Here is a 228,768-nt window from a genome sequence, read left to right on the forward strand (position 1 = left end):
TTGTCTACTGTGTTGACTCTACTCCTAATGCTCACAATGCAGTCAAGGACGAGCGGCTCCTTGTCATCGTGACAAACTTCCACAAGGACAAAAGCACTCGAGAGTGTGCAACGCCTCTGCATGAAGAGAACAAGTAAGAAAACTGCATTCATCCACATGCATGCCATGCGAAAACAACAACAACATTGTTTGCTTTTCCTTTCAGTAGCTTAGACTTAAACCGCAGCAAACTTTTGGGAGTATTTCTGTTTGTGTGGACAGAATTGCTTGCAAATTTCTAGCAAAATTAGTTTTACAATTATGTTCTTTCTGCACATCTTGCTTAGACCAAACGTTATTGTTTTCACTCGTGTTTGGTTGTTTGGATGCAAAATTACGCTAAAACTACAGCACAGATTCCCATGAAACTTTGGGGACAGAAGGGAGTAGTAGATGGTTCAACCGTAAGCTGACTTTGCTTGTTCTGCCAAATCCAGTCAAGGCGGGAAATTGCCCGAGCTGTGTGTGCTTTTACACAGTTAGCCAGCATCCCGGAACTACAAAATTATTTACTTAATGACATCAGCACCGGCTACTGGTCTGGTGTGACCAGTGGTACCAGTATTTGCTACCTGGGTTTAGTACCACCACTATCACGTTGCAATTATACAAACCATCAATAATATACAAAACAGCAGTATTGTGGGCGCCACACACGGGAGGCGACAAACGACAGCGATTGGCGAAATGAATTGCCATCGTGTACGAAACCACGCACACAGGAGGCGACAAGCGATTGTGACCAGCTACACAGGTGAGCGACGCATTCACATCCAGAGCGAATTGTACGAGTCTCACACGGTTTGATTGGCTGTCAAATGTGGAGGGAATTTTGGGGTATCAAAGTAGTTCAGAGGAGGAAAAGAGGCTGTTGATCAAGGACTCTTGCTAGTACCGGATCTTGGCAGTATTGAAGATAAACTTACATAAATGTCCGTGTAAAGTAATGTAAACTCTGGCGCCAGCGAGTTCCCAAGCCGCTGCTTTTCTTTATATCTCTATATTCTTTTTTTTTAGAAATGTCAAATAGCTCCGGGAAATCTGACACAGCAAGTATGGTGTACTGATTAGCATCCTGTCCAATGAAACCCCCACTGATTGGTCTTCGTCTGGTCGACAGCGATGAAAAGTTGAACATTTTGTGACATGACACGTACAAGCACAAACTTTCACACGCATAAAATTCGCGTGTCGCTTGGCTGGACGGTGACACGCGATAATTGCCCTATCACGCAGGTTCCATTGAAAATGAATGGAGTCAAGGCGATGTCGCCTCCCATGCATGGTGCCATTAGAAGGTGTGGCATTACAGAGAAAGGCATTCCGCATATAGCATTATTACTAAACCATGAAAGTTACATTTGATATTTAACGCTGAGTTACATTTCTGTTAGAACTTGGTGCGCCGGCGATCACCGGTGGAAGCTGCCAATAAATTTGGCCAAATGTAGCATCAGAACGCTCCAAACCTCTACACTACAAAATCATCTGGAGCACTTCAGAAATAATATTTATCTAATAACATGTCAAAAACATAAAAAATCAACAAAGTGTGCTGCTTAGAGACTGTAAGCCAGTTGTAGCATACTGCAAGCACTGGTCTGGAAGTGGTGAACAAACTGTTTAGCTAGCTAGCTTCAAGGTTGACCGTCTTGTCCTTATGATGTTGAGCTTTTCTGGAAAAGTTTGCCTTGAAAATGGATTTTTAAAAATGTCCAACACTAGTTCAATTTCTCCTTCTGCTTTGTCAGCCATTATTGTGTTCAAATTGATTTCAGCTTGTCAAACTTAACTTTGTTTTGCTCTAAGTCTAAGTCTAAGTCTAAGTCACTCAGAGGCCAGAAAAATGCTGACATTAATGAATTTTGGTTTTTATTGGTTAAAGAAACAGCCCCATTGCAAAAGAGTTTACGTGACATCCGCCAGCACTACTGGTTCTGAAGGCCTCCAGCGTGTCCTAGATGTGCCCCGGGACCTTCTCCCAGCGGGGCTTGCCCGGAACACCTCACCAGGGGGCATCCAGACTAGATAACCGACCCACCTCAACTGGCTCCTCTCAAAGTGAAGGAGCAGCGGCTCTACTCTGAGCCCCTCCCGGATGACCGAGCTCCTCACCCTACATTTTAGGGTGAGTCCAGCCACCCAACGGAGGAAACTCCTTTCACCCGCTTGTATCCGCGATCTCTTTCTTTCAGTCACAACCCAAAGCTCATGACCATAGGTGAGGGTGGGAACATAGAATGATCGATAAATTGAGATTTGCCTTCCGGCTCAGCTCTCTCTTCACCACAACGGTCTGCTACAGCGACCGCATTACTGCATCCGCCTGTTGACCTCACGCTCCATCTTTTCTCACTAGTGAACAAGACCCCAAAATACTTGAGCTCCTCCACCTGGGGCAAGACCTCACTCCCAACCCGGAGGGTGCAATCCACCCTTTTGCGACTGATAGCCGTAACATTGGATTGGGAGTTGCTGACGGTCACAGCCTGATCTCCTAAAGGTGTCTACCAAATTTTGAGAAAGAGAAAAGGGGGTTTTGGCTGCTCACTCGCAGGAAAACGCAACCCCTGTCCCGGCAGGAGAGCTATAAATTAATCATGCGCCGTCAGCTGATCCGGCATACAGACATTGCTGTAGCATAATTCAGCCTTGAGTCTGGAAAAAAATGGGTGGTCTTATACTAGAGACTGAAGTGATGCCAAACTACTTCTCCCCAAACGACTCAGAGCTTCTCTTCCTGTCAGTCACACACACCAGTCACCTGGTGTGACTGCTTTATACTCAAAATCGTCTTATCTTAAAGTACCTTGAGATATATTTGTTATGAGTTGCCGCTGTCGAGCGCTCAGCATTCACCATTTACTGGCGAACTATTGGCGGAACAACATGGTCGGCCAATTTTGTGTCTGTGCTGTTTATTCAGAACAGCGACCCAGAAAATGAGTGGCTTGATATTGGCTCGGAACACACTATACTGTAGACACCAGACATTGCTTTAATAAACCATCCTTTACAGTGAGCCAAAGCTCCGATCCGGGCCAAACCAGGCCTTTATGGATGGGCAACTACCCCCCCCCCAACAAACTGGAGCCATCACATTCCCAAGCAAGTGTTGATGATCTCCTGCCTGGTTTATAACACCACTCCAACCAGGCGCTGGGTGTCAGGATGACTTCCATCAATTGCTGTGGAGAAGAGCCAGACCCCTGAATCAATATTCTTGTCATGTGACTGAACAAATAAATTCATAGCAGCTTGGCTGGACGCTTGCCCCGTCTTCATCACAGGCGCTTTGACTCTCCCACAGAGTGACTTCACTCTCCCATGTGTTTGGATGCGGACACAGAACCGCCGCCAAGCGAGACGAACGGAGTGTTTTTTTTCAAACAATACAATTAGCATGCAGAGGCGTTGATGTCTCTTTGAGGCACCGACCACATGTGCTAATACATGTTAAACTCTGTCAGGGACTTTTTAGCACTCACTTTTCCGAGCCTGTCCTTGGATGCGGCGGCAAAGCTCTTGACAAGCAAGAGAAGAGAGTGCCACTCGCGTCGGGATGAGTTGAAAGAGACAGCAAGTGCAGGGAAAAAGTGAGCGAGGGAGGCTAAAAGAGAGAGAAAGAGGTGTGCGGCCTTCATCATGCGTCGCCCACACATATTCCATCCGCTTCTCCTTCACTCCATTACCTCTGTGCGCACGGCGGCTTTCTGTCCTGCTGAGAGGAGAGAAAGGCCTATTAACACCACAGCAGAGAAAACCCGAGCACTGTTCAGCCCACGCAGAGTGCTCCTCCTTCACCCTTGTACTCCTACACACACAGCTGGCGAAGGCGAAGAGGAGGCGGGCGATGGTCATTCAAGTAGAATCAGTTTTCCCCGAGAAGGCTGAACAAGATGGGATGCAGTGTCTTCATGGTGGTAGGAAACGTCCTTCACGGGTCAGCCGGTGTTACCCATCAACCTGCTGGGCTGATGCATCTCAGAGAACGTGGACCGCGGAACCACACACCGATGGAAGCAAAACATGGAATCCCCTTCAGCCCGAGACATCACGTTTGCTACAATTTGTGCCGAAGAATTGAGAAAAACCAACAAAAACACACAAGTGATCCCATCATTCCTCAAACCTACATCCTTTCCATAATATTATGGGCTGGCAAGAGGGAGGGGGGGCGGCGGAATGGAAAAGACAACAGGAAAATCATGAACAACATTCATCACCACTCGCGTATTTGGGTTGCCGCTGCCCTACTGAACCGTGTTTGGAATTTCTGATTGCAACGTCAACACTGCCGTGTTTTCCTATTTTCGCTGCATCCCAAGCAGGGAAAATCATGGACACAGAGTGTGACAGGGTCTCGCCTTGTATATCTTGTCTCCGATGTAAATAACCAAGCTAAATGGACAAAAGTATCAAGACTAAACACCCAACAGGAAGTGAAAATATAGTTTTGGTGCCCACTATGACAGCTTCCACTTTTCTGGGAGGACTTTCTACACTATTTTGAAAGTGTGTCTGTGGGAATGTTTGTCCATTTGTTCAGCAGGGGTCACTGATGCTGGCTCTGCTTCACTTTCAAGTTTAATGTTTAATGGGCTTTGAGGGTAAAACCTTTAGAGAAAATGAATCAACTTTGAACATTTTCCTGAGGAACTCCATTCAAAAATGTGTTAATTTGTGAGGTCAGTCGTGTTGGATGCAGACTGCCGTGCCCAAACTCTTCTCACAAAGTTGGAAGCATAAAATTGTCCAAAAATGTCTTGCTATAATTATATAAGAGTCATGGAGGACAGAAGGGTCCAGTCCAACCTCTAATTGATTTCAATAATTGACTATGCACTAATACTTTGAAGTTTACAGAGATAACTGTGGTCAGATGCTATAAAGGCAAGGTGAAGTCTACAGTGATGGTTGAAACCAGTGAGTACACGCACCCCTAGTGGTTTGTGAGCAAATTGCAGGGGGTACATGGAAACATTTAATTTCCAAGATAAAAAGTAATTACTTTTAGTTATTTCATATTCAGCCGGACAATAAAATGGCACATGTGCGCTACGACTAGTTCTCCAAGGGAGACAATCACCTGTGGCACAGCTGCACCAAAATCAGAAATTACAGTCTTCTTTTGGAGAATTTGAATAGCATAATTTTCCATGCTTCTGATTTGTCCATCCATCCTTTTTCTATGCCGCTTATCCTCATTAGGGTTGCAGGGGTATGCTGGAGCCTATCCCAGCTGACATTTGAGCGGGTACACCCTGGACCCCGGACTGGTCGCCAGCCAATCACAGGGCACATATAGACAAACAACCATTCGCACTCACATTCATACCTATGGACAATTTAACTAACATGCATTTTTTTGGAATGTGGGAGGAAACCGGAGTACCCGAAGAAAACCCACGCACGCACAGGGAGAACAAACTCCACACAGAAATGCCCAAGCGGAGATTCGAACCCAGGTCTCCTGACTGTGTGGCCAACATGCTAACCACTCGGCAAAACCCATACCACAGAACATGGAACTTTAACTTTCCAAAACACATGAAACAAATGGAAAAGGCTTACTTGTTTTGTTGACAAATAAGAAGTACAGTATTCAAGTGAGTCAAAGTAACAGTTTTGTTACATCTTCTCATGAGATAAAAAAGTAAACTTTGATTTACTTTAAAACTGAATAGATGGCAACACAAGAGAGTACACCTCAGAGTGAAAATGTCCAAATTGTAGCAGCATGAGCGTTTGGGATCTCTGACTTCCTGGTAGCTATAGTTCCTGGAATTAAAAGCTTCCTGTGTGGTTTGCGTTTCCACCACATTTTAAAGTTCAGGGTAGTGTATTGATATCAGGCTGATGCCGTATGAGGTAGCGGTATGTTTCTACACTGATGCAATGGAAATAAGCAGGTAACTCAGTAAATAAAATATAGCAAAAAGAAGCAAATAAGCAAAAATATACAAAACAAGAAAAACAAAGTGCTCTGAGTTTTCCAGAAATGGACAGGGCTTTCTTAGAAAGTATCTACAAGCATGTCCACAGTGTCCAACACAGTCAGAAAGACGTCCTCTCGGTGAATGACGATCTCATCAGTCAGGCGAGTCCTTATGGTCCATTTCAGCTGTAAATAACAATACATAAAGAATAAATATCAGTGTTTAGCTCACGTCAACATACATCCAATTGTAGCGTTAGCATTAGCATTTGGGTTTACGCTGCTTTTGGTACTACTTGTAGAAAGAAAGAAAGAGCTTTATTTGTACAGCAAAATCTGCCCCTGCATTTAACCCATCTCCTTGAGGAGCAGTGGGAAGCCATTGTGCAGCGCTCTGGTCGTCAGTCAGCATCTTGGTCAGTGCAGCATTTATGTATTTATGTATAAATCGGTACATTATTTTAAGGATTGATCAGAAGTTGCTATATTTACTTATTGTTTATTTATTTCATTAATTACATTACATTTTTTAACGTATTGAACGCATACGCATCATGGCAAGCCACTGCTCTCAGTTATGAGGAGAGACAGCGGCACAGTGTAGCTCCGCATAGAGTCTGTCTCTCCTTTATAACTTTATTCTGACCTGAACACATCAACAGCAGTGCAATGCAAACACCATACATGTATTTCCAACTCTAACAAACTAAATAAACGTCTCCGGTCCATTCGTCGTTGTCACGGGACAGACCGCGAGATGCGTTCATGGATACTCTGAACATCACAGCAACATCTTTACTATGCGTGTATGTGTGGTCTAAATCGGGTCACCAACATGGTGGGCACCAAGTGGCCCATAAGGACCACATGAGTCCCCCGCCAGCCTGTTTTAAAGATAGCTCAAATAGTACCACTTGCCTGTGAGCTGCCCATGAATGCACCAGGGCAGCCGCGGCGCTTTGAAATTTGTTGTCATAACACAGACCTTGTTTTTGATGTTCAGCTAACAGTGTGCGTCTATAAACGTGAGTAACCTGGTTATTTCTCATTCATTTAATGCTACATGCTGTTTGCGGCGTGATATTGTGTTGTGTGATATCGTATGCCTTAAGCATCCAGCCGCCGAGCTGGTCACTGCTGAGCTAAGTTAGCCTCGTCAGCATTGCCACCAATTCATTATATTGTTAGCATGTTAGTTCAATGCGTTTAGAGCTCTACTCGTTTCATGTTCCTACTCCGCAAAAAAGCATTATTCGGATCATCCCTACTAAATAGTGTACATGTACAATGACAATCATAATCTTGGAGTCTAAAAACAAAAAAAGGGTCAGATAGAAAGGGTCAGAGCAGAAGTTACAAGAGTTAAAACTGAAATTGAAACGGAAACATCCTGCTATATCTCTAGTGTCAAAGATATTAAAGAGCATTTTTATAAATGAAACTATATTTCCGCTATCAAATCAGGCAAACACATGACTTCAATCGCCAAATGAGGATTTATTGGATTAGATCATTACACATGATCAAATAATTAATAATGAGTTTAAGTTTTTATATTAAAAAATATGTACATCCGAGGCTAAGGATGAAGACTCTACACCTTTTCTTAAATCACTAAAGTTGGAAAGACTATCACAAATGTGAAAAAGCTGAATCGAGAGAGGCTCTTACGAACACAGAAATTGAATAACTTTTGCGTTAAAGAAGGCACCAAGAATGGATGGTCTTCCCACTGATTTGAATAAACCTTTGGCCAAGTATAAACCCTTTGTTTATGGATGTAATAAAACCTTTTCTTTATAACCATAAGTAACCTGAAACAACATATTTGTTAACCACTTCAGTTATACCAAAACCAAGTCAAAAGTGCAATAAACCTTCAGATTTCAGGCCTATTAGCTTAATTAACTGTGATTTTAAAAACTAATAATCACAAAAATGCCTCCTCGAAAATGTCAGACCTCACAATTTGCTTGGCGTTACTTTTCTCTTGCGTCGTATCACTGCGCGTTGTCGCCTGTCCGTTGTTGTGTATGTGAAGAAGATGGCTGCGATGCTCACATCTTCATCCGCTGCGTGAGCGTCGCAGCCATCTTGTTTATGTACAGTATGTGTTCCACAGCGGATGAAGATGCAAGGCTTGCAGCCATCTACACTGTGATGCAAATGTATTACTCTTTTGAAAGCATATTGTTTTGAGAAGCCAAACTCTTTATCTACGTGGCCCCAGCAACTAACCGGAATTACGTTCCTCATCACCGAAATCCTACCAGAAGTGGGCTCACGGGAACAAGTGGGGGGGTTAGTTACTGTTGATGCACTACACTGCTGATGGACATGTCATACAACTTCAAAAAATCCAAACTATCCTTACGCTCTTGGGGTAATTTTGGTTGGTCGGCTATTGCTGGGAAGGTTCACCACTGTTCTGTGTTTTTGCCATTTGTGGATAATGGCTCTCACTGTGGTTTGCTACAGTCCCAAAGCTTTAGAAATGGCTGTACAGTATAACCTTTTCCAGATCTCAGTTAACCTGAGTTGTTATGTTTTAACAGGGGGGAAATCAGTGTCCAACACACTCAGAGAGACATCCTCTCAGCAAATGATGGTCTCAGGAGGGTCAGATGAGTTGTTGTGGTCCTTTTCTGTAAATAAAAGAATAATTAACAGTATTGAGGTCACGTCGACAGCGCCATCACATCCAGTTGTATGTAGCTGTAGCCTGTTAGCATTAGCATATTAGTAGCTTTGCATATCTACATGAAACTTGTAATAGTGAATGTATGACAGTTCTAGCCGAACACTGGTTTAAAAATGGCAGCTGAGTAGAAACACTAAAAGGAGGAACTGTGTCAGCCACTCGTTTTGGTGGAAACACAGTATTTATTTCAAACTACCAGGGTAAATAGGAAAGTTCCTGCGGTGGTCAGGGGCTATACTGTACTTGGCCTCTCTATCACCTTCACCTTTAGCTTCCTCAGCAAGGCACTGGTCATCTTAGAGGTGTGTTGGGCCTCCTTATAATGTTGGAAAGCTGCCATGCGGGCCCAGTTTCCCAAGGGGCGGGATCAGGCTTTGCTTCAGAATGTCACGTACATATTGGAATTCATTTTTGCCTTCAATGAACTGCAGTTGCCCCAGGACTCGTACGTCCCTGGGCCATAATTCAACCACCACGGTGCCTGACTGTATTATTCTTATTATTATGTATTATTATGGATGTGCTTAATTGATCTTGCTACTCACTTGTGTTGCTAACTATTTAGACAATAATGTGTGTTGAGGCATTTTCCTTGGACAGTCAATCCATACTGCTGTACAAGCTGCACACTGACTACTCTAAGTTGTATCCAAGTTTACTTGTCCTGCAATGTCCTTTAACAAGGTCGTAAAAACGCTTGCTGTATGGACTCACTTTGGGGAGATACTGTACATGCGTGGAAGGCATAAGAGGTAACGCTTGACACACAAACTGTCCTCTTGCAGTTAGCACAAAGCGGGACAACTTTATTGAGTGTCCCCAACTTGAGCAGGAAGGAAGGTGCCAAAGTGAGAGACGACTTGTTTCCTATCCTAAACAGGAGGAGGAGAGGGCTTGTTGCTCCACACAAGAGGGGAGGAGAGAAAAGGGGGGAGAGAGAGTGAGAGAGGGAGGGAGGAAGACATGAAGAGAGAGACGCTGAGAGACAGACAGATGGAGAAGCATGCAGGCTGGAGAGGAGGCGAGACAAAAGCATGGAGGAAGTGAGCAGCGTGCGGCCATGTGCTCAGGTAATAAGCTATCACTTTTTTTTTTAAACAAACAAACAAACAATAACACTGTTTGTTTTGACTTTTCAATTCTGTCTTCTTGCATCCTTTTGTCTCTTTGGCTCCCAGAAAAATAACATAAAAAGGTAGGACTGGAGCCTTATTGCTGCTTGTCACATGTCATCAAAACCCATTCAATCAACATGTTGCATGGCCAACTTTTAGTGTTCTTTCTGGGTGGATGACAGAGATGGTTATTCACATGTGAGACGTCCTTGCCAGCGTGTGTGCGTGTGCGTGTGTGTGTGTGTGTGTGTGTGTGTGTAAAGAGCAGCAGCAGCAGCGATGGTAGGATATTGGCAACACTCAGGAATGTGTGAGACTTCGCCCCAGATCTCTTTGTTCCCTTCGCTCTCATTCTGCCTTTTTTCTCTTCTTCGTCTTCTCACAGGGTTGCACAACACACACATACATGCACGTGCACACATGCACAGAGCTTTTGCAGAAAACCAGTTGAAACTTCCCACCAGTGGTAAAGAAATGTGCGGAATGTGATTATCGCATGTTTATTTTATCATCCCCTCAAAAAAAGAAAAGAAAAAGACATCATGCCCGGTGTGAAATGTGTGCATGTATGTGTGAGCGTGTTCTTGTCTTTATATATCCGTGTGGCACAACTTTGACAACACACCCTACGGGGGGACATTTTGGCAAGAAAAATGCATAGATGAGCTCATTCAACACACACACACACACACACATCCCCCCAAGTGTGTGTGTGTGTGTGTGTGTGTGTGTGGTGGTGGGTGGTGGGAATGGGATGCAGTGGGAGGCTCAAGAGCGTGAGTGTTTGGCAGTGCACGTGAGTGTGTGGGTGGCTGTGTGGGTGTCAGGGTGAGTGGGTGCAGAGCCCTCTTTGAGCCAGAGCACATATTTGAAGCGAGTGTGCATGTGTGTGCGTGTGTTTGTAGGTGTTGATTGTGCGTAACTCATGCGTGCACGAGGCCCCCAGACAATACAAAAACATCCACTTTTGCCATATAACGAGAAATCTGCACCCACTTTTTGACTTGCTCAAAGTATATACACCGTATCCACTCTGATCCAAGCCAGTTCTGAATATAAGACGACCTCTTATATTTCATAATATAATTCTTTGTTGCTGGGTAGACTTATTAAAAATCTGCCTTATATCACATGACCCAAATATAAAATGACTCTGCATATAAGATGACCCCTTTTTTTCATAGACCTGTTTTGGCAACAAAAATTAACACAATATTTTTTTTAAATCATGTTTTCATTATCACATAATAACTAGTAGACTGTGAGTTCAGATTTTTTTGTTGCTCAAGTTCTTTTGATTCATTCTTGATTCATTACCTTAAAATGATCATCACCGCACCTCCTCTCTTGTTTGCTAACTTGCTAGCAACCTTTGAGACACTTTTTTCCAGTGTATGGCTGGTGTCAGAAGTGTGTGTGAGTGACAGGAAGAAAAGCTCCGACTTGCTTGGGGAGAAGTTGACTACTCGTCTTTTTCAGACTTTTTAGCTGGGGGCAGGGGGCAAGGTCTTATATTCGGGTCAATACGGTACTTTGTTGTCAAGTTGCATGCGGTTGAGGTGCCTGTCAAAGTAAAAGTGCATTGCGGCGTGTGAATGGTGGCATGAAACTTCAGTTGAAACATGGAGGACAAAAGGCAGAAGGGGTGGGGGGACATTTAAGAGGCTTTAAGTCAGGAGTACAGACTCGGGAATGCGGGAGAAAACACACACACACATATGCAGTGCCTACATGCTTTCAACGAGAACACGTACAGGCCAATGTACAGCTGCGGCGACTCAGAGAGGGAGGCTTTAGCAAAGGGGGAATTCCCAGTGAAAGAGACAGTGAAAACACCTCCTCTTCACATGCCGGTCTTCCCGGGATTTGGGAAACCTGTTGGAAACAAGCTTGCAAAAGGCTAAATTCATGGTGAGGATTTCCAGTAAAAACCTCCACTTTTTGTGCTTAGTTTGGGGGCACCAAACAACATGGCGACATGTCGTTATCTGCTACTTCAAAGGCGGCCACCCTGTCAGCGTGGGCGTTCCTCTCATGTGTTTGTCGTAGGTCGAGTTCAGCGCACTTTTGTGACCTGGAATCGATATTGTTTAGCAGAAAACAGACACACAAAGGTGAAGAGCAGAGGTAATAGGTGTGTGTGTGTGTGTGTGTGTGTGTGCACATGCAAAAACAGCAGACTTGCAATCCACGTTTGTCCTAGTATGATACAGCAAAACATACTTTGATGGCCTTAATCACCTCATGCTTCATCATCAGTCTCATTTCATGCCAAATCTGACTTTCTCTCATTTTTCACCGAAACCTCATATCATTCTTCTTTGACGTTATTACAGTGAGACGAGCACTGCCTTTATTTGAATGATCATCATATCATATTTATGTCTTCTTTTGGATACTTCTTTCTCTCAGTATCATCCTAGCTCTGCCTTTGTTTTATAGCTCAACTCTCATATTCTCATCTACCGCATGCTGTTTTTACTTCGGCGGTTTCATCTCACGTTATCGTTGCTGTTTGTTACTCTTTGCCTTAAGCCTCACACCCCACTGCTGCTTGTGTTTGACTTTTTAAAATACAGTAAGTCTCATCATCTTATTCTCCCTTATTGTTTTATGTTTGTCTAATATCGTCGCATCCTTTTTTTGTGTGTTTTGATTTTGTGTCTCATAGAATCCTATCATTGCTTTGATCATTTGTTTCCTCCTCATATTCCTTTTTTGTCTGTCTTCAGCTTTCTCTTAAGTGTCATCATTCAATGTCAGATTTTTGGAGGTTTGTACTTCATTTTCATATCATCTCCTTTGTATAGTTTTGGACTGTCTAGTTTCAAAGTCTCTCCAAGTGTCTCGTCATCTGATCATTTGTTTTTTGAGAAAAAAAACATCATTTGTACAGCTCATGACATCCAGTGTTTTGTGTTGTGTCTCATGTTGTTTAAAGATAATTCTCATGTCACCATCTGTTCTTTACCTGAGGGTTTGGACTGAAAACTCATGTCATTCCACGTCTGGCTTTCTTTCCCTTTTTATGTCTGGGCCCCGTATCGTTCATTCCTCTCTGTTTTTTTTGTTTTGTTTTTTTCATGACTGCCAACGTCTTGTGTTTTTTCTCATCTTGTCTTTTTTTTTCGATAATCCTCACATCATCGTCATGTCATGTATCTGTTCTTTACCTGAGGGTTCTGACTTAAAATTCATATCATGCTATCTCTGTCTTTTTTTTAGCTTTTGTCTTAAATCTCATATCACCGGATCTCTTGTTTTCTTTTAAGTCTCATATCATGAATGTGCCCTCCATTTGTTGGTGTTTTTTGTTATCTCCTCATAACGCCCGATGTCTGGTATCATAGGATTTCACATCATCTTATCTCAGTGTTTTGTTTTGTTTTGTTTTTAATTTTGAGGTCATTTTCATGGTACCCTACTGCTTCTTTGTTTTTTTTTAGGTTGACATATATAACATATTCCTAGCTTCTTTTTTTACGTCTCATTTTTATTTATTTTGAGGTCATTCTCGCCCCTTTCTTGAGTTTTTTACTTGAATCTCAATCTCATATAATAAAGGCATATCATATTATTGCTTTAATGTTACGTCTCCTATCATACGCTTTCTGTTTTCATTTGATTTCTCAACTCCAAACTTTGCTTTTAGTCCTAAGACACTCTATTTCATTCTCAACACTCATTTTGATGAGATACCACAATAGACTTTGACTTAATTAAGCTAAGCGCCTAAATGGTCAATTGTTGCAAATGCAATGAGAAGGCGTATGAGATTGACACAGGGGAGAGAAGCCGCCATAATCAAGTCTATGATTAAAGGTGGCAATGAGTTTAACTTCTCATTGCAAGACCGAGACTAGTTCTCAGTGAATGTTTCTGGGGAAAAAGGAGACTTGACAGTAAAACAAAACACCCGGCGGCAAACACCAGAAACCTTCCCCCATAACCACTCATAACCAGACCAGAGTGGGCCACCTCAATTTATTCAGGGAATTTCACATCCTGGCGGTATCGTCGGCTCTTCACCGTTGTGCCAGCGGCACGATGAGACTTATTTCCCACAATCAGAGCGAGAGTGACGGAGCACATGAAAGAGAAAAAGTCCGACTTTTGGTGCAGAGAGAAGGTAAACCCCCACAGTGCCGGCGTATTTCCCCTTTGACGCCGTCACCGCAGGACACTATGAGTGTTCACTTTCACTTTGATGATGCGCTCAACCGGCCACAACATTAGGTACACCTGTACAATCCAATCCAGATGAATCATAACAACAATGTTCAGTTTTTCTCACGACTCTCTCATCTGTTATCCAGATATTCTCATTGGATTGTCCAGGTGTACAAAATGTGTTCTGGGTAGATCATATTTTTGGGGATAATTTTCCCCACTGCTTGTCTCCACGCTGATGTGAGACGTGTGTGTTGATGAGGTGGAATGAGATTCACCTGCCGATGTTGACAATGTGATGAAACTGACAGGAATGCAGGAACGCCTTCTCATGGACTTCTGAATGTGACAGAAACTTTGGGGAAAAGTATCTATTATTTATAATCTACAACAAGGCAACCCAACTGGCCGGCCGCAAGCCAAATTCAGCCTGGGATTGGCATCAAACAGTACAGTGGTCATATTAAGGATCTTTGACTCCTGTTTTTGCAGTCGGTCCTTAAAAACAGCACTACAGCAGTCTGTCATATAGAGGATCTTTGTCTGACGTTTTATTTGCACTTTGTCCTTAAAAACACGAGCTTGTGAGAGTATCTTTGACTCGTGTTTTTGCAGTAGGTCCTTTAAAAATGGCAAAGCGCTCCTGTTGTAAAGATGATTTTTGACAAGCATCAACATATTGCTTGTCTTTTAATTTATGACGACATTTTGTGAAGTAAAAGTGTGAGTGTATGTCAGGGCCTTCTATTGACGTTATATGGAAAAGAAGAACAATAGTGAAGGAAGAAGTCCAGTGCCCTTAGCTTTTCTTTGTCCTTCCTTAAAACAATTTAGTTTCAATATCCCTGATCGGGATGGTAGCGGTGCATGATGAGTGTTTTTATCATATTGCATCGTGAGTGTTCCTCTTCTCACTTCATCCATTCTTTTTTTTACCCCGGGAAGGCTGGGAGCCCCTCTTTCGGCAAAATAAGAGGCTCACAATCCTTCACACCCTTTTGTTTTTTGGTGATGCCCTTCTTGTCCTAATTGTCTGTTTATGTGTGTGTGTGTGTGTGTGTGTGTGTGTGTGTGTGTGTGTGTGTGTGTGTGTATGCACCCTGCAGAACTCTCCCGCAACAGAAAAATGTCTCCAAATGGGAAAAGCGCAGAGCCTAAAGACAAAAGAGAGCACAGGTACCACTATTTATTATTTTTGATTGAATGATTACAATGCATTAGATTAAGTTTAACTTGATTTGCATTGTGATGTAGATCAGGGGTTTCCAAAGTGTGGCCCTGGGGCCATCTGTGGCACACTTAATTTGGTGCACCTGCACGTTCTTATGATATTTATAAAAATTCTGTCTTTATGTAGACAAGAATTTCCACAATCGTTTTCATTTGTAGTTTGTAGTAGCGTACAACTGTACTGCATCATACTGAAGGCTGTTTCTAATATTTTGGTTAACTTATTTAGCCGTATGAGAGGGTCCAAATACTAGGAACAGCTCTAAGTATGATGCATATGTGCATATTTTGTTAAGTTGATACCATGGACACCAAGCATTAATATCTTCGTAAAGGCAGAATTTTCAATACAACTCTTGTGCTGGATCATATTAGATTTGTGCAGATGTGCCTAATAAAGTGTCTGGTGAGTGTTTAGTGATGTAAAAAGAATGGCAGCGTGTCACTCATTGCATTTGCCACGAAAATGTTACACTTTCATTACGGTTTAACAAAATGGCAGTTATTGGCATTGTAATTTGCAATGGTGTTGACAATTGATTAGTTGCTTTGGGCTAAGTCAAGCTTCCCAATGTGAACATTTGCCAGTTGTACTTATCGTTTGTTCAAGCTTGGGATCTGGACCAAAAGGCAAGTTTTAAGTTAGATTTGTAGAATTTTCTAACATGTTTCTTTAAGCCAAGCTAAATTGCGATGAATAAATGAGCAGACTAGTGCAAGACGTTGCACAAGAAGAGGAAAATTAAAAAGTTGTGTACTTGTAACTTGGACTTGCTCGGAGCGGACAGACTCGGGGGGTCAGGACCCGGCTCGTTGTTGGACGCAGAATAGTGTTCCAGAGCCTGCAGGGAGGGGGCGGGGACCTGCTAAACGCTCGCCCACACTCAAATGTGAGATATTCTAATGAGCAATCTGGCCCCTTCACAGCGCAGCCATCCCACGTGTGACACCCCGGAGAGTCTAGCGGCTCTCCAGGAAAGAAAAAAATAACGGAAAGGGGTGTCGGCAACGGGACAGGACGGGATGTGAGTGACGTGTCCCCTATTCCACTTTCTTCTTGATTTTTAACGAGGCATGGACCCCAACCTTTTACTGCTGGTAGGAAACTTGTGTTTTTTATTGGTTTACACTGACTGCATTAGAGATGATATGAAAATGAAATACATGATGACAGTTCTTTACAAAGATAATATTGTTCAGTTTGATCGGTACATTAGAGCGGTATTCATATGACAATATTATTATTGTGCAAAAATGAAAAAAATGTATAGAAATATATTATAAATATTATAATAATAGAATACATAAATGCCAGCAATGAATACAGAAACAATGCAACTAAAGAATACATAGTACGTACAGTAAAAGACAAAAATAAAAATCTATAAATAATACACATATAATGATATCAAATAATTAGAGCTGCTGCAAAAGTGAATTTCTCTTGGAGATTAATAAAGTTTCTATCTATCTATCTATCTATCTATATATATATATATATATATATATATATATATATATATATATAGATATATATATCTACAGATCTATCTAATAAATGCAACCAATACAATTAAGAAACAGGTACAACGAACACATACAAAAATATATCAATGTATGGAAACTATAAACACCACATATTGTAGATGCAGTAAAAAGCAAAACAAAAAATAAGGATAAAAAAATGAATTATTACAATAGAAATAATGAATACATGGACCCAGTAAATAAATCAATCCAAAAAGCCAAAAGGTAAAACATTAGATAAATCTAATATATTCTAATAATTTGAAATACTGGCAATTAATAAATAAATAAATCCAATTAATACATGATAAAAAAATGAGATATCCTGATACATAGAGACGCTATTATTAAAATATTGAATTGGAATATTTAGAATGGTATTGTTTCACTGATATAGTGAAATAAAGAGCTCGTTAGCTGCTTATTGTTCCATTAAAAACCATGTTCACATACTGAGATGTGTTTGTAATATTTTAGCCATTCCATAAGTGCACTATGAGAAAGACATCAGTATAATGCAGTGCAACCACCATAACAAACATATTGTTAAGTTGATGCCATCAAAGCTGAGCATTGTTATCTTTGGAAAGGTGGATTTGTTTTGTATTTCAGCTCAGTAGTTTGTGTAGGTGTACCTAATGTTGTGGTCCATGATAACAGTAGCTACAGTAAAAGTACACACACACACACACACACACATTGTATCGCCCACACACTCCCACATGTTTCCCTTGCTTGGCCCCCTCCTTTTAGACGAGCGTACATGACATTAAAGAGGTGCTTTAAATCAGCGTGGGTACAGCATGTGGGTTGCAAGTGTGTTATTGTGTGTTATTGTGTGTGGGTGAAGCACTTTAAAAAAAAAAAAAAAAAAAAGCTCCCGAGTTGTCGGTTCGTGTATGCGTGGTACCTCGCCCCGAGGCTCTGGTCCCGGGCCGGGCCGCCTACCTCCCACGCTGGGGTACGGCCGGGGGTTGAGGAGGAGGCGGGTTGGTAATGGTTGTTGTTGCTGAGTGGGCCGACGCTTGTGAGTCAGCCCTGAATGAGAGCCCTCTGAGGGGAAAAACATGCTGCTGGAGAAGGGTTATTTAATGTCGAAGAGGAAGGAGGAAGTGGTAGAGTTGTTGGATAGGAAAAGAAAAACAGCGTGATATGAGGAAGACTCACTCATACTGTATAGCGACACCGTACATGGGGGATATTACAGGCACAGAGGCAGAAGCTGTTACATTTTGGTGCAAAACTCAATTCAAATTATGCAGAATTATGCAAAAGTGATGTTTTTAATGATGTTCTAACACTTATGTGTAATAAGCACCAAATGCGAGAACAATTTCTCTCGCTCGTTTGCTCCTCTTTTGAGAGAACGCTCGCATTTCATGTTCTGGGTTGTGGGCTACACATCCTAAAACAAAGCCACCTTCCTCACGGACATGGTATCACCTCTGACCCACTCCTAGGTAGATGAGCCCACCACTTCAAGTATGCACCCAACACTTCACAGAGAGAAAAAAGGCTTCGCTACACATCTTAAAATGCAGCCTGGAGCTTTCCCAACTAGTTTTATCATTTTGTTTTTTTCAGCAAAGCATGATGTTGCTGTTAAAATGTTAATGTAATGTTGTTAGTGTAAGGTTAGCTCACATAGCTCTGATAGTGTCGTGAAAGTTTGTTGTTTACGTTGTTTACGTGATTTGTGACATCTATTACATTGGACAATGCAGTGTTACAGTGTATGTATGTATGTATATTAAGTATGTAAAGCATACAATAGTGCTTCTTGGAGACACACGGTGTCAGAGACAGGCGTGGACAAACACAGCTCATTAGCATTAAAGCTACAGAAACACAAACAGCGTGTCCCCATTAGGACTTACTAATATGCACCTTTAAACTCTCTGAATTCCAGCATTAAGACTACATTTTGGACAACACATTTCTAATAAACTGTTGTGTATTGTTGAAAATTATTATAATATGGGACCTTTAAAAATAAATAGCAGGTTCATGGCTGTTGCCAAATGCTTGAGCATTGGCTGAGGTTTTAGCTCCTTGAGCCTTCCCAGCGACACTTCAAAGTCAAAGCACCGTCAAAAAGAACGCTTTCATCCAAAAGATGCGTGTAATTTGCTCTTCAGTCTTTCGTCGACACACGTGACCTGAGTAGCTTGGCTTCCATTTCTGCGTACTGCAAACACGCTTTCTCAGAACTGGAAGTTGGGGTGTGGTGGGCGGAGGAGGGGAGGAGGGGAGGAGGGGAGGCAGTGAGCTCAGCAGCAGCAGCGTCAGCAGCAGCAGCTTCCTTGGTTGTGCCAGTCCTGAAGATAATGGAAGGTGGTTCTCCAGGAAAGTCGCAGGGAGTCCACCAGTCTAGGGTGTGGAGGCTGGAGCCAAGAGTCCAGAGAGGGTGTGGTGGGGAAATGCTGGTTGACAATGTGGGTGTGTGGGGTTAGGCCAGGTGGAAGTGAGGGGTGGAAGAGTAGTGCCCCCGCGTAGTAATACCCTCCACTGGCCGCCGGGGGGAGCTGGCGCGCGAAACAAGTGGTCCTCGGAGACACCGCGCATTATTACACACACATTCCCGGCGGCGTGACCCCTCACCGCCTTGGCAGCGCTCGCCGCTCTCGTGTGCTGTGAAGGCAGCACAGTCGCTCATTCACTCGCTGGAGATGTTTTTCCCCTTCTCGCACCTCTGAAGGGAAAAGGAAGAGGAAAGGGGGGAGGGAGAGAGGAGGGGGGGCGGTGATGACGAAGTGGAGCGTTGTAGCAATGCACTCCTATAGAGTCTCATTGTGGCCATACTGTCACTGTTTACTTAATATACAGTGTTGGACAGTACACCCCTCACATTTCATGTTATCTTCTCAAGGGTCAATGCTATAGAAATGAATATACAGTCAAACCTCGGTTTTTGTACACCCCGCTTTTTGTATGAATCAGTTTTTGTCCAAAATGTTGGCACTGTCTTGGTTTTTGTACAGAATTGCATGTAACAAACTGGTTCATTTGCCCTGCAATGTAGCGTTCAACAAAATTGAGTGCCCCAACAAAGCACCCTAAGCGTTGCTGATATACTGTCCCCGCATTTTTTTGGGGGGGTATGACTGCTAAATAACCCACCATGGGGCCAAGAAAGTTGTGAGTGCCAGCACTTTGATACAGAAGATGACAAACACTATTGAATTTGATCTCGGTAGTCCGCATCAACAATAAGATCCATTCATTTGTCACTGGCAATTTTCTGCATGTGTCAAGAATAGCGCATTAACGGCAGTGACTAATTTATTTCATTAATTACGTTAAAAACATTAGCGTAATTACCGCATGTGCAAGCCACACCTGTCTGTTATGACGGTAGGCGAAGGCACAATAGCATCCCCACATAGAGGCTGACGCTCTTTTCTAACTTTAGTCTGACCTGAACACATAATCAGCAGTTTATTCCAACAGCACACATGCACCACCAACTCACAAACACATCTCTTGCCCGCTCGTCATCGGAACGAAGCTTCATCAGCATCGCAACAACATCTTCGTTCTGCGTGGTTGTGTGGTCTAAATAAACGGACAGACAAAGAAAAACAGTAAGTGGATATTCTTATCACGCTCTAACTCTTACTGCGGAAGTACAATTTGCCAGAAGATACGTCTACACTCAAAACATAGGAGTTCAATTTAAATTACCTGACGTCTTTGAACGCAACTCCTCATGGCTCATAATGACGGTTAAAGTTTGATTCAAAGAGGCGAGTGTTGGACAAATACATTTTCGGACGTGTGTTGTCTTTTAGTTAAATGAGTTAAATTTTTAAAATTTTCCGTGCATTTGGAGCCGTTAATACATACAAATATACATCATTGCGTCCTGTCATTTATCTTTCTGTACATAAAATACAGTAAAAACGGGCATATTTCACACATAGTTGCAAATGGTGATTAATCATGATTAATTCATTTGAAAATTGTGATTAATTAGATTAAAAAATGTAATCATTTGACAGCCCCAACAGAATAATTGGATTTACATTATTTTCTGAGTGAAACAGCCTAGGTTTTCATATGTTTCAGGTTTTGTCTAACCTTTTGGAAGAAATCAATAACGAAAACTGAGATACGACCGTATTTGTACTAATACACTAGCCCCTTTTGGGAAGATCTGGGTTCGAATCTCCGCTGGGCATCTCTGTGTGGAGTTTGCGTGTTCTCCCGTGCGTGCGTGGGTTTTGTTCGGGTACTCCGGTTTCCTCCCACATTCCAAAAACATGCATGTTACGTTAATTGGTGACTCTAAATTGTCCATAGGTATGAATGTGAGTGTGAATGGTTGTTTGTCTATATGTGCCCAGCCATTGGCTGGCCACCAGTCCAGGGTGTACCCCGCCTCTCACCCGAAGTCAGCTGGGATAGGCTCCAGCATACCCCCGCGACCTTAGTGAGGATTAGCGGCATAGAAAATGGACGGATGTGTTTCCCCTTTTGTTGTTCACTCTGCAGTATATCATGCACTGTTGTGACTCTTCCGACATTAAATCGACGTCCCATCCCACCTAGTCATACAGAGTCTCAGTCTCCATCAGAATAGCACTAAAATGGCGTTCGATGATGTTGTGACACTTCATGGGGCGTTGTATGTGTCCGCAGTCAATCCAGCAGCTACCCTACATGACTCAGGCAGAACAAATGCTACCTTTTCACCCCCCAGTTTATCACCTGTCTTAAAAATATGAGGACTGCGTACTACTCCAACATGCCTCTGAAGGAAAAAAATGACACAATGAAAGTGTTTGCTAGTCCAATTAGCTACAGAACTATTTAAAGGCTCCATATTCTGGTATTTGTCACTCATTTTAAATGGAATCTCAGATCATCGACAAGTGTTTTAGATGTCTGTTGACCAAAATTTTGCCTTGATGCTGAAATGTTGAGTTTAAGAGTACTTTCATTAAGCCCTACTGGGAACACACTGTTGTGTGTGTCTGTAGCTTTAATGCCAATGAGCTGTGTGTGTCCACGCCTGTGTGTGTCGCCAAGAAGCACTATTGTGTACCTTGGCCACATTTTACATACACACTGTAACTCTGCACTTGTCCAGCGTTATAGATGCCATACATCACGACATAACACTAAGGAATGGGACAGGAGGACACAGATGTTAGCAGCACTAGCATAGCTATGTGAGTTACAGAGCTAACATTACACACACATTTGAACATCATGCTAGGCTAGGTGATTCCCTGAAGAAAAGAAAACTTCCACACAGCTCCCATGTCTGGAGCTGACTGACCAAGAGTTTAGCAGAGCTCTGGGTTTTATTTTAAGCTATGCAGCGAAGCCTGAGGAAGGTGTTTTTTTCCCTACAACATCAAAAGCGACTGCTTGAGTAATCTTTTCTCAAAATGGGAGCAAACAAGTTTACAAGCTACAATACCACAATCCCAAGCTGTTAAAAAGTGTAGAATTACCCTTAAATAGTTGTACTATTCTTGGGCTAAATCCAAATATGTGTGTTTGTGCGTGCGTGCGTGCGTGTGTGTGTGTGTGTGTGTGTGTGTGTGTGTGAGGTGTCATCATGGAACATTCTTGTGTCACCCAAAAGAATCACAGATGAAGCTGCAGCGGTGTACCTGCGTGTGCGAGGGGTTACTACAGGCTAATGCACTCTCACACAAACACACACACAGACGGACAGCAATGTAGAGCAAAGCCCAGTGGGCACAGATAAGACACGCAGTCATGCCTTGCCAGCGTGACCATGACATCACAGTCAGGATGTGAGTTGGCCACAAACACACTGGCCTAATATAGTCAGTGTAGGGTCCTTCAAGCATGCCCCCTTCCCCCTATCCTCCGTTGGAAGCCAAAGGAAGTTAACACGACACTCCTACAACCTAGACCTCCTGCATGGTTGTACTATACCAGGGGTGTCCAAAGTGCCGCCTGGGGGCCACCTTCCTCCAGCAGCTTGTTTTTTATTGACCCTCGGCATATTGTAAAACTAAGATAAATTCATAGTTGAGATATATTATTAGATATTACACTAACTTCCTTTGTCACCTCTAACACAAAGCTAAAATGTGGACGTTTTGTCCAGATAGTTTAGATAGAGTATATTGACCTGCACTGACCTGCACTGGATTGCTTTGAGCATCTTTCATGCGCAAAATGTATCAGTGGCCCTCCGCATTCGTTATTGTTTCTGCACGCGGCCCTCGGTGAAGCAAGTTTGGTTGGATGTCTCTGTACGATACAGTGGATCCCCGTGGGGATACCATCCAAGACCCACTGGCGAATAGCTAAAAACCACGAATAATGGACGCACCCCAAAAATTGCCTATGTTTGATACTTGAACCATATAATATGCCTGTCACAGTTATGAAACGCATTTCAAATTTGGTTGTACACATGAAGAAACTATTACAGTATACATTATTGTACTTACAAAACGTGCAGTTACATAACAGCACGTCTTGTCTAAACATCTTCCTGCCGGAAAACTGAGTTGATTGACTTGTGAGACAGTGCCCTCTGCTGGATTCAGAGCACTCTTTTTCCTCTGCAAATACAGGAGCTCCATCAAACCACTTTTTATTGAAGATACCATAAAAGAAATTACAGTAATTATAATTTGAAGCAGAGAAAATAAATCCAAGAATATGTGAATTGCAAGTAAACCGGGATCTATTTTAATGTGAGATTTAAAAGTCCAGGTCAATACTCCTCCACACCTGTAGGGAGCCACAATGTGAATTTAAAACTAGGGTTGTCCCGATACAACTTTTTTGATACGGTACCGATATTATAGGCTTTAATATCGGCTGATACCGATATGGATCCGGATCATACAGTCTCTGTTACAGTGAATGAGTTTTTGCCGTCCCGTGGGAGTGTCGCGTGTGATGCCGCTTCATATGCGCGATGAGGTTTGTCGTATTAAACGTCCTTATTTCGGTGCCACAATGGGAAACTTGTGCATGACAAGTTTTCCACTCAGCTGCAAAGTCTTTTTACTGCCACACGGCTGACATCACTGCTGCTCCATGCTACTTTGTTAGCACGCCAGCAAACACTGTTGTTGCCATCACGTGCTCTCTATCCGGTGCCTGCTGGACAGACGTGCTGGGGCGGAGTCCTGAATCGACCGCTTGGATTGGATTGCCAATATCGGAGATGTGAGATGCGGGCCGATATATTCCAATATTGTTTTTTTTTTTTGTTGATATCGTCCCGATATCCCATATCAATATCGACTCGGGACATCCGTGTTAAAAACTGGAATGAAGGAGACGCATCCACTGTATTCTACTGAGTATTTGGGGTTTCAGCGCCTTCTGCTGGATGTGGTTGGTTAGTCCACCCACACTTGGTCCCAACGCTGCTCAGCAATTTTAATATCGGCACCTCAGTTTGGATGCTCATCAAAATGTAACGAGGTCCTGCACAGCACATGTGCCACAGTTCCACAATTTTTCATGTAAACTAGATAAGCGGGAAAGAAAATGGATGGATTGTCATTTTGAAAAATTGTTGTCATTTTGTTTCTTACCTCAGGTGTCGGCTTTTCTTACTGATCATGGCTGATCCAACCCAATCTAACCCAAAATGGAGCCACAAAAAATTTCGAAGTGGTAGCATTTTGGTCAAGAAATTGAGCAACACTATTGAATGCAGGAAATAACTCATGGCAAAACATAAAGGTGGTGTCTGTGTTGATCTCGCTGCCACATCGTGTCTTTGCCTCACGTCTTCGATGAAGGTAAAATGAACCTTAAATGTTTATTTATCCCTTTCATGTGCCATTGAAAGGCATTTAGAGTAGTTTTAAGCATCTACAATTATAATTGTAAAGCTAGAAAAACTCGTGTTTTGCTGACATCCGGTTCCTGTTTCCATTTATGAGCAAGCTGCTAACAAGGACGTTTTTTGATTCAATCCCAGCCATTTTTCAAAAGACAACCCCTAAGGCACACAGAATATTGCGTTCCATGGCTGTATGAACATGAAAAGAAAGATTAGACTCTCGTCTTTCATCTGAAAAAAAAACTTTGTTTCTACATCCTTCCATTCTTTTGTAATCAGCAGGAGAACGTGGGTAAGTTTCAGGAAAATATCAGTTCCCAACAAGAAAAGGGAGAAAAACATCTTTTTGTGAAAAGATACTGTACAATTTCAACGCATAACTTTTACTTTGACACCATTTTGTTTACTTTTAACTATACCACAATGTAAACAATACAAAAAAGGGATGTTTTACATCAAAATGACAATTTATGTACAAATATAACCCTATGAAATATTTACCATTTTCACATTTGGAACTAAACTGTGTGTGCACGCATGTGCACGAGCATGCGCACGTATAAATAGGCCTTTGAGATCGGGCGTTCGGGTTTATGGAAAGGTATAAATACATCCTTGGTATTGAATGAGTTAAGAAGACAGTTGCATTTACATGGTGTATTAATAAGACGACAAGACGTGTGCTATATTGTATCCTAACCGGAAAATGTTGCCCTAAATTTTTTACGTTAACCAATAGAGACGCTAACCAAGGCGTACACTAACTGAGGTTCCACTGTATATTCTGATTAGGACATTTCAGTACAAAAAAAGAGGACCATAAGACAACAATTTACATAAAAAAACATACAAATCTAAAAAGTTCACCTTTCGTTCCAGACTTCCCGACAGCTGGCATTTTAACCCTAGTTTATGTTTCCTTCCCTTAGCCCCTTTGTAATAATAATAATTATTATTCTAATAATAATAATAATAGATCGGATTTAGACAGCGCCTTTCAAGAAACCCAAAGCACTTTTTTTCTTCCCCCTGTTGTTTGAATTCCTTGACCTTATCTCCGTAACTCTTGTTTATCTGCACCCATGTCAGTAGAACGTCTCTCGGCCATTAAACTGCCTGTGAAGCGCGAGCGCGGCAGAATTCCCAGGCTGCTCGGCTGCCTGAGTTCACACCTTTTTGTCCACAGGAATCTCAGGAATCCCCAGCTTCCTTTTCCATTGTGTGTGTGTGTGTGTGTGTGGCAACATGAAGGAAAGGCCCCCGCCTGTGTCGAAAACGCATCTCCGCCCTTGTATCCACCCAGAGAAAGCGAGCAGGCGGCGCTCACAATAGACTGAGTCACATTCTAAAATGGCAAAGTGCTCCATTTTGTTAAAACAACAGCACAAAAAAAATGATTTGCTCCGAAACTTGAATGTCACATTTAATGCCAAGATTTTTTTTTTTTTAAAGCAATTTGCTCCGAGTGACTCATTGCTTGTTGCAGGCTTTTAGCACAAATAACCCAGAAAACTGGGAAAATCATTATTATTATAATTGTTATTATTATTATTATCATTTCTCCATTGTTATTAAGTGACACACAGAATTGTATTTTGTGTCTTTAACTGGACATTCTTTCAAGCTCATATTGGATACTTGGAGACGTACTTGGATATTGCACAAATATAACGTTCCGCTAAAAAGACTATAATAATATGTCACTTTTATACTAAGTACAGTGTAACTTTGTACAAATATTTTACTCAATAAACAAAATAATAATAATAATGAGAGTTTTGGCGGTCATGGCTGTCAGTGTGTCAGAGGGTCCTGTTGTACTTGAAACTACAAACATGGCAGACATGTTACTCTAAACACTATATTTTGCAGTGTCAAACTAGGGGCTAAGGCTCATAGAGAAATTAATTAGTTTAATGAAACAACGCTTTTTAAAATATGGCATTTTTCATACAATATGCTACATTTTTTATACTTGAATAATAATCATGTGAATACTCCGCAAACACGGCTGGTATTTTGTGCTGAAAACACTATATGTGATTACTTACAGTATGACTTACAAATGAATGCTACAGTTCGTCAAGACAACTGAAGAGCGGTTATTAAATAATTTATGTTATAAAAGTTGTTCTAGCATTCTAGCGAGTCCTGTCATAAAACAAACACTCCACAAACACGGCTGATATTTTGTGCTGGAAACACTACAGTATATTCTGCAATAATTCCAGTGTTTTGGGGGTTTTAGGGGATTGAGTCAAAGAGGAAGCCATTAAAAAAACAAAGGCTAGTAACAATATGTCATTTTATGGACAAAATCCTACTACATTTCATCATTAAAACCGATAAGCACTTTCAAAGCGGTTTTTATGCCCTGCTCGTCCTCTAAAAGCGATTCTTGCCACAGCAAAAAAACGCAACATTCTAGCACGCCACAAGGATGACTAACGAGAAAACAGAGTCAAACTAAAAATAGCCCTCTTTCTACTAGTTACCGTGCGCTATTTTGTGCCAAATCCTACTAAATTCTGTTGACATAACGCTGAATAATGAGGGCGGGAGTTAGGCGTTTATATGACTCCTGATGTTGTTTGGCAGTTCTGGCGTCATTTGATCCGCTGTGGTCTTGACTCACCCGCCTGTCCGAGTCCGGCCACCCATCAGACCCAGCGAGCGAAACTCTCACAGACCGTTTCATTCATCGGATCGACACGCGACAGGCCGTGATTCACGCACACCCACTCGCTCTCTGTCGTCAGTCGGAGCCAGAAGCCGAGGCCTTTTGCCAAGATGGGATCGCTTTCGAGTCTCGACCACAGAGTCTTTGAAAAGGTTGCTTGCCAACCTTCAGATTTCAGGTTTTTTTCCACTGGGTTATTATAAATTGTACAACCTGTGAGTACAGTATGTACATATATACTATAAATATGATGTGATGAACATTTGATAGAATAATTATTGTGATCAAACCTACAGTATGTTTCAGTTTAAGGAAAGGAAACGACCTATTATGGTAATGACTTCTTCCTTTTCTTACGTTTGTTGTGCAGTTGGCTCAGGACTTTTAATCACGTTATTACCGTAAACACGGCAAATACAACTATGGCTTAAATATGACATTTTGAAACGGGATGGCAACCGTCTGAAATTGTATCTCAGTTCATTGATGAACATTTTCATGTGTTCAAAAATGGGTTGATAAATGGCTATTTTTGTTTTGCGTTTATTTTTATCTTGAGTTGGGTGTTCTTCCAGCAACATATTGTGTCTGGATATGCCACAACCAGGCTACATTAATAACGATCTTCATTTTGCTATGAATTTATGAATTTTTTCATAATTTCATGTCAGGATTAAGTAAACCAATTTCAAGGTAACGTTATAGAAAAATCATGCTCAATTCTGTTGAAAAAAGCATTTTAGCTGTAATTAGCCCTTTTTCCAATCATGGACAAACTGCATGTTTTCTGACGGAGACTACAAACATGGCGGACGTGCTAGGCTAAACATGCTATTTTTAAAAATAAAATGCTTTCTTAATAACCTTAAAATATGACCAAAGTTGACAAGCATTTATTTTCTCTTCAGTCATAAAAGTTATTGTAGAAACAGGAGCGCCATGGTGCTTGAGCGTTCGCGTAAACATGCTAACATTCCACCCACATGACAGGGATGCTAAACAGTCCTATAAGACAGTGATTGTGTGTCGGCGCACACATCATATCAGGTGCACTGCAGGAAATGATCACATTTCCCTTGATTGGTCCAAAAATGATGAATTTACTGCAAATAATGTAGTAAATCAAAACAATGGTACTGGCAGAGTAAATCATTTTTGAGGTGGTCCTTGGTGTGCAAAGTTTGAGAACCGCCGGCTTAGACCAACGCAAGACTCAAAACTAAATCAGACCAAAGCTAAGAGCAAATTAGTGCTTCAAGGACGTTTCCTTCATTCGGACCTGTCTGTCTGTCTGTCGTGTGATAGACGTTGGAGGGGATGTGTGAGAGTTATGTCACAGTGATGTTATCTTGGGCAACAACATGATCTAAGTCAGTGGTGCTAAAATTTTGGGTCGGGACCTCCGCAGCCAGCCGCATGAGATCATCCTAAAGCAGGGTGGGAAACGCAAGAGCAGCTTTAAAAAGCGTAAATGCTCATCTTGCTCAGCGTGAGGCATGGAAATGTTCAATTGAGGCTCCCATCAGTCAAAGGTGGCTCGGGATTAGAGGGCTATTTGGGTCAAACGTCCTGAGCAGTGAGTCACAGAGGTTATAGAGAAGTTATGAATGAAGGCCCTACAAAGGCGGTGTGTGTGTGTGTGTGTGTGTGTGTGTGTGTGTGTGTGTGTAACATGGGCGCAGCATTGGCTTGGATGAGTCACATGGCCTTCTGTGAGTAAGCAGGCAGCTATGTCATTCCTGAAGGTTGCAGACTCCCATGGAAACCTACTCGCAGGCCGAGCCCCCAAGAGCCGACTAGGGAGGGAGGGAGCGCGTGGGTGTGGAAGGGTGTGGGGGTGAAGGTCCAAACCTTTTGATAGGTGTGGTTGTCGGTGCGTGGGGGTAGAATGGCAGGATGTCAGAAAGAGTTGGCAGAAGATGGAGGGGTGAGCTGCCAGAGGGTGGAGGTCAAAGGTTGTTCTCAGGTCAGCACATGGCAGTGACCTCCACCAAGGTCCTCCCTGGTCACCCGCCTCTAGGGGGCTTTGTTGGTGTCACTGTTTTATCTCACAATGTTTTTTTGTTAAGCAAGACAAAACTACTACTAGTTTCACTTTCCTTCCACCAAATGTTTGGACACACTTCTCATTCAATGCGTTTCCTTTATTTTCATGACTATTTACATTGTAGAGTCTCAAAACGATGAATGAACACATGTGGAATTATGTACTCAACAAAAAAGTGTGAAATTGCTCTAAATATGTCTTATATTTTAGGCGTATATTTTATGTCTTATCATTTTTTTGATAGCCCTGCAAACCCTTTGTGTTCTCAATGAGCTTCATGAGGGAGTCACCTGAAATGGTTTTCACTTCACAGGTGTGCCTTGTCAGGACTGCTTTCTGGAATTTCTTGCCTTAGTAAAGGGCTGGGGAGCATGGGGTTGTATTTAGGGATGTCCGATAATATCGGCCCACTGATATAATCGGCCTGATGTTAGCATAAAAATGTAATATCGGCCATAATCTGTATATTTTATTTTCCCTATAATGAAAGCCGATGTAGCCCTTTAAGCGCCAACTTGAAAAATTGCTGCATTACGTACTTAATGCGGTGGCGTTCACAAATTGGTGAGGAAGCGTTAACTCTTAATTTGGCAAGCAGAGTAACATCAGGGCTCACAATGAACTTATCAATTTCACAGAAATTGTCGGGGTGGGGGGGTTCCACTCCACATACCAGTCTTACAGTGTCTTAAAGAGCTAAAACGTCACACAGCAACACGATAGGTAGATAACAGACAAGACACTAGCAAGAAACAATAAAAGAACCAAAGACCAATACCACGCAGAACCAACAACTAATGTGACCTCTAAACATGTAACTTAGCAGCCATTTACAACAACAGTACAGCAAAGCATGCTAGGAAACAGGATACGTAGACGCAGCATTAAGTGCTGACGACGTGGCCGCCATATTGGATGTGGCAGGGCTGCGCTGTAAATGAATACAAGTAAATGTACTTACTTTCATGAAGCGCCTTTCTCCAAAGAATTGTAAGTTAATGCCTCTCGTTTATGCATTCACACATGCACTAATTAACTTTGGCAAACGTTAGGCACCAAAAACAACGTATTTGAGCTTCTCAGATAGCTAAGATAAAAAATGTATTGATCCCACACAGGAGTAATTCATATTACATCAGTGATAGAGCACAAAGTTATGCCGAAAAACTACACCCAATAAACAAATAAATATATATATATATATATATATATATATATATATATATATATATATATTTATTGTTTATTAGTTAGCAGATTTCCGCCACATTACGCCAATTTTGATGAGCGATAGGGCCCTTTTTTGATTGTCAGCTGGATTTCTCGAAAATGACTGAACTGTCTCACTTAAAATTTAGTGAAGGGACGTTGCTAAGGATGACCCCCTCACATTTTGGTGTTGATAAATAGGCACTTTTTTATCCCCGTTAAGCAGTTTTCTAGGAGGGGCGTCATTTTTTTGGTAATTGTATCCCACCGGCTAGGGCGGGGTTCCCCAATTAGTTTTCACAGAGATCATGGGGAGTGCAATGCAATGCATAGTTTTTGTGGGCCTCTGTGGGCTGGTTGTGGCCCCCAGGTGGTCTATTGGACGTACTGTACTGTAGGTGAACTAGCGTTTGGATTCATAGTCGTGTCTGTGGATTTTTGATGTTGTTGTGCGCAAAACCCAGGTCACTGTTCGGCTGGCGGTCACATTTAGTGTGTCTGCAGCGGTATTGAAGACGTCAACTTTTTGACAAAGCTACCCAAGCTTTTTCCAAAGAGGGCTGCATACAGAAAAATGGAAAAAAATGCCCTTTTGTTAAATAAGCACGCAAAAATCAATCGAATACAAAGTTGTTGGTATTCTAAGAAGCCATCTAACTTTTGAGATAGTTTTGTCTTTTATGAGCAGCCTAAATTGTCCTTCGTAATCATCTGACGTGGGTTTAATTTTATTTTTGGAATATGCCCAGGGCCAAAAACAAAACAGCGCTGCAAATGGCCCACGGGCCAGACTTTGGACACCCCTGGATTTACGCATTAATCCTACTGACAGTGGGGGCTATCTATGTCAGTGTAATGTGGCCCACACAGGTCCTTTTTCTACAGGCGTCCCAGCAGCTCTGGTGCCGGGGGTTTCCTGCCTTACAGTCCACACACACACACACACACACACACACACACGCACACACACACACACAGAGGCGGCCCTCCCTATTTTCTCCTCCTCCTCCTTCTTCAGTCTTCCCTCCTCTCTCCTTTTTTTTCTCAATGGATGCCCTCTCACTAACCTCAATTGAGAGCCGTGTAACAGGACACTGCCCCCATCGGGCTGCACTGTGGACCGCCCCCTCCTCCTTCTTTTTTTTCATTTGAAGAGCCACACTATAAAGAGCAGTGATCCCGACTATATGTATGTGTGTGTGTGTGTGTGTGTGTGTGTGTGTGTTAGGGAGTTAGAGGCGGCGGCTGCCGCCACTGCTGTGAAACATGTGATAGCGCTGCTTTGGCGGAGCGTTCTCTGGGACGTTGAACAACTCCAGAACTCCGGGAAAGCACCTTTAGCTCAGAGGGAGCCTCATATGCTGTATTGTATATATTTCCAGTACTTATACTTATACTATATATAGAGACTACTGCGTGTGAGCCTGTTACTGATTACACTTGGGGAATGCAGGAATAAAAAGACAGTGATAGGAAGAAGAAGAAGAAGGAGTGTGTGATTTGTCCAAATGGTGACGTGGGTGAGACCTTCTTACCCAATAGCCTCTCTCTCTCTCTCTCTCTCTATTTCTCTATCCTCCTCCTGATGGCTTGAAGTTAAAAAGCCGGAATCTCCACTCCGAAGCAACTTAACGGAGGACTCTAGTACGCGTAAAGGGGAACAGGATAGGACGGAATGCTGTGGTTCACCTGGTTCCTAAACACGGGTAAGTGGAAAACTGTCTTATGTTGTTGACTTGCATTCAGAGGTAACCTGACAACTCATGTTTTGTGTGTGTGTGTGTGGGAGGGGGGGCTATTTTAATGTGATAACGGCGGTTAACGGCGGATGCACCACTTCCTCTGTCGGTCACGCTGAGCACACCCCCACCCTCGTTCATTTGACACAGATAGCCACTCAGTCAGCATGAATGAAGTGTGCGGGTGGAGGAGGAGGCGGAGAAGGAAGGTGGGGGGTTGTCATATCATAGGACTCTTTATGAATGGGCGCCACACGTGATTGGCTGAGGTTTGCGTTTCTGTATGCTTGTGTGTATTGTGTGTGGGGTTTTGGTGGGGGGGGGGGGCTTAGTCACCACCAGCTGACCAGCTAAAGTGCGTTCTTAAAAAAGTGGTGGTGGCCCGCCGCCCAGCTGTTGTTGTTCTTGAGAACGTCCCCCACTCGCCGTGACTAAGACCACGCTTTCATTCCAGCTGCCGTTACTCACAACAAGCTGTCTCTTCTTTTTTGTCTTTTTTTTTTGTTGCGCAAACGAGAATTTCCAGCGTAGATAGCTTCACCTCAGGCTGTAATTAGCATTAGCACTACCTGCCCTTCCACAGACGGCGTTGTGCATGTGTGCATGTGTGTGTCAGCAGCATGGAAGCGTCCGCGTCGGTCGTCCTATCAGCTGCCGTTTCCGGCGAGAGCGTGTGATAGGATGGAAATTGGCGGTGAGATGCATCGCAGGAATCTCGATGAGATTACCATGGAATCTGACCCCGCCCCTCCTTACGCACCCACCACACGAGGTCTTATCACGCTGCCTACGGAATGAACCCGCCCCGTCCTACTTGGCAGGAAGTGGGCCTGACGCCTTCCTGCAGGACAAACTTCAGGGAGGGAAAACATAACTATCCATACCAGGTGGATTAAAATGACAAATATCACGATAATGTTTATAAATTGGTCAACTTTAGCTGAAACGACATAAGAGCGGTGTTAAGGGAAAAAATGCTATTTTCCTTGGGTGTTTTTTTGCGTTTTGACAAAACTGTCCAAAATGATTGGCGTTCTTTCCCGACAGCCATGCAGTGTGTTCATCTCCGTACATTATGAGCATTTTGTTTTCAGAACTGCATGGCAGGCCGGATAAAACGTTCTCGCTGGCTGCGTATGGCCCCTGGGCTGCGGGTTGCCCACCCCCGCCCTGGAGATTATGCTAAAAGCTACCAGCATGATTTTTTCCAAATGTGAGGAACAATTAAAATGGTAAAAGTAGTTTTATAATAAAGGTGCTTTGGTTCAATACTGCATGGGGGGGTGCTAACTTTCAAATGTGTATTTTCCTCCCTCTTCCCTCTGTGACGTTGTCAGCTAATGATAGCGATTTGGCAGAGTTTAGCTACTCATGCTAGGTATCATTGAATGTATAGCATACGTAGCATATATCATAACCACACGATGACGGTACTGATCGCTTCTCTGAGACTGGTTACGTGTACGTTCACACGCGATGGACGTGCACGCCCAGACGGGACAGTGGTGATCATTTTAGTCAGGTCAAAGGACATTTTTTTCTTTGAATTGTGACAAATATAGACATTTATTTGTTTAATCTGTTCTTTTAAGCCACTATTGCTAACATATACTAGCTGGTGGTGGTGGTGTTATTTTTTTTTGGTTGACAAAAGCGTACCAGTAGTTTGGAGCCAAAGGTGGACTGCAGCTTTAACATTTGGAACACAACTTCTAACCATTTTTTACACCTGGAAAAAAGATCAGATTTAAAAATGGGTTTGTGTTTAACCGGAACGTATTTGATATTTTGAATGAATTTATATTTTTTGTAATTAATCAAAATAATGTGTGGTCAATAACATGCATTTTATATTTATTTAATTTTATTATACGTTCATTTTATGCGTTCATTCAATTTGATATATGTATATGCATTAATACAGTATATACAAATAATACAATATTCATTTAAAAACGTTTGCATTTGTATGTGATATTAATATATTATATTTATTAACATTTTATAAAAGGGGGCGCTATCTAAAAATGTCTTTGTATGATAAAATGACATGTACTTTTGTGCCACTGCAGAGTTCCTCGCTGTTATTGACTTTTAAACAAGTCATATACGCTACTAATGAAATGGTGATTTGTAAAAAGGACAAAAAAGCACCGTCGTTGTACTTTTCCATCTTTTTCTAATGCAATTTTAGCAATTTCAATGAGGGCTAAACATGTTAGGGATTGTCTACAAATAATGCATCCTAGTTGAAAAAAATCGTAGTGATTTTTGGGAATGCTTTGGTGGTTGTGTACTTGTAGTAAATGTGTATTAAGCGCCGTGCCATGTTGACTTAGTTGAGTCATGGTGCTGTAACGATCAAGCCCTAATTCACCTGGGCCAGCGTTTCATTTGACCCACTTTTGTCAGAGAGGACATGTCCTTATTTTTTCCCATACAAGTGTGCTAGCAGAACAATCTCAGTTGTCTGTGAGTTCATTCCTTTTTCACTACTTTCCCTTACTTTCCCTTCCGTGTGACGCCTGTGATGTTTATACAGCAACAAGGCAGTACCGGCGTTCTCAGGCTTCAGACGTACACGTCACGGTTACATTGTGTCTCTGTGTGTGTGTTTCAACGACACTCTTATCACACACACCTGGCCCGCTTCCTCCTATGCCCATATATGGGTAGAGCTTCCCCTACCTGGGCCCCACTGTGAATTCCAATAAGTGGCAGTGGTGCGTTCATGTGTGTGCGCGTGTGTGTGTGTGTTTGCGTGTGATGCACGTCATGGAAAAGTAGGATCAATGGGCCGCATGTTCTTAAGGTGTTCCTTTTTGTTTTCTGAAGGTAATCAGTGAACGCCGTGACTCAGCCTTGGTTGATTATTCAAAGTGGAAGGACGTCAGGAGAGGAGGAAGTGCGCTCACCTAGATAGGATGGGATAGGATAGGATAGGATAGGATACCTCCTGGACCGGAACACTGAGCCAAACTGTGACACCTGCACTGACAAACAAGTGCATTAACAGCTGTGGTAGCCTAAATCTTGGGCAAGGTTAGCCAGGAAAGCTAGGTTGAAAGGTTGAGAAGCGCCAACTATGGTAGCAAAGGTGGACATAGTTTGACCTACAAATCATCTCAATCCAACTGAACCCCCACAGAATCTCCATTTTGTCTGATGTTTCTTCCCTTGAGGAGGTTTTCCTTGCCGTTGTTGCTAAAGTGTTCAAGCGCCTGTGTTGGATTTTCGTATGTATGAGCAGCATCGTTTTTAGTGCCCATTTCCCAATTTTTCAACTATATTTGATTTTAAGTGACTCGTATCCGATAATATCGCATTTGTGGTTCAAGTTCAAGTAAGTTGCGGATTGTTGGCATAATTTTACGTCATTAACAAAGTAATGTACTTAACATTTATGTCTGAGAAGTAACGTTTACTGACCTGACGTTCAATTGTCAGTGTGCCTCGTGTTTGTAAAAGTAATTCTTCACAAGTTGAATATCATTTCAGGCTTCAATGTCATCGTAATGACGATAAAGTCAGTTCCCGTGAAGTTATTCGTAAAGTTGTAGAGATGCATGTGAGTTTTGGTATTGCAAGGCCTGTAAATGTCGACTGCAGTGTTGATGTAAGTGTAGTTACTGTCACTGGTGCTTGGTGCTGGGGGGTGGTGGGAGGTTATGGGCAGTCAGGTTAGAGCACTAGTTCCCAAACAGAGCGTGCATTATGGCATAATAGCCTCCACGCTGCCTTGTGTTGGGCCTAATGAAGCAGATTTCTGGCTGCGAGGGTTTACTGAGAAAAAAACAAAATTAAAAAAAAAACGCTGTGACCTCCAAAAAGGTGACGGGGGGGACACAGGAGTTTCTTGTGACTTGAGGTGCATCCATCCCTCGCCTCAACGTAGTCCCGCGGCTCCTTTTCGTTTGCCAGGCCTTCATAAAGCAGCTTAAGCAAGGAGTTTGCTTTTCCTTGGTCAACTTGCCAGCTCTTTCCCATCAGTCCAACCCTCCTGGAAGGGCCTGGAGAGGGGTGTCTGCCGGCCAAGTGAGGCCGGTGTACAAGGGGGCTCCCTCTGGAGACGCTCCTTGGCTCCGGAATCTGGTCCTCGTGTGGGCCGCCCACGTGAGACTCTCAAGACCACCACCGTGAACCGCTTGGTTTACTGTTTCATCCCCTCTAAAGTGAGCGTCGTGAGAAAGGAGAAGCGAGTGACTTCAGCAGGCTGTGTGGCAGCAGAGACCATCTGCTTGATAGCTAGTGACTATTCTGGGATAGCGGAGAACTTTGGATGGGGCACAGCGTCCATAATCCTTGTATTCCCTGGAATCCCAGAGTTGTTTGCTTCTTCCACCAGCCAGCTTCTCAGGCTCGGCTCTTAGGGACGTAAAGATCTGTGAGCTGATAGCTGATTGGCCACCGGCATACTGGACTGTGAATGTCATTGTATCACATTCGTATTCACTGGATTTACAGTATAAAACAATGGTTCAACCTCAAAAATATTTAGCTTTGGAAGTACCACCGTTTTTGTTACGGCCGCTTACAGTCACGGACTAGCTTTGAAAATGTGGCTTGTGTACGTGGGACCCTGAGTTATGTACACTATTTATGTGCTTGCTGCCAGAGCACTTTTGACGACTGTCAACAGCCATTTTATTTGCTTTAACGTACGGGGAGCATGTTTATGTATTTCCCATAGTGTGGCAAAGTACTGTATCAGAAAGGTTATGTTGTTACCGTGCACGGTGACGATAATTCCATGAGCAGCGTTTCTCCTGTCTTCTCTGACATTGGGATAACATTAACACTAGAGGTGAGGTTCTTTTAGAAGGAGCTCGGATCTGAATATTGTCCGTAAAAAAGCATGTACAGTATATCCCTGCTACATACATTCCAATGCCACCCGCAATTAGCAGATAAAGGTTAATAATTCACACACCCATAAAAATATCTGACACTCTAATAAAGCCTACATTGAGGTGCCACTGTACGCTACGCTGGCTCACGCCTCCCCCCTGCAAACGCTCCTGCTAGCGTTGACGTCCTGTGATTTTGGATCAACATTTGCAATAGAAGTGGCTGTCTCAATTACCAGATTAGATTCAGCTCCGGAAACCTCCCCGTCTCCCTTCAATGTCCGCTGTACGCTTGCGACGAAGGAATCTAACAAGCTAAATGCTTTAGAAGCAAAATCCAGGTTTAAGCCTTATTTATACCTCACACACACACACACAGTATGAAACACATGTTCATATGTGGAATGTATCCAGTAGATGCTCGACACGAATGAATGATCATGAAAGATGATTGATAGAACAGATGGAATAGGACCCACGGTCTAGCCTTTAGCCGTCATCAGGCTAGTGAGTGCTACAACTGCTCTTGCGTGTGCTGTGGCGGGGATCCACCGTATCTCGGAATTTTGTACGGTTTTATTTCATTCGGGGGGACAAAATGAAACAATTATTATTATTATTATTGTCTTTGTCCGTTGTTACCTTTAATTTTTTATGAAAAAACAGTACAGAATGTTGGAGATAATTAAAAAAAAAATGTAAATAATAAAATAAATGCTTCCCAGTGAAAGCCATTTTTCATTCACTCCTGTCGTTTCAGATTTTTTGGAGAGTATAAGCAGAAAGGAAAAATCACATAATGTGCAGATAGATTTCACTTAAAGGGGGGTTTCAATCCAGAAAGAAAATCTCTGAACATTCCGAATTCATTTTCAGATAAACAATAAAAAAACACACAACATTTGGAGATACATGTGTTTCATTGGATGACTGTGTGAAAAACTGGTATTTATTTAGCAAAACCCACCTGAGTTGGCATCCACTGAGATTCCCATCAAAAACATTTGAAAAATACTATATTATATATTGATATTTCTTACGTTTTTTGGATAACAGCAAAGAAAACAATGAATTAGGATATACACGTTTTGCAAGAAGAAACTGGTATTTTATGCTCTAAAACAGTCTGAGCTGGCATTGAAACAGGAGTTCAGAACACTCCTAAATACTCATAAATTAATTATAAATTAATCCCACTCTGTTAAAAATAATAGTTTGAAAAATAACAATGAAATAGCCTTTTTTTCCAATAATTGATGAAGAAAATGTAGCTATGCGGTGGCTGGTCGTTGTAAGAGTGCAGTCATGAGGACATTGTTATATTAACAACATTGGGCGACTTTGCAGATAAAGTGGAGCACATGCTCGAGTGAAAGAGAATGCATCCACACCCAACTCACACATCCTACACTCCCACCCACGCACACATGCCTACACACTCACACACACACACACAAAAATGCAAAAATGCAACCTATGTTTGCACAAATATACACACATTCTTGTCCAGTGGTCACCCCCTACTTTGAGGCTAAGGCAGGGTAATGATTCACTTCCTCTTTGCTTCCCCCACATGTGTGTGTGTGCGTGTGTGTGTGTGTGCACGCGCACAGTTGTCACTTTGTCCATGTGTGTGAATGTGGATGTGGTCAGGCCCAGTCATCTTCCAGGCAGCTCAGAGGAAACCCACATCAACTGCCATTCACCACATTCTAGGAATAGCCTTGCCCAGCGCAGGCAGGAATGGAATGGCACGCCTAGGCCCCGCCTACCTCACTTGCTCACCTCCCTCCCTCCCTCGCCTTAACCACGCTGCCTCCGCCTCGTGGTCGCTCCTTTCTCAACACCACCCGGCAAAGTGTTCTAGTACTTCCTTAGTCAGACACGTCTGAGCCGAGCCAGCACAATAGAGCACAACATTGGCTCATTAGGTACACCTGATACAATAATTCTGATACAATACAAAAACTCTGCCTTGACAAAACAAAGACAATCACTTGGGATGGCGTTCTTTTAAGAATGCGTTTATTCTCGCGCTGAGAATATTTTGACCTTGTCGTGGAAATGAATGAGTTCGCAAAAATGTCAGAAACAAGCTATGGTCTGAATGAAAAAGGGCGGCTGTCTGCTCAGACATGAATTTGGTCACTGCGCTGAGAAAAACAACACATGTTGTGAGTTTTTCTTTTCCTCATTTTGTCCAAAAATATTTCAGACATTTTTTTGAGGTACATGTTTAAGTCTGGACAGCGATGGTATGAAGAAGCTGGTATCATTGGTATGATTTTCTGCCGTCCCTGTTGACCCTCGACCTCAGCCCACTTGCAGTGGAAAAAAACGGCATTGTGTTTCATGTGCCGGTCCAGCGGAGGTGTCAGCATCACCAAAGCGTGGAAAAAAAGTTGTAGATAAGACGTAGAGAAGCTTATCACCTTATCTCTTGTTCCTGTGCGCTAACTCAGCCAGTTAATAACACACCTGGACTTGTAGCACTGACGACATCACAAACGGTGCTTGAGCCAAAACGAGAAGGTGCCGTTAGCTTAGTGGCTAATGTTGTGTTTTACATAAAAGAAACAAAGCTGGAAACGTATGGAGCTAATCATAAAAGCACCAAAGCCGGTGGCAAGGTACCATCAGTCTGTATTGTTCCACTCCAGTCCTATGGGGGGCGGTAGCGCTTACTACGATCAATGCAACTGATCAAAGAACAGGAAACTATGTCTGAAAAGTCAAAATTCCTGAATCCCCAGCAAATCGAATGGCTTTTTTGATGTGTTTTTGCTGTAATACTGCTAACCCTCCTCGGTGGGGGTAATAAAAACACCATTTTGCCTTTAAGACGTAGGTTGTTGTCTCCGGGCGCCCCTCACCTCTTGCTCGTGTTTTTGTTTTTCAGATTGGAAACTTCCGACTTCTTTCCCTGACGTTCTGACGGAGGACCACCTGCTGGAGGTCGCCTTTAAGAGAGGTAAACGTTTACCTCCAACCTTTCTTAAGTTGTTTTTAGGTTTTCTTCAGCTTTTTCGATCCAAAACACAAAGAGAACAAATTTTTGTTGTTTTTCACGTAATTTGGCGATGCATGCTTTTCCGTGAGAGCAGCAACATAATTCATATGCTAACAAATATATATTTTGCAAGGTGTGGCTGTTATCATTGATAACTAATAACAAACAATGACATGAATTGTATAACATGTCTACAATGCACATGTGCGTTGGTGCGTGAGCGAGCGGATCCTAGACCTTGACTTGGTGGATTATTTAATTTATTATTATTTATTATTATTTTTTTAATTATTTAAGTTTTTCTGTTTACTCTTGTTTACTGTGGTGAGAGGAACAGTCGCATTAATCATATTACACGTCTCCATTGGCCGCTGGTGTATGAATCAGTAATCTGTGAACTCTTATTTTGTATGTTATCTTGAGTCTGTGTGTTTATTTCTGTAATGCAAGGTGGCGGGGGGATCGACTGCTTCAATTTTATGACCCGTCCAGTTGCGTGCTCGTGCATGATTGAGTGTACCATGGACTTTGTGGATTATTTTGAGTCTTTCTGTTTATTTCCATCATGCAAGGTAGCAATTATCATTGATAACCAGTGGAAGGAGGAATCGCATGAATTCGGTGACATGTCTAGTTTGGCCCCTGCCTGCCCACATCAAACTGTGAGCTTTGACTTTGTGGATTATTTTGAGTCAAGTGGTGGTTATAATTAATAACCGGCTGGTAAAGCGTCACTGAACGTCAATATTGTGAGTGCATTCTCAGTCCGTCCAAAGTGCAGCGTGACAATGACAACGTGACAGCGGAAGGGTCTTAATGGCAGGAATGTGTGTCTGGAGGAACGTCCAGCACATTTCCTTCTTAATAAAAGGAAGATTGGAGTCAAGTGACCATCAGCTGGCTGCCGTATGTTTGATGGCGGCGGTCACGAGGCCTCAGGTATGCGGCGTTGGACTCCTCACCTACGTGCGGGTGGCGTTTTATTAAGACTGGGTCAGTGCTCCCATTATGTCGTCGGGGGCTGGAGGCGGCGTGGCCTCGGGGATAATGAGGAAGAATGACAGGAATCTGCGGCTGATAATGCCACGCTCCGAGATGTTCGTCAGCAGATAATCTCCCATATCCGTCCCCCACCCGCCCTCGGGCCGTTCTCTACGAGTCGTATTAAAGGACTGTTCCGTCCTCTTCCCCCTACAGACAGACTCACTCGGAACCCCTTTGGCGCCCTCGTCCTTGTCCTATCACCATTCGGCGGCCATCACTTGCTCAGTAGGCAGTGTAGATCCTGTGTAGCATCAGCAGCTACATCTGGCTACTGGGTCTCTGGTGGCAAAGCCTACTTCCTGGTCCTTCCTTGCCCTCCTGATTGGCTGTGGCGTCAGATCCTGTGACCCCCCACTCCCCTGCAGACAGGATGTTCTCTGTCACAACCCCACAAGAGGCCCTTGTCTTTTTCACCCCGCTTCTTCCTACATGGATTTGCTTTGTCCTGAACCTGGCATACAATGTAGATTTCTGTGTGCTCCAATTCTACAGCTACATTGTCTGCTGGGTTTCTGGCTAGCAATATAATCAACTGTCATAGAATCAATACGCATCAAGCAATAACAACATCAACATCTCCGCACAAGGTAAGCCGGCTATGGCACTGAAATAAAATGTTCTGCCATTGAAATCTTCCAATAAAAACACCTTATTGCTCATTGTGGGTTCTGTCAGTTTGTCCAAGTGTGTGGGATTGTTGATCAACTGTGTCACTTAGTTGTGACCAGCAGAGGCGCTGTTGATTGAACTGCTTGGTTCATGTTATGGTAAGTTGAGCTAGTGTACATTCACAACTCCTATAGGTAGCATGCAAACAAGAGTTCAGAACATTCAGAGTGATTCTGCCATCCCAATAAAAATAATATTTCACAATTTATTTTCATTTTGTCCATAGTTGATCGAGCGAATGTAGTCCAATGCCCATCCATCGTGTTTCCTAGCCTTTTCAAGCGGCCATTTTGGTTTTCTGCATTCCATTTATGAATAAAAATATGGTTTGTTGCTTGAGTCTTTTTGGGTTTCATCACTTCAAACTAAATGACCTTTTTGAGGGCTTTAACATATTCAACAACTCGCCAAATTTTGCAAACTTGTGTATTCTGGAGTAGCCCGCCCCAGCTAGCGTGTGTTTTGGTTAACGTCAAAAATGTATGCCAAAGTTTTGGCTCTGTTTGCTTACATTCTCTGGTTAGCGTACAATATGTCTCTTCATGTTGTTAATACGCTTACACAGAGTCCAACCGTGTTCATGTCATTTTAGAACAAAACGTTCCTGTTAGCATCCTATTAGCTTAAAACCGGTAGGAACCGGTAGTCAGCTCCGTCACCGGTCGATGATGTCAGAAATGTTAACATCAAACACGTCTTTCTAGTCTTACAATTGTAGTTTTACATGCATAAAACAATTGTAAATGCATATAAATGATGAATGAAAGAGAGAAGTGAACATTTAAGGTTACTTTTACCATCACTGAAGATGTGCATGTTCCCAAGACACCGTGTGGCAGCGACATCAACACCGACACCACCTTCCTGTTTTGTCATGAGTTATTTCTCGAATTCAAGAGAGTTCCTCACCTCCTTTATCCAAAATGCTGGCACTTGCAACTTTATTTGGCTCCGTTTTGGGTTATTCAGGTGAGAAACACTATTGAATTCAAGAAGTAATAAAAAAGGAAGGCGGTTTCTGTGTTGATCTTGCTGCCACATTGTATCTTTGGGAGCAGTCACGTCAATGATCACGTTTACCAGTGAAGGTAAAAGTAACCGTAAATGTTCATGTATCCCATTCAGTCATCATTTCTAGGTATTTTTATGCATTTCGTAATTGTAAAACTATAAAAACGTGTTTTGCGTTAGCATTTCTGGAACGGATTAATTGGATTTACATAATTTCTTATGGGAAAAATTGATTCGGTTAACGTCCATTTTGATGCGAGTCAGACCTTGTGGAACGGATTAATGACGCTAACCAAGGTTCCACCATACTTAGTTGACCCGGCGGTGCGAGTGCACAGTGGGACCTCCGTTTTCGTTATGAATTTGTTCCAAATGTTACTGAAAACTGAAATGTACGAAAACTGATTTTTCCAATAGGAAATCATGAAAATCCAATTAACTCGTTACAGTCACCCGAAAACATGACCAAAAAAATACATTTATAGGGAATAATTATAGTTGTACATGCAGAAATAGTTATAAATGATGATTAAAATTGATCCGTGAACACTGAACATCACTGACGACGAGGGACAGACAGAGAGAGAGAGAGAGAGCGAGCGAGCGAGAGGAGGCGATCCACACCAACAACAACTTCTCAACATATTCAGCTGTTTGTGATCTTTACCCATTTCGTAACATCAGCTTTCTTGATTTCGTCTTCCTTCGCCAGGATGGAACTTATTGTTGATGTCCGACTAGTTTGTCTCACATTTGAATTTGCCAAATGTATTCTAAATAACCGAAACAGAAAAAAGAAAGATCTTACGCTGTAAAGTTTTCAAGACGTTGGCAGTTTTGCTTTCTGAGAGAAATGTTTGCGATAACAACAAGGCGTCGTAGGCACGGCAAAGCAAGTTTACTTATAGAGCACAATTCATACGCAAGGTAATTGAAAGTGCTTCACAGAAAACAAGGGTAAAATATCTTCATGAAATCATTCCACGAAGCAGATTAAAAATGAAGAGATAAATAAGATCAAATATTTTCAGTTGTGACATTCACAGTTGAGTAGAAGTGTTTTCAGCTTGGATTTGAACATTGCCAAAGTTGAGGATTGCCGCACATCTTCTGGAAGACCGTTCCAGATTTTGGCAGCATAAACCCCAAACGCAGTACTTGGACAAGCTCAGCCAAACTGAATTCTGCTGCTACACAGATGCTTAATTGGGAATTTGTTGTTGGAATGGCATGGCCGCTGGAATCAAAATACCTAGCGTTCCCGTTTTTGGCCCCCGTGCCACATGTTTGCGACCAACCGTGCCGTAAATGTCTTCACGTGGCAGCCAAAGATAGCAGGAGTATTGTGGTTAAGTCATCAAGGCACAAAGGCGGCTGATTGTCAGGAGGTTTCCAGACTGCTGTCACACTGGCTCCTTATTAGCGCCAACAATGTCTTCTTGCCTAACACACACACACACACACACACACACTTCCTGAGACAAAGCTGAAGGAAAGTTTGCCTTCTGACCATAAAAATAGAGCCATGCCTCATGTACATGTCATTAAAATGTGCTGATTGTGGCTTCCCAAAAACACAACAGTGAGTGAAGGTGTGTCCACTGTGGGCCACACAGCAATAAAAGCCAACCAAACATGATGAAAATGAACTCCATTCAGCAGGGAGTGGAGTCGGCGCTCTTCAGCTACAAAAATATCTTCACAACAAAATGAGAACAATTTTGAGCTGGAGGCATTGTTTTAACAAAAAAAAAAAAAGGGGGAGGACAGTCTCGAATTATTTTGCAGAAACGAGGAAAAGCGATACGACCTTAATTTCCCAAAGGAACAAACACCACCTGAAACGTCTAAAACAGGACAACACAGAAGATGAAGCTTCAAAAACCTTACACGTCTGTCACACGGAGGTCAGGACTCGAGGTGCTCGGTTTTCCTCTTTTTTTTTAAGTGTGTTTCGCATTTATTTGAAGAATAAGTGAAATATAATATAAACATGTAAGTGAAAGTCAAATATAATGTGCATAACGGGCATAACACGGCTGCCGCATGAGGGAAAAATAAGTATTTCCAAATTTAGTGTTTCTTTTGTTTTCCAAATATTATATTTTTGTGCTTTGCATCAAAAGGGGGGGGACAAGAACTTGTACTTGTGTTTTTTTTGTTTTGAATAAAGATGGAGGTACATGTTTTTCATGCACACCCGTCCAATAAGAACAACATGTATCTACAAAGCATGTCTCCCTTTTGTTTTGTACTGGACAAAAACACAAGGATAGAACTATTTAAACTAGTAGCATGTTTCATGATTTTTCATGAACAAGCCGGAATAGAACAGTGGTCACATGCTATGAGACATGCATGAACAGTCCAATAAATGAAAAAAAAAAAAAGTCTCTCCAAATTATGTGAGTTTCTTGTGTTTTTGTTTGACAAAAAAATGTGACTTTTTGCATGATTTTTCTTCTTTTGTTCAATGTTAGCTGTGCTTTTCTTGAACAAAGCAACAAAGCATACTTTTTAGTTTTAATGTTATAAAAAAATATCAAATCTAAAATATTTTTACTCTAAATATATATATAAATACATTCTTTGGTTTTCATATAAGCATTAAAAAATATAAATATAGTTTTTTGTGGGTTTTTTTTGTTTGTTTTTATCCCCAAAAACTATAAAAATGTCATTTTGTAGTTGTTTTTTTTTTACGCTGAGGCTAAAACAAATAGCTGCGTCCTCGTCAGTCTGTCCGCACTCGTTTTTTTTAAAAGGTGACAAGGTGAAGGCAGCACGAGTCACGCCAAACACTGGAGAGGAACCACATTTATTCTTACGTTTAAATGAAATTGTGTCTCGTCTCAAGGTGGGTTTTTGGAACGTCGCTATGTTGTCTCATTTTTCTTTCTGGTGTTTTTGGAGGCTGTTTCATTTTGGATGTTCTCATTCGAGGCTACACGATGAAAGCAAGAAAAACTACTTTTTGTCCCTATGCTGCATGCACTCACAAAGCCTGACTGACTCAAGGTCAGCTAAAGGCTTCATTTGTGTACAAAAAGTCACATTTATGAAGCACTGTCATACATCCATGCTGTTGCCATGGTTACTTGGCACGTCTGTCTTTGTGTGCCTTCTTGCTGAAAAAGATTTCTAAAGCTTTGGGAAGGACGGATGATGATGAGCACCTGCTAAATATACGATTATGAAGCGCTATATGACTTCTTTTTCATATAATTACACCTTTTTTTTTCAACATACACAAAAAATGTATTTTTCTAAAACAAAAACTTTTTTTTAAAGAATAGAACTTTATTCTAGAAACTTTATGATGGTTTTCCTGTATTGTTACAACTTTATTGTTGTGACTTTATTCTGATAATATTTGTAAAAATTATTATACATTTAAAAATATATATATATTCCAAAAATAAAGTTGTTTCAAGAGAATAATGTCGTAATGTTACAATTTTATCATTCACTTTGTGTTTTTGGAAGACCACAACATTTCTTTTAAAACACAACTTTATTTCTAAAAACCTTTTGACAATGTTCCTGTATTATTACAACTTTATTCTCATAAATGTATTTATAATATTAAAAATGTTTAAAATGACATCCCGCAACCCTTTAATTTCACAAGAACAATGTCGGAATGTTACAATGCTAACATTCGGTCACTAACAATGTGTATTTACTCACCATAAATTTAGGGACAGCTTTTTTCTCTGAAAAAATGTTTGTTTTGGTCACATTATGACTTTTTTTGGTTATAATTACATTTTTTCCCCATAGTATAATAAAGAAAATTAATCGATATATATATATTTTTTTAAGAATACAACATTATTCTAGAAAACATTTTTTCCCATACAACCTTTTTCTCATGTTAAAAAATATGAAATATTTTTTTAGAATTATACCGCCCCCAAAAATTCATAATCTCACAGGAACAATGTCGTAACATTACAATTTTGACAATCACTCGCTAAAACTGCAACTTTCTGCTTACTTTACTATTTTAAATATGCTAACCTAGCATGATGTTGCTGTTAAAATGTGGGTGTGATGTTAGCACTGTAGCTCACATACAGTAGCTGTGCTAGTGTTGCTATCATTTGTGTCCTCTTGTCCCACTCCTTAATGTCACGTTGTTGTACAGTATGTGATATATGGCATCTAAATACGTGACTAAATATCAACATATATTGACGGTATATTCAAATTAATATTAAAACATGGCTGCTATAAACTTCTTTCAGCCTTCCTTCTCAGAGAGTTGAGTCACCATTTTACATGTCGTCCAACTATCTGAATTTTGGACAACACACTTCCAACACACTCTTGTGGGACTTTGAGACTTGGAAACTTGGTGAAATATAATATAATATGGAACGTTTGCTTGTTCTAAGATTAGTTTTCGCAGTGTAGACGTCACTGTGGTCCACAATGAGCTAATATGTCAAAGGACTAGAATAGTTGAGCTTTAGCTTGTCCGTGATGTTGTCATGTCGCCGCTCCTTAACATAGCGTCCCTCATCACGCGTCAGGTGACCCCCACGTCTATTTCTGTTGTGGCGAGGTCAGATGTCAAGCGGCCGCACTTTATGTCGGCTTTTTGCGGCCCTGCGGGATCGCCGACCCTGACCGCCGGAGTCTGCGGCGGCGAAGGAACGTGAGAAAACGCTGACGGCGCAGGAAGAGAGCGCGAGAGAGGCAGCACGTCACCTGTCAGTGCGAGACAGATGGACGGACAGGCGGCTGACCTCACGTCATGTGACATGGGACACCAGAGGGGGTCTTGGCACAAACGTCAAGACTGACAACAAGGAGGAGAGGACGAAGGCGAGAGCACATGACACTGTGTTTGTGTGCATGCTATTGTCCTGATGCAGTCCCATTAGCATTATTAGCATGTGACCATTTACTTCGTCTTTAAGACTTGTATGTTTTCTAGCTTACGTAACGCTACTTATGTCAAGCAGATATCATGTTAGTCTGTCATCATTTAATCATGCTAATCCTCATCATTTAAAACCCAACAGTTTGTAGCGACTGAAAATGTTCATAACGCCGAAGATGTAAAAACAAGAACAAAAAATCGGCTTTTAATAACAATTTTCTGTCCACAAAATACAACTTTATTGTGGCTACAATCTGACTTTTTCTTGTATAATACCAGTAACAATAATAATAACCTTTTTCTTATACAAGGTAGTACAAAGTTTGTCTTTGTTTTAGCATTTATGACTAGGATCTTAATTTATTTTTTTTGTGACGTTACGACTTTTCCTGTAATCTTAAGAGCGCAGCGTTGCGATTTTGACGTTCATTTGCTCAATTTGTGACTTTACGCGTAAAGATTTCATCGCAACATTCATCTCATAATGTTACAGCTTCGTTCTCATATTACTTTTGTCTCCGATTTTTACGATACAGTCGTCCCTCGTTTATGAAGGTTACTTGGTTCCAGACTCGACCGCGATAAATCAGTTTCCGCGATACGGGATTCAATGTTAATAAGTGGAATATTTTTGTAGTTAGAGCATAGAAAACCTGTTTATGACTTCCTAAATACGGTTTTTAACATTATTCGAGCCATGTAGACGTTAAATAACATGCCTGAGTCTGAAGTAAGTCTCAAGCCTTTACTCTCAGGTCGAGTCTCAAGTCAAAACGTGCATGTCCAAGTCAAGTTGTTCTGAATAAACCTGATTGGATGTTCACAGATGCGTTCAGTGAGGCAGAGTCTATAGGAAGACGTGTTTTCTTAGCTGTAAATGACGTAACAACCATCACATTCATGGAATACTTTGAGTGGGGACACATTTTACTCAACGCACTCGCTGAAAATCTCAAGTATAAAGTCTAACGTCCGAGTCGGGTCACGAGTCATTCATGTCAAAGTCCAAGCAGAGTTGCAAACCTTTGATGATATTGTCAGATCAACTCCAGAGTCATCAAAATTGCGACACGAGTCCAAGTCGCGTGACTCGACTCCACATGTCGGCGTAGTGACCAGTGTAGAATACTACATATCAGTCACAGCGCCTTTGAATGTGTCTTCTGAATGCCTTATATTTCTATTTCAGTTCATTTAGCCATTTTTATGCTGAAAAATGCTTAATTTTGTCAAAAAATACGTCAAATTTGCTTGACTATGCATATTTTGACCAGTAATAGGTCATATTCAACCACCAAACAGCACAACTTATTAATTTGTATATTTTTTTAAAAACATGATCTAGCGAAGTCGCGAGATTTGAATGGCGAACTGGCGAGGGACGACCGTATATCAACGACCTGCATGTCGCTTGAGTCGCCATTGTTCACTCCTGCTGCACAGGAACCCACTGGAAGTAGCTAGTTAACAAGAGCTGTAGATGCTCGGTCCCAGGAACACACTGCCCCCGAGCGTAACGGTAGAGAATCGTAAGTCACGAGCGCGACCTAATCTCATGAAACATCTCTCGATGCTACAAAGCTAAATCCAAATTCTTTGGCATGTTAGAAGGTTTTACGTAACACAGTAATGACTTTCCCTGGTAGCTAACTACATTCATGAAGGAGTAATTCCGTTGCTGATTCCATTCATCAATCTTTTTCTCATTGTCAAAAAAGCAATTATATGAAAAAAATGGTATTTTTTTGTGACTTCACTCAAGTGCGATTTAATCATGCTTTTTTTTCCTTTTTTCCAATTTCATTCTTATTAGTACTTATATTCCCGTGACTTAATTACAGTTACTATTTCCGGAACGTTACGTAAGTGGTAGCGGGACGAGAACAAAGTGCTTCGTGTGTCTCTCTCTCATCTCTGTCTTCCCAAATGAGGACTAAGTCAGTGGCTGTTTTCTGGAGGTTAGGAATGTGTGTGTCGCCTAGCAACAAGGCTCACAATACAACACAACAGTTTTTGTGTGTGCGAAGACAGAAGGAGTGAGAGTGACGTGTGTCCATCCGCTAATCAGCTGAGGACACTTTTTCCACTCTTTCATGTGGACACACACACATTCCTCACTGACAGAGGACAGCACTTCCTGGTGTTGCGTAAGCGCTAAGAAGCTGGATGGAAAGTGATGATAAGTTGATGTTGTATCAAGAGGACACACAGTGACCATGAGGGTCTCAGTGGGAGGGGCCTCACTGACTGTGTACTCCGAACACGTCACTCTAAACCTTCAACCATTCATCTATTTTCTATAGCACTTTGTCTGCACAGGACACAGGTTTTTTTCCCTTTAAGTGCATTTTTAAGTGCAATTTTTCAGAGTTCGCTTTTTTTTCATTGGGGTGTTTTGTCTTATTGTTTGTCTACTGTGTTGTTTGTTTGTTTCATGTATTTTATTTAAAAGTTCTTGACATTCCCGTTACAATCTGAAATGCTCTTGAGAAATTCAAGCTTATTGCTGCTGATGCGGTGTCCTCGCATTGTTATGCCACATACGGTATTACCATTACATTCATGAATAAATGGGCCCAAAGTAATGTTGACAATAATATCGTTTATCTGCAATAATTCGCGGGGCACTTATCGTCCAGCAAAATGTGTTATCGTGACAGGCCCACTTGGTAATGTTCAAGATGTAAAAGTACGATCAAGGTCAAGAAAACATACTTAAGTGAAAGTACAGGTACAGATTTTTAAAACGGCTTTAAGAAGTACAAATACACAATAAATACTACTTAATTACAGTAATTGGTCCCACGTCCGATCACAGCTGATGAGAAAGATGTCATTTGTTGAATGAAATGTGAAGTGAAGTGTTCATGTTTCAGGTGTGGATGTATCTGTGGTTAAGAAGAAGAAGGAGAAGAAGAAGAAGAAGCGGTTGTTGTTTGTCTGAAGGAGAGGAAATAGTTAAACATCCATGGCTGGAAGTGTGAAATGTGAGATGGAAAAAAGAGGAAGAGCCACAGTGAAGTTATCATTTTGCCCCCCGACCAGGCGACATGTCTCTCTTTGACACGAAGCTTCGCTGCTCTCGCTTCTTGTTTCTGCTGCAACTTTTTCATTGACAAGTTTAAAAGCCTGCTTCTGCTTTTTGGGCAAAGACGGGGAGGGAAGGTGTGGTGGGGAGGTCACTGTTTTTTTTTTTGTTGTTTTTTTTTTACGGGTACAGCACTTAGAGATGAGCTTCTTTCCCTTGGCAGTAAGCGTTTCCCACTTCCTGTCTTGCGCTGAATCAGCCAGCAAGAATGTACGAGCACTGACTCACACTTCCTCCTGGACGTGACAGCGCTTCCTCTCCACGGCCAACTGACTCAGCCTCGCGCTCGGCACCCTTTCACTCCCCCGCCGCCCACCACCATGCTTCCTTCCTCAAACAGTTAAAGCCAAAGTGGAAGAAGTGACTTGTTTGCCGAGACAGGAGCGTTTAAACAGGGGCTCAGTCAGCCAGTCAGTCAGTCAGTCAGTCAGCCAGTCAGTCAGTCAGTCAGTGGTCATCGAGCGTCTGAGTCATTTGAATTTAATTTGTCCCCTCTATATTTAGCTCCGACCTAATGATCATTCATAGGGCGGCCACAGATGGCGCTCTGCAGGCAAACAAGTGAAATGTTCGCGCCACATTTGCGCCACGTTAGCATCATGTTAGCATTCAGCGGGTCAACACAAGTGCATGGGAAGGCACATGAACGCAACATGAACAAACAGATAATTGATGTTGGCTCAGAGCATCGGTGAAGTGATTAGCTGGAATTAGCTGGAAGCAACACCGCATTCAGTCAAAAGATTGGATGCAAAGATGTGCGCCTTTGTGAAAAGCATCATCTGACTTGGAAAAGAAAAGAAAAAAGCTTTCCTGTGCGGAGTCCAAAAAGAAAGAAAATGTGTAGGCAATATTTGTTAGGTTGACGGTAGACTGCAAATTGTCTTTGTTGTTTACGAAAATATGCACCTTGCAATCATGGAAAACTCAAAATTGTTGTCAATATTTACAAAAATGTAAATTAAGTTCATGGAAGTCTTCAAATGTCTTTGAAGGTCATGAAAATATGTACATTACGTTGACGGAAGACTAAAAATGGTCTTAGGTACAAAAACGTATGTCAGGTTGATTGTTTTCCAATTGTTTTGAAGAAAAACATACGGTGGATTCATTGAAGACTTCGTCTTCAGCATTTATGAAAATTCAGCCATTTGGTTCACCCAAGAATCCTAATTGTCTACAGCAGTGGACACCAACCCCTGCGCCGCGGCCCGGTACCGGGCCGCACAGAAAGAAAAAAATAATTTCCATTATGTCATTTTTTTTTTATGTTTTATTTTGAAAAGTGGCCGGATTCTCTCTGTTACATCCATCTGACTTGACGCATGTCCACTGTGTGTGTGCTAACTTTATCTCATGCCGCACAGATAGACTACTACTGTATTTTTACCATTTTTCTTTCACCTCATATTTGGTGTCAAATGCTGATACTATGTGGGAATGCATAAAGGTAAGTTTTCATGACTTATTGAGTGCTAATGTGCACATTTGTCTCAAGTGAATTCATGCTAGCACGCTGCCTTTACCACACACGTCAAACAGCGATGTAATCATCTCTCTGGAAAAACTTGGCTGGAACTGGTGGATGGTGGGTCGGCATTCATTTTGTGCTTTTCATTTGATGTTATTCATGTCTTAGTTTTACACAATACATCATAAATAAGATAAATTAGATTGCTATAATGTAAGAGATAATACAGTACATGCTGTGACCATGTAGTAACAGGTACATTGATGATAACATGTAATACTTACAGTATTTTGCCGTATTTTGGTCATTTTAAGCATTACCGGAACTTCCTTCCAGGGCGCCTTGATTTCACATAGCAACACAGAAACAAACACTACACCTAGCGTTAACTTTTCTAAACTAATGAACAAAAACACAGCAGCAGTGGCGGCAGCTCCAATGTGTAGCCTTACCTTGTGGCCTGAAGTGTTAGCGAGTGTGTGGTGAAGCTAATCGCTAGCCGGCTTAGTGGTGCAGCATGGCGAGGTGTGACTATGACAGTAAAGTAGGTCTTCGGCGCAACAATGCTAATCACAACAATAATAACAATGTCGCTCTAGCTTGTTTAATATGCAGGTCACATTATGTAAATGGGGCGTTGTTGGCGCTTTTTGGAGTTTTTTTCAGAAGGATTTATAGGCGGAATAAAAGCGACTCTTTTTACATGTTTGATTTGGGTTTTATGCTAAGGGTCTTGTGTATATTGTTTATATGTTTATTGTAGATTTTTCATAGTGGACTGTTTTTCTTTTCTTCTATTACCCAAAACAGCAGACATAATAACTGAAAATAAGCCACTTCAGACATAAATAAGACTTGTGTTGTGTTGCTCATGTGTGTCGCTATAAATGTGTTCCCGTCATGTGGAGGACAGGAAGTGACATCAGGGGTTCAGAGCTTACTTTTAGTCTGGAGCAGATTACAGCCACAACAGTATCTTGTGTTATTAGTGTTCTCATTATGGTTATTGTGTTATTATTGTTCTTTTTGTGAGATCATTCAAACCTGGAATAAAAACCTGATGCTTGTGTGCCTCACGGAACATTTCCTGTATCTGTAGAATACCACAGAAGACTAAAAATTCTCTTCAGTTGTTACAAAAGCGTACATTAAGTGCATTGAAGACTTTAAATTGTCTTTGATGGTCATAAAAATATGTACAATATCTTCATGGAAGACTAAAAACTGTCTTAGCTACAAAAACATGTCAGGTTCATTGCATTGTTTTTATAACAAAAATATCCAATGGGTTCATTGAAGACTTTCATAAAAGCATACATTCAGTTCACTGAAGATTCTGAATTGTCTTCATTATTTGAAATAACTGTAATAATAATAAGTTGTCTTTGATGTTTATGAACAAATGTACTGTAAATTCCGTTGATGGAAGACTCCGTGTCACTGAGTTGGCTGAAGACTAAACTGTGTGGAATGTTTAAGAATACGTGTGCGATATGTTAAATGAAGTCCAAACTTATTTCAATGTGAAATATGTATAATTATATGAGCTTTATTGAAAAGGGATTGTCCTTGACGCTTCCGAAAACATTGTACATTTGTTGCCATTTGCCTGGATTGTACAAAAGTAGAATGCCTCGCGTGCCAGAGAAAGTGGTTCCGGTGTGCAGGAGTGCAGTGTGAGCTCTTTCTGTTTTTCTGCCAGCGCGGTGGAAAGATGTGACAAAGCTGTGCCGATTAAGCAAACACACACATGCATGCATGCATGCACCGACTCCCTTGTGGCGTTACATGCGACGGGTGCCTCTGTAGATAGATGACGATGACGGACAGACAGGCTGGGGGAGCGTGGGCGTGTGTGCATGAGGCAGACGGCTGCATGTGTGTGTTTGTTTACACTACGTGCTAGAGTTGCGTCAGGGACAGTGATGATGTCATGCCGTCATAAGCGAGGAAAATGTTGTGCAACACGTGCGTCAGCATGCACCAGGGGAAAGAGGACAACATCAGGTCGAAAAGAGGGCAGGACGGTGCCCTGCAGGTGCGCAGATAGAAAGTAGCGCTGTGTCCAGCAGTGACAATGACCAAATAGCTATGATGATGACTGTGTTCTACCAATGTATGTTCACCACAAGAAGTCATGCTATCTCACACATAGGGGTACACGATAACAACATCTTTTGTTTATGTACACCATAATCACGGTTGAAGATGCCAGAAATAAAGACAGAACATGAGCAATTGATTAAACCTTTGCAAAGAGGTTAGACAACATGGAGAGCGCATGGCGGCCTGCAGATGTCTGGCCACCAGTGGCTTCCTGACAGCAATCCTTGTACTCCATTGCATGCAAATGAATTAGGTAGTAAAAGAAACGAGTCAGTCTTGGTGCCAGTTCATCTGAGGAGAGAGATTACATCAAAAGGTAATACTTGGGTGTCAACAGATGTTTTCAGGACCCCTACTGGTACTTCCTGGGGAGGCAGCATCTGAGAGATGATCAAATAATGGAATCCTGCTTGATCCTTCACCTGACCTGAGGTAATTTCATTTACACGAAGAGACACACTGTACTGAAATGTAACACTCAGAGCCCACAGACAGTGTACAGACTCAAATAACGTCATATCTGTCAATTAGAAATGTCTCCATCACACTCCTCCCTTCTGATTATTCATTCATCACATATTCCAGTACGTTTACAGATAAAACACAAACATCAAACCATACTTGTCAGTAATTGTATTATCATGAAAATGTGGAAAAACAGTTTAATAGTTCAACTGTTGCAATACGTGTCAAACTTGGGCCTAAATCTGGCCCGTGCTGCAACGTCATCCGGCCCACGGAACTGTTTGGAAAATAGCAGTGAGTTGGACCTTATCAAACAAGGTGTACAGCGATTGGCGTAATTAGACGATTCCTCCGGTATAAACTACTCCTCTGGCATTTGAACGCATTCAATACCAAAGGTGTAGTGATACGTTTTTATATACCCCAATGCCTGATCCCAACAACATAAATATACAGCTTTTATATTTTTTTGCGCGAGAGGCTAAAAGAGATGATGATGCAACTCACTGGGCTTCAGAGCAACTTTAATGCCATAAAAACGGCCACCGGGTGGCAGATCTGCATTTGATAAGGGCTCGGCAGAGCTCTTGAGGACGGAAGAAACACACAACAGGAAGAGGAAGTGGGAGTGGAAGAGTGTAGCGCATTGACATACAGTATACTGTATACGTAGACGCCGCATCGAGTGCTGAGCCGTACATCAACGCCGCCGCCAAACAAAAAAGGTTTTTGTGTTGTTTATGTTGTTGGTATGTTGTGTAGATGTTTGAGCTGTCACGAAAGCAAGAAATATTTGTGTCAAAGTGAAAGTTATGCTTGAAATGTATCTTTTCTCCTTTTGCTAGTCGGCAACTGATATTTTCCTGAAACTTACCTACAGTATGTTCTACTGCTGATGGGAATGGGAAAAGGGAGAATGGGAAAAGGGAGAAACTATTTTTTTCTGATGACAGATGGGAGTCTAGTCTTTCTATTGGTAGGTTCCATGTTTATATAGCCGAGGAACACAATGTTCTATGTGCCTTGAAAGATCAAAGTCGTTTAAAATGGTCAGCAATGAAGGGGTTATGTTCTGAAAAATGCCGGGCACAGAATGAGTTCATTTTAACAATATTGCATAAAGAACGAAATTCACAACCATTGTTAATAAAGGTGCCAGACTCAGACCAAAAGTCAAAATAATTTAACTGTACATGACTAAAAATGGCACCACTTTAACCCGGTCTGTACAAAGTAACACCTTAAAGAGGCCAAAGACAGTCAAAAGTGATAATTTTAACTACAGCAAAGCATGCTGGGAAATGCATGATCTGGCCATTCCACAGCTGCAAACTCTTCTGGGTTATACATCTCGTGGATTGTGATGTTTTTGTGTTGATATAAAATACTGTAGTTTTTGCCCGGACAAAATGCACATTTACCTCCCTCATGTAAAAAAATAAAAATAAAAAAGTCCTCCACACGAATGAAGTTTTAAAAAAATATATGTCCACATAAAGACACATTCACCAGCTGGCATGCACATTTTGTCCCAACCTGAAAACACAACCACAAGGATGCATAGTACTGGTATGTTCTAATCCTGGCACTGTGCACGTGAGGAACCAGGATAAAAGGTGGCTGCTTACTTATCGCTTCGTCAGTGCTAATGAGACATTGTCTCAAAATCTGACCTTACAAACTACTATTTTTTTAGCCTGGATTATTGGGGCATGTCCTGTCATGTTCGCAACTTCAAATGAGCATCTGTGTGCGTGCACTGATGATGCACATGAGTGTGCTACAAAGGAAGGTCTTAAGGGTTTTAATACTTTCAATGTGCAGAAATATACAAGTGTTGAGTGTCTGGATCTTTCTGCCTTGACCAACCTGTGTTCAGGTCTCTGGTTTGACTACCTTTAGAGTGGAGGTTTCCACCTCCTGGAGTTTCGATGCGTCCTCCTCAAGTCCCTCCTCAGGGTCACCAGGCGTTCGCCTTTGTTCCATCCAGTTTGGTTTTGGAGAAACCAATTCATTCATTGACACCCCCCTTTCAAAAGCATTGGCAGTTCTTTGTCAAATGAAATGATGGTTATCTGGGTCATACATCTCCAAACAGTATCCTGTGGAACAACAACATCATGTTAAGCAGTTGTCAACAAAACAATGTCATATTTCAGCCACATATGAAATATGTCTTCTTTTCCTCCCAGAGAATGTGCTTTCCTAATGTGGATCAAGTAAGGTTAGGCTTGAATGCTTCAGTTATTTGCATCTTACCACACCACAGTCGAGACCATGGAACAACAATCAAATTTAAATTTAGGCCACAGTACAGCGACCACCAAGTCCACGAAGAGTCCTGCTGTCAGTTTGTCACACTCGCAGTCGCTGGCATGTCAGGAGGTCGTTTGGAGCCTCAAAATTCCTAAGAAGCTTCACTGTCTTAATTTCCAAGGCCTTTTCATAGTAGCCAATGATTAGATGAAGGTTTTGCATACTGAAGGAACTATCACAAATATGTTTTAGCAGGTGCCTGTTGATGTAAAAAAAAAAAAAAAGTGGAGCAAAGCCACAAAAATGTGTTGTTTGCATGTGTCTATTACGAGTAACAAATCTTTAGATTTGTTCTGTATTGCAATACGTTTGTTTCCCTTTCCAAAAGCGATGGTCAGGGACGGCTGCAAGACAGCAACACAACACAACAATGAGAAACCAGCAGGGCAGTCCTTCCTGAGTGTATTTTTGCCGAAAAAAACCAATTTAGGAGACTGTCAAAACATGGCACCTGAGTAGACTTAGTACACCAGGGCAGCATTCATGCACAGAACAAAAATATGCATGAGATAAAAATTCACCAAACAGCTATCCTTATGCAACTGTCATTTCTAGAAGTTGTCAACACCATAGAAATGTGTGATGTGCATTGCAGAGCATCAAGTTGCATGATTTGTGTGTGTGTGTGTGTGTATGGGAAAGTCAATTCCTAATCTCCATCAGTTGTGCACTCACGTCACCAGTTTGCAGCTTCCTTTGATATGTGCATTACTGATTGGCATTTTGCTTCACCAAAGTGTGAACATCAGTGTCGGTTTTTACAGCTTTTAACAATTAAAATTAGGTCCATTTTGAGTCTACACATTAAATGACATCCTGACAAATTTGATGTTTGACCCAGAATTGTTTGTTGTCTGTACAAAAGAGCGGAATAGCGAATCACTTTTGGACCACTTCACCTGGTTTGCCATGGAGTTAACATAATTGCCATTCAGCTTTGGAGAGGTCAGGAATGTGTTGCTCTTAATGGGTGTGTGTTGCATGTTGTGTATACCAAGTCTTCTTTTAGCGTCTTCTAAATGATCATGTCCCACATAGCTGTCAGCAAGAGGAGATGATTTAAGCAAAACTCTAAATAAAAGATAGAAAAGGACACAGCATGTGTGTACTTGTGTACTTGCGTGTGTGTGTGTGTGTGTGTGAGAGAGAGATACTGTCAACTTCAGTGTCATTCTAGGCATCAGATAAGTCAGAGTAGGCATGACCCCATCAAGCTCCACCTCCTTGCCCAAGTCTGCCATACTTGTTGGGAAAGTCCTCCATCGAGTTTTTGGTCCAAAGTCTCCTTTTGTTGTCACATTGCTGTCCCAGTCTCTCTTCTGGATGACCTTGCAAGTGGACATTTGTAGCCCCGATATGGATTCTGGTGCACGGCTTGTCCTGACATCAAAAGTGTGATTCATCAAGTTCTGAGTAGGCCACGTTCCACTCGGGTTGCTGGTGATGTGATTGTCATCACCATGAAAACCATGAAGTGGGACAACTTGACTAAACACATGCAGAGCTCTTATGGCCTCCCTGCACGCCCTCCATACACTAGTGGCCCGCTCTTGGGGGCCACCATGTCATGCATCACAGGATACATCACAGGAAGCATCCATCAGGACACGAGTGACAATGCATGTCTGGAAGCGATCGTTTGAACTCAGAACACTGTTCATGTGATGGATCCCCTTCAGGTCTTGGTGAAGATAGAACTGGAGACATTGTCACGGCAGATGACATTGGACTCATTGAATCAGGATGTTGTGGTCGTAGGCAGAGCAAGGGCGGAGGTGTGCAATCAAGATCATGATCCACTCTGAGACACTGAGGCACTGTAGGATAAAGAGAAGAAGACACATTCTGAGAAGCCTTGCCTGTTCTTTTCATGTCATTGTGTATTGCAGATCTCGCCTGTATGACTAGAATCATTGTGCAGTCTTAGCTGCAAGCAGTGCTGTCAATGTATTTTGCTCCTTTCACTCTTTAAAACATTCTATGCTTTAAACAAAATACATGAATGTTCTTTGATGGTCTCCCAAATCATCATCGTTTGATCATCAATGGATCAAATGATGGGGATGACGTCACATCGTCCGTTGGACTGCTGGAGTTTCCCTGGCAGGGGCCACCCCAGGAACACCTGCCTGGCACATTTCCGTTAGCACCTCATGTCAACAACGGGTTTTATATTAACATACATGCCTGACTCAGCTACTCATCATCGCTGTTGACCTTTCCCCTACTTACTTGAGATACAATAAGAGTCTGATGCAGGGTCTGATGTCTACTGATAGACGGACCATTGGCTCAAAGAAAACAGCAGGAAGACACTCTCCCAACATGACAGCACAGTCCCAATGGGACGCTTGGGACAGTATTTCACTGCCACCATGTGGCTTGTCTCCAACAAGGGTCTAGTCCAGCTTTACTATTGAAGTAACTTATTTTTTTAAGTAAATACGATAAAATACATAACAAAATATAATTAATGAATACTAGTATTATTACAACATACAGAATAATAATGATAACATGTATTTTTTTGTATTTAGTGAGTGAAATTAATGATAAAACTACAACTACATTGTTGTACAAGGCAGTGCCCAGAGGGTGCCCTCCAATTGTTTAATGATACCATATAAATATATGTACCATCAAGGTTTGGTGGATTTCTCGTTGTTCTGAGCATTGGTCAATCCAGTGATTGTCGTCTGCTGCCAAAGAGAAACCATCAGCTGCAGTCAGTCTTGATCACTAGCGAGTTTGTTTAATCAAGCTTGGCCTTGTCAAATTTATATCCCTTTACATAAAATGAGATGTAGTTAGCATTTTAGTTGCGTATTGAATCGTTTACAATAGATTTATACAGATCAAAAACTTTTTAAATCTGTGATTAAATGTGATTGATTATGAGTTAACTATGGACAAAATGTGAACAATTGCGATTAAATATTTTAATTGATTGACAGCTCTAGTTACAATGTAATGTATTTACTTATTTAAAATTAATACAAAATATTTATCAATTTTAAAAAAGTGACATAATTTCAGCTACTGCCAGTATGGGTCTCTAATTATAAAGGTAACTTTTGTTGTTGCTGTAATTTTAAACCACAAAAGTATTGTATTAGAATTTGTAACAAAATATTAAAATGTCATTTTTTTTATTAATAAATATTTCCAAATTTTTAAAAAAATCTATGTGACATATTTGCAGCGACTGCTTGTATGGGTCTCGAATTATAAAGCAACTTTTGTTGTTACTCTAGATTTAAACCAAAAAAGTATTGTATTCTGATTTTTTTTGAAATACTTAAATTGTACATTTAATGTAATTGATATGTATTTATTTAAAATGAATACCCAATATTTCTATTTAAAAAAAATCTATCAATATGACATATTTGCAGCTAATGAGTTTATTAACCCTAGTGAGGATAAGCGGCATAGAAAATGCATGGATGAAGGGTCTCTAATTATAAAGGATCTTTTTGTACACATTTTTTGTTGTTGTTGCAAATTTAAAATTAAAAATGTATTGGAATTTAAATAAAATATTCAAACGGTACCTTTTAATTTAATTTATTTAACAACATTTTTACAGAATATGTCCACATTTAAAGCAAAATATCAATATGACTATATTTACAGCTACTGCCGGCACGCGTCGTCACTGTGAACATTTAAAACACACATACTGTATATGTGGAAGAATATATTGAATGATGTCTGACAATTCAAATTATTGTAGACTTTTTGCAGGTTGAAAATTAACACAATACATAACAAAAAAATACTTAAGCTTTGTAATAATTATAAAGCAACTTTTTGTACAAAATTCTGTTGAATTGTTAATATTATTCGGATTGTTGCTATTATTACAGCTGTTGAAATTGCGTAATGCAACTTAACCTTTTTTAAATTCAGGCAATAATAGCATTAATATATATACAACATACGCAACTTATTGATCAAACAAGCACTAACTCATGTAATCTCATTTATTTGATACTAAAAGACATTTTCCTTTGTGTCACCGTTTATAAAAGCAGTGCGCTGTGATGCAAATGATGCGGCTGTAGTCGATATGCGGTGTTATGTTTTAGCGGCGATGGACAAATCAAATGAAGACTAAAAAAAATAAAGAGTAGGTGATGTAAAAGTGAAAGATAAACAAAAAAGAAGACGTACTATTACTACTGGACATGTGAGACACAGGTGGAAGAAGTCCCCAAAATAAAACAGCAGCCCAATGGACAACCAGCCCACAGAAACCACAGAATGAAAATGTTTCCTTCTGCACATTTTCATCCCGTGACTCACGTTTAGTCAGCGGATGATTCAACTAAAACAGAAGAAAACAGCGTCCCAGTAAAACACGAGAAAAAAAGTGTCAAAGACATCCAAATGTGTCTTCATGTCTGCGGGCGGGCTGGAATAAAAAAAACAAACACATGAATTCACGTTTCAACTGCCATGATTCAATGGTACTGGTTTAATAGTCATTCGACATATAGAAAAAGAAGTAGATAGAAGCAGATCTTATTTAATCTGATCTGCCCCCCCGCCCCCCCTTTTTCTCAGTGTTTCATTTACGGATAGTTTGTTCACTTTATTTTGATATCATAGCAATCATACCAGCTATTAATCTTTGAACACATCAATCTCTCTGCTAGAAAAAAAGCCCATAATGGCTGACATAAAAGTGCCATTTATGTGAATAATTATGAGGGTCGTGTGATGTGAACAGACCATTTAGCAGAAAAGTACTTTTTTAAATTCATAATAATAGTGAATGCAATGTACACGAGCTCTAGCAAGCTATAACTCTATATTTTTGACACAAAATGAAACGATATCATATTTTAATCATTATCAATAATGTAATAAATGTGTAGTTAATGTGTGTTTACAAAAGAAATGTCAGAAACAACAAATTAAGAAGGAGATTTATCTGATCTGTACGTATTTTTCTGCCACTATGCATGTGCTAACCACTCTAGCACAACATTCCATGAATACGGTGACAAAGTGATATCTTGCCACAGAAAGGGTTATACAGTATTTTTGGTCATCAAGCTGCTTACGATTGTTTTTTTAAATTTGGCACTTTTGTATTCATTATGAAGTCTTTGTACTAAATTCTACATTCTTCCACATTTGTCAACTGAGTCGAAGCATTCAATCGGCCAAATGTTCACCTCATTGAGGACGTTTGGGTCATATAAAATATAATAGTTATATAACAGTTAGCATGCAGAACTAAGTGTCTGCCAGCAAGTGTGTTTAGTTAGCGTGCAAACATACAAGTGTTCGGATAAGATGGTTGGGATTTTTTGACATGAGGTTGTATGACATCCCCATCCGCATTGTAGTCCAATAACAACGACGTAACCCCCGCCTCCTAAGCTCTGGTCAGATTTCCATGATGAACAAGGTAGTTCCACTTCGTCGCTGGGGACAATTAAGGCTTCTCGAAACAATATGCATTCAAAAGATTCATACATTTGCATCACAAAAAAATCAGACCTCACAAAACGCTTGGTGTTATATTCAGTATTTGTCTCTCGCCGTATTCCTGCGCACTGTTGCCTGTGCGTTCATGTGTATGTGACGAAGACACTCGCATCTACTCCTACGACGGAGCGCTGAAGACATCTTGTTTACCTATGTGTTCTAAAGCGGAAGAAGATGCGAGTGTCTTCGTCACATACACATGAACGCACAGGTGACAGCGCGCAGGGTTGCGGCAGGAGACAAATATAACGGCGAGCGTTTTGTGAGGTTTGAGTTTTTGAGAAGGCATTTCTTCATCACAGAAACTGGAGTAACACTTTTGTCATTGGACTCGACAATATCATCAAAGACTTGCAACTTGATTTGGACTTTTACATCAATGACTCAGGACTTGACTTGGACTTTAGCTTGATGACCTGAAAAGACTTTCAGTGAGTGTGTTGAGTAAAATGTGTCCCCATTCAAAGTATTCAGCTAACGTGATCATGATGTCATTTCCAGCAAGACACCAAATCTTCCCATAGAATCTTCCACACTGAATTCAATTCAATTCAATTCAAAGTGTTTATATCACAACAGCAGTTACCTCATGGCACTTTGCACATGAAGGTCACAAATGAAAACAGAGCACCAACTGAAACCCCACTGAGCAAGCATTTGGCGACGGAGGCAAGGAAAAACTTCCTCTGGGGAAGAAACGCAGGCTGTGTGGGCCTACCTACCAACGTCCAATAAGGTTCATGAACAAACGACGAGGATGCGGATGACGTTTCTGTGAGTGCCAGCCTAACGTAGAGTGGCAGTGATGAAGAGATGTGTCAACATGCTACCGAGGATCATTCAATTTGAATTTGCAATATTTCAAAGTCATCGTATTTTAGTTGGTACACACTTAAAAAGTGCTTATGACTTGTAAGGACTCGGAAATTTCAAGCCTACGATGTCAGACTGAACTCGACTTGAGACTTGGGATTAAAGACTTGACACTTATTGCAGACTTGCAAAACACTGACTTTCTCCCACCTCTGGCCTATTGCCACATTCCACATTTTCCAGCCCCGAAATTCCCACTGGAATGAATGGAGATTTTTTTTCCCCCTAATTCCACATTTCTTAATCAATTCTAACCATTCTAGCATCAAAACATTAACCACAGTCCCGACATTCAGGCGAACAACTTTCATTCTGTACTTATAGCTGTCTAAATTGCACTTATTGTAGACATGTAACTTTTTTTAATTTTCGTATTTAGGTTTTGTTTAGTGTCCTTCTTTGTTCTTCACTGCTGCTTTTTTTGTATGTGTTGTAATGAATGTACATATTCATTTCTGTGAAGGTACCATATGTCTTTTAAATGGTGAAACCTGTATTTGTTTTATTAGGAATTAGAATACAGAATAGAAATGAAATCCATGAAAATCCATCCTTTCAATCATCTCGAGTGTCTTTGTAGGTGTCTGCGTTTACTCCGAACCATTATTTCTTAACTTTTTCAACGTAATTCACTGTGTGAATGAATCATCTTCTTCATAGGAACCAATTACACACCTACATCACTGTGTGTGTGTGTGTGTGTGTGTGCGCGTGTGTGCGTGCGTGTGTGCGTAAAAAGATCACAAGATGCTCATCAAGCTAACTCCATGTTTCCTGTGAGTCACAGCAACACTCATCCATGAGGAATTTGGGGGACTTTTGCTGAACTACACCATGCTAGATTCACACACACACACACACACACACACACACACACACACAAATATCATACAAAAATGTAATTAATTTAATCGGAAACTAAAAAAGGAACCACATGCTTAACGTCCAACTTCAGCAAAACATTCCACAAATATGGCAGACGAAAAAATTAAGTAAAATTGGCCCAAAAAATGTAACATTTGGTCATTGAAGTGATAAGGATTTTGGAATTATTCAAAATGTAATCCATCCAGTATTATAAAAAGTAAATGAAAAGAAATTTACAAAAAAAGGTTTGTTAATTATTTGTAAATTACAATTACTAAAAAGCCTTTTTTTTAGGCATGTCCAATAACACCGTTAGACCTATATTATCGTCGTGAAAAATGAGACATTAGTTCACATTAATACCGGATGTTCTGCCTTATGATTATAACATGTCTCATTTATTATGTATTGTGTAAAACTACGATAGGAACAACATCAAATTAAAAGCACCAAATGAAAACAGACCCACCATCCACCAGTTGGAGCCTGGAGTTGGTTTTTGTTGTTTTGTAACAGGCAGTGTGCTTGCATGAATTAACTTGAGGTTGTGAACAGAACATATGTGCACATTGGCACTCAATAACGTCATCACATCTCACCTTTATGCACCCCCACACAGTAGCAGCATTTGGGACCAAATAGGAGGTGAAAGAAAAACAGGACAAATACAGTTTAGTAGAGAATGGAGAATGTTAGCACACAATGGTGCGTTCAAGGACCGTTGAACAAAGACCCCTGCTCTAGGTGATGTTAATGTTAACACTCTGTGCAGATCAAATAAAAAAAAAAAAACACATTCATTGTGGAGTGGCCACAGTATCTGGATCCAGATGAAAACATATTTATTTTGTATTTTGGGGAATTTAAACATGAACAACAAAAGTCTAAGTTTATATCATATTTATATCAAATATTTAATTATACGTGATAATTTAAATACATTTATTTGACTTTATTAAAAAATACAAAACAACAAATTTTAATGTTCTTAAAATTCCCAATATGACGTGTTTACAGCTAGTGCCTGTATGGAGCATCACTCATGAAATTAAATGTAAAAAAAAAATGGTGAATGGTGTCTGATAATTAAAAATGATTACTGGACAAGTTTTGCGAGACGGGGGTGGTTCACAAACTTCCAAAACGAGAAAATAAATCAATTTTTATTTGAATTTGTGCCAAAATGTTGTGGGGAAAACGTGTTTTGTTTTTTTTTCTTGTTAACTAACCAACCAGCCGACAGATGCACCTGACCGCTTGGTGTCTAACGTTGTATTGGGGGCGGTGACGATCTCTGCCCATGTAAGGATTTTTTTTTTAAATAAAATAAATTTTAAAACATATAAATCTTGCGGCTATTTTTATTCATTGCAATTATATGATTATGTAAATCATGCCCTGGCTCATGTAGCACCAAACACTATGGACAGAGACGGTGGACGCCTTGAGCTGAAAATGTTCCATTTTGTCAAGAAAATTGTTTATTCTAATTAGAAATGTAACTTTTTGTGGAAAATGCAACTCCATTCTGTTCAGCAGTGGTTATTACCATGATGATGTGCAGCACTTGAAACGAGCGAGGATCAGTGAAAGTGGACACAGAGACACATTCCTATCTCATCCATCACTTCCACGAGTCACTGCGGTCTTCCTCAGCTACAAGCACTTTGATGGAAGAAATGAAAGAAGATGACTTTTCTACGTCCTGTTTGCTCTTATTAAATAACCACATATGTTTTCTCTGGAGTGAGTCAGACACACACACACACACACACACACTTTGTGAGAGTGAAAGCAAATTGAAGAGGAAGAAATACTAAGATGAGTCAAATGAGTGACTAACACACTCGGGATACACACCTTTAGGAGCATTCGTGTGCCTTGCGTGTGTGCGCGTGTGTGCCATCTTCTTCATAACTACAGTGACATCTACTGGTTCCTCACCTCACTGGTCTTTGCAATAAGCAATACGGCACAGCAGGGCGTTCCTGTTATATACAGCAGTCCCTCTCCACATCGCGGTGCCAATTTCGCAGCTTTACTGTTTTACTGTCATGCTATTTCCTGTTTGAATATAGCCTATTAGTAAAAAAAAAAGTATGCATAATTAAACAAATTTTACATATTTTTCGCCTAAATGAAGCATTGTCAAGCACAACAATTTTGAAATTAAAATACAAATACAGTCGTTTGTTGTTTATCGTGGTTAGTTGGTTCGAGAGAAAAAAAAGTAGGGTTGAATATTAATAAATAAAATATTTTTGTAGTTAGAACATAGAAAACCTGTTTATGAGCTTCTATAATGTTTTTTTTTTTACATTAGAGCCCTGTAGACATGAAATAACACCCCTACAGTCGCCTTTAAACTCATACAACCTAGCATTGGGAAAGTTTCTTGTCATTCTGGAACGTAATGTGAGTCAATCACACAGCATTAAAAAAAAGATCCTCCATCCTCATTATGATGTTTATCACTTGCCTGATATACGGGGCAGCCAGTCTGACATCAATCTGGCACACATAGACGTATATTGCGACAGTACCGCTTGCTTTGTTTACACCACATTGCACAGCTGTTATGCACAGGATACAGGATCTCTGAAATGACACAAAGGACTGCCTCCGCTTTAAACACAGCAATCTACCAAACTCTTCTAAACTTAAGAATAGGTATGAAACTGACTGGGGAAGAAGTACCAAATAAGGAGCTGGTAATGTACCACTTCCACACGGAATGGTAGGAGAACCTTTTTTCACTATGTCATGTCAAACTGCATCCATGGCGGTGCAAGTTAAGCTAATGTTAATGGAAGGGAACGGCTCATCAATCTAACATTACTGACACAATAGTGACCGGAATACTACATACAACTTTCAATATTTTCGTACATTATAGCAATCTAATTCATCTTATTTATGATGTATTGTGTAAAACTAAGACATGAATAACATCAAATGAAAAGCACAAAATGAATGCCGACCCACCATCCACCAGTTCCAGCCAAGTTTTTCCAGAGAGATGATTACATCGCTGTTTGACGTGTGTGGTAAAGGCAGTGTGCTAGCATGAATTCACTTGAGACAAATGTGCACATTAGCACTCAATAAGTCATCAAAACTTACCTTTATGCATTCCCACATAGTATCAGCATTTGACACCAAATATGAGGTGAAAGAAAAATGGTAAAAATACACTAGTAGTCTATCTGTGCGGCATGAGACCGTTAGCACACGCACAATGGACATGCGTCAAGTCAGACGGATGTAACAGAGAATCCGGCCCCTTTTCAAAATAAAACATCAAAAAAATATGAAATAATGGAAATTATTTTTTTCTTTCTGTGCGGCCCGGTACCAAATGACCCACAGCCCGGTACCGGATTTAGAAGATCTTCAACTAGCGTTAACATTGTGCTTTTGCTTCCATTTCTGACTATATACTGTGTATTATGTATTTGGTAAAGTAAAAGTATTCAGGTATGGCAAAACCTCGCATTGAAATGATAAAGAAATAAAAATAATACTAACGAAAGTAGTCCAGGGGCATGCCTTTGACTCTTCGCCTTACAGGTTCAGGCAGTATTTTCCAAAATGTCAATCTTCTCCCCTGTCTCACTTTGTGGAAATGAAAAAAAAATCCATGTAGAAATATTGAAAAGGGATCAAGCATCCATTACTGTCGCTGCAGTCACGGTGCCTGTCAGCCGGTCAGCACACCTGCGGCAGGTGCGCTAATAAATGTAGAGAGCAGGACACCTGCAGGGTCCGCTGCACAATGAATGTCACCTCGCAGGAACAATAGACGTCCAAAACTACAAAAAAAAACAACACACATTTTTTTTCATCAGGTTTGTGGAGAAAGGAAATGTTGGAGGTGTGGGCTCTGTTGCTCGTGTCACCATTATATGTAGAGAAAGAACAAAAAATCTAAATGATTTAAATCAATCAAAGCTTCATTATTAGCCATCCATCAGGTAGCCAGGTGTTCTTAGAAAAGGCTTGTCACTTTGCAGATGAACATGGCCGGGGGCCGGCCAGTCACTTACTACATTATAGGCTGTCTAAAGGGAAACGGCCGTTTTCCGCCTGGTCCTGGTGGTTGGGGGTGAAGGGTTGGTGGTTTGAGCCCGCTCAGGCACGATATCATTTTTCTTTGTTGCAAAAAATTTAACTACGTTTAACTATGTAAGTACTACTACTAGGGTGAAGCAGTTTGACTGAAAATTAGGCATATTTATTTGTCCTGGCACAACAATTTGGCTCAGTGTAATCCATCCGTAAATCATTTCCATTTAATATAGTACAGCATAACATTATTTTTGGACAGTAAAAAATGCAGGGGACCAAAACTGCCTTTTGAAAAAGTGCAGAGGACATGTAACATCACTGCCCGCCCCCAAATTACGTGTGAAATGACTTGTGAAATATAACACATAACGTGACAATAATATTGTGTACTTATGCAAAGTGTTCATAAAACGCCAAGTCATTTGTATAAAACGAAGGCGGTGACAATTGTCTTCTCACTGAAATGAAAGACTGACAAAGACATACGAGAAGGATAATACTTTTTTTCAAGCGGTTATGCTGCTTTAAAAGAAATATAATCAAAACATACTGTAATTAACATATAAAAATATCAGTTTTAGAGGGCATTCACACGTTTTATTTATTGGTTACATTAGGTTGCCAAAAAATATAGACTTAAAATACACCTCTTATTAAATACTTTGTTCTTTACATTGTTGAATGTGCTGACTACAAAATCACACAAAAATTACCCCTGGAAATGTCCACGCTGTCCACCTGTTGACTATTCCATTTGCACAACATGCGTGTGAAATTGATTGTCAATCTGTGTTGCTTCCTAAGAGGACAGTTTGAGTTCACACAAGTGTGATTGACATTGTGATTGATTAAGTGTTCCCTTTATTTTTTTGAGCAGAGTATATTAGTTTTTAATATTGTTGGAAAGCATGTTGTATGGTTAGCATGTTGGCCACACAGTCAGGAGATTGGGAAGATCTGGGTTCTCTGTGTGGAGTTTGCATGTTCTTCCCGTGCGTGCGTGCGCAGATTTTCTCCTCCCACATTCCAAAAACATGCATGTTAGGTTAATTAGCGACTCTAAATTGTCCATAGGTACGAATGTGAGTGTGAATGATTGTTTGTCTATATGTGCCCTGCCATTGGCTGGCAGTCCAGGGTGTACCCCGCCTCTCGCCCAAAGTCAGCTGGGATAGGCTCCAGCATACCCGCGACTCTAGTGAGGATAAGCGGCATAGAAGATGGATGGATGGATTTTTAGAAAAGGCATAAAAATAATGAATACATAATAACAATATAATATACTGCAGAATAAAAATAGAAAATGACATAAAAATAGATGGGCATTCATTTTCAAAATTTTGCATAAGATAATATAATGAGGTGGTAAGTGAATTCTCCATTTTGTGCATGCATTGTTGCTTATGAGCAAGGATGAGTAAATGAATGCATGTGGATCCCAGCCGATGCGTTGGAACAAAGTGAGACATCGCCATCGTGCGACATTTTGTTCCTCCTCACATTTGTGAGTCTCATCTGAAAGGGAAAGTAAATTATTCCTTTCACATAATAGCAAGGTGGAGTGATCCTTTTAAGTACCGATATTGTCCGTCAAATTGCACAAAAGGGGGGCCGGAATAATGGGTTTCGTAGTCAAGCAGGTATGAATAAAACATTCTTTTGGGAAATGTGACACTGTCAGCTGTCAACTGTGCTACAAAAAAATGGAACTTATTAAATAATGTAGGTTAACAGAAGTTTTTAGACAGACACAATTTTAGATCACAGGATCAAAGAAAATCTGTGATGGCGTTCCTCAAGATTTGGTTCTTTGACCCTTTCCGGTTTTCTGTATCACTGTTGTCCATTAGCCATCTCGCTAGGAATTTCAAAGTGATTTTGTACGGTATCAAAGCATAAACTGACAATGTGTCATTCAACTTTTTAGTTCAGATCCTAAAAGCTGCTAATTTAAAAACAGTTTCTGAGTATTCTGTTCAACTTACTAATATGAACACTTGGAAAAGGGAAATCAGCGTGAGATAGATTTAATTTCCACCTATTTGGACATGTATTTTTATATATTTTAATATCAGTTATGGTTAAAATGATCACATATCTATGAATTTAATAATTCATTTCATACCTAGCGCAATTTCTCGGTAGGATTTGCTCTTTCTGTTCCTCTTTTAGAAACTGTCGCTTCAATGACTTCCTCATTCCATCTACTGGTGTTTTTTAGGAGATTGTAAAATGAATATTGTGCAGTAAAACAGGCAGCCCAGACAATCACCGACTGCAGAGGCAAAGACAAAGAAATATTTAAAAAATCCTAGTGATATATAAATATTTTTCAATGAAACTTTGAAGACCGTCATCGAACATGGTTTGATTCACACCTTGTTTCCCAGCGTGCGCAGTGACCGTGGTCCGATGAGCTGGATGCACCATGGGGACATTTAATGACGCATTGCTTCTTTTTTGTTTTGCAGTGGAGTAAATTTTGTGCACAAATTGAAATCGGGCGGCGGCAGAGAGGCTGCAGCTGTGTCGCCAAGACAAACAAAAAATAATAAAAATACTATTTCAAGATCAATTATAAGTCTTCTTCAGCATGGGACATAACATGAAATGCACCCGCATGATACAAGGAGAATATGCAAATTCTGCCTTTAAAAATGCATTTTTTAAAAATTGAAAATACATTTATAGCACATTAATACCATAAATGCTGTAATTATGGTGTGTATTAACCGGAAATACAAAGAGCAGCAACAGAACCAGTCAGGCACAAACTGCTCAGTCAGCATCAGTACGCACGAGTTTCACACCAACAGCTGAGTGGCACAACTGGCATTTAAAAGCGTATGTAGAGAAAGACAAAGCTGTTGAATGCTGGCCACTCTTGCAATTTGAAATGCAGCTACTGCTATATTGTGGAATTCATTTAAAGAATGACATCAGGAGATCGCCTACAACCACAGCTGTAAATGCAGTTGATTTTTTACGAAGCAACTTAGAGATACCGGCGGTTGTTGGTTTTTATAGACCACACACCTGGCAACTACAGTAGAAGAAAGTCTGTGGACGCATTCATTTGAGCAGTTCCAGTATGTGGATTTTTATAATTTCAAGAAATGCATAAAAAAAAATAAATAAATACAAGTAAAAACGACTAATATAAATAGAGACAATTCATTTATTGACGCATAAAACATCCTTCAAGACAATAAACCCAATATACGATCAGGTCTCTGCACAATGCTTAGTAAGCACTTATTTATTTCTATACAAAACATACGGAGGGGCTTTGCTCAAAAATCACAAGGCTCCTACAAATTTAATGGCAGGTATTCTGGGAAAGAAAAAAACAAAATAAGGTGGGAGGGGACAGCATTTCATTAACAAATACTTCCAAGCAATAAATATGCATTTATAAATAGTGTAAATTTACATCAAAATAATAATAAAAAACACTAATTAACTATGTGCAACCCTTTTGACTTGTGGCCTTTTGTCTACAAAAATTTCATGTCATCGACATTGTTCCAGCACATTCAAATAAAAAAAAAAAAACTGTTGCAGGGAAATGTTGCAAAGACTGCATCACTCAAATGTTCACATTACAAAAAACATTTCTTGTTTTTCTGTCTAACAATACAAAAATACCTAGTGGGTGATGGCAAAAGAAGAAAGAAGAATAGACAACAAAAAGTAGTCAGTAGTCATGTGATGATTTTAAACCATAATATGTACAAAGCTTTTATTCCATCTTTGAATGCGGCGTGTTGGCAAGTCCAGCTGGGCCGGCCGGCAGTAGAACAGTCAGAAGATGATGCCTTCCCCCTCCAGTCCACCAGGGGGCCTGGCAAAGTTGCATAGACGGGCAGCTTACGCACAGCTAGCTGCCTTTAGGGTGGCGGGTTCGCTACGGTTAAGAGGACTGACGGCTTACTTCCTAAATGTCCAAAGAAGGAACAAAAATCTGGACTCCACTGTGGTTAAAAAAAAAAGTCCTTACAAACATCATCAAGACGAGGAAGGCAAGGGGCTCGCCTGTGAGGAGAAATCCAAATATTTACAATGGAAACTGCCAAAAACACAGCACCGAATGCATCAGTCCCAAAAAGACTAACAATGGAGGACAATGAATGTCTCCTGTAGCTACGTCTCCACAGTAAGAAGACCAATTTTACCCAAGAGGAGACTGAGGGCAGTGAGAAAATAAAGCGCTGCAGCAAAGTGGAGAATGTCAAGTACAATACTCCAGCGACAGGCTAAGCTAACGTCAGCGTGCGTGTTTGTTTTTCCCCCCCCATTCTTAGCCATGCATCCTCATGGCTAAGTTACTTAGGTACTAGGAATAGCACCTGGTCCAGCAGGAACCATGCAGAGAAAAATAGGCATTATGAAGTATTACTATTATTAAGTACGCAAACAATTTCTCCAAACTTCCCTCTTGTAGTGTAATTAATCTATTACATAATAATAATAATTACCAGTATTAAAAACTGTAAACACCGGAAAAGCTTGCTTCCACAACCAGGGATGCTCTGATTTATGCTGCCGATTCCAATACGATCATCCAGGAGTGAAATCGTTAATAAGTTCCACACAGCACATTGTGCACGGGGATCGCTCCAGGCTGCAATAGTACGAGCCACAGGTGATCGGCATTTGTGATCGCCGTTGAAAGGCATGCAATTTTTCGCCGAAATCGTCTGATACTGATTGATGGCGGATGGATGGGAGCATCCCTACTAACAACCAAAAAAAAATAGTAGTAGTAACAGAAATAGATTTATGACTTAGATTCCTTGTTTTTCACATAAAGTTTGCAAATCCAGGCTTTTGCTTGGACAGTGAAGTTATGTTTTACTGCCACTGATATTATTATAATAATTATTATTAATATTAGTCACAGCCCAGGGTGTATCCTGCCTCTGCCCGAAGACAGTTGGGATAAACTGCAGCATACCCGCAACCCTACTGAGGACAAGCGGTATAGAAAAAGGATGGATGGATGATTATTATTATTACCAGTAGTTGTAGAAGTAGTAGTACTCTTTTGTTTTTGATCCCATCTTTTATGATCTGTACGCAAAGATCTTCAACTTGCTATGAACACAAAAGGCCTCTCTCTCAAATATCGTTCACAGATCTGTCTAAAGTGAGCACTTATTTATCTTGCACAGGTGTGCCTTAGGTTGGCCACAATAAAAGGCCACTCCAAAATGTGCAGTTTTATCACACAGCCCAATGCCACAGACGTCAGCTGTTGAAGAAGCCTGCAATAGGCATGCTGACTGCAGGAACGTCCACCAGAGTTGTTGTCTGTGAATTGAATGTTCATTTCTCTACCATAAGCGTCCACATAGGCATTTAAGAGAACTGCAGACCACGTGTAACCACACCAAACCAGGACCTCCATGTCCAACATCTTCACCTCCATGATTGTCTGAGACTAGCCACCCGGACAGCTGCTGCAACCGTCGGTATGCATGACCAAATCACATCTACCCAAACCGTCTCAAGGAAGCTCATCTGCGTGCTGGTCGTCCTCATTGGGGTCTCGGCCTGACGGCAGTTCGTATTAGCCGACCTGAGTGGGCAAATGCTCACATTTACAGTGTGCACGGCGTTGTGTGGGTGAGCGGTTTGCTGATGTCAATGTTGTACATCGAGTGGCCCATGGTGGAAGCGGAGTTATGACATGGGCAGGTGTATGTTATGGACAATGAACACGGGTGCATTTTATTGATGCCATTTTGAAAGCACACAGATTCTGCACTGCCTTTGAAGAGAAGTGGATCAATATTCCACAGGCCACAATCAACAACCTGATCAACTCTATGTGAAAGATGTTGATGTTGCACTGCGTAAAGCAACCGGTGGTCTCACCAGATACTGATGGATTATCTCAGCAAAGAGAAGTGCTCGCTAACACAGATTTAGACAGATTTGTGAACAATATTTGAGAGAATAGGCCTTTTGTGTACTTATAAAAAGTTGTAATCTTTATGTTCAGCGCATGAAAGATGGGAGCAAAAAGAAAAGTGTTTAGATCTTTGTGCAGTGTAGTAGCAGAAGAAGTAGAAGCAGTTGTCATATTATTATTATTACTTGTAGTAGTGGTCTGTATTAAATGTATTGAAGCAGTTTTCCTCCCTAATGAAAAAAAATAATAATTATTCATTATATTTATAATTTCAAAGATGTACGATTTGTAGCGAAGCCTTTTCTCCCCCCCTAAGTTGTCATCGGTGAAGTGGTTGGGGTATACATGGGGTGGGCCAAACGAACTATTTATTATTACTGTTAGTATAGCTGTTGCACTTAGTAGGGAAATTTTTGATGAGGAAAATCACTTCAGTATTAGTTTAAACTCATAAAATGTGAATATACTCCAAATAAAACTGTGACCTGTGTTTTGTACACACAAAAAATATATATTATTATTATTATTACAGTAAAGCACTAGTAGTCTTAAGCCACCTTTAAAAGGAGTAGGAATATCTCCATCATGGCTGAGCTCAACATGCGTGACACTTACCAGAGTGAAGTGGTCGTAGACCTGCATGAGGTCATCAATTTTGTACTGCTCAAGCACCACAAAGTTGTCCAGGTTAGGGCTCCCCCTACGGGCGCAGTCCTGGCAATGCACCACATAGGTCTTCCTGGTGTTGCTCTCGCTGGTCACAAAGAGCAGGTCGTACACCTCCACCTGTGTCAACCGACAAAAACACAGTAGTGTGTGCCAAGGAGACAAGCACTGCTGGAGATGGAGATGAAGTAAAACATCATTTATCCAGGTTTACCTCGCAAATACTGCAGTAGTGCGCTGGCTCGTTCTGGGTGCGTCCATGCCATACCAGCTCCTTCCCAGCAGCCAGTAAAAGCTCTCGCTGCATCTGACACTGCTTCAGAGTCCGCAGCAGGCAATACCTAACGTGCACACGTTGGCTTTGTTAAAAAAAAACCTGTTTAAAAAAAAATGCATACTGGCCACATACTGTATGTTGAAGTGACTAAAAAAATTCTTGAGCTTTTTTTGTTTATTTTTTTTAATGAACAGGATTAGAAAAATGGTGGAAAAGTAAAATGTGCCTCATTTTACATTTAAAAAAAAAAACATTTTAATTAATTTTTAATTAATATATATATATTTTTTATTTTAATCTCCTTGATTTAAACTACGTGGGACTAAAAGGTTAAATAGTCACGGTTCATAGCCAATTTCCAAGGTGAAAATGTAATTATCTTTTGAAAGAAAATTTTTTAAGCTTTAAATGAATAAATAAACAAAGTAGGTGGGTTGTGAAAAGTCACTTTTGCTAAATAAAAAAATATTAAAATGAAAATAATAATTCTGCAGCAGAGGGAGACGAAATCAAAGGAAAACCCATAAAGATTTGTTTCATTGTGATAATCAGTAAGAATTTTAAGGACTTTGAAAAGTGCTTTGTTTGTTTTTGTTTTGTTTTTTTTAATCCTGCAATCTTAAAATGAATGATTAGAATTTCCACACTACAGTTATTTGCTGCTATCACAACCGCAAACATTAAATATTATAATATTTAGGCAACGCATTAAAAAACTGCAATTCTCACTTGATCATTTCAAAGAGCTTGTGATCGGACACTTTGATGTTCCTGGCCAGGTTCCAAGACAGGTGGATCATGGGAACGATGGACTTGACACTCTGCAGTTTGTTCCACTCGTAGCGCTCCACCGCCAGCTTGTACTGATGAGCTGACATATCACACAAACAGATGACCAACCCGACTGAACATCTCCATTGTCAACAACGGGCTAGTTCAAGTTCCATCCTCACCTGTGAGGGGCCCCACATTCCAGGCAATGTTATTACACCAGCCGATGGCCTGCACCCAGTGGATGGTGCCCGTGTTAAGCCAAACCAGGTCCCCGGGGCGCTGGATGAAGCGGTAAACAGGCACGTTGGTCTCGTACAGGTCCTCCAGGTTGGGCCACCAGGACCCCATCAGGAAGTTGATGTTGTTCCTGTTATGAAAACCCACAGAAATCAGCATCAGAGCAATGGGAAAAATGCGTAGAGAGTGAGCTATGAAGACGCACGTTTCACAGAAGCTGTTGATGACACCCCAGTACGGTTCTGGCACTGCGAACCACTCGCAATCCCCAGGACCGATGTTGATGTTGACCGAGCAGAAGTTATTGTTCTCTTGGTGGCCTACAAAGCCAAGGGAGTCATCAGCAAGAGTAGCCAAAATTCTTACAATTTTTTGTCTTACCTGGTGTCCTGCTCCCTGGAACTTTCATGTAGAGCTGCACTGTGTTCATGCCCAGGATGGTGTGTCCCACGTGGCTGAGCAGATTGCCGGCTGATACCACCCTGGCGAATGCTGGCAGCTTGCTCAGCTCCTGGAGCTGCTGCTTCCACCTGAAACGTTACCAAAAAGCATGAGACGACTTGGAATGAAAGACTGCACATGGATGCCAATGCCAATCGTCCATAATCTATCATAAATAATGGTTACCTACTTCTTTTCATCCGAGAGGTCTATGTTGGTGCCAAACTTGATGTGCTTGAAAGGACATTTCCGCCGCCGTGATACACTGGCGCGAGGAGAGCGTTATCGTTAGACAAGAAGAAGGGAGGGGGGAAACTGTCCATTCCATAAAAAGGCAGGAAAAGCAAGTCACCCATCAGACGAGGCCGCTTCTGCTTCCATCTCCTTCTTCTTCTCATTCTCCTCCTGTTGCAAAAGAGTGTTAGGCAGCTTATTTGGAAAAAAGCATTAAGAAAGGAAGGTAGGGGGTTAAAGGTCCCCTATTATGCAAAAGTGACTTTTAAAAAATTAAACAAAATGTAGAGCCTCTTTATGAGCACCAAAGTGAGAAAAATCTATTATTTCTAGGGATGTCCAATATTGGCTTTTTTTTTTTGCCGAAAACGAATATCCGTTATTGTCCAACTCTCAATTTCCGATACCAACTGATACAGATATGTGTAACATCACATATCTTTTTCTTGAGTCAGATTGTTGTAAAGTAACAATACTCTTAAATGAGTACAGTTGTTTTGTTGGCTACTCCACCCATCTCTGAGTAGATCATTCATGCATGACAAATTTTATATAAGAATACATTTGTGTTTCTTGTGCCTTGACTTATGTTATTTTTGGAAATATTTAATTTATTTTTACTTAAAGGGGTATCGTTTAAAATACACGAATTTGCTGATAATTATTTTGATTGATAACTGTCTTATTTCTTATTACTTCTTATTTTATTGCATTGACACTACTATGTGCATGTATATCCATTCATTTTCTATGCCGCTTATCCTCACTAGGGCCACGGGGTATGCTGGAGCCTATCCCAGTTGACTTCGGGCGAAAGGCGGGGTACACCCTGGACTGGTCGCCAGCCAATCGCAGGGCACATATAGACAAACAACCATTCACACTCACATGCATACCTATGGACAATTTAGAGTCACCAATTAACCTAACATGCATGTTTGTGGAATGTGGGAGGAACGTGGAGTACCCGGAGAAAACCCACGCACGTACTAGAAAACATGCCAACTGTGTGAATGTATAAACTAGAGGTGATAACTGAAATTTCTTTGTAGAAAGGCGTTTTATGAAGTACATTTCCTTGTATTCACTTACAGCGCAGCCTTGCTCCATTCAATATGACGGTGACGCTAGCGTACAGCTCAGCAAACCGGCGCCTACGTACATGGTTTCCCATCATGCTTTGCTGTACTGTTGTTGTAAATAGCCACTAAGTTGCATGTTTAGAGCTCACATAGTTGTCGGTCATTCTGCATTATTCCTTGGTAGTGTCTTGTCTGTTGTTATCTACCTATTATGTTGCTGTGAGATGGGTTTTTTTTTTTTTAGATCTTTCCTTAAAAAACACCATGAGTACGACTAGTGTGTGCAATTATTCTCAAAGACTTAACTTCATGATGAAGCAAGTTCAGCAGTGTTGCGAATTTGCGACATTGGTGCTAAAAGCTCTGTATGGGCTTTTATTGTAGGGAAAAAAATGATACCGATGATGGCCAATATCACGCTCTTATGCCAGTATCGGTCCGATAATTATCGGTGGGCAATAACATTAGACATTCACACACTTCTGAGAGAAGAGGCACTCAAATTATTTCTTTTCAAGTTCAGGGTGCTGAGCAGGCTTCGCTACACATTATAAAATTTAAATGGTCTTCCTCATTTAAGCCCATATAATGGAGGTGTGTCCTAAGGTGTTCTCTACTGACCCGTAGCGACTCCTGGAAGGACGAGGCCTGGTACTGGGCGTATTTAATGATGGTGGTGTGCGAACGGCTGCTCTCACATCGCCACATCTTGCGGCTGCCACTGGGGTCCCAGTTCTCATCGGTGGGCTGGGCCAGCTGAGTGCGCACCTCCACCAGATGGTCAGGGTTGGCCTCCACCAGCGTCTTGGTGGAGAAGAGGCCCAGGTCTGTGCAGGACAGGAGCAAGCGTCGTGTCAAGCATTGCATTACTTCTTGAATCTGCATCATTAGTAACGTTCCGGGATGCTTCAGACATGCAGTTGACAGTCCTTTCCTCCAATCCTTTTTTTGTGCATAAATAAAGAAGGCGCGATGTGTCAATCATGCTGACAATCTGGTGGGATAAAGTGGTTGCATTGGCTAAGCTGTCAAAGGTAACTATGGCAACAACACAGAGAACATATATGTATGTGTATATACAGTATGTGTGTGTGTGTGTGTGTGTGTGTATATATACAAATCAAAAACTGCATTTTGTGGTCAGTTGTATTGTCATTGACGAATATTTAAAATACGGGAGAATCACTATAACGATGTTATTAAAAAGAATACATTCAGGGACTATTCAAAGAGAATTATTGGTCTTGCTTAAAAATGCACACATTTAGTTGGATTCATTGTTAAAAAATGATATGGCTCTCTCGAATATACATTTAAAATATGTGGCTTTCATGGCTCCCTTAGCAAAAAAGGTTCCCGACCCCTGTATTAGAGAGACAGAGACATTTATCTACTTTGGTCTGCCATGCAGTAATCATTTATGCTTGCAGATGGTGCTGTTGCTACATGTGTTGAATACAACCACAGCACACCATTGGAGACACACCCACAGAGATGTGCCAGACTGGATAAATGGTGACTTTAAAAAAATGCAGTTTCTTACCCAGTTTGAGAGCTCCTGCCAGGCCCCTGATGACAGTGACCGGGTTGGCAGGACTGGTGCAAAACTGATGGAGGGGAGGGTAGAAGGCATCCCTTTTGTTTTCCAACTATGTGACAAGAGAGGACACACAATAATTATTGTATTTGGTGACCCTTTAGTCTTCATCTCGGTACCTCACACTCACATAAATACTGGGCGTCGGTGGGTTGAGCTTGTCCTTTGGCAGAGGAGGTGAGGGCGTGCCTGGGGGTTGTGGCGGCGGACACTTGTCCAGGAGGATGCTGCTTGTTGACAGACCGTTTTTGCCAAGGTTTCTGCAGTGTCATGAGCCATGCAATTAGCAAAGTTGGAGATAACAAACAATGAAAAGAGTGCTAAAAGGGGGACGCTATTGAGTTAGTTTGGAAAAGCATCTGGAATTACGAGTACGACATAATACCAGGCACCTGTATGGACACCTGTACAGTCATGGAAAAAATGATTAGACAGTTACTTGTTCATTTTAATGCCTGATAGAAAGAAAGGTACCTTTGTTTGAACAAATATAACAATGATAACAAAAATAGCTCATAAGAGTTACATTTTTTGGCAGTACAATGCTATAGTTATTCATGTAAGAACTTAAGTGATTTTGGTTATTATCAATAAAACCATGGACGTTGCTAGATATATATTAACCTCTTATGAGCTACATACTGTATATTTGTTATCATCATCATATTTGTCCAAACAAAGGTACCTTTTGTTCTATCAGGCATTAAAATGGATCAATAAACTGAAGAAAAAAGGCTGGTCTAATAATTTTTTCCATGACTGTACGTACTACTGCAATTTAACCTATTCTGGAATATTAGCATTTTGCATAACTCCATTAATCTAAATGTGCTATAAATGCTTTAGCAGCTTAAATAGTTAACTTAAAAAAAAAAAAATGGGATGTCCAATGTCAGCTTTTTTTTTGCCAATGTCCGATATGCCGATATTGTCCAACTCTGGTTACGATATCAACCGATATGTGTAACATCACATATCTCCTGTCGTGGAATTAACACATATCTGTGGTGAAACTAATTGATACAGCTTCAGTAATTACCTTCTCGACATGGCTGTAAACAACATCTCGCATAAGCAAACTACCGTGTCTCCCTGCCGCTACTTCCGCAACTCCATAGACATATGAATTAAGTTTGGCCGATATGGACCTTAGCATGTATCCCGATATTTTTGGTATGCATGATGATATAATTAAATTCAAAACAAAACATGTGAGACAAAAACATAAATACATTTCATTTGTATTTATAAATAATTTATCTGCATCTTACACCAAACGCCGAAGCGAGAGGCATTGTTTTTGAGACTTGGCGGGGAATTGTTTTGTTTTGATCATTGTTGATTTGCTAGCAGGATTCTGCAAAAACTGTGTAACAGATTTCCATGGAAGTCTGTGGAAGGAAGCAGATTTATTATTTCTGCTGTTGGTTTTTCCATGTCCGATAGTTCCGCTGGTTAGGAGTGCAGCAGATTACCAGTCAAATTAGACATTCAACAACAAAAAAGGGGTGCAACCTCTGGTCTAATTAGTGCAGATTGAATACGAATGCGGGAAACACCTTACCTGCAGACTTTGAGCACCTCGCTGGAGCTTGGATAGATTGAAACAGAAGACCAGGGGGCCAGACCAGCAGGGGCAGAGTGTCTATATACCTCTTCAGGAGGCTTGACCTTTTGCGGGCACCGAGAGTCCTCCTTCCCGTTCAGCGTGGGCCCCTCGCTGTTGGAGTGGCTGTTAAGGCAGGAGAGGCTATCCGGTGCTGAGCAGGGGGAGCGCGCTGTGGTGGCAGACAACGGCGAGGATGCAGACAAGTGCTCCGAAGTGGCTTTGGCAGCGACTGGATGGACATTGTTAATTTTCTCTGAGAAACACCCTCCGTGGTTACTACAGTTATTATTGTCATTTGTTGCAGTTGTGTTGGCTTGTCCCTTTTGAAAGGCTGAGAGTTTAGGATTGTCTGAACTGGATGCGCCAGGGGGCGGAGAGGGCTGTGGCGGGCTTGCAGGGCCGTCCGTCACCCGCGGCTGGACGTGATTAGTCAGTCCCTGTGCAAGCATGGTGTTGGCGGCTGTGCCCACGCTGCTGCCACCGCCGTTGTTGCTGCTGCTGCCCCCGGAGGGCGCATTGTCTTTGGTGTGGACCCCTGAGGTAGTGGCGGAGTGGGGAGGCGAGGACAAGTGGTTGGGGGTGGACTGGGGGGACGTGGGGGACAAAGAAGAGGCCGAGGACGAGGCAGTGCAGGGCCCAGAAGAATGTCCCACCTGATTGAGAATGCCCGAGGAAGAGAAGGAGGTCTGGGGGGAGGAGGAGGAAGAGAAAGGGGGTTCTCCATTGGGACCTGCCGAATGTGAACCTGGACCTTTGTGAAACCCCTAGACAAAGACAAGGAGGAAGCACAAACAAATGCTAATGAATAGCTACTTTGAACAAACCACTCCTTTGTATCACATCAAAGATAAATCTAGAACATACCATGTCAGCCAATAGGGCCGCACGACTCTACCACCATTTTCTTGCTTCAAAATGAGATTTTCACTCACTCACACGCATGCGCACATACTATGCTTAAGCCAAAGAAATCCCACTTTTATTATCATCATCATTATTATTAGACTCCTCATTGTGTTATTCTGCTTAAACTTCCCACGGTCTTTCTGCCGTTTTTCACAGAGGATGGAAGGACGACCGACGGGGGACTTGAGCGAAAGATAAAACAATCCATCAAATAAAAAAAAATGGCATGCTTGCTTTCTCCACAAGACATGGATGCATGTAATAAAGACAAGTCAAATGAAAAGTAGGGCTGTCAAATGATTAAAAATATTTTTCAGATTAATTACATATATAAATCACATATATAAATATGACCATTTTAATTGTATTTTATTGAAGAAAGATAAAAGACAGAACAGGATTATATAGAGGGTTTCCGCTACATGTAATTGACAAAATAATTTAAAATATCATTAAAATGTTTGACTGCGCTAGGCTCCACCATACCCCGGCGACCCATGTGCAAAAGCATGACCTCACACGCATTTCCGTGTGCATAAGAATTGCTGCAGTGTGTGTGCTCTCATTGGCGCGTTTGTGACAATTTCAAGGATTTTATGCAACGAGAGTCAATATTTTCTTAGCCAAATGATCCTGCGTAGCAGATTAAGAAGAAAGAGGGCAAGAATTTTAGCTATGGCAGTTTGTGGAGAACTTGCGGTGACGTCTCTTCCGAGGAGAGTGCGAGTGTGAGTGTCAGGAACCGTGAGCTTTTTAAAAATAATTTTCAAATGACAAGAACCTTTGCCTTCATCAGTGAGTACCTTTATTCAAGTCTTGGTAAGCATGGCAATACACGCCTTTCGATGATGTATTGGTGGGATATAAGCAACCTGACCGTTCATACTGCAGTAGCATCGCATACATCTCAGATTTATATCTACATACGAATGAGGCCTGAGTCGCATTTGAAAAAATCGGAATTGTGTTGTTTACACTGACATGAAAAAAATCAGATACAGGTCACACAAGACCAAACAAATCAGAATTGATCTGCAGTGTGAACATAGCCTATGTTGTTTAACATAAACACACAGTGTGTCCAGCTCTGAGATAGTCACGCTATCACAGGGGTCTCCAACAGGTAGCTCGTACGCTGTCAGAAGCTCACCAGCTGAAGTTGAGTACTTCACCAAAGAAAGAGTATTTGCTTCACCTCTTAGTATTTTTATAAGTGTTCTATTCAAACATAATGCTTGTATTTAATGACAAATTAGCACACTGACTGGAGATGTGCTTTTTAAATAAAGTGCAATTTAAATGTTGGCAGTCACATAAAAGACAAATATTTTATTAAAACACCGAATTTACCAACAAGGGCAAAATGACGTTGGTTATCGTGGGAAATTTCGGTAACGGTACATTTTCAGTTTATCGCCCAGGCCTATTGTGTACTGTCTGTACTGTACTGTAATGTAGGCCATACGAGGCCAGCTTGTAATAAGCTTAATTGAATAAATGTGGCATCAATTCTCCAATCCTCCAAGTATTATACATTTTACAGTATTACCACCTACACTTGAGTGAAATTCTACTTTTTCATCCTTGTCGTCTTCTTACCAGCCATGATTCAGAATGATAGCGGCCACCGTAACAATGCAATCAAGGGTCTTTAAAAATGGATTCCGCATCCTTGAGTCACATTGCATTGACCTTCTATGGTGAAGTGGAGGCGTGGAGAAAGCATGACGTGTTGCGTTTGCACACTGCTACTCACGGTGAGAGCTATAAACCACAAACTGCGCCACTTTTTATAAGTCGGAATATTTTTGTCCGTACGCACATTTTGGGTCTTTAATTCCATGCACACTTTTATAGATGAGACCCCAAGAAGTGGAGGCAACTCGCCCTGGCCGTCAAGGGTCACTGGGGAATGGGGAGGAGAGGAGGAGGAAGTATAGGCCATCAGTGTCAGTAAGTTTAGCATTTTTACTTTTTTTGGTTAACTTTTTTTTTACACTTTTTTTTTTTTTACAATTTTGGCCAAAAAAATGGGTGCATCTATGAGACAATTCACCTTTATTATGCCATTCAAGTGTTTAATCATTATGTTGGATGATGAAATGACAAATTGTAATTCATTATTTTTTATAGAAATAAAAAATAAAATCAGACATCTCTGTACTTGCTGAAGGCTAACCAGACCCACAGACAGCAGTCGTGACTTTATAGGTAATATAAGTGATGAGTTACCTGAGTGGTAGTGTTACTATGCGGGCTCCTCCACGTCTCATCCACGTTACCAGGACTCGCGCTGTTGCTGCTAGGGTGGCCGGCGGTGGCTATGCAGTTGTGAGGTAGAGAGTTCTGCTGCTGCGCGTAAGGCACGTTTCCATTGCTCGTGCTGCCGCCTCTCACATCTCTCCCAGGGGACCGGGCGTCAAGCAGTCCCGATGATGACGACGGACTCTGGCACGAGCCGTTGGCCGCGGGCTGGGTCACACACGGTGGTCTGATGGCTGTGTGATTGACCGGGGAGTTGCCGGGGAGGCCTGCGTGGTGGTGGTTGTTGTTGTTGGGGGACTCAGGTAGAGGGCCGTTGGGAAGGCTGGGTCGCAGCTGGGCGCCCACTGCTGCCTGCTGCCTCATCTAAGACGACAGCAAAATGGGTCACTCTCTGCAGCATCACTATTCCTCTTATATTAAATACACAAAAGGACTGGATGACAAAAGGACTAAAAATGCCTGTAAAAAGAAAAATACATTATACAGTACAGGAAATTTATCATTCAACAAGCTAAAGAAGCAGAAAAACATATAAGACATATAAAAATAAGTTGACAACAATCTTGAGAGTGTGTCAGAAAGAATATTATAGTCAATTACTAGACAAAAATAAAAACAACATTAGAGCAACTCAGGAATTCTAAACAGTATTATATGGAACAGTCCTAAGAAAGCAGACTACCATCATTATTTTAAAAAGTTGAATAACTACTTTGTAAATATTGGACCAAAACTGGAAGAAGAGATTCCAAAATTCTGGACAGTGGAAGAAAAGAATGACAGTGTAGACAGGAATCCTAATTCCATGTTCCTTACTGATGTGACAAACAAGGAAATTACTGATATTGTCAATAAATATAAAGCAAAAACATCAACTGATTGTAATGGAATCGAAATGGCAACGATAAAAAGGGTTATCAACGACATCGTAGAACCGCTGACATACATCAGTAATTTATCATTCCAGACTGGTAAATTTCCCAACAAAATGAAAACAGCCGAAGTAGTTCCAATTTTCAAAAATGGAATTTGTAATAAATTTACAAACTACCGACCCATTTTGTTATTACCACAATTTTAAAAAATTATCGAGAAGCTGTTCAATAGCAGGTCGGACAAATGTATTAATAGGAATGAATTACTCGCGGATAGCCGGATATAGATATAGAGCTAACAGTTCAGCCTTTATGGCACTGATTGAAATTACGGAGGAAATTACCAACGCTGTAGACCACGGAAAGTGTCCAGCTGCAGTATTTATGGATCTGACAAGCTTTCGATACAATGAATCACAACATTCTAATTACAAAATTAGAAAGGTACAGACTCTGAGGGTTAGTTTTGAATTGGGTCAAAAGCTACTTAGCTAACAGGAAGCAATGTGTGAAGCTAGGACAATACACATCTGCTAGTTTAAATATTACGTGCGAAGTACCCCAGGGGTCAATACTGGGACCAACACTGTTCCAACTTGTATATTAATGACATCTGTAAAGAAAGACTTAAAAGTTAGTAATATTCGCAGACGACACGACTGCCTTTTGTTAAGGAGAAAGCGCACAACGGCTAATTACAAAAGTCACAGACGAAATGGCCATACTAAAAAAATGGTTTGATAAAAATAGATTACCCTTGAAACTAAGTAAAACTAAAATAATGCTATTTGGTAATAGCAGAAAGGAGATGCATGCGCAAACACAAATTGACGATGTAGACACTGAAAGGGTGAACGAAAATACGTTTTTGGGCATCATAATAGAAATCACAAACATTATAAATATACAACATAAGGTGGCGAGAAATACCTCAATCATGAATAAAGCAAAAATCACTCCATACTCTTTACTGCTCTCTGGTATTACCATATCTATCTTATTGTGTGGAGATATGGGTGTAATAACTATAAACTATAACTATGAACTTCACTTGCTAAATGGACTGCAAAAGAGATCAGTTAGGATAATCCATAATGCTGCGTATAGAGTACATACAAACCTTTTATTTCTAAAATGACAAATATTAAAATTCGCAAAAATGTCATACAAGAGAGAAGAAATATGATCTCAGGGAAAAACTCAACTTAAAACACACGAGAACAACGCTAAAAACTCACAGCATTTCAGTATGTGGGATAAAATTATGGAATGGGTTAAGTAAGGAACAAAGCATGATTCAAGATGAGCGATTCAAGAAACAATACAAGCAGTTGATGTTTGCAAAATACAACAAAGAAGAGTCTGGAACTTGTTCTGTTATGTCTATTTGTATTGATTATTATTTAATTATTATTATACTGATTATTATATATGATTATTATTTATTCTGATTGTGGAAAAACCTTGATTATATTATTATATTACTACATTGTAACATTACCTTATCACTTTTCTATGTATTAAAAAGACCACATACGAAATACAGGAAGTGAATAAATGTATTGCAATTGATGTGAAACGGACAGGGGGTAGGATTAAATAAGCTTAGCTTCTTCCTACTGCTTGTGGACATGTGGAACTGCAAATAGTACTATGTGATGTATTCCGCTAACTTGTGTGCATGTTCCAAATAAAATTAAACCATTACCAAAATGGAAAGATGCGGTATTTCCGTAGAACATACACATACAAATATTGTCCAAGTCCAAAATGTCTACCTGCTGCTGATGCTGCTGCATGAGTGAGAACTGGTTCTCCAGCTGATCCAGCATCTGCACTTGTAGTGGTTTCAGGATGGCTCTGTTGGTCCGCAAGTGGTCCAGAAGCTGCACAGGACACAATTTTTATGACTATTAATATAACTTAAAAATGAACACAGACACCCTGCTGGCATTATTGGTTCTACATATGCATTACACTTTACCTGCCACTGGGGTGCTGGGGGGGTTTAGGAGTTAATTTGTAATGGACAATGATGTCCAAATTCCAGGTAGAGATGACCCCTTGTTTGACAAAAGGTGTGAAAGAAGCCATCTATGTCAAACTACAAAGGAAGAGGAGGTTTGTGCCAACCCCTATTATATGTCCTGACATCTCTCCCCCAATGAGTGTCTCAACAACGCTAAAATGCTAAAAAAAACTACCCTGGACTCCAAAGAGTGAAAATAAGAAAAGAACACAAATATTTCCTACCTGAAGTTTCTGTGGTGTAAGATACCAACTTGGAACCGGCTGCTGATTGGCGTTATTAGCACAAGAGTCCGCACCACTCTGCTCACAACCAACGAAAAGGAAAAAAACGTTTATTATTTAGCGCACACACCATACACTCTATTTAGTGCGTGCAGCGATCGTCATGTTCTGCTCTTGGCATTACTTTAGCTGGGCTGGCAGTGCGTTTCTTCTTGGCAGGGCTGGCCTGTAGGTCACTGTGATTGCTGGTGCTTTGGGATCCCTCCCCCTTACAGGCCTACAAAATCCAGCAGAGAAACAGCTTGTGATGATGGCCATCTGCGCTTTGGTAGGGAAGGAAAAAAAAAACTCCAACCACAACTCTAAATGACCACTGAAGTCTTTTTCAAATGAAAAAAACTCCTCTACATGTACATGCTTCCAAATAAAGAATGTATGACAGGACTCTGATTACAATACAGCTTGCTTTAACACCTTAATCGTTGATTAAGGTCTTAATCAGAGCATTCATGCTGTGCTTCTTTGGTGGAATAATGCAACATTAATGTTGCATTAGTATGGAAACATGCAGTCAGTCAGTTCTTTGCTAATGAGGTTGAAATCCATCACATCTGAAAATTCAAGAATAAAGCAACTATAAATTACTTTTGCATTGAAAAACATGACCTTTGCTATTGCTGATTCTTTGCAGTTGCTGATGTTGGGCTTTATTGAGTGGGCGCTAAAGGAAGACTGCGATGCTAAACAAACCTGAAACGTACAAATGTAGTTCAAGAGTTGATTGTTTTATAATTGTATTTTTAAATTGTGATGTTGCGGTGGCAACAGTTGGACAAAGGAATAGAAAACAGTCCCTCGCAACTACGCGGTTCGAACACCACTCTCTTACTCTATTGCAATAAAAAAAAAAAAAAGAATAAATGATGTTGATTTGTGGCTGACTATGACTACTATTATTAGTCAAAAAATATTGAAAGACAAGTCATATATAGTATTGTGGTCACTAGGCGTCAGTAATGTTACATTACATTACCTTAACACTGTATGGAGTCAGCTGTGACATGTCCTACATGACATAGAGAAAATAATAATAATAATACTAATAATAATAATAATAATAATAAAATTCTGTGTGGAAGTGGTAAGTTTTTCGCTTACTACTTTGTCCTTCTTCACCCCTTTGTTTGAAAACCTTTAAGTTTAGAATAAATAAATTGCAGGCTAACTAGTTATCTCCGTAACATGCTATGCTTAAAGTGGCGGTGTCTTTCGTGTCCCTGCCGTGATCCCATAGCCTGCACATAGGAGTTGCGCAATGTGGTGTAAACAAGGAATAATAAGAGTGTAAATGTGACTTAGGGGTGTTATTTCATGTCTACTGGGCTCGAATAACGTTTCAAAAATGAAACCTACTTAGTGTAAACTCATTATCGCGGGTGAGGTCTGGAACCAATTAACTACGATAAACAAGGGACAAGTGTATTTCTATTTTCATTATTCCTTATGGGAATGCAAACAATTCTGAGGATGACCGGCACCTTGAAACAGATTTTTTCAACCCGTTGTACTTGCTAAATGCTAAAAGGGAGCAACATGTAGCTAAAAGAGGGTGGCAATGCTACATATACAGTACATACGGCATTCACAAGTTCAGTATGTATAACACTATCCCTAAACTGTAATTGTAGAACTCTGTTGTCCGTTACGCTGGTCAAGTTTAATATCCTGCAATACAAGTGCAAAAAAAGTTAACCACTGTTAGTACTTAAACATTAAAACAAAAAAAGTAACCTTATCAAAACAAACTAAAACAACTAAATCAAAACAACGTAATAAACATTTTTTTTTGGAAAGTTGGAAAGAAATTTTTTAACATTAACTGCCACTCTTTACCATTCTTAATGGCCATACAAGTGCAAAAAGAAGTTAACCGCTGTTAGTAATAAAATGTAAAACAAATGACTAAAAATGTCAATGACGAGATGTCGGGGGCATAAAAATAGTCTTATTTTTCAACATTTGCGGTCACTGAATTGTATAAAGAAGGTAAACGCCAATCTAATGTAACAGTTTGACCTTTTTGTGTGGCAATGTGGCATGTAAATTTTGCTCCGTTTCTGAACAATATGTCAGGGCTTACGGATTTGAAGGTTAGACTGTGTACAGAATTTTGTGCTGCATTTCATCAGAGTATTTGTTTACATTTTTACATGTATGATAAGTGCAGTGGGCTGGAAAATATTCCCTGCGGTGCGCCGTCATCATTTTTTTGCACCTGCCATAAAATACTAGCCTGGACTGCCCTCAAAAGCCTGTGACACTGTTCTGTGTCGACCCGGCTTCAGGGTGAGTGTCAGAGCCAAAACAGAGGTGGGACGCTGTCTGTGTGAAAGGGAATATCGAACAGCTGGGACAAGGGTGTGAAGCTTGACACTGGAGAGCATAGTTTACATCACACAGACATCCTCATGCATTTAATTATCTGATTGCCATATCCTGCTTTGCTGGGTTCTTTGTGAAAGGCACAGACAAAAAAAAGAATGCTAAATATTCTGTCACGGCTCCGATGTGCCAATTTAGCAGGATCCCTGCATCAAAGAGGCTGTCCGGAGTGACCTTGCTGCATCTTGTTCCACCTTTAGGTTCTAACCTCCATGCCGACCAAAATGCAAAGCTGACTATTAGAGCTCACTGTTTGTTTTTCCTAGAGGCGGCGGTCTCCGAGTAGGAGCTGGATCTCTCACCTGCTGTGCCTGTGCAGCATTCAAGGCCCCTTGCCTGGACGTGAGCTCGGCAGGGATGGGTAGGCTCCATGCCTCCTCAATACTAGGAAGCATTTTACTCTTATTCTGCAGACTACCTGGCTGTAGGTTACACAACTGAGCCTAGGAGAGATCGTGCAAGACACACACTTATTTAGGTGCTGAACCAACAAGATGACACAAAGAGAGGGAGGGGCTTGGCCACTGGTAACCTCAAGGTATAGAACATATCACAAATGTATGCAATGAATGTATGCTTGATTTTTACAGAGAATGAGAAAAAAAAATAACTCATATCTGAGTGTCCAGATATGAAAATGACAAAAAGCAGAAAAGCTGATTGCTTTGGCATTTTTAACACACTAAATGACTGAACGACATCTAACAGACGAGGTTGCATGATGTTTTCAATAAAGCCTACCTGCAGCAACTTGATGCGCTGTGTGAGCGCGGCAGTGTTCACACAAGCCTTGCTGCGTGTGGCGTTGATGTAGCACTTGATGGCGTCGTGTGGCTGCCCGCAGCTCTCGTACAGCGTGCCCAGGTCCATCCAGGCAGCACCGTGGTTGTGGTCCAGTTGCACGGCGCAGATGTAGGCCTGCAGTGCGTCCATAGGCTGGTTCTGCTGCTGGTAGAGCACCCTGAAGGCAGGGCCAAATTACACATTAACTCTACAGGCTTTTAAAAGAAAACTGCACTTTTTTGGAATTTTGCCCATGAGTCACAATCAATAAGCAGTGTTTAACACATTTTGCTGTGGCAGTGCGTGCCATTTATTTATTTATTTATGGCATGCCTGAAAAGGGCAGTCTAGTTTGCACACTGTTTGCGTTCTGTTTTAGGGGGCCAAGAGTGTCAGAGTGTTTCTCCTGACTGTAGAAACAGGGCGAGTGAGCATTACCCTTGTTCACTGGGTCTTTTAATTCATCAAGGTGCACAGATACACATGTCGGCAGCAGTCAGCTCTCAACTCCAGTCCGTCACCTTTAGGACGTCAGTGTGATACATAACAATCAATAACAATTCCTATTGTTACAAGGTACAAATGTGGAGCTTGCCAAGCCATGCCGACAGAAATTTAGTTTTTCTGCTGCACCGAGTAGCACACAGTGTTACCATCGATGAAAAGGATTTGCGTATCTGGTGAGGAGAACACTGGCCAAGAGACTGCATCACGACAAATGAAGAATTATTAGCGCTAACAAAACCTGCAGCGGTGCAAACTTTTTTCCACCTACCCAAAATAACTGAAAAAGACACACCAGGCGTGCTGGACCAGACAGACAACTGTCCATCGAGTAAGTCACCATGAAAGTCCAGCCAAAAAGGAAAATAAGCACCTACTATTTGTCATTGTGTACCACCCTCCTAGAATGCACAGAAAGGGGAAAGACGTGTTCTTGTCTCACATAAGAATTGTGGATGATGGGCAACATTCCAAAAAAGCGCAGTTTCCCTTTAAATCACATTTTAACATCTGTGACTGTCATACAAGTCTACAAATACCATACTTAATGCTTAAACAAAAAAAACTGCTTAATGACTCTTAACTTCAATGACACTTTACGAGGGCATAATAAAAGTCTTCTCTTTCCAGCATTTTTTTAAGTATCCGATTCCCAGAATAACAGATCCAATAAAGCCCAGATTCTTCCTTACCCTATGGAGCACCAGGTGTCAGCGCTGGCTTCAGACTTATCGATGGATTGACGATAGGAGATGAATGCATCCTGTACCTTCCCAATACTGGAGTAGCACCTGAAAGACAAACTGGCAAAGATGAGTTGTGGAAACAGTAAGCCCTGAACAATGCAAACCTCACTTGCAAACCAAACACGATGCAAACATACAGTATGCACTTTAACATTGGAAAACTATTATGGTTTTAGGGAAGCCACCACTGAAGAGCTCATGTTCTGATCATTCTCTCTACGCCATGTCATGGAAGTTCAAAAACATTTTATTATTTTTTATAGGCCTTTTGGGTCAATAAAACAGACTTTTTCCACCATTGGAATCATCAAACCCATTCCTGTGTTCAGCATTTCAGTAGTACAACAAATAAGTCTGCATGTGCGATTGCCTGCTCTACTCATGCTATGGCCAAAAGAACACATTTAAGAAAACATTTTTTTTGCTTATGTCTTATAGTTAAACTTTAGTAAACAACAGAACATCTCTAATGACGTTGTTGCTTACTTACTGTGATTTTTTGTGCAATGACGTACCCGCGCAAGCAATATAATTCTATTGTTTGGGCCCCATTAAGGAGGAAAATGTTAAGCGGTTTATAAGTTGGCATAAATGTAAAGCAACAGAATGCACCAGGAAATCAGTTAATACTGCTTATTGCTATTGCTCATGCCTTTCCCAGAAAATACTTTCTTCAACATTCTGATTGGTTCAAAGGCCTTTTCAGTTAGGCGAACCCTGTTGCTTTCGCATGCATATTCACTGAATTCTGATATTGCTATCAGATATTGGGCAGATATCAGCAAAAGAAAACAATGTTGGATTATATGGGCCTGCATCTCAATTCTCCGATATTGGCAGTCCGATGCAAATAATCGATTCCAAATTCGATTGCAAATCCAAAATATGTCCAGATGTAAGATCTTGTTCTTCTCAGGAGGGCTATTTGCAGGGATGCCACCATGTTTTTACCAGCCACACATTGCAAACTGCATGCGCATCCTCCCGCTGCTGTCGCTGCTCTAGTAAATGTATTTGTCGAAGTGTGGTTGTCAATCACGGTTTTACGATTACTGTAATTTGAAATGATAATACTAACCGTCAGGAGATTTACCATGAATAATCACTAATACCAGTAATCGTTACATCCCTAGTGCTAACAAAGTAGAAGTAATGTCAGCTGTGTGAGGGTAAAAAGACATTGCAGCTTGGTGCAAAACTTGTCATGCACAAGTTTCCCGTGGTGGCACAGAACTGGGCAAATATAGTACGACCAACCTCATTGTGCATATGAAGCAGCATCACATGGGAATGCTAAAAAGTCATAGCTATAACAGAAAAGAGCGAGGCCCCGTCTGTGGTGGGGAATGTCGGGTTTAAACGCTTCATTGAACCTTGCTTACTATTGCCTAGCTGCCACTACATTGTGGATAAATCTATACCCCACAAGCATAAAGTAAATAGGTGAGTTTTTCCTCATACCGACTGTGGCTGACTATTGTTCTCTGTTTGAGTAATATCATTGGCTCAAGCCCTTTCTAACATTACACACTACAAAGTAAGTCATAAAAGTATGTATGATTTGTGCTTTTCCAGCATTCCACCCTACAAAATAAATAATAGTATGTATGATTCATGTTGATATAGGATCAATATCAGTATGGGACGATATTCAAGGCAATATCGGTATGGGTAGTACAAAGTATTGTATTGTATTGTGACACCCCTAATTATCATATAGCCAAAGTTTTTTTGGGGGGGTCATCTTACCTGCCCAGGAAATACCAGGACTGGCCTGAGTTTGGGTCAGCCTCTAGAGACTTCTGCAGACACTGGATGGCATAGCTGTCCTTGGTGCCTTTGTCCCCCAGCTGTTCCACTGTGTGATGCATCCAGCCTAGAAGAGGCCCAGGAAAAACAGCTTAAAAACATTTTTTCTTTGTAAGACCACAGTCTAGTTTGAGAATCTATTGTGTTCTAGTGTGGGTGTTTTTGGCGAAAAATTAATGCTATGAAACAGAACAGCATTAACAAACGAACCCTTCAATGTAAATATACCACAGGTATCAAAGGCTTTTGTCAGCGTAAAAGTTGCGACCCAAAGATATCATTTATTTGAAAAACCATTCTGTTTAGTATTGTTAACTTCATCACTATCGCTAAACAGCGTGAAACAACAACAGCAACGTAACGTTGCACAGTATTAAAACGTGCACAGTGACTTCCTGTTCAGTGAAAAATGAGTCTCAAAATAAAAACATGGTAGTATTAACCTGTTTTCTACTACAGCAACTAACAATATGCACACATTTAAATTTTTTGGGTTAGACTGTTAGCCACACAAAGAAAGATTTGCGCATGTACAAAAGCTTTATTGTCATTGTAGCACGGACATACAACAAAGGTACCGCAGCAGCTGTTATGTAAGAGTGTAAAATATCTTATGAAAAGAGAAAAATAATTTTTAAAGTATGTACAAATAGAGGAAAACCATGTCAACAAACTGCCATAGGTTCAAAAATCCTTTATTATCGCTGGGGGTGTGACGAGAAGAAGCCAATCAGACTATGGCATGGCTACTGTGAATGATAATACAGTAATATGGAAGTGGCAGCGTGCAAGGCATTACTGGAAGCACCCATTAAGTGCTTTATGCACACCTGGCAATCCAACCTATATTGGTGTTCACAGCATCAACGTCAACGAGTGACGGGTGGCTGTTTTTTTTCCCCCATCGGAGTTAAACATGCTTGCTACTTGTCGATGTCTCAGCAGAAGCTGTAGTAATTCTACATTTCATCAACTTTATTTGAAGATTTGGCAGATCAACCCACATAGATGTTCGGACTTGTCCGCACCCTTAATTACCAAGCGCTTCTGTTGATGCTCATTGCATTTGGCTAAGCGCCATCGTTCAAGCACCGGTTCCGTTTCATAATACGCCTCATCCATACAAGAGACCCGTGTTGACAATTTAACAACATGGTCGCTCCATTTAGCCAGTAAGGGTGCGCATACCAGTGTTTCTTGCATCAAGAACTTATTTGGTAATTAAATACAAGTCAAAGTACAAAGTACAGTAAGTATCCACCGAGCAGGTGCGCGGTAGTGAGCCCCACCTCAATAGTGTGCAATGCACGTCTGAAAGCTATAAAAAGAACCCTCCAGAATGCAACCTAGCCCCTGACCAACACTGCTAAGAAGACAGAGCTTGGACACACTTGGCAAAAACACACATGGGTGTCCAAAGTGTGGCGCAGGGGCCGTCTTTGGCGTGTGGCTCATTGCATAAATAAAATAAACAAAAACCCAGCAAAAGTGGAAAAATAGAGCAAAAGGCATAACGTAACTAGAAAAAGCTAAAATGCTGACACTAATAACTAATAAAAAAGTTTTTTTTTTTGTTTATTTGGTCTAAAAAAATGTTAATATCTTTTGAGCGTGATTCTGTGGGACAATGAATATTTCAAAACGCACCTGCATTGTTTATTGACTTGGTTAAATCCAAAAGTTTGTTTGTCCAGTCATATTTTTTCCATTGCACTTTTCTTAAAATTCATGTTAAAATCTTGTCTCATCTCGTACCCGTGGACCCACTCTCACGCATCGTCTCCTCTTGTGAGTTAATTGTCTTGTGACATCCCTAAATATCCCCCATTCTCTTTATGTCTCCGGTCAGCCCACTACCAAATGTGCAAGTAATGGCTAGTTTCACTTTCGATTTTGGTTTTGTCGACAACAGCTTGTGTCAACGTCAGTCAGCCAGTCCAAGGGGTGTCGACATGAACTGGTTTCACTGTATTTTCATTTAAATCTTGAGCTGATATTGTTTGGGGCATAACTTTTGCAACCTAAAACATAAATATTTGTGCAATACTTATTTGCCCCTTGTAGCTATTTTATTGGTTATACTATCTAGTTATTTGGTATATAATACTGTTATTTATATACACGCACACACACACCATATATAGACCTCTTCTAGGCTCTTTGAGCTTTGCTAAAAAAAAATCACTATGTAGCCGATCTGAGTGTGTGTCGCAATAAAGCTCTTGTGCACTTGAAAAATAATCTTTAAAAAAAAAAAAGGTAAAACCACAAAAAAAAAAAAATGTTGAATGTCCATGCGACTAATTACTAAGGTAACCTCCAAAAAAAACATAAGGACTTTAAAGAACACACAACTAAAATTAAACAATATTTTAAAATGCTTAGAAACTTAACTTCCTCCAAAAATCAGAAAGGAAACATATATAATTCATATAGCATGCTGTATGATGCCACCTAAAGTGCTGCAGTGTTCGCACAACCCAGTGGCATGAAGACGGCACGAGGATCCAAAGACACTCACCGAGTTGTTGCAGTGTTGCCGCCTTCACCTGAGCAGGAAGACTCTCTGTCTGCAAGAGACTCTCGTAAGCTTCTTTGGCAGCTCGGTACTTCTTCTGCAGACATGAGGCAAACAGCAAACCAGTCAAGACAGGACGACGTGTTTTATGAGGCAAAGCGCACAGACAAAAGAGGACACCCCCCCCCCCCCCCCCCCCCCCCCCAAAAAAAAAAAAAAAGACCTCACACTTGTAATGACCATCCATCCGGACAAACACAAACGTAAGGGGGGGAAGGCCAGACCAGACTCAACACGTCTGGGCACCTTTCAAAGTGTGCGATTGTGTGTTGGATGTCCATCTCAGCACCAGTGAAATTTGAGCCGTTTGTTTTGTCTCCGCGACCTCACTGACCTCACGTCACATAATCAGCAGACACTCTCAAAGGCAAAGACTGGCCTTATCAACGTAAATGACAGTCAAACCCACCCACTCATACGCGCACACACACATGCACACAATGAGCCACATCCACTCTTGTCTGGTTCCGGACTCTTCCTGTCTGAGCGCCGTTAAATGGTATACAGTGACACTTGAGGCCAGTAAATGAGAGGCGCTCTGGAGTTGTTTCTTCCTGCTCCAGTTCAATAAAGTCAGACCTCCAGCAAAAAAAAAAAATGTCCTAATTGAGATTGACTGCTAAACACCGACACCTTGATGACTCACTCTACTTGTCATATGTAATCGATCCACAAACAAATCCCATCATCTATTATCCCAGCAGACTTGGACCTGGACTGATCACAATTGTGAATGAATGCCTTGTGCGGGAATGGATCCCATGCCAGATGCACAAAAGCCAGCAATGTGAACCACTACACCACCAATGACCTCAAACAACTAAATGAATTATCAGAACTATATTGCAAAATATGGCTTAAAATAGAATCAGCATTGTAAGTACTAGCCCAAACCCATTTTTACTGCCTGGCTTTTTCCATGTTGCTGTTCTGGCGCAGAATGCAGAGACAGAGACAGAGACGATTCTGCAGTTTTTCGCCTTCAGGGAATTTTATCACAGTGAGTCAGTGATGCTCCAATGCAGTGTCTGTGTAATTTATTAATTACAGCCATTTATTCACTGCTAAATTTGGCAATCAAAATATGTTAGAATCACCTCTCAACACGACACAAAATAAAGAAGTTATTAAAATAAGCCTGCAGATTCTGCTTAGTCAGCCTTTTGGTTACCTCTACATTATAGGGGTGAGTAGTTTTACTTTGTTTTGGTTTTAGTAAGTTGCACTATAAAATGTTGGCATAGTGGCATTGGATGTTAAGATAGTTTTTGTGTGCTCCCCTCTGACAGGTTGACTCATGTCGATATAAGAGGTTGTTGACATAACCAAGAATGGGACATAAAGGATTTTTTGGGGGGGTTTCCTCCATTTGTGCGTATTTTTATTATATTTACTTTTATCTAACAGATCTGCTGTGGTAATTTCACTGTATGTCTTAGTACAATGACAATAAAGCTTTCATACATGCGCAAATCGTCCGGTGGCAAACAATCTAAAAAATCTGTATTGAATGGGTGCATTTTGTTAGTTGCTGTGGTAGAAAATAGAATACGTATTAGGACCACATTGAAAAAAAATAATCAGGAGATTGAGAGTAAAGTCATAAATTTACAAGAAAAAAAGTCTTAATATTACGATAATAAAGTCGTAATATTACGTGTCATACGTGTCAGAGAGAAAATAGAGAATAGTAGCTAGCAGAAGCTAGCTACGGGAAGGAAGGAAACTTTCCTCTTGCTTCAGGCAAGCTTTTATTTATAACATGGCAGCAAAACAGAGCAGTTGAGCACAAACAGATTGGCATGGCTAGCCTTCCTTACTCTGCCCCCTCCACATGCCCGAGGCCAATGGTCACATAAGTCCCTCCTTTTCATAGCTGTCTCAGGCAATGCATGTAACAAAGTTACAAGTTTTTTCTCCGAAATGTAAGAATTTATTCTCGTAATATTACAATTTTTCTTCTTGCACATTTACAACTTTATTCTCAAAATCTCATATTATTTTAATACCTTGTAAAAGGCATTGCCCGAGACAGCTATGAAAAGGGAGTACTTACGTGGTCACTTGGGCAATGGTAATACGACTTTTTTTCCTCATAAATTCACAACTTCTTTTCTCGTAAATTTACGACTTTATTGTTGTAAATGATGACTTTATTCTCAAAATCTCCAATATTTTTTTCCCCAATGTGGCCCTGATACTCCGTCGTAAGAACCCGGGTTAATAGGACTAGAGTTAGGCCCAGTATTGGCATAAAAATGCGATACTGATAGATATCGTTTTTTTTCCAGATAATGAAAATCGATTTTTTTAAAATGCTGTATAGATGGACATTTTGATGTTCACATGGCCAGGATGACACCACAGTTTGTTCACAAACAGTGCAAGCCCACCTCCTTTGCGCTTTCCACAGGCTCTTGTGTTCCTGTCTGCTGCGACTGCCCTGAAAACGGCTAGCTCCCTACGTTGTCATCTGGGATGCTAGCTGTAAGCCATTCAGTGAAGCGCAAATAAGCTGCATTCCCTGAAGGTCTTGATGCTCTTGCTAGTTCGTCGATCTTGCTCGGTAGTTAAATCACGTTTCCCGTAATAATAGAAGGTACCACTTCTTTGCTAGTCGCTTGACTTTCTTAGCATTTATTCTGCCGCCTTGATATCACTGGGTAGACAGGGAATCACACTGATGCGGGGCGTCGCTCTCATGGCACGTAAAAACGTGCTTGAATAAACAGAGCTGCTTGAAATGCAGCCATTTGTGGCGGCGGTGTTAATTCCACGACAGGGGATATGTTACACATATTGGTAATTGAGAGTTGGACAATGTTGACTTTGACTTAAATTCTGAAGCGTGATTCAGCACATACTGTAAATGTGTTAGTAATGGAAGCTCTCTGTAGCAGCATAAGTGGGCATGTAAACCAAGGAGCGGGTGCCCTGCGCGGGTTTAGCTGCTATGATGGGGATCAAAATCCAGAAACTATGCATTGAAAGCAAGTCCTTGGCACACTGCTCAGCTATTAATTGCTGTAATAGACAGTCCCAAAAGCAGTGGCGGAGCTACGGGGTGACAAGGGGTGGATCTACAGGTTGGCCGTGGCCACCCCTGGTCACTCTCGGGCCATCCCACTGGCCATCTAGACAATTCAGGTATCAACTTATTGCCACCCCTATGTGAGTAATGGTCTCTCACCTTGGCCACCCCACTGAAAAATGTCTGGCTCCGCCACTGGAGTTATGTGATATTACACATATCTGTATCAGTTGATATCGGAATCAGAAATTGAGTTGGACAATATCGGCATAATGGATATCGGCAAAACAGCCAATATCGGACGTCCCTAATTATTATTATTAATAATATATATTATAACAGTGGTTTATTTGGTCTCAAAAATGTTGACAATAACATTGTTTAGTGTCAATTTGTGGGACAATAAACATTTCAAAACGTACCTGTATTGTTTTGTGATGCGGTTAAATAAAAGTTTTTTTGTCTAGTCATATTTATTCATTGTACTCGTCTTAAAATTAATGTTAATATCTCGTTTCATTATCACGCATCCAATTTCGTGCATCGTCTCATGAGCTGGGTGTCTCGTGACACCCATACTGATTTGTGTGCAAGAATCGTTACTGTTAATACACTCCTGATCCAAATTTTAAGACCAGGTGAAAAATAAGAATTTATATTTTGTACTGCTGGATCTTAAGGAGGTTCTAAGTAGTGCTTAAAAATACAAAAAGAAGAAATGGGAGTAAGACAAGATTTTTTTATGAAGCATTTTATTGCAAACAACCATTGAAGTGAAATAGGCTGTTCATCAACTGATCAAGATTGTAAGCCCAGAGCCTTTAAAAGCCAAAATCTTGGCAAAAATGATTCAGTGTAATTTTCTGTCAGGTATTCACACTGTCTTGATCTCTTGATGGCAAAGGCAAAAAAAAAATAATCACCATTGTTGCTCAGGTTGGACGTACTAAGACAGCCATTTGAAACTTCTAAAAAGATCCTAAGAGTTATGGAACAAGAAAGTCAAGTGGTAGACCCAAAAAATGTCACCGGCAGTGAGCTGGAGGAGCCGACTGCCTGTCCATCAAGACACAGGATGATCCTCGGCCCAAAATAAGGTTGTTACTAGTGCCGAGTGCAGTCCAATAACCATGAGACGGCATCTGCGAGAGACGTGTTTTAAGAACGTCTTTAAAGGCCTCGTCTCCTTCAATACCGCAAAATTACCCGTTTGGAATTTACATGAGCGCATCAAACATGGGACGTTGAAAAGTGTAAAAAAGTTTAATCTTTTTTCTGATGAGAACAAATGTAACCTTGACAGTCCTGATGGCTTCCAACGTTACTGGCATGACAAGGAGATCCCACCTGAGATGTTTTCCACATGGCACAGTGGAGGGGGCACCATCATGATGTGGGGTGATTTTTCCTTCAATGAACAATAGAGCTTCAGGTTGTGCAGGGGCGTCAAATAGAAAATGGCTATGTGGAGATGTTGCAGGGGGCATCCCTCATGACTGAAGACCCTCATCTGTGTGGTCATGACTGACTTTTTCAACAACGTTGCAGTTCACAATGCCTGCGTGACATAGGACTTCTTCCAGATGAATAACATCATCTTGTAGACCATCCTGCGTCTTCCCTGCATCTAAATCCAAGTGAGAACATTTGGGGATGGATGGCAAAGGAAGTTTACAGATATGGGCATCAGTTCCAGACAGTGGATGCTCTCCGTGAAGCCATCCTCACCACCTGTAGCAACATTCCCACTAACCTCCTGGAAACACTGGCATCATTCTGAGGTGATTAAAATGAATGGCGCAGCCACTCATTACTGAGTCCATTTTTAAAAACATTTTATTACTATTTTAGAAGGGATTCGTTGTTTTTTGAGCTATGGTCTGTTGATCAGCTGATGAACAGCCAATTTCAGTTTAATGGTTGTTTGCAATAAATTACTCACTCAAATTTTTTTTGTCTCACTCCCATTTCGTCTTTTTGCATTTTGACGCTCTAATTAGATTAGTATTTTGTTAAAATACTATAAAAGTTGAGCCCCGCCCTTGCTGAACACTGGCGGAGGCGTCGTAAATGAAACTGCCCACTCATGCAGACGTGAGAAATGCTTCAGGGAGGTGGGAAAAGACTGAATTTTATCAAATAGCTATTCACATGTTTCTAAAGAGTGGCCTACTGTATTACAGCTGACTCCCATTGGACGCAATTACACTCATGTTTTCCACATTTCTGAGTCAGGACAGCCCTAACTAGCTCATAAACCTATTATTAAACATTCCAGAGAACAAATATGCTCATTATCATTAGCATATATGCATTTAATGACCTCACTAGCAAGGGATGTGTGGCTTACCTGGATCTCATATAAATGAGCAATGTGGAACTGAACTGTGAGGGGAACAAGAAGCAAAAAAAAAATATTAATTAGTATTTTCATGTTGAGGAAACACACGCACACACACACACAATAAATACTATGAGGATGCCGCACTGTTAGACCAGCAGTGGATATCGTCACCTGTTAGACCAGCAGTGGATATCGTCACCTGCAGTCGCAGAGAGGTTTTTTTTTTTTTTTGATGAAAGTTAAAATACAGGAAACTATGAGGGGAAAAAAGGCAATATACGTTTCCTGGGGAAAATCCTAGGCATGACATATATGCTTACTGGGTACAGATTGTATCCAGCACAGAGCACAGATGAGAGAGGGACAGTCAGATATGTAGGGTATGTGCATGTAATATGTAATGTGCGTTTGAGAGATTGCAGCTCTCCTTCTGCCATCTCCTAGGCAACCCCGGTTTTTGGGCTGATAGCGAGAGACAGGCATAGAGAGGAATAACAGCCCCATTTCCTCAAGACATGCAACGTGGATTTAAAGGAAAACTGCCCTTCTTTTATTTTTATTTTGTCCATCATCCAAACCCTTATGTGAAACATAAACACACATTTCTTTCCTTTTCTGCTCATTCTAACGACAGAAAACAAATTAGCATGAGCCAGCTAACGTTGTACGTCACGGGAGGCACCTATTACGACGATAAAGCCCTAAAAAAAACCCTCCGAAATCCCAGCCAACAGTGTTCCATTCACCAAACTGACCTGTATATTAACCAAACTACAGCGATACTGTTATTGTAGCAGCTAACACGAAAACTATATTTTTCTCGTAATGTCTCGTAACACAACGCCTCGTTAGTCTCAGCGTCACTCAACCCTCAAGTCACTGCAACGCGACAGACGGACGTTTGGCTCTCAATTTCGCTCGTTTGCAGTCAGCATTTTTTTTATCTGAGGACTGGAGCACAAGTCTTGTACTGAAAGACACAGCCATCCCAATGACAGCGGACATCGTAAGCGTCGTCGCAGTTTCTATGCTGCAGCTGTTAACGGTAGTAGCGTTAGGCTATGGGCTATGTGAAATCAATGCGCCTAGGAAAGAAGTTCCGGTCATGTTTTAAATCATCAAAATACGGGAAGATCCTATTAGTACACGTTATCATTGCTGTACCCGTTTACGCAGGATCACAGCATGCATATAAAACTATAAAATGTTGTTCGAGTTAGTTTTTTTTAGAGGGCTTTATAGTCGTAATAGGTGCCTCCCATGATGTGCAATGTTAGCTGGCTCGTTTTCTATCGTTAGAACGCATAGAAAAGGGAAAGAAATGTTTATGTTTCACATAAGGATTGTGGATGATGGCAAAATTCGAAAAAAGTGCAGTTTTTCTTTAAGGAGCTGGTGCATTAATGTTATAGTGGCATGTTTAAATTCATAGTGGTGAGTGGCTCGTGACTTACTCTCAGCCTTGGACAAAGTGCAGAGGTTTGAGTCGATCAAAGCCAGCTGAAAATGCTGCAGAGAGAGGGGGGGGGATAAAAAAAAGTGAAACTATTTTCATATCAATCCATGTTAACGCTACTGAAATGAATGTAATAACACAGTGCAATGGTACCAAAGGGTGGCGCAACAAACACAGGAATTTATTGATTGTGGTTAAACCAGAAGACACCACCCTTATGAGTTTTTTTTTTTTTTTAAGTACAGTGGATCCCGTTATATTCACAGTTCAGCATTCACGATCCCACAAATTTGTGTATTTTGATCAAAACATTTTTTTTAATTTGTGGGGGGAAAAATGCCAATTTGTGCGGCCAACATCGGTATTGTTTTTTTCCCCTACATTGAAAGCCGATATTGAGCTTTTAGCACCAACGTCGAAGAATTGCAACATTGTTGGAATCATGTAGTTAATACTGTGCCACTCACAAGCCTGTGAGGAAGAAGTAACTCTTTATTTAGCAAGCAGAGTAACAGAGCTCACAATGAACTTACCAGCTCCATAGAAACATACTACTCTTACGCACGGTGTCTTTAAAGAAAGAGCTAATAAACCATCACAGAGCAACGTAAAAGGTAGAGGGTCGCAGCCATCTTAATCAAATACACAACAACGGACAGCCGATAGTGCGCATTAATACGGCGTCAGAGAAAGTAAAGCAAAGCGATTTGTGAGGTCAGATTTTTTCGAGGAGGCATTTTTGTATTCTCCTATGTGGTTCTCAGGGCATTGAATCGATTGCAAATGGTTGTCTTAGAAGACGTTTCCACTCTCATTTGAGCAAGTTTCATCAGTCCATGCTCAAAGACTAGGTAGGACGGCTCTAGTCTGGCTATGTAGACAGGACAGCTCTAATCTGAGGGGATGGTTCAGGATCAAAAGTATTTATCCTCTAAGGTAGAAGCATGCCAAGACAAACAGTTTCACTCCTTTGTGGTACACCAGAAAACTAGAGCTGCCCTATCTAGTCAGACTACAGCTCTCCTAATGAGTCTTTGAGCATGAACTGATTAAAGCTGCTCGGATGAGAGGGGAAACCTCTTCTTTGACAACCTAAACAGTCCAGTTGCGACTGAGTCAATGCCCCGAGAATACAATGACCTAAATGAATGAGAATATTCATTCAGGCATCCTTGTATGTGTGACTGCCAGGGGTCCCAATGCTTTCGTCCACAAATGTAGCCTCCTCTTGGTACTCCCCTTACAAGTGGGCATCCTGTCTGCATTGTGCTATCGTCAGTCGGGCTGTGCACATATTAACTTCCCACCGGGATGTCTGATAGTCTCCTATAGGCGACTCCAAGGTGACTGCCCTTTGTTGCAGTGAAGTCATGCAACCATGCATTTAAGAGAGACAACGCAGATGCAGTATCTGGGTCATTTGAAGACTCGTGAGAACAAATTGTACTACCTCCATGTCAGCCAGTCCCCGTTCACATAGAAAAGCATGAGCAATAAAAATAGTTACTAAAGTAAGCGAAATGCTGGATCCCTGCTGCAAAAGGTGGTGGCAGCCACGCTAGACGATCAATGCCAGACGGACGCCGGCAGGGTCACCGGCACCTCACACGTGCAGCACGCCGGCTTTAAATAAATTAAAGCACAGCACAACACCACCAGTCAAAATCAAAGTGTTACCTATACAATGCGGCGGCTCGTCTGCAGCCTCCTCCTGGAAGCCCTCATGCATCTTCCAGAGAAGGATGCACACCTTCCTCGCTCCTTCACACTTATGGCAGATATTGCGGCACTTGCTGTTAGCTTGACATTCCACCTCCCTCTTCATATCTTTGCCTCTCACTCTCTTTTTCTCTCTCACTGCTGTCTTACTTCCCTTTTCCCCATCCTCCCCCCCCCCCCCCTTTGGTGTCAGTGATTATTATTCAGCAGACGGCTGCAGTGGTGAGTGCAGAGAGTGAGAGAAAGGAGATAACACACTACCACCACCATGGCACACTCAACTTCTTTCTCGGCTGTCCTTGCTATGGTTAAACAGAAGACATCTCATGAACTCACTAAAGCCATGTACACATGAAAACGCATAGTGCTCATTGAACGTCATTGTTGTGTTTTGGGCATGCTTCACAAGTTACACGAAGAAACACTTGCATAATTCGACAAGAAGTAGGAAGCAGACCTTATTTAATGTAAGCCTCCATTGTCTCAGCAATAACTGATAATTTTTTCACTTCCTGTTTTAGTGCCAGCATTTTCTGATAGGGAGAGAAAAGAATACAGTAGAGAATGTGTAGCAGTTAGGAGTGTACTTTTCAGTATGGTACAGAGGCGTACCAAGCTCACACACAGTACACATTAAATGAGGGATAGAAGTGTAACTGCCTTGTGCTATAGTCACACGTCTACTCCATAAACAGTGCAGCCCAGCCTTTGGCTAGCTGGAGTCATGGCGAGTGATAGTGCCAAAGAAAAAACCCGTGAAAACCAGTTCCTGTTGTTAAAGGTCTCCTGTTTGGAAAATAGGGGTATCACAAGATCAAAACGTGACAATATCTCTCGTTTAGAGAAGCTTTTTCGAGGGAACAGGTCATCCTGAAGTCATCCTGAAGTCAATCAGACGGAACTATGGCATCGTGCAGTATCGTGCAGACGCTTATCTCACTTTCCTTTCTACTGTCAGTAGCTAAATTAGCTAATGGAGGGAAGTCAGTAGGTGTGTGTGTGCACAGTACAATGAGGTCTTCAAGCAATATTTATAACAACATAATCCAATATGCGCTTTAAATATGTTTCCATCATCTCCCGTCAACTTGGTGCCTTTGAATTGGCTCCAGCAGGATCAACAACAACAGAATCTGTCCTTCAAAATAAATTTGCATTCCCCTGTGTTCTTGTTTTTCTGTTTGCATCCAACGTATCCCATGTGATAGATAAGTAGGCCACCAGCACAGTGTGAATGTGTTTGATATGAAGGTGTGTGATGCTGGCTGTGTGCCAGTACTTAGAGTGAGGACGTGCAGCACGTGCCGCACGCTTCGCTGGATACAGCACTGCCAAAGCTTTCAGACACCTTCACTCTTGCGCACCATTTCCCCCGCGTCACTCTTAGGACCTGTGTAGACACTTTTTCCACCATGTAATATTGATTTCATGTCATAACGCTCCAAGATCAATATCACAGCAAACAAATGCCAGAAACGTATCCAATTGTACGATCGGCTGGGCGCTGACAACGGCTCCTTGTCCAACAGGACAGGAATTCAGGCTAATTTGAAGAGTCTGAGTTCAAGAGTCTAGTTGGTCGACTCTGACCAAAGGCTTCTCAGCAAGAAGCATACAGAAATAGTCAAACTGGACGCTTCATCTGACTGCACAGGAAACCAGTGAATTTCAGCGAGCCTTTTTATTATAGAAGCTTTCATTCAGTTATCTTTTCAAGGGACAATACTATACAAATTATATATAGTGTACAGTGGAACCTTGTTTAGCGTTATTAATCCGTTCCAGAAGGTCGGACTAAGTGAAACGGATGCTAACCGAATACATCTAATTAATCCGTTCCAGAAAGCCAAAAATGTTAACACATGATACGTTTTTATAGTTTTTACAATTAATAGTTTTACATGCAAAAAACAATTCAAAATGCATATAAATACATATAAATAATAAATGAAAGGGATAAATGAATATTTAAGGTTAGCTTTTACCTTCATTGGAGACAATTGTGATTCTTGACGTGACTGTTTCCAAAAACACAGTGTGGCAGTGAGATCAACGCAGAAACCACCTTTGTGTTTTGCCATGAGTCATTTCTTTACTTCAATAGTGTTTCTCACCTTAGTAACCCCAAATTGTGCCAGCATTTGATCAACAAAGTGAGAAACACTATTGAATTCGATAAATAACTCATGACAAAACTAGGACAGCGGTGTCCGTGTTGATCTTGCTGCCACATCGTGTTTTTGGGAACAGTCATGTCTTCCGTAAAGAGAAAAGTCATCTTAAATCTTAAATGTTCATTTATCCCTTTCATGTACATTGACTATGCTCAATGATATCCATGTTTACTTTCTATAGTATTGTCCCTTGAGGAGATCCCCTTGAAAATGAGCAAGCTCTAATTTCTTGTCTCTAGCACCACACATCTGAATAATATAATTCCAAGATGACGATAACAGCGAATTTTATCGTCTTGGACAAAGAAAAGTCTGGATGAGAAAATGGGCAGGAGTGCAAAGGCCTGACATCAGATAGCGGCTCATTCCCTACGGGATTGAAATCTAGAAAGCTGTCAAGTTATTGTCTGGACTTCTAGTAGCTCACAGGTGACAAAGGAAGGTCAGAGAGGGATGGGGGGGGGGGCTTTGCTCAAGAACAACGAGACAGATGATCAAACCGTCTTTTATCTGGGAGGTGGACAAAGACCTCTGTGATGACACATCAGACCCCCATCAAGGACAGGACAGGACACTCAGGACACTAAAAAATGTTAATTTTGTTCTTTTTGCCATGCAAAATAACACCGAAAGGCATATTTCCTGTTGGATGTCTGCTCAAATGTTGACATTTATCCTTTTTTACATCACGCCACTGAAAAACAATCCTGTGGGAGACTAGAGAAGGAGGAGGAAGTGACATCACTTCGACACCACGTCCTGTTGGAACTACACGTGGAATACATTTTTTTTTGTTATAAATTCTTTTGATATCTTGCCCGCTTGTTGCGTGGCAGGCTTTTGCTCAAACACTCAAGTACGGAGTAAGCCTGTTCACATTTCCAAAAGACGCCATTCGCCATGTCAAGATTCCTCAGTATTATGCCCGGCACAGTTGTTTTGATACTGCGCCTCAGATAAATGTGTATTACTAGAGGGTGCCTCTACCATCATCTGTCCCGGCTATCTTTAGTCAACACAGACCTGGGAAAACACAAGCACTGACGCAGATTGGGGATGTCCAAATCAGGGTTTTATGCTGCCGATTCTGATAGGGATCGATCATCCATGAGTTAGATCTGTAGATACCGATAAAGATCACATGGATTAACTGTGCAGTTTTCAATGTATTTATGATGAGTGCTATTGCCCAGGGTCACCATATACTGTAGTGGGGAAAAGTTAGACAATTCCAAGGGCCCCTGTAAATATGTAATAGGTGTGTCGATTTTTTTTTTTTTGCCTTTATTTGTGTGAAACGATTTTTGTACTATTTGACACAAACCTGAATTTAATTTGATGTTTTGGAGTAATACGAATACATGGAAAATAAATTGTTTAATCATTTATTTTTTAGGTCATGAAAATTAACAGAATAAAACAATATAAATAAATACCTTTATTAAATAGCAATCGGACCTACTTAACTTAAAACAGTGTAAATTCAGTGTCCAGATTCCAGGGGTCTCCAACTTCCATCACTATTACAACTGTCAACTATTAAACACTTAAATTGTACACTACTTTATTTACCAAGCACACCTCCGCTCGAACAGTGTGGCAATTGTGTGGTCATTTGTCATTATTAGGAGTGTCATGAGCCACCAAATTCACGAGATGAGATGATGCGCGAGATCGTGCCCCCGAGAAGTATTTTTTTTTTGCGGTCACTTTCTGTGAACGCACACCATTTTGCTCTGTTACATGTGTATTTACTTTGCCAACCAAACAACTCTGAGTGTTGACTGTCAGAACAAAGGCTCTGCATCTTGATGTGTAGTCTGGAAAAAAAATCCCCACATGGGAAAACTGGGTCGGGTGTATATGTTTGAGGGGGGCAACTGGGTCGGGTGGATATGTTTGAGGGGGGCAAGTTGGTTTTGTTCAGTTTCATGTTGCTACCGCTTTCAAATAAATTTGGCATACTGGCTCGTTTGTGTTGATGGACTCACCCTGCTCATTGATATTCCCACAAGAGGCTGTAGCATTTGGCTTTGTAGGCATCTTTTTCCCTCCTAACTTCCACTGTTACCTTGCATTGCTCCTCACGAGGCTTCACGCTTTTACTGTGCGTGTATGCGAGCGGCCCCGCCTCCACCACAAACACAATCTGTCTGTATGACTGACAAGTGTTGAACCAGCACAGAGTGCCTGTTTGGAGACGAGACACGAGGAACACAGACACGCATACATGTGGCAATATTTGGAGGCCGGGAGAATTAGAGTTCATTTTCATTTATCGTGTCATTTATTTATGTATCTATTATCATGATAATAGATCTTCTTCTGAACCAGAAATCTTCTCATCTTTTAATCTTGCGAGATCTTGTGACACACGATCTTGTGATACCCCTAGTCATTATATAAAAGGCATAGTCTGAATTCAACAGTTATAATAAAAAAACAACTAAGTATTGAAGCAAATATGCTTTGACCCTTTGGTGAGCTATCAAAATCAGCTGGCGAGCTCGGAGACACCTGTGATCGTATCACCATGATAAGGCTGAACACACTGTGTGTTTAGGTTTTAAGGACAAGACATAATTAGTATAATGATCACACGAGAGTAAAGTTGTTCAGTGACACTTAAAGTTAGCACAGACCCAATGAAAGTGATACCCGCTTTCCCATGGGACAAAAACGAACTCCGAACTAGCACTATGACAAAAACGTTTTATTAAGTGAATACCTATTTTTTGTTGCCTTTTTTCGAACATTTTTTGGTGTCAGGAGCACTGGAAGAGAATGGCACAATTAGTTGACTGTACCTTTAAGCTGGACTCGTGGTCTGTGTTGACTTTAAAAATGAGTCCCAGTCGCAGGTGAATCTCTTTAGCGCGAGAGAAACCGGGGTCAATGTAGAGCACCTCCTGAAATGCCTTGATTGCCCTGCAGAAAAAAGAAAAAACTAGTGTGTTGATTATGCATTGATAAACATTATGGTGTGAACGCGGCATCCATAATCCTTATGTGATGCTGATAAACATTATGCTGTGAACACAGCATCCATAATCCTTATGTGAGACATGAACACACGTCTCTCTTTTCTGTGCATTCTAAAAATGTAAAAACAGATTTAAAAAAAAAAGAGACTCATTACTGCACGTAATGGGACACACCGCTCGCAAAGACTGCTATTAAAACACCTCCAAAAGCCTTTATATACCGTAAATGCCGGTTTATAAGCTGTTACTTTTTTCTTAAACTTTGAACCCTGCGTCTTACAGTATATAGCAGTGCGGCTAATTTATGGCTAAATTGTAATCTCATGACATCCCCTTTACTTGAGAACTTGGGCTGTCCCGATCCGATCTTCAGGGTCGGGATCGGCTGTCGATCCGCTGTATATGTGAAGATCGGATAATATCGGCTTCCGCCACAAGATCAGGCCCATCCGGTTGCCGTATCACGTTCATGACTCTGAGCCACACTCCAACATGGCAGGTGCTGTAATGCACCTCAAAGCTGGTTGCTACTCGACTCGCGCCACCCACAAGAAAAAGAAAACACAACACCGCCATGCAGATATGTCTGTGGTGAAGTTACAGTAAGTTTCACATTGGACGTTGGATATTCGGCTCCGTCGCTACAGCAGTACTTCCCTCTCACTGTGCCCGGACTGCTGCGTCATGCTTGCACGGGAAGTGCCGCTCTGACCACCGGTTGCTTATTATAGGGACCGCATAAACGCTACTAAAATGTCAAAATGGCGGCGAAAAACCTTGGAAACTCCTCTGTTACGGACCGTGAAGGGAAGCTAGCGGGGTTTGCATAGTTTAGTTAGTGCAGCTGTGTGTGTGCACGACTCAAGCTGGATGAGTACATTTTCACCGTGTTGTGTTTTACTGCTTTAATGTAAGGACCCTTTTACAATGCACACAACACATGGCTTTCTCTGGCTTTCAAAATAAGAGCGCTCTTTGTCACATTTGTCTAATTGTGTAAACAAAAAAAGGGTGTCATTAAAATATCTTACATTAATAATGCCATTGGAATTACATCTGTGACTACACCTTCCTTAATCACAAGCACAGGCATGACAGTTTGTTGAGGATTTTGTAGCAATATGTGCTGAGGCTGACATCTCATTAGAAAAGTTAGCTAAGCAACATCCATTTCTCAATTACTGGGCCGGTGGTGTATTGCATCAATAAATGTAAGGATTTTTGCATTTCATGCACTAACCCAAATAGACACACTCCATTATTCCATTATTTTAAATGATTTGAAGAGCTATTTTCAATTCATATTCAATTCCACAAATTCATGTTTGTAACAAAAGCATATTATCATTTAAAAACAAACAAAAAACGATCGGTACCGGATCGAATCGTCAAGACTATAAAAAAAAAAAAAATCAGATGGGAAGCCAAAAAATGTGGATCGCTACATCCCTATTGAGAACTACTACTAATTGTTTAACTACTGTGCCGCTCACGAGTCAGTGTGGAAACAATAGCTCTTTCTTTGGCAGAAAGTACACTCACAACGAGCTTATCAACCCATTGGAAATCACAGGAGGTCAGTATACATACCAGTATAGCAACATAACAGTCTGACTCACGGTGTTATCTTTTCAAAGAACACTTTACTAACAGCACAAAATTCGTCACACAGCAACTTGATACTCAAAAGGTATGTATCCAAATGTACAAATATGTCCCAATATGAGTTTAAAATACAAAAAAACATTTTAAAGTTTTCCCATAAGGCATTGCGTCTGAGCAATGCATTCATTAGGGCGCTGCAATGATATCAGCTTCCCTCTGGGCTTTGGGCTCCAGGTCCTCTGACTCCCTCTGGTGGACAGAAGCAGCAATGCAGTGCCATTTTCTATGCCCCCTTCAATGAAATGGTTTTCTCCAACGAAAAGCATTATGGGAACACTTTAAAATGTTGGGGTTTTTTCATATTAAACAATTCATATTGATATAAGTTTCTATATTTCTGAGGTATAACGTTTGAGTGTTAATTGCTGTGTGATGAGTTTAATGTTGTTTGTAAGATGAAACCGTGAGTCACACTGTTATATTGAGCAATGACCTCCTGCAATTTCCAATGAGTTGAAAAGCTCGTTGTGAGTTTTTTCAGAGCTCCTGATTGGCTCCTGTCAAAGCTGAATGGTCCTCATGGACTCGTGCGGGCCACAGTACACCACTTTATGACATGGATATGTGCGGCTTATACACCGGTGTGGCTTATATAAGAACAAATATGTTTTTTCCTCAAAATTTAGAGGGTGCGGCTTATACATCGGAATTTACAGTACATGATGTGACCATGTAGTAACAGGTACATTCTTGATAACATGTACTGTAATACTTACAGTATTTTGCTAATTTTAAGCATTACCAGAACTTCCTTCCTGGGCGCATTGATTTCACATAGCAACATACTGTAGAAACGACGCCTACACCTAGAGTTAACTTTTCCAAACTCAAAAATAAAAACACAGCAGCAGTGGCGGCAGCTCAGTAGCCTTACCTTTTGAGAGCGCAGCGCTGATGCACTGCGGGCGAGTGTGTGGTGAAGCTAGTCGCTAGCTGGCTAGCAGCTAGCCGGTGTGTTGTGGCAAGGTATCAACACGCCAGTAACGTAATTTGATTGGCGTAGCAATGATGATAATAATAATAATAACAATAATAATAATAATAACCATGTCGCTGTACAGTAGCTTGGTTGATATGCACAACACATTATACTGTATGTAAATGGAGCGTTGTTGGTATTTTTGGATTTTTTTAAGAAGGCTTTATAGGCGGAACAAGTGTGTCCCATTACATGCAGCAATGAGCTGTCTTTGATCGGTTTTTATAACTTTAGAACGCACAGAAAAGAGAATGACATGTGTTCATGTCTCACATAAGGATGTGGATGATGGACAAAATAAAAAAAAAAAGTGCAGCTTTCCTTTAAAGAAATATACAGTCTTTACTCTAACGCCATACATACTTGTAATATATCAGCATTGTACAGTCTGATGGAAACACACGAATGGATTTAAGGTCCAAATCCCCAAGGTGAGAAGCTTATAGCAATGCTATGATATGCTGAAATGTAAAATGAGAGTTTAAGTAACCAGCTGTCAACCATTTACCCTCAGAGATTAACGACCTGAATGTATAGCAAGGCTGCACACACACAAAAATATGCAATCTAATTTGTAAATGGCGATTTTTCTAAATTTACTTCAAGAGCTGCACCACAAACTAACGCACTCAATGACTCACACTGCACTGCATGACCTGGCCAGGGCAAGTTGGCTCCGCTGCTCTGTCTCTAACCCCTGATGGCCAACATCTATCATTTATCAGCGGGTTGGAGGAGCGATTGCATCAATTGACTTTTCTTTGAACTTGTCTTTATTACGTTTATTGTCAAGAGAGCACGTGTGCCTTGTTTTTATTTCAATTAATAAAGTCCCCTGTGAACTGTCCTTCCGGGACCTCCCATGAAAAATAATCGATTGTTTGAAGATTTTGTAGCAATGCGTCTGTGTAGGCTCTCAGTCGTACAGGAGTTGTCCATCGAGGGAAAGGCTTCTTGAGACGTCATCTGTACTTCTGTGAAGAAGGTGTCGGACATTTTGTGTCAAACAACAGAACCCATCATTGAATCGGAATGGTGGTTTGAGGTTTAATTTGGACCCTGTGTTCAGCAGGTTACTGAGACCAAAACCCACAGCTCTTAGTCTTGCAAATGAGGTGAAGCCAGGGCCGAGCCAGAACAATAGATGCTAACGAGCCAGTATCAGAGTCGTTCATACCCAATTCAGGGAGCGACACTTCCCTTTTATCGGAGGTGCTAATAGCAGGAGAGGATTATACCACTACTCCGCCCAGGCTTAGTGTAAGGAACCAATAGAAGGAGGGTGTTGGCACACCAATTCCGCCCACTCTTACTGTACTTAAGGCCTAGGCTACCAGTACGTGTTAGTTTGCTGACGAAGCTCTTCGGATGAGGAGCGAAACGTCTGACACCTTCTTCACAGAAGTACAGATGACATCTCAAGAAGCCTTTCCCTCGATTTTGTAGCAATGTGTGCGGAGGCTGAAATCCCATTAGAAATCAATAAATTGAGGGATTTTTGCATTTAATTGATGGACACTTTATTCGCTAACCCAAAAAGCACACACTGTATGCCGGTAAAATTAAATGTAAAGGTAAAAAAACAAAATTCTAAAAAATTAAAACGGGAAAAACGGAGTTTGGGAAAAATAAAACTGATTTCATAGGGCCCTACAATTCTAAGCAAGAAAATTGTGAATCACATTTTTTCCGCTGAATCGTCCATCCATAACATATAGCCTAACATTAGAAACACATCATAACAAATGTGACCTACAACGACCTGGCCAGCCAATCAAAAACAGACTGCCCTTCACCATCAGAGCCGCTGGCATCTACAACACACGCACTGGAACCTGACTGTAGAGCAACAAGTCCACATTACTAAACAGGCCTTCTGTTGAAGGCAGTGCGAGACTGGAAAAAACGAGCCTTATCATCATTAACGGCAATTTCAATGCACGACGACATCAAAATCTGACATCTCCACAGTCAGCAACTGAACTCCATCCACTAGGAAGACGATGCTCTCCCCATAAAGTGGTGTTTATTGACAACCTTCACAATTTGGGACCGGCCTGCAAACAGTCAGACCTGTTTTTTTGTGCTAGAATGGCTACCACAACCATGTTAGCAGTCTTGACTCATGACTCCTTGCTACCAGGAGTGGAAGGCCATCCCGCAGCAGTGCGTGACCAGGCTGGCGAAACAGCATGAGGAAGGAGAAAGCACCAGTCTGTTGTGGCTGTGTACACATTTGTTAAAATTGTAGAAATGCCAATATCTTGTTTCAGTCTTCTAGAACATCATACAGTAAAAAGTAACAGCACCAGCGATGTAAGTATTTGTTAATCTCATAAGTCATTGACCATTTGTCTAAGGATTATGAAACATTGATGATACCTGTACTGCATGTACAGTATGTTAGCCTGTCTACCAACGTATTTTGAATACAACCCTTAGGGCAGGGGGGTCCAAACTCTTTCACCGAGGGCCACATACTGAAAAATGAAAGAGTACAAGGGCCACTTCGATATTCCGTAAACCAGCACATGTAGTTAGGCTAAGAAGTTATATATAAAGTATTTTTTAAAAAAACCCTGCAGCTCACCTTTGTGATATAGGTGAAAAAGCGTATAATTATTATCAACTTCGGTCTTTGCTCATTTTTAAAATATTTTTGCTGTTTTGTTTTTTTTTAATTTTCAAAATATTTACATTTCTTCTCAAATGATATTTGTACATTTTCTTCTCGTAATATGACTTTATTCCCATATTTAAATTTTATGTATTAGTTATATGTATAACCTTTCCCCAAACTAATTTTCCAAAAGTGACAACTTTGTTTGTTTCTCTTTGTTTTGTTTGTATTACGATTTTAAAAAATGTATTCAATATTTCAACTCTGTTAAGAAAATGAAAATTTTTCCTCATAATATAAAAGTTTATTCTCTAAAATTTTAAGACAACTTTTTTCATCTTAATATTTGGAATGTATTCTCGTAAAATGATGTGTTTTTTTTCCAATTTGTGCTTTTTTTCCCCCAAAATATTTCAACTTTCTTAAATAATCTTCGTAAATTTTCTTCTCATAATATTATGAATTTATTCCCACAATATTTAGACTTTATTCCCGTAAATTACAATTTTCCCCCAACCTAATTTTCCAAAAATTACAACTTTTTTTAAAAAATGTTTTTCCTTAATGTAACTATTTTATTTAATATTTCAACTTTATGCTACTAAAACAATGATTTAAATGAAAATGATTTTTCCTCATAATGTTACATTACTCTCGTAAAATTATGCCTTTTTCTCATTAGGTTACGACTTTTTCCTCTTAATAGTTTGACTTTATTGTTGAAAAATTGCTGCTGATTTGTCCATTTTGCTGTGTTTTTTTTTTTTTTTTACATTTTCTTGTTAAAATATCTTTTTTAATATGTGCCACGGACCAATAAACAAGGAGGCTCGGGGCGCACTTTGGACACCCCTGCCTTAGGGGGCCATAAATGTCATTTAGAGTCACATACAGTATGTCAAACTTTATACTGTATATTTTGACAAATGTGGCATTTGTTCAGATCCATTTTAAAGCAACAGCTTGCACTGTTGACACACGCGACCCAATAAGAATAGCTAGTATTCTAAATTAGCACAGGATGAACTAACTACCTGCAAAGTAAGAAATTGTACTGCGTCTCCGTAAGCTCTATCACTTTCCCCAGTAGGATGCTTGCAGAGCTCAGGGCGCTCATGCACACACGCGTGCACACGCACACTTTGAACTCAATGCTCCCAATTCCCTCCACCTACTCTCTACACGGCCCCTCCCACTCCTCCATTGCTATGTGCGCTCTGCTATCGCCCTCTCCACCCACGCTGGCAAAGAGAAGGCTGGCGGATGGTGTCACAGAGTGTGAGACAGACTGCAGCTAAAAGAGGAACCAAGGCTGCGAGCTATGCTGCTCTATTACGGCATTTTAACGCTCACTGTTAAAAATGTAAGATGCGACTGGAACATGCAAATAGGAGCGTCGCTACTGCTGCTGTCTTATGCAACACCATGCTGCTGTTACCTCCACTTTATACAGAACAGTGACGTGTAACAAAAGCACAGATTCCGCTAGGAAAATAGTCATGCTATTTTATGGGAGTTGTATTACGCAAATAAACAAACAAGTATATGTAAAATTACTATGTATGTTCCTATGTGTATGTAACTTTATATTTTTTTATTTTAGAATGAGATGGGACTGCTGTTGAATGTTCTAAACTCCTGCTTAAATGACTGCATTGTATGTGTGAATTGATGCTGCCATAGCGCAAGTCTGACGCCAGTGCTGTTCTTTTTCCACAGTGAAAACTAGTTGTGGCAAACTCAACAGCGCTCTGTTGGTTGCTGCCAAATAGTGCACTTCCATTTTGCCTCAAAATGGTCTTAACAGTCTATTCCTAAACCACATTTTCATCAATAAAGCCTTTAGTGGTCTTTGATGTTTCCATAAAGGGATAGTTTTAATTTTTTGACATGAAATTGTATGACATCCCCATCAGCAGCGACTTACCCCCCATTTGGTCTCCTAAGTCCAGTTCTGGTCGGATTTTGGTGATGAATAACGTAGTTCCAGGTAGTCGCTGGGGTTTCACAAGTAAGGAGTTTGGCTTCTCAAAACAAATACCTACTCTGAAAAATCAAACCTCACAAATGTGTGCGCAGGGAATACGGCGGGGGACAAATATAACGCAGAGCATTTTGTGAGGTCTGATTTTTCCGGGTTGGCATGTTTGTGATGCAAATGTATTACTCTTTTGAATTCATATTGTTTTGAGAAGCCAAACTCCTTACTTGTGAAACCCCAGTGACTACCTGAAACTACATTCTTCATCACCGAAACCTGACCAGAACTGGACTTGGGAGACCAAGTAGGGTGCAGGTCGCTGTTAATGGATTACATTGCTGATGGGAATGTCATCCAACTTCATGTCAAAAAATCCAAACTATCCCTTAAGGGGGATAGTTTTGATAAAACTGCCCCGATATCCACCTAAAGGATGCAATCGTATCAATTTTAAGCTTCAGGTATTTACGCATATCTAGTTGCCTCTCTTGGTTAGCGCACAGGTAAAAAATGGAAATCATCAAAATAAATAAGTACTTACCACTGAAATGCATTGTAATGGAAGTAGACCAAGCCCAGCCCGTATAAAAAGGTAGCATTCTGGAGAGAAAAAAGCAACAAAAAGTCATTATAATTTGGCAACATGTTTCGTTACGCAAACACAAACTCTTTTCAAAGCACGTTGGACTACGTTGAGATTCTTAGAAGATAATCTCACCTTCCAGTAGTCCGACTGTAAACTGAAGTACCTCTGGTATGCCGATAATGCTAAAAATAAGAAGATAGGAGCATATAAACAACAGGACATATACAGATAATACAGCATATTTGAGCAAAAACCACATCAAAAGAACATGTGCAACACTAACCTTTTGGATAGTCCTCCAACAGGAGGTTGAAGTGGCCCAGCTGACAGAAAATGTCAGCATCTACTTTCCCTTCAGCTTTCAGGATGAGCGCGTTATAGCAGCTAATAGCCTGCAGGGTAAAAGCAATAATCACTTTTAGTGGCGCTAACAACAAAAAGCGTGGGAGTGTGAGGGAGCGATTTTTGAACCGCGATGTAGCAAGCTGAAATAACCGACACGGCAGTTTTACATCGATTAGAAGCTCCAAATGACGGTTTTGGTTATTTTTCAATGAATTTTGGTTATTTTTCACTGTAAACTATAATCATATATTAATAAAAAAATACATTGTTGAAATATTTCACTTTGTGTTTAACTTTTTGAATTATACTATTGAAATAAACTCTAAAAAATATTTAAAAATTCATTGGCATGCGCCTGTACATTTAAAGACAAAGCTTTGTGTTATTACTAGTTATTAGTAAGGGTGTCACAGGATTTCGCTACATTAAAAACATGGCAAGAGTTCTCGTTCTGAAAGAAAAATGTCTCATGGTCACTTGGCCTTGGACAATAATAAATTCATCACACAATAAATGAAAATGAACTCAATGTCACGGTAAATTATGCTGGACAATAGTTGTCATACAAATTATTGCAGATAAACATTATTGTCAAAATCATTTTGAGACCATTTTTTCATTAATGTAATGATAATATATGGCATAATAATGTGAGTACATCGTATCAAAATCAATAAACTTTCATTTCTCAAGAGTATTTAACAAAGTAATTGGAATGTCAAGAGCTTTTAAATAAATTCAACAAACATAATAAATTAAACAAAAAGACAAAAAACACAATGAAAATAAAATGGTCTCTTTTAGTAAAAATTGCACTTAATCACAACCATAATCAAAAACAATACAAAAATAAACCCTATCTCTGTTAAGAAAAAAAAACACTTCAACAAAAACCTTACAAAACAATAAATAAAATGGAGTATCAAGTAATCTTAAAATTAACATTAAATGCACAATGTAAAGAGAATAATTTTGAAAATGTTGAACTGTTGATACTAATAACAATGGCTGTCACGAAACATTCACACGAGACGAGACGATACACGGATTGAGTCTGGCCGAGATGAGATTTTAACATTACTTTTAAGAAAAGTAATGGAACTTTTGACTTTGGGCCTCTCGTCCAAAGTCAACTGGGAAAGGCTCCAGCATACACCCGTGACCCGAGTGAGGACAAGTGGCATAGAAAATGAATGATTGCATGAATGAATGAATTTTAAGAAAAGTACAATGAAAAAATATACTGTATGACAATATATTGCAATCTACTAATTTAATTTCTACTACTTTACACTCTTCCTTACTGTGTGTGTGTGCCAGTGGCACCGCCACCACCCACCGAGACAAAGAGACTGTATGCCTGACAAAAGAGCTCACTCTTTCATGTCGCTGTTCTATGGAACAAGCACGCCAAGGTGCTAGGCCTGTCACAATAATCAATAAATCAGTTAACCACACAATAAATAAAAACTAACTTGATCATTTTTCTGGCTTCATATATTGACATGTGCAAGCGTGTTTGTTGTCTTCCAATCTCTCTACCAAACAGATTGGCTAACAAGAGGTTCTCCTTGTGCATCTGTCTCAACATCTGGGTGTGTTGATTTTATAGTGAAATGAACAGAGTGAGGGAACCCTCCAGTCAGTCATTCTGTCTCTTTGGCAATGGCGACTCAGGCCTCATTCGTGTGTGGCTATAAATCTGATATGTATGCGATGTGACTGAAGTATGAACTGTCAGGTCGCATATATCCGACCTGTACGTCATCTAAAGGCGTGCATTGCCGTGCTTACCTAGACTTTAAAAGGTACTCACAGATGTAGGCAGTCATGGAAAGGCATGGTTTATCGTGCAAGGCTTGGATAACGGTAGTCACCGATTTAGGCAAAAGTTTTTCTTCTCATCCAAAAATAATTTTTAAAATGTGTTAATGAAGCAGTCTAATCAATGTCTCACCACTCCTGCCTCAGACATCACCCCGCACGCACCGTGGAACAGACGTGTCAGCAAGTTGTCTACAAACTGCCACAGCCAAAAATGTATTGTTTTTTTTTAAGTGCCTCGACCCGAACTTTGGGCACCCTTGCTTTTATAGCTCTTTATCAAGGTTGAGAGCGTGACGTGATGTCACCTCGTGATGTCACCTTTTTTGGCAGGTTGTAAAAAAAATAGTGTCCACACAGTGTCGGATCAGTAAATAGTTACGTCCACGTGGGAATGGATCATTGGGTGAAAATGATGTAATACATAAGGTAGGCCTACATGTGGAGCTGTAAAGAGACAGGCAGACAGAACCAGGACATATTAAAACTACATAAGATGAAAGAGTCTGTTGTCTTCAGAAGTGACAAAGTTACTTTGTCACTTCGCAGTACAGAAATTACTTCTGCGAATCACTGAATAGAAGACAAAAAATATTTGGAGAATGTTGGCTGAGAGTCATGCCAGTTGAAATATTTAGATATTATTTTGGCTTTTCGGCAGCAGGACACAGCCGCTCACTTCTGGTCACGTGATGGCGACGGGGCGGCAACGTCATCGTTTTGAGAAAGTAGTGTTTTGCTTGCTCACACGGTAACGACAAGGCGGCGGCATCATATTTTCCCACTCTGGAAGCAGTTTTCAAAAAATACCGTTTCAGGGCACCCAGAACGCCGTTGCCGTGTGGATGAAAGTCTGAAAGGATAAAATACTTTACTTTGTCACAACTCTCATCGACTATTTAGCTTGTTAGCTTCCTTCATCGCTAGTGAGCAATTGTAATTGAGAGAGAAGGGGAGTGTTATTGGAGCTGAAACTAATCAATGTTTTACATCAGTCACTTTTCTTTTATTGGAAATGTTGATCAGACATCGGGGAACAAGGTGTTCATGAAGGTACGCGTTACCGCAGATTGAGATTAGATTTTTTTTGGAGGTGCGCGTCACTCTACGCAAGAAGCTTAGAAGGGGTGGGCGTGAGCTGGCGTAGCATAACTGGCTGCTTGACGCAGCTTCCATGCTTCATTTCACAGACTTTGAAACTGGGGAAATGCAACAAAAATGACCTGGAGAACAGCGTGGCGTACAGCCTCATTCAAGGGTCAAAATGCATGAGGAGTACGAATAATGCATACATGTTGGCAGGTCTGAAGACAACATGCAAATAAATTGGATCAGACAGAAGTCAAGTCACCAGTTTCGCTCGACAACCGGACTTCATTTGGAAAAGAACCAACAGGTGGTGTCGGACCAGTTAGGTAGCTTTGTGAAGTTTGACCACACCACAGGGAATTAAAATGGTCTAAAAGGTGGAAAAGTCAACTAAGGATGGAAAACAGCAGCAGAAGGTTCATGTCGGGCCATTACTGAGTCTTTTAGCAGTAACTAGTGCGCCTTGTTGGCTCTTGGATGCAGTATCTCTTGTTGGCTTCTCGACACATAACTGCATCGTAATTTTGGTTCTTTCACAAGCAGCCGGAATAGTACTTTTGCAGCTAGGAGGGACAGCAGACTATAGTAAGCGAGTAAAACTTTAAAGTATTACTGGTGGTCCTCGGTTTACAGCGTTCCGTGTTCAGGTATGTACAGTATGTATGTGCTCCCATAAATGAATTCAAACGTAATTTTGGCCCGTCAACACAATTCTTGCTCGAGAACTAGATGAGAAATGTAGTTCCGGTGAGTTGCTGGGGTTTCACAAGTAAGGAGTTTGGCTTCTCAAAACAATATGCTTTCAAAGGAGTAATACATTTCACTCACAACAAAATGTTCTCTGCATTCGTATCATTACACGCTCTTGCCAATCCATTGTTGTGTGTGGCAAAGATGGTGTCATTAGGCCAGCGCCGCACCCATCTTGTTAACGTATGTGTTCCACAGCGGAGGAAGATGCGAGCGTGGCAGCCATCTTCACCACATACACAAGACTGGACAGGCGACAGCGTGCAGCGATACATCGGAAGAGAAAAAGTAACACCGTGCAATTGCGAGGTCTAATTTTTTCAAGGAGGCATTTTTGTGATGCAAAGGTATTACTCTTTTGAACGCATATTGTTTTGAGAAGCCAAACTGTTTACTTACATGACCCGAGCAACTAACCGGGACGTTTCTCATCACCAAAATATGACCACAACTCCACTCACAGGACCAATTGCAGGCAAGTCACCATTGATGGACTACGCTGCTGCTGATGATAGGGATGTCATGCAACTTAATGTCAAAAAATTGGAACCATCCCTTTAACGCCATACATACAGTAACTGCCCGGTCACTACAGTACAGTACTACAAGATTGACCTGAGCATGGTGAATGGTAATGGTTCATTGTGAACATGCATACAAGTCACACTGGAGCACATCACTTAGTTCAATTCACAGTTCCACATGTCCAAAAAGGAGTATCCTCCCCCTCATCCATTTCACATCAAGTACAATACATCTGTTCACCTCCTGTGTTCCAAATGTACTCTTTGCCAATTGGAAACACATAGGAACATTTTAAGGCAATACAACAATTTGGTGCAATGACAGTCAAGGTTTATACTAACTATAAAGAAAATATGATAGACTTAATGATAATAATTAAAAGATAACTTAAAGGGTTTAATAGTTGACAGACACAGTTTTAGTTTTATGATGAGTGAGTACGGACGATGTACTCACCATTTCCTTTTCAAACGACAAATAGCAATTTTTTGTGACTTCTTTTACTTTTTTGAACAACCAGCAGAATATGAACCAAAAACATTGCAAAACTGTTAATTTAATGTCAAAGAGTACTTAAAGTGAGAGACGAAAATGTCGAGCCTCCTTTTGTTACCTGACCTCTTTAGTCCAATACTACTGTGACTAGTACAAAAGTACTAAATGTTGTACTATTTCACACAAACCTAAATTTAATTTGATATCTGTTTTAGAGCAATATACTGTAAATACATGCGAAATGAATTGTTCAATATATATATCTAGTTCAAAAAAACACAATTAACAAATAACTATAAATATTTTCTGATAGAACACTTGTAAAAATATGCAAATATTCTATATTGCAAATATTCATTGGTGAAGTACCCAACATCAGCTGGTGAGCTTACGTGCTAACTGTTGGAGACCCCTGTGATAGCGTCACTGTCAAAAGCCGAACACATTGCGTGTTTGTGTTGAACAACTTCGACACAAAACTACTTTTCAAGACAAGCCGTAAGTATTACAATGATAACAAGAGAGCAAGATTGTTAAGTGACACTTTCAAGAAGTTAGTTGTGATGATGATCGATGATTTATGTTTCCTATGAGCATAATAGCCACTTGTAGCTCCGAACTAGCTAGATGCCGCCAGCCAGGCAATATGTGTGAACAACAATGCCAGAAAGTGGAATGAGATTGAAACGTGAGCAATCACACACGCTGGCGTAGATAGGCTTAGCGTGTGACAAGCTGTCGTCAATCGACTACACACTTTAAGGGCTATTGTTCATTCGCCCGATAATTGGAAACAAAGTGAAAGTGAACAAACGACGTGTCACGTATCTGGTCAAACATGTGCAAGTGCCAGCAAGGCAGACAGCCGATTCCGGTGCATGCTTATCAAAATAAAGCGCAGTGAAACTTTTTTTGATATTTTAAATAGTTTTCAAAGTATTTGTGGTCAATATGTGTGTAAATAATCTATATTTGTATCTATATAGTATATGTATACATTCTTACAATATATTACTTAACATTGTTACCAAAATAAAAAAAAAAAAAACATTTTTAAGGTGTGGCGGCTTTTATTTTGCAGTGGCACACCGCCACAATCAATTACCTGTAGCGGAAACCTTGTGTCGTTCACCTTGTCAATATCCAGCCATCAATTTGTATTTGAGCATACTATCCTTTTTGCATTGACCAAACAGCATTACTTTAGTTTTAAAGGAAGGATCTGATGAAAGATCTATGAAAGCAACAGCAATAACTTTTTCTGTTCTCTCTTTTCTATACCGCTTATCCTCACGAGGGTCGCACGCATGCTGAGCCTATCCCAGCTGACTTTGGGCGAGAGGCGGGTACACCCTGCACTGGTCGCCAGCCAATCACAGGGCACATATAGACAAACAACCATTCCCAATCACATTCATACCTATGGACAATTTAGAGTCACCAATTAGCCTAGAATGCATGTTTTTGGAATGTGGGAGGAAACCAGAGTACCCGCGCATGAACGGGGGAGAACATGAACACAGAAGATGCCCAACGGAGATTCGAACCCAGCTCTTCCAGACCTCCTGACTGTGTGGCTAACATGCAAACCACTCGGCCACCGTGCAGCCTTTCTTTTTATTACCGCCTCACATACAGTACTTCTTGAATTTAATGTTTTTATTACAGTAGTTCATTTGAGTTTAATAATTTATGTATAAGATCCAGCTTACACCGAAACTTGACTTACGTCACAGTCTAGGGACGGAACTCGTACGTAACCAGAGGACCACCTGTATTTTGAACACAGCATACCAACAAAAGCCAGAAAGGGGAAGCGGTTTAAAAAAGGAGAAGTTTGCTGTGCAGTAATAACTGGTGTGACTGACTGTTGCGTTGCTTTTACAGACCTTTTGTAGAAAGGAATGGCAGACCTAAAGAACTAAAGAGCGAGCCAAAAAATGTCTAAACACACAGCATTAAAATGCACACACAGTGACTTCCTGTTCAGGGCAAAGTAAGCCTCAAAATAAAAGCATGGCAGTAATAAAGTGGATAAAATGGCAACTAATAAAATGAACATTTTTTTGGAGGATCGTTAGATACCTTCATTGTCATTGCAGTCAAGACATACAATGAAATTACTGTGGCAGCTCTGTGAGGTAAGACTGTTTCCCACATGTTTTTGCCACAAATAAATTTGAACCACCAAAGATACATTTCCCACTACCTTTTTTAAAATGTATACCGGTAGATTTGGCGCTACTTGTTGACCCTTGCTCATAAACATTGTAATGGCACTATCGATGTAGCTTGTCATTTAAACTCCGTAGAGTAGATGACATCGTAACTCTGTGTTAAGCAATCCAATCCACTTTACTTATATTGAACATTTTATAAACACTGTTTCCAAAGTGCTGCACTGACTAGTAAAACCATAAATAATAAGAAGTAAAAGAACAAATTACTACAGTAAAAACTAAAAGACCAAATAAAAACAAAGACACCTAAAAAATAATTGAAACAAGAAGTAAAACAATAAAACCAATAAATACAAGTAGGTAAAAAATAAATAAACACTTTAATTAATTACTTAATTTTAACCAATTAAAAGTAAAAAGAAAAGAATAAAAGACACAGAGGACCACACGACTCACGCTGAGTTAAAAGCCAGAGAATAAAAGTGGGTTTTAAGATGAGACTTAAAGCTTTCCAATTGTGGGGGCCGTTTTTACATGAGGGGGGAGAGTGTTCCACAGCTTGGAGCCAACTACGGAAAAGGCCCGGTCTCCCCTGGTCTTAAGTCTCGTCTTGGGCACCACCAGTTGTTGGAGCTGGCCTTCGGACCTCAATGTGCACGTTGGAGTGTAAATTTGTATTAGGTCCGAGATGTATTGAGGGGCCAGTCCATTCAATGCCTTAAAAACAAACAATAACTTTTTTTTTTATAAATTCTACAACGCACAGGCAACCAGTGCAGCGAAGCTAGAATCAGGGTGATGTGCTCCCTTTTTTTGGTTTCTGTTAAAAGGCAGGCCGCAGAGTTCTGGACTAACTGTAAGCAAAAGAGCGATTTGTGGCTTATTCCAGAGTAAAAAGTGCATTACAGTAGTCCAGACGTGACGAAATAAAAGTGTGCATGACTTGTTTGAAACGTCGCAAAGACAAAATGATTTAATTTTGGATAAAAGTCGAAGATGTTATGATCTTGAGTCACACAGGAAAAGGTCAGCTTGCATTAAGGAAGCAAGCAATAGCAATATCATCTAACTTGACGACAACTAACTTGACAACACACTGCAAATGAACAGAGGGTCTTCAAGCTACAAACAAAATAATAATAATGGATTAGATTTTATAGTCCTTTTCAAGGTACCCAATGAAGTGAACCCATTATTCATTCACTCCTCAGGTTATCTACATCTGTAGCAACAGCTGCTCTGAGGTAGTCTGATGGAAACGTAGCGGCCAATTCGCACCTAAGGCCTCTCCAACCGCCACCAAACATTAATTGGCATTCATACACCAGTGTGGTCAGCACTGGAGGCAAGGTGGGTAAAGTGTCTTGTCCTGGGACACGACGACAGTGAATGTGGTGGAGGGAGCGAGGAACATACAGTCAACCTTCCGGTTTCGAGAAGACCTGCTCTACCTCCTGAGCCACTGCCGCCCTCTTCCAGGTACGTCTCCCGCCAAGCCCACTCCGCTGTGATTGGTCACACTCTCAAGTGCTCCTGAGGACTTTAGGACAGCTGCCGAACCCCTTTTGTCCGATTACTTCCACAAAATAAACACAGTTAGGACACTGATAAATTGTTACTTCCAGCTTGCTCTTCTGACTCTTCAACACGACCAAGTAACACTGGAAAGGCGTCGGACTCCAGCAACTGTTTGGTGGATAGTCCAGCTTTGTATTGCCCATGTTCACAAAACAGTCCGGTGTAAAACGCCGTTGACAGATGAGCATATTTTTCTCTTGCTGGACGGGAATCAGCAACTCCAATCACTTCTGCCTGATGCTTGCCTCTTTAGGCACACCGAACAAACATTTCCATACGTGCTAACACGGTCAACAGAGCAGAGTGAAGCAGAGCGGGGTGGTTGGCAGGGCTACAGCGTTTGCTTGGGCATGCCCATATAAGGAACACAACAAACAGAGCCACCCAAAACTCCTTTCAGGTCTCACTTCCAAATGTGCAGACCTCATTAGCTGACACGCTGGCATCGTTTAACACGAGAATACAACATTGAAACAACATTTATAGGACAGAAAAGAGGAAAAGCATAATAGCTCCCCTTCAACTGTTATTTACAAGGTGCCCGCAGGGCATGCTGGGTATTTTTCCAACAATTCCAACAAAACAAAAAAAAAAAACAATGCCATGGAAGACGACAGCAAGACAACCTTGTGAGACCTCAGTTCAGCGGGCATCACAGAATCAATTTTGTATGGCTTGCTTTTTCTTTAGCTTTTGTAGGTTCTTTCCAAAATCCACACAGCCATTTCCTATACCACTTACAATGATTTATTTCCAACAATTACTCACAAAGTTGTCTTGGAGGAAGTAATTTGGCAGAAGACATTACGTGACCTTAAGTCAGCAAGCCATAGCTAGTGTTTAGCTGGGGGGGGTTTTGTGGCTTTTTCAACAACACTGATTCGGAGGTTGTGTGATGTAAGCAGACTTCTTAGGTGCCCCGATACTTAGGTTGTCATTTGTTATCAAAGTTAAAGGGGCTTTTAAAATTATATTGGATCCCAGTGGGGCACTATAGTAATTTAATTTTCATAAAATACCCCATCAATTTCAAGTTGTGCACAGGGTAAATCTGCATTCCTCTGGCCGATATGCTCAGATTCGGCAGCCTTCTCCCTGACCAAGCCGACTCTGATGCAATTTGTCAGGGATTGAGGGTCGTCTCTAGCCCACCTCTGATCAGCGCTGCAGAGAGACACACCCTCCTCAAACGGTTACGTGCATCAGCAAAAAGTAAAGATGAATTGAATATCTTATATAATTGGATGAAAATCAGAAAATCTGGCACTGAACTGTGCTTTGTTGATGACACAGCTGCCCGCGGAGTGACGAGAGCAGAGAAGCAGTGAGGTGGGTCTTTAGCTCCCCAGAAAACAAAAAAAATATTCCATTGCTGCATTACTCCCGTTTAGATACACAATTCTTACATCCGAATATACAGTTTCTGTCTGCCATTTTCAAGGTGAAAGTGAAACCAGGGATTACTTAAAAACACACCAACTACTTATTATTATTAACAACAACGGTGATTCCTTATTTTACACTTGACACGTGACATTGCCTGTGCAGTACATGTCACTGCACAATGCGTACCCAGAACGCAATCGGTTCGACTGGGTTCTACGCATGTGTAAAACGCATCTACTTCCGGTCGGCCTATTTTTCGGCAGAAGCAAGATATGTCCCTCCTCCACTCCCAAAAACGTTAAGATAGATAGAAATTTGAGAAATAACAACATAATCAATAGTTTTTTTCTTATATCATATCCATAGTGAAAGTGGACAATTTATAAGCCCTCTTTTCTTTGTTTCAGAAATTATTTTACGTTTTTTTGCCACTGAAAAAAATACACACAAAAGCCTTTGCTAGGAAGATATGTTTGGATGGACGGTATTTCCCCATTCAGAAAAAAAAACATCAATGAATCCTCTTGATTAATCCATCATGGCACTGTACTTATGGTCGTTTACATTGAAATATAACTGCCTTTTATATGACGTTTACGTCTGTCCTATGTGCATTGCGTAGGTTTTACGTCGCTCAGTCTTGGTGGATGTCATAAGACGATAGAAAAATCGCCATGCTAAATAAGTATTTTAACAAGAGTGACTTATAAAATAACCTCCCAATATATTGCATACATGAATTATGGTTATGACCATTTATGTTCATACATTTAAAAAATAACGACCAAGGCATGCCACTTCCAGAAGTGCTGTGTAAAAATTAGCGAAAGGTCCTGGCGCATGCGCGGGACCGATTGCGTTCCGGGTACGTATTGCGCAGTGACAGTACACAAAAGGTTACATGATGGCGACAGTTTGACCCTGGAACAAATTCTCTGCATTTAAATTATTTTTTAAATACAAACAGCTCCATATACTTTCCATAAACAGGTGAGATATAATTAAGGGTGGATTCAGGGGAAAGTCGCAAGCAGAAACATGACAATAACGGCATTTGACGCAGGAAGTACCACACAATAATCTTAACACGTTCGCCCAGCAACGAGAAGCGCACAAACCAACCACATGTTGAAGGGAAACATCCATCAAGCCAATACCGCTCCACCTGCATACACACGGCGTGGTTTAATGAATACAAAAACACCAACTGTTCCGCGACAATTTGTGCTATAAACACACAACGCCTTTTGTCATGATCTTTTTGGAGCTAACGTGATTATCCTAGCCGCTAGTGTGGCTAGTTAGCATGCTAAGTGTTTTCGTCCTAGCCTGTCTCCGCCATCTTGGTCCAAATCGAGCGGTCATTATTACAGGAAACGATTTAATGAAATTGTTGTTTATGTGTTTATGTCATCAGAATGTAAATAATAATCATGGTAATATGGTTAAGTGTGTGAGTTTGGAAAAAGCTACACCGGTAGCCGCTACATGCTACCAGGAGGGAGCTGACGCACAAATGTAAACTACCGTTAACTGTAAGGGGATGCGAGTTAATACACCTTTTTTCCATGCATATGCACATTTAAATGTATATATGACACTAGGTTGCATTACTTTGCATCAAAGTGGGCGCGCATTTGTTGACGTCCTCGCCTTTGGGTCAAACCACCAATGCACACTGCTAATGTTAATAACAAGCCAAGTATAGCTGAGTTTGCAATACATGCGTTTCTGTTTGTCGTGCAAATAAACAACTTGTATTGGAAAGCATGTTTAAGGTAACTTAACTCAATAAGGGAGAGCTTGACATTGAACAGCATCAACGCAATTTGCTGGGAATTGATACTTTATTTTACCAACGCAGTCATGTTTAAGTTAATTAGGACTATATGTAAATATCATATAAAGAAGTGCAGGCTGCACTTAAGCCGGCTAAATGGACGTCATTGTGCACGTCGCGGCTAACAACATTAGCAGCATTAGCAGCAGAGAAGCTGCCACTTTTATCCCCCGTGCTCTCTACAAAGAAGAGGAAACCATTATGGAAGAGAGGCATACCTTTAACAGTAAGGCCTTCGTTCTGGCGCCATCTTCTTGAAGCCTATGAAATCCAAAGAGTGAGCTGCAAAAGTGGAGAGGACAAGAATACAACACAGGCGGTTCTGCGTTAACTTGAAGGTGGTGGTGAGGGTGCATTATTTTTGTTTGTTTTGTTGTTGTTGCTGCTGCTGCATGCAACACACATTATAAGAAATAATATGGTGTTCGCAGCACATTGGAGTCTAACCTGTCAATTCCGAGTAGGCTCTCTTTCTCTTGCGGCGTAAGCGTCGGAAAGTCCTCCTCGATTTCACTCGCTTTTGCCGACGCCATTTTCTCCCCGTCATTAGCAGCAGCAGCAGACTCCGCGATGGTTGTGGTGGTGGTGGTGAGCGACACTCCGCACGATTTCATGCCGGATATTTTGGAAGATCAGCGGGCCCCAGCCGGAGAGACGATACAAGTAAACGAGCACCTTGTTCGCAGCGACTCTAGCACGGCGGGGCGTAGCGTATTTTTCTTGCCAAATCCTCAAGGAAATGAGTCCTTCAAGTTAGCTTCCACGCTTGCGCTCATTGTAAAGCGCGTATCCCGGCGCCGATGTGTGCATGGAGTGGATGCAACGTTGCCTCTTTTGTTAATATGTTTGATTTGTTTAGCAATTTGATATAAACTTCTCCCAATCATCGGCTCAAAGTTGTTGTAATTGTGTCACACTGTAGCAAAACGCACGCCGCCGCTGTCGGCCACGCCCTCCGCGCACCTCGTCCAATCGGCTACTCGGCAAGCGCGGTCACGTGCCTGTCCCCGCTTGACGTTTGGCGAGCACACAGACGAACACGCGCGCTGGCGATACACAAAAAAACTAGGGTGGCCCACCCTACAATCCTACGCTAACGATTGGTCCTATCGCCTGTATTGTGATTACGTAACCGCACATTCTGGCGACTGATTGGTCAGATAGCTGTCATTCAAAGCCGTTGGGTTCAGCTCAAGCAACCATTTTGGCTATTGGCGATGACGTAATTAACAACAATATTAGAAAGGTCTAACAACACAAATACCAATTTTATATTAAGTTTGTTTTATGATTACACTGCAAGTCCGTGCTATATTTTGTTTCCTAGTGGTATGGCGTAAATAAATACGCCACACCCTCACTACAATGCCTTCATTAACCACAATACACCGCGGTGTATGTGACGTCAGACCTGACGACTTCCTGGGGACATGTGGGATCTCTGGACAACTTTTATGTTATATGACATGACGTGCTCACGAATATATTCTAATAATTATACAGTAATGTAATCATTAGCTGGTGCCACGGGGACAAACACACACGCAGGCACAAAACTGGCCGCGCCTTTCAGCTCCTACGCTTACGATTGGTGTTGCCGCGTTCGTTGTGATTACGGAATCGCCTTGTAAGGTTTTTAATTGGCCAGAATAGCTGTCATTCACAAGGGGATCGCAAAAAAGGGGACGATGGGCAATTTTGGCAATTGGCGACGTCATTAACAACACTACTCGCACACACACTTCTCCACTTTATATTGTATTTTAACTTTACATTTATACTTTGAAAGTATTTTTTCAATGCTGTATTTATTTTTGCGTGACGAATACGTCAGATACGCACTCCAATGCATACATTAACCAGAATCTGTGGCGCGTCGACGTCATATGTGACTACTTCCCGTGAAGTGCGGACTTGTGGCGTTTTGGGCAACTTTTATTTCGTATGACATGACGTATGTAAGTACTCCCCTGTTGTTTAAAAGTTGGTACTAGACAACAAAAGTGCACTTTGCTGTAAAGTTGTATTATTATTCTAAAAGGCTTGTCGATACCGACTGTTTACAGATAATATAATATCCGTATTTTTACAGTGAATGTCAAAAGTAGCCCAAGTTGACACAGCGGACGTGAAGGCAACGGAGGACAGGGCAGCCTCATCCAAAATGGCGAAGCACAACAAGGGTAAGCGGACAGTTAAGCTAATGTCACCTATTTGCAACATTGCGCATGGAGCTACAACTAGATAGGAGAAAAGTTGTGTAACAAGTTTTAATAACTGTTAGTCTGCCTTTGCTTTCAAAGTTAACTTACATTACGTAACGGTCGCTACCTTTTCTAGCCGCTTGACTGGTCATTGGTGAGGATGCTAATGAAGTGTTTTGACTCAAGAACATTCATACAATGCAGTGAAGCAAACGCCGCAACGGACCCAACTGTTTTGATGTTGGTTGTCTTAAAATGGGAACGTCACCGTGTGTTTGTGTAAAAACGCCACAAAGCTACCTTTGTGGAATAGTGCCTCGTGCTAGCTCATTCACTGTTTTTTGCTTCCAAGCCATTCCCAACGGTGCTAACCCATTGTTGCATGCTACTTGCATTCATAGATCTGGAGGAGGAGATCTACGACAAGGTGGTCGATTTGACCGAGTACGCCAAACGTCAGCGATGGTGGAACCGTCTGTTTGGAAAGACATCCGGCCCGCTAGCAGAGAAATACTCTGTTGCTACACAGTTAGCCATAGGAGGAGTGAGCGGATGGTAAATATGCTATTAAACTGCACAATTATTGATACAGAGCTTGTATTGGGTCGTGCAGTTGCACCTAATGTTGTGGCTGAGTGGTCTATATAGATGTAGAAAAGAAGCACAACACTTTATATGTAGTCCCTTTTAAAATTTTTGGAATTTTACCCATTATACACAATCCATATGTGAAACAGGAACATGTCTTTCCCTTTTCTCTGCGTTCTAAAGAGTGAAAAACAGTTGGCATGAGGGAGCTAACAATGCATGTAATGGGACACATCTATTTCAACTATAAAGCCCTCTAAAAAATATCCAGCATGTTATTGTTTTATATAGTGTATATGCTGTGACCATGCTGTACCAGGTACATTCTAGATGACATGTAATAATTAGTGTTTTGCCATATTTTGATCATTTGAAACATTACCGGAACTTTCCTGTGTAGATAGAAACGGTACTTCCCCAGGGAGGCTGAGGAGTGTGATCCCCTGTAGTTGGAACACACCCTCCAGTCACCCTTCCTGAAATGACTTGAGTTAAGTTTTAGCTTGTCGTGGGTTATGTAAGTTTTAGCTAGTCATGGGTTATGGCCGCAACAGTAGCCTGTGTTGCTGTTGTTGTTGTTATAATGATTATTATCTTATTGTGCCTGTTGTGAGATAATTTAAACCTGCCTGTTTTATTGACTGTGGCAATGAACTGGCACCTAGTGAAAAATGTCCTCATGTTCATGTCAGGTGTGCAGGCTATCTCTTCCAGAAGGTTGGAAAAGTTGCTGCGACTGCTGTAGGGGGAGGACTTCTGTTGCTGCAGGTATCATTCATTTATTAATTTGTTGAGAATAGCCTTTAATACCGATAATGTGACTGGAGAATCCTGTTACTTTTTTGTCCCTAGATAGCAAACAACAGCGGCTACATCCAAGTAGACTGGAAAAGAGTAGAGAAAGATGTCAACAAAGCCAAGAAACAAATAAAGAAGAACACAGACAAAGCAGGTCCAGAGTTAAACACGTTAATTGAGAGGGTGAGTTTTCCACATGCACATTACAAAGTATCCGGTTTGTTTTGTGTGGTTCATGCTAAATTGATGGTGCAATTTGAAAGCTAGCCATCTTCTACCTACACAGGAAGCAGTATTTCCTCATACGGTGGACTCTGCTGAAATAAACATACAATGGTCCCTTGTTTATCGCAGTTAATTGGTTCCAGACGCGTTCGTGATTTGTGAATTTCTGCAAAGTAGTATTCAATATTAATGAATAGAATATTTGTTACAGCATATACATAAAACCTGTAACAACTTTCTAAATACGTTTTTCACCATTATTAAAGACTTGTAGACATGAAATAACACCCCTACAGTCACCTTTACATTCGTATTATTTTTTTGCTTATACCAAATTGCGCAGGCTATGGGATCACAGGGACACAAGGGACGGCCGCCGCTTTAAACATAGAATGCTACCAAGTGAGTGAGACTTGTGGCTGCTTTTTTCCATCGGAGTTGAACAGCTGCCGCGGTGTTAATGTCCAAGCAGTACTATGTAGTAATTCTGCATTTCATCAAATGTACTTGAGATTTGTCAGATCAAAATACAATCGCTGCATAAGACTTCTATCAAACTGTATGATAGTAGAATCTACTTGGGAAATTCCTGACTTCATGGTTCTGCAATATAACCATCATGGGAACTGTAGTTCTTTTAAGCGTAAACATTAAACTAATCTACTGCAATCTATTTTACATGAGTCTTGACATAACTATTCATAAACATTAATGATTAGTAATAGCAGCTACAACTGCCGTCATTATTTGAACTTTAGCTGAGTAAGTAAACACCCCCAGACACTACAGTACATGAGGAAATAGCATTTATTGGCAAAATGTGTTTTATGTTTTTGTAGAAGTGGTGATTTATTAGTGTGGCACATATTGTACTTGAATTGAACTATAATTTTTTTTTCTCAGTCCACAGAGTTTGTGAAGAAAAACATTATGGTCACGAGCGGCTTCGTTGGAGGCTTCCTGCTCGGTCTGGCGTCCTAGGCTCTGCCAGAAAATATGAGTGCTCTAGAACATTTTTGACCTGGTAGAGGAAAAGGGGGGGGAAACACTATATTGCTCAGTGGATGATCAATGTTGTTGACAGCATGTCTCCAGTAATCACGTAGCTGTCTTTTCTCCATAGGCTGCACCCCTTTTGTTGTCTACTTTGTTACTGTAACCTCCACCTTAACAAGCCACGATCATTGTTTGGCTGGGGGTGACAGACCCACTTCAATATACTGCAGGCCAAATTATTCCACCAAAAAATAAAATAAAAAACGACAATCATAGTGTTGCAAGTTTTATTTATTGTTACGACAAATTGTGGTACTGCAATAGGTCAATAAAAATTAAACAAATACTATTTGAAGTGAAACCTTGAATGTCATGCACATTTTCAGTTTCCTTTTGTGGTCATAAACCATTCCCCTTTAATTTTTGTATTCATTTTTAATAACCAATAAAGTTCATGCTTAAGGTAGCGCAGACTGTTCTTTATAATGTATTGTTTGATGAAAAAATAAATATTCAAATGACTTGAAGTTGTCATTGCAAGACGTTTACAACTATTGTAGTCTTGTTGATACACATGTACATACAGTAACACTCCTTATATGGTAGGTACTTTCTATTTGAAGCTAATCTGTCAACGTATCCATGGTTACAAACAACACAGCTGATGGGCCCGTACGTGAGACAGAACTGCGTTTGATGAAGTAAAATCGTCATGGCGTTACCATTTCTACCTGGAAATTGTCACAGTAAACAGGTGAGTACCGTTTTTTTATATACAGTAACTTTCGAGTAGTGCGCTACAGCATACCTCAAGTACAGTTAATGTTAGCTAACGTGCTAATATATGAGCTCTACTTGAGCTTAGTATGTTAAGATATGACCACGTTCCCGTAAATAATGCTCGGCGAAAATACGATGAAAAGTTTTAAGAAAGCACGCGCACGAAAGTTGAAGCATCTGGAATGTTTGTGTTTTATTTTTTGTTACAAAACATACAGTAATAGTCAAATGTCTGTATATATGGCTCACTATAAAAACAAAAAAAAATTCAGTACAATAAAGTGACTTTTGGTTTGGGTAGTTTATGCTAATGAGGGTAATGGTGATTGTCCTTAATAGCCACGCCCACCTATTTATGTACGTAAATAATGTAGTTTGACCAAACGACCAGTTTTCCCACGACATGTCTTTTTTTCACGTCCTGTCCTGATCCTCCTGGTTTATGTTTTTATAAATTGGTGAAAATGATTTCATTGCTTTTTATTGAGCTACTCTGCTGCATCTCATGTAATCCCTGAAAGGCTGCCATGTACAGTCATGGAAAAAATGATTAGACCACGCTTGTTTCTTCAGTTTCTTAATTTTAATGGCTGATACAACTAAAGGTACCTTTGTTTGGACAAATATAACAATGACAACAAAACTGGCTCATAAGTTATTTTTTGGCAGTACAAAGCTATAGCTATTCATGTAAGAACTTAAGTGATTTTGGTTATTATCAAGAAAACCATGGAAGTTGCTCGATACCAGCTCTTACATAAAATTCTTATGAGCTGTATGTGTTATCATCATTATATTTGTCCAAACAAATGTACCTTTAGTTTTACCAGGCATTAAAATGGATCAATAAACTGAAGAAACAAGGGTGGTGTAATATTTTTTCCATGACTGTGGGTGGCTTTTTTACTTAGTGTTGCCAAAAAGCTGAAGAAAAAGGAAAACATGCACAGAGTTAATCTTCTGACACTTGCAGAGTTGAAGTCCCGTAAAAGTGGGGACGTTAATGACAACGGTGGCTCAAATTGCCAAGTCATTGTGACTTTAGAGGGCACATTTTTCCCAAAAATATTGGTAACATTCCAAATGTTAGCAAGTATTTGACCTCGGGTTCCTTTGTGTTCTGTTTTTGGTATTTTCGTTCCGAGTTTTGAACTGTCTTCGATAAGAGGAGGTATACTTTAAATGTACTGTATATTGAAATTATAAGGCATCTTTGAGTAAACTTTAAGTATCATTGTCGGGCCGAGTGTTCTAGTGTTCTGTCATGAAAATATGGTCACCCGAATTGAATGTACGTTGACTGTTTTTTTGTTTGCTTTTTTACAGCTGCTGAAGGACAAATTCCACAAATCCCAACATTTTGACTACTCCAGCGACCTTCCGCTCCTCACAGGGATGGAGAAGCCAGGCATCGGAGGCGAGCTGTTGCTGGGGCAGAAACTCAAATCCAAACATTCTGTTTATCCCAGAGGAGCAACCGGTGGCTTGCCGTCATGGGTCGCTTTTGACAAACAGGTACTTCAGGTCATAACAGCTCCTTTTATAGTCCACATTCCCATTCACACAAATCCGATTTATTTTCCCCTTTCCTAGGCGCTGTGTTTTGAGGCGTACTTCCAGGAAGAGGTGCCAGAAGCTCCCAATGAGACCTACAGGATCCGCAAGTGTAAGATCTACTTCTACCTCGAGGATGATACCATGCAAGTAGTGGAGCCAGAGTACAAAAACAGTGGAATCCCTCAAGGTAAAAATAATAACCCAGATGGTCAGTCATTGTGGGTATTGGTTTATTTAAAGTGCTCATGACACCTAAAGACACCCATCCATCCATCCATCCATTTTCTATGCCGCTTATCCTCACTAGGGTCGCGGGTATGCTGGAGCCTATCCCAGCTGACTTCGGGCGAGAGGCGGGGTACACCCTGGACTGGTCGCCAGCACATACAGTATAGACAAACAACCATTCACACTCACATTCATACCTATGGACAATTTAGAGTCACCAATGAACCTAACATGCATGTTTTTGGAATGTGGGAGGAAACCGGAGTACCCGGAGAAAACCCACGCACGCTCGGGGAGAACATGCAAACTCCACACAGAGATGCCCAACGGAGATTTGAACCCAGATCTTCCCGATCTCCTGACTGTGTGGCAAACCTATGCTAACCACTCGGCCAACCAAAAGACATGTTAATCTTAATCCTCGTCAGATAATTGGCAAGCTCTATGTGATAAATGTTTTGATACTGCCCCGCAGAGGGAAATAAAAATTCAAAAACCAACAAGATGTCCGACCGTGGAAAAGCGTGCCAGTAAGTCAATCCGCATTTCTTCTGCTAATATTGTCAATAGTAACCAGCCTAGTGCTGGCGGCTAATGCAGTGTGGATTCCTAATTGACGCACTAGCTAGGCTGTTGTAGTGTGCAACAATAAATCCAAGTGGTGGCCTTTGATTGCAGCTTCACGATGAATTTTACAATAATAATATAGCTTTTCATGTCAAGTTGCTTCAAGAGACAACAATCGTCTCTCGTCTTCAGCTCTGTGCAGGGTGCAAAGAGCAAGCTGATAGTTGTGGCTATCACTGCCAGTAAAACCCACAACAAAATATTAGTGAGTGTTATTACTGTTGTGAATATGTCACTTTCTTTGCGTGCATTCACGGCTGTGCTGTGTTTGCACGTGGTGTCACCCAGACTCTTCTAGTAGTGAATTGCTTGTAAAACATGGATTGCTGTCACTCGTCTTTCTAGTTTATCTTGCAGTCGATCTGTCAGTTCCAGGAAGTAAATCTATTCCATGAATGTTAGTATAATAGTATGGGGTTTCATTCCAGGGCTAAATAAGCAGTGGTCGTTGTTCACTGGTATTTTATTTTGCAGTGTGCATATAGTTGTCAGTGCCACTTACTGAGTCAAAAAACATGCTTGTGGTTTTGTGTGTGTGTTATATCATACTTATCGCAACACAATATCAATGAATGTTATTATTATGTTATTGTTGTTGTTGTCACTTTCTTGGCTTTGCTGTGAGTTCATGACTGCATGTGTTTGAATCTGGTTCCTGGAACGTGTTCTGGTCGTGACCTCACAGACAAGGTGGCTTTGGTTCAGAAAAATTTGGGGATAAGTAAGAGTGTGTATGAGCGTGCGCATAGGGGTGTGTTTGTGCGTAGGAGCGTTTATGTGCGTGTGTGTGGGTGCGTAGGAGTGTGTATGTGCGTGCGTGTGTGTATTTTTATTTATTTATTTATTTTAGTTATTTATTTGGGGGGGGGCATACAGGGGTTTGCTCCGTGGGGTCAGGTGCTGGGCGATACATCTCTGCCGCCCGTGCCTCCGCCGGGTGGGTGGAGGGTGTGCCTCCTGCATCCCTTGGCGGGGCGGCCCTGTGTCGGGGGTCGGGCGGGGGTTGGCCCGGGGCGGGCCGGGCTCCGCTCCCTGGGGGTGGGGGTGGCGGTGGGGGAGAATTGGCGCTTCCGGCGCGGGCGGGCTTCTTTCCGGCTGTGGAGGCGTCTCTGGGCCTGCCGGTTTGTGGCCCCCGGTACCCGTCTGCCTTTGTGGGGTGTGATCTCTCGCTGGTCTCGGGGGTTGGCAGTCCTCCGGCCCGCTGGCGCCCTGTCCTTGGCTGGGATTACCTCTCTTCGGCCCCTTACTGGTCTTCCCGGGGGGGGGGGGGCTCTCTGGGCTGGCTCTTGGGGCACTGTTCTTTGTGCTGCCTGCCCCTATGGGCCTGGTGGCCTTCTGGCGGCCGGGGCCCGGCCTTGCTATTTGGGGCGGGGCTCTCTGGGAGGTGGAAGGCGGCCCCTTTCCTTTCATGCACTCTCAGTGACAATCACACGCCCACACATTCCTGCACCTTTATATATATATGAAGTCTTCCTTACATACAGAGATACCTGTACATATGCACACTCACAGTACATACGTACTTCCCCACATTACTCACTGAGTTATCCAGGGTGTTATTATGTTGTTGGTTTTATTACAGCGACGGTGATTTCAGCAGTATGACTATATATATATATGTGTGTATGTGCGGTATATATGTGTATATATATATATATATATATATATATATATATATATATATATATGTATATATGTATTTATGTATGTGTATGTATGTATATATGTGTGTATATGTATTTTTTTTTTTTTTTACAATGATGTGCATTACAGTAACTTTGATTCTATTCACTATCATGGATAATCATTTCATTACTACAGTTATGTGTGACTGTTTCAATGCGGTATTATCATGGTGATCACTATCATAATTCATCATTTCATGACTGCTATTGTGTGCGACTGTTTCAATGCAGTATTGTCATTGTGATCACTGTCATAGGTCATCATTTCATGACTGCTATTATGTCTGATTGTCATTGACAGCTTTGTCATTGTGGTTGTTGATATTGATTTGTCCTTTATCCTTGTTCGTCTTTATAGTTGTCACGGACATTTATTTGCTGATGTCGTTCGGTATGTTTCTGTTGTTCTGTCACAATTGTTGTTGTTGCTGCTGTTGTCCTTGTCTCTTGTCTCTCTTTTTTTTGTTTTTGTCCCCTCTCGCCCCCCCCCCCCCCCCCCCCCCCCCCCCCCCCCCCCCGTTTCCTTTTCTCTTCTTCTCTGTCCCCTCCTGCTCCGGTCCGGGCGCTCCAAATTTGCTTTATAACAAGCATCAAGGTCGAATAAATTTTGTATGACAGGGGAAGTGTATATCACACTTCTCTCTGGCAGAGTAAATCTGTTGAGCACTTGACGGCATTTAGGTATACAATTCTATCTGCTTTAAAGGCTGGACAGGACAGGGGGAAAAAAAAAAAAAAAAAAGGGAAAAAAAAAAAAAAAAAAAAAAAAAAAAAAAAAAGAAAAAAAAAAAAAAGAAAAATTTGGGGATGTGTCAAAATCGCCCACTTCATTCCTATTTCATAGTTGTTTAAGCAGTATGACAAAAACGTTAAGGGAGGACTTTCATTTTCTATTGTTTTTTTCAAACTTTTTTTGGTGTCATAAGCACTTCATTTAAAAGTGGCTTTCTGGCCCTTTTACGTGTTTGTGTCAGTTTATCAGTGCAATAAATTAAAATTTTGTATAATTTGCAAGTGTATAGTGAAAAATGTAAAAAAATTATAATTTCTAAGATTAAGATTTGTAATAAATAAGTAAATAAAAACAACTAACAATTAGTAAAAATAAATAAATAAAATTAGTAAATAAGGACAAGCGGTATAGAAAATGAATGGATGGATAATTCATAAATGTATTAATATTATTAAAACAATTTGTAAGACCAATACTATTATTATTATTATTATTTACCATTATTTTAGTAATTATAAAATGTGCAAAACTAGTATTTGTTAAAAAAAAGTGGTAGTAATAATAATAATAATAATAATAGTAAAACAAATGTTTAAGAATAACATTACTTTAAAAAATTACACTTAAAAAAATGTGTTTCATAATTTGTGTACCAGAATTACATGAAAATCTATTTTTATTCTTGTGTAAAATAAAAATTGTACAACTAAAACTACTAAAGTAAATAAAAGTAAAAACATAACCTGCAAAACTGAAATTAATTTAAAAATGTGTCATTTGTAAGAGTAAAACACTTTGAATGTGTACTGTATGCCAACCCAATGTGACCACCGTGTGTATTGTAACCATCATTTAACGTTGTGATGTTGTTGTTAGGAACTCTTATTCGTCGCCAACGTATCCCGCTGCCTCCGCCCAGGGAGGACCAGTGTTACAACGTGTTTCACTTTAACCTCAACCAGAAGATGGTGCTGTTCTCTCACGCGTTCACCATCACGAACTGTGACCAGTTCACAAGGAATTTCCTCACCAAATGTGGTGTCATTCTAAATGACCCTGTCTCTGTGCCTGACGACCCATACCGCAGCCTGAGGGACAAGGTTACATCCAATTTCTTTGGCGTTATTTGCAAATATTTTCACTGTAAAAAAAATCTATTGAATGATTAATTATTATTATTTATTCCCGCATTCAGATTGAGAAAAGCATGAGTCCCCTCCGGCCTTACGAGAGGCGAGACACTCTGAAACAGTTCCTGGACCACGACCGTGAAGTCCTCCGTTTCTTCTGCTTCTGGGATGACACCAAGACCATGTTCGGAGAGCTGCGAGAGCTTGTGCTGCACTACTTCCTGGCTGATGACACGATAGCGATCAATGAGGTCATCCCCCCAAATTCTGGGAGAGTCACAGTGTCGAAATTCCTCAGTCGGAGCAAACTACCTAAGGTGAGATTCTCGGGAAGGGGAGGAAATACAAGAAAATCCGAAGTTTTTTGGCTTTAGATGGTTCTAAAAATAATGGATGGATGGATGGATGGATGTAACATGATTTCCACCCATAAGAACTCATGAAACATTGAAATAATTATATGGCTAAACTGTTGTAAAACCTTTATTTAGGGTACATGCAGTGTTTTAGTAACATTTTAACATCCTTACCTGTCTTACAAGTTTAAAAAGAAGTACAAAAGTGGACTTACAATTTGAAATGTGATTATTCAAATTTAAAATTGTTCAAATTTAAATTGGAATGTTTTTAGACGAAATATAGCATGTAATGTCACGGGGATGCAAATGGAACCGAATTGTAGGAATGACCCATTTTAGGTATTCGACAAAGCATAGATAGATATTTATTAATGTCCAAGAGGATTTCACATTTCCAGCAGCTCTGTAAAAGTGTCATAATAAACTAAATCACTTAATCAAGAAATAAAACAACCAAGGCAAGACAGCAGAGATAAGGAAAATAGAATAAGAAAGAATGAATAAATAAATAAGGAATAGATCACATCAAATTTGTAGTGCAGTAATACATAATAAATAATAATAATACATAATAATGTAATAAGTCCAGTCCTGTGTGTGTTTTTATCGCTCCCCCTCTGTTGTGTTGAAAAGTCGCATGGCGTGGGGGAGGAATGATCTGCTCAGTCTTTCGATGGAGCAGGATAGTGATAGTAATCTGCTACTGAAACTGCTCTCCTGTTGGGCTTCACCTGAAATCAATCATTATGGCAGGATAGTAGTTATCTTTATGATTCGTCTTGTGCATGGTGGCACCACCGGTTGAATTCTTTCGTTGTTGATCTTGTCACCAGCTCACCAAACACACATGGGCTTCTTTTTAAAATCAATAAATAAGTACTCTGATTCCTATCCTGGATAAAACACACAATTTTCGACATAATTTTTTCTTCTTTTCACACTCTTGACTTTTGGTATCTGACATGGAGTCTCTCTCACCCAGCAGTACCAGTTACGAGCGCTCCCTGCTGGTGGGAAGTAATAATTACAATCATTTTCAGCTTTATTTTTTAGAAATGTTTAAAATTGGAAGTTAATCAGAGGGCCGCATTAAACAGAGGCAAGGGCCGTATTCGTCCCCATTTGCCCATGTTTGTTCTAACATCATGTTTTCACCAAATTGTGTATGAGAACATCCAGAAGAGGCCGTTGGGATACATTTTGACAGACTACAAGTATGTATTTCTAGTTTAAAACTAGTATAAAACAGTTAACTAATGGCAACCGAAAGGCTTGCTGTGTCCTTCTTTCTGGTTGACTGCCCTCTTTCCATCATTTGTCTCTCATTCAGTCTGACAGGAAGGACGACTGTAGCATCCAGCATCCAACAACCCAACCCCCCCACCCCCTGGACCCCTAAGCATTTTGGCTTTACCGGCCCAGTGCATAATTCATCTTGAAAGACAGCTAGGCTTCCATCATGTGTGTCTTTTCACTCCAGTAACTTTGTTTGCACTGATGCCTGTCATTAAATGTCAGCCCTCTCAAGGTTGACCACAATGCTCCGGCCAATGGGAATGCAATAACACTTAGCTTTTTTCCTCATCCTGTTTGTTTATTATTATTATTATTATTATTATTATTACTATTGTGCCCTACAATTGGCTGGCGACCAGTCTAGGGTGTACCCCGCCTGTCGCCCGAAGTCACCTGGGATAGACTCCAGCATACCCCCGTGACCCTAATGAGGATAAATGGCATAGAAGATGGATGGATGGATTATTATTTCTTACTATGATTATGATGATGATTATTATTATCATTATTATTATTATTATTATTATTTCTCCACAGCATGTTTCAAACCAATTGGCTCTTCCTGGAGAGATGACAAACCGCACCGTGCTCAACGTGCTGGCCTCCACCAGACAAGGAGATCGCTACATGCTGGATAGTCTCAAAGTAGGACTCCAAGGAATAGTAAATGACACTTTATAATGAAACGTCAAAATAAGCAATGCCAAATAGTCATCGTACGATATCCATGTTTCCTTTGTCATGTAGACAGGAGCCATCCAGGAGGAGTTCTATAAGGACTTTGATCTGACGGTAGGCAGCGAGCTGAACGTGTGGGGCAGGAAAGTGATTATCGCAGACTGTGACGACTTTACCAAAGACTACTACCGCTCCAAATATGGCATAGGTAAACAGCATTCACTCGGCTTTGGTCATTTGGTTCGTATACAGTGTTCCCCAGAAAATGATGGGAGTAGTTTAAGGTGATGTGTACACTTAACCACTTGAGGGCAGTATGAGTTAGCAATAGTCACTAGTTTAAAAAGGAGTTGCGGGTGTTGGGAGGATGTAGTTTTTAATGCTTTTTCATAAAGTATGTATGTTGAATTCTGACAAAGACAGCATGTAAACCTTTTTGGGGGCAAGCAATCCAAGTCAATATTGATAGACCAATGATATGTTATTATGGTGCTATAGAATGATTCCTGTCTGAGATATAAGATACTACGGCCTGCTTGGGCGGTATTTGTTTCTGCCTCGACCACTGAAGGCCTCATGAGACACGCTTCCCCACAGCAAGAGTAACCCAAGCCCGGTCGGGGTGAGTCTGCCACCCTGGGCAGAATGTTTGGGCACTACTGCATTAGTTACAGCAGTAAAGCAGGCAGAGCCCTCAGTGATGGAAAGTGCTGTCTGACTCTCAGCAGTCAGGGGTCAGTGTGGGGTTAACGTCCGCTCAGGACGGACGGATGGATGGATGGATTACCACCAAGCCTCTGATCATTTCAGCTTGCCTTCTGGGATTCTTTCTTCTTTTAAGTGTTTTGTCTATTCTCCTTCACCCCCCTCAGAGGACTTTACCCCAGTGCAGTACAAAGCTGATGTTGCCCCCAAACCGCCAAGGCCTGTACCTCCTTATAACGGCTTTGGCTCAGAGGAGGACTCACTAAGCTCTTGCCAGCGCCTGCTGCCCAAACCCCCACAGAAAGATCTCCACAAATTCATGGCGTATGACAGGTTGGATCAGCCACACTGCAATATGCATTTATTTCTGCCTGCTTTACTTTACCTTGTGTGTTGTCTTCTTCAGACGTGGACTTGAGAGCAATGTGCTGAAGTTCTACGCCAAGATGGTGACCACCAGTCAAGTGGACAGCGACAGGGAGTTCATCATTTCCTTCTACCTGAGCGACGACTCCATCAGCGTGTTTGAGCGCTCTCAGAAGAACTCAGGTTTGGACCACATGACTCTTCCAGACCATAAGCTCCAATCGGACCTCAAAGCTTCCTCACCCTCCTCCTACTAGGTGTACTCGGTGGCATGTTCCTGGCGAGGGGTCGTGTAAAGAAACCTGGACAGGAGTTGTTTAAGAGCGAGCTCTCAGAGTACTTCACAGCCCGTGATCTGTACGTGGGAGCTACTCTCTGCCTCAACAACAGGCTGTTCCAACTCCTGGATGCTGATGAGTACACCTTCAACTACTTGGAGCAACACGCTGGGCAGGTTTGAAAAGACAAAACATGCTTTTGCAAGTAGCAACACACTCCGTGACATAATGCAATAGTGTGTGTAATTGTCTTCAAGTTCCCCAAGGCAGATATTGGCATCATCCTGGGTAAAGTACGGTCAATTCAAGAGGAGAAGCAGCGGGAGATCCGTAACTTTTTGTCTCTCAGTGACCCTGCCAACACCGGCTTTGTTACCTTTGAGTCCTTCAGGTACAACTCAGTCAACTACAAGCCGCTTTTACACAGAGATCCTGAAAAATGTGCGACCGTTTGTCTGACTGTGTGCCTTTTACACAGAATCTAGAGAAAGCCGCACAGAGCAACATGGAAAACTCATAGCTCCACATCTGTAGCAGACTGACTGATAGTTGGCGGCGCTCCAAGATTTGCAGTGGCGTGAAAAAGTGATTGCTGTAAGAGACTTATTGCAAATTATCGCGAACGCTTGTTTGATGATCTGAAACCTTTAAGTGTGCAAACATGCAAAAAAATAAGAAATCAGGAAGGGGGCAAACACTTTTTCACACCACTGTATTTTAAGACATGTGGTGAAGCCTGCTTTTTTTTTTTAAATAGAAAGCAGCCCTGCCTGAAGTGGTGGCCGTATAGACAGGGCGGGCTGATCTTGCAAGAGGAGGGTCAGAGGCGCTATCATGCCATGGAAGTAAAGCTATTATTCTCTGACTACACAACAACAGGGGCCTACTGGTGGGTATGGAGTGCGGCCTGAGCGAGCATGAGGTTCTGGTGCTTTGCCGAGCTTTCGTCGAGCGCAAGCAGTCTGATGTGGATGTGGGCCTGATGTTGGCTGTTGCCCAGGACTTTCTCAAGAAGAAGAATTTTGACCAGCTGCCCGACATGTCCCGAGTGTTTGAATACAACGACCCAAACAAGTAGGTGCAGCGTTGCCATTACTGCCAAGCGATTTTCATATTACATCAGTGAGCGCTGACAGGGCCTCACACATGCCGAGACGTGCGTGCTCCTTGGTTCTCATGGTTGTAGCTCATCTCAGACTGGTCCATGTATTTAAGCCTGGGATGCATCGGGAACACATCAGCCTCTTTTGACCGAGTCTTTGAACGATACGCACAAGCGCTGATTTGCGAACCTTCAGTGAACTCCCAAGCGTCTTTGTGCCTCTGAGCGTCCAGTGGTGTGAACGAGGTATAAAGTACATAGATAATGGTTTCACAAGCAAACTCACACATACTTGTAGTAGGTGGACAAATAGCGTCACAACAAGATATCAATCGTGCAGTCAGTGGCCCCATTTCTCTGAGCAAGCATTAGTTCCAGCTTTGCAAGTGGAGCATTGGAACCAGATGGACCCCAAAGACCTATAAGGCATGTTGTGTGGAAGAACACACACGCACGCACACACACGCACACACATGTCACCAACCTCATTCTTCTCTTTTTCTGCACTAAATCAAATTTTTCCACGAAGCAATTGCATCCCACCCTTTGTCAATGATATTTACACAGCCACAGCAATGGCCACCACTGTTGCATCTTTGACATTATATAGCTTACCGGTAATTAGGAAGGACGTTTTGGGCCACACTGAAAATAAATATAATGGTAAAATTCCACAAAACATTTTGTGAAGTTAGCAAAATAAGGTTCTATTTAATTTTTTTTTTTAATGGCAGTTAACCATAATCTTTTTTAAAGCCATAAACTTATAGCTTACAGGTTATTAAGGTAGTAATATTGCACATCTGTTCTTTAAAAAAATGTTATTTTAATATTCTAACTTTATTCTTGTGAAATTACATCTTTTTCCTAGTAAATTATGACTTTGTTTGTAGTTTTATTACTGTATTGTGAAGCTTATGACTCTTTTTCCTCATAAAATTAAGTCTATTTTTCTTGTGATTTTAACTTTTTCCAACAATAAAATGACAACTTGTTTTTTCGTAGTACTCTGACATTATGTTTGTAATTTTATTTTGTAGTATGACTTTTTTATTTTAGGACCTTTTGCTCTATTAATTATTTATTTTTCCTCATAATGTTCCCACTTTATTTTCACATAAATATTGTTTAGAATTGTTCCTATAATATTTTACTTAATCTTTGTAATATTCTGATATGACTTTCAGATTTTAGATTATTCGTAGCTTGTGGGCATTACAGAAATGAAGCCACATGTTATTAAAAATCTTCAATGCAGGCATCCATTAAAGTGTTCTTTGGTACATGTGGTTGTAGCCATTGAGCAATGATAAGCAAGGTCAAGCTGCCATGCTTGCTCATGTGTTCCAAGCTAACATCCAGGGATGGTGCTGACTGTTCATCATGGCTCTAATGAAATGGTATGGCAAGAATGAACCTCTGGCTTGTCTGGCATCCCTGTGTGTGAAACAACTGTCCTTTGAGGACAAGCGCACCGCACACAAAGTGGCATAGTAGTAATCAGATTTAGATTTTTCGCTGTATATAGCTAATAGAGTTGTTATTGGGTTCATGGATGTTAAAATGGTTTGAGTTGTGTCTGTACTTTTGCAGAACGGGCCGCATCTCCGTCAAAGAGGCGACGACCATCTGCAAGACCTTCCAGCTCCCCGTGTCTGACAACCTGCTTACATGTCTGCTCCACAAGTAACATACAACAAATTTTTGATCCCTTTTTTGTATCTTGATGGTTGTGTTTGGTAATGCAGACGCACTTGTGATGCACTGTATAGGTTTGCAGACGGGGACCAGATTGACTACAACGCCTTTCTGGCTGGCATCAACTGGCTGGAGCATCCCGCTCCCCCAGTGATGCCTGATGACACCTTGAAGGTAAGACACAGGAAGTGCAATCAAATAGGTATTAGATTCTTATATGTTACTTAACGGGTTAGGCATATAGCAGAACCTCTAAGGCTTGACAAAGTCCATTTTGGGACATTTTGTTTAGGTTTCAAGACAATTAGATTTCAATAGGAAGTAAGTAAGTGTGGCCATTATAAAACCCAATATTTAAAGTAACATTTTAACATTCTTATCTGTAATAAAAGTAGTTAAGGACAAGGAAAGTGAGGCTTTACGTCCTGCGAAGGCGCCACACTTTTTATTTTTCACATTCTTAACAGTTCTAGTACCACAAGGTACTGGGAGCCTTCCAGCTTCGCAGGATGCTTTGCAGTAGTAGTTTGGCAAAACGTTTTTAAAGTTACGTGTTATGGGTTACTCGGTTATTATTCCCCATAGTAGTAGTGCTTTCCCTACGTTTCTTTACTTACCTGTTACATGTTATGCTGTACTTTTCGAGTTGGCACCATGATTGTAGTTCGTATTCTGTCGAGTGATCCATTTCATTTCTCTGTGTGACAAGTTCATTGGAAGTCACCAAGGGTTCACGCTTACACTAATCTTTTGATTTTAGGTAGGGGGCCGCAACGTATGGTCTCACGGGCCAAAAGATTGAGCCCTTGATAAGTTCCTGTGATTGATACTTGACAAAATTTGTATTTGACTCTCAAATTGCAAGAAATTGTGTTTTTTTAAGGGTTCCACTGTAGAAGCTACATTTATCAAGAACAGGAAAGAAGCAGTCACTTGTAGATGTTCTTTTCTCCAGCGTGTGTTTATTTTCTATGTGACCCTGATTTAGAGTAATGTGCTAAACAAAAGAATGCCATCTAAGCAGAAACAGGTGAGTGTGTGCCTCATTTTCTTACTCTTCTCTTATTACTGTGTGTTTTCCTGTCATCTCCAGTTTGACGTCAATGTGCGGCATGATGCCAGCGGAGTGAAAAACATCCACTACTCCTCCCTGCTGCAGGCCGCGTTCCACAGCGCCTCCAACACGGCTGACCCAAAGAGCACCGCATTAGCATAGATGAGTGCAACATGCGACACAAGCACCCAGACACTAGCACGCTCCACTTCAGTGCAATCTGTGCACTTTTGGGGCTCTGACAGCACACAGCGAGGCTTTAAAACAGAATCACATTTCAGGTCAAGGCGAGTCGGGCTCGCACACATAATGACTACAGCTATCACGCTGCAGATTCCAGAATTGCACGCAATTTATACGAGAGAAAATTGGCTAAAGCGGAAAAAACAGATGATCATGGCTGTTAGCTACCAGCTGTGGAAACAACAGGTACAGATGAGCTCTCACGTTCAATCCAAAAGCCAGAGTGAGACATTTTTTTTTCTATTATCAGGGCTGAATCTCATAAAAGAGAGAGTTGTGAAAGCATTTCATGAATTAGTTGTCATTTATCTGGGTTTCTTGTTGTGGAGAGTGGATATGCAATCAGTAATTATTAGGCTATGCATTTCATTTTTGTAGTACATTATGATTTACTTAAAACAGGGGTGTCCAAAATACTACCAGGGGGCCATAGATGACCCATGATTTGTTTTTTTATTGGCCCACGGCTCATTTTGGAAATAAAATTTAAAGAAAAAAAAATGTGAAAATGGGATAATTACAGCAAAAAGATGAAAAAGCGGACATGTTGATACTAGTCACTAATAATAACACAAAGCTTTGTCTTTAATATATATATATATATATATATATATATATATATATATATATATATATATATATATATATATATATATATATATATATATATATATAATATATATATATTAAATACAAACTAAAATATATCTTATATATTTTACAGCTTATGCATGCAAAATACCTCATTGACACAGGGGTGAATGGGAATTGTGAATCAAAATTAATAAAATGTAAAATGATTTCTCATGTATTTGTGATTTGTTTGCTGTTAAACAAAAAAAACCCATATAATCCCACATGATCTTGCAAGAAGTGTTGTTTTTACTTTTCACAGCAGAAAGAGTGGTTAACTTCTTTTTACACTTGTATGACAGTTAGGCATTTAAAAACGTTACTACCACTAGTGTCAGAGATTTGTTAAAATGACACTAGCACCTGCATTAACTGATATGGCGATGTTTCTGACAAACAATAAAGAGTCACAGATCACGTTTCTCTTGCACGAGAACATGCAGGATTGTCGCACCCCATCAGGTTGTCTCGCATGCGTCACCGTTGTTCTGCCGCAGAGCGCCGTCACGTAAAAAGCAACACAGGAAAGAGGCTTTAAATGTCTGCAGGGGTTAACAGGACCTGAGCTCAGGTTTTATGCGGGGCCTGATGGAGTCACAGCTAATTGACAAAGTCTAAACACATATCTGAGATCAAGAGAGTTGGGGAGCTTTACTGTTTAGTGGCCTCTCGATGCCCTCATGGTGCCCCACCTTCAAGCAACTCGCCTCCATGGGCGTTCGCGCACTTCCATGTGCAGTAAGTGCATCCTGTCGGGGCGGATAAGTCCAAAGATGATGTATGTTTAAAAAAATATTAACTATGATGCATTTTTTTTGTCTCTGCCTCCAAATTTGATAGAGATATTGTAGGTCAATTAGTTGCTCTGCCGATGAAATATTGGCAGTGATTGGATTTGACTCATACCTCATATTAATGGTCGTGAGGAGCACACTTTCTAGGGCTGTAATTATTTTGTCAGTATACCCTCCTGTGGTGATGCAATGGTGAAAATACATTTTTCTTTCTAAAAAACAAAAAATCATAGTCACACTTTTATCAAACTTGTATTTGCTTTAAACGTTATATTTAAAAGGGATAGTTCAGATTTGTTGACATGAATTTGTATGACATCCCCATCAGCAGTGTAGTGCATCAACTGTGACTTTTGCCCCACTTCGTCCCGTGAGCCGAGTTCTGGTCGGTCTTCCGTGTTGAGGAAAGTAGTTCCGGCTAGTTGGTGGGGCCACTAAAGTCAAGAGTTTTCTGTCGCAGCAAATAAATACAACACAATTCCTCTTCTTCAAGAAGTAGACGCGCAAGTGTCGCCATATCGGAAGTCAAGAAAACAATGGCAAACTTCCTCCGCTCTTGTACCGTGGTTAGACGCGTGTTTTCGATACACTGCCCCCTGCAGTTTGGGAGCAGACGCCGCACGGAGTATAAAGCCACACACGGTCTCTCGAGTGGATTTCCGCGCGGCTCGTTCGAGCGTGTAGGAACGTAATCGTCCCCGCTGAAGTGTTCACTACACAAACAACACTGTTCCATCCTGGCCACTTCGGTTCCCACTTTATAGCCAACGTTGTTGTCTATACACTAGGTCCCCAAATTACGAACACCCGACTAGCGAACACTCGCCGATACGAACACAAGCCGACTGGTCTATATTTTATTTTATTTTGCCTTGTAGTCAGTCGCTCAATCAGTATTTATACTGCTGCTGTACAGGCTTGACCAGTAGAGGGCACTGTGACACTGCTAATGCAGCCTTAGAGCTAATGAGACCAACAGAGGAAGAGTTAGACGCTGGGGAGATACAGTGTAAAGCTAAATGGAAAGCTAAATTGGACAACCCAGACAGAGCGTGTGATTAAAGTTTATGAAGAGTTAACAGGCCTGCTTAATTGTACACCACCCACAGAACACTACCTCTTTTAGAAGAGTCTAACGACGCGACTTGTCCTTTTTTTCAATAACTCCTCCTCCAACTCCACCACAACGACGTATGCTCGACCACTCCTCTTCAAAGGTAAATAACATTTATCATTAAGTATTATTATGTCACTTTTATTATTGTTTTTTTCGTTAATTATCCTCGTTTAATATTACTACTGCATCCAAACTCATATTTACATACATACACATATACTGTAAATGTATATACGTACATGTAGTACCTATATCATTGGTAATATTACCTTTTCCCCTACTTAAGATCGATTCAACATAAGAACGGTCGTCTGGAACCAATTGTGTTCATTAGTTGGGGACTTAGTGTATAAAGTTGTCTAATACCAATGTATTAATGGAATATACAGTATATGGCGATTTTTGTTGTTACAACCCAGATAATTACAAGTACATTATGCATCATTTTTTAAGATATTTTCTTTTGTGACAATACCACTCTCACGTTAACTCTCTCACGCTGCAGCGGTCGTCACCCACGCATGTAAACAGTGTGGAACACATACGCAGGCGGCAGCCAGCAATGATACTAAGGAAGAGAAAATAAGGCCGAACGATTGTGAGGTCTGACTTTTTAGTGGAAAATGGTTTTGTGATGCAAATGTATTAGTCTTTTGAACTCATATTGTTTTGAGAAGCAAAACGTTTCTCTTTTGTGACCCCACCAACTAGCCGGAACGACTTTCCTCAACACCAAAAACCGACCAGAACTCTGCTCACGGGATGAAGTGGGGGGTAAGTCACTGTGGATGCACTACACTGCTGATGGGGATGTCCTACAACTTCATGTCAAAAAATCCGGACTATCCCTGTAAGTCAAAACATTTTTGCTACAACTTCATCCATTCATAGCTCATATAAAACCGCATTGATTGCATGCTTGTAAATATTGTCATTCATCCAGGTCATGGTATTGCCTAGTAGAGCTGTCCTATCTAGTCATGAACATGAACTGATGAAGCCTGCTTGGATGGGAGGCGAAATGTCTTCTAATACAACTTGACCATTCCAGTTGCGATCAATGAAGTGTCCTAAGAATCACTGATTACACTTTATTTATGTAATTATCAGCATTGATAAGGGACAAGGGTTTAAGCTGTTGTCACCTTGTTTTTTTAACTTGTTTCCTCATCAGGAAGCGAGGGTCTTGTCAGCCTTTCAGGAGTGGAGAGGCTGTATCAGTCCGTTAAGTGTTGGATGAGAGGCCCGAGACTTTCAGAGGTGATGTGAGCCATTGGACCCACTTCACAAGGTCAGCCACTGCCTGAAGTACGCACGGGGAAACACTCATAAGTGCATAACGATTTCTTTCTATCATGCATCGTGATTCTTTTTAAAATTTTTTTACTCCTTTCTCAGCTTCATCCGTATCACTTTCCTGCCCGTTAACCACCCATGGCGGCTCCTCCCTAGAGGATTAAGAACTTGACACGCGTGTTTGTATGTCAAAATGTCTGTTTGTGCTTGCCAGCTATTGTCACATTGCTAAAATCCTGACATTTTTCAGCACAAATTTCAGTCAGGAATTCAGCACACCATGCCCATGGGCCGCCAGACTTAGGTGAGCCGTGACCCTGCCCATCCCCGGCTAATCCCACCCTGATGAGGTCCAGTCCGGACCAGCCACATCAGTGTCGTGACCCCTAGTGAGGACAGCGTGTCATGGTGCCTGCAGCCAAGGTGGGACTTGCTTGAGATCTAATACAAGAGCCGTATGCTTTTTAGTGTGCATTCACAGCAGTGATGAACATATAAAGTGCTTATTTACATACATGAGGGGGTCATACAACACAATACATAAAACATAGGGCGAGTAATAATTTTCTACAAGAGGAAGGGGGGGTTGTGCAATGTTGGGGGGGGTTGTCACTAAATGAGAAGTCTTCTGTATACTGGCAAAAACTATTAATCAAATGTGAAGGAAAAAATAACACGACAGTGGTGAATCATAGTAGTCATGTAATTGTGCCGTATGAGAGAGAAAAGAAAAAGAAATATGTATATACATACCTGCATGTGTATCATTAAACTAAGTAAACTTAAAATAAAATAGATAGAATAAAAATAACATTTATTAAATCAGACAAAATCAAAATTATAAAAAAAAAAAGTTATGTTATATGTTCTGTTTTGTGATTCATTAACTGCGAGGCAGAGATTAAATGCTATTCACCCCCTGAAGTTCTTCCTTTACGACAGGACTGCATCATATTAACAGCTCTTTCTAATATTTTGGTTCCTTAATGAATCCCATTACAGATGTTAATATAATATTTATGCTTGCGCGTTACAAATGACCATCTGGCCTGATGAGCTATAAACAGCGTAGTGTAAGTGTGACTTTTCAACTAAATTCAAGAAGAATTTGAGCTTTTAAAAATTTGACTACAGAGGAATTTGCACACTTACAAACTTTACAAATTGCACTCTGTCCAACAGTTAATAACGATAATCTCCCCCTTGCATGATAGACATAAAACAGAAGGACTAAAAAAGCCAAGCGTATGGTCGTGCACAAGAACATGCATGTGTGCAATGTACTCATCACATCATTAATGCAGCCTTTCCTCCTGCCAGTTATTAATCATAGCCTCACCTTGCATGATAGAAATAAATAAAATACTCTAAGTAATCCACCAAGTCAATGCCAACAGTGCGCTCGCTCATGCACGAGAACAAGCATGCATGCAACGTAAAATAGAACAAAAGCAAACCCTCGTCCTGTCAGTTATCGATGATAACCGCCACCTCTTGCGTCATAGAAATAAAACAGAAAGTCTCCCAATAATCCACAAAGTCAAAGGCAATGATACGCTCATGCACAAGCATATGCATGTGTGCAACATGTGCCTGCAGTCCCTCCTCCTGCCAGTTATCAATGGTATCTTGCATTATAGTGGAAATAGTCCACAAATTCAGTTTCTCGAAGTATGAAAATGAACAATATCTGACTAATTATTTCCAAATACCCCTGCTGAACCTCCCATGGAGAGTTTCTAGAAATATACCAGAACTGTTTCGGCATATCAAATCAAAACCGAGCAGAATGTTTGCTGTAGTTCTCCACATAATGAGACTGTACAGGTGTACCTAATGTTGTGTCTGGTGAGTGCACATGAGGACAGTGTTTCACATGAAATAGCCAATGCCTGTACACAACTGTCCTTCAAGGTTGAGTCGGTCTATGTTCTGGCTGCTGCCTTCTTCCTGTCAGCCTCTCGCCCCACCCCCTTCCTGCCGCATATGGGATTCACATTTGGATGACTTTGAGCGTTCCCTTAATGTGATATTATGATGCATTGTCTCAGGTCCATTTAGTTGCTGCGTGCACCGCCCCTCCTGTGCACACACACGCACACACACACACACACACACACACACACACCTACACGCACACACAGAGGGAGACAGTGTGTGTGTGTGAGTGTGAGTTAAGACACTTTAAAGTGACAGTGTCATCACAACACAAACTTAGGCCCTGTCCACACGGGAACGTTCCTGAGATTTTTTTTTTTTTGGCGGGTTGAAAAAAATTCGTAGTAAATAGTTGCATCCAGATGGGAATGGATCACTGAGCGAAAACTACGTAATACACAGGGCACACCTGTGAACAGACACAGACGGAACCACATGACACCCCAAACCATAGAAGAAGAAAGTCCGTCCGCATTAGTCCGTCGTCTTTCGTTTTCCAAGGCTCCTCTAGACTTACGAGAAGTGGAATTACTTCTGCGAGTCATTATGGAATATTAGACCACAAAATATCAGGAGAATGTCAACAAGGGTGAGTCACAGATATTACGTTGGCTTGTCGTGACAGCTCACTTTCGGTCACAAGACGGCCACGGGGTGGCGGTGGGTCGTTGACGTCATTGTTTTCGTGTCATCTGTCTACACGAAACCGACAAGCCGACATCACCCTGGAAGATGTTTTGCAAAAATACCATTTCAGAGCACCCAGAACGCCGTTTCCGTGTGGATGAGAGCTAAAATACTTTGCCGTTTTGACCTGAAAACGTTTCCATGTGGATAGCCCCTTATATGTCCCAGTGGGGGATAAGGAGGGGTCATCCCTTCATGCTACTGGCTGTAAATTGCACCCCTCCTCCTGAAGGTGTGCGCGTGAGGCAACAGAAGGTGAGAAATTTGGGGGGTCAGCCGAGGTCTCTGCAGGTAATTGTGCTTCTTAAACTTTTGACCTGCTAAGTCCTACTTAACGCGGCCCCCTTATTTCCCCCGAGAACTCAGAGCTTGCATACCGAAGCAAGCGCATGTGCTTCTATCTCAACAAACTCCTCTGTTGTGTTGTTTTAATGACCTCCACCAAACACCGTAATGCCAGGGTGCTATCGCCTTTTGTTCGTTTGCTAGTTAGCAGGATTACACAAAGGCTACGCATTAGATTTCCTAAACACTGTGTGGACAACTGGCACATGAAATTACACGCTTTACAACAATTTTCACTGTTACTGTAGATTCGACTTGCATTGGGACCAAGTGTTACAATGACCAACCATCACCAGCAATGTATGTCATGATTCTTCAGGAGAATGAATCAGGTGGCCGTGGCTCTACTGAGTGACATTCGGCTCCCTCAGCGCTGCTTGTTTTTATTGCCTGCAGGATTACGCAAAAAACACATTTCATGAAACATCGTGGCGAGGTGGTGCACATACTATTTGAAAAGCTTAACATTTAACATTTTGGTGAAGATCTGGATAGAGGTGTAGATGCAAGAGCTTATTTTCACTTTTTGACACGATGGGATTTCCCACCCACACCAACTGGTAGAGTCCTGTCTGTCCTTCTGAGTATGCCGTAATTCTCTATGAAGCAGACTTTCCCAAATGCATACGCAGTCATGCCTCGTTTATTGCGGTTAATTGGTTCCAGACTTGAATGTGATAAGTGAATTTCCTTATTTATGAATGGAATATTTTCATAGCTAGAGCATAGAAAAACAGTTTACGACCTTCTAAATACGTTTTTTAACATTATCAGAGCCCTCTCGACCTGAAATAACACCCCTATAGTCACCTTTACACTCGTATTAGCCAATAAAGTAGACATAAAAGACAGCAAATAAGCCATTTAAGATATACATAAGACATAATATAGACTCACACATTAGCATTGGGAGAGTCGAATACTATTTCCTGTACTTCCTGCACTTCCTGCGGTGATTATTGTCTCATTAATGTAGTGGAGAATAAAATATATCAACAAAATGTATTTGAGTGCGTTTTCTGAATGCCTTATATTTGTATTTTAGTTCATTTAGTCATTTTTCTACTTCAAAATGCTTAATTTAGGCCAGAAATACATAAAATGCGCCTAAATATTTTTTACTAATAATAGGACGTAGTGAACCACGAAGCAGCATTTTTTTTTTTTTTTTTTTTTTACAATTTTTTATTGTTTTGTTTGTGGTGTTTGGTCGACAATGGAAACGGCAACCCCGTAACCAAAAATGGTTCCGTCTCGCCACACAGTAAGGTGTGCATTTGCCAACAGAAACACTTTGTAATGGTACGGTCCTATCATCTTACGTGCGTTGCATGCGAACATACAGACGGACAAGCAAACACAAATCACTTTTGTTGAAGGCTTTCTTTCTGAGTTACAATTGGATCATTTTGCGACCCCAGAAACAAAACTGGAACTGTCCTGTCACCATAAGACGGACAACCACTTTGTTAACCGAACTGGTGGAGGTGTTATGTTTTGTATGTGATGAGCTGCGGAGATACACATGACCATCACAGGCTTCAGTGTGTGTGAAACATGCTAAAAGAATTCACCTTCACTGCTTCTGCTTCGTGATGATGTGACTTATGAGTCTGGCTGTGGCTGCTCCTCCTCATCCTCTGGATTCCCTCCGACGCACCTCAGTTGTGCCAAACTTTGTCAGCGCACGTCTTATTTTTGGGAAGCCAAAGGCCACAAAGCATCCAGAAATGCAGAGAGAGATGTAACATGATGATTTGGCAGCGTGTGAGGAAACACAGCAAAGCGTCCTTCATTATAAACATATCAGCTTTTGTTTCTTTTTTTTATGACTACTTCTTCTTCTGGGTGTCCCTCGTCACTTTGAGGCATGTGAGGATGACTGATGAGGTCATTACATTTGGAACTTCTTCTCTGAGCAGTTTGCATCATTCCCCAACACACTGACAACGCGTTGTTGTATGGACTCAGTGGACACTTCATTAGGTACGCCGGCACAATCTAATCACATCCAATCCAAAAATACTGCCTTAACAAAGATAATGATGCTCTTTTTTTTGCATTAAAATTCAACTTTATTACCTTTTCTTAAAAAAAAGTGACATTATTCTCATAAGACTACAGCTTTTGTTTTTTGAAAAATGTGAGTTTTTTTCCTCAAAATTAGCCAAACGTTATTCTTACAAGATTCGTATTTCTTGCCAAAATACTGCTAAAAATACAACCCAAATATATATAACTTTTTTTCTGAAGATATACAACTTTATTTTCGTGAGATTGCGACTTTTTTTTTTAAAACAAAAATACAACTTTATTAACATACTGTAATAATTTACCACTTATTTTCTTTTTTTTCAAGTTGTAGTTTTATTATCTGAAGAATACAACCTTTGTTATGAAAAACGACTTTAGTCTCATTTCCTCACAAAAATAACTTTTTTCAGAAAACACACAACTTGTTTTGTGAAGATATACAACTTTGTTCTCCAGAGATGACTTGCAATTTTTTATTCTTTGTTAGTCATACAACTTCATGCTCGTAAGAGGACGACTTTTTTTAAAACAAAAAATACAACTTTATTATCATACTGTGATAATTTACCACTTATTTTCTCTGAACCCCCCCCACCCCCAACCCCCCTTAAAAAAGTTATTCTATTTTATTATGTTAAGATTCTGACTTTTTAAAATTCAAAAATAAACTTTAGTCTCATACGATTACGACTTATTTTTTCTCACAAAAATAACAAATCTTTCTGAAAGTAAAGAACTGACTAATTTTGTTTTCAAAATCTTACTTTATTTTTGAATGATTATTATTTTTTTCTAAAAAAAAATTAAATATTAAAGACTGACATTTTTTGATAAGATTCCAAAAAAGGAACACTTTAAAAAAAAATATCCAACTTTTTGTTTTTCCCTCGCAGATAGCAAACGTTATGAATGGTGAATGTAATTTCGCCCAAATGCTCCTAAAATGTAATATCCACAAAGTACTGTAGTAGACCCCTTGGAGTGTAGTTTTATGACCAACTAGGATACATTCAAAGTTATGAGCCCTATTTTGGTTCAAATTTCCAGGTGTGGACAATCATTTTCCCATCCGGAGAACAAGAGTGAAATGTTCCATTGTTTCTCCTACTGCCACCCTCCACCCCCTCCCACCTAATGGAGAAAGACCATGTTGGACCAGTTGTTTGTAAACACTTTTATAACCCTGACCTCATTAAAAAAACCAACACTTTTGGTGCTCCCTCTCCTGATGCACAGGAGCCTTCCTGGGGCTTGGAATGACAATTTGCTGCTATGGGAAGCGTGTCACGGAGCGTCAGCTGCTGTGGAGAGAGAGAGAGAGAGGAAGGGCGTGTGATATACGATTGACCATCCACATGTGGGAAGCCGTCCTGGCAGGAGCAGCATCCTCCTCTCCTGCTGCTAATGCTGCTGCTCTTCTCTCTTTTTGGGTGTCAAAGAAGAAGACGAGAGCGACTGAGGCAGAGAGAGCGAGAGCGAGAGAGAGAGAGAATCCCTCAGACGAGCATCGAGGCTGACACACACTAGAAGAGAGGAGCTGAGAGGGGAAACAATATTTGGAACATTGCAGTGTGGCACTCGTATCTGGATACTCCGACTGAGGTAAGACCGTCGTCTTCTACCTCCAACGCTTACAACAAATATCCACTTTAAAACAGGCATGAATACATTTGAAGGGACTGGATGTACATAATGCATGTTTTTGACTTGCTGTATGTTTAAATGTGAAGGTTTCTACTGCACGGTGAAGCTTTCCAATGAGAAGCATGTATCTCCACATTTTGTTATTGTATTTGGATTCTTGTCTTCCAAGGCATAGTGTAACCAAGTCAAACACCCCGAGGTCAAACAATTCAACATCATTTTCACAAAAAATGTGCCTCTAAACTTCGCACAAACTTTGAATGCATGATGCCACGCAACGTCTTACCTCTCGGTGTTACCATTTTTTTTTCTGGAAAGAAATAAGCCTTTAAATGTCGCTCAAACTTCGGAATTGGAATGCAAGCTGTCATGCAGCACATCAGCGTACTTCACAGGAATCGAGTCTTAACTCGTGCTTTTTCTTTGGCTTTTCACGGCTTTTGTACAACACTTATTCCAAAACAATGAGCGGCCTCAAGAAGAAGTGTGACAAAAAGAAGTACATATTTTCATATTTGAGCTGTTTTGTTGTGGGGGTTTTTCTATCTGAGAGAAACATCAAAGAAAGGTAGAGTGGAACTTGCATGAGAGCACAGCAAGTCTCAACTTCAAGTGTTTGTTTTTTTCTCTCGCTTTTGATGTTTTTTTGCAACACTTTTTGGGTTACTAATAGAAAAGAAGGTATATTTATTCCCCATCTTTTTAAAAAATGTAGAACAGGGGTGTCCAAACTTTTTCCACCGCCACCGCCACATGCTGAAAAATTAAGGGATGCAAAGGCCACTTTGATATTTCGTAAAACAACACGTGTATACCTGAATATGCTAAAAAGTTAGATACATATTTCAAGAAAAAACAGCATCTCAGCTTTGTGATATCTATGAAAAAGCGGATTGTTAGTTTGAACTTCAGTCTTTGCACATTATTTCCATTTTTGCTGTTTTTTAGTAAATGTTCCAAATATTTCAACTTTTTTCATAAATAATCTTTGTAAATTTACATCTCGTAATATTATTACTTTACTCCCATATTTTATTTATTTATTTTGTGTTGTTCGTTTCTCATAATATTGCGACTTCTTAAAAAACAAACATTTTTTTAAACTTTTCAACTTTATGGTACTAAAATAATGTTACCTTTCCTAATAATATTACAACGTTATTCTCGTAAAATTCTGAGTTTTTCCTCATTAGATTACAGCTTTTTTCTTTTATTTTCTTTATTCTTGTAAAATTACTGTTGATCTTTCAATGCATGTTTTCTGTTGTTTTTTTGTTTTTTTTGTTTTCTTGTTAAATTCTATTTTTAGAATGTGCCGCAGGCCGAAAATGTCCAACAAGTGTCCAACACTTTGGACACCCCTGATCTAGAAAATAAAAAAAAATTAAAAGTAAAAATGGAAACAATTCACTTCCAGATTGGACCACATTTTTCTGGAAAAAATATTCCTTTAAATGTCTTTGAAATTCAAATGCAAGACGTCACGTATGAAGGAAAAGTACAGTGCAACCAAGTCAAAGACCCCTGTTGTGCAATTCCACATACAACAACACTTTTAAAGAAAAATGTCACACTGTCTCATGAAACTTTGGAATTCGAATGCAAGCCATCTCATGGGCCATCGGCAGGCTTTACAGGCATGACAGTTTTTCTTTGGCTTTTTTGTGACGTGTGTACTAATTGACTTTTTTTTATTTAATTCATTTAGATTTGTATTAAATTTTTTTAAAGCTTTTAAAATTGTACTATTAATGGTTGACTTTTTTTTTTTTACACTTAAACATATTAGGAATGAAAAAAAACTGCAAGAGTCAGCTGTTATTTTACAGAAGTGAGCCTTTTTTTTACACTTGTATGGCAGTTAGGAATGTTAAAATGTTTCTTAAAACATCACCTGCACAGTTAATAAAGGTTTAATAATGGCCACAGTTTGACTAGGGAACTAATTATTTATAAACAAATCAACCATAGAAATTCCCCGGCTATTTTTGTTGTTTTTAATATTAAAACAAAAATTGGAGATGCTTGCTTTTCTTGATATGGTATAGTCTGAGTGCGAGTGTTAGCAGTTAGGACGACATGAGGAGGCTGTTTGCCTTGGCTTGGTTGGACAGTCCAATCAGGCTGTGAGAGTGAGACGTGCAGTGCTGGGAATGTGAAGTTAATAACGCTGTCAAAGACATTACAGGTGTGTGTGTTTACAATGACTGACTCGTCCTTTCTCTCGTCCTTTTCTGGTGGACCACCGAGGCTGCCGGGGCGCGGAATGATGAGATGACGGATAAAATAGACTTACCTCACTGAGGCAAATGATAAAAGACAGGATCAAGTAGAATGTCATACAAGTACATGGTTATTTTTACAACTGTTTCAACATCCCAAAACTCTTTTAACTGTATAAATCATAGCACCGTGTTAGCCATCAGCAATCAGAGGCATGAAGACAGTCATTTCTGAGGAGCAATAAATGAAAAAAGTCAAATGAACTAAAAACACATCAAAATAGGTTGACAAAAGGAGATTAAGGGACAAGCACAAACCAAAACACACAAAAGCCAAAAACAAAAGAAAAGCAAGCCCTTTAAGTTGAGTTCTGAAAAATAAAATCTAGTCAAATAAAATAGGTTGAAAAAAATAAGCAGACAAACTTATTTAGCTGAGAATGTTTTGTGTACACATGAAAGCAGAAACAATAACTAATAAATGAAAATAATATATATATTTTTTTAACATTCACCCTGGCCAGTCAGACGCAAGTCCTGCCTGGAAAAGGCACAATAACAGCAATGATGGATCAAAGGAAAGGGGGGGATTGACCATATGGACTAATAATGAAGTTCAATTAAAAAAAATTAAATACATTCAAATTAGAGCTGTCAATCGATGAACACATTTAATCATGATTAATTGCATTTTTCTCCACAGTTAACTCATAATTAATCACACTTAATCAAAGATAGAAATACATTTTTATCTATAATAAGTAGGGATTTAAATCTATGTGTTAAACAATTTGATACGCAACTACGATAACGACGTCTAGTTTTATGTAATAGGATATCAATTTTGGAAACATGGCCATTATTTTATTCAAAAAATTATCTACATTTAAAAATCCCCCAGTTTTTGCATGTTTAATGCATGCAGCTTTTTGCCCCACTTTGTTTTACAGTACTTGAATGCACCTTCTAACTTTCTCCCACGTTGCCCTGATTGACTACTATACTGTATTTTTCTCCTTTTTCTTTCACCTCACATTTGGTCCCAACTGCTGATACTATGTGGGAATGCATAGATTTAGATTTAGCTGGGACACTCGTATGTCAAGGTACCTCTGTATAAATGATAATTAAAAAATAACGGAAATGCTTCAGTACCTTCTCGCTTCTCTCTGGCAAGTAGACGTACTCCGTGACAATTCCAATCACAGCGACAGTAGATACAAATAACATTGGTGCTGCTGCAAGAGCCATCTGCCAGGGCTTTGAATGTGAATTTACCATTCAAAATACCCTTTTCTTTGTCCCTTTCTGCTCAATATTTGTTCTGGCCTGTGGCTCGACAGTCAACGCGACTTCCTCAGACAACAAGTGTCAAACAGGACGTGCGTACGTTAATCGCGCATAAAAAAATAATGCCGTTAAAGGAAACTTCCGAAATTTGACAACCCTAATTCAAGTCACAAAAAACACATATTAAAAAAGTGCTTTTTGCCGTTGCCGGTCAGAATAATTTCTGGAAAATGCACAGTCAAAATAAGCATGCATTAGGAAAAATTGAGAATTGTACGTGTGGACTGCATGATAAAGTTGAGACATTGAAATAAAATGTATAAAAATGATGATGCAATAATTCAAAAAATGATTTTTTTGGGGGGGTGAAACGAAAAAATAATAATGAATGCATTCATTCATTGATATACATGAATACATATTAAAAAAAAAAAAAAATCAAACGTATCACACTGTCCAATGTTTTCCAAAGAGTAAAATACGTGTGTTCTTCTTAATATTTTAGCAGTTTCAGGAGTAGGGATGTGCACCGAAACTTTGTATCGTTACGGCACCGGTCCTGACCTAAACTGTAGTAATGTCACTGAGCAGCTATCGGTGCCTCATTTTGGTGCTGACTCGGCCACCTGCAACAAGTCCTTGAAGGTGATATTTTGCAAGTAATGTCTTGTAATTAATGCAAAGCCCCAACAGAGGAGTGCAGAGTCTGACACCTTTTTTGAACTAAATTCACACGTTTTTCCGTCCGTATCCACACCAACACACAGCACAACACTTCCTCAGTATCCCACAACTACAAGCGAGGTGCGTTCAAGAACAGCAGAATTCTGAACATCAACATACAACACAGCCCGTCGCCAGAAGGGTGTATCAATTATCAATTTCTGCCCGAATTGTGCAGAATGTATGCACTTAATTTTTTGCACATTCCCTATGTTCTGTATTTAATTTCATACTGGCGAATCTATGACTGTTATAATTCTATTTATATTATTAAGTATTTCAATTACTATTCTGTTCAACTTGCATGTCACAACTTCCGTAACATTTTTTGACAAAATTTGTGTGTTTTCCATTTTCAAAGTACCGGGCGCCGTTTAAGCACTGCCTCCGTTTCACAAGTACTGATTTGGCACTGGTATTGGATAATATTATCCGATACCTGAATCCGATTACCCGTATTAGCCGATACCTAAATGTGCATCCCCCTAAAAGGAGAGATGCACATTTGAACCCAGATAACCTTTGACCCTTTACACCAGAAGAGAACATTTGTATGTGTTTTCCCTGCACAGGTGCACATGGGCAATTCTTCTTCACATACTGTAAGGGGCCGGTTATGACAGTAAGGACTTCATAATATCTCATCAAAAACACAACGAGAGTTGCTCTGCATGAGGCTCAACCTGGTCTCGTGCGATAAAACAAACTTTTTTTGTGCTTGCTGGAGGCTGAGAAAGCTTGGATGTGCTTTCATGCACAACTTTAGCCTGCAGCTTAGTGCATGTGTTTGTTGTTTTATATATACCGCTGTGTGATGAGGATGAGAGATGAAGAGAGAAGGTGGCATTAGGACCCCTACAGCTACAGTACGGCAGCATATCTTCATGAAGCAGCCAGGAATAGACATGAGGAACAACCAGGACAAATAACAATAATGGAGAAGCAAAAAGTACAACAGACGCTTAGCTTGCAGGGTTGCCTGTCATGGAGCAACGCACTGTTTGTCTTATCTGTACTGGGGGATATATTTAGTGAGGAGCTTAGCTTTTAGGAGGCTAGCGTGCGGGGAGGGTAAGTGTGTGCGTGCGTGCGAGTGCGTGCATGTGTGTGTGTGTGTGTGTGTGTGTGTGTGTGTGTGTGTGTGTGTGTGTCAGGAGCTGGCGTCAGCGTGCAGTTGAAGAGCTTGGCACTCCACATGCCAAACTGTGTATTGGTGTGCGCGCACGCGTGTGTGTGTGTGTGTGTGTGTAGGACAGGTCTATGGGTCTGTACACCCCCCTGCCTCATTCCAGTCAGGAATCTGCCCTTTAGTTTATTAAAAGCTGGTGAAACAATGGAGGGAGGTGAGGTAGAGAGAAGAGGGGGGTGACTAGAACATCATGACGTAAACTGACTGAGGCACGTTGCAGCAGGGGAACAACTCATAGAGGACCGTGATGGTGTCCTTGGAAAAGGGGTGGGGGGGAGATAGGCTTTTAGTACGACAGATCCTTGACAAAACAATACCTAGGCACACTAATCTGCAAAAATGACTGAAAAGGCTGTAATACGCATGCCAGGTAGCTAGTTGGCAATGTCGCCTTGGAAGGGGCCTTTTCCACAAGCATCTGTTGCTACTGCCTGTATTCCACTCCAAGCTAAAACTCACTCTGAACCTCCAAAGTCACTTCCTGTCCTCCACATGTCCAGAACACATTTATTGCAACACACACGAGCACAAGTCTTATTTGTGTCTTTCATAGCTTAGTTTCTGTAATTATATCTAGTCAAGGCAAGTTAATTTATAGAGCACAATTCATACACAAGGTAATTCAAAGTGCTTTGCAGAAAAGAAGGGTAAAATCACCTCATAAAATCATTCCATGAAAACATAAAATCATTCTAAAATCATTTCATAAAGTTCCATAAATGATTCCATCAAACAAAAAGATTAGGAATGAAGAGTGCAGGTAAAATACTTTCAGTTGTGAAATGCGCAGTTGAATAGAAGTGTTTTAAGCCTGGATTTGAACATTGCCAAAGTTGAGGATTGTCGCACATCTTCTGGAATATTGTTCCAGATTTTGGCAGCATAAAACTGAAACGCAGCCTCACCGTGTTTAGCCCCGACTCTGGGCACCCGCAGGCGACCACTCCCTGAGCTTCTCAGAGAGTGAGACGGTTTATGTGGCTCTAACATGTCAGAGATGCACATTGGCCATGAAAAGACTTGTACACAAGCAGAACTGTTTTAAAGTCTATTCTCTGAGCAACAGGAAGCCAGTGCAGAGACCTGAATACTGGACTAATATGGTCATATACTGTATATCTACTACAGTCGTCCCTTGTTTATAGTGGTTAATTGGTTCCAGCCCCGACCGCGATAAATAAATGTCCACGATAAAGGATCTGTTGACAAACACTGGTCAGTCTCTCATAGGAAATACAGTGGATCCCTCCCCACATTCACGATTCAACAATCACGACTCCACAAATTTGCAGATTTTTGGTAAAAAAAAAAAAAAAAACAGTTAAAAACATTTTTTCTCCAAAAATGAGCAGTTTTTGTCCACAGAAAACATATCTCATCCACCATTAGTCAGTAATGATTCATACCGTCATTTCGGGTGTATAAGCCACTAAATTTTTCTTAAACTTTAAACCCTGGGGCCTAAACAGCGGTGCGGATAATTTATGACCATGTTCTAATCTCGTGACATCTCCTGTACCTCAGAGCTACCACTAATTGTTTAAATCCTGTGCCGCTCACAAGTCAGTGAGGAAACGGTAGCTGTTCTTTGGCAGGAGCCAATCACGAGCTACGAGGGAACTCACAATGATCTTATCAATCCATCGGAAATGGCAGGTCATTTCTTAATATAACAGTCGGACTCACAGCGTCATCTTACAAAGAACACTAAATTCATCACACAGCAACTTAACACTCAAAAGGTATACCAAAGAAATATACAAGACAAGAACCAATACGAGTTTAAAATTTAAAATAAAACTATTTTAGCTTCTTCCCCATAATGGCAAAGCTCATGAGCTCTCTCTGGTGGTCCGGCAGCCATGCACCATGGCAGCCATTGTCCAATGAACTGCTCTGCTGGACGAACTGTATTATGGGGAAGAAGTTAAAACAGTTTTTTTTATTTTAAACTTGTATTGGTACTTGTCTTGTATATTTCTTAGGTATACCTTTTGAGTGTTAAGTTGCTGTGTGATGATTTTAGCGTTCTTTGTAAGATGACACCGTGAGTCAGACTGTTATATTGAGTAATGACCTCCTGCAATTTCCAATGGGTTGACAAGCTGGTTGTGAGTTTTCCCTCCTAGTTCATGATTGGCTCCTGTCAAATAAAGAGCTGCCTGGTCCTCACGGACTCGTACGCATCGCAATATGTCTTTTTATGATGTGGACATGCGCAGTTTATAGTCGAATGCGGCTTATATATGTACAAATCTGTTTTTTTCTCAAAATTTTGTGGATGCAGCTTATACACCGGAATTTATCATAACAATAATAATACAGCCTTGAGATTTTGTACTATGTTCGGCGTCCTTGAATGCACCATAAGTGTGTGCTGTGACTGGCTACAATGAACCTCAGATTTCATCTGTTCATCAATTATCTTCCGTTATCATTCATTACTGGTGAATAGCTATACATATTATACTTTAAATGTGTTTAAAAAGTGTGGGAGGCATATTTAGGGCAACCCGGGTTGGGTCATAAGTGAAAAACCGAAGAGAGAAGTGGGGTGTCCTGGAGCTGAAGCTAATCCATTAATTACAACAGTCACTTTTATTGCAGGTTTTGATCGATGAGTGTCAACGTCAAGCTAGCTGTTCTGTGTAAATGTCATGGACAGATTTTCGAGATAGTACCAAAAAGGAAAAGTAAGAAAGGGGTGTTAAGTCAATTCCCCTGCCATGTTCTGTTGAAAATAAATTGTCATTGCTGCACTAATATCCCGTTCTTGCTGGGTTCTGCGTAAAAATCAAAGGCGAAAAAATCCCAGCTGCTCTGTTCTGCTGCGGCCCTTTCTGATTCTGTCATTGTCCTCACGTGTTCTCTCGTACCCTTCTGTGATACTGTCACAAAAAACACGAAAAAATTAAGAAAAAGCAAATCTCCAAGAGTTTCTCTTTTACATGTGTCTCTTGTAAGTGTCTCGAGATATGTGAAGGTCTCATTGTGACATATATGATCGCAGTTTACAAAACTGTATATGGCCTTAATGTACTGTATAACTAGAAGGTCATATTAGCCAATCAGAAACATGAAGAAGGTCATTTCCGAAAAAGGCACAATAACAACATTGAAGACAATGTCAGTGTTTACATATTAATAATAATTTGTTTGTATTTTAAGGCTTAGATAGATAGCAGGCTCAGATGTTGTTGTACATCTTTTTTGTTCATAATAGCATTCATCATTTAATAGCAGATAAGAAATACTGCTTTAAAAAATACTGTTAAATAGATGTTTTTTATCTGTTTTCAGTTGGAAATGGTGCCATGTAAACTGCCCCTTTATTTCTTTGCTTTATTACCACTCGTGGGATACCCCTCTTTTGGGCCCTCTGACCTATGTCGCCCACCACCAAAGCCTGTTTAGCCCCATGCCTGGCCAACTACTATGTGTATTCAGCTGCTCGCCGGTCGACCCGGGCGATAAAGCTTTGAATCCCCGTGAAGATCCAACTGCCCTGCGCCTGGCCCCGTGTGCCATCTACCAGCATCCCAAAAATGTTGAGAGCCCCCCCAGCACCACCACCACTCTCCCCCCTTGAGCAAAGCGTTCACACAAACACAACTTACTTTTTGACAAGTGCAGCTTTGCAAATGTGACAACACAAACCCATAAGTTAAGTGGGCCGCGGGTATTTATACGCGCGCCCCGCTGTGCGCAACAAATGGATGCGCTCACTGCGAAGTTCTCTTGTACACAACATATGGCTACAACAGTAGGTATGGTCAGGAGGGGGGCGTCAGGGTGTCGCATTTAGACACACAATGTCATTGTTTCACTAGTGCCTCTTTATCAGAACCTTTTTAGACATTGGATGTAATTCGTCTTGGGTTCTATCAATCATCTGCTCTATTAATAGTCTGCGGCAACATCACAGAGACCGAGAGTCCAAAATCCAAAGCTACTGATTAAGTACTATTAATAGTTAATTTATTTCTCCCTTGCGCTTTTTTACAGTAATTCTTCTTTCCACAATGCCATTACCCAGTGGACTTTGGCATCTCAGAATAGTACACCATAAAATGCAAAAGATGTGTCTGTCGCCTCTTTCACACAGACAGATTCTGCAAAATAGTCCCCTTTGCTTATTATACACAACCCAGCAAATGTGGAAATTGCCACAGCTGCGTGCTTGCACACAGCGACACGGCATCCACAAATCGAACAACAGTGGTGGTATCAGAGCCGTAACATAGGTGGAACAGCATCTGTGTGATAGGCTATTAGCAATTCTGAGAGCTGGAGTTTGTTTGTCTGCCTTTCTTCAGGTTCTGTATGAACAGCACTGACGTGGAATGGAGATCAAAGTCATCCTGCAAATATTCCAGCTTTAGAGGTAGTATCCAAGCCATAACATGGGCAGGACAGCCTCTGTCTGAAAGGCTATTAGCAATTCGGGGACGCAGTAGTTTGTCTGCAATTTTTCAGGTTCTGTATGAATGGCGCTGCCATGGAATGGAGGACAAAGTCATCCTGACAATATTCCACCTTCAAAGGTTGTATCACAGCCGTAACGTAGGCAGGACTGCAAAAGTTTGAAAAGCTATTTGCAAGTTTGTCTGCCTTTTTCCGTTTCTGTATGAATGGCACCGACATGTAATAGGGGACAAAGTCCAAAGCAACTGTCACTCTCAACTAGGGCTGGACGATATGGACCAAAACTCATATCCCAATATACAGTATTTATGCTGAATATCGATATACGATATATATCCTGATATTTTTTCCACAAAGTGAGTTTAGACAAAGTTAGGGTCTGAACTTGTATGAAGATGTTTCATTAAAATAAAAACAAATCTTATAGAAAAATAGCCGCTAAAATAAAATAGTCCGTTCTCTTTGTAATTGTACAAACAGTAAAATATAACCATTGATCTTCTTTAAACAAACCTTTAGCTGTGCTCAAATCCTCAGCTAATTACAAAAGCACAAAAGAACAACATATGAAATAAAGTGCCCCGTTGCAGCAACTCAAAAATACTTTACTTTGAAGAGTATTATTTTTTTTAGAAAGCAGAACCTTGTAGGAGAGACAAAAAAGTGAACAAAACCACCTTTATTACATTTAGAGCTACAAATAAACTTGATTCTTAGTCTGTTCATTTAAAATTGGCCATCCCTTCATCAAAATAAAATATTTTCAATATTTTATCTTAGTTAGCACCTTAGTTAGCGTAATAATTACATCCAGACTCTCTTCCAGCCTCCACCTTTTATCTACTTGTTTATTTATCACACATCCTTCTTCCGTCACACGTTCTAACACAGGTAAGTGACCGAGTTCGAATGAGGTGTCATTTAATGAAGATTAAGAAACATTTATGTTTGAGATTCTGCTCTGTGAAACAGGACGAGATCCACCCCAGTGACATCGCACCTTGAGAGGGAGCTTTACTTTCACTTTTAAGTTCTCAAATACCATAAACTCTCCAATGACGTCAGAAAAAGTAGCTGGATTTGTCGCTAGTCGCTTTCACGGCAAGAGGGTTCGGAATGTCGCCAGATTTAGCACGAAGCACGGAGGGGGGCGGGGCAGCAGCCTCGCTAAGGAGCACTGACACACACAGCAGAGCGAGACAGACGTCCGTGTCAAGACGCAAGACATTAGCGCAAATCCAGTCTATATGGATATGAACGATACGTTTGTTTTTGATATTGTGCTTAAAAGAAATATCGATGTTTTTAAAATATTGATATATTGCCCAACGCTACTCTCAACAAGAATTTTTTGCTGAAATGTACAGAGCCATAGAAATAGCCACAGAAATAAAGACACTAAAAACTGAAGTAAATGCAACATTTCCAAAGTTGTTGTTACCACCCGCTTGTGTCCGTGTGTGGCATCTTTCCCACCACAGCCTTTCCCCGTAGAGATGTCGTCATCTCTCAACAGCAACTTCTCATAACTCGCTAAAACCCTAAAGCCTCCCGAGCACAGGGATACTAGGATGGATTGTCTTGTGGCTTTGTGGTTTTGGCTCTCCTGCGTTCTTTTTAATAACCCACAGAGAAGAAACAGAAGAAGAAGACACACTTTGGATAAGACCCAGAAATGTTCTAGCGGAAACAAATGTTTGACATGCGATCAGCACGTGACAGTTACATGTGTTTCATGTTGTTTAATGAGGTCGGCCCTCCTGCTTTTGGACTCAGATTAGTTCTGGAGTAACAGAAATTTCACGGTAGTCCATTTAAAGATTTAAACATGGTGAATCATGGCTGTTAATTGTGCTTTGGATGGACAACAAAAATGCTTGGTAGAAGTTTCTGAAAATCCAGCCCCAACAGCCAGTTTCATTTAGCATCATCAAATTTGGTAGGTGTGTCTCACATGAGTGAACCTACAAAAAAGTCCCAGGAACCCATGCCCAAAACCACACAGGAAGTCACTCATTTGGTTTGAAGAGGCCATTTTGTGTCAAATGACAACGAGAACATCATTCAAAGACACAATTGTATCTGAATGGCATGCATGTTAACAATGCTGACTCGAGTAGTATTCCATAGTTAACTTTTCTAACGTTTATGGAAAGCAATATTATTTGTGTGATTTAGTTTGGATAAAAGATAGAACGCTAGCTCGTTTCACTGGCTAGGAGATTCTCAGGGATGCTAGTCATTAAATGTTGTTTTGTCTTTGGAGTCAGAGTAGGAAAATGAACGGAATCAGTTGGGAAAAATTACTTCCAGCTCAGCCTCAGCATATTTCGAAACAATTAATTGAATTGTGTTGTTTTTTTTCCACCAAAAAGTAAAAGGCTGCATGGCAGGAGAAAGCCCTCTACTCTTCCCCAATGGAAAATGTTACGCTGTCTCCTGTAGCCATCAAGTGAATTTGTTTACTTTAATTGCGCTGAAATTTCATGGACAGTCCACAATGAATGATTTGTTCTACGCAGCAAGCGGGGCTGCCAACCTAGAGCTTTGTGTAAATGAAAGCAGAAAGGACACCAAGGTGACCGGGTTAGTTTTGATACAACAAAACCAACTGTGAGGGGGGTCCAGCTGCCGTTTTGTGAACAGCCTGGGCTCCATAAATCTGAGTCCAAGGCGAGCGGGAGCAGGGAAAACACAGGGAGGGGAGGACTCACCGGGCCTTGAGGCTGCTCCACAGAGAACAAACATCCATGAACAAGATGGATTTAGTCAGTAAGCAACCTACTAAAAGTGTTTGTTGTGAAATGTTTGAGATGTTTTCAACAGTAGCGCTAGCCAGCCTGCAAGTGTCACAAAAAGATGCTTCTTAATTGTAACAGCGGTACATTTTTGACCATTTAATATTTTGCCCAAAACACAGTGTTAGCATATAACATTAGTCAGTGTCACAAAAAAAGCTTCTGAATCGCAACAAGCTACATTGTTGACCTAGTGATAAGCACTAACAGTATTAAATTGAATAGCAAAAGTGTTGTTTTCTCTCGATGCTTTGGTGCCCTGTTTGACACTCCTTGTAAGTGAACTACGCAAATGAGTCTGGAGAGTCTTCTGTTCTTTTTAATTTTGGCTTAAATTGGCTCTCACTCGGTTCTTCAAAGTAAACGTGAGCTAAGTCCAATTACAGCTAGACAAGCAGGGGTCAGAAACAATTCAGCGTCTGAGTAGCGTTTGGTTTCCAGTTTTCACGACTTGTAATGAAGCGGTCGTCTGTCGTCTTGTGCACTTCATGGGCACTTAAAAGCCATAGGGCACGTACGTTATGCACACAGGGAGGGCGGTAGCGGGTTTCTGTGGAGAGGTCAATCAAGGCTCAGCAGCAAGCAGTGTAGGCCCCTTGAAATTGCTTTAATGCCATTCTTAGGTCAAATGAATCACATATTAAGGGCTTTCCCAGACTCCAAAACCTGTGATATTTAGCAGCCGTGTTCACCCTGTTGAAAATGTAGCCTACGTCTTACGGGGGTGAGCCTTAAAAATTGCCTCACTAGCACCCCGCAGAAAGTTTCACCGAGTATCATAAAAGTCATGCGTGTCAAGTGTGAGTAGATGTACAAAAATGTCTCAGGAAGCCATGCCCAAACATGCACAGGAAGGCAGCCATTTTGGTGTGAAACGGCCATTCCCCAAGCAGTGATCATTCCATCGAGTTATACATGGAAAACAACACTAGCACAGAATTCAAGGCGGTTCACGTCGAGGTGTCAGCAGCGCCAAAGGTGCTGATAGGTATTGGCTGTAATCTACGTAAAACCCTCGCAGCACATGTTCAACAACATCACTGAAGTGTTCATTTTAACAGGCCGCACAGTTACTCCCTTTCCCCTCGAGCTGAGCGCTAAGGTCGAAAAACAGAAGTTGAATTGGAAGAATTAGGGAACGAGGTGTTATTACGGTTTCATGTTAACTGGCTCGGAGGGGGAAATCAATGAGATGGGAGTCACAGCAGGGAGCATTCATAAAAAAAGGCCAACGATATGCTTTTCTAAACACTCACATTCTCTCACTCGCAATAACATTATACTTTAAATACCTTAGTAAGCCCTCGTACGGGCAAATAAAGGACGCATAAACTATTTTGGAGAAGGATTTAATGGTCCCTCAGGTGCAGTTCAACAACCTCAGGACTTTGGGTTTGCAAACGATCCGAACCCTACACATAAGGTGTTGGTATTGCCCTTAGTAAGAAAACAATAGTCCTCAAATCACGATATGTAAAGCTAGAAGGCTACGCAATGAACAACCACATTTGCTCGCTTTTGATTGGACCACACACATCGTACTTGTAGGTTGCAGTATCATTACAGAATTGGTGATAAATGCCATCAATACTCGAGCAAGAAACCCAGTTAACCCTTTGTCTTCCAGTACAATGCACACACATATGTTTGTGTGTGTGAATTATTTATTATTACAGTATAATACACACACATATTATATATAATATATTTTATATACCGTATACATATTTTATATTTTATATACTGCCCTGCAATTGGCTGGCGACCAGTCCAGGGTGTGCCCCGCCTCTCGCCCGAAGTCGGCGTGCCCCTGCGACCCTAGTGAGGAGAAGCGGTATAGGAAATGGATGGATGGATAATATACTGCGTATATAAAATGTTTATATATAATAATATTTATGTAACCTGACAAAAGCATAAAGCAAATTATCATATCATATCATATCATATCATATCATATCATATCATTGTATTGCAGGTTTGAATTATCTCACAGGCACAATAAGAGCTAAAAATTCCTAATAATAATAATAATAACACACAACTTTATTTATGTCTTAAATAGCTTATCTTCTGTTATTTTCTATTTTGTCTACTATATTGGGTAATATGAGTGTAAAGGTGACTATAGGGGTGTTAGTTCATGTCTAGAGGGCTCTAGTAATGTTAAAAAGTATTTCATTTATAAATAAGGAATCCTACTTCATGGAAATTCACTTTGTCTGCAAAATGTTATAATAACAGAAGAAATTATTGGAATGTACGCCATAAACTCTGCTGTGTTTAGTCTCTTGCCTCTTTCACACAGTGTTTAGCTTCTTCTTACACTTAAGATTGCTTATAAAGTGGACAAGGTTTCTACAAATCTACCATTAGTCTACAGACTAGTTTTAATATGTTTTTTTTACCTTAAACTTGAGTCTTTATGCCTGCTCCTTATGCCCCTTGACCCCAAGACATACACGCCCCTCCCACCTTTCTAATTCACAACACATTGCCTATTAGCAGAGCAGCCTCAGCAAAACTAACTGCAACCTGCCGCTTAATGCCAACACAATTGTCAAGAGCATGGTAAAAACTGAGATTGAGGGGAAAAAAAGACCCCCTTCATAAATATGCTGCTTGACTTTTTGTTGGGGGATGTAATTTGTTTTAATGAAAAAGTCTTTTCCCGACGAGAGGAAAGGGCCTGCGGGCTGTTTGCGCATGGCTTAGGTTTCGCTCTCTGCAATAAAAGCACGGACGTGAGTGTCTACGTGTGTGCAGCATGTGGGCGTACAGCATGGGGGGGCGGTGTCGGAGTAAGGAGATGACAGTTTTGGCAATGCATCAATTGTTTGTGGATAGTGAACACAGCAAATGACAACTGTCAACACAAAGGATTGCTAACCATTAAACTCACAATGCATGTATAAAATAAAACAAATAACCACTTACTTGTGTAATTACTTCATAACACTGGGTTATTGCAACTTTCCTGCTGGGACCACTTAGAACAATAGGCGACGAGTAAAACTAACTTCTAATATCCACATTTTTATTCCCATCCATTCACACCAAAAATTAAAGTTACTTACGATGCAAAAATGATCTTGTAATGATGTCCTAACAGTAATATCTGTCCTTAGAGCCTATTTATGAACACCAACTCGATCATCTCTCTCACTTGTCTACTCCACTTTTGAAAGAAGAGGCGCTCAGGCACTCGCTTTTGAGGTTTCGGGTATTCATGATGTCATGAAGGAAAACCTCCTCCCTCATGACCGTGATATCACCTCTGACCTGCACCTAGCTAGATGAACCCGTTAGAGTTAACAACAGGACTGCCGACTCGGCCGCAAAAGAATGGAACAGAAGACCAGAACGTGAAGACCATGCAAGAGAGGTGGGTGGGGCTAGGTGGACAACAGTGTACAAACTATTCACGAGCTCTGAGCTGAGTATAAAATAGTTATACGGTGTGCGTACACTTTGATCAAATGGATGAATGTTATTTACTGAACACAATGTGTATATACATATATACTGTATATACTGTATATGAATGTGTAAAAATCCATTATACTGCAGAAATGTGACCTACAGGTAGACCTACAACCTGAGCAGCAGGTTGAAAGAAACTTTTTCCTACTTTTTCAATGTTACTAATGTTTAACAATGTAAACATACAAAATAATAAATAATAATCGTTTTTCATTAATAAAATAATTATATAATAATCAAAATAAATTAGAAAATATTTATTTCCTTCTTTACAGTGTTACTAAGGCTTAACAAGCAACATTATTATGATTATATATTGTTCAGTATGTATATAATTAAACGATAACAATCTAACTAAATAACCTGCAAGTGCGGGTAGGACCACACATGGCCTCATTCATTACCATTCCACTAATCCATGAATTACCATTCCAGTAAGTTCAAATCTGGTTATTTTTTCATGTCCATAAGGAACAACAGGTTTAAAAGTATATATACAGTAAAGTAAAGTATATATTATTGTATATGGATATTTAACTGGAAGTATTTACACAATGCAACATTTATTTCAATAATGACATTGTTAATATATTTTATAGACCAGGGGTCACCAACTTTTTTCCTTGTGAGAGCTACTTTTACAAAGTGAAAATGGCCAAGAGCTACTCATTTTTGTAACATTTATTTTCAGAGCTTATTTTAAACCCAAACAAAGTGAATATGCTTGCTTTACCAGAACATTAACAAAATGCTGGTGTCCACAACTCACATTTTGTATTTCAGAATGCATTTCTTTCTACTGTTCTGTCATTATTAACTGAAAACCTGAATGAAAAGCAGGCTTGCGGGCACCTCATGTGGTCGTGGGGGGCTACCAGGTGCCCGCGGGCACCACGTTGGTGACCCCTGTTATAGACTATAATCTAAATCATTATCATCACTGACTTGTCATTAATTCAACGAATCACCCAGAGAAACAAATGATCTTAAAGCTACATTGTGCGGGACTCCTACAAAATCTACATGTTGTGAGTCTTGTTCACTGTCCTGTTTATTTACAACAACCAGTCTTGTTGTAAATAACATTTTTATGACACATACCTGTCTTTGTTTTGGGGGAACTTGAAAAAATGACAAATCTGGTCTTTTGGAACGTCTATTAGAGCGATGGCTCAGCAGTGTGCCGAGGACATGTTTACAATGCAGTGTTTCTGGATTCTGCTCACCATCATGGCGGCCAAACCCACACAGGCCATAATACGGAAGTGGATGCAAAATCGACACTCCTGTTAACTCTACTGTCCTTGGTGTCCTTGTAAAGACACCTTGATTCACCTTCATTCTTGGTTTGGTCATTTAAAATTGGCCATCACTTCATCAAAATAAAATAACTTTAATATTTTATCTCGGCCAGCGCCTCTCAAAGTGTAGACAGTGTAATAATTACATCCGGACTCGCCTCCAACCTCCACCCTTTATCTTGCAGGCAGGCCTACCTGTACTTGTTTAATTTATCACACAACATTCTCCCATCACACCCTCAGACACACTGACAGATATGTGACCGAGTCCGAATGAGGCGTGAGTGTCATAAGTAATAATTTAATCAAGATTAAGAAACATTTATGTTGTAAATTGCGCCTCATGCACACGTGAGTGAGTCATTTGCACTTTGGATGTGCAGGGATGTAGTAGAGCTCCACTATGCTCTCAGTGTGCCACGGGAGCTGACTGTGCACTGACCACTTGTGACTGCTTTGGGGCGGGCTGGACCGCTCAGCAGCTCCCACTGCTGCTCAGTGAGGACAGAAACTGCAGAACAATACGTGCTTTCACTATTAAGTCTCCAAATACCAGAAAAGTCTCCAACGACGGCATGAAAAAATCGCTAGATTTGTTGCTAATTGTTTTTGAGAAAATTTGTTGTCAAGAAATTTGCCAGATTTAGCGACAAAGTTGGCAACGCTTTTCTTGGAGACGCACACTCTGCTGGAGACAGGCGTGTACAAACACAGCTCATTAGCATTAAAACTACAGACACACAAAATGGCGTGCTCCGAGGAGGGCTTTTAAACTGCCTAAATTCCAGCATCAAGGTTAGATTTTGAACAACACACTTCAAACAGACTATTGTGGCACCTCTGATATGTATTAAAATTTGCTGAAAAATCCTATCATATGGGTCTTTTAATAGGTCCTTAGTAGACACGTGAATTCTATTCACCAAGTTTCACGGAAATGTCCTTAATGGTCTACTTTATCTGAAGTTTCTTTGTCCACTCTTAGACGCTACCAGGCCGACCAAGAGGATAAGAGATGGAGAGGCCTTACAAAGCACGCCCTTCCAAGCTTGGCGCTACATCTCCATGGCCTTGACTTTTTACTGTACAAGCAGTAAGCAGTAACTGAGAGGAAGGCTATCATCATTTATGACACCCTGAGGTCCAAGTTGTGCAGAAAACCCAAGCCAACTTGGAGGAACCATCTGTACAGCAGTGTTGGAACTCCTTGTAAGGACCCAGAGCCTGAGGGTGGCCCCACCATGAAACCTTCCATCATCGTGGTCCCCCCCTCTAGCCTCCTTCTGGTCCTCATGTGTTGCCCCCTGCTGAGCCTGGTCCAGTCTGCCAGCAGTAACAAGGCCAGTGACAACAAGCTCGGCGACTCGGACCCCCAACGCTGCATGAGGCATCACTTTGTAGAGACCATCGCCCACCCCATTTACAAGTGCAACTCCAAGGTAAGACACAAGGAATGACGTGGTGAATTACAACTTTGGAAGATGATCCACTGCGCTGTGGTCACGCGCTGCTTTTTGGTAAAGTTGTTGAAGGTAACAGAATCAGTCCACTTGGCTGCTGAAATATTGGGAAAACCTTTTGTTCCGAGCGTCCCACAGCTCCTGCCAACACGGCCAAGCGTCATTTAGTTTCTCTTGCAAATATATATCATGGAACATTAGGAGGTTATGTTTTTTCTGCTTTATGGTTTGTCGCTCAATTTGCCCAGACAAACTACAAGGCAGATTTTGAACAAGTTCTGTGGAAGGATGTGGTTTGGGCCAAGGGATAAGTCTGGGGGAAGATCCGATCAAAACCTATTGCATTTGTGGATTTATGCTGAAAAAAATGTTGGAATAGAACCTCCAGTCGGTCAAAGCAGTTCCATCTGACAGTCTGGCAAGTCACTTACCATAAGCACAGTCGTTCCTCGCTACATCGCTGTTCAAACATCGCTCCCTCACTCTGTCGCGGTTTCTTCACAAATTAATTAATAAATGCTCACTGTTTCTAGGTTGACTATGGCCTATTACTGGGAAAAAATATAGTCAACATATATTGTCAAAAAAGACAAGTCATCAGTATTGTGTTCTCTGGGTGTCTTTACATTACAACTTCAGAATCAGAATCAGCTTTATAGACACTTCATCATTTAACTCCGGTCAACATCACTCTTTGTTACAAAGTAAAGTAATAGACGATGGAGAATATTACTATACATATTTACATGGAGGGCCGCACGGTGGCCTAGCGGTTAGCATGTTGGCCACGCAGTCACAGTCTGGACATCGGGAAGACCTGGGTTAGAATCTCCCTTGGGCATTTCTGTGTGGAGTTTGCATGTTCTCCCCGTGCGTGCGTGGGTTTTCTCCGGGTACTCCGGTTTCCTCCCACATTCCAAAAACATGCATGTTAGGTTAATTGGTGACTCTAAATTGTCCATAGGTATGGATGTGAGTGTGAATGGTTGTTTGTCTATATGTGCCCTGCCATTGGCTGGCGACCAGTCCAGGGTGTACCCCGCCTGTCGCCCAAAGTCAGCTGGAATAGGCTCCAGCGTACCCCCGCGACCCTAATGAGAAGAAGCGGCATAGAAAATGGATGGATATTTACATGGAATGTTATAGAATGATTATAACAATTATAATGTATTTGCAATATTACAGGTTACAAATTCACAGTGTTATGTCCAGAACAGTATTGAGTGCAAATGGCAGTGGCTGGTAATATAAATATGGATAAATAATAAGTAGTACATACATTTTATTACATTTTGTGGGCTGGTTGTGAGCAGTCCGCAGAGGTGTTGCTTGCCCTTTTCTTGGCTCTGGATCGGTACAGTTCCTCTTTGGAGGTCAGGCTGGTCCCGATGGTTTTCTATGCGTACCTGACTGTCCGTTGCAGTCTGCTATTGTCCAATTTGGTAGCGTAGCCAAACCAAACTGTGATGGAAGTGCAGGGAAACTGTATTATTGCATTGAAGAAAGTTGTTAGCAGTTCCTTTCGGCAGGTTGAACTTCTTGAGCAGTCTCAAGCAGTACATCCTCTGCTTTTTAGCTACTAGCCGGCTAGCAACTCGCTTCACCACACTCTTGCCCGCAGTGCGTCAGCGCTGCGTTCAGAATGCTTGAGGCCACTACAGAAAGGTAACGCTACATATTGGAGCTGCCGCCACAGTGCGGTGTTTTTGTTTTTGAGTTTGGAAACGTAGGTGTAACGTTCGTTTCTATTTTGCTGTGTGAGATCAATGCGCCCAGGAAGGAAGTTCCGGTAATGCTTAAAATGACCAAAATATGTCAAAATACTGTAAGTATTACATGTTATCAGGAATGTACCTTTTACTTCATGGTTACAGCTTGTATACAAAACCCTAAAACGTTGTTGGAGGTTTTTGGACACGTTTTAATAGCGGGATTTCTCGGCGGATTAGGTGTGTTCCATTACCTGCCTCTTCTTAGCTGTTTTTATATTTTTAGAATGCACAGAAAAGAGAAAGACATGTGTTCATGTCTCACATAAGGATTGTGGAAAACATTCAAAAAAATTCTGTTTTCCTTTAAGTTTAGAATAAATACTGTAAATTGGAGGCTAAGTAGTTAGCTTGGTAGCTTGCTATTGTAAAAGCGGCGTCCGTCTCTTGTGTCACTTCAGGGATCTTGTAGCCTGCGCACAAGCCGTGTGCAATGTGGTGTAAACAAAGCTTGGAGTATTGTCGGAGTGTATGTCTATGTATGTCAGCTGAATGTTACACTGGCTGTCCTGTATATCAAGTGACAAAAGTCATAGTAGGATGGTGATAGGCTGATTCAGGACCAACAGTTGTGGGCGGAGTTAGGTCGGCCATGGCCAGCGATTGGTTGTCTAGGAGTGGGGTGCCCAGCTAATGCGGGAGGTGCAGCTTGGTCCCGCTGTGGTGAAAATACACCCCAGTTAAGAGACCAATATGATTATAATTTAATAAAACGCAAAAGCAGCAACTTACCAGAAAGAAGAAGCACCAGTCTCGAGACCCTAACAGAGGCGCGCTCCCGCCCTCCAACAAGACGCACATTAACGCGCACACAAAGACACACGCTAACGCAAAGACAGTGTTAGGACAGCGGAGCACAACCAAATCGATCAAATGAGGGAGGCCTGCTGCCTACCCGAGCACCAACCACTGCACGAACCGCGGTGAGGCTGGAAATGGAAAGCAAATCTCATCTCATCAGTGCCGAGTGCGCACGGTGCGGAGGCATGAAAAAGCCAAGAAGCGCATAGAACTCACCCACAAAAGCACAGTAGTGGTTACACCAGGTGACCTCTGCACAAACAGCCACCCCAAAAGCCGTCACGGGCACAACTCCCACTGACCCATCAGAAAGAGAGGAACCAATGCACAGGAGCAACAAAGAGGATCCGAGCCACTACAGGCTTGAGGTTAAATGCCCTCTCATCTAATCAGCACACGACAAGCAGGTACGCTCCAAGAACAGGCAGGGGGATGGCAGGCGCTCTCCACCCTGCCCCGTAAGTCCAGGAATAGTCTTTTTATCAAACCATGGTTTTAGTATAGTCATTTCGTCTGTGACTTGTGTACTGTTTCCGGAACAAAATGCTGTAGCATCGTCTGCAAATGTCATTAACGTATAGGTTGAACAGTTTTGGTCCCAGTATTGACCCCTGGGGTACGCCGCACTGTATGTTTACACTTGCAGATGTGTATTCTCCTATCTTCACAAATTGCTTCCAGTTTGCTAAGTAGCTTTTAACCCAGCTCAAAACTAACCCTGTGAAGCTTTGCCTTTTTAGTTTTGTGATTAGGATGTTGTGATTCATTGGATCAAAAGCTTTTGTCCTATCCGTGTGCTTTGAAATGTCAGTTGCGCTACACTTGCCGCACTGTTTGCATTTATATTGAACTCATCAGCGCTATTAATGCTGACTGAGCAGTTTGCTCCTTGGCGCTATGACAACATTGGTTCTGTTGCTGCTGTTTTGTGCAACATATAAATGACCATTTGGCCAAAGAGAGCTACGATTTCCTTTTCCACTTTCTCATGCACTCCAAACCATTTATTTAGAAAAAATCATTTATTAAAAAAAAAAAAAGAAGTTAGTTTTTTAACTTTTTTGTTTACATTAACGTTGCGTCCTCTTTGTGCGTTAAGTAAATACAAGCCCTTGCTATTTTAGAGCATTTATGGTAATGCCTATGCTGTTTTGTTTTTTTTAAATCGTCATCATGTTGTCCTTTTATCCTAGGAGCGTCCAAACTACGGCCGGCAGCTTGTTTCTCATTGGCCCGCGGTCAATAATAATACGCTTTGTCACCTAAATACAAAGCTAACGTAAAGTTTTGTCTTTAAATATATATATATATATATATATATATATATATATATATATATATATATATATATATATATATATATATATATATAACGTCTTTTTTTATTTTTAGCCTTTTTACAAAATAAAATGGCCCTCGCATCCTTTGACTTTTCCATTTGCAGCCCTCGGTGGAAAAAGTTTGGACGTCCCTGCTTTACCAAGAATGGCCATGTTGTACAAATAACAGTTTTCTTTTCCTTTTGTTGTAACTCCAACAGACTCCGTTTTGGTCTTGGGAGTGTGAGCATTCAGGTGTTTGGTGGCCTTTTTAAAAATATTTTGTCTGCGAGCTTATCGAGCAGGTGGCCGCAACAACGCCTGAGCTAACGCGTGCGGGCAGACACTCGCAGTGGGAGTTGGCGATTTCTATCACGGTATTCTAAGAAGTTGGCTGGGGGTGACTGCACGCAGCAGTTCTTTGTCTTATGGTAGAAGCGTTTATTTGTTAGATTATTATCATTGATGACTATTAATAGCATTTTATGAGCCAATTGCTAATTTGAGCTAATGGTGTCCATTAAAAACAACACCCCCACTGTCACTGATATTATTTGTTAGTCTACAAATATGCATTTAAATATCTTCTGACAGGTTTTAGACATACATGCACCTAAAGTTGAGTCATTGAGGTATTAAGGCTGAAACATGCAACATATATTGTGCTAACCTTCACACGTCTTGATTTGGAAACTATTTTCACAAAGGAAACAGAAAAAATGTGCTCCAGGGTCAACCTTTCGCCATCATAAACCTTTAGTAACTGTACAGGCAATCTTTTTAGTAACATGTTTAACTTTCTTCAGTGTCATACAAGTGAAAACTTCAGGTAACCACTATTCATATGAAACTTGACTTTTAAAAGAAATGAAGCTCGCAAATCCACCAACTAGTGCTCTGAATGAATACAATAAGCTTGTAATCTTTTTATAGAGCAAAATGTTCCCAGTGTGTGTGTCTTTGACTGAGATCCTAGCAAATCTCCCCGAATTGCCACAGTTTACAATACTTTTGCTGGGCTTGTATTGATTATTTATCAGTATATAAATAATGCTAATATTTATGTTTCAATAACAATGATTATGACACAGATTCTACGCTAACAGCTGGCATGCCAGCCATCCATCCATCCATCCATTTTCTATACCGCTTGGCCTCATTTGGGTTGTGGGTGAGCTGCTGTCAGACAGGTGCTAAAGGACCAATACATCAATTATATTTCCTTTAATAACGCTACCGGGCCGCACAGTCAGGAGATCGGCAAGACCTGGGTTCGAATCTCCGCTGGGGCATCTCCGTGTGTTATTTTCAGTATGAATTACGAATGAAGTAGTTACCAAAACCACTTCAAAATATTGACAAGACCAGCGGTGTCTTAAGTGCGGCCCCCGGGGCACATTCTAAAAATATCATTTAACAAGAAAATGTGAAGAAAAAAACCCAACAACAGCAAAAATTAAAATAGCAAGGAATATAGATCAAATATTTGAGAAACAAAATTGTAATCTGATGAGAAAAGGTCGTAATTTTATGACAATAATGTTGTAATATTATGGAGGAAATATAATGTTATTTTAGTAGCATAAAGCTGAAATATTAAGAAAAGATAGTAAGTTTTAATGTTATGAGAGACGAAACAACATATAAAGTTGTAATTTTTGGAAAATTAGGTTGCGGAAAAGTTTATGTTACAAGTATAAAGTCAAAATATTATGGGAATAAAGTCTTAATTACAAGAGGAAAATTTACAAGAAGAAAGTTTAAATAGTTGGAGTTTTTTTTTTTTTAAACAGCAGAAATGGAAAATAACAGCTGGAATTTTACAAGAAGAAAGTCAAAATATGAAGAGAAAGAAGTTGTGTTCTAATGAGAAATATTGTCGCACCTTTACGGGAAGAAACCTGTAATATTATGAGAGCAAATGTCATTTTAGGAGCATAAAGTTGAAATATTAAAGAAAATATATGTTATTTTTTTAAAGCTGTAGTATTATGAGAAACAAACAACAAAAGTTGTACATTTTGGAAAATTAGGTTGGGGAAAAGTTAGAATACTGTTGGAATAATGTCAAAATATTATGAGAATGGAGTCATAATATTATGAAAAGAAAATTGACAGGGGGGGGGGGGGGTTTGGGGTTCGTACATTATAGCAATCTAATTTATCTTACAGTATCTCTGGAGATTACATCGCTGTTTGACGTGTGTGGTAAAGGCAGTGTGCTAGCATGAATTCACTTGAGACAAATGTGCACATTAGCACTCAATAAGTCATCAAAACGTACCTTTATGCATTCCCACATAGTATCAGCATTTGACACCAAATATGAGGTCAAAGAAAAATGGTAAAAATACAGTAGTAGTCTATCTGTGTTGCGAGAGAAAGTTAGCACAATGGACATGCGTCAAGTGAGACGGATGTAACAGAGAATCCGGACACTTTTCAAAATAAAACATCATGTAAATTATTTTTTCTTTCTGTGCGGCCCGGTACCAAATGACCGGGCCGTGGGTCATTTGGGGGTTGGGGATCCATGACATACAGTATCACTGGAAAGCCTGGCATGTACTTGCCACAGCGCTACAGTTTTGTGCTTCAGATTAGAGTGATTTTGCATTCGAAATAAGGCTGTGAACCGCCTGTTCCTTAAAGAGGACAAAAATGCATTGCTGGGTGTCAGGAGGTTAAGAAGAATTGACATGGTTTGCAAAGGAGACTACATCAAAGTAGGAAGTTTGCCATCAGGACTGCTGACGGTCAAAAGAGTTAATTGCCGTTGTCATACATGTTTTTCTTTGTTTATATTCAACCTCATAAGCTCCTTTTTTTCTGTTTCAAGGCTGAGAAAAAGAAGCTCTGTCTTGGAACAACAAAATGGGAATCTCCCAGCCCGCAGCCTTGCACCTGCAAATAGAGATAGCCACCGAGACAGACGACTCACTCTTGGCGTGAGACGGAGGGTCACGCTCTGCCACGTGTTGTCACGTCTTTGACATGAGCCTTTCCCCTTGGCTTGAGAGTCTGTCAAAGCTAAGTGAGGCAAAGTCGCGTGCACGACGCGCCAACGCTTGCCTGATTAGTGGCGTGTCCGTCAGGGCGGCGTTGTCGTTGCATTCATGTCGCCTCCCTAAACAGACTCCTGTGTCATGTTTGTCTGTCAGCTGCTGTGTGTCGCCACCCGTGTTCCCACTTTGACAAAGGCCTGTCTGGGACACACACACACACACACACACACACACAGTGTAGTGCAGGCGTGTCGTCGCCACTTTAAGACCGTTTGTCTTTGGCCCAGCTGAGGCTCAGCCTGTCAATTCCTCTCGTGTGACGACCACGTGGAATGAAAACAGCACCGCCTTCTGCCAATCCAAGCAGGGGGTTATCATGACGACTTGCCTAATTCATCACACAAATAATAAAACACCTCTGGTTAAACACATATATAAATACAAAAATAAATACAAATAATAAAAAAAGAAAGAATAAATCATTTTAAAATAAAATAAAAATATAAAAAATTAATTAGAAAATAAAAGAACTGTGGCAATTTTTTTTAATCATTCATTGGTTGTTTGCATGGCCAATTGTTGCTAGGTAGAATATGAAATTCAAGACTAATCAATGACCATTAAGAATTCTGTCACTTGTGTGTCATTGATTAATTGCGTCTTGTTATATATATATATATTTTTTTTTTACAAATATTGTGGATTTTTTTTCCCCACACTGCAGCATATTTGTGGTTATTGTGACATCATCAAATAACTGCGTATAAATCGACCAACGTCAAAGCACTTCTATTGACTATTGACATCTTTTCTAATGTATGCGTCCACTCTTCTTCCAGATGGTTCTGCTGGCGCGCTGCGAGGGCCACTGCAGCCTGACCACGCGCTCCGACCCGCTCATCTCCTTCAGTGCGGTGTTGAAGCAGCCCTTCAAGAGCACCTGCTCCTGCTGCCGGCCGCACACCTCCAAGCTCAAGGCCGTGCGGCTGCGGTGCGCCGGCGGCACTCGCATAACCGCCACCTACAGATACATCCTGGCTTGCAACTGCGAGGAGTGCAGCTAGGATAACCTAAGCTAAGCCTCCAGCATCCAGAACTTTTGTTTTTTCTTTTTTTTTTATTTGCGACATGCTGCATCTTTACTGGAGCACACCTGCACTGCCATTATCCCCCGCTCCCTCCCCAATTTTACACACTCCCCCACAGGATTTTTTTTTTTGGCAAAGTGGTCAGGTGGACTATAAAAAGATGGCGGCCGGCGTCAGTGGCGTCAGTCAGTGTGAGGTGTTTCTTCAATGTGGTCTATTTGAATCTCCTGTAATGTTCCTGTAATATCACGCTGGATTTATACAAGCTTCTTTGTTTGTCTCTCTCTCTCGCTCTCTCTCTCTCTCTCGCTCGCTCGGAGGAAACTTTTCCTCGTGGACTTCCTGTTAATCCTCTTCCAAGAATAATGGAATCTCACACTGACTGACAGATTGGGTCAATTCTTCAAGCCATCACCGCGTGAAGTCACGGTCGGTTTAATTCCGTCCAATCGCGGTGTTCTCCCTTCATTAAAGTCAAAGCAAACTAAGAATTTAGTGCATTTTTTAAAATGTATTTTTATTTGACTCATTTTATAGTGTTCAATCATCTTAAATCTTTCCAATCAGGCTCTTTGACGTCCTCTGCTGGCCAGTCGTGTCAGACACACGCCACATTACTTCATGTCCAAGTATTTAACTGGTCAATAAATGCATAAAATAAATACAAATTAAAACTTCTCAAAAGCCAAATTTTCTTTTTAAAAATTTGAATTTTAATGTGAGTAAAAAGCACTTTTTTGGTTTTTATTTCAGTGGCACTATTTTCAGCCAAAACAAAGACATCTTAAAAATATAACTATTATTTACAATAGTTAGAATTTCATATTTTGATAAATATTTAACATCCACATGCTAATGAACTCTTTTAATAAAAATAATCACTAATAAAACAACCCCTAATATAATACATATATGAAGTATGGTTATTGAACATTTATGTTCATACATTGAAAAAATAATAACTACCACACCACGTGACGTCGCAGACTCGATGTCGTAAAAATTTGCTAAAGGAGGAAGTGACGTGGATTTGATACAAATATAATTTCTCAAATCTTAACATGTTTGGGAGTCGGGGGCGACTATATTGCTGCCGTAAAATAGATCAACGGATGGCGTAGATTAGATTAGTGCGTGTGTGAAGGTATAACCGAGAGGAGTTAACTTCAAAGTCTTTGTAGAAAGGCGCTTTATGAAAGTAAGTACATTTACTTGCATTCTTTTACAGAGCAGCCTCGACACATCCAATATGGCGGCGACGTTGACGTATCGCAGCAGTAGGACAAACCCACTCGATGCGGCGTCTATCTACAGTATGTGATTCATTTACTAACTCCTTAATCCTTTTAGCCTCCCAGCGCTGACATCAATAGGTTTTATCATGTGTGTCATAATTATTACAGCATTTTCAACGCAAATAGGTATGATTAATATCTTGGAAACAACAGTTTTACTTCAATGATTAGTCATCTCAGCTGATTGTGGTATTTGTATATAATTTTTTACTCAGAATATCATATTTGACTTCCTTCTTGCTTCTTTTGCATGTGCAAACATGAGGCCTTTAGTAGTTTATCCCATAAATGAGATCAAATGAGGATTAGGATTAAACTGCACCAGTCGTCATATTAACCACCGAGGACTTGGAAGGAGGCTCTTTTCTTTTTTAATAGATGCAGAACTGCATTCTTATTTCATATTTTATAGTAATAGTTCACAGTCTAGTACATGTCGTAGCCTACCTGTATGTACCGAAACACGTTTAATGTTGTGGTTTGGTTAATCATTTTTAGTATATAACTGTACTGACTTGTAACATTCTATTTTAATGTACTGTATTTTGTTTAAAATTATAACAAGAAGAAGAAGAAGAAGCCTGCACAGTTAACCCAAGCCATGTCTTCACATAGGTGACCACACGAGGGCGTTAGAAACGGCCGAAAGCCATTCACAATGAAAAAGAAATACATTCAACTGTTACCTCATTAATTTACGCTATTGGTTAGTTTAAGTTAATTCAGAATTCATTAAATTTTTGCTCGTTTTTTTCAAATTGAAAATATTACAATAAATTAACCAATCCAAAAATCTTAAATCGTACATCCTAATTAAAGTCTTACATTTTTTTCAATCTTTTTATCATTATCTTAATTTGAATAGCTTTAGCCAACTATTACATAAGTGCATTTGAATAACTCTAATCATAAATATTTAAATATTAAGTTCATACAACGTTCATTTAAAAGTGTTGAATTACTGATAAGTATGAATATGAAATATGATGAAAAAGCAAAATCTAAATAGCAAATATTAAGTTTAGCTAACATTTACTTGTATAAATCTTATCCAAATATTAAATATGCTTCGCCAACAATGACTTAATTTGATCAAAATAGTTTGTTGATCCAACAACTACTGTTTATTTTTTGTCTCCAAAATATTGAACACTATTTATTAAGTTTATCTAATAATTACTTACATGTATTACATTTCCCTGCGATTGACTGGCAACCAGTCCAGGTAATCCAACTTTATTAACTTACAAAAATGAATACATATTAAATATACAAAAGTTGAATCAGTGTTAATCATTTTTACTCACGTGTCAAGCTATATAGCATTATATACAAAATGCTATATAAATATATTTGGAATGTATTTACAGTCAAACCCGAAGCTTGACAACCAGCAAAAAAAGAAGAAAAAGCAGGCGGCACACTTGTTGGGGGAGGAGTCTCGTGAATGGTGGTTGTGGTGGGGTTGTGTGTGCTGGGGGATTGCCCGCCCCCGCCCACACGTCGTTTATAATACAGATGCGCTCCGACGTGCAGCCATCGGCCAAATCTAGCAGGCAGGACGAAGAGAGGGAAGACGAAGAAGAAGAAGGAGAAGACGGCAGAATGACGACACCAGGAAACACATACGACGTGATCGTGGTCGGCGGAGGAATATCAGGTGAGTGGTAACATGCTAACCATGTAAATGTTCTTTCCTCCGCCTTTGCAGAGTAGAACTAGACTATGTACACAACTGTTGCGCCTGCTGCTGCTGATGCCTTTTACGACTACTACTACTACTGCTACTACTACTACTACTACTACTACTACTATTACTACTACCACTACCTAATCTAGATAAAGAAATAAATGCTCATTTTTATCTATCACCACCACCACCATTAATGTCGCCTGTTGAGCAAGAGCTAATCATCCACAGCATACTTTGCATTACATAAGAGGAGGAGGAGGAGGAAGGGTGGTGGTGGGTCTCTGCTGTCTTTTTTTCTATCGTGGTTCACCATCTGACTAATTAACACTTTGTTTGCATGCTGTTAATCACAAAATGCTCATGACTTATCATTACCATGTTGTCTAATCACACCTTGCATAATGTCGAACACAAGTACTTGGTTCTTTTACTTCAATGACACCACAACAAAGTATTCAAGTCAACACAAAGAATAATGCCCAATTGTTTAATAAAATGTCGTGTACAGTAATTGAATAATAATGCATTTCAGGTTAGCTCTTCATTTAACAGCATGTTTATGGTTATACTTGGGAGAGCTGCATGCAAACAAAATGCATCAAGTCAAATTAGATCATTGCACACAAAAATGATACATTGTTATTATTTCATCGTTATTTATTGTGATTATTGTACAATAATGTCACAACCCCAACTGCATGTGTAAAAGTGAATAAAATAATACAATTAATATTACATGTATAATATAATCGGGAAGACCTGGGTTCGATTCTCCCCTGGGCATTTCTGTGTGGAGTTTGCATGTTCTCCCCGTGTGTGGGTTTTCTCCGGGTACTCCGGCTTCCTCCCACATTCCAAAAACATGCAGGTGAGGTTAATTGACGACTCTAAATTGTCCATAGGTATGAATGTGAGCATGAATGGTTGTTTGTCTATATGTGCCCTGCGATTGGCTGGCGACCAGTCCAGGGTGTACCCCGCCTGTCGCCCGAAGTCAGCTGGGATAGGCTCCAGCATACCCCCGCGACCCTAATGAGGAAGAAGCGGTATAGAAAATGGATGGATGTATAATATATATTTATATTATTATAGAGTCACTGATATGATTTATCAACTTTCCTTAAATATGTTTTGTATTGTCTGCGATCGGCTGGCGACCAGTTCAGGGTGTACCCGGCCTGTCGCCCGAAGTCAGCTGGAATAGGCTCCAGCATACCCCCTAATGAGGAGAAGCGGCATAGGAAATGGATGGATGGATGTTTTGTATTGTTTCCAATTATGTTCTACATTTTTCTTTTTTTTTTTAAAGCGAATGTTAAATTCATCAAAAATGTTGTACGTGGCGAGTGTCATTATGGGCCGAACGCCTTAGAAAAGGGGCGTTTCCCAAGTGATGTCGGCAAAGGCGCAACTCTCAGCTAACGCCTAGTAAACAAACCCTTTTAGGGGCAGCTCGTCGACTTCGTTGGGTATGTTTTGTTGCCGCTGGCTGTTGACAGTGTCCGAGTGATACAGTAAGTTTGTTTTCTTTTCCAAGAGACGAAGGTTTAAGACTACAGTGAACAAAGCAAACACACAGAGAACAAGAGACGAATGGACCACCGCCTTGCATTCATTTCACTGAAGACTGCTATGAAGAAACACCTTTACAATAAGCATTTGGCTCGAAAGTACGGTATGAGCGCATTTTGGATGCTGGGATGCTATTCCTGGTGCTATGATATCCAGGAAAAAAGGGGGGGAACGGCGTCAAAGTTGCCACAGAACAGAGTAAGTCATGCCTTATTTAAATATCGTATTCTAAACACTATGCCACCATAGTGACTAGCATTCAAAGCATCATACATGTTCTAATACTTTCACGGCGATATGTTGACGGTGGGGGCGGGGCGGACGATAAAAAAGGCTCTAAAGACTGCTTTACGCTCAATAAGAAGCCGATTTAAAACAATAATTGACGGATAAGCAACTCCAAGGTCATTCACACTTACCATTCTGTGTTTGAGGCTGACCAATCTTTATCTCCCCGTCTTTGTCATCGGACATCTCCACATCAGACATACTAGTTTCATCGTGGATGGTTCAAAAAAAGTTCTCTATTTAATCTTCAGGTATTTCTTCCTCCTCGAAAACTATTGACACATCGCTCAAATGTTTGCAATAATCACTGTAAACATCTTCTGTCTGGTCCATCCTTGCATGTTTGTTTACTCTGCTTAAGATGAATAAACAAGGAACAACTTAGAACATAACTACAAACAATATAGAACATATTTAACCAAAGATGATAAATCATGTCAGTGACCCTTTAAAGCTTCTACTTTTCCTTCCAGCCCATCCATTTGTTTCAAAAGTGATGCATTTTCATTCTTCAAATCCTGAATGTGGCCTAGCGGTTAGCATGTTGGCCACACAGTCAGGAGATCGGGAAGATCTGGGCTCAAATCTCTGTTTGGGCATCTCTGTGTGGGGTTTGCATGTTCTCCCCGTGCGTGTGAGGGTTTTCGCCGGGTACTCCGGTCTCCTCCCACATTCCAAAAACATGCATTAAGTTAATTATAGGTTAATTGTGCATCGTATAAATGGTCGTCTCTATGTGCCCTGCGATTGGCTGGCGACTAGTCCAGGGTGTACACTGCCTCTCGCCCAAAGCATACGCTCCAGCATACCCCTGCAACCTTAGTGAGGAGGACAAGTGGCATAGAAAAAGAAAGGATGGACGTCTTCATGCTGCTTGTGTGTTTTCTCCTTCCTTATATCATTCATCTCCTGGACTGTACCTGGTTCCTGGCTTCCTAACCATGTCCTCCTCCTTTGTAGTTGCGTGGCCAGAAACAGAAGCAGAAGCTCTTTTTCTTGGGATTACGAATATAAACACGCAACAATTAGCTCGTCTTGTTGGCGATGGTCAGTACTTGACATAACTCCTACGGTATACAAGCTAGTGGTGTCAGTAAACAGATATGCAATTATTGTTAAGTTAATAAATTCATTATTTAACAATAATAAAATTCAGATTTTTTTATATGCACAAAAATCATTAGGTACACATCAAAATGTACATATTATATGAAAATGTGTATTAATTTAAAACAAGAATGATATATTTGACAATATTTTTATGATTGTGTTTGTGTAATAGTTTAAAAATGAATATATTCAAACTATGTTAATAGTCAAATATCCTCTACAGTGGTGTGGAAAAGTGTTTGCCCCCTCCCAGATTTCTTATTTTTTGTATGTTTGTCACACTTAAATGTTACAGATCAACAAATGTAAATATCAGTCAATGACAACACAACTGAACACAAAATGCAGTTTTGAAATTAATCTTTTTGCTATTCTGGGAGAATTATTATTAAGAGTGATTGACCCCCTGTTCCTCCCCCCCAGAAAGAAAGTAACTGAGCTCTATCAGTCTAGAAAAGGTTATAAAGCCATTTCTTGGGACTCCAGCAAACCACAGTGAGAGCCATTATCCACAAAACATGAAACAGTGGTGAACCTTCCTTGGAGTGCCGGGCCAACCAAAATTACCCCTCAGTTAAAGACAGTGTTCGTTACTCCACCAAAAGAAAGACACTGGGCAAGGACAGCCTGCATGGCAGAGTTCCAAGACGAAAAGCACTGCTGAACAAAAAGAACATTAAGGCTTGTCTCAATTTTGCCAGAAAACATGTCGGTGATCCCAAGACCTTTGGGAAAAGGCTCTGTGGTCTGACGAGACAAAAGTTTAACTTTTGGGAAGTTGAGTGTCCCATTAGACCTGGCGTAAAAGTAACGCCACCTTTCAGAAAAAGAACATCATACCAACAGTGAAATATGGTGGTGGTAGTGTGATGGTCTGGGGCTGTTTTGCTGCTTCAGGACCTGGAAAACTTGCTGTGATAAATGGAACTGTGAATTCCGTTCTCTACTAAAAATTCTGAAAGACAATGTCTGGCCATCTTTTCGTGACCTCAAGCTGAAACCAACTTGTCCATCTCTGAATGGCAGAAAAAAAGAAGACTTTGGCGTGGCCTAGTCAAAGTGCAGACCTATTGAGATGCTGTTGCATGACCTTAAAAAGGTGGTTCATGCTGGAAAACTCTCCAATGTGACTGAATTACAACAATTCTGCAAAGATGAGTGGCCCAAAATTCCTCCACAGCGCTGTAAGAGACTCATTGCAAGTATCGCAAACGCTTCATTGCAGGTGTTGGTGCTAAGGGGGGCCCAACCAGGTATTAGGTTTTAGGGGGCAATCACTTTTTCACACAGGACCATGGAGGTGTTTCATTTAAAAACTGCATTTTGTGTTCAGTTGTGTTGTTGTTGACTAATATTTAAATTCATTTAATGATATGAGACATTTAAGTGTGACAAACATGCAAAAAAACTAAGAAATTGTGGAGGGCACAAACACTTTTTCACACCACTGTACATATATGGCAGGAGTGCTCTGCTGTGTTTAAGGACCTACTACAAAAACACTCAAACATTCTCTATAGCAGCAGAGCAGCTGCTCTTTATAGGTGTGCATTGCAAAAAGGGAGTCAAAGGTGCTTTGAGTAAGCCCCGCTTGGAACACACAGTTTTATCTGTGTCTGCAGCTTTAATGGCAATGAGCTGTTTGTCCACCTGAGTCTCCAAGAAGTGCACTTTTTACCCTTTACCCAGCACTTGTCCAACGTAATAGATGCTATATAATCACATACAACAATGTAACATTAGGTGGGACAGGAGGACACAAATGGTAGCGACACCAGCATAGCTATGTTAGCACTAGTGCACACTCGCAGTTTAAGAGCAATATCATGCCAGGTTTACCTTTCGGCTGAAGAATAACAAAATGGTCAAACGTACAGGTCCCACATCTCTAGCTGACCAACGGCTAGCTGGCGAAGCTTCAGGCTTTATTTGATGGTTTTTCTCCATTGGTTTGGCTCATTTCTTGAAACAGAAATGACATTCTCAAAATAACATGGGCAAACCTCCAAACAACCCGGCGAATGTTCATAACAGAATTGAATTTCTCATTCATTTCATCAAATGGCAAATGTCTCAGTATATGTCTTGATGTGTTGGCACATCTTTGCGAATGATTAAGTAAAGATAGCTACAGTTAGCGCAGTTAACCTACATTTAGCACAATTTTCAATTGAATAGATGTTGATCTTGTTGATTCTCTCCAAAACACGTCAACATCATTTATTTGTTTAAGTCATCACGTGCACAATAATCTGCTCAATTGTCAAAATCAGTCTGTAATATACTGTAATACCACGGATACTGCATATGAATCTCTTGGGGCGTATAATTGATTATTTGACAGTCAGGTGAAACGAGAACTTGTACTGTGATGTGACCGGACAGACACCAGTGTGTGGACGCCTGGGAGGGTGAGGACAACGACCAGGGAAGAAGTGTCGCTTGTGAAACTCCAGCTTTAGTAACAACACTGTAGGAGACACAGTTGTTTATATTATTTTCTATGACAGTATGTCATACTAAACACATTAGGAAGCTACTTTATGTTTGTGAATAAAAATAGTTATAATTTCCTTGGTAGTGTTCAATGTGTGATGTCAAACCCTGGACGCTATTGTTACCGTAAAATCCTATTTTTTTCAGTTTTATACACAATTGTGTTACACTAGCAAGACAAAAAAAAAACAAGTGCAATAACCAGTCAGTGACGGACTGGGCTAAGACTGAGAGGTGGACATGAGGGATATTTCAATGTACTCTGCCATGGTGGAAAAAACATCCTAACATTTTGACTTGAAGTGCTTCCACAATGCCAAGGGGGTGATGCATTTTTGGGCACGGAGAATTTATATGGGAAAGAAATGTAGTTTTGACACACGACTGAAGTGTTTTGGGGGATATATGAGCTTTTGCAGGTGAGCCATGGTGTTATGGTGAAATGTTGAGGAAGTCCGGTTTGTTTTTGGAAATGAGCCAAAGCAATTTTTGCATGTTGGTGGCACTGACTACTTATAGGGAAATAAATTAGCTTTGAAGCACGAGTGAACAGTGTGAGGACAGATGTGAGGTTTTGCAAGTGAGCTGTTGTGTTGTACTGAACTGTAAGACTGTCTGGCCAAATGATCTCAGGTTTGATGCAAAGCAATGCAATTTCTGTTCCAAGAAATGAGAAAAACCAATGGAGAAAACCTGTAAGATGTGTGGCGAAGCCTGATTTTTTTACATCTGTGAATTGGTGGGTCGGCTCACCTACAGTAAGAAGGCAACACCATGACCATGAGGAAGGAGGTTTCAGTTTAGTAACGTTTTTAGTAGGGTCGTCTTAGGATATTGGACAATTTGATTCAGAAGAGTCCAATTTGACGATCAACCTCGCAGTCCAATTGTATGACAATGTCATGTGATCAAGATTGTGCCATTCTGATGACACGGGGTGCCCACGGCTGCTGCTGAGCATACATTTTGGCATAGAATGTCTTTGTTTTTGTTATATATAGCCTATTTTGCTACAAAATCAGCCTAATGTGGGTTAATAAAGAATTAAAAATGACATGTGCGTTTAACTTTAAGATCTATACGTAAAAATTGTGATAGAGTGAGGGTGCAATGTTCGAACCACGATGTAGCGAGGCACCTTTAATAACTGGTGCAAGGCATTACATGGAACATATCAAACATCTATGCGTAGTTATCTGTTTGAAAACACAACCATTTACAAAACTACTGTGGATACTCTTATACAGTATTTGAGCTTTTTGACTTCCAAATGGATTCTTCATGCTGCTTTTGCTGCTTTTCTTCCCAGCAGCCACCACCGTCTTTCTGTTGGTTTTCACTGACCCAGCGTTCCATCCGTCCGTCAGTCAGACTGAGCGATTTAGGTCAGTGTCAGTTCAAATTCCAGTCAAGCAGGCGCAACAAAACGCTGGAGAAACAAGCTAATTCAATAACACAGCCACACGTCCCCTCCTTGTCACATTAGGGTGTTCTAATGACAACATTTGTTTACAGCACTGCCCTTTAGCAGTGCACATATATTAAAGCCGGATCAATGAGGCTCCCAACAGTCCCCCCTGCCCCTCCATCGCCGCTTTGGGCTGTAAAATTGCGATTGTCCTTTTTGCTGCCAGGACCTGGAGAGGGGCAACCAAGATGCTTTTTGAGGCAACATTAAACACTTGTGACAGCTGCTTATCACACCGAGAGAGGAGAAAGAGGACAGAAAGCAGAAGCTGAAAAGCGAAGAATGTGGATAGGAAGTGGATAAGGAATGTCAGAGCAAAAAGGGGGTTGTGAAACTGGGAAGAGGATGTACGCAGTTAAACATGCACACTAGTTGTCCATGTGTGGACACGACAACAAACAGCTGATAGCTTGCGAGGACTTTGCCTGCAGCTTTCCTCGTTTTTCCACACGTTCATTCATTAAATGGGAAATGACAACACAGTGAGGGTTTGCATGTGCCCGTGTATGAGCAAGCGGTAACATAAGGCAAAATAAGAGCACAGCGCTTGAAATGAAGAGTTCAAAGGGCAGAGCGATCACGTTCAAATATTTGATATGTCTATGTTGGCTGTGCATGAGCTCTCATGACGTGGGATTGGACTTTATAGATGATTGACTGCCATTGTTTTTATTAAAATGCAAGGTGGAGATTATCAATGAAGGGGACCTATTATGCTTTTCCTCTTTTTTGACCTATAAATGTTGTTACAATGTTGTATTTTCGTGTTAAACGATGCCAACACATCATATAATGAGGTTTGGAAGTGAGGCCTGAAAGCAGTTTTGGATGACTCTGCATGCTGTGTTTTACAGAGGTTTTTTAACACAAGAGTTCCATTGACATCAGTGCAACCCAGATTTCCTTATATGGGCATGCCCAGGCAAATGCTGTAGGCCTGCCCTCCCCTCACCCTGCTTTGTTCACTGTTAGCACGTGTGGCTCCCAGCATGTTTGTTCGGGTGTGCCTTAAGAGGCAAGCATCAGGCAGAAGTGGTTGGAGTTGCTGATTCCCGGCCAGCAAGGGAAAATATATTCATCTGTCAACGGCACTTCACACGGGACTTTTTTGTGAACTGGGCCAACACAAAGCTGGACTATCCACCCAACTGTTGCTTAAGTCTGACGCCTTTCCAACGTTACTTGGTCGTGTTGAAAAGTCAGGAGAGCAAGCTGTAAGTAACAATTTATCGGTGTCATAACTGTGTTTATTTTATGTACATAATTGGACAAAAGGGGTTCGGGGTCCTCTGGAGCGCTTGGGAGTGTGACTAATCACAGCGGAGTGGGCTCAGTGGGAGGTGTGCCTGGAAGAGAGCCGAGGGTGGAGTAAAGTACACAGATTGTTTGGACGGGAGGCAGGAAACCCAAGGAAACACTGCAGGAAAAGGTGCAGAGTCTGGAAGATGGAGAAAGCTTTCTGTGCGGGTTAGCATGTGTAGCTACTCTATAGGAGTCCACAACTCAATACAAAGTCCTGAAATTAGTATAATAGGTCCCCTTTAATACAGTAAGTGGTGGGAGGAGTGATTACATGAATTATGTGGCATACTGTATCTACAGTACATTGCATGTATATGTGTCCATGCATGAGCAAGCGTGCTGTGAGTTTTGACTTTGTGGATTATTTTTCATTCCTTATCCAAATGCAGCTTCCTGTGAGGATGGACGGAATGAAAAGAGCTCAGACTATTTTGGCACTCTTTGTGACCACAGATCTCGACCATAATTACAGAGCTGTTTGCTGGCTTGAATACTGTTTTGCGTTAGCAAGTAACTCTTGGGGGAGGAAAAAAAGAGTCATGACTGCCGACGATCGCTTGCAAGACAAAATATCAAAGCTATAGACCACCAAAGAAAATGGGAGGAAAAAGGGCTTCTGCCACAGCAAATGCGCAGGACGAGGACATGGAAGAGAACCAGGAATAATGAAGTCGAACGTCATGAGAGACAGTTTAACGACATGGGCGGCAGGCTGAATGAAATAATAAACATACAGCACAGTGCCCTGAAGCACTTAACAAAAGATATTAAGGAAAAGGAAATCAGGAATGATACTGCATCACTTTGTCAACAAAAGGCATGGGCTGGAAGAAAAAAATGGTTGGGCTGAAAGAGAAAGCGGGTGCCTTATTAAGAAGCAAAATTATCAAAAAGATCACATTACATTGCAAATGATGTGCAGAACAATGTGATTGTGACTGGGCTGCACATGACACGCAGCCAGAGTGCTTGTTGTCAAAGACATCAAGGAACTGGACAAATATTGAAGATGACATCAACTCGACTACTAGGAAATTAAAGACACAACAGAGAAGGAGCTGACGCAGCTGAAATAATGGACAATCACATGGCTCGCACTGTTGGAACAGGAAGAGGGTTTCTAATGCTTCAAGTACATTCAAAAGGTGGCACCCCCACATGCAGTGCCTAAACGGTCTGGAACAAATAAACCATACCATACATTTTCTTGATGTGTTTCTATTATGCAAAGTGGCGGTTATCATTCGGGCTGGGAATCCCAGGGTATCTCACGATCAGGCATGGGCAGGTATGACATTCTGACTGTATGATAACCTTGGGCAAAAATATCACGATTTGATGGTTTCACGGTACTGTAAGTACAGCTCTAAAATGAAAGCGTCAAGTCAAAACAGTCATTTTTAAACCTTATAATACAACACGGTGAAAGTGGAACATTTGTATTTAAAATAAAATAACTGAATTCTTTCTAAATAAATAATGAATAAATAAAATATAGTTTTACTGTGGCTAATCCTGCAACTCAAGTCACAACGCATATTTTCTCAGTAAAAAAACCCCAAAACAAAGCAAAATAAGCAAATAAATGCAATCAAGTGGCTCAAGAAGATCCCAACATAAATAATAATTTTTTACGTTATGTTATTTATTTTATAGCGGCAGGTTGCACTTTTTCATGTGATTGTTGTTAGTGACCGAGACGTTGTTAAGTAAACTGTAAACTGTTTCTACCGCTTATCCTCGACTCCTGTCTTGTTCCGAATCACATCTCCACATTTGGTGACCCCAGACGCGAGCAATACGTCGACCGACAACGGCAACAATGCTAACGAGGCAGCTAACGGCTTTCGCCAACTCATCAAAGCCCAGTTCGGACTGCGAGGAACAGGACGTGACAAAGTATTTCCACGCGGTGGCCGCGCTGGACCGCCACTTTCTCTCATGTCGTACAAACGGTATGATGCTCAATTTTAGCGGCTTTTTCATACCTTGAAACAGGTAACCGTTCCATGCCTGCTCACGATGCGATACGATTTGTGATACCATGGTTCACGATAACGGTATTTTGATTGGATGAAAGAAAAAAATAATAATTTCAGAGTTCATATTTAGTAGTAGTAATGTACTCACCGGAATGAAACAGACAATAAACGACGTACGCTAAACGCACGTCTCTTTATGAACATTTAGCATTTGAATAGAAAAATGGACATTTCTCATACTAGGCACAGTTTTCTCGAGGTGGCTGTGCTTGTCTGTGTCGTATTTTCGTGCCGCTTCTTACGTCGTGCAACAGCGCTGTCTCATCCACGCTGTAAAAGCCAAAGTGAGTCCACTATGCTTTCAGGACTTCCACCCAACTTTCTGCCAAACTCGCGAGGATGTCCTCCTGGATGCCGTAAAATAGTGACTCCCTGAGGTAGAATGGTGGAAGACGTTTTATTTTAATAATTATTTTTTTAAAAACGATACACGGCGAGAACATATCAATAATCCATTGTAGGGTTAAATATTGCGATATATTGATATTTTGTCACACCCCTGGCTATCATTAATAACTAAAAATGAATGACAGGAGGAGCTATTGCATTATATCTATGTTATATATGTCGTGCGTGCATGTGCCCGTGCATGAGCATCATCATCACATCCCCATGCGAGAACACGAGACATGTAATTGGCCTCAAAGGATCAATAAGGATCATTTCAGGGGTTTGGCACTTAGCTGCAATTGGCTTGTTTAGATTTGCTTTCCTGGAGGAAGATTACATAAAAGCACATTTCAGAGACATCGTGATAGTTTGGTAAAAACAGGCTGATTCTTGTTTTCGTGTGTGAGCAGCGAGGCTGTTTTGGGTGCATAAAAAGCGTGAGAGACATTGGACACTGCCAAGCGACTCTGTCTTAGCAATTAGGCCCGCTGTTGCCAAGGAGACGACTGCCGCCATGTCTTTTCCCAGCACTGAGCATGAAGAGGCGTCTTTGTGAGAAACTTGAACCAACAACATTCTTCTTTCATCTCACGTCGCTCTCATCAGAGACCAGAAAATGAGGTCATGTGGTGTTCGGGGTGATGGAGAGATAGATGGACATAAGGCCACAATATTAGGTATACCTGCATCCTTTGTTATCAAATGGAAGTATTTGTTTAACGATGTTTGTTATCATGGCTGTTTCATAGACTAGACCAAAAATACCAGTTGGTATTTACTGGTTGGTTTGGGCCACGCCCGTATTGGATTTCTGTGTTCACGCCAAACCCAACCAGAGCGTGTCAGAACCCAAGCTTCTCCGTAATAGCCCACGGGACAAAAATAGTTTTCTTTCGTTCACCGATTCCCAATCTGAAAAGTTGCTTATCATGCCAAAGTGGCTTTTCAATGAACAGTAATGTGTGTCCCTAGAATAGGGATGTCCAAACTTTTTCCACCGAGGGCCGCATACTGAAAGTCAAAGGATGTGGGGGGCACTTTGATATCTGTATGTATTTTTTAAAATATACTTTCCGAAAAAGGCTCAACAAAATTCCAGACAAAGCAACGCAAAGTGTTAGCTCTGTGAATTAGTGCCAAGTCAAGCCCCTCTGCTCAGGCTAGCGATATTGCGGTACCGACCAGCCTGCGCCCAGACCCAGCTTACCTTCCCCCAGTTTGACCCGTCGCTAGGTGGAAGGACAATAATGTCATACGCTGATTCAGCCTCAAATAAGCATGTCCACACATCTCTCTCAGCACTCGCTTGAATTCTTGTGTCTGTTTGCTTCTGCCATTTCTGGGTACTTTGAACAATCTTTATTCTGCGATCGCTTTCCTTGCGGAGACGCTGCTTTGTTCAAGACAGTAGCTCCACCTAGTGATTAAGCTAAGAAGTACAAAACAGTTAAGTACATGTTATGTGTGGCCATAGGCCGTTAAATTCTTAGACTTTGATACGGACCAGTTAAAAATGAAAGACAAGCTGCATTTGGCCTGCGGGCTGTAGTTTGGATACCCTTGCCCTGGAGCCTGTTCGTGAGCACCAAACCTATTTCGCTCACTTGTTTGCTCCACTTTTGAGAGAAGAGGCACTCATATGCTTGCTTTTACTTTCCTCATAGGATTAAAATAATTCTATATTTAAAAAAGTTCACACTATATGGATAAAGTTCACTCGCTAAGACGTCCCCTTTACACACGTTTTTCTTCAGCGAGTAGGCTAACCTAGCATGACGTTGCCGTGAAGCCGCGAGTGTAATGTTAGCACTGTAGCTCACATTGCTATGCTAGTATTGCTAATGTTTGTATCCTCCTGTCCCACTCCTTAATGTTACATTGCTGTATATGATATATGACATCTATTACGTTGGACAAGTGCAGAGTTACAGTGTATATGTAAAATGTGGACACAGTACACAGTTCATTAGCATTAAAGCTACAGACACAAAACAGCATGTTCCTCGTAGGGCTTACTAAAATCACTTTTAAACTGTCTACAACCCAGCATCAAGGCTAGACTTTGGACAACATACTTCCAAACACTATTATTTCAAATTGTCTTCCGCACTCATGTGCTTTGAAGCACATTTTGATAGCTTTCCATCGTTTGAAAAACAGAAACACACGAACAAGCTCTCTTATCAAAGCAAAAACTCCCAACAGGAGGCAATTTTTTCCTTGTAAACCGTCATGGCTGCAGGCATAAACAAGTGACACAGACAGATGCTCTTTGTCTCCAAAGACAGACAATGACCTTTCAGAGCCGAGTGCAGGTAATAGCATCAATTTAATAGCATGGATTTGCGAGGGCCGCTGTGTGAGAGACCGGCCCTTTCTCTCCGAGTGTGTTCGTGTCAGTAAGGAAGGAGCTGCGGCTGAAGTTGCTGTAATGCAGCACAAAGTGCGTTTAAAGCAGCATAAACCTTTCCAGACTCAGTGTGGCTTAGTGGGATTTTTGGGATGTGGCGGTGGAGGAGGAATGAAGAAGGCTAAAAAGGCAATTCAGAGCAAAAGCTAGGAAAACAGCTGTACGGATAAACACTGATGGTTTTTTTGTCGAAAAACCTGACAGATTTGACAGTGCTGTATTCCACATCGAGTTATTTTAGGGGGATTTTTTCCCCTAAAGACTTCTTTTCAATGTAATTTCCAAGGGTACCACCCCATGACGAGTCTTGTACCCCTACATGGCTACAGTGGAACCTTTAAGGTTGATTTGTTCGGCTTTCCAAACCCTTTTCCCCAATTGACTACTGGCAATAGAAATAATCTGTTCCAGTGTCAAACCGTGGCCATTTTTAAAGCTTATTTTTGTATTATTATACAGCACAGGCAATGTTTTCAAGTCACAAGTGTAAAAATCTGTTAACCGCAATTACTATGAAGACATAGAAACAATAGAATGCTCAGTCTTCCCTTTCATGACAAGGACGTAATGCAAAGATCTTAACGTGTCAAAAGTTAACCACTTGCCACTTTCACAAAGGCAAAACGTGCCCACGACGATGCTGAAGCAAATTATTTGTTAATTATGTACTTAGTACTATTTTCATATTTGTGTATGTATATGTTTTACTGCTATTCTTATGGTTATATTTTCTATAATTAATTTTCGTGTTATATTTTTTATTTTTACTTTATATTTAGATTTGAAATTTGATTATTTTTAGTCAAATTCCGAATCAAACTACCTCAAGAGGATGGAGCTTTTTAAGAGCTTTTTTCTATGAAAAAAAAGATATAATGTATACAGTGTATGCATTATTTTATATGTAATATGTTTGTATATGTCGTTGTATGGTTAATGTTCATACAGTATATTTTGTATTTTTTACATATTTAAATATGTGCGTTGCATTGTTCTAATATTATGTAGGCTGCATGGTGGACAAACAGTCAGGAGATCTGCAAGATGTGGGTTTGAATCTCCGTTGGGCATCTCTGCGTGGAGTTTGCACGTTCTCCCTGTGCGTGCGTGGGTGCTTGTAGCCTCCTTTGTCCGCACCTAATTAGTGATCAGACACACCTGAGATGCACCCTCATGAGAATCATTTACAGTAGTTGTAATACATCCAAGTACTGTATGTGTCCCACATGTGGAGGTCTGCATGCACACTCCAATCGCTCTATCTTGCTTTGCTCTCTGCACATTCTGCGCACATTAGTAGTGTAGTGGAACACAACTGTGCTCCTTGGGCTGTGATCAAAACAAATAGGTTTCTAGGCTGACACTGCCAGGCACCGTGTGTGTTCCCACGCCTGACTGAGGTCAGAGTGTGAAAAGCTGGCCTGGCTGCCATACAGTCTGCACTCGCTCCATTCTGTCTAATTTTAACAGCCACCCTTTTACCCCCATCACATGATCAGGAGGTCACCTGCTGTCTGGGAATATTTGTACCCTAATCCTCCTTTTTAATCCTATGTTCATGAGAAGAGATGGAAATTAATGGTGTAGAAATAGACGTAAACATGTACAGTCGTCCCTTGCTACATCGCGGTGCGAACATTGCGCCCGATCGTGGTTTTTCAATAATTAATTAATTCATGGTTGACTATGGCCTATTATTTGTCAAAAATATTGACAGACGAATTCAATGTAGTATTCTGGTCACTAGGTGCCAGTAATGTGACATTGATGAGACATGACATTAGGTTACATTACCTTCACACTGCATGGAGTCAGCCATGGCATGTCCGACATGACATTGTGAAAAAAGGTTTACCTCCCATTCCATGTGGAAGTGGTAAGTTTTTGGCTTCTTACTTTGTCCTTCTTCCCCACTCCATTTTGAAACCCTTTTCGAAGTTTAGAATAAACAAATTGGAGGATAACCAGCTTGCTCGGTAACATGCTATGTGTAAAGCGGTGGCCGTCTCTTGTGTCCCTTGCAGTGATCCCGTAGCCTGCGCATTACAGTTGCGTAATGGAATGTAAACAACAAATAATAGGAGTGTAAAGGTGACCGTAGGGGTGTTATTTCGTGTCTGCGGGTCTCTAATAATGGTAAAAATCATGTTTAGAAAGTCATGAACAGGTTTTCTTTGCTCTAACTATGAAAAGATTCCATTTATTAATATTGAAGCCTACTCTGCGGAAATTCACTTACCGCGGAAATTCACTTAACGCGGTCGGGTGTGGAACCAATTAACGGCGATAAACAAGGGATGACTGTGGTCAGGTGTTGGCATAGTACTTCCTGTTTCACAGATGACCATACCATTTTTCTTATTCTAGAGGAACTGGGGGTTGTATTGTTAATTATGTGGCAAAACCAGTAGAGCTCTGATTTGTTTCCGTCCACATGCTAGGAGAATACTACCTGTTTTGTAAGATGACAGTACGTAAAATGGCAGCAATACTATTTTTATTGTGGGGCTTAAACATTAAGGAAGGTACTTGTTACGCTTACCAGAGCCACGTTAAAATGTATGGTTTCTTCTTTGGCCCCTGCAACATCTCTGCGCAAAGTACTATTAAATACTTATAAATATTAAACATAAGTAATATAGACATAAGTGTTATGTCTGGGTACTTTTTGATTTACATGAGCATTAAACAGACGGTTTGTGAAACTGCTATTTGTAAAGAATGGTGCAATTGGTATCGGTTTCTTCTTTGATCCTTGCTACATCTCTTCGCAAGGTTTTACGTAAATCAGTTGAGACGTTTTTGAGTATTGCTGGTAACAGATGGAGGCAAAAACGGAACTTCCTCCATCCCTTGGCGAATCCATCCTCAGAAACTGTGGTGTACTCTCTTCCAGGTTTAAGTGCAGCCAAGCTGTTGAAAGAGAATGGACTCAATCCTGTAGTCTTGGAGGCCCGTGACAGAGTTGGTGGTCGAACCTTCACCGTAAAGGTAAGGAACGCAATCTTATCACACCTACGGTAAATACCTTTCATTTGATACCGAGCTCACTTCCCTAACTTCAGTATTAAGGAAGTTGCGATAACTTTTGTTTTGAGATTTTATGCTGTCGCTCCTTATTATTTTACCGTTGACGTAAGACAAAAGCTGTGATTGACAAAGGAAAAGCTTCCGGTTATTTATTTATCCTAACTCAATGACATGACAACTATAATGACAATGACGACGTTTGTATATTTCAGCATATGGAAAGTATTAGATCCTTTTTTAACATATTCAATACCAAAGATGTATTTATAGGTCTTTTACGTTTTTTTGCGTGAGAGGCTAACAGAGATGATGACACAACTGCCCCACTAATGCATGTGGCTGTAGAGTAGTTTTAAGCCATAAAAATGGCCACTTGATGGCATAAGTGCAATTGGTAAGAGTTTATCCATCCATCTTCTATGCCGCTTCTCCTCATTAGGGTTGCGGGGGTATGCTGGACCAGCTGATTTCGAGCGACAGGCAGGGTACACCCGACAAACAACCATTCACGCTCACATTCATACCTATGGACAATTTAGAGTCGCCAATTAACCTAACATGCATGTTTTTGGAATGTGGGAGGAACCCACAAAACCCACGCACACACGGGGAGAACATGCAAACCCCACACAGAAATGCCCAACGGAGATTCAAACCCAGGTCTTCCCGATCTCCTGACTATGACTGTGTGGCCAACGTGCTAACCACTAGCCCACCGTGCGGGCGTAAGAGCTCATGTAAATAGAAAAATCACACATGGCAGGAAGGAGGAAGTGAAAGAGCGTGGATGAGTGTAGCGTGCAGAAGGTTACGCATTGTAGGGAAATTTTAACACACACATGCGCTCACGCACCAGTCCAGGGTGTAACACGCCTGTCGCCCGAAGTCAGCTGGGATAGGCTCCAGCATGCCCCCATGACCCTAATGAGGAGAAGCAGCATAGAAAATGGATGGATGGATGCGCTCACTCACACTCACGCACGTGCTCTCACATGCACACACATACTTACTGTATGTCCCAAATGTGAAAATAGTTCATGGTGTTATATTTGTAAAGAAATTGTTATTTTGACGTTAAAAAACGCCTTTTTTGTGTTGTTTATGTTGTGGTACATGTCATGCCCTTATTTTGGCCAGCTGTTCTTCCTGTTTGGTGGAAGATACAGCCGCTTCACGCCTGGTGGCCGCACAGCTGCGGACAATTGTTATTAGCGGCGGTTAAAAGTCCAGTGCCTTTATTGTCTGTGTTGCTCATGCTCCTCGTCTCTTAATCAGTGCTGTCACGTAAGAGTTTACTTACCTTGATTCTACCTGTCATATGGTTTTCCACAGAGCCTTTTTCTCTGTCGCCTTTTGTTTACTCCCTTCGTACACCATTAAAGAACCTTTATTTTTGCAAGCCATCGCCTCGTCTCTGCATACTGGGGGTCAAACGCTCGACAGCCGCTACCGCGCCGTGACAGTATAGTTGTTTAGATATTTGAGCTGTCACAAAAGCAAAAAATATTTGTGTCAAAGTGAAAGTTATGCTTGAAATGTATCTTTTCACAAAAAGCTGTTTTTCTCCATTTTCTTGTAGGGAACTGATATTTTCCTGAAACTTACATAGAACGAAATATTCTATGTGGCTTGAAAAATGCATGGCATATAAAAACAATTGACACATGAGCCCATCATCCATCCTCACTATGACATTTGTCCAATTAATTTATTCCAAATTAATAAAGTGTTTCAAATTGAGTGGGGGAGAAGGACAAAGTAAGAATCCAAAAACGTACCACATCCACACAGAATGGGAGGAGAATTTTTTTCACCATGTCATGTCTGCATCCATGGCTGCAAGTTAAAGTAATGTAATCAAAGGTAACGTCTTATCAATGTAACCTTAATGACGCCTAATGAACAGAATACTACATATGACTTGTCTTTCAGGATAAACTAATAGTGGTTGACAACAGCGATCATTCATTAATTAATACATTTTTGAAAAGCCGCGATAGAGTGAAGGAACGATGTTTCTTGGCCAAGTCATAGCCTTTCAGCTTGTGTGTCTTGTTCAGTGGCGGTCGGGTTTCAGCCTTTCTTACCTTGGCCGTGTCACTGGACACCATGTACCGTACTTCTGGACACTCCAGGTAGATTACAGTTCTGGATTATGACAGCACTGGAGGATAATGGGTTCCTGGGAGATTCATATTTGATTTTTCTCAAATATTTGGCAGTTCATTTGCATGTTTTTCTCTTGACATGTTTCTTGCTACCCTTTTGTGCACTTGCAACAAAACATTTAATGGTTCTGTGGTCACGTCCTAATATTTTGGCAGTTTCGGCAATTTCAAGAGTGCTGCATTTCTAGGAAAGATGTTTTACAGTTTTTGACTTTTCACAGTCTGTTAAATCTTTTTTCTGGCCCATTTTGCCTGAGAAAAAGAAGCTGCCTAATAATTGTGCGCACCTAATAAAGGATGTTGATCTCCTAAGGCCACACCCTCCCTCAGAACAACACATGTCATCACCTGGTATGCTTAAACCCAAAAGGCATTCAAGTTTATGCATGTTTTGTTCAAGGCTGTGAAAACTACCCTAATGTTGACGTTATTACCAACAGTAACATTTAACTTTACACATTTACCTGTTTGTCCCTCACGTGTTACCTTTAAGATAGCAAAGACCATTCCTGGTTGCAAGTTCAGATGAGTATTTTAAATTACTTTCGAAAGAAGAGGAACGTTTCCGAGGAGGGTGAGGTAACAAATGGAGGCTCAGTGATTCAGACTGTGACATTACGAACTCGCGTTCCAAGGTATAACAGTCTGCAGGGGGACCGTGTGTGTGCGTGCCTCCTACTCAACACGTATTGGCCACCTCTGGCTGAGTTCCCATGTCAATGAGCATTAGATGTCTTTTTCAAAAAAACCTAGAAAAATCAAATGCTCTCAGCCAGACTGCAAACTCTGCCATTTATATTAACAGTTTTGCAATGTTTTCTGTTTATGATCTGGTTGTTGAAAAAATGTAATTAAGTAAGGTAATTAATAAATAAATAAATAATAATACATTTTATTTGTAATAGTAAGAAAATATTGGCTGCCACAGCGACGCAGCAGCAGGCGGTCCGCCTCCCTTGCAGCCCACCACTCCAGCTTCAAAAAATCCCAGGGGAAACTCTGAACAGGTTTTATAAAAAAAAAAAAACGTTGGAATTTGTCAAATATAAAGTTGCATATTTTTGAGCATCTTAAGACAATAGTGTCATACTTTCAAGAGAAAAAGTCTGCCTTTTTTGACAAAAAAATTGTCGTATTTTTCTGACTTTATTGTCATAGTCTTTATTTTTTTCAGCGTGCCTCTTATGCTCCTTGGTAACAAACAACGGATAATGCAACTCTTGAAATTTGACTTAATTCTTGTAAGAGTATGACTTTTTTCTCCAAAATATATGACTTTATTCTTGTGAGTTTACTCATGGTTGTAAAAGTATTGTGACTTCTACTGTTTTTTGTTTTTTTATGTCTTACGACAGAATAAGGAGGCCAAGTGGGTGGATCTGGGCGGGGCTTACGTGGGCCCGACGCAAAATCGCATTCTGCGATTGGCCAAGCAGTACGGCATTAAGACGTATAAAGTCAACGAGCAGGAGAAGCTGGTGCATCATGTCAACGTGAGTGTCCAACACCCTTTGTGATGATATCCTGCCAGTCGAGTGGGGTGTGTAGCGGGGGTGTAGGTGGCATGGATGGCCACTGGGCCGGGGTGAAGTCAGCTGTGATGGACTCCATTCCCCTGGAGTGACCCTGAACAAAGTAGAAATAAATAGACGTGAGTGAATGGTACCATTTGTAAATACAATTTAAAGATTCTGGATCCTTTTAACTGCCTGAGCGTTAGCAGAGACAAGTGTCAAGGACCTTGTTACATAGAAGATCTCTGATAGCTTTTTTGCAGTTGATCCTTAAAAACCAGCGGTCCCCAACCATCGGGACGTTACTGGTCCGTAGGTGGGGCCGAACCGGGTTGTTGAAAACTTTCAAGGGCAATGATTAAAAAAAAGACACTTTTAAAAATAGTTTTGTAAATAACTACATCGACTTTTATCTGTTTTGGAAATAAAAGCTATTATTTAATTGGAAAAATAACATACTGTTGGAAAGCCCTTAGTTTTTGCATGTTTACAGACATGCATACACATGCCAATATATGGAGGCCGGCAAAATGATTGCGTTCACTTTCATTTATCGTGTGTTTAATTTATTATTTATTATTGTGAGGCTTTTTTTTTCTGAACGCTCTCGTCATGTTTTAATCTTGTGACACCCCCATTTTATACACAACTCAATCTCATTGAGCTGTAGGGTCCTAAAAGCAGCAGAGTACCTTTATAAATACTGTAGATGTTATATAGTCCTATTTATATATATCTGTATATGATCTTTGACTAGTGGAGTCCTAAAAACCACAAAGCGTTCCTGTTATGAATAAGATCTTTGGACTAAAGTTGCTAATCTTAGCCAAGGGGGTGGACAGTGGCAAGGCAGCAATGTGCTGTGTCTCGTCTCCTGGCTGAAAGCACTCAAAGGAGGAGAAGAAGAGAGAGGCCTTCTTTCTTTGCTTTTTATCCATATCTTGTTAGCCCTGCCGTGTTCCTCGAATGATTCGATTCTCTGCCGCTGCTGTCATTTCCTGGTGCAATCCACTCGCCTGTAAATCACATGACTGTCTAGTGTGTGCGAGTGTGTGTGTGTGTGTGTGTGTTTTATCTGGATGTGGGCTCCGGTGTTCAGGTTATTGAATCAGTTACAGATGGACTTTGAGCATCTGGCCAGCAGTACACCTGTGCATTTTAGCTGAGCTAAATGCATGTCGAAATATTAGAAACAACTCTCAGTGCGATGCATTGCAACACCACGGCAAAACACTTTACATTTTTTCGTGACACTTTAGCATGGACATGCTGCTGAGGTGACCTAGGGTGTGAGTGCATCCTGGCTGGTTGCCATGGCAGCAGGAACCATCCACCAACTGCTCACTGTATGTCAGAGCAGTACATGTGCAGGGATGGCAATGTAGTAATACTACAGTAATACACATTTAGACAATGAAACAAACAAGCAACAGGTCATCAGACTGTTAAATGTGTTAGTGTTTTGTCCCCATACAATTTTTTTGTTTTGACAGTTTTTACTATTGTTAGTTCCTGATGTTGTACATACTGTAATTGTTTTACATATCCTTTTAATTGTTTGTGACCACTTCTTAGATCTTTAATTTTGTTATATTTTGACTTATACCAGTGCTTCTCAAGTAGTGGGGTTCAGCCACTATATTATATATTTCATAACGCAATGACTTGCCACTCAATTATGTACAGTCATAGAAAAAATGATTAGACCACCCTTTTTTCTTCAGTTTCTTGTTCATTTTAATGCCTGGTACAACTAAAGGTACCTTTGTTTGGACAAATATAACAATGACAACAAAAATAGCTCATAAGAGTTACATTTTATGGCAGTACAATGCTATAGCTATTCATGTAAGAACTTAAGTGATTTTGGTTATTATCAAGAAAACCATAGACGTTTCTAGATATCAGCTCTTAAATTAACCTCTTATGAGCTATGTTTGGGGGGGCAGCAATTTCACTAGGGAAGCCCAGACGTCCCGTTACCCGGCCACCTTCTCCAGTTCCACCGGGAGGACACCAAGGCGTTCCCAGGCCAGCTGTGAGACATAATCCCTCCAGCATGTCCTAGGTCAACCCCAGGGCCTTCTCCCGGCAGGGCATACCCGGGACACCTCAACAGGGAAGCGTTTGGGAGGCATCCGGACTAGATGCCCGAGCAACCTCAGCTTGCTCCTCTCGATGTGAAGGAGCAGTAGCTCTACTCTGAGCCCCTCCCGGATGACCGAGCTCCTCACCCTGTCTCCCAGGGTGAGTCCAGCCACCCTACGGTGGACACGCGGTCAACAGTCCGGGCTTTTGGTCAGTGTTCTCGCCTCCCATTGCGAAGGTCCTGTGTTTGAGCCCCGGTGCGGGCAGTGCGAAACAGGGTGGGTTACACTCGTTCTGTCAGTCATGACCCAAAGCTCATGACGTCCAAAACTCGTCAACCCCCGGAGCTTTTATTAGTAGCTCAATTTATATTAAATAAAAAAGAAAATTATTATAATATAATAAATATAAATTATAAAATTATTTCCCCAAAATTTCCTAAAATATGTGTTAGACTGTAAAAAAATTAATGATTAATTAAACGTTAAAAGCAGGAGAAGGACTACATTGGAGTTGAGGATGTAGATAAATTACACATGAGTCATTTTGATAACTCATTTTGATCATGGTTTTTTGACAAGTAAACCTCAGTAGGTCTCTGTTGTCAAAATCAGAAATACTTGTGCCTGTCCCTTTAAGGGAGTGCTGCTTGAAGGACAGCTCTTAAAGAAACAGTAGCACTTAAGTGACCCGGCTGCTATAACAGCAGCAATAATAGTAGTCGCAGCGAGTCAGTGGACTAATAGCTACTCAGCATGTGTGCACAGCCATTCTGTAATCAGGGTTAGCTTTGGAGCGAGCCGCTGCTGTTGCTAATCAGCTTTTGCTTTGGCACATTGTAATCCAAAAAAGTCCAGTGCTCACTTTCCTTAGCAGCGGAGGCCCAGAGGCGGCTGCAGCCTTTCCATACTGGCGGGCATTAGAAGACGCCGCCGCTTATCATGCTGCTATCGCATGACGACAAGCAGCATGATACCATTTGATTGCGCCGTCATTGCAGTTATCTGATAGCTAGTGTGCTGCGATGCTATTTTCCTAATCTGCTCCCTGCCTTCCGTGCTAGGCCACTTCATTAGCTACACATCCTAATGACATTCAATTCAGGATGAAATGATTTGCGGTGGTGTTTCTAGCAGTTTGGTTCCCTCGGTGCCACCTGTAGGACTCTATAGGTGTTGGGTCTGTACGCCACATTGTCTGATGTCTCGGCTGTCTTATGTAGACACAGTGCTGGTGTGCATCCTCTTCCTCCTCCCTTTTGTATTCACTTCACTGCCGTCGTTGCCATGGAGACGACAGGAAGGAACTGTTGACAGACATTACCGAGCACGGAGCATCAGAGCGGCTTTTTGACACACTATAGAGCCATTTTGGTGTTGACGTATATATTGCTGTATAAATCATAGCAGGCACTCATATTGGTGATTATTATTAGTATTATTAGTAGTATTTTTATCAGTACACCATTGTAATAGAAACGCTTGGATGGCGCCAGGTGCCAATTTCCTTTAAAGGTCCGACATTTTCACCAATTAAAATACGTCTAAGATGCCACAATAGTATATTGGAAGTGTGTTATCCAAAGTCTAGCCTTGACTCTGGACAGTTTAAAAGAGCTTTTAGTAAACCCCATTGGGAACACGCCGTTTTCTGTGTCTGTAGCTTTAATACTAATGAGTTGTGTTTGTCTACGTCTGTCTCTGACACAGTATTGCAGTATTGCAGCAGTATTGTATACTTTATCCACTTTAACGTTGCACTTGTCCAACGTGATAGGTGCCATGTAGCACATATAACGTAACATTAAGAAGTGGGACAGGAGGACACAAACATTAGCAACACTGGAATAACTTCGGGGACTACATTACACTCACATTTTAACAGCGACATCATGCTAGGTTAGTCTGTTTGCTGAAGACAAAGAAACAGCTACCACATCTGTAGCTGATTGACTTGAATGTCTTGCGTTTTGGTGTACCGTGTTGAAGTTAGTGTCACGTTGGACGTCGGATATTTGGCTCCGTAGCTACTGCGGTAGTTTCCGTGGTGGCCAATGGTGGCTGAGGCCGTGGCCACCCTTGGTCACTTTCCCGCCACCCCACTGAACATTTCAGGTATCAACTTATCGCCACCCCTATGTGAGTAATGGTCTCACCTTGCCCACTCCAATGAAACATTTCTGGCTCCGCCACTGCTCGCACAGGAAGTGCTGCTCTAACCGTTGGTTGTTTATATTAGGAACCGTCAATAAATTACTATTGCACTGAAAAGACTTTGTAAAAAAAGTAATATGTTCTAAATCACACCACAAATTGATCTGTAACCATGTCAAATGATTAGGCTTAAACTTAAACTAAAAGTATTTTGCAAGCCCATTTTTTCCAATTGTATCTTTTATTGGGTAAGGGACCTGACTCATAGAGGTTTGCTACAAAAGCCAAACAATATTGTCGGTCATGCTGTGTAACAAAAAAGTAAATGCAGCAATACTTTGGTTGCATTATTTGTAATGCTTTGAAGAGCTGTTTTCATAACCATATTCAATTCCACAAATTCATGTTTGGAACAAAAGCTTATTTTAAAAAAAAGAGAGATTGGTACCGAATCGGATCGGATCGGCAAGACTATAAAAAATCTGATCAGATCAGAAGTCAAAAAATGTGGATCGGGACATCCCTAATAAGTATTATTACACGGCTAAAAATAAAAACAAATGGACATCTTACCTTTACTAAACAAGCAAGTAAAAAAAATGCGCCCTGACAACTATCTGAGTAAGTAAGGCATGTTAATGTTACATTTTATTAATATTTCCTGCACATTTAGACCGACCTGATGCTATTCTTTGGATACACAGTGTACTCAATTGCTTGCTATTACAGTATATTTGGAAAGAGCTGCATGCTGTGCACTTAAGTCTACTTTATTGATAGTAACAGTATGTTTTTTTTTACATAATGTAATGTAAAAAAACATGTTTCAACATTTGGATAACTGACAGTGAATAACAGACCCTTATCTGTAAACTATAGATTATCGTCTACATGTGTAAATGAGTAACAAGGTCAAAAGTCCAGGAAGTTAAAAAAATGTATACTTTGGTATAATTACATAACCAGTGTACCAAAGTACAAAGTAAGTATGTGTACTCATGTACTAAAGTCAAGTTTAGCAACAATGTCAAGGTTTGCTATGACAGTATATGTTGCAGTGTCACTTCAGAGTACAGAGACATGGTTTGGATAAACTGTCTTTAATAACAAAAGATCCGCTCACAATGAGCAGCAATGTTCAGAAAAGGTAACAGAGGGAGCAGTGCCGAGTGCAGTTTCGCCAAGTAGTGCTAACACACAAGGGAGCTAGAGGATGAACAAATCAATTGAACCAACTAAACAGTCGATGGACAAGACAGACCTGTGTATAGGAATACATGCAAGAGTACCGGGTCGTCTCAGGAAAGCAGCTGGAACGTCACCATCAGGCTTATAGTAGGTATCGAGAAGTATCAAGAGCAACCAAGCATACGTGAACAAACACAAAGCATTAGAAAAACACAAAGAAACAGCAACTAGCAAAGGGATCAGATGAACTAAATAGAATGCTGATTACTCTTTACACCCAGCTGCACTCACAATGAAACTCAAGGCACTGCTTTTGGTGCCAAAACAACAAACTAAGACAAAATAAAAGCCCCAAGTTAAACCAAACAAATTCAGTCTGTCACGTGAACATATAAGCTATCACTATCTACTGTTCATAGAAGACTTAATGAACAAAAGTACAATGGCTACACTAGAAGATGCAAGCCACTCATTTGCAAGAAGAACAGGAAGACGTGGCTGGAATTTGACAAAAAAGTATAGCGATGAGCCTCAAAAATTCATCAGCCCATCAAACTTTTGTCTCACAATTGTTTAGGCTCATCTCTGTACTTTATTGGTACATTCCAGCCTGGCCTTCCTATTTTGCTTGCTAATGAGTGGGTTTTTTTGGCCGCACGGTGACCTAGTGGTTAGCATGTTGGCCACACAGTCAGGAAGTCTGGATTCAAATCTCCGTTTGGGCATCTTTGTGTGGAGTTTGCATGTTCTCCCTGTGCGTGCGTGGGTTTTGCCCAGGTATATTCTGGCTTCCTCCCACATAACTGGTGACTCTAAATTGTCCATTGGTATGAATGTGAGTGTGAATGGTTGTGGCTTTATATGTGCCCTGCGATTGGCTGGCGACCAGTCCAGGGTGTACCCCGCCGTTCCCCCGAAGTCAGCTGGGATAGGCTCCAGCATACCCCCCCGACCCTAGTGAGGACAAGCGGCATAGAAAATGAATGGATGGATATGTGTTATTTTTTCTCATTATTTATCTGTTGGAAAAATGTTACTTTGCTATTACTATACTATTATTATACATTACATTATTTTATATTGTACAGTCACGGGAAAAATGATTAGACCACCCTTGTTTGTTCAGTTTATTGATCCATTTTAATTGTTTTCTTGATGATAACCAAAATCACTTAAGTTCTTACATGAATAGCTATAGCATTGCACTGCCAAAAAATGTAACTCTTATGAGCTGTTTTTGTTGTCATTGTTATGTTTGTCCAAACGAAGGTACCTTTAGTTGTATCAGGCATTAAAATGAACAAGAAACTGAAGAAACAAGGGCGGTCTAATCATTTTTTCCATGACTGTATAAATAATTATTTATATTATAATTATATATATAATTATTTAAATTAACTACAATTATTTGTGAATAAGTTATGGCTAAATATATAATATATATTTCATTTATATGTTATGTTTATGTTTGATTGTAATATGTATTATAATAATATAATATTATATATAATAGATATTATTTTGATGGAGTATAGTTATTTTTGGTGGGATATTTATTACAAAATAGAATAATTGAATGTTATTATAGATATATAGATTATTGCATATTGTATAATTATAATTTAGTAGTATGTTATATATTAATTAGATATAAATATGTATTTGTATTTATATCATAAGATTTAATTACATATATAATATTAATAGCTAATATTAGCTTATTTAGTAATATTAATAATAACAGGGGTAATAATTTGTACAAATAATTCCACTGTCCATGTCCATTAGGGAAAGTCTTACCCCTTCAAAGGGTCCTTTCCCCCCATGTGGAATCCCATCATCAAGTTGGACTTCAACAATCTGTTCAGGACCATGGACGAGATGGGCAAGGAGGTAAACCGTTGGACGCACTCTGATCACCCTTTTCTAGTCTCATGTCTCAGTTTGTCTTCTGTCTTTGAAGATCCCCAGAGAGGCCCCCTGGAAAGCCCCCCGTGCTGAGGAGTGGGACAAGATGAGCATGCATCAGCTCTTTGAGAAAATCTGCTGGACCAGGTAGCATAGGTTCCAGTGTAGACCAGTTTTTTTGGGGGGACTTGCATACATAGAAAGGTCCGACACGATCCCTTCCAGGATGATGGCCCAACTCAAGTTTTTAACGTCAAATCCTCCTCTGTGTCCCCGAGTACCGCCCGTCGCTTTGGCACCTTGTTTGTCAACGTCAACGTGACCTCTGAACCCCACGAGGTGTCGGCCCTGTGGTTCCTGTGGTATGTGAAGCAGTGTGGAGGAACCATGAGGATCTTCTCCACCACCAATGGAGGACAGGTATGACGCTTACCTCCTCAATATGCACACTAGTTTGTGTTTTCAGGCTCATTTAAGCGTCACTGTCTACCCTAAGTTGTGTTTGTTTGGGACCATGGAGTAGAGCTTTGTCACCACTGAACTCTGCAACAAGTGGACATTCACGTAGTTTGATAAAACCAAGAAAAATAATAATACCAATGAGTTTTAGGGCCAGAAAAGGAAGTTGCACTATTCCAAGAATCAAGTCATCATATTATGGAAGCAATTTGTAATGTTGCGAGAATAAATTTGTCTTTTAATTACAACTTTTTTCTTGTGATATTATACTATACCTTGCATATTACTTTTTTTGCTCATTAAAAATGACATTTTCAACAATAATTTGTAATATTATGACTATATTCTTCTTAACAATCAATTTTTCACAATTGAGCGAGCACTTCCTGTCCTGCGCTCTTACTTTGGCATGTTGCACTTCCGGCTGGGAGGAATCGGCAGCCGCTTTACCCCAGGTGGTTGCTACGCAGCTGTAGGCAATTGATATTAGTGGGGTTTAAAAGCCCAGCACCGCCTCGAGTACGGCGTTGGCTCATTGCCTCTATTCTCCTCGCTGGTGCTGTTACTTGAGAGGTTACTTACCTGTCGATACTACCTATCGTGTTGTTTTCCACAGAGCTTTTTCCTCTGTCGCTTTGGTTTTGCTCCTGTTCATGTGTGAGTTCCTGCACCTGCGCAATTAAAGACTTTTATTTGCACACCACCGCCTCTTCTCTGCATACTGGGGGTCAAGTTTCCGACAGCAACCAGCCCGTCACCAGCTCGTGATAATTACAACCTTATTCTTGTGATATTACAACGGTATTCTGGTACCCCTTTTTACCAAATACAGTATTTTAACTACAATATACGTAGAACTAGAATGTCAGCACATTGTGACTTTTTCTCATCAAATTACGACATTATACTGGTAATGTTACAAAAAATGTATCGTTAATTCGCATGTTTTTACAATTACATTTTGAAAGATTACAAGTTATTACAACTAAAACTGAGATATTTATTCTGGTAAAATGTGGACTTTCATCTTTTAATAATATGACGATGCTCTTCTTCCCAATCACCGCTTGATTTCTTGTGCTGCAACTTTCTTGTCATAATTGTACAACTTTATTGTCATACTACATGCGTGTGCATGTGTGTGTGTGTGTGTGTGTGTGTATGGCTGTACAGTCAACCCTCGTTTATCGCGGTTGATTAGTTCCAGACCCAACACGATGAGTGAATTTCCGCGAAGTAGGAGGCAGTATTAATAAGTGGAACATTTTTGTAGTTAGGGCATAGAAAACCTGTTTATGACTTTCTAAATACAATCTTTACCATTATTAGAGCCCTGTAGACATGAAGTAACACCCCTGTAGTCACCTTTACGCTCCTGTTATTCTTGGTTTACACCACATTGCTCAGCTGTAATGCGCAGCCTACGGGATCACTGCGGGGACACAAGAGACGGCCATGGCTTTAACCATTAGCAAGCTAGCGAGCTAACTAGTTAGCTAGTTTATTTTCTGTTTTCTAAACTTAAAGGGTTTAAAAAGGGCTGGGGAAGAAGGACAAAGAAGCCAAAAACCTAGCACTTCTACACGTAATGGGAGGAGAACTTCTTTTCATGTGTGTCGTGTTGTACATGCCGTCTAATGTCACGTCTGGATAATGTAACATTACTGACGCCCAGTGGCCAATATACTACGTGGACTCTTTCAGTATTTTTTGGCTAATAATACGCTATAGTCAACCACAAAACAACAATCATTTATCAATACATTTTTTTACAAACCTCGATCGAGCATGGGAGCGATAATCGAACCGCAAAATAGCCAAGGACGACTGTATTCAAAATATACATTACATATACATTTCTACATTTTTTAAAAATCGAAGTAAAATTTTAATAAACTTATTCTGGCATTAAAATATTTGTATTGACAATGGCAGCCTTTTTCTTGTAACATATATATCACAACATATATCGTAATAATCGTTATAATGATATATTTATTAGAGCTGTCCGTTGATTAAAATATTTAATCGGGATTAATTGTGTTTTGTCCATAGTTAACTCATAATTAATTGCATTTAATCACAGATTAAATTTTTTTATCTTTAACATTACAAGTTTTTTCTCATAATATGACAACTGCATAATTTAAATATCTTTCTTTTGGTAAAATTATGACGGAAAATTACATTGTTATTCTCATTTTCAGCCATATTTAATACTAGTTTCCATCTTTTCCAGGAGAGGAAGTTTGTGGGAGGGTCCAACCAGATCAGCGAGTGCATGGCCAGAGACCTGGGGGAGCGTGTCAAGCTGCAGTCGCCGGTCTACAGGATTGACCAGAGTGGTGACATGGTGGCTGTGGAGACAACAGATAAACAGACCTACATGGTACTACCATGAGCCACGGCCATCCTATTTCTTCTATGTGTTGCTCTATGCTGCCATCTGCTGGCAACGTGCTGCATCTGGTCCTCAGGCCAAGTATGTGATTGTGGCCACGCCTCCTGCTCTCAACCTGAAGATGCACTTTAACCCTGAGCTGCCCCCGCTGAGGAACCAGCTGATCAACCGCGTTCCCATGGGCTCGGTCATCAAGTGCATGGTGTACTACAAAGAAAACTTCTGGAGGAAAAAAGGTACCTAAAAAGCCACGAAGGGATGTTTTGTCATTATTTTGTAATGACAACATCTTGTACCGTTTCTTCATCTTTTTTGTTTGGGATCCACCAGGTTTCTGTGGCAGCATGGTGATCGAGGATGAGGGTTCACCCATTGGACTGACGCTGGACGACACAAAGCCTGATGGGACCGTCCCTGCCATTATGGGGTGAATACAGGCTATCCAAATATAATACAAAGCCACAGGATAGACCCTGATTGGCCGAACAACTCATCGGAAAATTTTTGGCAATTTTGGCGGGCAATTTACTGTACAATTTTTTTAAAAACTTTTTCTTTTTTCATGCGTGTATACTCTTTCATATGGATAGGCCATAGAAAAATGGTAATGCTGACTATACAACTAAAAATACAATACAATCTAAAGCATAAAATATAATATCAAATCATAAAAAATGTCATCAAAGGTAATATCTGCTACATTTGATTAGTTTTAAAATTGACGACTGAGTGTGAGTTATTTTTATGCTGAAATGACAATGAACTTTTGATGCATTAACTAAATGGGTCAAGGTAATTCCAAAATATATTTTTATTGTATGGACCTGTTGTCGTATAAAGGCAACATTTTATGTTATATACTAGTACCTTTATTACCTTATTATACAGTATTTTCATAGGATTCTCCCTAATTTATTTATTATGAAAAACATACAGTAATTTAATATTATATGATCAAATAATAATAAAATCAAAAAATATTAGGGATGGATATCAAATTTGGCACTTTTATAGGCACAGACCAAATTTCGTCTGCTACCGAGCACCGACTCACGTAAAATCAAAAGGTACCATGTTTCGGTACCTATGTGCCAGTCTCTGTGGAGTGTCATGGCGCCATTCCTAACAACATACAAGTCACAAGTGAAGAAGACAAGGCCAGAGGGAGGGGGACATGTTTACACCAACAAGAAGACAAATTAAAGCTACAGAAGCTAAAATAAGTCATTTTTTAAAGTACATGGATACAGTAAAACCTACCTGTGTTCTGAAAGAAGACACTTTTAAAGGGATAGTTCGGATTTTTTGACACAAAGTTGTATGACATCCCCATCAGCAGTGTCGTGTATCAACAGTGACTTACCCCCCACTTTGTTCCGTTCTTGTCGGATTTGTGTGAGAGCTTATATGTGTGGATAGAGGCTGCTCCGACGGGAGACGTTCGGGTCGCAGCAGTCTTCCTCCACTGTGGAACGCATACACAACAACGGACAGGCGAGAAGGTGTAGTGATACGAAATAACGCCAGGCGACTGAGAGGTCTGACTTTTTTGTTAGCTGCGGTTTTGTGATGCAAATGTATTACACTTATGAACACGTATTGTTTTGACAAGCCAAACTCTATACTTAAGAGACGCCAGCAAATAACCACAACTATGTTCCTCCTCACGAACTCCGACCAGAACTCCGCTCACGGAACTAAGTGAGGAGTAAGTCACCGTCGATACATGACACTGCTGATGGGGCTGTCATACAACTTCATGTCAAAAAAATGTCTTTTTACACGTGACATGTGACCTGGATGCATCCCAGTGCGTAGAAAGGACCAAACAGCCATATATTCACTAAACCACCAAAACTCAGTTTTTGTATTCACAAATGGATTAAAATAGACTGAAAATCAAATGTGTGTATTTCATTAGTCAGTCGTAAGTATACAACGATAACACGTCGGTAGACAGTATTAAAAGTACATTCCCAATCAACATCTTTAGTAAAACTTTATTTACTAAAGTAAGCCTGGAATGTCCATATACAACAGTTTAGAAGTCATTGGCCTGTAATCCAGCAATTCAAAATTATTCACTACGTAGTAGACAGTTTGTATTTAATTCGTGAACGCCATCTACCACAATGGCGATTTCTTTCTGTGTCTCTCGGGAGCACCACAACCACAAGAACCAAAACAGCGTAGAAAGAAGAGCTGTAGAAAGTTCTATTACGGATGGCTTCTGCAAGGACAGCTTCTCAGCTGATAGCATGTACTGTAGTTTCGTCGTCTTCTCCACACAAAGCCATTCAATGACCACAATCGCCCCCTAGTGTTCGTAGTAGTGTAGTTCACAGCAAAGAAGTTAGCTCCACTTTCATGTGGAGTTTGTATTACAGGACTTCAATCTGTAAAATATTATACCTGTATTTATATTTACTCCATCCTCTTTTGCTCATTTGTTTTAAACTTATTTGCCCTCAATTTTTCCTTATTTGTCACACAATTTTTCCAGAAGGGAAAAGAGTACGTAGAGCTGATTTTTATTTGTAGTTAAGGGTTTTCATGTTGAAGAAATTTCTGAAACTATTATTATTAATAAATGTGTGTGTTTAGTTAGTTTATATATTGAGAGATAAATATCCTAAAATCCTTGAGAATAAATTAATTACATTTGTATATCAGCATTTATTACACAAAAGTACCAAAAATTGGTACCGTTGAGTACGGTACCAGGTAATTGGTAACATATCGGTACACATGTGAAAAGCACCTATCGTTAATAAGAATCAATGAAATAGTTGATTTTATAATACATACGTATATATATACACCGTATATATATATACGTATATATATATGTGTGTGTGTATATATATATATATATATATATATATATATATATATATATATATATATATATATGTATGTGTGTGTATATATATATATGTAAAATGACAATTTAATAATAATATCAAAAAAATACAAATGCAACATAAATATGTACAATTATTTACATATTGAAGCATAAAACACAAAATACTAAAGTATAAAATATTCAAATGTGAGTATACCGGCAATTATCTTTCTAAAGGCTGATTTTTTTTTAAGTATCGGATGTCACTGGATGGTGCAGGTGTGCCTAATGTTGAATGTAGCAGATCCGAAGCTTTCCAATAACTCCATTCATTTTCCTCTGGCAGATTCATCCTCGCCCGCAATTGCAGGAAGCTCTGTGGGCTCACCAAAGAAGAGAGGTATGGCCGTTGCCATGGAGACAGAAGATCAGCACAGAAGTTCCGTCCCGTAAATGTCCCTGTGCCTTTTGTGTTCAGGTTCAAGAGGATCTGTGAGATCTACTCCAAAGTGCTGGGCACTGAAGAGGCTCTACATGTGAGTTTGGACTCCCAGACACATTCTGGAAGACTGCCCCTATTTACATTGTGTCCACCAGGCAGTCCATTATGAGGAGAAGAACTGGTGTGAAGAGGAGTACTCGGGAGGATGCTACACGGCCTACTTCCCCCCAGGGATCCTCACGCAGTTTGGGAGGTACAGTAACTTCGCATTGGAAAGCTTAAAGCTAAACACTGGATATTAAAGGATGTTTGTGTCGACCCTGCAGGGTCCTGAGGGAGCCTGTGGGTAGGTTGTACTTTGCGGGGACTGAGACCGCCACTGAGTGGAGTGGCTACATGGAGGGGGCGGTCCAGGCTGGAGAGAGGGCGGCCAGAGAGGTCAGAACATGCACATGTACAGTATATACTGTATTGTTTTCTATGTGGTTTTATCATGATTTTATACAAGGACCCCATTTATTGGTACCCCGTGGGTCCAGGAGGGAGGTGTGCGACCAACACTTGTCAACTTGCAATTACAATCCCCTCTAAATTCTGATAATGGAGTTGCTAAGCTAAAATGCTAAGCTAAGCCATTCATATTTTCTTCCATTCATCCGGGTCCCTGTCATGGTGGCGTCAGTCAAAAGTATGTAGGGACTCCACGGTCTCTGGCCTCCTCTTCTACTTCCACCAAGATGATATTGAGGTGTTTTTCAGGACAGTTGTGATGCAAAGTCCCCTTTAGGTCTCCCCCGGATGTGCCTGGAACACCTCACCTACTCCTGACTGTCATGCAGACAGCCCGACCGCCATGTATTTTCACCCCCTCCCAGGCCCGGGTCCAGGGTGGCGTCCTGGGGTCTTGTGTCCAGGAGATTTGCTTGTTCATAACCGCTGAGGAATAGTGCACCACTTATTTGCAGATGAAGTAGAAGAATATTTTTATATTTTATTAAGATTTATATTAAAAAACCCTTTCATAATATAATTGTATTTTATTTTAGGGCAGTCAAATGCTAAAAAACTTTAATCAAATTGTAAAAGCGCTATTTTTGACTGCCCTATTTTTTTGTCTCCTAGCATGTACATGATGTCATGAGTGGGATCTCAAAAGATCATAGCACTTCCTTCACGTCCAATCAGTATACAATGAATATACGATATACATGAATAACGATAAGTGATTTCCAAGGATATTGCTCTTTGTTGCTTGAAGAACAAACTTTGCGACATGGTTCAAACTATTTTAATGGGAATAGTCAAACGGCTTCCCTCAGGGCGCTATGCTAAGGCCCCATTTTCTTTGCTAAACCCTTGGGCGCTGGCGTCTCTCTGTTTTTCGTGCAGATCCAAAATGTCTGTCGGTTCAAATATATTGTTATCTAGCTGGAAAGAGGCTCCTCTTTTGTGGCTTATGGAGAACATCATCCCCACATCTCCTGCCATGCTAAAACCATCAGCATGGCGTGATACCCACTCTAGCATGGTCTTTAACAAGGTTGGCTGGCACTCGCTATCACCAGGGATCAGCTTTGCTTTGTTAGCCTGGTTGGAAGACATCCTCTCTACTTTAATTCACTTTCATGCCGGAAAACCGGAAGCCGCCAGTCATTAACGAATGCTTCTCGCGTGTCCCCCCCCCACAAATCCCGGGAAGACCACTTTGTGTACTATGAGTACAATTCTTGTACTTCTGACACACCACACAATTCTCTTTTTGTGTCTTTTGTTGTTTGCTTATTTATTTATTAATGAGTCTTTTGATGCGTTGTCGTCTCGTTGTCCCGCTTGAAGAGGAGAGCGTCTCTAGCGTGTCTTTTTGTGTCTTCCACAAACACTGATACATTTTGTATGGAGACATTTGTCACACCAACCAAAAACAAATGTGACATGAATAGTTTAAACGTGACAAGGGAAGTAACTCCGTCTGTATGCTGTGATGTTTTTGAATGAAGAATTTGTGGCGCACCATCGTTTTTGCCCCTTAGGGATACTACAAATGTTCATACACACCTTTCTGTTTCATTTGCAACACGGGGGAGTGGTCTAGGCTGCCAAACATTGGGGAGAAAGAGTCGACAGGGACAAAGTCTGACTGGCAAACCATATGAATGTAGTTATTAAGTCACTATTGGGTAAGCACAGTAGCGCCATACAGTTAGCACATGTGCCTCACAGCTTTCGAACCTTGCCATCTCAGTGAAAAAACATACAGCAGCTGGTTGTTGCTAGGCAGAATGCGAAGGGCATAATTATATGTGCCCCGAAAGCCTGTTACGATTTCAGCATCTTTGAGTATTGAGGGTTTTTTTAATGTGTAAAAAATAAAATGGCAGCGACTTTTGAGTTTTGAGCTAACATCAGCTCCTGCCCCCACCCCCATGGACTGTATATCATACGTACCAAATGTATATGTTCCAGGTTTTGTGTGAAATGGGTAAAATCCACCGCAGTCAGATCTGGCTGACGGAACCCCAGTCTACGGTGAGAGGAAATCTTCATCACATATCAAAGCCTCAAAGACTCGTGTCATGTGACTGAAGCCCCTCCTTTCTCTGCCCCCCCTCCCACCCCCCCTAACAGGAAGTCGTGCCGCTCCCTTTCGTGACCACCTTCTGGGAGAGGAACTCGCCTTCAGTGGGCGGCCTCCTCAAGCTGATGGGCGTCACCACTGTGGTGTGCGCTGCCACGGTGGCCGGCGTGGTAGCCTACAAGAAGGGGCTCCTCCCACAGTGTTAGCCGGCCCCTCGCCATTTCCTGTCCGCCTGTCCAAACCGTCGTCCCGTCTAGTCACATGTGGCTCGACACGCATCGTGTGGCACATGTAGCAACACGGAACTTTTGAAGTGGTTTAAAAAGAACACCTACAGTGTAGCTACATGAGTACTATACTGACATACCATGCATCATCTTTACTACTCCATGCATTGCCAATCCTGTTTATTTTCAGAATTTTTTTAGCTTGTGTGCCTGCATAATGTCGACGAGTGTGTGTGCGCGTGTGTGTCTGTGTGTGTGTCTAATTACCTCTGCTGATTTTTTAGGTGCTGATTTATTGTGCTGATGCAGCATTTGTGCCATTGCAGACAAGTCAAACAGGAGGTTAAACAAGGAGTCTGGTAGCCTACTCTTATCATCATTTTTACTATTCTCATTGTCAACTACTCCTCATGAAAGCAACACACTCGGCCTAAAAGTATACACAAAAAATAAAATAACACAAGCACATCTACCTCAGCCATCTTTGGTTTTCATTTTTAAATTGTTTAAATTTTTTAAAAAGGTTTAGAATATCCACACAACAAAAATTCATTGGTGTGAAATCATACAGTGTATGACTAACAAACGGGATTTTAATTTGTAGTAAAATGATTTACTTGTAACTTACTATATATAACGTATATTATACTCAGATAACTCTTTGTAGGGAAGTTCTAAATAAATAATATTCTTTAAACAAAACAAAAATGTACATAACAATAAATCCCATGCATTGATTTTCTATGCCGCTTATCCTCACTAGGGTCGCGGGGGCATGCTGGAGCCTATCCCAGCTGACTTCGGGCGACAGGTGGGGTACAACCTGGACTCGTGGCCAGCCAATCACAGGGCACATATAGACAAACAACCATTCACACTCACATTCATACCTATGGACAATTTAGAGTCTCCAATTAACCTAACATGCATGATTTTGGAATGTGGGAGGAAACCGGAGTACCCGGAGAAAACCCACGCACGATGAGAACATGCAAACTCCACACATAGATGTCCAACGGAGAACCCAGATCTTCCCGATTTCCAGACTGTGTGGCCAACATGCTAACCATTAGGCCACCATGCGGCTATTATAATAAATACACAATAAAAACAATCTAATGATTTCAATATTCATTATAGTAATTATTACGGGTGTCAAGAGATTAAAGATTTCTTGTTTAGGAAAAAAAAAAAATTCTTGCAACACGATAAATGAAAATGAACTTGATCATTTTGCTGGCCATGTCCGTGCGTGTCTGTTTTCCTCTTCTCTCACCTTCAAACAGGCAGGAAGAGGGTTCGCTTGTTTTCAGCCCCTGGGCGCGTTTGCTTCATAAAACAACGGCTTGAACGAAGCGAGCCCTCTTGTCAGTCTCTTTGTTTCCGTGAGGGGAGGCGGGGCTGCTAGCGTACACACAGCAGAAGAGTGTCGCTTTGTGAGGAGCAATGCAAGGTAACATTTTAGAAATTAGGAAAAGATGCTTGCAAATCCAAATGTCACAGCCCTGGTGTGGGAATATTTCAGCTTCAAACCAAATAAGCAAGGTGAGCATCAACACAGACGAGCCAGTATGCAGAATTTGCTTGAAAGTGGCTACAAAAAGGCACCGACTCTGTTTTCCTATGTGGAAAAAACTACACATCGAGATGCAGAGCCTTCGTGTTCAGAGTCACTCATTCACTCACTCACTTGCATTTCTTGACAAAGTAAGTATAAACGGAACAGCGCAAAATGGTGTGTAGTCACAGAAAATGTACTTTGCTCCATTGCAAAAGAGATGCTGCTCTTTAATACAGTCGTTCCTCACAATATCGTAGTTCGATTATCACTCCCTCACCTAATGCCGTTTTTTTTTAAATTAATTAATAAATGATTGCTGTTTCTTGGTAGACTATGGTGTATTATTAGTGAAAACATTGAAATACAAGTGATATGTAGTATTCTGGTCACTAGGCGGCAGTAATGACACAAAACATTGAGACAATACCTTACATTACATTACCTTAACACTGCATGAAGTCAATCGTGGCGTGTCCCATATGATAAGAGTGGAAAAAAAAGTTCTCCTTCCATCCCATGTGGAAGTGGTACGTTTTTTTGCTTCTTAAGTTGACAAGAAATAAATTTGAGGCTAACTCGGCTAAAGGTGTACATTATTTCACGTCTACAGGGCTCTAATAGTAAAAAATGCATTTAGAAAGTCATAAATAGGTTTTCTATGCTCTCACTACAAAAATATTCAATTTATTAACATTGAATCCTATGTCGTGGAAAGTAGTGTATATTTATCGTGGTCGGGCTTGGAAGCAATTAACCTCGTCCAATGAGGGACAGCCGTCGAGTTGAAAAGCCAGCATTTCGAGAAACGCTGCAAACGTTTGACAGACAGGACGACTTGCCTGTGAGAAAATACATCTCACAAATGGCAATTCCACAACTTTACAACAATTAAAGATGACATATTAAAGGAAATATTGCATTATTATGGCATATAAATAATGAGGTATATATATAAAGAGAGGAATATAGATATACAGTGTCCTGTATATCTAGATTTTTTTGTGACTGAATTAAGTCTGTTTGTCCAGGCAAATATTTTTTCATTGTACTTTTCTTTAAAATAATGTCAAGGTCTTGGCTCGTTCTCGTAGACCCAATCTCGTGCATCGAGTGTCTCGTGACACTCCTCGTCATTATCATCCTTGATGAGACATTTCAGCTTCCACTCAGCTGTTGTTTTTTTGTATTTGAAACGTTTGTTACTTTTGTAAGGAAATAATTTCTAAAAAGTTGAATAAATACAAGATTTTAAATGAAATCTTTAAACTTTTATTTACCTTACTGATGTTGTCCTGAAAGAAAAAAAATGTCTTTTTTTATTTTTGAAAATTGTATTTTACATATTTTAATTATTTTTTAAGGGAAATTTACAATAAAAAAATAAAAAATAATAATGTTTTAAATATTAAATAAAATACTCTTTAACTTGCATTTATTCTAACAATTCTTCTCCTTGAGGGCAAATAAATATCACATTTTACTTTT

At 40.7% G+C, this 228,768-nt stretch overlaps 5 protein-coding genes and 1 long non-coding RNA gene across 21 annotated transcripts; 5 read left to right on the forward strand and 1 right to left on the reverse strand.

The window, feature by feature from the left end:
- Window positions 1–9,654: 9,654 nt before the first annotated feature.
- LOC129187542 (uncharacterized) lies at window positions 9,655–45,296 on the forward strand. Its single transcript, XR_008572434.1, has 4 exons — window positions 9,655–9,748; window positions 9,857–32,160; window positions 39,940–40,011; window positions 41,248–45,296. It is a non-coding gene; the product is annotated as an uncharacterized LOC129187542 (long non-coding RNA).
- A 26,283-nt stretch (window positions 45,297–71,579) lies between these two features.
- Window positions 71,580–130,927, reverse strand: kdm6a (lysine (K)-specific demethylase 6A). 3 transcript variants are annotated; one of them, XM_054786294.1, is made up of 30 exons: window positions 130,415–130,927; window positions 130,186–130,249; window positions 118,239–118,347; window positions 118,088–118,137; window positions 117,911–117,969; window positions 109,948–110,068; window positions 103,246–103,300; window positions 101,798–101,832; window positions 96,360–96,453; window positions 93,779–93,905; window positions 91,976–92,074; window positions 90,738–90,957; window positions 90,299–90,439; window positions 87,739–87,831; window positions 87,555–87,632; window positions 87,080–87,187; window positions 84,394–84,789; window positions 81,211–82,019; window positions 79,777–79,906; window positions 79,593–79,698; window positions 78,671–78,876; window positions 77,086–77,138; window positions 76,924–76,998; window positions 76,674–76,822; window positions 76,498–76,612; window positions 76,235–76,422; window positions 76,011–76,152; window positions 75,219–75,345; window positions 74,954–75,124; window positions 71,580–72,456 (listed from the first exon to the last, which is right to left on the reverse strand). In XM_054786294.1, exons 1-30 carry the CDS (start codon window positions 130,579–130,581, stop codon window positions 72,430–72,432), a joined length of 4,314 nt encoding a protein of 1,437 aa, XP_054642269.1. In that variant the 5' UTR covers window positions 130,582–130,927; the 3' UTR covers window positions 71,580–72,429. The 3 variants fall into 3 exon arrangements, with proteins under 3 accessions (XP_054642269.1, XP_054642270.1, XP_054642271.1); XM_054786295.1 differs by lacking the exon at window positions 90,299–90,439; XM_054786296.1 differs by lacking the exons at window positions 109,948–110,068; window positions 117,911–117,969; window positions 118,088–118,137; ... (1 more) ...; window positions 130,186–130,249; window positions 130,415–130,927 and adding an exon at window positions 104,925–105,119.
- On the forward strand, window positions 130,124–135,244 carry fundc1 (FUN14 domain containing 1). 4 transcript variants are annotated; one of them, XM_054786301.1, is made up of 6 exons: window positions 130,124–130,311; window positions 132,060–132,150; window positions 132,573–132,726; window positions 133,452–133,527; window positions 133,612–133,740; window positions 134,686–135,244. In XM_054786301.1, exons 2-6 carry the CDS (start codon window positions 132,063–132,065, stop codon window positions 134,761–134,763), a joined length of 525 nt encoding a protein of 174 aa, XP_054642276.1. In that variant the 5' UTR covers window positions 130,124–130,311; window positions 132,060–132,062; the 3' UTR covers window positions 134,764–135,244. The 4 variants fall into 4 exon arrangements, with proteins under 4 accessions (XP_054642276.1, XP_054642278.1, XP_054642277.1 ...); XM_054786303.1 differs by having other exon boundaries at window positions 130,124–130,305; XM_054786302.1 differs by lacking the exon at window positions 130,124–130,311 and adding an exon at window positions 130,517–130,630.
- Window positions 135,245–135,389: 145 nt separating this feature from the next.
- On the forward strand, window positions 135,390–149,872 carry efhc2 (EF-hand domain (C-terminal) containing 2). 4 transcript variants are annotated; one of them, XM_054786297.1, is made up of 15 exons: window positions 135,390–135,532; window positions 136,885–137,073; window positions 137,152–137,302; window positions 141,265–141,488; window positions 141,584–141,835; window positions 143,711–143,836; window positions 143,921–144,059; window positions 144,724–144,889; window positions 144,963–145,105; window positions 145,180–145,376; window positions 145,458–145,591; window positions 146,080–146,274; window positions 147,896–147,988; window positions 148,075–148,174; window positions 149,094–149,872. In XM_054786297.1, exons 1-15 carry the CDS (start codon window positions 135,491–135,493, stop codon window positions 149,214–149,216), a joined length of 2,274 nt encoding a protein of 757 aa, XP_054642272.1. In that variant the 5' UTR covers window positions 135,390–135,490; the 3' UTR covers window positions 149,217–149,872. The 4 variants fall into 4 exon arrangements, 2 of the variants coding, with proteins under 2 accessions (XP_054642272.1, XP_054642273.1); XM_054786298.1 differs by having other exon boundaries at window positions 143,711–143,818; XR_008572378.1 differs by lacking the exon at window positions 149,094–149,872 and having other exon boundaries at window positions 146,080–146,278; window positions 148,075–148,107.
- A 1,412-nt stretch (window positions 149,873–151,284) lies between these two features.
- ndp (norrin cystine knot growth factor NDP) lies at window positions 151,285–187,350 on the forward strand. 7 transcript variants are annotated; one of them, XM_054786814.1, is made up of 10 exons: window positions 151,285–151,941; window positions 152,347–152,444; window positions 152,553–152,691; window positions 152,785–152,940; window positions 153,016–153,132; window positions 153,240–153,320; window positions 153,388–153,560; window positions 159,581–159,743; window positions 178,202–178,655; window positions 186,410–187,350. In XM_054786814.1, the coding sequence occupies exons 9-10, from the start codon at window positions 178,458–178,460 to the stop codon at window positions 186,632–186,634; spliced, it is 423 nt and encodes a 140-aa protein (XP_054642789.1). In that variant the 5' UTR covers window positions 151,285–151,941; window positions 152,347–152,444; window positions 152,553–152,691; window positions 152,785–152,940; window positions 153,016–153,132; window positions 153,240–153,320; window positions 153,388–153,560; window positions 159,581–159,743; window positions 178,202–178,457; the 3' UTR covers window positions 186,635–187,350. The 7 variants fall into 7 exon arrangements, with proteins under 7 accessions (XP_054642789.1, XP_054642791.1, XP_054642788.1 ...); XM_054786816.1 differs by having other exon boundaries at window positions 152,785–153,149; XM_054786813.1 differs by having other exon boundaries at window positions 152,785–153,132.
- Window positions 187,351–187,708: 358 nt separating this feature from the next.
- On the forward strand, window positions 187,709–227,707 carry mao (monoamine oxidase). Of its 2 annotated transcripts, none has more exons than XM_054786812.1 (17): window positions 187,709–187,802; window positions 187,887–187,971; window positions 189,490–189,613; window positions 205,621–205,715; window positions 209,278–209,415; window positions 216,654–216,758; window positions 216,829–216,920; window positions 217,052–217,193; window positions 219,472–219,621; window positions 219,710–219,869; window positions 219,964–220,060; window positions 222,825–222,878; window positions 222,957–223,014; window positions 223,076–223,173; window positions 223,247–223,358; window positions 225,384–225,446; window positions 225,546–227,707. In XM_054786812.1, the coding sequence occupies exons 2-17, from the start codon at window positions 187,954–187,956 to the stop codon at window positions 225,699–225,701; spliced, it is 1,662 nt and encodes a 553-aa protein (XP_054642787.1). In that variant the 5' UTR covers window positions 187,709–187,802; window positions 187,887–187,953; the 3' UTR covers window positions 225,702–227,707. The 2 variants fall into 2 exon arrangements, with proteins under 2 accessions (XP_054642787.1, XP_054642786.1); XM_054786811.1 differs by having other exon boundaries at window positions 187,738–187,802; window positions 189,472–189,613.
- Window positions 227,708–228,768: the final 1,061 nt, after the last annotated feature.

Source organism: Dunckerocampus dactyliophorus, chromosome 9 (assembly GCF_027744805.1).
Source record: "Dunckerocampus dactyliophorus isolate RoL2022-P2 chromosome 9, RoL_Ddac_1.1, whole genome shotgun sequence".
Lineage (NCBI taxonomy): Eukaryota > Metazoa > Chordata > Actinopteri > Syngnathiformes > Syngnathidae > Dunckerocampus > Dunckerocampus dactyliophorus.

Coding starts and splice junctions, on each gene's coding strand:
- kdm6a (XM_054786294.1), bottom strand. CDS start 130,581: ATGAAATCGTGCGGAGTGTCGCTCACCACCACCACCACAACCATCGCG. Junction 117,970..118,087: donor TACAGTCGGACTACTGGAAG/GTGAGATTATCT, acceptor TTTTCTCTCCAG/AATGCTACCTTTTTATACGG. Junction 76,613..76,673: donor TCCAGGGAGCAGGACACCAG/GTAAGACAAAAA, acceptor TTGGCTTTGTAG/GCCACCAAGAGAACAATAAC.
- fundc1 (XM_054786301.1), top strand. CDS start 132,063: ATGTCAAAAGTAGCCCAAGTTGACACAGCGGACGTGAAGGCAACGGAG. Junction 132,727..133,451: donor ATAGGAGGAGTGAGCGGATG/GTAAATATGCTA, acceptor TGTTCATGTCAG/GTGTGCAGGCTATCTCTTCC. Junction 133,528..133,611: donor GAGGACTTCTGTTGCTGCAG/GTATCATTCATT, acceptor TTTTGTCCCTAG/ATAGCAAACAACAGCGGCTA.
- efhc2 (XM_054786297.1), top strand. CDS start 135,491: ATGGCGTTACCATTTCTACCTGGAAATTGTCACAGTAAACAG. Junction 137,074..137,151: donor GGGTCGCTTTTGACAAACAG/GTACTTCAGGTC, acceptor CCCCTTTCCTAG/GCGCTGTGTTTTGAGGCGTA. Junction 144,060..144,723: donor CCGCTCCAAATATGGCATAG/GTAAACAGCATT, acceptor CACCCCCCTCAG/AGGACTTTACCCCAGTGCAG.
- ndp (XM_054786816.1), top strand. CDS start 178,458: ATGAAACCTTCCATCATCGTGGTCCCCCCCTCTAGCCTCCTTCTGGTC. Junction 178,656..186,409: donor TTTACAAGTGCAACTCCAAG/GTAAGACACAAG, acceptor CTCTTCTTCCAG/ATGGTTCTGCTGGCGCGCTG.
- mao (XM_054786811.1), top strand. Junction 205,716..209,277: donor GTCGAACCTTCACCGTAAAG/GTAAGGAACGCA, acceptor GTCTTACGACAG/AATAAGGAGGCCAAGTGGGT. Junction 220,061..222,824: donor ACCGTCCCTGCCATTATGGG/GTGAATACAGGC, acceptor TTCCTCTGGCAG/ATTCATCCTCGCCCGCAATT.